At 41.8% G+C, this 257,465-nt stretch overlaps 2 protein-coding genes and 2 long non-coding RNA genes across 11 annotated transcripts; all 4 read right to left on the bottom strand.

Moving 5' to 3' along the window:
* Positions 1-9,301: 9,301 nt before the first annotated feature.
* Positions 9,302-22,672, bottom strand: LOC115511056. Its single transcript, XR_004343483.1, has 3 exons — positions 22,609-22,672; positions 20,182-20,317; positions 9,302-9,433 (listed from the first exon to the last, which is right to left on the bottom strand). It is a non-coding gene; the product is annotated as an uncharacterized LOC115511056 (long non-coding RNA).
* Positions 22,673-31,836: 9,164 nt separating this feature from the next.
* On the bottom strand, positions 31,837-36,196 carry LOC115511052. The gene is made up of 2 exons (XR_003967935.1): positions 33,842-36,196; positions 31,837-33,594 (listed from the first exon to the last, which is right to left on the bottom strand). It is a non-coding gene; the product is annotated as an uncharacterized LOC115511052 (long non-coding RNA).
* A 612-nt stretch (positions 36,197-36,808) lies between these two features.
* ASXL2 (ASXL transcriptional regulator 2) lies at positions 36,809-168,499 on the bottom strand. Of its 5 annotated transcripts, none has more exons than XM_030311497.1 (13): positions 168,181-168,499; positions 118,180-118,262; positions 108,440-108,442; positions 91,103-91,211; positions 87,203-87,353; positions 70,058-70,173; positions 64,724-64,853; positions 63,794-63,937; positions 56,121-56,284; positions 50,992-51,088; positions 48,318-48,423; positions 45,709-46,426; positions 36,809-42,898 (listed from the first exon to the last, which is right to left on the bottom strand). In XM_030311497.1, the coding sequence occupies exons 1-13, from the start codon at positions 168,235-168,237 to the stop codon at positions 40,427-40,429; spliced, it is 4,350 nt and encodes a 1,449-aa protein (XP_030167357.1). In that variant the 5' UTR covers positions 168,238-168,499; the 3' UTR covers positions 36,809-40,426. The 5 variants fall into 5 exon arrangements, with proteins under 5 accessions (XP_030167357.1, XP_032448607.1, XP_030167358.1 ...); XM_032592716.1 differs by lacking the exon at positions 168,181-168,499 and adding an exon at positions 100,244-100,358 and having other exon boundaries at positions 118,180-118,244; XM_030311498.1 differs by lacking the exon at positions 108,440-108,442.
* Positions 168,500-210,188: 41,689 nt separating this feature from the next.
* KIF3C (kinesin family member 3C) lies at positions 210,189-248,205 on the bottom strand. Of its 4 annotated transcripts, none has more exons than XR_003967933.1 (9): positions 245,991-248,200; positions 225,889-225,990; positions 225,122-225,244; positions 223,869-223,987; positions 223,257-223,373; positions 213,277-213,385; positions 212,927-213,099; positions 211,627-212,666; positions 210,189-211,101 (listed from the first exon to the last, which is right to left on the bottom strand). XR_003967933.1 is itself a non-coding variant. In XM_030311494.1 (8 exons), the coding sequence occupies exons 1-8, from the start codon at positions 247,539-247,541 to the stop codon at positions 212,573-212,575; spliced, it is 2,388 nt and encodes a 795-aa protein (XP_030167354.1). In that variant the 5' UTR covers positions 247,542-248,200; the 3' UTR covers positions 210,193-212,572. The 4 variants fall into 4 exon arrangements, 2 of the variants coding, with proteins under 2 accessions (XP_030167354.1, XP_030167355.1); XR_003967934.1 differs by having other exon boundaries at positions 210,193-212,297; positions 212,494-212,666; XM_030311494.1 differs by having other exon boundaries at positions 210,193-212,666.
* Positions 248,206-257,465: the final 9,260 nt, after the last annotated feature.

The following is a 257,465-nucleotide window of genomic DNA, read 5'->3' as shown; positions in this document are numbered from 1 at the left end:
TGTCACTTCTCGGCTGCATTAATGGGAAAGAAACAAACACCCACACTGCACCAGCTGGACGTGGCTCAAAGGCCGGGGGCAGTGTCCGGGGCTCAAAGGCCAGACACTCAAGGCTTACTGTATATGTGCTATTGTTTTCAGACCATGCAATGCTGAACACTGTACATAATTTCTCTGGGTTTCGTGTCTTCATTTGTAAAATGAGCAGGTGTCCGCCAACTCTGAAAGCCTATATAAGGTCCTAGGAAGATATTTTAATGCATAAATAAATATGTAAGTGCCTCCCACATAGTAAGCAGCCAAATATTTGTTGAATCTGAGTAGGCATTAGCAACAAAATGGACTCTGGTAGCACTGAAATACTATTCTCTGTAAGTCAGTACAACACTTTTGGAATGCAAATGGGAATAAGAATCAAGAGTCATAAAAATGTTTGTTCTTTGACTTTGTCATCCCATCCTTGGGAATTTATCCCAAGGAAATAATTAAACATACGATAAAAGCTATATGCATCACCACCAATGTCAAAAAAAAAAATTCAGCACCAATCTGAATACGCAATAAAAAGATAAATTATTGCCTGGGCAATATTATATAGCCATTACAAGAAATATTCTGAAAGGTGTAGAATCACAGGGAAGTGTTCAGGATTCCCTAATTAGGGGAATATGATATATATATAGATAGATTTAGATATATAGATTTAATATATATTATAATATATATTAAATATATCTATATATATATTATATATATATATATATTATTTCCGGAGCTGTATAAAAATGGACCCTGCCAGAAAGAAACATGCAAACATGAAAATCGTTGTATAAAAGAGCTGAGATCATAGTGAAGGTTTTTCTTCTTCCTTATATGCTGCCTTTATAGTAAAGTTTTTTAAAACTTCATTGTCCCTGCTCTTCACCCTGGTGAGTAACCGGGTGTTCCTGTGGGAACAAGAGAAAGCCCACCACGTGTGCTCTGGGAGTGGCCTGGGGCCTTCCATGCCGCAGGAGCCCTGACAGAGGCACAGGCCCCTCCTGATAGCATCCAGGAAACCCACCAGGGACGCAGAGGGGCTGACCAGGAAGAGGGGCAAGCTAGCAAAGGGTAATTTAGACTCTCTGTAACTCCATCAAAGGAAGAAAGTATAACAAGGCCACGGTGAGAGACCCTGAGGTGCCCCACGTTGTGCCAAGATGGTTGTGGCAGGAGACCAGAGAACAAGGAAACGGCACTGCCCGAGAGGTGACCTGACCAAGTGTTTTGTTGGTGGAAACCAGAGAGAGGCACTGACAGAAGTGACATCGCCTCACCCCCCCCCACCCCCATCTGAAGTTAAGATCATCTTCTTCATTCAAACTAACCAGTAGTTTTGAGCATCTACTTTGCATAAGACGCTGAAGAGGACACAAAGATGACTAAGACAGGGTTTCTGCTGCAAGGAGCTGGCATCCCAGCACGGGGTGGGGGAGGGGGAGAAGAGAGAGAGAGAGAGACACAGACACAGACACAGAGAGACAGAGAGGATTATCCCACAAGGCAGAACACTTAAAAATGGGGGAACCAGTGCTACCAAAGTCAGGAGGAGGAAGACACCATGTCCGGCCAGAAGGATCACTTGCCTGGCCCTTAAAGGACGGGTTTTGTCGGAGATGACCCCTGGGGAGGTGTTTCAGGCTGTGGAGCCGGTGGAAGCCAGATGGCAGAGGTGGGGAAGCCCCTGGTGCACGTGGGCAGCGGTGAGCAGTCTGGTGAGGCTGGTCCAGAGCATGCAGAGCGAGGGCAGGGAGAGATTTGGTGGGAAGGGGGAGTGGAGCCAGGAAGGGTTCATAGCTCCAGTGGTCTGCCGGGCTGTGCTTTCAAATAAGGCACCAGGGCGCCTGGGTGGCTCAGTCAGTTAAGCATCAGACTCTTGATTTCGGCTCAGGTCATGATCTCACATTCATGGGATCAAGCCCCACGTCAGGTTCTGTGCTGACAGCGTGGAGGCTGCTCGGGATTCCCTCTCTCTCTCTCTCTCTCTCTCTCTCTCTCACTCAAAATAAATAGTTTTTAAAAAGAGAGAAATACAAACTGAGGGTCGATGGGGGGTGGGAGAGAGGGGAGGGTGGGTGATGGGTATTGAGGAGGGCACCTTTTGGGATGAGCACTGGGTGTTGTATGGAAACCAATTTGACAATAAATTTCATATATTGAAAAAAAAAAGAAGTTAAAAATAAATAAATAATTCTTTGAGGAAAAAAATAAAATAAAATAAAAAGAGAGAAAAAAGAATAAGGCACAGTGACAGGACCTTGGAGACAGAGTGGGGAAGACAGGAAGGAGTGGCCTGGCTAGGGAGGAGCCAAGAGAGCTTGATACAGCGGGGGTGTCTGCAAGTGAGCAGAAAGGAAAAGATGGGAGGAAGGTCACAGGGGCAGAACTGATAGGGTTTGGTGATTGACTGGTGTCGGGTGGGCGGAAGGAGTCGTAGATGATTCCGGGGCTAAAGCCCCCTGAGACAGAGCCCTGGGCATGCTGGCAATGGGGACAGGAAATGGGCTGGATGAGGAGGTGAAAGCGAAGGGTTAGCATGGGAAGCAGTGAGTTCGGTGCAAGTGGCCCAGTCCAGCCAGAGGCTTGAGCGACCAGGCAGGACTTCGCGGGAGAGCCAGCCATTCAAAGGCTGTAGCTACAAAGGCAGAAGTGTCCGACAAGAGGGCTGAAGGCAGAAACTCACTGCACGATCTGTTGACATCAGAGGAGAGGAAGCAAATGACAGGAAAAGTGGCGGAACTGAGGGCGCAGAGGAGAGCACGGTCCCGAGGCTTGGATGGAAAGTGGCAACTGTCCTGTGCAGGGCAAGGCAGGGGCGGTGGTCTCAGAAGAAGAGTTTCGGGCGGGCAGAAGCCAGGCTATGAGAAGCTGAGAGCACGGTCACAAAACGGGGACAGGCTTTCTTAACTTTTTCATTACGTTTGGCAGTAAGGAGAGGAGGGCTGGGTGGCAAGCTGAAGGGGGTTCAGGGTCAAGGGAAAATGGGTTTTAGGGTGTATACCTTTGAACATGTTTGTAGGTAAGAGATGGTGAAAAAGGGCAACGGAGCCTCACTGCCCTGGAGAAGAGGGGACGGGGCAGTGGTGAAGTCAGCTGTAGCAGAAAACAAGTACTTGGTCCTCCAAGTCAGTGCTGTTTAAAGACAGTTGTTTTTTGTTTGTTTTTTTTTAATGACAGAAACTTCCTTCAGGCAAACCTTACTCAGAACCACAATATCCAGGGGCGCCTGGGTGGCTCAGTCAGTTAAGCATCCGACTTCAGCTCAGGTCATGATCTCGTGGTTCGTGAGTTCCAGCCCCGCGTCGGGCTCTGTGCCGACAGCTCGGAGCCTGGAACCTGCTTTGGATTCTGTGTCTCCCTCTCTCTCTGCCCCTTGCCCGCTCATTCTGTTGGTGTGTGTGTGTGTGTCTCTCTCTCTCAAAAATAAACATTAAAAATTAAAAAAAAAAAAACGCAGTATCTAAAATCATTGATGCTGAGTTATAATAGGGAACTAGCAGGCCATGGAAGGCCCTCATCCTCCTGGGGCATCAGCTCCAAGCAAAACAGAAAGGGAGGAGATAAGATGGAGAAGAACATAAAGTCAGTGACAGAGAAAAGTGAGAGATCTTGCTGCAGGCTTTGTGGGGATGTTGAAAAACTTAGAGCTTAATGAAAGAAAGAATTTGGAAGAGTCATGGTGGAGAATGAGCTACTGATAGCACTTGAGCTGGAAAACATGGGATTTCTGAGCAACAGGGAGGTCCCCACTGAGTTAGAGCCTGAATCGCAAGTACAGCTGGCTGGCACATGGCTTTCCTCCAGCAAGGCCACGGCTGCAGCAGAAACAGCCTGGGATGGTCATTATCCAAGTTGGGCGCTGGCACAGTCTGACGGGAGGCTGGGACGTGAGGGCATCTCAAGAGCATTCAAGGGCATGGTACAGGGGGTCAACCTTCTCTGGGGTCCCCTATTTGCCAAACCAGACAACAGGGCCTTCCTTTATGCCCTGGGATGCACACCTTTGGCTGCGATTGGTGGGAAACAAGGCTCCTTTAAGGGACAGGACACCAACAGCTTTTGACTGAGATTTTCAGTGAAATATTCGGCACAATTTTAAAAATTATAGTAAATTGTACATGACATTAAATTTTCCATTTTAGCCATTTTACGAGGTACCGTTCTGTGGTATTAAATAATTTACATCCTTGTGCAATCATCACCACCACCCACTTCCAGAACTTTTCCATCATCCCCAACTGAAACCATCTGTACCCATTAAACACCACTCTTCCATTTTCCCCTCCATCCCAGCTCCTGATAACCACTGCTCTACTTTCTGTCTCTCTGAATTTGATTACTCTATGTGCCTCCTACTGGGGAAACCATACGAGGTTTATCTTTTTTGTGACCGGCTTCTTTCACTTAGCATAATGTCTTCAAGGTTCATCCATGTTATAGCCTATGCTAGGATTTCTGTCCTTTTTACGGCCGAATAATATTCCATTGTATGTGTACACATTTTGTCTACCCATTCATCAGTGAGTGGACACATGGGCTGACTCCACCACTGGGCTCCTGTGAAAAACACCACTGTGAACACTGGGGTACAGATATCTGTAGTCCCTGTTTTCATTTCTTCTGTGCATGTACCCAGGAGTAGAACTGTTCATGGTGTATTCTTCAAAACGATACACATAACTGAACAAAAGTAGATCAATACAACTTTGACCAAAATCGGTGGCACTGGACGTGCGGAAGGTCAGAACAAGGAGGCCCAGGTGCCAGCACCCTTGCCTGGGCAGGACTGATGGCAGCCGCTCACACCCATTTCTAGAGCCCTAGGCTAGGATGTCCGGTCGGTCTTTTAGGATTCAAGGCCTGACCCTAGAAGGATACTTGATTATTTCAGTTTCAGGAAAGAAAGGAGCCATTCCAGGCTTCCAAGGCACCATTTCTGGAGGCAAATGCACACACAGCTGTGTGAAGCAGGAAGTTCACAGACAGCTGTGGTTTGAGCACAGGTGATAAGAATAGGTCAGTCCTAAAAATAAAGCCCAGTTGTGAGGGGGCACCCTAGCCTTCCCTTTCTGGTGTTATTTATGGGTCAAAGCACACAGGCTTTGGAACCAAGACAGGCTTCTGTTTAAATCTGTGCTCCCACTAGAGTTGGCTCTGTTAGCTTGGGCAGGTCATTCTGTCCCCCTGATTCTGTTTCCTCATCTGTAAATTGAGTGGCTGAAAGGACTAAACGATAAACGTATGCATGAATGACCAACGCAGAGTCTAGTGCGCGGTGAACTCTCAGTAAATGTCGATTTCCTCCTTTTCCCACCTCAGTGGCCCCCCTGCCTCCACCCTCTTCTGGACTTCAGGAGCCTAGGAACCCTCGGCCTCTCTGGCACCTTCCCACAGAGCTTTAAGCTACCAGAAAAACAAAGAGGCAGAAACAACTGCACCTTTGCCTTCTAGTGGTGAAAGAAGCCCATTGCAGGCACATGCAACTAAGTACACGTTCATACTTTATTGGTTGATGAATCAGAGGTCCGGTCTAATTTACAAATGCATATCTGAGTCATCAGCAATACAGCACTGTAACTAGAGTTTACTGCTTACTATTATTCATGATTAAATACTATAAAGCAGGATAATTAGGAGGCCCCATTACATATATCACATTTATTTGGTTTGACTGACTGACTCCAACAGTAACTATCCATATTTGGCCTCATGTTCATCCGTTTGTAAATGTGAAAGAGCTGATGGTTGAGAGGACTTCTTGAGCCCAGAGATATCATAACGTCCTAGATCAGAGTACGGACTAGGGCACGGTGGAGGTTGGGAAAGGGTGTTGTTTTGGAGATGATTCATGAAGGACCCAAATGACTGTGAGACACACGTGTTGTTTTTCAGAAAGGCTGAAAACATGGGAGCTGGAAGGAGACTGAGTAGCTGCCAAACAAGGCATCCATAAGAGCTCCTGGGATGTCTGTCTACGTTCTGACTGGAGAGCAATGTTTTCACAGGCGGACGGGCTGGCTGAGGAGAAGTACGACTGGAGATAAGATGTGTTTGGAGGGTGGGGAGGACATGGCTCCTGGGGTGGGCCTGGTAGCAGGTGAGAGAAGGCCCATAGAGTACAGGGTGGGGAGACGTTGACAAGATAGGAGAGCGTGCATGTTGGTGGGTGTCACTCCAAGTAGCCACCTGGTGAGTTCTCCGACAGCCAGGCAGTATAAGGATGCAAAGTGGCCAGGGTCATGGTGGTCCATGAGCCAGTACTTGGGCCCAGCCAGAATCTGGGAGGCATGGGGCAGTCACACAGAAGCCCCGTTCCCCAAGAAGTGGCCAGGGTACACTGGTGGGGACCCAGCGATAGCATCAGGAGCACCTTCCAGCCAGAAAGTAGCCTTGACTACAAGTCCTAAGCTATGTCCGGAGGTTGTGTGTCTCACAGTTGCTCATTGTATCAGGGTAATCAGCATACTTGTCAAAATGCTAACTCCTAGGCCCCGTCCCAGATCTCTGGACCTTCATGGAATGGGGAGCCATGCATGGCATGGGGAGGGGGGGGGGGGCTGTGCTAAGAATCTCTACTTTCAGTACCCCTCCCCCAGGCGATTCCTATGTCTATGCCTAAGGCTAATCAGCTCTCCCTGGACCAGCAGTGGGATGTTCCCAGGCAGTTGGGCAGGGCCCAGGGGCCATAGCTATGGGATAAAGGATGGGAGGAGCAGGAAGTCTGTACACTACCCACTCCACAAAGCCCAGCAGCAGCCATGCTAGTCCTGGAACCTAACAGAAGTTCTACCACGTGCTGACCAGTGGGCTCTGGCTTTTGGACCTTGATGGGATACCATGTGATTCCTGCAATACTAAAAACGACACATGCCTCAACATTTTTTTTCTTACGTAAGATTTTTGGTTTGTGTTTTGCGTTTTGTTTTTTGTTTTTAAGATGAAGTGTGAGTTGATGTACATAGAACCAGGGCTAGTCTCGCGCAAAATATAGGTGAATGGTTTGTTTCTGTCCTGTTACAAGCCCACCCCAAGGTACCCATTGCCTTCATGTGGCAGTGGGTACCAGCACCTTCACCGTGGTCCCCCTTCCCACCCCACTAATGAGTATTGCATTCTCAGGCACCTTCTTCAACTACATGACCTCTGCAAAAACCTATACATGCAACGAGTAAGGAGGTGATATGTCATCTATGATGCAATCAATTCAATGGATTAGGCAGTCTTTGAAACTACTATAAAGATTGTTTAGAAACGTAGGGAAATACTAATTAAATAGTATGTGTTATTAAGAAACCATAGGCACTAATCTCTCGGATATCGACCTTAGCAACATTTTTCTAGCTATGTCTCCTCAGGCAAGGGAGACAAAAGCAAAAACAAACTATTGGGACTACACCAAAATAAAAAGCTTTTGCACAGCAAAGAGAACAATCAACAAAACTAAAAGGCAACCTATGAAATGGGAGAAGATATTTGCAATGATATGTCCAGGAAGGGCTTAATATCCAAAATATATAAAGAATTTACACAACTCAACATCAGAAAAACAAATAATCCAATCTTTAAAAAGAACCTTCATGCACTGTTGGTGGGAATATAAACTGGTGCAGCCACTGTGGAAAACAATATGGAAGTTCCTCAAAAAGTTAAAAATAGAAACACCATATGATCCAATAATGCCACTACTGGACATTTACCCAAAGAAAACAAAAACATTAATTTGAAAAGATGTGCACCCCCATTTGCAGCATTACTTACATCAGCCAAGATATGGAAGCAACCTAAGCGTATCAATAGATGAATGGAAAAAGAAGAGGCAGTGTATATATACAATGGAATATTAGCCATAAAAATGAATGAGAAAAAAAAAAAAGAATGAGATCTTACCAACATAGATGGACCTAATGGGTGTTATGCTAAGTGAAATACATCAGAGAAAGACAAATGCCACACAATTACACTTATAGGTGGAATCTAAGAAACAAAACAACTAGGGGCACCTGGATGGCTCAGTCGGTTAAGCGTCCGACTTCACCTCAGGTCACGATCTCACGGCTCGTGGGTTCGAGGTTAGAGCCTGGAGCCTGCTTCAGACTCTGTGTCTCCCTCTCTCTCTGCTCCTCCCCCATTTGTGCTCTGTCTCTCTCTTTCTCAAAAATAAATAAACATTTAAAAAATGCTTAATGAAACAACTAAACAAACAGATGGGAAGAAAAGCAGGAATAAAAAAAAGAGCAGAAACAGACCCATAAATAGAACAAACTTGTAGTTGCCAGAGGGGCGGCGGGGGGGGGGGGGGCGGTGAGGAGGATGGGCAAAACGGGTGAAGGGGAGTGGGAGATACAAGTTTCCAGTTACGGAGTGAATAAGTCACGTGGGTGAAAGGTACAGCATAGGGAATTTAGTCAATGACGTAGTAATGGTGTTGCATGGTGACAGATGGTAGTTACCCTTGTGATGAGCCTGAATAACGTATAGAGATGTCAAATCACCACGTTGTATACCTGAAACTAACGTAACGTTGCGTGTCAACTATACTTCAACAAAAAATATGTGCTATTAAGTGCAGAAAATATCAGCATAGCTACACAAATATAAAAAACAAAACAATATGCAAAAAATAGAACTTGTGAGAGTTGTAACCATCTTTGTTTCTTTAAAACCTTTTAAACCGTGTCATCGTGTTGCTGTCACTAAAAACCACCTTGCTACTAAGTACTGTCCCTTTTCTTCTCTGAATTGCAAAATAATAGACCGTGCTCAGGATTGAGACATTTAATCACAGAACGGTATGTGACTGCTGAGTCTTCACTAACCTTGAAAGGTCAGAAAGCATCCCGGTGAAATCCATGATCGATGGGCTGGCTGGCAGCTCTGAGCCCAGCCTGTTCTCAGCAACCGGAGCCCCAGCTCCCAGCAGCTTGCTAATGGTCTCCTGCAGGGGTAGGTGAGGGAGACCAGCCCCTTAGCAGCTGTTCAAGCAGCAGTCTGGGAGAAGCTCTGCCCACCGCAGGGGGCAGATGACCCTGGGCAGGGTGGTGGGAAGCGCTGACAGTCTGACTTTTTATTTGGACTAATTCTGGTTGAGCTCTCCCATGAGTACATTCAGGCCCCATCCCAAGGTCTACTCCCAGTGGCAGATTTCCACTCTCTGCTTGTTCATAGATGAAAGGAGAAGGGGCTGAAAATGCGAACCTCCTTTCACAGCCTGTGAGGTGAGGGGAGCTGTGATAACACTCTATAAGTCCTCCTGGTGGAAACGCCAGGGGCTGGTCACTCCCGGGTGAACTCGCATGAAGTGGTGTTGCTATGCCAGGAAACGCAGTCAGAGAAACACTCACCTGAGAGTCAGTTTCCCTGCAGGGAGCTCAGTGAGACAGCAGAGACATCTTTCCTTGGGGAGAGAGGGCAGAGGAGAATGTTGGTTCCTGGGATGTAATTAGAGATTCAGAGGACTTGGCTGGAGGCAGGGAGCCCGCGTGGGGTACACAGGGGAATGCCTGTGACCTGGAAGAGCATTAGCTCCACAGAGATGTTGGGTGCTGTGGAGAAGAAAGCTGGGGGAAGGTGAAGAAAAGCATCTTTTTCCAAGGGAAACGATGGAAGATACGATGCCGTTGTGAAGCTTCCCTTTTCGGCCTTTGGCTCTTCCGATCCCTAGGAAGCTGGAGAATATAAATACTAGGGGTGCCTGGGTGGCTCTGTGGGTTAAGCATCTGACTTTGGCTCAGGTCATGATGCCAGGTCGTGAGTTCAAACCCAGCATCAGGCTCTGCACTGACCGTGTGGAGCCTGCTTGGGATTCTCTGTCTCCTTCTCTCTCTGCCCTTCCCCCAATTGCACTTTCTCTCCCTTTTTCTCTCAAAATAAACAAATAAACTGACAAAAAAAAAAAAAGAATATAAACCCTCTATCATTGAGTTAATTCTACCCATGAGTCTTAAAAATGGTTCTGCAAGATGAAGATGAGTAAGAAGCCAAAAAGTTGCTGACTTGCAGATAAAACTTAAAAGAGTGGTCACTGAAATGAAAAATGCAAATTTCATATATAGTCTTAAGATTACATGGTCTGTTGTGGCTGCTTCCCCCTAAGCTCAGGATCTATAATCTGGGTGCTGACAGGATGCATGCAGTGGGATCAAGCTTTGGCCCTGTTAGCACCAATGGGAAAGACATAATCCAGGCATGAACAACCAAAAGAAAAGAGAGGACGTTAATACACAACGTCTTTATGCTCTCTCTATAAACAATATAACTCTCAGTTCATGGCTACTAGTTTACTAAACTTTTCAGTAAACAACTCTTACTCTTGAAAAGTAAGGAACATTCAATAAATAAATACATACATACAGGGGGCACCTGGGTGGCTCGATAGGTTAAGCAGTAGACTTCGGCTCAGGTCATGATCTCACAGCCCATGAGTTCGAGCCCCACGTCAGGCTCTGTGCTGACAGCTCAGAGCCTGGAGCCTGCTTTGGATTCTGTGTCTCCCTCTCTCTCTGCCCCTTCCCTGCTGGTGGTCTCTCTCTCTCTCTCTCTCTCTCTCTCTCAAATAAATTAATAAATAAACATTAAAAAATTTTTTTAAATACACACATACATAAATGTGAGGAATGTATTTTATACATATTTATCTTTGAAATTTCAGTTACTAATACTGATAAAGCAAATTCAAGTCAAGGCTTAACACACAATAGTTTCTAAAGAAACTTTAGTACAACATACTAAAATTTATGGGCTGCAGCTAGTACAGTACATAGAGGGAAATTTATAAATGCCTGGAGGTTCTAACCAGGCAAGAAAATAAAAGAAAGGGCATTCAGATTAGAAAGGAAGAAGTGAAGAAAAATTAGGTTCTAATTAATACTCTAAATATAAGTTTTATGGGTTCACTCATGTTCCTCAGAAAGATTTGTTGAAGTCTTAACCCCTAGACCTTAAAAGTTGACCTTATTTGGAGGTACCTGGGGCTCGGTCCATTAAGCATCTGACTTCGGCTAAGGTCACGATCTCGCGGGTTCGTGAGTTTGAGCCCTGCATCGGGCTCTGCCCTGACAGTGCCGATTTTTCCCCTAGAGCCTTGGGAGAGCCTGGCCCTGCTAACACCCTGATTTCTGACTCCCAGGCTCTAGAACTGAGCGAGGATAAATTTCTGTTGTTTTAAGCCCCAGTGTGTGGCAATTTGTCACATAGTCCGAGGATACTAACACTATTATATACCTTCTTCCATCGACCTGAATTAAAGGACCCCCCAAGAAAGGTGGGAACCTACTGTTGGCAGAAATACACCCAAGTTCCCTGCCACATCCCTATCCCCTCTTTGGTCAGGAGCAGACCTCTGATGCTCTATATATGGCCAAGGCCTGGGGAACCAGGGCCACCCACACTAAGCAGCTCAGAAAAGTAAGTGGATTCTCTTATCGACTCTCTGACCTCCCACGTTGTGACAGACTCTGTTTGGGTATTTACTCAATATCTGTTCCCCATTTCTTCCTCAACAAACAGAGCCCCACTGCTATTCAGGGATCTACTTGTCATAAAAGATAACCCTGTCCCCAGCACTGCTCAGGGGTGATCCTGATTAGTCCAGGTCAGTGCAGTGATCCTCTTGCTGATGACTGGTTTAGGGATGACCAAGTGAGGGGAAGCCTGCTGGAGAGCTTCTGCAAATGGTTCGTCACTCTAAGCAGTGTCCCCTTCATCCATTGTACATTCACCATGAAGGCAGGACCATAGCGGGAGGAGAGCCAAGGTCAAAGCTGAGATCCTGGGGGTGCATGAGTGTACAAGTAGGAAGACTGATTTTTCCAGGTGAGAGATGGTGGTGTCTTGGCCAGGGTAGCGACAAGTTGCTGGATTCTGGATATATTTTGAAGAGAATGGCCAAAGGATTTGGAGGCCAGGGATGTGGAGAATGAGTGAGAGAAAAAAAAAGAGTCAAGGAAAACTCAAAAGTTTTTAACTCGAGCACACGAATGGTTTGGTTGCCATTCACTGAGATGGAAAAGGGCCATGGGAGGAAGAGCTTTGGTGGGGAGCAGGGGCTCAGCTTTTGGAAGTTACTAAGTGTGAGATGCCACGTCTGAGCAGAGACATTGAGCAGGTGGTTAGATGTGTGTGGAGAACAGGAGAGGGGTCTGGGCTAGAGAGGCAAATGCCCATTGCCAGCATTTGGAGAGTAGTAAGGACATGGGACGGAATGAAATCACTATTGAGTGAGTCGAGAAAAGAGAAGTGGCCTGAGGCCTGAGCCAGGAGGCAGCACACAGACTGAGAAGGTATGCCTGTGTAGATAAGAAGAGAAACAACCCTCAACCCAAATACATAAGAAAAAACACAAATATATAAAGTCAATACTTCGTTTTTGTACTCAATAACTGTGAATAGCAGTATTAATAGCTTCCTACCTGCCAGGCTCTGTGCTAGGGTATCTCTGCATATTACCAAATTTAATCCTCACAGAACCTCAGCAGGAATTTTTAAAATATTAATGAAACAATTCCAAGGTACCATTACACAAACCAAACTCCATAAAAATGAAACTCTGTTTAGATGGGGCTGTGGGAGAACAGACGCCCTGGAACGGGGCTGGTGGCAATCTAGCTGGAGAGGAAACTGGTGGCAGCCTGACAGGAGCTCAAAAGTCCATACACCTGTTGACTTTATGGCAGGAGGAAAAAGTAACTCTTAACATAGGTTCATGGTAGCTCTAGCAATAACATTAAAAAAAAAAACAGGACAGTCAGAGAAAGACAAAAACCATAGGAGTTCACTCATATGAAGACTTTAAGAGACAAAACAGATGAACATAAGGGAAGGAAAGCAAAATAATATAAAAACAGGGAGGGGGACAACACAGAAGAGACTCATAAATATGGAGAACAAACTGAGGGTTCCTGGAGGGGTGGTGGGAGGGGGGATGGGCTAAATGGGTCAGGGGCATCAAGGAACCTACTCCTGAAATCATTGTTGCACTAGATGCTAACTAATTTGGATGTAAATTTAAAAAAAAATAAAAAATTAAAAAATAATACAATAATAAAATACATATGCATGTATAAACTAGAAATGGAGGTGCTTGGGTGGCTCAGTTGGTTAAGCATCCAACTCTTGATTTTAGCTCAGGTCATGATCTCACAGTTTATGAGATCAATCCCTGTATCAGGCTCTGCGCTGGCAGTGCAGAGCCTGCTTGGGAGCCTCTCTCTCCCTCTCTCTCTCTCTGCCCCTCCCCTGCTCGCTTGCTCTCTGTCTCTCTCAAAATAAATAAAAAACAAACATAAAAAAAAAAAACTAGAATTGACTTAAGTCATTGTAAAACAAACTAAGGTAAATTAACAAAAAGGAATGACCATTTAACCTTTAAAAATGACAAGTATGGGGCTGTGTTGACGTAGGTAATGTGATCTGTCTTGGTTAAGGATTGCTTCCTGTTGAGGGTGGGCTCCAGCCAGTTAGCTTAAATAAAGGAAAATGTATTGGGAGACTAGGAAGCTTTATTGAGAGGTTTATCTTTGGGATCCCAAGAATAACAACTAGACCCAAGTGTCTCGAAGACAGGGACAAGCCCTGGAAGGTCATCAGGTACAAGACCAAGCATCTGAGTGGTGACATTCTCTTCTTGACCAAACTCCAGCCAGGCTCCTCTGAGCCTGTTCTCAACCAGGCCTCAACCTTGGCCTAGAAACTCTCAAACAAACACACTAACATAGTCTCGAACAAACACACTAACATCTCGAGGCCACATCCTAGGGATGACCAGAGGCCCCACCTAAGGTGCCTGCCTAAGAACTCTCAAGGCTGCCCAAGGAATATGCTGTTTGTTCCAGCCAACACCTGAAGTCAGAGCTCCTGTCTCTTAGTGTCTGTGGGAAGATAGGGATCTCACTTTGATAAGTGAGCTTTCTAACTTTGTTAGTTTTTAACGCTGGTACGTTTTCTGACAAGAGCCAGAGAAGTTGAAATGCTACATGCAAAATACACTTTTACCAAATTCTGTTCTTTCTGTAAAATTTCTTGTGCTCATAGTTTTTAAAATGCATTTCTGAGCAGTGATTTAGTGGGCTCCACGGAGGTATAAAGGGTGAAATGTTCCACCCCCCGTGGATTGTGTGTGAATAGGGACTAAGACAAGGTGTCGGATTTGGAGGAGCCAAAAGAACCAAGAGGAGGCTGCGTGGCAACTAATGTGAGGCCAGTAATTCTGTGTGGAAGGAAACTGTCCCCACCCCCCACCCCCGCATTGCCAATTTCTGGTCTCTGTGGTCCTTTGTACACGACTCCTACCTACGTTCTTTCTCCATGAAACTGCTATTTTGTTAGCGGAGCCACATGAGGGGCTTGTAACAGTAAAGAAGAGGGAAGGGTGATGCAGGACTGCAGGCTGCTAAATAATGTGTTTTCATGACTTTTCTCCTCTGCCTGGAACACGGATTTCTTCTTCTCTGTGAAATTCCTGTACAGCCTTCAAAGCCCAGATCAGATATTTCCCGAATGGAGTTATCTCTAATCCGCTAATCGGGATTAGTCCCTGTGCCCCGTCTTCCTAGGCAAGTTTGATCCTTCTACTACAGAATTTTATGTATGGTTTTATAATTCATTGTGTACACATCTGCCTTTCCTCAAGGTCAGGGACTATGCTTCATTATCTTTGGCTCCCTGGTATCAGTGCAGTTCTTGGCAAATCCAAAGTGCTCAGTAAGTGCTTGGTGACTAATTGAATTCCTTGTGTATATTCCTTTGCTCATTTATTCCTTATAGATTCCTCAATTGGCTGCGAGGAAATCAATATCAGGACTAGTTTAGATTGGTCTTTCCGGATCAATCTGGTCTTTCCAGATCGATGCAGCACCTCTCAGCTGGAGGCACAGAGGCATGGGGGGGGGGCTCCCTTTCATGTTTCCTGAGGAGAGACTTCAAAGCAAGGCAGGATGCAGAGGATGTGATGTTACTTAGCAGTTAGAGAAAAAGGAGATCAGATGCCTGCTCTTATGTGACCTTCCTTCCCTACACAGCTGCATTGTTCCCTCCTTCTTTCCAAATCGAGTCCTGCTCTACAACCAGATGGAAGAGGTGGAACCAGAAGAAGGATTCATACATTTTCCTGTCGTGGGGTTGAGATGAAAACATTCATGCATCAGTTTCCTATTGCTGCTATAACAAAGTATAAAACTTTGGTGGCTTAAAACAACACAAAATGATTTTATAATCATTATCTAGTTCAAGGGGTTAGATGTCTAAAATGAGTTCTACAGGGCTAAGATCAAGGTCTGCACGGCTGTTTTCTTCTGGAGGCTCTCAAAGAGGATTCATTGCTTTTCCAACTTTTAGAGGCTACCTTCAGTCCTTGGCCCACATCACATTGTCTTTTTCCCTCTGCTTCCATCATCCTATCGTGTTCTACCCATTGGATCCCGTACCTCCCTCTTCCAAGGACTCTTGGGATTGCATCGGGCCCACCCAGATAATCCAGAAGCATTTCCCCAGCTCAAGCTCCTGAACTTAATCACACTTGCAGAGTCCTACTGCCCTTTTGTCTGTCACGTAAAGCAACACCACTTCCATGGATTAGGGTGTGGACATCTCAGGGGCCCATTAGTCAACCTGTTACAACCCGCTGAAGGTGAGACTTCACCATTACAAAATCCTGCCTGTCCGCAAAGCCCTTACCTGACACTTCTCACCTCCTTAACCATTATAGCAAATCAAGGACACAGTGGACTCTCTGATGGCATATGTAATTTAACAGTGCCGGGAAATAATTGTAGGACTCAAACCAGCCCAAGGGAAACATAACAGCTTCAGAGCTAAGTGCCTCTGCTGAAAACAAGCATGCATACATTTAGGGTTCACACTATTTTTTTGAGAGAGACAGAGAGAGAATGAGTAGGAGAGGGGCAGACGGAGAGGGAGAAAGAGAATCCCAAACAGGCTCCCCGCCCAGCATAGAGCCGGACACGGGGCTCAATCCCACAACCCTGGGATCATGACCTGAGCTGAAATCAAGAGTCAGACGTTAAACGACTGAGCCACCCAGGCACCCCTGAATACATTTGAAAATATATGTGTACTGCTAACTTTCCACGCATTAAAGGATACATGAGAATGAAAGACCTAGCATTTGAGTTCCCCTGCATCAACAGAATTGGATTAATGAAATAATAGGAAATAATTTTAACAGTAATACATGACATGAGTTCACACCATGAAGGAATGGGATGTACTACATACAATTGCTCATACATCATATCCCCTGCAGAAGTAAGAGAGCACATTGCGATGTGAAGGTTGTGAGAGCCCAGAGTGATGTCCTGTCAGGCCCATGCAGCTGTCACACAGCAGCCCCACCTTTGGGGGCAGGGGAGAGACAGTGAGCTCCATCCCATGGCATCACCCCATCTGCCACTCTGGCCTCTTCATGCCAAGCAGACCTGCTTTCTTCTCCAGGAAGCACCTACCCTGCTTGGCTCACAGCTGGGACCACCTGCTCATTTGGACAGTGTTTCAGGTCTATTTCCTTGTTTTGTTCCGTCTCCATCTCCCAGAGCAGACCTGGCTTCCCCCCTGCAGTGCGGTTCCCAGTCAAGGAAGATGGAGTCATGTGTCCCATGGCTCCCCCTAAATAAAGCATCGTGGCTTCAGCCATCTGTGCTAGAAACGGTGGTGTGCTTGCTTCTCTAACCAGCCAGGCTCCTGGTCTGTAGTATCTGGCACCACTCAGCGATGCACATCCACGGCCTGACGGATGACCACACAACTGCCTCAAGCATAACAACTTTTAAAGAATCGGAGAGCTCTAGGGGCGCCTGGGTAGCTCCGTCTGCTAAGCAACAGACTCTTGGTTTCGGCTCAGATCATGATCTCTCGTGAGTTCGAGCCCCACGTGAGGCTCTGCACTGACAGTGAGGAATTTGCTTGGGATTCTCTCTCTCCCTCTCTGTCTGCCTTTCCCCTGCTTGTGCTCTCTCTCTCTCTCTCTCTCAAAATAAATAAATAAACTTAAAAAATAAAAAAAAAAAGAATGGAAGAGCCCTAAAAAATAAGAGGATCTGTGTAAAGAACACTAGCTTCCTCCCCGCGAACAACTGTATGTGCGTGTAATTAACAGTCACGCTCCCTAGCAGGGCAGCTGCCAAGACTCCTGGTTTATCTAACAGCAGGCATCCTGCTCCCCCATTTTCGGATGCAGGGGTCCACGTCGCGGTCCGGCCTGCGGCAGAAGTGCCAAGCAAGCTCCTCAGCTGGGCTCTGCCTCACCTTGCTCCTCCCCTCAGTGGCCGCTGCATTTTTGTCTCTGCCTGTTGTTGCCAGGCCAGCCTGGTCCTGCCTGCTGTTCATCCCGGTATGTCTGCCGCACTCCAGCCTGGCATGGCTCAGAGGCTATTGGCTCTCAGCCAGGTCTCGTCCATCTGTCTCTCCTGAGCTCGCACGATAGACAACAGGACCCACCACCCCATACCATGCAGGGAATGGGAACACATGGGACGCAGAAACGGCCATCGCCAGCTCCACTGGGGAAGCGTACGTGCTCACTGCTCCGTCTTGTCTGGCAGCCCAACCTTGCCGGGTCTGAATCTCGGGTCACCACACAGCAGCTTTGTGATTTGAATCTCTCAGGGCCTCAGTTTCCTCACACATACCATAGGGATGATACGGTAAAACCCCACCAGAAGGTGACGAGTAGGTCACAAAGAGGTCAAGCTTGTAAAACGCAAGGGCACAATTCCGAGAAAGTAATGAAATACTTGGATTCCGGGGTCCTGGCGACATGAGCTAAGTCCTTTCCAGTCTCAGCTGTGGTTTGGTGCCATCTGAGTACTGTTTACTCTGGTTTAAATATTGATGGGGACAGAGATGGGTCCTGCGGCTGTCTGGCTAAAGTTCCCAGGACAGGAGCAATAATTCCAGGAATGTCCTCATCAGCTGGCGCCCAGAGTGTCTTTTGGACCCAGGGAAATTTGGCTGGGAGAACACTGAAGACACAGAGACTCACTCTCTGCCTCCCCATTTCCCCGGAGGGAGTTGTGGCCCTTCCCACAGGGGCAGGTCGGAAGAACTGTAGCTCATCCGTTTGAAAGAAGAGCCTGGGGTAAGGTCAGGACCCAGGAGAAAAACAATTATGCGACACCTGAATTTGCTCTATTATAGAGTTTTACTTTAACGCCTATCCCATTAGTGTTGTTGTGAACATGCCAGAGTGCTTGGCATGCGGCATTTGCTCAATAAATCATGCATTCATCCCCCAAATGCTTATTAAACACCTACTATGTCCCGGCACTATACCGGATCCTAGGACTATGGCAATAAATAAGAAAAATGCATATTGTTCTTGCCCTTGAAAGCTTATAATTTAGCAGAAATAACAGCTTGGAGCCATGCCTTGGAAGCTATGAAGGTATTATCATATTTCTTCTAAAATATCCTCTTTTCCTAAACATTTTTTAAAAGTTAATATCTTATATGTATATTTTGGAACAGAATATTCCATCCTCCTCCCTAAAGGAGTGGTTCTCAACAGGGGTCAGTTTTGTGCCCAGGGGACATCTGGCAAAGTCTGAAGCCATTTTTTGATGTTTGTTGTCATAACCTGGGGGTGAGGGGTGTGCTACTGGCACGTAGTGGGTGGAGGTCAGGGTTGCCGAGCTACAATGCACAGGACACCCCCCAGCACAGACTAGCTGACCCGAAACTTCAATATGCCAATGTTGAGAAACCAGGGTCTCGGGGGCCTGCTTAGTCCACGATCAGTTATTTTGGGCCATAAAGGGAGAGAAACACATTTCATCCTTCCAAGTCTTAGAAAAACTAGCCCTTCTGTTCCAGGCTCTATGACACTTGCCCGTGTTAGAGAAGGTTCTTAGGGTTTTTCAATCCAGAAGCATAAGCCTCTCAGGGACAGAAAGAATGGACCCGGGAATCTGTTTACAGGGCACTCAGCACTATAACTATATTCTGTGTGTTATATTTGACTGATTCCCTTACAGAAATGAGTTTTCTGGGGCACCCGGGTGGCTCAGTTGGTTGAGCATCGACTCTTAGTTTCAGCTCAGGTCATGGTCTCAGGATCGTGGGACTGAGGCCCACGTCTGCATGGAGCCAGCTTGGGATTCTCTCTCCCTCTCTCTCTCTCTCTCCCTCTGCCCCTCTCCCCTGATCCTGTGCACACACTCTCTCTAAAATAAAAATAAAATAATTAAGTTTTCAAACAAATATTCCTGGAAAAGGCCTTGTCTTTTCTACCCTTTGAACACCCCACCAAGATATGCAAATTATCCAAATTACCTCAAGGGCACTGAACCCAACTTTTCAGTTCATTTGGCTTTCTTTCTTTTTCAAAGTGTTTTAAAAGCTTGTCTGGGCATACTTAATCCAATTTTGTCTTTAAGGCAGCCCAGACTTCTAGAGTGACTGGTTTTTGATCTGGTAGTTTTCTCATATCTGTGCAGCAAAGCAATACAATTCTGGACAAAGCAGAGGATAAGGAAGAGTGAGGCAAAATAACAGGAAGCCAGAAGGAGAGGGAGAGATGAAGGAAGGAGCGAGAGCAAGAGTGGGTCACACACACACACACACACACACACACACACAGACAGAGAGAGAGAGAGAGAGAGAGAGGAGAAAAACCAAAGAAGTAAGGGGTTAACAAGCCCAGGAAGAATGGAGATGGCCAATCTTAACCTTCTCAGCTTCAAAAAGCCCTAGATCCCATCAACTGATGAATGGATAAAGAAATTGTGGTTTATATACACAATGGAGTACTACGTGGCAATGAGAAAGAATGAAATATGGCCCTTTGTAGCAACGTGGACGGAACTGGAGAGTGTGATGCTAAGTGAAATAAGCCTTACAGAGAAAGACAGATACCATATGTGTTCACTCTTATGTGGATCCTGAGAAACTTAACAGAAACCCATGGGGGAGGGGAAGGAAAAAAAAAGAGGTTAGAGTGGAAGAGAGCCAAAGCATAAGAGACTTAAAAACTGAGAACAAACTGAGGGTTGATGGGGGGTGGGAGGGAGGGGAAGGTGGGTGATGGGTATTGAGGAGGGCACCTTTTGGGATGAGCACTGGGTGTTGTATGGAAACCAATTTGACAATAAACTTCATATATTGAAAAAAAAAAAAAAAGCCCTAGATCCTCACCTCAGCTTGCTCCTTTGCCTTCTGAAGTGCTTTCCGGAAGCACTGTGTTGGGTTCTAGCCTACTTCCCTCTCCTCCGGTTTTCGGGTACAGGTGGGAGCTCCTGACTTGTTCACAGCTGGGCTCTGCAGCAGAATCCTGTGTTGAAACAGCATATGCATCGGGAAGGGAAGAAGGATGCACACATGAAATGCAAGACTGTCTTGCCATTTCCATTCACCTTATCCTAGCGGATTATCAGTACTGTTATTGATGAAGCCTGAATAGCCACGAGTGAGTACCACGCATGCCCCCACTCCTCTGGTTAGATGATGATTCAAACTATGATGTGAACCCTTTGAACTCTGTATTTCATGTCCCATACGCTGAACAAGCTACGTACCTTTTCTAAGAAATGAGATTTGATTTTATAACGTGCAAACATGTGATCTGAAACGTGCCGACCATTTTTTCCAATGCAGTGTTTTACTTGGAACTTGTCACAGATGTGCTGTTACAGATTCTTTGATAAAACAATTTATCTGGGCTTACTTGCAGATGTTATGCCTCTATCACACAGCCATCCATGACAGCCAGTGACAAATTGATAAGAATTATTTGTAATGCTTGTGGCTAACAGAATTGTGTGTTCTATGAAGCATCATTCCTCACTTTAAACATTTGTGTTACTGGCTGGTGCTAGGTGTGCTATGGTACCTCCTTGATGTAAACAAGAATTTAGCAAAAGCTTCCTGAGACTGTATTTCATGGCTTAAACTTGCCCTTGACATATTAGTCTTCAGTAATGACACTGAACCCCAAAGCTTACTGGTACAAGCACATGTCTTGACCAAAGTATCTTTCTCCCCTTGAGTTTTTCTAACTTTGGTTTTGAATTCACCTCTTAGGGACTCAGTGAGGGTTTCTTCGGGTTTCCTTACAGCATGATATTTAACAAACTCCCCACATGCCTCACACATGTGCTCAGTAAACGTTTGCTAGATGGAAGAACAGGAGGACTTTGCAAGGTAGGTTATCAATATATGATGTGACTGCCTGTCAAGTTGCTCTGTCCCGAGGGCCATTCCTTGTCCCACGTCTCCCATCCAGGCATTTCCAGGAGCAAGAGATCTCTCATCAGGCCAGCTTCCTTCCAGTTCTAAATGCCAGCACTATGCTAGAAAGGGAAGCACTTCCTGGGCAGCCCAGCCATTCCTCAATCCACCAGCATGTCTCTTCTGTTCACATTTGTCTCCAGGCCCATCCCATGAAAGCCCAAGCCAGGGAGAGGAATGGAAATGATGAGGCCTGAAAAGTCTTCACTCTTTGTTCTTCTGACGGGTGATGGGATAATTAGTCCCAATGAGATGCGGCCTCTCCCAGACTATATTTAGTCTAATTGTAGAGCTTCTTTCCCCTGGAGGAGCCTGGGATTCCTCCAGGAGATCATAATGCCAGAAAAGGAGCAAAATCAAGCAGGCGGCCACGGTCATGGTGGGGCCTGCCCTCCCTTTCTCAGAAGGGAGGCAGCGGTGGGCTTGGGTCTAGGATTCAGGAAATGGGGTTCCGCTCCAACTCTGCTACCGACTAGCTGTGTGACTGAGGACTTTTATCCCCTCAAAGCCTCAGATTTTCACATGTTACATAAGCGTGATAATCTCTACCTAACAGGAGAGTAGTGAGGATGAAATGTGTTATGTTTTGTAAAGCACTTCATAAACTGTAGGTGTGTGATACAAATGTAGGTGTGTCGCCGTAAGTAGTAGAAGTGCCTGGATTTCCCCCTTCACAAAGGGCCAGTGCCCACTGAACACTGACATGGGAGGCTCTGTCCTACTTATGAAGTAAGCGTGCCATCATCTTCTCACCCTTCTTCCCCTCCAGGACCACAGCATCCCAATCCTCAACTCATGGTTGGTGCTCAGTAAATATTTGATTGCTAATAATACTATTTACAATTAAAATTTTAAACTAGAGGGGCGCCTGGGTGGCGCAGTCGGTTAAGCGTCCGACTTCAGCCAGGTCACGATCTCGCGGTCCGCGAGTTCGAGCCCCGCGTCGGGCTCTGGGCTGATGGCTCGGAGCCTGGAGCCTGTTTCCGATTCTGTGTCTCCCTCTCTCTCTGCCCCTCCCCCGTTCATGCTCTGTCTCTCTCTGTCCCAAAAATAAATAAACGTTGAAAAAAAAATAAATAAAAAAATAAAAAATTTTAAACTAGAGAAGTATTGACTCAACAAACACTAGAGATAACTGTATATTTAGTTGTCTAAATATACATTTTGCAAATAAATTGAGGAGAGGTGAATACTTTTTTCATTCCCAAGTACACTGAAAGCAGTACATAATACTGGTACGCCTTTGTTTATCCCTTCAGCTGTACTGTTTTAAATTTGATAATTTTAATATAACTTGACATCAAATGAAATATAATTTGAAGTCAGACCACTTACTGAACTCTTCCTTCTCTTGATGGCGCTTCAAAAACACTTCCTTCCCCTTGCTTTTCCATCTGTCCTATTTCCTCAGTTCTTGAAAGTAAAAGAAGAGAACTTTAAAATTGCATCTAAAGAATTCTCTATGATTCAACATACATGTACATATGCAGAGCTGAGAAAGACATTTGAAATCTATGGAGCTTTTTCTCTAACTCACCTGGTGGTAAATCTCCTATTCCAACACACACACAGATTTGCTGTACTCGATACCCTGGATCTCAGTGTTTTGAACTTTTTCTTCAACCTAATGAGCACCTGCAATCCATAATTATTGGGTAATAATGTACTTTCCCTTCCAGGTAGCTCATCCTCTCCCCCCAACCCCCCCCACCCCCACCCATCCCGCCAACCTCAGACAATGAGACTGAAGTTTATTGCCCGAGGGAAGAGAAAGATGAACTCTGGCTAAAACAAAGAAATTATGGCTCGGCTTTGCACTTCAAGTTAGACTTTTTAAAAGTTCACAGTGAGACAATAGTCTTGAAAGCCAGAATTTTTTGAAAAATAAAGAGGTATTTCTCAGAAATTCTAAACTAGGTTTTCTACATAAAAAGAAACAATGCCTTTTAGAGAAGTGACCATAGAATAAGCCACAGAGAGCACAGATTCCTGCCACATATGGAGGAGGAAATCCTTCCACCAGAGTGGGAACGAGCTGGGAATGAGAAACAGAAAGGCAGGGTCTCATCTTGCCTCACCTGAGTGTCAAAACTGCACAGTAGCGAAACACTAGGTAGTATGGGAGAGGTTAAGAATATCAAGACTGGAGGGACACTTGAGTGGCTCAGTTGGTTAAGAATATCAAGACTGGTGTCCTGATTCCCCACTGAGTGTGAGGATACTGATTACCTCTCTCAGACAAACTTTGGCTTTGGATTGGTTAGCAATGGTTGAGGGAGGTGCCTAATGTAGGTGGGCCTGGCATCAGCCTCCTAAGATACCAACTATATACAGCTGACCCTTGAAGCAGGAAATGGGGAGTATTAGGGGCACTGACTGCCCTCCCCGTCAAAAATTCACGTTTAACTTTTGATTCCCCAAAACTTAATTGCCTACTGTTGACCGAAAACCTTACCAACATCATAGTCAATTAACATATATTTTGCATACTGTATGTATTAGATACTGTATTCTTATAATAAAGTAAGCTAGAGAAAAAAATGTTAAGAAAATCACAAAGAACAGAAAATTCTGTTACAGTACTGTAAAAAATCAGCATCTAAATGTACTCGTGCAGTTCAAACCCATGTGGTTCATGGGTCCACTATAATGGAGAGTGTTATAGAACAGACTTCTCAAACTCTTTGATCTTTGGAAGGCAGACCAAGTATCTACTGAGCCTGTTTCTCTGGGGTGAGGTTTTCAAATTCTTTGGTTTCAAGATCCCTTGACATTCTTACATATTACTGAGGACCCCAAAGAGCTTTAATATATATTGCTATAAGGATTTACTATATTAGAAAATAAAATTAAGAAATGCTTAACATATTAATGTTTTAGGGGCATCTTGGAGGCTCAGCCAGTTAAGCATCTGACTTCAGCTCAGGTTATGATCTCGCAGTTTGTGGGTTCGAGCCCTGCATTGGGCTCTGTGCTGATAGCTCACAGCCTGGAGCCTGGTTCAGATTCTGTATCTCCCTCTCACTCTGCCCCTCCCCAACTCACACTCTGTATCTCCCTCTCTCTCTCTCTCTCTCTCAAAAATAAACATTACAAAACTAAAAACATAATAACTTTTTAAAAGATAAATTCATTGATGTTAATATACTTTTTGTACAAAATTACTATTTTCCAAAAAATTTTTAAATGTAGTGAGAAGATGAAACAAAAATAATATGAAAACAGCGAGAGGGACAAAACAGAAGAGACTCATAAACATGGAGAACTGAGGGTTACTGGAGGGTTTGTGGGGGGGGGGGGGTGATAGGCTAAATGGGTAAGGGGCACTAAGGAATCTACTCCTGAAATCATTGTTGCACTATATGCTAACTAATTTGGATGTAAATTAAAAAAAAAAATTAAAACAAAAGAAACTTCTGGTTGCCCCTCTAAAAAAAGACAAGAAAAAAAATGTAGTGAGAAGAATGGCATTACTTTATATATATATATTTTTTGCCAATGTCTTTAATGTCAAGGTTAATAGAAAGCTGGATTCTTTTATTTGATCCTGCATTAAATTCATCATGAAAAATTGTTGTGGTTGAAGAACGTGAACAATCCAGCCTCATGAAGGATAAGAGAAGTATCTAAATAAAATTTAGATAACTGTGGATATCCTACTTTGATACTACATCAAAAGTCAACAAGTGGTAGTTTTGTAATGGTTAGTTGCAATGGAGAATCTAAAACCACATTATTGGGGTGCTGGGCTGGTTCAGTCAGTAGAACATGTGACTCTTAATCTTGGGGTTGTGAGTTTGAGCCCCACGTTGAGTATACAGATTGCTTAAAAATAAATAAACAAAACTACATTATCAGTAAACTTTTTATTCTCTATTACACTAAAGTTTATGGATCTATTTTGCACTTTGAATGGATCATTTACCCATTCATAATTTTGTGACATCATTGTCATTTGTGAAGTATTGTTTCACTGGGTTATGTAGATATTATAAATGTTGACACATATCACTATACAGTGTCAAATATATCTATGTCTATTTATATTTAGCTAGCTAGCTTAGTATTTTTGGTTTTTTTAGAAGTCTTTAAGTTTTGGGAAGCTGTCAAGCTCATGGTGGCAGATATACTTTTTCCAAAATTCTTTCACTCAAAAGCTCAAATTTTATCATTGTCAACAAATATCATCAATTATATTTTTAATTTTTTAGATTTTTCTTTTTTTAAGTTTATTTTTTTTATTTTGAAAGAAAGAGAGAAAGCAGGAGAGGGGCAGAGAGCAATACAGAATCCCAAGCAGGCTCCATGCTGTCAGCACAGAGCCTGATGCAGGACTTGAACTCATGAGCTGTGAGATCAAGACCTGAGTCGAATTCAGACACTTAACCAACTGAGCCACCCAGGCACCCCTCAATTATTTTTTTAAGTAAGCTCTATGCCCAATGTGGGGCTTAAACTCAGGACCCCAATCAAGAGTTGCATTCTCCACTGACTGAGCCAGTCAGGCACCCTAATACACTTATTTTTCTTAAGTGACAGGTTCAATTTGTTCATTTTCAAGAAAATTCCCAAATCTGAATAACCATAGTTTTTCTGTCATATTCATAAATGATTTTTCTTCCTTTTTTTCCCTTTGACCACCTTCATTCATTTCTTTTTTTAAATAGTAATTTTTTTAAAACTTTTATTTATTTATGAGAGAGAGAGAAAGAGAGACAGAGAGACAGAGGTGAGTGGGGAAGGGGCAGAGAGAGAGGGAGACACAATCCACAGGCTCCAAGTACTGAGCTATCAGCACAGAGCCAATGTGGGACTCAAACTCAGGAGCTGTGAGATCATGACTCAAGCCAAAGTTGGACACTTAACTGACTGAGCCACCCAGGTGCCCCACCTTCACTCATTTCTTAAACATGAAAAAAGCAGGTAGATCAGCTCATCACTCAAATAACTACACCAATGATTTTTCTCAAAATAACTACTGTTCTTCAGTATGCAGAAGTATTTTATGTGTAAACTCCCCATTTTGTCACACATACTAAAATGACAGGCACTCAGGGATCATGATTTAAAATGAATCATAGGCTTGGGTTGCTGGGTGGCTCAGTCAGTTTAGCATCCATCCGACTATTGGTTTCAGCTGAGATCATGACCTCACCTTTCATGAGTTTGAGCCCTGCATCGGGCTCCGTGCTCACATCACAGAACCTGCGTGGGATTCTTTCTCCCTCTCTCTCTCTCAAAGTAAACAAACTTTAAAAAATAAAAATAGAATGAATCATAGGCTTAAATGTAAAACACAAAACTATAAAACTCCTAGAAAATGAAATAGGATAAAGTCTAGGTGACTTTGTGTATGATGACAACTTTTTTAGATAAAACACCAAAGACACAATTCATGAAAGAAATAATAATTATTATTATCTGGACTTAATTAAAATTAAAAACTTCTGTTCTGTAAAAGACACTGTCAAGAGAATGATGAGACAAGCCACAACTGGGAGAAAATATTTGCAAAAGACATATTTGACAAAGGAATGTTATCCAAAATATATAAAGAACTTTTTTTTTTAAGTTTATTTATTTAGAGAGAGAGGGAGAGAGAGAGAGAGAGCATGAGCAGGGGAGGGGCAGAGAGAGACGCAGGGCTCAAACTCAGGAACTGTGAGGTTAACACCTGAGCTGAAATTCAGAGTCAGATGCTTAACCGACTGAGACACCCAAGCACCCTGAAATATACAAAGAACTCTTAACAATTAGAAAATTAACAATCTGATTAAGAAATGGGCAAAGGGCTTTACAGACACCTCACCAAAGGAGACATACAAATGGCAAATAAGCATATGAAACGATGCTCAATGTCGTATGTCATAAAGGACATGCAAATTAAAACGAGATTGGGATGAGCACTGGGTGTTGGGCGTAAGAGATGAATGAGAATCTACCCCCAAAACCAAGAGCACACTGTATATACTGTATGTTAGCCAAATTGACAATAAATTATATTTTAAAAAGTGAGATACTTTTTTTTTAATGTTTATTTATTTTTGAGAGAGAGAGAGAACACGAGCAGGGGAGGGACAGAGAGAGAGGGAGACACAGAATCCGAAGCAGGATCCAGGCTCTGAGCTGCTGGCACAGAGCCTGACTCAGGGCTCAAACTAATGAACCATGAGGTCATGACCTGAGCCAAAGTCAGACACTCAACCAACTGAGCCACCCAGGCCCCCCACTGCTACACACTTATTAGAATCATTAAAAATCAAAAAACACTAACAACACTGAATGCTGGCAAGGATGAGAGGCAACAGGGACTCTCACTCATTGGTGATGGGAATGCAAAATGGTACAGCCACTTTGGAAGACAGTTTGACAATTTCTACAAAACTAAACATACTGTTACCACACAATCCAATGGTCATGCTTCTTGCTGTTTACCCAAATGAGCTGAAAACTTATATCCACATAAAAACTTGCACAGTGATGTTAATAACAGCTTTATTCATAATTGCCAAAACTTGGAAGCAACCAAAATGCCCTTCAGTAGGGAAATGGACAAAATAAACTGTGGTCTATCCAGACAATAGAATATTATTCAGAGCTATAAGAAATGAGCTATCAAGCCATGCAAAGACATGAGGAAACTTAAATGCGTATTATGGAGGGGTGCCTGGCTAGCTCAGTCAGAAGAGCAAGCAACTCTTGATCTCAGGGTTGTCAGTTTGAGTCCCATATTGGGTGCAGAGATTGCTTAAAAGTAAAATCTTTAAGGGTGTGTGGGTGGTTCAGTAGGTTAAGCATCTGACTCTTGGTTTCAGCGCAGGTCATGATCTCATGGTTCTTGAGTTTGAGCCCCACTTCAAGTCTCACTTCAAACCCTACTTTGAGCTCCATGTTGAGCCCCATGGGCAGCACAGAGCCTGCTTGGGATTCTGTCTCCCTCTCTCTCTGCCCCTCCCTGTCTTGAGCGCTCTCTCTCTCTCGCTCTCTCTTTCAAAATAAATAAACGTTAAAAAAATTGTTTAATAGAAACATTTTCATTTCTTTTGCTTATTTTAGGTTTAATTTGTTATTCTTTGTCTAATGTCTTAACATGGAGGCTGTTGTCAATAATTTGATAACTTTATTCTTTTTTAAAATGTTGAGTACTATGAATTTCCCCCTAAGTACTGCTTTAGTAGCATCCCAACAATTCTGATATGTTGTTTAATTTCTATTCAGTTCAAACTACTTTCTAATTTTGATTGATTTCTTTGACCCATGTGGGATATGCTATCTGGTTTCCAAATATTTGAAGACTTTTCAGATATCTTTCTCCTAATGGATTTCTATTTTAATTCCATTATAGTCAGAGAACATACTTTGTGTGACTTGAATCAGTCTGACTATATACTGAGGCTTGTTTTACAGCCCATAAATATAGCCTATATTCTGCGTACTTTTGAAAAAAAATGTGTATTCTGCTGCTGAGGAAGTGTACCATAAATGTCAATTACATCAAATTGGTTGATAAAGGTGTTTATGTCTTCCATATGTTTACTTATTTTTCTGTATACTTGCTCTATTGAGAGAGAAATATTGAAATCTTTAACTACAATGATAGATTTCTCTCTCCTTTCAGTTCTATTAGTTTTTGACTCATGTATTTTATAATAGACTTTTAAGAGCAGCTTTAGGTTCACAGCAAAACTGAAGGGAAAGGACAGAGAGTTAACATATACCCTCTGCTTCCACACATCCCCAATTATCAGCACCCTATACCAGAGTGGTACATTTTTTTAAAATCAATAAATCTACATTGACACATCATTACCACCCAAAGTCCATAGTTTGCATTAACGTTGTAACTTCTATGGGTTTTAACAAATGTGTAAGGACATGTATCTACCATTATAGTATCCTACAGAATGACTTCACTGCTATAAAAATCCTCTCTGCTCCACCTATTCATCTCTCTCTCCCCTTGACCACTGATCTTTTTATTGTCTCCATTGTTTTGCCTTTTCCAGAATGTCACATAGTTGGAATCACACAGTATGCAAACTTTTCAGGTTGGCTGTTCTCAGTAATATGCATTTTTTAAAGATTTTATTATTTTTTTAATGTTTATTTATTTTGATGGGGGGAGGGGCAGAGAGAGAGAGAGAGAGAGAGAAAGAGAAAGAATCCCAACCAGCTTTATAAATGTTTTTAAGTCAGGTAATATTTGTCTTCCAACTTTGTTTTTCACCTTCAAATTTGGTTAGGCTATTTGTCCTTTGATTTCCATATGAATTATCTGAGATCAGCAAAGATGTCCATTATAAGAATTCTACTCTTCACTAGAATTGCTTAATACCAGGCAGAAGGATGGTTAATGGTTTGCTTATTTTCAAAAGGGACTCACCCTTGTTGCCACCAATTCCTGTAACATTCTGGTAATCTTCAGCTTTGATGCTAGAGTCTTGGTTCTTGGCTGTACTAAAATGTTGAATTTGGTTCCATTCTCAGCTGTCATTTCTTAGGTCAAGGACATTTTTCTGAGTATGCACAGAGTGAACTGCAAGACCTTTGCTTCTCTCAAGGACACATCAATTCTTCTAACATCATTACTAGTTTCTCTAGTGCTACAGGGTTTTTCTTAATTCCACTGGTGGACCATAGATTCTTCATTTCCTTAAACAAAACCACATTTACTTTCTTTTCTTTTCTTTTTTCCTTAAGTAGGCTCCACACCCAACGTAGGGCTCAAACTCACAACCTTGAAATCAAGTTGCAGGCTCCACTGACTGAGCCAGCCAGGCATCCCAACAAAGCTATTTTTAAATTAATCTTCTCAGGTTGCTCAGAAAAGAAAATGTCACACAAGTTTTATTTTCTTTATCCACTGAGTCTCTTTTTTAAGAATTTGTGGTAAAATATACATAACATTCACCAATTTAGCCATTTGTAAGTGTGCAGTGCTGTAGCGTTAAGTTCAGGATGTTGCAACCACACTACCGTCCATCTCCAGAACTTTAAACACAAACTCCCAATCCCTGTTGCTCCAAGTCATTGGCAACCACCATTCTAATTTCTCTATGAATTTGACTACTCTCAACACCTTATATAAGTGGAATCATATAATATTTGTCCTTTTGTGTTTAGCTTATTTCACTCAGCATAATGTCTTCAAGGTTCATCCGTGTTGTAGCAGGTGTCAGAATTTCATTCCTTTTTAAGAGAGAGAGAGCCTTTTTAAGGCTGAATAATATTCCAAGAATATCACATTTTGTTTATCCATTTATTGACGGACATTTGGATTGTTTCACTTTTTAGCTATTATAAATAATGTTGCTATGAACATTGGTGTGCAATTATCTAAGTCTCTGTTTTCATTTTGTTGGGGTATATAGCCAGAAGTGAAATTGCTGGATCATATGGTACTTCCATTTAATTTTTTGAGGAATTGCCATACTGTTTTCCACAGCAGTAGAGCCATTTCACATTTCCACCAGCAACACACAAGGGTTCCAGCTTCTCTACATCCTTGCCAACACTGTTATTTTCTTGCTGGTATACACACACACACACACACACACACACACACACACACTGCTATACAAAGTAAACTCTACTCCCAACGTGGGACTTGAACTTATGACCCTGATATCAAGAGTTGCACACACTACCAACTGAACCAGCCAAGCACTCTCTTTTTGTTTTTTATAATAGTTATCCTAATGGATATGAAATCTTATCATGGTTTGGTTTGCATTTTTCTGGTGATTAGTGATGTTGATCATCTTTCATGTGCTTATTGGCCATCTGTGTATATCTTCTCTATATGTGTCTATTCCAGTCCTTTACTCATTTAATTGGCCAGTTGTAGTTCCTTACATGTTCTGAATATTGGTTTTTTATTAGATATATGATTTACAAATATTCTCTCCCATTCTGTGGATTGCCTTTTCACTGTGAATAATGTCCTTTGATGCACAAGTTTTTCATTTTTAATGAAATCCAATTTATCTTTTGTTGCCTATGCTTTTTCCATATCCCAGAAATCAATGTCAAATCGGATTATAAAGCTTTCTCTTCTTCTGAGGGTTTTATGTTTTTAGCTTTTAGGTCTTATATTGATGTTGAGTAAATTTTTGTATAAGACTTAGGGTAAGGGTCCAATTTTATTCTCTTGCATGTAGGTATCAAGTTTCCCAAAAACATTTATAGAAAAGACTGCCCTTTTTTCATTGACTGGTCTTGTCAAAAATCACTCCATCATATATGTAACGGTTTATTTCTGGGCTCTCTATTCTACTTCATTGGTCTGTATGTCTGTCTTCAAGGTATTTCCACACTATTTGATTACTGTGGCTTTGTAGTACAGGTTTCCTTTTTATTTTTGAAATGCACCACACATTCTCTCTGGCTCATGTTCAGTTCTTTAACACCCTTCAAGTGTTGCCTGGAGACTGGCACTTTCTGTAGTTCCCCAAATTAGCCAGCATCCAGGGAAAATTGCACAATCAGGTGCAGGAAAAGGAGCAACAGGTGAGTCATTCAACATGGTATTGGGGTTTTTTGGAAAAGAAAAGGCACAGTCGCTAAAGTAAAACTGTATGCCTTTATTCAACTTAAATGAGTCGTTAAGATAAAATACAATTTGCCCATGTGCAGAAACATTATACATTCAATTCTGAAGAAGGTAGTTTTATACAACCAATGAAAGGAACAGTCTAAAAGTGAGAGGAATAAAGACGATAGTGAGAGGGAGCTAAAAGGCAGAGTTTTATCTGTCAAAGTGCTAAGGCCTATGTGCACAAAGTTTTAAAGTGAACAAGACCAACAGAAGGTCATTTCTTCCATTCGGATTTCTCTTGGTGCTGGTGAAAGTCTTAAGGTGTGATGCAATCACAGAACTAAGATGGGTTTTTTTAAAAAGTAGGTCATAGCACTTACGGCTAAAAGTTTTTAATTTCTAGAGTTTCATTTGTCATGTACTCATGGATTCTACATATTTTGTGAATTCAGTAAGAACTTGGCCTTCAATCAGTAGTTTATTATCAAAGAGCAAATTGTCAGGTCTTTCCCAGCCCAGTATCTATCTCCTTATGCAACAAAGAGGACACCAAAATATGAGACTCTGGAAGAGTTTCATTAATTTAAAGTTTGCGGTGATTACATACAGGTTCAGCTGAGGTCACCAGTCTTCAAATTGCTATTGCCTGAAATCCTAAAATGAGAATTGCTTACTTGGGGTTCAAAGTCCAACTCCATCATGTCCAAGCTCTAGGTATCTGAAAACATCAGACACTGACTCTTAGAAAGAACTGACCCAAGAAAGTAACATTTTTTTGTACCACACTTTCCATAGAAAGGAAATAGGCTGTGTGCAAAACAGTTCTAAAGTATCTTCAAATATTTTGATATCATTTAATGCATTGCTTTCTTATTGGACTAATCTGAATTTTAACTACTTAAAAAGAGGATCCATGATTAAAGTTAGTAAAATTCAATGTTGACTCCAGTTGGCTTAATAGTGTTTATGAGCAACATCTGTGTCATCTAACAGACAGGTGTATAGACCTAAATCCTGATCAGTAGCAAAAGTTGCCACTAGATGATTCAATAGAAAACCATTACTTAGCCTACAAAATGTCTCGAATCAAATGCCATGTTCCAATCATGGCAATGTAACATTATGTGAAACCAAAACCTTAAAAACAAAAAAAAAAAAAATCATTTTGAAAAAAAGGTTAAGAATAACCCCAAGTTTACTTAAACCTATTTTAAACCCAATCTTGGATTTATCTTTCTTCTCCCCTAGGCATTCTCTGGGTTTTGCGGTCACGATGGAAATCAGTAGGTTTTTTATTTCCCTTTAGCCTCTTTGAGTTTGGAGAACCAGGGACATTGAGTTTGAAGTTATTCTTCAGGGGAGTCCACTGTGTGGTCACAGCCCATCTGCCCAGCTGATCGTCTCTGGCTCTCCATTCAAGGCGCAGTCCCTCCTCCCAGTTTAAGGAAGTCTTTCCAAGGATGCCCTTTATAGGTTAAGACTGAAAGCTCCATGGAGGTATAGAAATTCTTTAGTTTATAAAGTCTCTATAAAAGAAACCAAATCTTTTGTTTAAGGTCACCAAATACTGTGAAAATATAGGATACCCACCCTCCTGCTTCTTGGACAAAGCTGAGACATTTCACAGTGGAATACACCAAATACCTTCTTGACCGAAAGGTGAATCTGGATTATTTTGGCATACAGAATTTGAGTTGCAAATCCAGCAATTCAGGTTAAAGATAAATGGTAAGGAAATTTCAAGAATAAGCACTAACAAAACACAATGATTTATCCTTTAAAAACTTTTTTAATTTTTTTTTTCAACTTTTTTTTTTGTTTTTTTTGTTTTTTTTGTTTTTGGGACAGAGAGAGACAGAGCATGAACGGGCGAGGGGCAGAGAGAGAGGGAGACACAGAATCGGAAACAGGCTCCAGGCTCCGAGCCATCAGCCCAGAGCCCGACGCGGGGCTCGAACTCGCGGACCGCGAGATCGTGACCTGGCTGAAGTCGGACGCTTAACCGACTGCGCCACCCAGGCGCCCCAAAACTTTTTTTTTTTTTAAACACCAGACAGTCTCAAAGTAAGAACTGGGAATTTGGGCCGCTAAAAATTTTAGGTCTAGAATCCTGCTGAAGTTTCTTATAACTCAAGTTCTGTGACTTAGAGATGGGGGTGGGGAGGGGAAAGCCAGTTCTACAATATTATAATAAAAAACTTTAAAACACTAATTTTATCCACTTTGGAGAAAAAGCACGGATACAACATTTTTAACAATATAAAATAAAGGGATACATTTCCTTCTCACCAGACTACAAGACGAAAATCAAGATTTAGTTTTAATTCCCTTTAGCTTCCTTTGTGTTTTAACATCAGTGACAGGAAGGCTGCATTATTTACCTAATTGTTATTAGAAAGGGTTAGCTGAGAATAACAGATAGCATCTTTCCTGATGCACTGACCAGAATTAATTGAAAGGGATTCTCTCTTCAACTAAGATGTTACTAAGAAATTTCTTGACGTTTCTATTAAGAATTCTACATCTTCCAATGATTGTTTTCAGAAAATGTAAATTTTATTAACATGGCTCTTCACTTCCACACTGTTATTTCACCTAGGGGCAATGCCTTTCTTTTCTTTCTTCAGGTCTCGCCACTGTTTCGCTCAGTGCCTCAAATGCTTCACCTCTGTAATTCATTTACACTTAAATTTCCATTATGTCTTGGGAAATACGTAGCACATATTTACTCCTTGAGCCCTTAACTAGACACACGCTGTATGGCTACTACTACTTTAGGAAGACCTTTTGCAATTTACATGGCTGCTTTTGTTTACCCTTGTATAACCTGAACTTCAGTAGTGCTTAGCACATAGTAGGAGCTCCAAGAAATATGTGAATGAGTAACATGATTTGTACACAAAAACAGCTAGAAACAGTATGCAAAATCTTATTTCTAAAGACCACTTTATGGTCAAGTAGTGTCAAAAGCAATGAACACAGGTTTCTAAGGTTGTGATGTAAATAAAGGACAGTTGGGGATTCAAGCTGAAGTTGTGTTCTGGTATATTGCTTTCTCACTCAACTGCAGATCAACTATACATTTAGGCTCCTATGTCATTACCTGAATATGAATTTTACTTTCGGTGAGGTAGGAGGCCCATTTAAGTAATTATATCTACTGGAAATGGGGGGATGGCTTTGTAAAAGGCCATAATGGGCTGGTGTAAACACACTTAATATCTCACCTTCACTCCTATTTATTATATGGGAATTATGAGGATGCAGATATTCCCTGAGACTTCAGAAATTTCCTTTAGAAAAAAGCGCATTTTCAGCAAAGATTTACAGTGCTGTTCTCTTGGATGGGTAAACGATATTCAATGTCTTTGGGCAACGCCAATGTTTGAAATGTCAATTTTTGAAAAATAATAAGGCTGTCTTTTAAAAAGCATTCTACATATCCTTATTAATTTCCAAAATATAAATCTATAAATTATTCATTTTTAAAGAATGGGCTAGATTCCTTTATTTCCAAAGACTATCTAGGTATCATTTTGCTCCTTCAATCGTATCCTAAAACCAAGTATTTGCAACCACAAAATTCTCTTGAACAGGATTGCAGACTATCTGTAGGTATGGGACCATGGGCAGTTAAGCTCTCCTAATATTTGGCTCATTCCGTATTTGCATAATTGCCCTTCCCGACACTGGGCAGTTCAAAACCCAAGTTCTCCTAGCTCTTCTAGCTCTCAATATCAACCAACAAGGACCTAAAACTGGTTAGGAAACTCCCTCTCCAGATAAATCAGGAAGGATACAGAACTGCTTAGGAAATTCACTTCTTAGAGAAGAACTGGGAAACAGAAAAAAAGTTTTCAATTACCTTCACGAGATTATTTCTTCACGTAGTCCTACTGCTTGTAAGGTGATGGCAGCAAATGTTTGCTAATGAATCATTAACCATTGTTGAGAAAGAAAAACCTATTTTCCCCCTGAGATATTTTCTTACCGTTCTTTGTTACAGAAGCAAACAGTGGGCACACCATGTTTTTGTGTTTGTCTGTTTTGAACGTTCCCAGGAACACCAGGTGGTTAAGAGACAGAACAGTTCAAGGGTGAAAACAGAGACAGACAGATAAGGTGAATTTAACATTTTTACTAGAATTCTGAAAGAAATACGCTACCCTGATATGTTTATCACCAAATTCCTCATTTCACTCCTCTATACAATCTGTGGTAATCTTCCAATGATAATATAAGGCAACAGCTGAGGGCCCTTACCCACACCGCTCTCAGATGGATGTCAGACCTCAAGATTCACCAAAAACTCCAAGGTTTTTATTTTCACTTTAATTATCTTTTACTTAATAATAAAATGAAAAATAAGAATATATGAATACATACAATCTATATACATATATTTATTGCAAATACTTAAAATTCTTATGTAAAATGATTTTTCTATATTTGTGAAAAAATATGACTTTTTAAATGGTGTTGACACCAACTTCTCTGTACATACCCTCAATTCCAATGTTAACAATTCCTTTAAAAAGGCAAAAGACACAAAAGTTTAGCATTTACCAAACCAGTCTGTACAAACCTTATAAGCCAGAAGGAAAAAAAATAGCTTGTGGTAAATAAGTTGATTTTCTTTTAAAATAAAAAATAAACTTCAAAACTATTCCCCTTATTGCATTTCTCGGAAATAATCTGAGTGTCTTTAGAGTAACTTCCTTTGTAATAATTTGTGCCTTAACAGTGAGGTCCTACATTAAACATACCATATATGAGAAATTCAAAGTCTTCCACTGTCACTTTTTACATAGATATTAAAATATATATTACTTAAAATATATTACTGGAAAGCTATTTTTAAAATTGATCTTTAATAGTTGTATCAAATGTAAAGCATTAAAAAAAATAAAGTAACCAAGAATCTATGAAGCTCTTACTTCAACTTTAGGAAATGTTTCACCTATTGTTCCCTTTCAATAGGTATGTAGGTACTGAAACATGGCAGGAAAGATCCCTGCCTATCATCATGTTTCTCAGTCTCTTTGGACTATTCTACAAATTGAGCTGAAAGCTACCACTGGCCAAGTTTTTTACTTAGCACGTTGTTGTAATGCAACGGGAACTTTTCCCTCCTTGCTGTGAAAGTGAAACCTCTAGGTCACAGAGAAAACCCTGGCGCTGCTCACGGACAGTGAGTTCTAGAAATAAATAGTGGTGTATTGACCAGAGAAGACCCCCTCGTTATAACAAATCATTTCACCGAACAGTTCTTTAAGGACTCTAAGGTAGAGAAAGGCAATTAATAAGCAATTAGGATGGTCACTGTCAAGTTATTAATACATGTGAATTTACACCTTCACCCAGAAGGCAACGAGGTCTTCCTTTGGCTATTTAAATCTGAGAGAATTCCTAAAACACATACATCTGGGTGCCTTCCCAGCCCATGCTAGTATGCTTCCCCTACCCCAAGAAAAACATCCCATTTGCCAGATCTTATTCTTAGAAATGTTACATGGGACATCACATATAGTTTCAGTATCTTGAGCACAGGGTTTAAGGAATAGTAGGGCAAACACTCCAGGTTATTTGGCTTTATTTTGTTTAACAGGCTGGAGAATTTTCATGGAAATTTTTTTTTAAGATTCAGGGAGCCTTCTCTACTAGACAACTCAGAACATTCATTAAGTAAGACTGAGATGATTATTGTTAATGCTCTCTCCCCAAGGTGACCTACAAAGGAAGGTATCTGAAGGCTGAGAAGCATACCCTGGAGGTATAAGCATCAGGCACAATGCCTGACTAGTCACTGGAAATAGTGCAACTACATACCACAAAAATAAGCTTAGCACTTATCCACAACCTTTCAGATTGAACTGAAAGGTAAAGCAACTCTGAAAACCTAAGATAAACACTGCTTCAAAGGTACTGGAGTCCCATGCTCTTAACAACACAAAGATCTTTCTTGTTCCTACTGCTTCATTTTCAAAAGAGTCAGATTGTAATACGGTTGGATTGTTGCTCTTGCTTTTCTGTTCAGCTCTTAAAATGACTTTCTACCTGAAACCACTGTTTTGAAACGAACTGACAAATGGATTGTATTTAATTTACTACCAACCCAAGAGAATCTATTCTCTCATTTTGTCAAGATTGAGGCAGTGTACCTAGACGACAAATTCTGTTTTAGGGACACTTGTAAATGCAAATATTTCATTAGCTGAGTATTATTTGTTAGGAGAATCTGGGGAATCATAATGCTTAGGGCCTATCTGCAAGAGCCTGGTCAAGATGAAGAGGCACAATACGGTCTGCTCTCCAAGTGGACTTGAAAATCCCTGATACGTTTCCTCCTTTCCTGGTTAGTCTGTCCAACCTCAGATTAGGAGAACCATGGAAGAGAGACTTTCTATGACAGCAAAGGCGCAAAGAAGAAAACTCACGTTGATCAATCCAAACTGGTAATTAACGTTCAGCATGGGGTCCGTTCTGAATCACTCAGGCACTTCCAGCGCACAGACCGCCTTCGGTCCTGGCACGGACACGGGGAGTGAAGAAGCTAAGTATGGGGAGTCTAACCCAGCAATAGGTGCTTTGAACTCCCCCCCTTGGACTGTCCAGGGTACCGACAGTCTGGGGAACAGAAGCATGGTTTCTGTTTCCTACTGGATCTTGGCTGGAGAACTTAATCCTTACCCCTGTATCCTTGCAGCCTTCATATTTTTAAGCCACGAAGAAAACGGGAAGTTAGGAGGGCATCCTATTGTCTCAGCTGAAACTGGAACACAGATATTAATCTTGTATTTGCCTTGGGTCGCAAAAAATTAACAAAAACAAAAACTGAAGAATAGTGTAGCAGTAAGTTTCTTATGGGGTTCAAAAGTATTACAAGCATGTATATTATGGGGCAAGGAGGGGAATGGGTAACAGAATGGGGAAGAGTGTTACTGTCTACTTTCTCCTAATCTGGAATGTGACTTAATAAGTTTACACTGTTCTGCATATGGTAAATATCACATCCTGAATACTAAGTACAACCACAAGTGTACTAGGTTGCAATAACATTTTTACTTTATACACTTGAAATTAGGAAACTTAAAATCAATATGCAAAAGATGCACATTGACAACACCCAATTCTTCGATACCAAATTCTGATAAACTGTAGATTTATTCTAATGTTCTTTAACCACGACCTAAATATATGTACTCAAAAACTCTTCAGTCATTAGAGACAAGATTTAGAAGAATAAAAAAGGAAACAAAAAAAGTCAACAAAAACAACAAAACTGTGAAGCTAATTTCTCCTTTCTAGATGTTCCCTTAGCCATTTACTGAGGCCCCTTTACATTAGAAATCTCTAGTGCATAGATACCAGTAATCCAAAATAGAGGACAGGTTTTCTCAAACAGGAAAAGTGTCTAACTTTTACTGTATGCGTGCACACTGTGTTCAGAGTCATATAGAACAAGGTTCTTCCATACTCCTCAGATGCCTGGGAGGTCCAAACAGGCTTAACAGAACGGGCAAATGTGACAGCCAAGGGCTTTTCTTCCTGCAGCGACAGCAGGACTACAGAACATCAGGGAACGGGTTGGGCAAGAAGAGGAAAAGAAAGACTACCTTGTTTCTAGTGTTAAAACCGTTTTCCAAAGTTCTGTATGTTCAGTTTAACAATTTCTGCACTTTTACTCCTTTGCCCAACAAAACACATAGTTCAAATCACCCCATCATTAATATTATTTGTTACTTTTGTCCTAGTATTTCCTACCTGTTTGTAAGCTCCATGACTGACAAAGTACTTGGATGTTATTGCCGGAACTGCTGCCCTGCACAGGCGACAGTAACAGCAGGGGCCCGGAGAGGCATCCCCTTTATGGGCCACATTCACAGTCTCAGGGCAGGGTAGTGGGACTTGAGGGCAGGGATCCACAAACTGCAAGCAGAGAGCTTGGCAACAGCACGGGTTTGTGGAAGCCAAGAACCAGGTCAAGAGCTTCTGGAGTCTGAAATACTACCTGTGAAATTAACATCTTATCAAAAATTTGAACTTAAGAAGGTTCTTCCTGTCTAAGATAAAGGGACTGAGCAAACCCTAACTCCAGATTCTGCAAAGGCTGAATAATCCATGTAAAGCCTGCAGTCAGACTGTCATGACATAATCAGCTTGAATGGTCATTTCTCCAGACCATCCCTTCAACTCCTTCCTTTTCCTGGCCACTTAGGAAAGGACAGAAAAGAGACAGCTTCCTGTAACCATGCATGGCATTAAAGTTTTCTCAGAGTCACATGAAGCAGAACATAAATCTGAATTTAAAGTAATACATCATTACCTAAACAGCTGGAAAAACGTTAAAACAAAATGTGACATATTTACATGATTTTGTAAGTGCAAACTTGTCACAAATTCACAAAGTCTTGCTTGACCTAGACTTACTATACAAGGTGCTCTTCCTCTAAAATGTAAGATCTGCACTCTGTATTCCTGATTAAGTAACATTTGTCTCTCAAGACAACTGAAACCTCCTTATTTATTTCTGTGATTCCCAAAGGATGCAAAAAACACATCTCGTCAACCCTTCCCTTCCTGCCTCCTTTACAGCATGTTCTCTTTCTAGTCTCGTTACCGAACGACAAGGCAGGAGACACAAAGTTTAGAGGGGCCGATGCAATCATCGTGGCAGAACGCTCCACACCCCTTGCACATGATCATGGCTTTCAATCGGCAGTAACATTTCGAAGGTGTGTCCTCTATGCTGTTCTCTTCAGGAAAGGCCTGAACAGGAATGGTCTGGCCATGGCTGCTGGGATTCATAGCTTGGCTAGCAGGGATAGTAGTGACAGTCACTGAAAAGGACATGACATCACCTACATTGCTAGATACTTGGCTACAGTCAGGCATCCCCGGTACAGCAGAGTTAGGGTCCATGTCAGACGAGGTGGAGACATTGATCATGCCTCTGTAGCTTGGCCCAATCTGTGTGGGGCTTCCATATAGCTTTGGGGTTTGCAGTGGTGGAAGGAGGAGAGGCTGATGGGTGGGACTGTCTGCAGTCAGAGGGAGAGCAGAACTGAAAAGCTCAGGGCTGCTACGCATCGTCTTCCCTCTCACTGCATGAGCTATTTGTTTCTGTGCTGCCTGAATAAAATCTCGGGCTAGGGTTTTTTCATCAAATGTTTGGCCTCTAGGGAACAGGTAATTCTCCTTGCTTAAAGTGGTTTGCTCATGCACTGGTGTCTCCGCCTTCACATTCTTTTTTGCTAAACAATCATTGGTGGATGGGGTCTCTCTACTGTGAGGTCCTGAACTTGCTTCACACTTGCCAGAACCCTGGGAAGCCTGGGGCTCCTCCTTCACCATGATGGGTTCTTGCTCATCACCAGTACTTTCCTCATCAGTATCTTCTTCTTTGCCGCTGCTACTATCTCCTGTTGCATTTTTACAGTCTGTATATCCCACTTTCAAGGCCTCAGTGGGGCTACTTAGACAAAAACGGTCTTCAGGGTTTACAGAATGGGTCCTCCTAAAGCTCTCTGAACCCCGGCCATAGGTGGAAATGTTAAGTAAGTAGTGACCTGCCATTGCAGGCTTTGATGTCCTTCTGCCAGCAAAACCCAACATGAACCTCTGGCTTGTGGAGATATCCTCTAACTGGAAACCTGAGTGAGTGAAGCTGAACTGGGAGGGCTGCACAAACGGGAGAACATTCTGCCTCCGAACCCTCTGGATGAGAGTCTGAAGGATCTGATCTTGAGTGGCTTTACTTAGTCCTTCCTGGTATTGGTGTGTGTCAATGCTAGAGTCCCTAAGATCCTTACCTGTCAAGAGTTGGAGGGATCTTGGAACCTGGGGGAGCTGCTTATTTTGCAAGGTTTTACCCAGCGGCTGTAGAGCTGGGCGAGACTGCCTCTCACTAACTTCCTCTCTGCTGATCTCTGTTGCGTTGGTGCCTGTGAGGGCTCCTACCCCCGGCTCCTCTCTTGTGGTCAGTGGAACAGTTTTCATTTCAACTTTGGTGAGAGGTTTGGGCAGAATTTGCTCCATGGGAACATCTTTGCCCTGAAGCAGCTGAGTGACCAAAGGATTATTCGCAGGGATACTAGAGCTTGGCCTTGAAATGGGTCCATTCATATTTGAAGAAGTTCCTGGATTTTTAAGGCTAGAAGCTACTGGCAAAGTGCTCGAGGACGGAGCTGATCCGGTAGGTGCTACAGTCACACTGACCTGGGGTACAGGAAGCTTTTCTAAAGTGGCTGCTGTTAATAAAGATGTTAAAGGAGAGGGAGTCATATCCACTGACATACTAGCAGTTGTCTCTGCTGAGGCTGAAGGGTCTGGTATATTCTTACTAGAACCTACTCTGGACTCAACTGTGCCGTCAGCTGCAAAACGAACAGGCGAAGCACCAGAGAGGAGAGCAGAATCTGTCGGAGCAGAAGGCGCTTTCTCCTGTCTGCAATCGTTGGGCCCTTGTGGGTGGGTAAGAGAGGCCACTGTGGCTGTTGCCCTGGTGGGATTCAGTTTTTCATTACTCAGTTTCCCTACAGCTGGTGGGGATGCGTGAGTGTGGGCTGGTGATGGGACACTTGTGCGTGATCCACTGATGGCAGGTGTTGGAGGCACTGAGGGGGTTTGCTGTAGTTGTGCTCCAGAGACACTATGAGGCTGAGCCTGGTCTGGGGTCTTGGTCTCAGACTGGGGCTGAGTCTCTGGAACACAGGGTAAAAGCTCTCTCGTACCTCCCCTGCTTCCAGTTCCTGCCAATTCCAGTGCGGGGCCCTTTCCGGGTTCACGGGCTCTGTCTGAGTCTGGACTCCCTCCTCTAGCAGGGTTCCTTTCACCACCCTCTCCTGGACCTTGTCCACCCCCCGGGCCAGGTCCTGGAATGGTCCCTCCAACCGAGGCGGCGGCGGCAGCGGCGGCGGCGGCGGCGGCTGCTGCCCTCTGTGCTTTGACCAGCTGGGCTTTTGCTTTGATGTCTGCAAGAGTTCTGGCTCCTGTTCTGTTAGGACTAGTGATGGAGACTGGAAAACGAGCCCTGGGAGAGACCTGCGATGTAGGAAAAGGCATGGGGGAGATTCTGGAGACAGGTATCTGAAAGAAGGAGGGAGAAAAAGAAAACGCCAGAGCTTAGTTTTCACTTACAAGAGTAACAGAACTTCATCAACACTTGAATTTTCCCAGTAGGGTAAACACTGCACAACACCAGTGGCAATGGTGGCAGGTCCATGGCCAAGAGACCAGACTGCAGAGACAGCAACACGATTTCGTCTCCAGGGTCCTTCCACCTCTTAGAGTGGTGCCAAAGTCTCTCCTCCCCCGACATCCTGTCCACCCCAAATCCCCATACCGCTTTTCCCAACACAACTCCCTCCTAATGGCATTACTACTCACAACTGCTTATTATTTACGATACAGACCTTTCTACGGTATTTGCGCTTTCAAAAGTGTGTGTGTGAGAAGCATACCACTGTCTTTGTCTTCCTAGCTCTCCTTCCAAGGTCCAAGGAAAAATTCTTGCTCTCTTCTGCTCTACACACATACACCCATGCACACTTAAGCATATAGGCTGAATTATCTCAATGACAGAGGCTTCTAGATAGCACTGGAAGACAGAGACAGTGTGTAATCCACAGACGCACCCCACTCTGCCCATCCCATGAGGAAGGATGCACATAATATATATGTTTGCTATAGTCATTCTCCTCCCTGGCTGGCTTAATACTTACTTGGGGAGCTTTTTAAACTTACTTGGGGAGCTTTTTAAAACTATATGCGCTCTGAGTCTTATCCCAAAATTTACAAATTAGAACCCTAGGGAAAAATGCTTTTATCAGGTTTGAAACCACTGATTTTCATATCATGAAATATTGTATCTGAAAGGAATCTGACTCATATTTGAAACTGTACTTCAGAAGCTATCAGAGTTCATTAGAATGCATCAAAGTCTGGCCCCTCCTAGTAGCTGCTAGAGTTTAAAGGAACAAATAACTATTACAGATGTTCTAGGGCATTTAATTAAAAAAAAAAAAAAAAAGAATCAAGCCACGGTACTGTAAGAATAGTAAAAGTGATTTTCATAAAAATCACACTCTCTGGCAAAGCATTCATGGTAGAAAAGTCTCAAAAAAATTTTTTAAAAGGGTGAGATTTGCAAGTGTATAAATCTTAAAATTAAAAAGTCATGAAGAGGGGCGCTTGGGTGGCTCAGTTGGTTAAGCATCCGACTTCAGCTCAGGTCATGATCTCGCAGTTTGTGAGTTCGAGCCCTGCATAGGGCTCTGGGCTGACAGCTCAGAGCCTGGAGCCTGCTTCAGATTCTGTGTCTCCTCCTCTCTCTGCCCCTCCCATGCTCATGCTCTGTCTCTCAAAAATAAATAAATGTTAAAAAATTTTTTTAAGAAGTCATGAAGAATGTCATACAATTAGTAGTAGGCAAAATCAGAGGGAAATCACGTAGTAAATGAAATGGGTCAAGTACTAGCAAATGAAAGTTTCTAAGGGATATTTCCTGAAGGAACAACTTTGGTTCAACTAAGTTAAATTAAAAGGGTGGGGGGGGAGTATTTCTATGTGGATTATTTTTCTCTTTATATCCTAATATGAATGAATAATACCCAGTGCCTGGGTTCATAGTAGACACAATAGTATTAATAAATACCATTAATAAAAATGTAGATACTATTTATCAAATGAATAAATGGATTACAAACTGATATTAAGCACAAGGCCAAGTATTACTAAACCTTTATATCAGAAGGAAAAAATGTGTTTGGGCTTTAAAGGGCTCACTATTGGTTAAAAGCAGTCTTTATATAGTATCTTAGCGATACTGCTTTCCGAATGTGAAAGATTTGATACGCAGCAATATAACACTAACATGGAAGTTAATGACATATCCTAAGCAGCAGAGCTTAGCAAGGCTATTCCACCTTACTAAGAAGAAACCTTCTCTCAAGAAACCAGCAGTGACTCAAGGCAGCCACAAACGTTTCCTTTAAAAAGATGGGGCACCTGGGTGGCTCAGTCTGTTGAGCGTCCAACTTTGGCTGAGGTCACAATCTCAAGGTTCCTTGAGTTCAAGCCCCATGTCGGGCTCTGTGCTGACAGTGTGAAGCCTGCTTGGGATTCTGTCTCCCCCTCTATCTGCCTTTCCCCCACTCACACTATCTCTGTCTTTCTCAAAATAAGTAAATAAACTTAAAAAAAAAAAAAAAAGGTGGAACTAAAGGTAGTTCTAGAGCCACAGAACATCAAATTAGTTATGGCAGTAAGAAAAGGGCCAAGGTACACTTAAATATCATCGCTCTCGCTACAAAGATCTTTTTTTTTTTTTTAAGTGTATTTATTTATTTGGAGAGAGAGAGGGAGAGAGGGAGAGAGGGCAAGGGAGGAGCGGGGGGGGGGGGGGGAGAGAAAGAGAATGTCAAGCAGGCTTCACGCTATCAGTGCAGAGCCAGACACGGGGCTCAAACCCATGAACAATGAGATCATGACCTGAGCCAAAACCAAGAGTCAGATGCTTAGCCAACTGAGCGACCCAGGTGCCCCAAAGACAGATCTTTTAATCACATCGATGACTTCCTTCTCTTATCATATTTCTTATTCTGCCACATGAGACAGAATACTATCGGTAACTATTTTAAGATATAAGAGTAGCCAGCAGGGGTGGGTGGGTGGACGGACGTAGTCTACATTAGATATGCAGGTACCTTACTTACTCAAAAACTAAAAGATCTGTAGGAATGGAGTTCTAAATGCCTGTTTATTAATACTTTTATTTGTGTAAGACCACAGTTACATGCTTATCAAATATATAGAACTGCTTCTGCATTAAGAAATAACACAAATGACTTGAAATTTAATAAGTATGACCAGAAACTCAATTCTTCCCACTCACTTACCTTGAGAGGCGGTACTTTTCGCACCTGGATCCTGTCTGCTCTACTGAGAAAGGGCTGTGGCGAGACGTGAAATGGCTGCTGGTGCTGGCGATTCTCAGTGACACGTGGCCTTTTCTCCCAGCTCACAGGGGCCTCTTCTTGGAGGAGGCAAGATTTCCTCTTAAGGCTCTCTGGGCTGTGATCGGTCAGAGCTGATGGAGGTTCTTTCATACTGGTCTCCTGTGGACCTGTTTCCACTATGGGCTTCATTCCTGGCTTATCCACCCCAGGACTCTTAGGTTTGTTTGGGGACGTAACTAAAGCTCCTTGGCTTTCATCTTTGTTGTAATTAGAAACTGTAGTGAGATGATTCTCTTTCTCAGACTCCTGTTCAACAGAGGCAACTGGCTTCTGCTCCAAGAGCTCATCATCCTTAGGGCACTTGATGGGAACAGTGCCGCCAAGCTCTTGGGTATTGCTTGCTGAGGACAGTAGGGGCTCTGTGGGCTTCGAGTTCGGCGGCACCAGATCTTGGCTTTCATGCTCTTCCTTCCTTACTGGGGATGGTGCTTGTGCCACTTCTTCTTTAGACTCTAACTGGGGAATCACTGGGACTGTACTGGCAGGTGAGGCCTCTGAAGGAAGCATGGATTTTGGTTGCTCTGCTGGGGTTTTCTTTACTTTGAGATCACTGGGCGAGGCTGTTAATTTCTTTGAATCCTCAAGGCTCAGGCCAGAACTAAAAGGTGGAAGAAAAAAATATTCTAGTTGAGAAATGGCTCGTGTTATTGAAAGCATTATGAGATAATAGTATATGGCAATGCCTAGAAGGAACCCTGACACATAGGAGGTATTCCTCACATGTTATCTTCACTATTATCATCATTAGTGAAGCTCTGGAGTTCGAGTGCCTGGATGCAAATCCTGGCTCTGATAAGATCCATGTAACATTGAGTAAGTCACTAGTCTTCTGTACCTCACTTTCTTCAGTTATATACTGAGATTCATCACTTGATACTATTGGTGTTATTAAGTTAATGCATGTAAAGTACTTAGAACAGTACCTAGCACATATTATAGCTCAATAATGTTAATTATTATCATTACTTTTGCATGTAAGAGGGGCTACCTTGTCTAGAAGAAAGCATCACAGACTACTCACAAGGGAAGTGAAAAAAGGCCAAGACCCATGCACCCTGATCAACTCTGCTCTGCAGCACCTGAGAAAGGCTGGCCCAAGAAATCTAAGGGCCTCTGAGGAGACAGGAGTTGGCTGTCAACACTCGCCAAGCATTGAAAATTAGAACTTGGGAGTTTCGGAAAGCCTGTTTAAACTTCATTTAGTATAGTTCTATAATTCCGAGACCAATGCCTCTGAGCTATCCCAGGAGTGAACTGATGGGACTTCCATAGTGTGGCCTAGAGCTAAGCTACTCAGTAGGAGTCACTAGAGACTCCTCCTAATGTTTTAGAATATTGTTTAAACAGGCAAAAGCAAGGCACCCTCTTTGGTGACTTCAATCAGGACTGCACAATGGCTAACAACAAAACTATACAATACCAAAAAACAGTTCTTCTATAAAAGCTGGCAAAAAATAAGAGCTAAAAACAGAAAAACCCAAGAATTGCTACAATGCTCTATCTGCCTAAGGAGGGAGGGCTCAGAGCTCATACCAAGAGTGGAGAAATATCAATACGTGAAACTCTTTTTCTTTTCTTTTTTTTTTTTAAAGATTTTAAGTAATCTCTATACCCAACGTGGGGCTTGAACTCACATCCCCAAGATCACGAGTTGCATGCCCTAATACCTGAACCAGCCAGGCGCCCCAATAAGTGAGACTCTGAATCTCAGGAGGAATTACTTCCTAAGTGACCATAAAGGGGATCAATGAACTACTTGGAGATAAGGAAAAGAGCCATTAGTTCTCAAACTGTGGGTATGAGTGTTCTTAAGGACTGCCATTAGGTATGCAGAAGGAAAGAAGGGAGCCAAAGCAATAGAATCTGGATGTTCAATTCTACTTCGAACAATACAGCTCCCCTGCCATCTATTTAAATGCCCCCTTTAAAATTTTATTTGGACTTTTTGTTAGGAAAAAAAAAAAAAATTTTAGACAACATATCCTTGAGAACAGGGTTTGTATCTTGATTCAGCTATGAATATCTCCCAGAGGGCCTTATACAGAGAAGAAACTGTTTAATGATGCACTGGGCATAATGATCCATATTATGGGATTCCTCAGTGATTCTGGATAAATTATCATCTTGTGGGATGATAATTAACTACTAGAAAAGATGTACAGGATTTCAGTATTCTCTTAACTTATAAAGTCACTGGAAGAACTATTCACCCTATTCAAAGAAAGGGACTCTAATTCAAGATAACACTTTTTTTTTTTTTTTTTAAATAAAACCATCCCACCCACAATAGTAATGTGTTAAGAGTCAAGTAATCCAATTCTGGGCACCCATGACTCATAAAAAGAAAATAATTCTTCCTAAAATAGAATTGGTGAAAAAAATAGAAGGAAATTGAGGACCAGATTTTCTAGAAAGGTAGTAAGATGAAACACTGTGTGACATATATGTAGGAATGAACATTTTGTTTATGGAACCTGTCTTGATATTACCTCTGACCATAGTAGCTTTCAAAGAATTGTTCTTTCCATGGCTCTACTTTTTTCTCCTTCTCAATCTCTTGTCGAATTCTCACCTGCATCTCAGGTGTAAACTCACCTATAATGTACCAAAATAAAATAAGATAAAATTTTTAAAAAGGATACTCAATAGAAATATGGTGTTTCCATTTTTTAACTTTACAGATTACAAAAGACTCGTGCAGGAGTCAAAATACCATCATGTGAAAATAATAGAAATTTCCCAGAATTCTAACAGAAATTTCTCAAAATTCCTCACTGGAAGGGAGCAGCTAAATGCCATCAGGTGAAATAAAAATACTTGTGCACCACTCCATGCAGTTTTCGGTCTCAGCTGGGCCACTTGTGCCTTTTCTCTGGGCTTTCCTTGTAGCACCTCCCTCCAACACCAAACATCATTTCTCTACAGATTTCCTTTATCGCTAACCTTGAATGTTTAATTTCCACTGGAAATTTGATATGACTCTCATCATATGTTTTCAGTAAATAATGCCACTGAGTATTTTATTATTTTAAAGCTCTGTTTCTCTGAGGCGACTTGTATTTTATGCCCTTTATCTCCTACTGCATAATGAACAGCTATGGCCCCGCTCAGAGGCATTTGAGGCTCCAGTAAAAAGAGAGGGAGCTATTTAGGAGTTGCCAGTTTTCTAGCTGTCCCAGAAATTGTGCCACTCTAGCGCCTTGGCAAGGAGGCATTCAACATGTCAAACACCCAGCTGCTCGGAACATGACAGTTACGTGCACATACTACCAGCCGCCTTCAGTCCTCCCACTCCATCAGCAGAGAACCATCCAATGTGCTGGGTAGGCCACCTTCAAGCTGCGGCTTGGAAACATTGCTCTCTGTTATATTCTACCACCCAGGACACCAAGGAGTAAGAGGTAGCAATGGTAGACGTAAAGTTGAAGGTCTCTTGGGGGTAAGAAAACGGAAAGGGAAAGGGTCTGAGGACACAGTCCTGGTCATATAAGTAGGAAAAGAGGAATCTGTCTGCCGGAATCCAATGGAGAACTACTTTTTTGTTGAGTCCACTGTGCATGACAGAATGAGGAACAGAAAGTACTGCATTCTGTTCACACGTGTACAAAGTTTTTGCTGCTCACATGACTCTAGGTATAGCAGTGACTGCTCCTATGCAGTTAACACTGCTAATAATAGTTAACACCAATACTAATCAAGGTATCACTATCGTTAACATCTACTTCAAAAAACTAGCGGTTGGGCAGGGTATAAGCCCTTTACCAAATTCTTTTTTTTTTTTTTTTTTTTTAAGTAGGCTTCATGCCCGGCATGAACTCACAACTGGGGCTTGAACTCACGACCCTGAGATCAAGGCCTGAACTGAGTTCAAGAGTTGGATGCTTAACCCATTGAGCCACCCAGGTACCCCTACCACATTATTCTTAAAGGTAATGATAATATATATGTTTTATAGTGCTTTTATCATTTTAGCTCTTTCAGAAAAAAAGTAATCAGTGAGAGAGCCTTTCTACACAGAATTTGCCCCCTAGGGGCAATGGCGTGGCTCAGTTGGTTGAGCGTCCAACTTTGGCTCAGGTCATAATTTATCTCACGCTTCGGGAGCCCGAGCCCCTCATTGGACTGTCTGCTGTCAGCACAGAACCCACTTCAGTCCCCTGGCCCCCCAACTCCTGCACCTCTCCTGTTTGCACTCTCTCTCTCAGAAATAAATAAACACACACAAAAAATTAACCATTTAAAAAAAAAAAGGACAGAATTTGCCTCCGAAAAGAACAAAAACAAGAGGAGGGAAAATGTCAACAACTGCAGTGAATGTAGATATTAGCTTGTCAGTTAACCCTAAATGCTAGAGATCTGACAAAAAGTCAGATGAATAGCATTCCTAATTGCTCTCCTTACAAATGTATTTACTTTTAATCTTTTTTTTTTTACGTTTATTTTATTTTTGAGAGAGAGAGACAGAGTGAGAGCAGGGGAGGAACAGAGAGAGAGAGAGGGAGACACAGAATCTGAAACAGGCTCCAGGCTCTGAGCCATCAGCACGGAGCCTGACGTGGGGCTCAAACCCATCCATGAACTGTGAGATCGTGACCTGAGCCAAAGTTGGAGGCTTAACTGATTGAGCCACCCAGGTGCCCCATAAATTTATTTATTTTAAAGTTTCTCACACTTGTTTTAAGCTATGCCTTGGCATAAATTCATTATGACTTTTCAAGTGCTGGTTTGTATTCCATGTGTAACTGAAAAACAAACATAATACAGCACTGTAACTCTAATTTTACACTCCACTTATTAAGGAGCTTAGTAAAATCTCATTTTAACCTAGAATCACTAAGTCAGAATCTTTAGGACTAGGGCCTAAAAATCTGTTTTGTTTTTTTTTTTTTGTTTTGTTTTTTTTTTTTGTTTCCCAGGTGACTGTGAACTCTTGAAGAAACATTGCTAGACTCCATCTGGAGCTAAAACCTGGTTACACAGGCTCCAGATAAAGGTCAGTGTAGTGTTTCACACAGGATAGCTACCTCTAGCCCATGGAAACATCCTGTCCTTTGCCTACCAAAATTGCTCAAAAACTCATCGAGGCGGAGAGGTGCCAATATGCCCTCACAGTGGCTCCAAGTGCATATACAACCTAGGAAGCATGCAGGGTAGAACACTTACCTTCTGAGAGTCGTTCCTTCCAGCCTTGGGCTGCTGAAGTGAAGAACTCATTGTTAAGGGCTGAGCCATTTAACTTCATCAGACCGTCTGGACCAACCTGGGTCAAAGAACAAGCCAAGAAAAGCTAACAGTGAAAGCCAAATGTATCTTGTGGAATTTGACTTTATTTTAGAGAAGAATGTATACACATTTATACATATATATTTAATTTTATAGAAACATGACTAGATCATACCATACTGCCTATTACGGATACTCCTGTTTTATCATGTATCACTTTTTTCTAATAAATTTCTTTCCTGATTACCTCTCCTCCCTTCTTCCTCTACTCTCAATTCCATTTCCCATTTATTCTACTCAAAGAATCATCTGCAAACAAATACATATACATCTAAGAAGTTCTTTTCTTGAGAGGTTTATTATTTGTTTTGTAAAACTGTGACCAATCTACACACACTCCTCTGAATCTAATTTTTCTCACGTAATACACTATGGAAGTCTCTCCAAGTCAACAGGCACAATGTTAGCCTTTATAACAGCTGCATATTTTTTCATTGTATGTATGCACCTCATTTCATTTACCCAGTTTCTTGTTTTTAGCTCTGCTTTTAAGAGAGAGACAGAGAGGGGCGCCTGGGTGGCGCAGTCGGTTAAGCGTCCGACTTCAGCCAGGTCACGATCTCGCGGTCCGTGAGTTCGAGCCCCGCGTCGGGCTCTGGGCTGATGGCTCAGAGCTTGGAGCCTGTTTCCGATTCTGTGTCTCCCTCTCTCTCTGCCCCTCCCCCATTCATGCTCTGTCTCTCTCTGTCCCAAAAATAAATAAATGTTGAAAAAAATAAAAAATAAATAAATAAATAAATAAATAAATAAAAGAGAGAGAGACAGAGAGAGAGTGAGCGCCTGGGAGGGGCAGAGAGAGAGGGAGACAGAGAATTCCGAGCAGGTTCTGCACTGTCAGCGCAGAGCCCTATACAAGGCTTGAACTTACGAACTGAGAGATCATGACCTGAGTTGAAATCAAGGAGCTGGATGCTTAACCAACTGAGCCACCCAGGTGCCCCCATTTACCAGTTTCTTAATCATAAACATACACCTTGTTTCCAGTGTTTTCCCATAATGAACCAAGCTGCAATTAGCATTCTGGTAAAGATGAACATACCAGTGCTTCTATTTCTGTGGAGTAAGTTCTAAAAGCAAAGCAATATTGTGTGTGTAAGCAGGTATTGTTAGACTATTTTCCAAAAAGGCTACAATTCATATTTCTATCAGAAATATATGCTTATCCTATGAACAACAGATGTTAACCAGACTATTTTCTTTTTGGCCACTCTAATGGGTTTGAAAGGGTAATTTCCTTTACCTTGACTACTGGAATTTTATTCACCTTTTTGCATGTTTATTAATATTTAGATTTGCGGGGCGCCTGGGTGGCTCAGTCGGTTAAGTATCCAACTTTGGCTCAGGTCATGATCTTGCAGTTCATGATTTCATGCCCCACATCGGTGTCTGCTGACAGCTTGGAGCCTAGAGCCTGCTTTGGATTCTGTATGTCCCTCTCTCCCTGCCCCTTCCCCACTCTCACTCTCTCTCTCTCTCTCTCTCTCTCTCTCTCTCTCTGTCTCCCCTTCAAAAATAAACATTAAAAAAATTTTTTTAAAGAAAATTAAAAAAAAATATTTAGATTTGCCATCTTGTGAAATTCATTTTTCTATGAGGCTGCTTATTTTTATTATTAACTTGTGAGAATCTTTTACATAGTACTCTTAGTAAAACTAGAACATATATTAAAAATATTTCCCTCAATCAATCTACTGGCTTGATTTGTGATGTCTTCCCAAAAGGTTTTAAGGTTCTTTATATTAGAGATTTGGGGTTTCCTATCTTGGTTTAGAACCATAAAATCTTATTTAAGGACATAAAACACAAGATATGAAAAATCTGGACAGAAAAACTTAATAAAATTGCCATTCTCCCCAAAGTTAATATCTATATTTCAATCAGAATTCCTTGCAGATTTTGCATTAACAAAATGATTTTGAAGTACATATGGAAAAAAATAAGAGAAAAATCGCCTTTCCAATTATTAAACATACCACACACAAAGCCACTATAATCAAAACTATTATTACTAGCGGTAAAAGGAATAAAGAAATGAGTGGAAGAGGAAGGTGTGCATGTAAACACATATTGCATACTACTGAATAAAATATATAACAAAGATGGTATCTCAATCCGTGACAAAAAAATCGTTACATTAAATACGTGGTGGAGGAACAAATGGCTATCTGTTATTCAGTGGAAAATAAAGGTGAATCCCAATTTCTGAGCAATACAAAAAAAATTCTAGATAGATTAAAAGTTTAAATGTGGTCAAAAACAATTTTCTGAAGAAAATTTGTAACTATTTGGACACCCTACAGATTGAGAAACTCACTTTCTACACCTACCTGGGCCCATATTATGTTCCCCTAGCTCTAGAGCAGAAATTGGTAAACTTTTTCTGTTAAAGGAGAGACCGCAAATATTTTAGGCTTTGCAACGCCATAGGGCCTCTGTTGCAAGTACGTAACTCTGCCTTGCCGCATGATCGCAGCTACAAACAATACGTAAACTAATGTTAAGTGGCTATGTGCCGATAAAACTTTATTTACAAAAGCAGGTTGTGGGCTGAAATTGGCCAATGGGCTACAGTTTGCTGACTGCTGATCTGTACTCTAGGGAGCTGGCAGGGGGTTAACAGTCTTCCCTATAAGAACTAATAGTCTTCCCTATAAGAACTCTTGTAAGAACTCTAAGAGGTCAGCCAACCTCTGCTTGAATAGCTCAGTGATGAGCAAGTTACTCCATCACAGGTCACTCCATTTTAACAGCTCCAACTGTTAAAAGAAAAATGTTATTTTAACTCCACATTTGCTTTCTGGAAACACAAAAAAGTTTACCTCTTTCATTTGACAGACCTTCAAATATACCTAAAGAGTGCTCCAGTCCCCTCCTATATTCTTTCCTCTGGTTTAAATAATGTTTTTCTACTTTGTGGCTGGGCATTCCATATACAGAAATGTTGTTTTCAATGTTTCATCCTACTAATACCCAGAATTCTATAAACACTCCAAACTGCATCTGACAGTGAAGTTAATTTGAGTTCCATACTTCTATAGATAAGGACATTATTTCTCAAATTACTGTGTGTTCCCACTGTAATCAAATAAGTCCAACTAATGCCCCAATAAGAATTCCCCACAAGGGCACCTGGGTGGCTCAGTTGGTTGAGCATCTAACTTTGGCTGAGGTCATGATCTCACAGTTTGTGAGGTCAAGCCCCACATCGGGCTTGCTATTGTCATCATGGAGCCTGCCTCAGGTCCTCTGTCCCTTCCCTTTTTATGCTGTCTCTCTCTCTCAAAAAAAAAAAAAAAAAAAAAAAAAAAAAAATTAAAAAAAAAAAAGAATTCCCCACAGGATTGCACTCTATAGGAAGATGAATAGATAACGTTCAAGATACCTTTTAATTCTAAAACTGTATGTGGCAGTCCTCCTTCTGAGACAGGATAAGGACCATTAGTCAAAAGACCATTCTAAGGAACCTGCACTAGAGTTCTAGAGATGGGCCCTCAGTTAGGTGCCATCTTATTATTCCCAACCTAATAACTTAAGTCTCTAAAATAAAGATGAGAACAATCCTTATTGAGAAATTCTCTAAAAACTTTGCAGAAATGTCGGCCTCCTAACTTGTTCGAACCAAAAACTAGGCATCCCAAACACTGTACTTTCTCCAAGAAGTGTTAAGGTGGGGAAGGCAGGAGCTGGGGACGATCAGCTTACTTACTTCTTTGTCCCTATTGCTGGTTACTACCAGCACCTGACTTACTTGGTCTCCTTGAAAATAGAATCTGACCTGCTTGCACATGTGCTGACTCATAGCACAAGGTGACTGAAAGTGATATCAATGCAGTTGAATAGAAAGATGATTTTCAGAATTTTCAAAAATAGAAATATTTTGTTTTGACATTATAGTCAATTAGCTAGGATAATGTGTGTAGCTTACTTACTCTCCATTAATCTCTTACTATAAACTAGAGGGATATATTTAGTTTTTTTATTGTGAACTAGGGAAAACCCTTCTTTCTCATCTTGTTTTTATAATGATTAGGAAAAATGGGAGAGGGCCTATCAGATTACTTAGAACACAGTATGTGCTTGGAAATAATGAATTAAAAAAACAAAAACTCAGAATTTAAAAACCCTCAGAATTGAATAAATCTTAGAAAATCAAAACGGTCCTATTATAGAGGAGGAAACATAATTAGACATGGGGGGGGGGGTGACTTGCAAGTAACTCTTTCTCTGATGAAAGCCTAAGTCTCTGATCGTTACCTAATTCCTGACCTAAATCTCCCTGGTCTCTTCCTAGACTCTTCTCAAATTTGATATTTCTTCTAGCTATCTCTTTTAAGACTATAACATAATTACTGGGCTTTTAAAATTCTTCATATATATATAATATTTTAAGTTTACTTATTTTTTCAGAGAGAAACAGTGTGGGAGAGTCAGAGACAGAGAGGGAGAGAGAGAGAATCCAAAGCAGGCTCTGCACTGCCAGCACGGAGCCCAACGAGGGGCTCGAACCCACAAACCGTGAGATCGTGACCTGAGCTGAAACCAAGTCGGACACTTAACTCACGGAGCCATCCAGGTGCCCCTTAAAGTTCTTTATTATGAAAACAATAAATGTTTGTTTCTTAAAAATCTAACAAAATAATGAAAATAATTAACACTCTTACCCCTTTCAAAAAATCCATTCAAGAACCCCTATTTAATGTCCGAAATAAGACAACTCTTCTTCCTGAACTGTGTTCAATGAATGCCTACCGAGTATGATAGCTACACAAATTTTATTCCACAATTTTGACATTCTGATGAGATTTTTTCCTTTGTAAGACTTACAGGGCAAAATTCTTAAGAACACTTCCATAAAAATATTCTTATTTCTTGTTCAGTAGCTTTGACACCACTTCTTTACGAGCATACATAAAAAGCTATTTAAAAAGTCTTAAGGAGTTCTAAAGGGGATGAGTGAAGAAAGCCTCAGAAGGGTTTTTGAAAACTGCTTATGCTTGAAAATAACGCACCTGACGATCCACCTCTGGAAGGAGTAAAAGCAGTCGCTGCTGGCAATCTCCAGGAAGGACTGAAAAGGTGTGTTTGTTGATCAGTGCTCGTAGATTTGTGTTAACCAGAATGGAGTCTGGTGTCTCAACATCAATTTCAGCACATTTAGTCCTTTTCATTTGCCCTATAAAAATAGGGGAAAGAATCATTTAGGCCTCCTTTACGTTCCTGTTTCTATCTAGAGTACAGTTTGCTCTGCAGTGCAAAAAAATGACAGTTGTAACTACTTTAAATATCACGCTGTGAAGAAGGGAACACTTACGGTATTTAGAAATTTTCTTCCAAGACTAACAAAAAGCAAGGTGTGGCACATACGCAAAATGATCAAAAAAAATCCAGAAAAATTCAAATCTATATAATAAATCATATTGGGATCCTTCTTCCCTTTCCATGGGAATTCTTTCATCAATTTTCATTACCTAAAAATGTTATGACTGAATAGCTTAGTGGTTTCAAGAAACTTGGTCACAATCAGAAGGTCATATTCTTTCAAAAGACTGACAGATTTCAGTACAAAAAAAAGTTTCAAATGTAAATGGCAAAAAATACCATAAACAAAAGACTAACTTGACAAAAATATTTGCAAGCCATGACAAAACTTTTGTGATTCTCCATATTAAAAGTGAATTGATATGGGGTACCTGGCTGACTTGGTCTGCACAGCGTGCAACTTTTGATCTGAGGGTCATGAGTTCAAGCCCCACACTGAGCCTAGAACTTACTTTAAATAAATAAATAGGTTGCTAGGTATTAAAAAAAAATTTTAATGCATCTATAAATCAAAATGAAAAAGATAATCACCTTGAGAAAAATGAGCACAGGGGATTACAGGCAATTCACAGGTGACTAACCATAAACAGACGCTACGATATTAATATTTTAAAAATTCCAGTAAAACCAATGAACAGTTTTTGTCTATCAAAATGGCAAATACTGCAATACAGTGATGAGATTACACAAAGAAAAAGCTAAGACCACCTTCAAATACTGCTGATGGGGCCCAAATGAGTACAATTTTATTAGAAGAAAATTTGATAATATATAGCAAAATTTTAATGTGCACAGGAATATAAGACTCAGAAATTCTACATTTAGAAACATATGCACAAAGCTACACAACCCTGAATGTGCATAACGTCTGCTCCTGGATGAAGCAGAAACAAAAGTAATCTATTTTTTTTAATGTTTTTTTAATGTTTTTATTTTTGAGAGAGAGAGAGAGAGCGAGAGAGAGAGAGAGAGAGAGCAGGGGAGGGGCAGAGAGAGAGGGAGACACAGAATCCGAAGCCGGCTCCAGGCTGTGTGCTGCCAGCACAGAGTCCAATGCGGGGCTCGAACACACAAGTCACGAGATCATGACCAGAGTCAAAGTCAGACACTCAATCGACTGAGTGACCCAGGTGCCCCCAGAAGTAATCTCTCTTAAGCGGAGTTAGGCCCATAGGATTCCTACAAATTAAGATCCAGCGTTATCTCACACAGACTACCCTGACAAACCAACAGACACTCCACTATGACAGAGAATCAACAGAAACCAAAAATAAAAGGTTTAGACCTAAAAGTACTGCTATTAATGCAACTGTCACAGATAGAATACAAAATAGCGCTATATAAAAGGATTTAAAAAATAAAGAATGTGATTGTAAAGATGGGGATAAAATCATCAGGAATGAGCACAATCAGGTCTCAGTGAATTTCAAATAATATTAGTAGTAATCATAACTACAATGACCAATAATAGCAGCTGTAAACACTTCTGTAAGGCTTCGTAAGTGCCAGGCACTACTCTAAACATAGACATGTGTTAGCTCATTTATTTTTCATGTAACCCTATGAAGTAGGAAACTATTATTATACATTTCACAGAAGAAGAAAGTGAGGTCCAAAATGGCAAGTAAGTTGCCCAAAATTGTACCACTGATTAGAGTGAAGGAATTTGAACCTAGGCATCATGGCTCCAGAGTCTGTTATTTATCAGTATAGTGTAGAGGCACAGGTACCATACAGTGCATGATCTCTGATTACTAGGTATTTAAGTTAAAAGTTCATAACAGGAACATAAAAATCCCTATATATTTGTATTTTAAAGACTTCATTTTTAAGTAATCTCTATGCCCAGTGTGGGGCTTAAACCCATGACCCTGAGATCAAGATTCACATGCTCTACTTGCTGCGTCAGCCAGGTGCCCGCAAATCCCTATGTATTTTAAGAAAATAAAAAATTTTTAAGTTTGTTTATTTACTTTGAGAGAGAGAGAGAGAGAGAAAGAGTGCGCGCGCCTGAGCAGGGGAGAGGTGCAGAAGGAGAGAGAGGGAGAATCCCAAGCAGATTCCATGCTGTCAGCACAGAGCCTGAAGTGGGGTTTGATCTCACGCACTGTGAGATCATGATCCGAGCTGACACTTAGCCAAGTGAGTCACCCAGGCACCCTTAAGAAAAATTTTAAAACTTCAAGATAATTCCTGGGACAGAGAAGAAATCACAGTAAAAAATTTTAAAACTTCAAGTTGGATGATATTAAAAACAGAATTTGAGAGATAAAGGTAAATATCCCCCAAATTAAAATAGTACCAAAATATATAAATGAAAAGTAAAGGCTTCTACATTCCCAGCTTTCTACCAAAAGGGACATTTTATTTATATTTTTATATTTTTTTAAGTTTATTTATTTTGAGAGCGAGAGAGAGAGCAAGCGAGCGAGTGTGCACACAAGCACACATATAGGGGAGGGGCAGAGAAGGAAGGAGAGAGAGAATCCCAATTAGGCTCTGTGCTGTCAGTGCAGAGGCCAACGAGGGGCTCAATTCCATGAACCGTTAGACTATGACTTGCGCCGAAATCAGGAGTAGGATGCTTAACGGACTGAGCCACCAGGCACCCCAAAAATGACATTTTTAATTTGAAATGAAATCACAATATACATACAAATTATATTTAGTCTTTTCTTTCACAGAATATCTTAAACATCTTTCCAAACTATCACCTACAAAACTCTTTTTAAAAAGCTGCACCATATTCCAACATACATACGATGACTAACTTAATTAGGCACCCACTGAGGATCACAGAGGTGATCATTATTTGGTTTGCGTAAACAATGTTGCAATGGCCCCAGGGACTGAGAGCAACATCCTACTATTGCTTCCCCGTGTGACCGATGAAATGAGAGTGCCAGCATTCCTTGAACAGTTTTCATTATTTTTGCATTCATTTTGTACCTTCACATCTGAGTCAAACTGGAGTTAAAACTTGAATTTTTTTTTTTTAAGTAAGCTCTACGCCGAATATGGGACCTGAACTCATGACCGCAAGATCAAGAGTTGCATGTATTACCGGCAGAGCCAGCCAGGCACCCCACTGATTTTAACCTAACTCCTTAAGACTTAGGAGTTACAAATTAGTCTGTTCTGTTATTGATCAAATAGTGCCCATGGATATTTTTATGTGCCTCAGACAAACTGGCTCATTTTTAGAATTTAAACTTCATGTCCCCTTAAAAGTCAAAAGTTGACCTTGGTTTGTTTGTTTTTTCCTTCAGTTCAGGTTGCCACATTCTATCGTATTATACTTGATATCTCAGCTATCTTTATTTTTCTGATTGAATCTGGGATATAAAAATATATACCATTAATTTTAATGAAGTTACAACAAACTATACCAATATTAACTAAAAAAGTTTTGTGTAAATTATCTAATTTAGTTTTATCATTTATATTTTACACAAAATGTACTTCTTCCATAGATTTAAAAAATACTCATTGTGGCATGTATCGTAAAAATTCCCATATTATTTCCATTAATGCTTATTTGCATGAGAGGAGATGAACCTGCATTTACTCCTTGGCCATGAGGTGAAAGTTAGATACACCATGCTTTCTTTTTTTTATGGTTAATTTTTCCTAGTTTGTTAGTATGCAAGCCAGAAATTTGCAGTCCATAATTTCTCAATTTTTTACATTTACATTTCTACTGCAGTTGAATGAAGATACTAAAATTGTGACTTTGACTGCATTTAAGTAGAATATAGTCTCCATAAGGAAGGAACTTTGTTCATCACCACATCACTAGGAACTTGTGTTTGGCATATTAGTATACCTTCTATAAGTAGTTATTTAATTAATGAATGTTTTGAATCCTTGGCAGTGGAATTGATGATCAAAGGGTATGCTCAGTTCACGGCAGATACTGCTTCTAAAGAAAAATGCACGATTTTACAATCCATCCAGAATCAAACCTGATTTTTACAAAGAAGTTGTCTGGTTGCTGGACGGCAAAGAAGCGGGCACCTCAAGCAACTTACTGACTCGGCTCTTAATTTCATCGCTTATACTGTGCCTGGTAATCTTCAAATTATTTCCCCTGCCTGCCTTACACCTCACTTCTAAGCATCTTCTTGGGGAGCAAAAACAAATTAGATTGGTTCTGCTCTCTGCAGGTGCCTGGACACCTGAGCCACAGCTCCTATGGGACTGGAAATGTCTCTAGGTATCCATATTGTAGCACAATTTTCCAAAAACACCATAATTAAAATTTAAACCAATCCCAGAAAGGCAAGTGTTGGATTTCAAGAATTCTTTCTTCTCCCTTTTCTCTTTTTAAAGATTTTATTATTTTTGGGGCGCCTGGGTGGCGCAGTCGGTTAAGCGTCCGACTTCAGCCAGGTCACGATCTCGCGGTCCGTGAGTTCGAGCCCCGCGTCGGGCTCTGGGCTGATGGCTCAGAGCCTGGAGCCTGTTTCCGATTCTGTGTCTCCCTCTCTCTCTGCCCCTCCCCCGTTCATGCTCTGTCTCTCTCTGTCCCAAAAAAATAAATAAACGTTGAAAAAAAAAAAATTTAAAGATTTTATTATTTTTAAATAATCTTTACACCCAATGTGGGGCTTGAACTCACAAACCCGAGATTAAGAGTCGAGTACTCTACCGACTGAGCCAGCCAGGTACCTCTGGAATTCAGGAATTCTTACTTATTTTGATAAATAATCTGTAAAATCAAACAACAACAAAAACCCAAAGAAGCTGTCTGAAATATTATTAATTCTGTTCTCACACTTAAGGGAAGTGTGTGGGTCTGGAACATAGAAGTAGGTATACAATGACTTCTTCCAATTTTATCACCATTGCCACACTATCTTTTAGCTTCTATTATGCTTCTGAGATGTTCACCATCCCAATTCCTACATCTTTGTACACGAAGTGTTTTCTTTCTCTCTGGAGGCTTTTTTGGAATCTTCTCATTATCCTGGATGCTTTGAAATTTCAAAAGAATGTGCCTTGGAATGGGTTTCTTTTTATTCATGTTTCTTGACACCAATTGTGTACTTTTACTCTGGAATCTCTGACTTTCAATTCTCTGGAATTTTTTCCTTTTTTTTTTGTTTCTGGAATTTTCTTATATTATTTTTCTTTTATCTTACTCCCCATTCAATTTTTGTTCTTTCTGATGGTCCTACTATTTTATTAAATTTTTTTTAATGTTTATTTTTGAAGGAGAGAGAGACAGAGCATGAGCATGCGAGCAGAAGAAAGAGAGAGAGACAAACACACACACAGAATCTGAAGTAGGCTCCAAGCTCTGAACTCACAAACCACGAGATCATGACCCAGCTGAAGACCTAGATGTTTAACTGAATGAGCCATCCAGGCAAACCTAAAAATGTTTTATTTTTTTCTTTTTGAGAGAGAGACAAAGAGGAAGGGAGAGGGGCAGAGGGAAAGAGAGAATCTTAAGCAGGCTCCACACCCAGTGCAGAGCTGATGCAGGATTTGATCTCATGACTGTGAGATCATGACCTAAGACGAAATCAAGAATCCAACGTTTAACAGACTGAACCACCCAAGTGCTCCTCTGATGGTCATACTATTTTAGACATTAGACATTCTAGATTGGTATTCCAATTTTCTTACATTCTCTCTCCTTTTGAATCTCTCTTTTGCCCTATGTTTGAGAAATTTCTTTACCTTTTAGTATTTCCATCATAATTTTTTATTTAAGCTACATTATTACTTAAAACCGAGAACTCTTTATTTTCTGGTTTTTAAAATAGTAGTCTATTCTTTCATGGATGCAATATCATCTTTTATTTCTTTCTGTGGATATTATAGTTTTTAAAGTTGCTTGTTTTAAATTTTCCTGAATTGTCTGTTTCTTCTGTATCTGTATTTCAGATTCTGTGTCTCATGATAGACGTCTTCAAAGGTGATTGTGAACAATCACAATTGGAAAAAAAAAAAAAAAGCCTGACTGGAGGGGCTCCTGGGTGGCTCAATCAGTTAGTTAAATATCTGACTTTGGCTCAAGCCATGATCTCATGGGTTCATGAGTTCGAGCCCCAGGTTGGATTCTGCAATGATAGCTTGGAGCCTATAGCCTGCTTCCATTCTGTCTTTCTCTCTCTTTGTTCCTCCCCAACTTGGGTGCACACATTCTCTCTCTGTCTCTCTCTCACAAGTAAACAAATAAACTTTTTTTTTTTTTTTTTTTTAAAGGCCTGGGGCACGTGGGTGGCTCAACTGGTTGAGGATCTTACTTTGGCTCAGGTCCTGCATCAGGCTCTGTGCTGACAGCTCGGAGCCTGGAGCCTGCTTCAGATTCTGTGTCTCCCTCTCCCTCTGTCCCTCCCCTGCTTGTGCTCTCTCGCTCTCTGTCTCTCTGTCTCTCTCTCTCACACACACACACACAAATAAATAAACATTAAAACATTTTTTTTTTTTTTTAAATTTGAAAAAAGGTCAACCGGAAATTTTGGGTACATAGGTAGGTAGGTCTTATAGACTGATGAGCTCCACAGAACTGTGATCAAGATGGCTTCTTTTTAGACTGCAATCTATAAATTTGGCTGCAGATTTTCTTCTAAGGCTATTCAATTTCTTTAGGTATCAACCCATCCATCTCCTGCTGGAACACAGGTGGGGCTGGAAGGAAGGAAATAGTGGTGGCAGAAATATGCTTTCCTACTAGCATTCTGGGAGCCAAGCAGAAGGATCACTATTGGTATTTGTATTTTTCTTTATTCCCCTGATTTCAGTACACTGCCTCATTATCTGCCCTTAGCCATGAGTGGTATCTTTGAATTTGAAGTCTGTATGGTTTCATTTCACCTCAAAACAAATCTCCTGTCTCCTGCTTGGGTGAAGCATCAATCTGCTTCTTACTAACTTTCACAAAAGGTCTTCTTTTCAACCCTAGGCTTCATTCACCCTTCTCCATTATGACACATGGTTATCTCCTATTCTGGAACCTGTCTGGTGTTCTGCAGACTTAACTGGCTTGCTTATTATTGGCATCTGTTGCTCAGCTCTGTGAAAAACTCCATCCAGTTTTCATCTTTCAAAATTTGTTGACACTGCCTGCCCATCTGTTGTCTCCTTGTTTTCATCACCCTTATGGATTTAATCTTTTGCATTTCCATATTCTCATCTTAGTGGGATTTCAAAGGGAGCAGGAAAAAAGGGTCAGTTTTCTGTGTTTAATTATAAGTCCTTCTATCTTTCTGTACACAGAAGTAAGACACTTAATAATGCTGGACAAAGCAACCTATTGTCAGAAAAAGAACTAAACCACAAAACAGCTGCTGAATTTCAAACACACAGTTGACAAATTAAGATGCAGAACCGTCTTTGTAAATCAACTTACTTGTGTGGAGCCTGTCAGACCTCTGGAATGACTTCTTCCCCAAGCCTAGCAAGGGATTTTCCACTTGAACTGAACAAGAAAAGCTAGAATTTGAGTTCTGAGGGCTGCTTGACTGGCCATCAGATGGCTTTCCTTCCCACATTGCTAAGAGAAAAAAATATATCAAAGACTGGTGACACTGAGGTTACAGACAGAAATCAATCAAACAATTAAATCATTCAACACTAACTAAAACTGCCTCAAACATGAGGCAGTGTGACCTTGCACATGCGTTTTGAGTCTGCAAATTCAGAGTTAAAAAATAAAATAAACTCCCTTCTGGAAGGAAGCACATTATTTGCTTCTGGTGGTAAATTTCCTTTCTAACTAAAATACAAAGCTCTGCAAGACACAGTTTAAATTTGGCAGGCCCATATAATCAGCTAGCATCAAAATGAATTGTGTAATAAAATACAAAGTCTGTATCTAACCCAGTTTAGAGGAAAAACAAAACCAAACAACAACAAAAATCCAAAGGCCTGTTTTTATATCCAATGGAAATTCAAAGGTAGCCTATATTCTTAGGAAGACATTTTATCATTAAAGGAGAAAATGGGTGAAGTTTGGTCTGAGTGTCTTGGCAATATCAGCTTTTTAAGATCACAGATTAGAAGCTTCCAAATATTATTAGGTTAGACATCTTGGAAGTCAGTCACTGATCTCATTCTAACATGCAAATCTCATTGATGTATTTTTTCGTAACTGCACAATGATTTTGTATAAATTTTCCCATTTACCCTGAAAGGATTTATATTGGTGATTTGGCAGTAACAGACTATGTACATAAATACAGCAATTTAAAAATAAATGATATGGTATCCAAACGGGGAAAAACAACACAAAAATACGGGAAAAAGAACTTCCACTGAAAAGATGCCCAAATCTGCCTACCAGGCCTGGCAGATACAGAGTCACTGGTTGCTTTGACAGTCTTCAGGGAGAGAGCCTGGTTGCAGGAGATGGACATGCTTGGCCTGCATTGCTGTTGCTGCTGCTTCTTCTGCTGTTGCTGTTTTAGAGCCTATAAAAAGAAAACTGGCTATGAGCAACAAAAACCAATCAGTTTTTAGTAATAGCAAAAAGTAAACGACTGCTTTTTAAGTGGTGAGGAGCATGCTGATCATTCAATTTCTTTGAAAGCTATCAAAGTAAACAAAACCTAAATTAAACCAGTTAAACACAAGGCCTGAATGATACTTTAAGAGTCTGAGTATTTTTTTGGCAGTATTAACTCCTTTAGATAAATGTGAGAATTAGTCATGAACGTTTTTAGAACCTAAAAATCACCAGTAAGCCATGGACTTTCCATATTTGCAGCAGCAAATTAGAGGTTTTCAATCATTTCTGGAAACAAATTCTAAACCCTCCACCAAAAAGATTCCCACTTGCATTAATTCTACGTACAAACGTAAACATTTAGCTTATGTATATTTCAGAGGTGATACATTTGGACAAAAGGTTGTAAATAACTACTTATTCTGATCGACTGTAAGAGCAGTAAGATTTGGCCCAATGACCAAATCCTCTGCAATTTACAGCAATGCAATATACAGAAGGGAATAAAGGTTAGAAAAGTTTTGTTTTTTTTTTTAATTTTTTTTAATGTTGGTTTATTTTTGAGAGAGAGAAAGACAGAGTGTGAGCAAGGTAGGGACAGAGAAACGGAGACACAGAATCCGAAGCAGGCTCCAGGCTCCGAGCTGTCAGCACAGAGCTGGACACAGGGCTCGAACCCACAAACTGCGAGATCACAACCTGAGGCGAAGTCAGAGGCTTAACCCACTGAGCCACCCAGGCGACCCTAGGAAATACTGGTTCTAAGAACAGTGTGGTTCCTCCTGGCTATTTCAGAATTATTTTTATTTCTATAACGTTTCTAGCTTGTTTCTAGAATACACTACACTCAACTAGTTAAATAATGAATAAAAAGACAGTTAACTTCTCAGATTTTAGTCATGAAAATATATGAAGGCAACTTTTTAACTCAAGGTTAAAAAAAAGAGAAACTAAGAAAGTAAAGATACATTTCAAGAAAAGGCTGGAAATCTATGACCTTACTAAACTGCCAGTTTAAGCTTCAACCTTCAGAGCATCATGCAGAAAAGTGTGGAATAACTGGCCGGTTGGTTCCCATTCCCTCCGCACAATATGGTTTTCTCCTTCCGGTTCCACATTTACACTCATCCCTGCTATACAACAACTGATCTTGACTAAGCTGTCAAGGGAAAACAGTAACTGAGTGAGTCAGGTATCTGGCTTACATTCACCTACATTACAGCAGGCAAGCAGGCGCATAATGTGTAAAAAACATTGGCTCAGGTCATGATCTCATGGTTTTGGGGGTTCAAGCCCCACATGAGCTCCATCCAGGCTGGCAGCCCAGAGCCTGCTTTGGATTCTCTGTGTCCCTCTCTCTCTCTGCCCCTCTCCCCACTCATGCTGTTTCTGTCTCTCTCAAAACAAATAAATAAACTTAAAAAAAAAAGTTGGCATTTTCTGATTAGCTTATCTCTCATTCTCTGCAATCAGAACAGAAAATGTTTATATACTTCCTGGGTGGCAGCCACTAGAGTCTGTTCTGGTCATTCACAATATCTAGATCATTCTAGGCTAGTGCAAAATTTAATACAACCATTTGATCTCATCTATTCCTACTGTCATCATATAAATTCAGACACATGATGGAAACAGAGTAACTTATAGCCTCTCTATTTAGGAAGTGTACTCAGTTCTTTTTCTCCCTCAGTAGTTTACAAACAGTGTTCCTAATTCTATTTTAAAATTAAAAAACGGGGGGTGCCTGAGTGGCTCAGTCGGTTAACTGTCCGACTTTGGCTCAGGTCATGATCTCACGGTTTGAGCCCCGAGTCAGGCTGTGTGCCAACAGCTCACAGCCTGGAGCCTGCTTCAGATTTTATGTCTCCCTCTCTCTCTGCCTTTGTCCCCACTCATGTTCTGTCTGTCTCTCTCTCAAAAATAAATAAACATAAAAAAAATTAAAAACCAAACAGCAAAAACAACCCTTCATTGTCATAAAGGATAACTTATGTTGAACTAATTTTTTCCTCATCTAATACCATACAAAATATACACTGAAGGCAAGGCCTTACTTTACATCCCACCAACCTTATTTACATAATTTCCCATACTGGAATTCTTCCAATACATTTGACCCTTGGGATTATAGGAGTGTAATAATACAGGAGTAGTAAACATGTTGTGGATTATCTAACAAGGTTTAGGAAAATACTTGCCTTTTCCTGTGGAAAAAAGCATCTTATACTTCTTTTTTTTTTTGAAATGTTTATTTATTTTTGAGAGAGAGAGAGAGAGAGAGAGAGAGCGAGCAGGGGAAGAGCAGAGAGAGGGAGACACAGAATCTGAAGCAGGCTCCAGGCTCCGAGCTATCAGCACAGAGCCCAACGTGGGGCTCGAACCCACACACCGCGAGATCATGACCTGAGCCGGAAGTCAGACGCTCAACTGACTGAGCCACCCAGGCGCCCCATCTTATACTTCTTAAAATCCTCCAAAGTATTTATAAAAATACAAGTGCTATTTTGTATTTTTATACAAAATAAAATAGTGTATTTATTATCCAGGCAGACAGCAATTAATGTTATTGAATTTCTGAAACTCTTAATAAAAAAGCACTTTTGCTTTAAATACTTTAAGATCTACATAATTTTTAAAATTTCAATTATATAGATAATACATGATTACGATCTTTACCATTTAATTCACACATAAAGCTAAACTCCCTTGACCATCACTCAGTCTTGTCCCTAATCTTCAGAGATAACTACAAACATCAATTTATTTTTCCATATTGAGCTTTTTTTTTACATTGACATTATGAGTGTATTTCTACTAAAAATATAATATTGTTTTGCAGATATGTATTTTTTTTTATCAATGGCATCATGCTCTACATGTTGTAATATAACTTCAGTGATTCAACATTATAGTGTGGTGATGCTTCCATGTCTATATATATAAAACAACCATATTACCAACATTTAATCTTGCATAATTGTCCAGCATATAGATATGCCATCATTTACATAAGGAATTCCCTAACTGATATATATTAGGCTACTTGCAAGTTTTTGCTATTACAAACTTTAACACAAATATTTGTGTGTGTGTGTAATTGATATGTGTATTTATTTGTATTTTCCTAACCTAAGTTCCAAAATGTTCAAATGCTTAGTCATGGGATATGTGCTCTTAAAATTTTAATAGACAGGGGCGCCTGGATGGCTCAGTCAGTTAAGCATCCAACTCTACTGTGGCTCAGGTCATGACCTCATGGCTGCACTGTCAGTGAGGAGCCTGCTTGGGATTCTCTCTCTCCTTCTCTCTCTGCCACTCCCCTGCTCATGCTCTATGTTTCTCTTTCTCAAAATAAAGAAATAAACTTTAAAAATAAAATAAAATTTTAACAGACATCACAAAATTTCTTTCTACAATAATTTATATTCCACCGTCAAACTGCCATTAGACATTTTTCTACATACCTGCCAATGCCTGATATTACAAATTAAGTTCTTGTGTATACCAATCTGAGGATAAAAGTAGTCTGTTAAGGTTCCATTAATTACTAGTGAGTTTGTATTTATAGATCATTTTGCATTTAAAAAATTGAAAGCTAGGTCTTTGAACAGCCCAACAAAATAGACGGATGGCTAAGGAGCACTGGGAAAAAAGATACATGATTAACGAACAACACTGAGGAACAAAAAGGACACATAAAAGAATGCTACACACAACTTTAAACAATTTTCTTTAAAGATTTTATCTATACCCAACATGGGGCTCAAATTTACAATCCCAAGTTCAAGAGTCGCATGCTCTACTGACTGAGCCAGCCAACTGCCCCACAGATAAATACGTATTTTTAAAAATCAAGTGAGGGGACCCTGGCTAGCTCAGTGGACTGCTTGAGCCTCTGACTTTCGATTTTGGCTCAGGTCATGATCTCACAGGGATTCTCCCTCTCCGCCCCTTCCCCTGCTCAAGCGCAGGCACCCACATGCTCTTTCTTGCTCTCAAATTAAGCAAACTTAAAAAATAATGAAAAATAAAAATAATATCAAGTAAAATGGACCATTTTTTAAGAGAAATTTCCAAAAAAACCCTTTTTCTAAAATTAGTTCAAAAAGCAGGAATCAAATGAGACCACTAAAAATAGATGAAACTGAAATGCTAGAACAATTTTAAAAGGTGAGATTTAAAAAATTTCCAAGAAAAAGATAATTTCTACAATTGTTTTCCAAAAATCTAGAAAAATATAGAGAGCTACCCAACTTACTTTATTATATTAGAACCATCCTGAGTCCAAAACTGTACAAGAAAACAACAAAAATCTTAAAAAAGAAAATTCTATAACGTATTCAAAAACAGGTAACAACATGTAGAGTTTACTCCAGAAAGCTAAGTATATGTTAACATTAGAAAATCTAGCCATGGAATTCTGTGTTTCAATAGATTTAAAGAGAAAAGCTACCTGATCATCTCAATAAATGATGAAGAAAACAAACCTAAAAAATTCAACACCTATTCATAATTTAAAACAAACAGGGGCTCCTGGGTGACTCAGTCAGTTGAGTGTCTCAGGTCATGATCTCACCTTCGTTGGGCTCTGTGCTGACAGCTCAGAGCCTAGAGCCTGCTCAGATTCTGTGTCTCCTTCTCTCTCTGCCTCTTCCCCACTCACACTGTCTCTCTCAAAAATTAACATTAAAACAAACAAACATGCACACAAACAAAAGCTTCTCAGGAAGTTAGGAACATATGAAGAGCTTTTTTTTTTTTATTTAAATGTTTATTTATTTGAGAGAGATCCAGGGAGGGGCAGGAAGAGAGAAGGAGAGGGAGAGAATCCCAAGTAGGCTCTGCACCGTCAGCACAGAGCCCAATGAGGGACTCAATCTCACAAACTGTGAGATCATGACCTGAGCCAAAATCAAGAGTCAGACACTCAACCACTGAGCCTGCCAGTGCCCCACAAATGAAGAGCTTTTTAAACGTGATAAAAAGACTATCTACCACAAACCTACAACACAGAGGTACATATATTACTAAATCCAGATTGGGAAACTACATGGAATTTTTCCTTAAAAGGACCTAATGTCCTTTCAAGAAATTGTCAATGACTTCCAGAATCATGCATTTTTAATCAAGAACATAATACTTCTGTTAAACACAGACTAGCATGATTACCTGTTTTAGTGCCTTCTTGCTGTGCTTCTGTGATGGAGAAATGACTTTACCTGCTGGAATGGTAGGTGATGGGCAGCCTGACTGGGGAGAGGATGGTTGTGACAGTCTAGACGATACTAGTTGGGGGGAAATGACAATAAAAAAGGTGGTTATCAGAGTTGCTATCAAGCACCATTCCTTCCCCAATCATATGCTGCTACCTGTATTAAGAACTGTGACCAAACACTTTTGGGAAGGATCTTCTTTTTGGAGTTCTACTGCAACAGCCTCCCTTTTCAGTTTATTTCCTCAGAAAGCTCTAGTGAAGGATGATAGGACGGGGAAGGGATGGGTGTTAGTATTCACTACTTTTCATTTTTTTATTTTTCAATAGATTGATTGAAGCAGGAAGAATATAAACCATGAGTCATCAAATTAGATAAAACTGAGAAAAGATTCTAGAGCCTGTTGTACAGTATGTGTGTCTTAAGGTAAATCTGATGACAACATGATACAGTGGAAGGGCCCTGGGCTGACAGAAAGGGTCCAGTTTTCCCTATTTTAAAATGAAGGCAATAAGGCCATTCCACCTCAAAAACTCTAGAACAGCTTTAATTCTTATATTCCTTCATCTCTTAAATCAATAGTTTCAGGCCCACCAGTCAGTGTGAGAGGGTTGTAGGATACCTCTAATGGTAGCAATGGACGTTTGCACAGGGTATAACCCCTCTCTACTCATCACTACTTGTTTTATACCCCATCAGAGCTGAGCCAAACATCAGTCTTATGTGAATGAGGGTTTCCCCTTCAAGAGCCTGTCCTCTTCTAATAAATAGCAATTACAGTTTTAGGTTCCGTAAAGTTCAGCAGTGCATGCAGCTCACGGCGAGAGATAACGAAATTGCTGATTCAGACCCTTTAATAATAAAATAATAGTTGCTGCTGCTGGTAATGACTCTGGAATAGTGTTGACAGAGTGCGTGCTTACTGACACCTTCTCCTTTCCATGGCAGCTGGACTATAAAGGCCTGGATAGCAAAATGGCATCTCATTTAGCTATGGCTAAAGAGCTTTAAGATACCATATAAAGTATGTTGGTAGGTAGCTACCTGATATAAAAGTGCAGAAGCATGACTCATTGGAATACACAAGGTTTGGAAAATAGCATTTCCATGGATTCTTAGATGTCCTAACAAAGGAATACACAATAGGTAACACTTCAAGAGGACAAGAGCAGATAATACTAAGAAGGTTGACTTGTCAGACTTGGTATTGGCTTTGCATTCCACCCTTATGACAGGGTTTATATATGGGAAAGAACTGACATACAGTAAGTGTGATGCTTAAAAAAGCTCACTGTAATCTATCATACAAGAATAAAATTGGGTAGTTCTTGAGATAACTGAGCAGCAAAAAGAAACCACATCCTCAGTCTACTTATGTGGACCAATTTTAAAAAATAACAGCTTTACTGAGATAAAGCCCCATACTGGTTAGCTGTCACCCCTGTTTCCCCTAACTATGCCTCTAATCCCAGGAGGTCAGTAATCTACTTTCTGTCCCTATGCACTTGCCTATTCTAGACATTCCATATAAATGGAATCAAACAATATGTGCTCTTTCATGACTGTTTTTTTCACTTAGCATGTTTTGAAGTTTCATCCATGTCAGAGCATGGATCAATACTTCCCTTTTATCACCAAATAATATGCCATTGTACGCACACACTGCATTTTGTTTATTCATTAGCTGATGATCACTTGGGTCATTTACGTCTTTGGCCATTCTGAACGATGATGTGAAGAACACTCATCAGCACAATTTCATGTTGGACAGATGTTTTCAATTCTCCTGGGTTCATATCTTAAAGTGGCGTTGCTGGGTCTTACAGCAAGTCTATGGTTAACTTTTGAGGAACTGTCAAAATGTTTTCCAAAACGGCTATACCATTTTTATAATTCCACAGGAATGTATGAGGGTTCTAATGCTTGTCAACACTTGTTATTGCCTATCTTTTTCATTTGAACTGATGTTTTTAAAGGGACATAATGAAAATAAAGTTAAACACTATTAATATTTGACTATGCTCACTTTCTCATCAATGGTTTGCAGAAATCTGAAAATACGCATTTCCTTACCTACCTCAAATACTGCCTAAAAATAAACAGAAAACAAAATAATTCCCTTAGAGAACATAAGAATTCCACTTTGCAGCCTGAAAAAGGAACAATAAAAGCTATCCGTATTACCACGGCAAACTGTTTGGACTGTTCCCCCTTAAGGCAAAAGCCCTTTCTAACAAATGAAACCATAAACACGTCTCAAAGCCAGCCAAAATAAATCACGAAAACTTCAGGACCCACCAAGTAAGGAGTATCTCCCAGATTCGACTTATGCCAAGTACTGGTCTCATAACGTCTATGAAACTGTCCTTTCATATATTTAAGGCTCAGAACTACAAACAACAAACAAGATTTAAACACATGCTGAGAAACTTCCCTCTCAGATTGCATTTTAGTGGCTACACTGTTTTCACACACAAGTTTATTAATAAGAACCAAAAGTAAGTATCTTGTGTGTATCTAATAGTGTGCTGGGTTCATGTGAACAGGATTTCACTGAACTACCCTTTAAGGTGGGTCCAAGTCCACTTTCTATTCCCACCCAAACTCCTCCAATTCTCCCCTCAGAGATAACTAAGTAGTGTATTTGGGTTGGCATCCTTGCTGACCTTTTTCTACACAAAGAAAAAATATGAAAAGATTTTTAAGGACATATATTTATGCAAAAATTTAAATATACACATTCTTCTGTATATTGTGAGATTAGCTAAATTTTACATATCAGGAAATGTAATTAGTTTGCCAAAGGACTCAGACAGTAAGGGGCATAGCTAAGATCCAAACTGAGCATAGTTTCATTTTTTTATTTTTATTTTTATTTTGAGAGAGACAAGAAAGTGTGTGTGTGCACAAGCCGGGGAGGGGCAGAGAGAGAGAATCCCAGTGTGTCAGCACAGAGTCCAGTGTGGGGCTCGAACCCACAAACTGTGAGACCATGACATGAGCTGAAACCAAGGGACGCTTCACAGACTGAGCCACCTAGGCGCCCTGCAAACTAGTATTGTTTTCAGAATGAGTGGGTATTTGTTGTGAGCTGAATGGTGGCCACCAAAAAAGCTATGTCCTAATCCCCAGAATCTGTGAATGTCACATTATTTGGAAAAAGAGTCTTGGCAGATGGAATTAAGTTAAGGATCTTGAGATGAGATCATCCTGGATTATCTCAGTGTCCTAAATCCAATGACACAGAGGACAGACAGAAAAGAAGGCGATGTGAAGACAGGCAGAGATTGGAGTGATGTGGCCACAAGGCAAGTAAGTCAGCAACCAGTAGAAGCTAAAAAAATACAAAAAACAGAGTTCTCCCCTAGAGCCTCTGTGGGGAATGTGGCCCTGCTGATACCTGATTTCAGACTTCCATTCTCCAGAACTGTGAGAAAATAAATGTTTCAAGGCACCTAGTTTGTGCTAATTTGTTATAGCAATCTCAGAAAAGTAACAGTATGTAAAATGATTTTAAAGTGTCATTGTCAATCCATAGATGTTTATATATTTGAGATGTTTAAATCAAAAACAATCATTGCAAATTTGGCACTCAGATTGTCCCCTTTTGAGTTAGTGTGAGAGCCTGTAAGTTGTAAACCATCTTTAGGACATGGCCTCAGCAGTAACCAACTGCTTCTCCTTGCTATCTAACAAGAAAGAGTCCGAGGCAACCTTGCATTTTTTTTTCCCCCAACTTGGATCAGCCACTTCTCCAAGGACCACTGATATCTTTCAAATAGGAAATAGTATAAAAAGACCATGTGCTGCACCGAAGGGGGTAATCACTTGCTACAGGGTTACCACTGGTTCTAGGACTTTAATGGTGAGAACAAGAAAGGTCTTTTTTTTTTTTAATTTTTTTAATGTTTGTTTATTTTTGATAGAGAGAGACAGAGTACAAGTGGAGGAGGGGCAGAGAGAGAGGGAGACAGAGAATCTGAAGCAGGCTCCAGGCTCTGAGCTGGCAGCACAAAGCCCACAGGGCTTAAACTCAGGAGCCATGAGATCATGACCTGAGCCGAAGTTGGGCACTTAACCAATCGAGCCACCCAAGCGCCCTGAAAGTCTTTTTTTTTTAGAAGGAGAAAAATTCATGCACAGATAACAAATTTTAATTTTATATTACAGGACTGTCACTTAACTTTTCTGATTTTATACTTCTATCACTTCCCTTCTTCCCTGATAACCCTGGTTCCTAATAACAGTACTGTAATTATTAATGTTTTTCTAATATACATCTAGTTGCAAAGAAACTGTACCAATATAATTACTGAAAACAAGACTACTCAAATATGGTTTAAGATGTCTTTGTGTCTGGACTCCTACACCTAAGATAGATCCCAAACAACTTACGTATGTCATTATGCCAGAAATTTGACATATACTTCAGTTTGCTTTGTTTCATATTTCTAGAAAGTACACTTTAAAAACTTGTTTTAATTATGTAAAGCAATAAAACAAGTTACTTCCATATAAGCCTAGCTCCCTCCCCTATCTACACTACTTTATTACTTCTCTTCCCTTTTAGGAAATGGTTTGTATTAACTATCCTTCCATTTTTGTTTGCTTGTATTTTTGTTTTGGCAAAAACATAGTGTATATATTTTAATACTTTTACTCTTTTTTTTAAGCAAAAAAAAAATCTGCACTGTAAGCTGTTCAAAATCTTGATTTTTTTTAACTTAACTAATATCCTGCGGAACATTCTAGAAGAGAATACAGAGATCTTCCACATTCCTTTTTTAATAGCTACACCGAATTCCACTGTACAGATGTACCATAATTCCTTCAACCAGACTTTGGTGAGTATGTCCATTCTTTCTTGTCTTTTGCTCTTATTACTACAATGTCTTAATCAGTGGTTCTTTAAGGTATTGTACTAAGAAAAACACCATCAGTAGCAAAAAATCTGTTGGAAATGCAAATTACTAGATCCCAGTCTAGATCTACTGAATCAGAAACTTGGAAGGTGGGGCCCAGGAATCTGTGTCATAATAAAATCTATGTGATTGAGAAGCATTAGTCTTAAGCTATGCTATTTTGTATTGTCGACAGTGTCTGAGGATTGATTCTTAGAGGTGAGTTTGCTAAGTCAACGGATAAAAATATATGCTTCCAGAAACACTTTAAAAAGTTTTATTATTCTCAGGTTTTAAAAGGAGCTCACCCATGTTTTCTCCTTTTAGTACTTGGTTTCATGTTTTACATTGTATCTCTCGTTTGTTTGAAACTTCTCATGGAGTATGGTGTGAAAAATGAATCCATTTTCGTCGTTTTGGAAAATACAGCTCTAAATTCCCTTCTCTATCAGACTTTATCTCCACGGATTCTTTTGTCAGATTCATAATTGTATGTGTCATCTACACACAGAAGCAGCTTTCCCCTTTTTTTGTTGCTCACTGTTCCAACGGCTTTCTCTTGCTTACTTGTGTTGGAATATAAGAACTGAGATACTGGGCACCTTGTTCTTGACTTGTTCTAACCTAAGGGCAAGCCACTGGTGTTTCCCCATTAAGATGCTGTTTTTTTTGACTAAGTTATTATGTTAAAATAGTATCCACCAATTCTCAATTTTATTGAGTACTGAATTTACACAAAGGCCTTTTCAGCAAGTACAGAGATAAGATTTTCCATATTAGCTGTATTAATATGATAAAGTATAATGGATTTCCCAGTAATGAATCATACTTACAACCTAAAACCCCATTTTTTAAGGATATATAATTTTTTTAAGTTTATTTATTTACTTTGAGAGAGAGAGCATGCACACACAGCCAGCGTGTGTGTGCAGGATTTGAACCCACAGATCATGAGACCACAACCCGAGCCAAAACCAAGAGTCAACGCTTAACTGACTGAGCCACGCTGGCGCCCCAGGATATATAATTTTTTTTAACATATGGCTGGATTCTGTATGTTAACCTTTAAGATCTTCCCTCAACGTTCACAAGACAGCTTTGTACTTTGTGGAAAGTTTTAAAATTTTACTTCGAAAAAGAATCTGGACGACCTTTTTTCCTGTACTGGAATAGTTTTAAAAACATTGGGATTGTTTGATCTTTAAACATAGTCTGTGAACAATGAATTTCTGTTCAAGTATGTGTTCTTTTGAAGGGGAGCTCTTCTATATCCCTTTTTGCATGAAACTTTATTGTTTAGATTTTCTATCTCTACTGGGTTCAATTTTTATGCATCCTGTTTTCCTACAAAATCATCTCACTTCATCTGAGTTCTTAAAGCTTGTGAAAAAGTCTTGTGGTTTAAAACTTTCGTTTTGGTATTTACTTCAGTCTGAATTTGTCTATGTATATCTTTTCTCTTTTTAAAGGTCAGTGAAGCTGGTCTCTTTTATTCATTTATTTTGAAACTGTTTCTATCATTGTCCCCCCTCTCAAATTCAGTAAATTCCATTTTAATTTTGTTCAGCTTTTTATTGCTTTACTTTGTTCTTCTTTTTTCTAGCTTTCTTGGTTGTATGTATATTATTTTTATTTATTGATAAGAGGTATTCAATGCCCTGATTTGTTTCCTGGTAACTACTTTGGCTGTAACTCACCCAGATGGCCCTACATTAACTGATTTCTGAATGTTAAACCAGCCTTATACACTTAGGATAAATTCTATCTGGTAGTGATGTATAATTCCTTTTATAAATCATTGGATTCAATTTGCTAAATATTCTGTTGACGATTTTTGCATCCATGTTCATTAGAGACATTGGTCTGTAGTTTTCTTCTCATGTCTAGTTTTGGTATTAGTGTAATGCTGGACTCACAGAATGAGTTAGGAAGTATTCCCCCTGCCTCTATCCTCTGCAAGAGATCATACAGAATTGGTATAATTTCTTCCTTAAATGTTTGGTAGAATTCATTAGGGAATCAAAGTGAGCCTGGTCTTTTTTGTTCTGGAAGGTAAGTAATTACTGACTCAATTTCTTCAACAGGCACAGGCCTGTTCAGACAGTCTATTTCTTTTTGTGGGAGTTTTGACAGATTGTGTCTTTCAAGGAACTGATCGATTTCATCTAGGTTATCAAATCTGTGGGCACAAAACTGTTCAGAGTAAAAATAAGAAAAACTGTTCATAGTATTCCTTTATTATCCTTTTAAGTCCATGGGATCTTTAATGATGGCCTCTCATGTCTGATATTCATAATTAGCTTTCTTAGCTTTATTGATCTTTTCAAAGAATCAGCTCTTGGTTTCATTGATTCTTTTCTACTAATATTCTGCTTTCAATTTCATTGATTTCTGCTCTAATTCTTAGTATTTCTTTTCTTCTGCTTAGATTTAATTTAGATTTTATTTGCTCTTCTTTTTCTGCACTCTTAAAGTAGAGGCACAGATTACTAATTTGAGATCTTTCTTCTTTTCTAAACTAAATTTCCCTCTAACCCCCGCTTTCTTCACTGCATACCATGACTTTTGATACATTGTGTTTTCATTCTCATTCAGTTCAAAACATTAAAAAATTTCTCTTTTCTTCTTTGACCCATGTGTTATTCAAAAATGTGTTGTTTCTGTTTCTTTTCTTTTTTCTTAAAAGTTTTTGTATTTATTTAAGTAATCTCTATATCCCACTGGGGTTCAAACTCACAACCCTGAGGATCAAGAGTTGCATGCTCCTCCAACTGGGCCAGCCAGGTGTCCCTCTATTACTGACTCTTAGTTTAATTTCACTGCGGTCCGAGAGCAGACATTATATCATTCCCATTCCTTTACATCTGTTAAGACGTGTTTTATGGACCAGAAGAAACTATCTTCGTGTCAGTGGGAGAGTCAATCTTCTTAGGGATGTACTGGATGATATTAAAATTAAGAAACTGTATTCATCAAAATAAAGTTTTCAGAAAATAAAAAAGGCCACAAAGGAGAAGTTACTTATAAGATATACATTCAATTAGGTAATATATGAAGAACTAAGGAAAAGATGACCCATGAAAAATTGAAAACACTGGAAAAGGCATTGCACAAAGGAGGCCATCCAAATGATTACTAATGAAAAGGTGTCCAATTCTGTTGGCCATGATGAAAATAAAATTTAAAACCATAAGGGACACTATTACACAGTAACCAAAGTCTAAAATGTAAAAGACTGACGGTTGGTGAGCATGTGAAATATTAGTTGAATTCTCATACATTACTGGTATGGCTATAAATTGGTACAAGCACTTTGGAAAACTGTCTGGTAATACACGCTACACTTAACTCTGCTCCCAAGTATATACCAAAAGAAATGGGGGTGGGGGGGGTGGGGAGACATACACAAAAGCATTCACAATAAAGTTAATAAAATAAGCAAAAACTAGAAATAACCTGATGTTCATCAATGGTAGAATCGATAAATAAATTGAGGTACTGGGAAATATTTATAAAATAGAATACTCTTCAGTTTTAAGAATCTGATGAATAGGGGCACCTGGGTGGCTAAGTCGGTTAAGCGTCTGACTCGATATCAGCTCAGATCATCTCACAGTTCATGAGATCGAGCTCCATGTTGGGCTCTGTGCTGATAGCAAGGAGCCTGCTTGGGATTCTCTCTCTCCCCCCCCCTCTCTCTCTCTCTGTCCCTACTCCCCCTGCAAAATAAGTAAACATGAAAGAGAAAAAAATTTTAATGAAAATATTTAAAAATAAAAAAAAATTTTTTAAGGAGTATAAATAAGATACACAAGAATTTGGATGAAATCTTACAAGAGCACAGAGAGGGCCACTGGGGTGCTGATGCTATTTTGTTCTTTGATCTGAATACTGGTTCATGGTGCTGTCCCATTTGTGAAAATTCAACAAGCTGTATACTTACAATATCTGCACTTTTTTGGATATATATATAATCAAAAATTTTAAAACAGGTAAAACTAATCTATACTGACACAAGGGGCAGAAGCTTGTGCGCAGTGGCTAGAGATGGCATAATGCCTCTGCAGTGCTAGTGAAGGATCATTATAGTTAATTATTTACTTATGGAGGTGCAGTTATTTTCCACTCTCATTTCAAAACAAGGGCTTGTTAAAGAAATACAGCATCTCCAACAGTTTCTAAGGTTGACAAATCATTTAAAAAAATTTTTTTTTCAACGTTTATTTATTTTTGGGACAGAGAGAGACAGAGCATGAACGGGGGAGGGGCAGAGAGAGAGGGAGACACAGAATCCGAAACAGGCTCCAGGCTCTGAGCTGTCAGCCCAGAGCCTGACGCGGGGCTCGAACACACGGACCGCGAGATCGTGACCTGGCTGAAGTCGGACGCTTAACCGACTGCGCCACCCAGGCGCCCCAGTTGACAAATCATTTAAACCACTGCTGTTTAAATGTGGTCCAGCTAAACCATTGCCGTTCAAATACAGGTCTGCTACAAGAGAAATAACAACAGTGAGAATACGCATTTAGACACTTTCATAGAAATCTGACACTGCTGGGCCATTTTTTATGTATTTTACGTAGGTATCAGTGCACAAAGGACAGAGGAGGGGGGAGAGAATGGTCCTTTGTGATGAAAAGTTTGAGAATAAACCAGCTAGCTGAGGAGGGGAGGATGCAGGGTAGGGGGTGTACAGGAAGGGCTTGGGAATAGTGCCCACAGTCACAAAATAAGGAACCAAGATTTCCTAGGGCTATATCCTACAAGATGAACATATTAAGAATAAGACACTGTTTGAAAAATAAACATTAAGGCTGCATTTTAACTTCATCAAGCCCCTGCTTATAATCTTTTTAAAAAAACGAATTACATTTATTTCTTGGTAGATAGTATGTGTGCTTGCGCATACGATTTTTCAGTTCACAAACCAAGCAGTGGGAAAGCAAACCTCTGTTATGTTTTTTCCAACGTTTTCCGGGTTTCATAGATCCCTACTGATTCAGTGCTGGGACACCAGTGTGTTGGCCCAAAGGTCCCACAAGGCCTGAGACATGTTTATAATCCTAATCTTACAAAGTGGCACTTAGAGAAAAATAATCCCTCACACTTCTGTACTACCAGTTATACTTTTAACTTCAAATAAAACCAACTAATGTCACCAATTAATCTCATCCTGAATTAAGGAAATCTACTCAAAACAAATGATTTTCAACAGTAAAATGGAAATAAATTCTTTTAACCTATATACCAGTGAACAGAAATGAATTGAACTAATGTAAATGTAAAGGTCGCTTTTAGGAAACAGACTTGAGCAATGAATGCAGAGCAAGGCAACCCCTTGGCTGAATACAGACATCAGGCAACCCATCTCCAAACATCCACAGGCAGTAACTGACCAAGGGGTACTTACAACCAGGCAGTTACCAAAAAAGGGAAAATTCCATACATCCCCATACCTCCTCACCTTCCCCCCTTTAAAAACAGCCCCCAACCACTGCCTCAAGTCAGACAGCCTCTCCTCTAGGGTCCTGTCTGCTGCTCCCTTGCAGTGTGTTCAATGAACTCCTATCGCCTAGGTTCTGCCTCAGGTGAATTCTTTCAATGCCTATTGCCCCACATTTGGAGGACCCCATCCAATAGGAAGAGACATCACAATAAACACTAGTAAGTAGAAAAAACAAATCAAAGCTAGTATATTTAACTAACTGCGATTTAAATAAAAACTTGAAAGAAAAAAATAATAAAACAGAAAAACTAAGTGGCACCTGGGTGGCTCAGTTGGTTAAGTGTCCAACTCTTTCTTGTCTTCAGATCAAGTCTCACGGTTCTTGGGATTGACCCGCAACTGGCCTCTGGCACTGTCAGCAAGGAGCTTGGGATTCTCTCTCCCCTCTCGCTCTCTGCCCCTCTCTCTCACTCACATGCATGTTCACGCATGTGCACACACTCTCTTTCTCTCGTTCAAAAACAAACTTTATTAAAAACAGAAATAAAAAAATTTTTTAAAAAGCTAGTGTATTAACTCAGATCTTAAATGGACAAAAGGATGAGACCAACAGCAAATGGACTATAAACAAAAATTTCGTTCCTCTTGGTATGTGGCTACAAACATTTGAAAGAGTCAGCAGGGTTGTTATTCTCTGATCCAGAATACCACATTTCTTAATCCTCCTAGTAAATTACTTTATGGGGCTCGCTGGTTGCTCAATCAGTTAAGCGTCGGGCTACAGCTCAGGTCATGATCTTGTTTCGCAGGTTGGAACACTGCATCAGGCTCTCTGTTGTCAGCACAGAACCCTCTTCTGATCCTCTGTCCCCCTCTCTCTGCCCCTCCCTGCTTGTACTCTCTCTCAAAAGTAACACTAAAAAACATTACTTTAGGGGCACCTGGGTGGCTCAGTCGGTTAGGCGGCCGACTTCAGCTCAGGTCATGATCTCGCGGTCCGGGAGTTCGAGCCCCGCATCGAGCTCTGTGCTGACAGCTCAGAGCCTGGAGCCTGTTTCAGATTCTGTGTCTCCCTCTCTCTGACCCTCCCTGTTCACGCTCTGTCTCTGCCTGTCTCAAAAATAAATAAAAACGTTAAAAAAAATTAAAAAAAACATTACTTTATGCACACCAATACCCTATAAATAATGGAGACTAGCACTAAATATTAAGTCTGATCCCTACTTCTTTCCCGTACTTTCTTTCCACAAATCCCCTTTTCCACCCAAACTTTACTTCATCATATGGCTTCCTGAAAACACTGTACACATGCTGCTACTTTCTTGCCTTTATATATGTTTCTTTTTTCATAATATATCCTGTATTCGTCAGAGGTTATACCCCCAATGGAAGGAAGTATATTATTCTCGGGGTGCCTGGGTGGCTCAGCAGGTTAAGCATCCGACTCTTGGTTTCAGCTTAAGTCATGATCTCATGGTTTGTGACTCTGAGCCCCTGGTTGGGCTCTGCACTTACAGCTGCAGAGCCTGCTTGGGATTCTCTCTCTTCCTCTCTCTCTCTCTGACCCTCTCCTCATGCTCTCTCTCTCTGTCTCAAAATAGACATTAAAAAAATTATCCTATAGCTTACACAAGCCGTAGTAACCCAGGTAAAGTTAACTATTCCCTTCTCTAATGCTGCCATAACATGACACATATAAACACTTGTTACTTATTAAACTAATTTGCTAATTGCTTCTTTTTCTATCCTTCTAGCTATGGATAGGGCCCACACCTTATTCAAATTGGTTTCCCAAATACCTGGCAAATAATACATATGTACTGGAGAATGAATGAGTGTGGCAAGCATTTTAAATAGAGATAATTCTTTCGTTTTATAAATCAACTAATGGCCTAAAGAATACTTCCCAAGTATATCCTGACCTATTGGTACTCCAATGTGGACTGCTGAACAGCTTAAAAGCACTCGTATTTGGAGAACATATTCAGTATCTGATTAGAAACAAAAATGTTTGCTTTCATATAAACACATAGATACAATATTAACAAATTCTGATAAAAAGATCAGCAGTTACTTACTATTTGATTTTTAAAACCCAGCAAACTAGTAGAGAAATGAGTTTTTTTTTTTTAATATTTTTAACGTTTATTTATTTTTGAGACAGAGAGAGACACAGCATGAACGGGGGAGGGGCAGAGAGAGAGAGGGAGACACAGAACCGGAAGCGGGCTCCAGGCTCCGAGCCGTCAGCCCAGAGCCCGACGCGGGGCTCGAACTCGCGGACCGCGAGATCGTGACCTGAGCTGAAGTTGGACGCTGAACCGACTGAGCCACCCAGGTGCCCCAGAAATGAGTTTTTAAGCTTAAGATTGTTTTCAGAAAACTATTTAAAATAAATTTCAGAACTTGAGGCTCATTAAAGCCAGTTTTACATAGTTTACTCAAGTAGTTTCAGATTGTTGGATAACTGGTACTACCCACTGAGTACGTGTTCACAAAGTACTACTTTTCAGATATATTACACCATTGAGAATTTTCCATTTCAATGGATGATTACACTGAACAAGATCAAAAGGATACAGACTATCCATGCTAGATGCCTCTGAATGAGAGGCCTTAGCAAATAGACCCTATTTTCTTTTTTCCTGAAGATATTTGATGGGTCCCTCTGAAGTTATCAGAAATACTATCAGAGAGGTGCCTGGGTGGCTCAGTCATTAATCATCCGACTTCAGTTCAGGTCATGATCTCATGGTTCGTGGGTTCGAACCCCGTGTCAGGCTCCGTGCTGACAGCTCAGAGCCTGGAGCCTGCTTCGGATTCTGTGTTTCCTTCTCTCTCTGCCCCTCCCCCACTTATGCTCTGTCTCTGTCTGTCAAAAATAAATACATGACAAAAAAAAATTTTTTTTATAAGAAATACTATCAGAAATAATGAAGCAGTAACATTACAAGTGAAGCTTAGCTTCCTACAATTGAAGGATTAACAGCTGAAAGACTGATAACAACTGAAGTATCCAAACTGTTTTAATTTTCATCAACAGTAATCCTTCTCTTAAGTGAGAGTTCTTTTTTCACAATAGTTTTCTTTTGAGTAGTTTCATTTCTAGAAGTTAACAGACTTTTAGTTTTTTACGTACCCTCTTCCTACTCCAAGTGCAGTCTCCTTCAAACTTGGCAGGGTGTGGCTACAATTAATATTCGAACAATCCCCTAATCAAAGATGGAGAGGATACCTGGGTACCCTACCTACCAAGTCCTAACAGTGGAGCCATCCTTAATATATGACAGAGCTAAAACCTCTGACTCAGCCACCAACCACACCAGAGAAGAAAGAGAACATCTCTCTCAAAGCTCTCTCTCTCCACATAAGTTAACTTTGCCCAAAGGAGTTTTTCTCCACAGTGTACTAATTTTTAAAGGAGACATTTCTATAAATAATCATCCTCATTTAGTAAACTTACATGTATAAATGATGTTATAGGGCAGGCAGGTCTTTGGTATTTTAAATAACTCCAAACATAGTATTTGTCAAATTTCTGATTTAAAATACCTCTGCATAAGCGATAAAATTAACATCAGATCATGCCCCTGGAAAGAATTTGTAATTCCTTGTAAGTCAAAAGGTATATCTTACATAATTAATTTTTCTTTTAAGACATTTTAAAAGCAGGCCAAAATTTAACAAAACTTTTTTCTATCAGAAGATAAAAATAATACTTCTATATTTGCTTCATGCTGCAATATTTGTATTTTATTTGGGGGAAAAGACAGAGACTTCACTTAGCTATGATCCTATAAAAAAAAAAAAAGCAACAAAAAAAGTTGACTCTAATCATTTTTTTCTAGATTTACTCCGCCTTACCTTGGCATGGAATCCCATAAAGCTCTTCTCTGAACATGGTTTCCTGTCTGACAATTAGGAACCAAAGCTATGAACTTCTAAGTTCTTCCACTTTACATGGAAATCAATAAACTAGTTTTAATATTGGACTGAATTTCAAAGTTCTGTTCTCTGTGCCTATTTGGCTGAAAGGTATACCTATTATCAAGAAAGGTTCTATCGATTTTCAACTAGAAGTACCAGTTCTGCTGTCAGAGCTCTTTATTTTTGTACATAAAAGGAAGTGGGTTTTGATACTATCTCAATGTTCTTCCTGTCTTACAATGCATTTGAAATAAAATGATGTCAGATTGAGAGTAACAGCCCTAAATAAGAAAACGGAATAGGCACAATTACTTTGCTTTCCCTTTATTAATAACTGTAACTGATTTAAAACTGCTCTGCTGCATGTTGCTACCAGCACTGCTAACTACAAGTTTTCCACTTTCATTTGCACTGGACCATAAAAACATTCCCGGATTATATAATATACACCTAAAAATTTACCTATCTAAGCCATATGCCATATGTACAACCCATGAATGAGAGAAGCACTTTCTATGAGAAACGAAATCATTCTTCGTTACTGGTAGCTCAGCAAAGAGTAAACATGAATTCCACATGACATCATGCGCCCCTCTTATCTTTATCTTCCAAACACCATTTAGTCCATTCTACTCTTAGTTTACTGAACTTCCTATAATGAGAAAAGAGCTTTACAGAACATCTCATCTTAACGTAAACTGAGGATAAATACTCAATAATGTGATAATTTCTAGAAAAGCAATGAATACAAAGGCAGTTCAATAACAATTTATTTAGATCACAATTCTGAATTTGCTACTACTTCCCTGTTAAATATCTTCTATTACTATGCCAAGTATAGCACAAGGTTATGCTATTTTAGATCTATTAACCTATTAACAACGGGATTCTATTGCTATTTCTTTAACGTTTATTTATTTTTGTGACAGAGAGAGACAGAGCATGAACGGGGGAGGGTCAGAGAGAGGGAGACACAGAATCTGAAACAGGCTCCAGGCTCTTAGCTGTCAGCACAGAGCCCGACGCGGGGCTCGAACTCAGACCGCGAAATTGTGACCTGAGCCGAAGTCATTCGCTCAACCGACTGAGCCACCCAGGCACCCCTCCTCTTAATTTCTTAGAGATAGGCTTTACCAAACATGTAACAGCCCCTACTCACAACAGCTACTGCTGCATATGTGGCTATTGAAAAGGAGAGACCTCCAAGACCATGATTTTGTTCCCAAATTCACTAGTCTGACCAATGTTGTTATTGATTTCTGTTTCCAGCCATATCTAGAAATTATGAATCTTGCTAACTGTTTCTCTTGCTTAATGACTTGGCTTGGTTCCTAATCTTAGAACAACAATTTCCAAACTTAAAAGTTTAAACCGGGGACAAGCAGTAGATATAGACCCCTTACCACTTTTGGCTACACCCTCCCAAAAAAAGATCCTTAGTGGAATCTAAGGAATGTAAAGCCATGGACCACACCTCCTTTCACTACTGACAGGGTGTGTATACACACACACACACACACACACACACACACACACACACACACACAAGAATAATTACCACAGGTACTAGCTTTATTTGACTTTATACCATTTGTTCCTAGTATCTGAGGTCTAGGTTGCTCTCTTAAGTGGTTATGATCTTAAAGCTAAAATCCTGATTACAAAATGTGCCCAAATTGCATGTGTGGTAGCTTTACCAGAGGACACAAATGATGCCACCAATCATCTCAGTTCTCTCCAGGAGTAGCACATGCATGAATGCAGTGATGGTAATGAATCAGACTGCTTTTCTCATACAGTTCCACATCAATAGTTCCAAAGGCACCTAAAATTAATGAATCCAGGATTCCTACATATATAACTCTCGTTTCTAGATCCAAAGAGAGCTGACCTATAACACAAACCTAAGAGGATATCCAAGCTAGGGACACTCTCGGATGTCTATTTTGTTCTGGAATATCCCTATATCAGTCCTTGTAAAGAAACCACCATGATTTGGCTTAAAATCTGCCCTGCATGTACAGCTGAATTTATGTATACTGAGGTGAAAACAATTTGCCCTCTTTAAGAAGACTCTGACAAGAAGCTACAGATAATCGGCAAGAATAGATAATAAAATGCATCCTTAAGTGGAAAATCCATCTCAGGTAAGTTGTAGCAACAAAGACACGATTCCCTAAAAAAAGCTTTTTGGATAAGCTATGAAGCAGACACCAAGCAGGAAAGAGCAAAGACCATCAGACTAAATTTAGGCTTTGCTAGCAGAAATGAAAAGCATTCTTTTCCTAGTAAGCATATAGCTGTTAGAGCAAAAAATGCTCAAATTTTAGAAGAGAAGATTAAAAAGACAAGAAAAAAAATTAGAACAGTCTTTTAAAAAAAAAAAAAAAAAGGCTATGGCTGACCAAGAACTGAAAATAAATCCAGATAAAACCTAGAGCTATATATGGAAACCAATTTGACAATAAATTTCATATATTGAAAACAATAAAAATAAAAAATAAATAAATAAATAAACCTAGAGCTATGTTGTCCAACCGACAGCCACTAGCCACATGTGGCTATTTAAGTTAAAAAAGAATAAAAATTCAGTTCCCAAACTGCCATATTTGAAGGGCTCAATAGACACGTGTAGCTACTGGCTATGTTGGGTTGGACCTCCATAGACACAGGGCATTTCCATCACTTCAAGAAATTCAACTGGACGGTACCGATCTAAAGGGAAAGGGAAAGAGACGGACTGTCCTAGGGTCTGAAAAAAGAGGAGCTAACAAGGGCATTTGTCCTATAGCATTCAGTACTTTATTGAGAGATCAGGTGGATTTACCTTTCCTTTTCCACCTGCTCTTTTTTCCCTCCTTGTTGCTGCCACCATCACTGCTGCTGCTGCTGTTCTCAGAACTCTGGGAATCTGACTGACCATCACTGCTTTCTTCTGAACCTTCTGATAGCTCTTTCACCCCATCCGGCACATCTTTCTGAAAATGTAGGCATCCAGTTAGGATTAATCATTACCATTTCAGCAAATAGGAATTAAATTTCTGATATGCATTGTTTGCAACTTAACTGTGCTGATTAATTTTTAGTATTATAGGATTCAGTAGCAGAACCAGCAATATTTTCTGAATTCCTGTCATCTCTCTTCTTTGGGTCAATTTAGCTAATGTTTCCATCTACATCCAAAGATAAAAATTATACATGACAATCATATGTAAGCACAATACAGAGGCTCAAATTAGACAAAAACTGGAAATATATTAAGTCCAAGTAAATGAGGAAATGTTCAGAATAAAACAAGTATATAATAAAAATTTTGTAAAAGGTAGATATATTCATCATCCATATATATATATATACACATATATATATATATACATATATATATATATATACACACACACATTATTTGCATGTATGTACCATTATGTATTATGAATTCAGTTGAGTCTGGTTAGGAACAGATACTGTATTATTTGAATCTGATTCCTACATATTGGTTAATAAGTAGCAAGAGTCAAATATAAAAGAAATTAAAATTTTTTTTTGTATTTTTAAGTAATCTTAAAACATGGGGCTTGAACTTACAACCCCAAGATCAAGAATCACGTGCTCTACCAAAATGCCCTACCAACTGAGCCAGCCAGGCACCGCAAAAGGAATAATTTTTTTTAAACACTTGGGCGCCTGGGTGGCTCAGTCGGTTGAGCGTCTGACTTCGGCTCAGGTCATGATCTCACAGCTCGTGAGTTCAAGCCCCATGTCGGGTTCTGTGCTGACAGCTCAGAGCCTGGAGCCTGCTTCTGCTTCTGTGTCTCCCTCTCTCTCTGCCCCTAACCCACTCATATTCTGTCTCTGTCTCTGTCAAAAATAAATAAACATTAAAAAAAAAACCTCATAAGAATCTTTGGTTTCTACGTTGGATAGTGAGATTGCTAATCAGAAAGGATAACCTGTGTCAGCACAGTATATGAGAAATATAACAGTATATGCTGCAAGATCAAGAACTTGGAAATAAAAACTTTCTGGGTTTGAATTCTGGCTTTATCTTCTAATTATGCAGCTTTGGCCAAAGTCTTAACCTCATATGCTTCAGTTTACCTGTCTATACCATGGGGATAATAGTACCTACCTTAAAAGATTATTCAGAAATTAAATGAGTTAAATGTAAAATGCTTAGAATAGTGCCTGGCATATAATAAGAGCTTAATAAATATTAACTACTATATATGTATATAGTATATAAAAATATACACACATAAACATACATATTAATGTTATTTCTAAGGTATGAAACTATGGATGGTTCTTTTTTCCTCTCAATGTATTTTTTTTATTTTCCCACATAATTAATTTTTATAATCAGATAAAAAATAATTCTGACATGTAACCCTCCTACCTACAACTGGCACTCAGAACATTACAGCCAAGATAATAACCTCTGATCTAGTAAGGAACTGATACTTCCCACTTATGTTTATATCCTAGTGCCATTTCTAAGTCATTTCTTATGTTATATACTTTCTTAAAATACACACCCTATATTTTTGTATTCTTTCCTTCAGAATGCAGGACTTTTACAGTTAGTTGCCAGCCAGACCTCCTGACCCGTAGGTTCAACAAGTATTTTAAGTACAAACATAATGCTTCTTAAACTTAAACTTGTGACCCGTTCAGGATCAGCTGGTCAACTGTGCACGCCCCAAATCTCAGAATCATTTCACCTCATCATTACCAACTCCATATAGTATACATTTTATTTCTGTAATGTCCCTTGCCTCTATCTCTTTTACCACTCTCATGGTTCAGGCCAATTATCTCTTGCAAACAATCCCTGCTTTACCCTTAAATCTATCCTACTTGAATTATCTTCCTAACAGATTTGATCATGCTATTTTCCTGAAAAACCTCTGCCATCTCCTCAGCTATCTCTCTTTTTTTCCTCTCTCAAACTGCTAAGTCAGGTCTTCAAAAGCCTCCAACGTTGGATCTTTACCTCATGTTAACCCCACCCCCAACCCGTTACCACACTAGCCCACACACAGATTATGGTAACCAGTCTAATTTACTCTATTTTCAAATCCATTCTGAATCTTTTTATCTGTGCCTTTACTTAAGCTATTTCCTTATCCTTGGAAGGCCCCCCTCCCATTACTTATTTGTAAAAGTTTACCTCAAATCTTACAAGTTAAAAAAAAAAAAGCTTTCTAGATCCTTTTATTCAAAATTAATCTTTATTTCTCTACATGATCATGAGGCCTTATAGTATAGTACTTTATATCACAGTACATTTTGTCAGTATGCAATTGCTTTAATAACTATGTGAGAGTCGAGAGATCAGCGTCCAGTTTCTTCTTTCTGACCTCCACAGTGTTCAGCATAGAGTAGGCATTTAATTAATGTTATTAACAATATGGAAGGTCTAGAACAACTAACACTTAAAAGAAACACAAAAAGCTCCCTGTGGGAGTAGAGTCCCTAATCACAGAAGTTTAACAAAGTGTATAAAAAAGAGGTTTTGTAGGTAAATTAGAACTTTCTAATGTTAGTGGGCTACACAAAACCACTGAACATAGTGATGACGACAGCTCAAAGCTAAAAAGAGGGGACAGAGTCCTACGTACACATGGATAACAGTCAGTGCATGCCAAGCATTAATTCTCCTCCTGCTGATAATTTCCTCTGTCATACAACCCCTTTCCTGAATTCGTCTGGCAGAGGGCTTACCCTCAACCTCACATCAAAAGTGGTCTGGGCCATCAGCCCGGAGTCTACTTCAAATCCTCTGTCCCCCTCTCTCTCTGCTCCTCCTTTGCTCATACTTTCTCAAAAATAAGTAAACATTAAAAAAAAAAGAGAGAGAGAGTGATCATGAACTTGTGTACAGCCAATCAGAAGCCTCAGTGCATTCATTATTCAAGTATAGACACATGGGCCAAACCAAACCAATTAAACCAAATCAAAACTAACTGGAGGGCTCCCACTTCAGACTCAAGGCTCTTTTCTCTCCAGACTTACAGCCTGCAGATTTGGGGTGGACAGTGAAGTCGTGTACAATAGGAGAGAGCATGCCTGAGAATGAAGCCAAAAGGAGGACAGAGACCAATCCCCGATGACATCATTTGAGCTCCTGGATCCAGGCTGAGTTTCCTCAGAATTTATAGTTCTATAGTAAACTCTCTGTTTTAATCAAACTCCTTTAAATTGGTTTTCCTGTTTGTCACTGAAGGGACCTCAGTGCCAGAATCAGAAATCAGCAAGACTATTAGGATAAAAAAGAACAAAGACTCAGTCAGGAATCCAGTCAGATCTGGGTCCATATTCCGGTTCTTATCCTACCTGGCCAACACTAAGCAAGAACTTTGGCTTTTTCTCCATTACAAAAGGAGAACTGCAGCTCTGAATTTAATGGAGAGTAAAGTCACAAAGTAATATAAAGCATCCAGGCTACAAGAATAAAATCACAAAGTAATATAAAGCATCAAGGCGGTAGCTCCAAGATAACACTCATTATTCAAATGTTGTGAGGTCCCTTAAAAAGTCACTGGAAGTCATTTTCAGTTCATCCTTTCAAGATAGCATTATAATAAAGAATAAAAAATAAAATCACTTTTCTGCTCTACCTACAGATGGTTACAGATTAGTAAAAAAACTGTGCAGGATACAGAGTTGAACATATTACCTCGTCCCGATTTTAGTTTTTAAGTGACGTCCTAACAAAAATATTTACCTTCAAAGTATATACGCCCATTCTACCTGGAACCTTATAGAAGATGCCCTCTTCACCTCGGGAGTTTGTGTGCAACATTGCATTCAGGCATGCAAGAGGGGAAGTCCCACTGCAAAGGAAAAATAAAAAAAAGAACAAGAGGAACACAATGATTAGTTTCTGTCTCTGAGTATACTACATGACACTGACTTAAGATAAAACTAACTGATCAACATCATTTCACATAAACACATTTTATAAACTATAATATCAACCTACAGAAAGGATGCCACGGAGAAATGGATGTAAAATTTATCCCCATGTATCTAAAGAAAAATTAATTCTTTAATTTTCTTCATCCTGATGCAGTAGCTAACATGCAAGAGAACATGTACCTCACAGGAGTTATTACAAATATATTTTACAAATATTGTAATTCACTTACAATTTTGTCAATTTATACCTCCATAAAGTTAAAATTAAAAAGAAAGAAAGAAAGAAAGAAAGAAAGAAAGAAAGAAAGAAAGAAAGAAAGAAAGAAAGAAAAAAGGGAGCACCTGGGTGGCTCAGTTAAGGTCCAACTTTGGCTCAGATCATGATCTCACGGTTCGTGAGTTCGAGCCCTGCGTCAGGCTCTGTGCTGACAATTCGGTGCCTGGAGCCTGCTTCGGATTCTGTGTCTCCTTCTCTCTCTGCCCCCTCCCTGCTCACACTCTGTCTGTCTGTCTGTCTGTCTCTCTCTCTCTCAAGAATAAATAAAACATTAAAAAAATAAATAAAAATTAAAAAAGGAAAAAAAAAAGATTCTCCTTCATTTAGCAGAAGTTTTCACAAGCTTTACATGTCCAGAAGTAAAACGGGGGGGGGGGGGGGGGACACACAAATAGATTCAAACAAACAATATTAATAAAAAACATATATATCTATCTCCATGCACACTGATGCAACAGACTGAATCTGAGGTGTGAAAGAACACATTTATATGGTCTCATATTTATTTTTTACATTTTTATTGATATAATTGACATATATTACTCATATTAGTTTCAAGTGTATGACACAGTGATGCCATATATATCTATATATATGTATATATATAAAATACAATAGTCTCTTGTACTTAGATCTATTACAAGATCACTTAAAGAGGTAAAGTAGGCTTTAGAACATTTATCTTCTTTGTAGCACCTTGGTTAAATGTTTACTAATTTCAATATACATTCACCAAACCTCTAGAGCTTTAGGTATATAATAGATTATCTGTAAAAAATATATAAATATAATACTTTCCTTTCTGTTACCACATTTCATTTTCCTATCTTTTTGTACTTATCTAACAAATAGCAATATAATAGATGTGTGACATCCTTAATTTAAAAAGGTTTTTTTCCTCCTAATACCTGAGCTTATTTGTACATTTCCAGCTGTTCTCTCTCTTAATTCTCTGTTGGTACCACTCAAAAACCCAAATAAGCCTAATAGAAGAGGCTGCTAGGTATCTTGGATATACCTAAAGAGTTGTCTATGGGGGAGAGCAGGACCATGGGCCCACTGTCTTCTGGTAGTTATGAAAGTGTTGAGGGTCAAAAACTGTTAAGAAGATGGAGGGCAACCAAGAAAATTTAAAAAAAAATTTTTTTTTTTTCCTGAAGAAAGTGTTGAGACTCTCCAGGTTGATTTTCATAGTTATATTTACATAATTTGGAACTTCCATCTTAAAAACACACATACTGCAGGGCAACTGGGTGACTCAGTTGGTTAAATAACAACTCTTATCTCAGAGTCGTGAGTACAAAGTTCCACGTTGGAGCCTACTTAAAACACACACACACACACACACACACACACACACACACACATACACACACACACAATTCAATTCTAGTCAGAATTCCAAAGTTTATATCACATAAATATATAAGAAATTTCTGGGGGGGGGCACCTGGGCGGGTGGCTCAGTCAGTTAAGCGACCATGATTTTGGCTCAGGTCGTGATATCATGATTTAGGCCCCAAGTCGAGCTCTGTATTGACAGCCTAGAATCTGCTTGGAATTCTCTCTCTCCCTCTCTTTCTAACCCTCCCCTACTTGTGCTCGTGCTCTCTCTCACTCTCTCTCTCAAAAAAATAAATAAACTTAAAAAAAAATCTCTGGGCAAAAAATGATGGGAGACTTAAAAAGATATTAAAATGTACTGTATGCTATTATTATTGAAGTAATATGTTTCTAAGACAAAATAAATAGGCAAATGAACACTCTAGACTGTTGTTAAAACAAAACAAAATACAGAAACAGCTAATAAATGTAAAAAGTGAGATTTTTGTTAACTGTACAATTCTGTACCTATCTTTATGATCTGTGTAGTAGGAAGGAGACAGGCTCATGACATGGTCACCTGTGGTTTGACTACCTAGCATCTATCTATTCCCTCTTCTGAAGACAATACCTAAAATTTCCCATGAAACATTATTCCTCTCCCACTCTCACACATGTGGTTGAGACAGATTCAACCCCCTGCGCATCACAGGTGTAAATTCAAACTGTTAAACCATGATTCCTGGTTGAAAAAGCCAATCAGTTGAAAAAGCACCCCCATTCCCCACCCCCATAGTAACAGATTCAGGAACAGACACATGACTTAATCAGGGACAACAATCCTACGAGCTATTTACTTGGGCATTTAAGAAAAGAAACTCCTTCTCTTCCCCTTAGCAGTAAGATGAAGTAATGCCTAAACCTTTCAATCATGTGACCATGAGGAAAGTATCTGGATTTGGGGTAAACAACACATAGGACAGACAAAGGAAGGGTTGGATAAGGATTATAGGGAAAAATACAACACCCAAAAAGGCACTGAATTGACGAAAGAAAAAGAAGGAAAACAGCAATAATTTTAGCAATGTTACTTTTGCAGTTCTATCAAGCCTTGCCTTAAGCCGATCCTACCTTTGGAACTGCTGAGATTTTAAGTCAAAAGCAACCAAAAGAATTGTAAATAAAATAGTTTATGTTAAGTAGTGCTGGCATAGCATGTTATTCATCTGGGGAAAATAATCTTCACAGTATATGCACAACATTCCAAATGGATTAAAGGCCAAACTGTAAAAAAATAGGAGATTATTAAAAGGAAAATAGTGTATCACTGCAAGATAGATAAACCTTTCTAAATAAGAGAGAAAAACCTAAAAACCACAAAAGAGAAACAATGATTAAATAAAAATAAACATCTCTATGAAGGAAAAAAATAAGATCAACCAAACTGTAGACAGTATATGAAGCTGAAAGGAGTAACTGTGAAACAAATGGCAGACAAAATAATGAACAGTCCTACAAGAGCTGCTTTTAGGAAAACACAAACAACCAATTTAAAAAAGTGGATAAAGAGGGAGCCTGAGTGGTGCCATCGGTTAAGCATCCAACTCTTGATCTCGGCTCAGGTACAGTTTGTAGGTTCGAGCCCCACATTGGGCTCTGCGCTGATGGTGCGGAGCCTGCTTGGGATTCTCTCTTCTTCTCTGCCCCTCCCCAGCTTGTGCTCTCTCTTTCTCTCTCAAAATAAATAAATAAATAAATAATTTTAAGTGGATAAAGGATATGAATAAGTGATCATAAAACATGTATGTAAGTGGCCTATAGAACACTTAAAAGAAAGCCCAAACTTCCTTAGTGATCAAAGGGGAAAAAATTAAATCAAGATACCGCTGATTAGACTGGAAATCAAATGAATCCACATCTTAGTTAACAGTACTGTGCTAACATCAATTTCCTGGTTTTGATGTTGCACTATGTTACCACTGGAGGAAGCTGGGTGAGGTATACATGGGATTACTTTCCCAGTTTCCTGGGAGTCTATAATTACTTTAAAATAAAAAACAAAAAATCAAATGAACTGATAAAATCCATTGCTGATTAGGTTATGGGCAAATGAGTACTCTTACAAGATTGTTGGCAGAGCTAAAAATTACCACCTTTCCCATCCCTTCTCAGTTCTATCTTAGGGAAGTAACATGGAAATTTCCATTGAAATGGAAAAAAAATTAGGGCCCACTGATCCAATAATCCCACTTGTATCCATCCTATGAAAATAAGGCCACAAGGACTTACGGCCATATATAGGAGGATTATATCCAGCATTGTTAAAAGTGTCAAAGCACTGAAAATAGCTTAAAGTTCATTAATAAGCAAATGGTTGGCCATGTATTAGTACAGTAACCAACAAGACATCAATCAGTAACAACTACATTAATAGGGCATCTGGTTGGCTCAGTCAGTAGAACTTGCATTCTTGACCTCTGGACTGTGAGTTTGAGTCCCATGTTGGGTGTAGAGATCACTTTAAAAAAATAAAATCTTAAAAAAAAAAATAAAGTACTTTAAGTCAGAGAAAGAAACAAATAATGTGACCTAGGATCTAGTACCTAGAATCCAAAACACAAAAACAGAAACAAAACAACCCAAACCAAAAAAACTCCTTAAAGGAAAACCCAAGAAATGAAAGTAAATGATACACATCTGGTGAAAAGATGTGGTAAAAGTCTTAAAAACACCATCATAATATTTTCCTTGCAAATCTGGATATAATTTTCCTTTAAAGGAAATAGGGAAGTTCTGAATAACCCACAAGATATACAGAATACTATACTAATTAAAACAAAAACTTAGATTTGGTTTCAGGAAAATACAAAAAGTCAGAAAATCCTGGCAGAGTTTATTTTTATGGATAATGAAGCAATGGCAGAGAAGTATAAAAGGCTACACTTCCCATGATGGTAGTAATAGATCTTCAAGGAAAATAACTCCAGAATTATATAATTAAATAAAAGAACTGAATAACTCAAAGAAATAGGTTCCATGTGAATGGCGATAAAACCCTGGTACTCAGAAGATCAATACCAACGTAAAGTCAAGTTTAAGTACAGTATGAGGTAAGTCCTGACACCTGAAGCAAGAACGCCTCAAGAGATTACATAATTCATGAGACAATGCAGCTTCTAATTTTTCTTACCCATGCTCAAGAAAGTAGAGTTGGGGAGGAGGGAAAGGAACACGTGCTATAATTTTGTGCTGAATCTACCTCATGTAAAGGAATACAGTAAGATGTTTCATACACAAGTCCCCAAAATAGAAGTAACTTCAGTTATACTGCCAATGGCCTTATTTAGTTCTCTTTGCAGGAAGAGTTGTAACTCAGCAGTATTGAGTAGGGCTGAAAGACCTGAGGTTTGTAATTACACTGCTCAGGTGAAACATTACATATAGAAACTAATGAAAGGAGGCATCACCATGTGGCAAAAAAGAGCCAGACATATATTCACACTCATCTGAATACAGATCTGAGAATGACCACAGGCAAGTCACTTTAAATGCCCTTAATCTTCATTGTCTCCTCTGTAAAATGGGGGTAATACCACCTACTTTGTAATCTGACTGCACAGATTATAGGTAATATATATAAAGTGTATGTCAGAGAAGAGATTCACTAACTGTGGTAATGACCCTAACGGCTTGCTCCTGCACTCCAGTCTCATAGTATTCCAGTGTTCCCTATCTCAAGAGACAGTAAATTTATCTTCACCCCCATCAATTCTCCACTCTGAAGCCAGGGTAAAAGTTTTAAAAACAAATATGATCATGCCACCTCGCCTAGCTTTAAAATTCATCCACGATATCACAATGTCCTAGAGTCAAGTCCAGAATTATTTTTGTTAATATATCTTTTTTGAAAGAATGCAAGTGGGAGAGGGGCAGAAAGAGGGGGACAGAGGATCCCAAACAGGCACTGCACTGACAGGCTGACCGCAGCAGGCCCAATGTGGGACCTGAACTCACAAACTGCGAGATCATGACCTGAGCCAAAGTCAGATGCGCAACAGACTGAGCCACCCAGGTGTCTCCCAAGTCCAGAATTATTAATACAATCTGACCATGATCATTTTCCCACACCCTCTGCTCCAGCCTACTCAAGCACAACACAAATCTAATTGTGAGAAAACATTAGACATAACCAAATTGAGGGACAGACTACAAAACAGCTGGCCTGAGATCTTTAAAAATGCCAACATCGTGAAAGACAAAAATTAAAGAACAGCTCCACAGTTAAAGGAGACTATAAAGATACATGAAAAAGATGCAAATGTGTGATATCCTGAATTAGGGTATCAGTGGAAGAATTACCAAATCTGAATACATTGCGTTTGTTAGCTTGTAATATTACATCAAAGTTAGTGTCCTGATTTTGAGAGTTACATTGTGGTTATGTAAAGGAATGTACTTTCCTTTAGAAAACACACCCTGAAGTGTTTAATTGTGAATAGAGCATTAAGTCTACAATTTAATCTGACATTTCAGAAATACAAATTAGATAGATAGAATGATAAAGTATAAAATGCTAGCATTTGGGAAATTTTGGTAAAAGTTAAAATTCTTCCTACCACTTTTGCAAATTTTCTTAAAGTCTGAAATTAATGTGTCAAATAAAATAAAAAGCTAAAAACATGCACTGTGTATGAGAAAAGCTATGAAAACAATACGGACCAATACAAAAGTATCAAGTACTTATAAAAGCTACAATATGATTAATCTCAAAAACCACATACGATTCCATTTATATGAAATATCTAGACATGATCTACAGACAAAAAGTAGATTAATGCCTGGCAAGGAGAACTTCTATTAACTGTATACGTGTATGAGGGATCTTGCCGGTGAGATGGAAACGTTCTAAAACTGCATTATGCTGATGGTTGCCGAACCCAGTAAATTTACTAAAAATCATTGAGCTGTACACTTAAAATGGATGAAGTTTAGGTTACATACACCATACCTCAATAAAGTTGTTTTGTTTTTGCTTTTAAGTAGGCTTCCCACCCAGCACGTGCCCAGTGCAGGGCTTGAACTCATGACAAGAGTCGGATGCTTAACCAACTGAGCCACCTAGGTGCCTTCAGTAAAGTTGTTTTAATCTGGTTTCTCATTCATTCAACATTTACAAAGCAGCTATTCTGTAACCACAAGGTAGTAAGTGCTGGTGACATAAAAAAGGAAGCAGAAGTTTCCATAAGTACACATTCTTACATTTTAATGAAATAAGTAAGTAAATAAATAAATAACAGAACTGGCACTGAGCAGAGCCAGATAATATGAGGTCTTCATTTCCTAGTGCGTGCACACACACTATAGGATCATTTAATTTATGATTAACTGATATTTCCCTCCCACCAGAGAGACGAGGCAAGCTGGCAAATTTTAAATGTTTAGTAATGTAAAATAATGTACCATATTTGCAATTTTGCTATCAGCACAAGAACTGAACACAATCAGGGGCACCTGGGTGACTCAGTCAGGTAAGCGTCTGACTCCTAATTTTGGCCCAGGTCATGGTCTCACGGAGATGGAGCCCTGTGTCAGGCTCTGTGCTGACAGGCTTTGTGCCTGCTTGGGATTCTCTCTGCACCTCCCCCGCTGGCATGCATGCATACTCTCTCCCAAAATAAGTAAATTTACATTAAAAAAAAAAAGAACTGAACACAATCAGAAACAGCTATATATAAAATTTACCAACTCAACCATTTCTGTGTGTGTGCACTTCACTTACACTTAAATAAATTCATACCACTTACACAACCAACTTCTAGAACTCTTATCTTGCAAAACTCAAACCCTATGCCCATTAAACACCTCTCCATTTCTCCCCTATATCCAACCCCTGGCAACCACCCTTCTATCTTTTGCCTCTATAAACAGTAAGTGGAATCACACAGAATTTCTCCTCCTATGTCTAGTTTATTTCACTTCGTACAGTGTCTTCAAATTTCATCCATATTGTAGCATATGTCAGAATGTCCTTTTTTTTATTTTAATGTTTATTTATTTATTTACTTGTTTATTTTGAGAGAGAGCAAGAGAGCATGCGCAGCAGAGTGGAAGAGGGGCAGAGAGAGAGATAGTGAGAGAATCCCAAGCAGGCTCCATGCTGTCAGCACAGAGCCTGACTCAGGCTTGATCCCACGAACTATTAGATCATAACCAGAGCCGAAATCAAGAGTGGGATGCTTACCTGAGTCACCCAGGTGCTCCAGAATTTCCTTCTAAGGCTGAATACCAGTCCACTGAATGTATATGCCACATTTTGTTCATCCATTCATTCATTAATGGACATCTGGGCTGTTTCTATCTTTTGCCTATTGTGACTATTGCTATTATGAGTATTGCTACAAAAATATGTATTCAAGTCTCTGCCTCAATTCTTTTATGTGTATACCCAGAAGTGGACTTGCTAGGTCAAATAAAATCCTCAACTCTTACTCATTCTTTACCTTATTTTCAGTTTATGTAACACCCACAGATAAAAATCAGGTAAATCCAGGGGCACCTGTGTGGCTCAGTCAGTTAAGCATGCGACTTTGGCTCAGGTCATGGTCTCGTGGTTCGTGAGTTTGAGACCTGCATCAGGCTCTGTGCTGATAGCTTAGAGCCTGGAGCCTGCTTTGGATTCTGTGTCTTCCTCTCTCTATGCCCCTCCACCACTCACATTCTGTCTCTCTCCCTTAAAAATAAATGAATATTTTTTTAAAAATGGGGGGCCTGAGTGGCTCATTCAGTAAAGTGTCCGACTTCAGCTCAGGTCATGATTTCACAGCTTGTGAGTTTAAGTCCCATGTCAGGCTCTGTGCTGACAGCTCAGAGCCTAAAGCCTGCTTTGGATTTTGTGTCCCTCTCTCACTCTGCCCCTCCCCCGCTCATGCTCTGTCTCTCTCTCTCTCAAGTATAAATAAAACATTAAAAAAAAAAAAAAAAGAATCAGGTAAATCCACAGATTGACAAGGAGCTTCACAGGTCATCTAGCCCATTTACTACAGATGCTTAGAGCTCCTCTGAAAACATCAATAGGTAATTGTCCAATCTTTTGCACAAGCATTTGAGGTGGTGGAGGCTAACTATGTCCTCAAGCATTTCCAATCATTTATATTCTTCCTCAAGCTTAGCCAAGTGTGTCTTCCCATAACTTCATTTTTAGTCTTGATTTTATGCTGGAAATCAGTGGCTATCACAGTGGAAAAATCTGGGACAATCTTTTCTTTCCTCTTTGTGATTTTCTGTACTGGGAATTTTCCAAAATGACCTTGAAATAATTTATCTTTGTAGTGGGGGGAAGAAGTTTACCATTATTTCTTCATTATTCCATAGGACAGTCCTTCCAGTACTTTAAGACTCTTCATAAAATCCTAAAGTCTATACCTTCCCATATTTGTGGTTCTCTCCTCACTGGCATCCCCTCCTGCAACCAATTTAAAGAAATTGAATAAACTTTTACTATTCATCCTCAAAATTCTCCAATATCCTCCAGTATTTATTATGCTCATTTCAAGCCTTTGATAAAGAGCTTTAAGAGACTTCACCAGTGTAGGGGCGCCTAGGTGGCTCAGTCGGTTAAGCATCGACTCTGGATTTTCGCTCAGGTCATGATCTGGCAGTTCCTGAGTTGGAGCCTTGCATCAGGCTCTCTGCTGTCAACAAGGGCCAGCTTTGGATCCTCTGTCCCTCTCTCTCTCTGCCCTTCCCCTACTTGCGCTTGCTCACTCGCTGGCTCTCTCTCAAAAATATATAAACATTTAAAAAAAAAAAAAGAAAAAACAGACTTCAACAGTCTAATTTATTTATTCCTACTGATATTTGCCCTTGTAATAATTTACCCAGCCTAATTTCTAATCTCAATCTTTTGTTCATTTTTCTGTACTCCCTCCTACAGAATAGGCTTGTCAAAACTAGGCCTCAATTAATCAGCTTCCTTATCTCTGACGGAACTATTACACACTCTATATTTATCCTTCAAAGCTCAATCCCTTGAATTTCAATAGGATTAAATAACAGACTCAGACTTTCAAGGTTAAAAGATATGTAGAGTCATCTAGTTCCCCAGATACTTGAATGCCCTATTTCAGCTTAATTTTAAATATAAAAAGAAAATAAACATAAGAATCTTTCACTCAACTGATACACTTATGCACATATCTATACAGACACAGATGCACATGCACAGTAATCACTATCCACATACGAACTGAAAATTTAGCCTAAGTAACTTGAAAACTAAGGATGAACTGATTTTTATGGCATGCTTACCTGACAGAGCACATAGAACAAAACGGAACTCAGCAGAACCCTTATGTTGAAAAACAGGGAGTTTAGAAATCACTAAATTAATAAATTACCTTGGGAGGTTTTTAAGTCACTGGAAATTTTTGTATTCTTAGAAACCCTTCATTAAAGTCTTTTGTTTGCTCTCCCTTGGTCATGTTACCAGCAATTCTTCCAACGAGAAATTCATTTGGGTAACAACGAATCTAACTTTTAAAAAGGAAATAATATTGGGGCGCCCGGGTGGCTCAGTCAGTTGAGCTTCCAACTTCACCTCAGGTCATGATCTCACAGTCTGTGAGTTCGAGCCCCGCATCGGGCTCTGTGCTGAAAGCTCAGAGCCTGGAGCCTGCTTCGGATTCTGTGTCTCCCTCTCTCTCTGTCCCTCCCCCGTTCATGCTATGTCTCAAAAATAAATAAACATTAAAAAATATTTTTAATAAAATAAAATATAAATAAAAAGGAAATAACATAAATGTAAAGTTTTTTAAAGTAGCATGTGACTCATCCATACTTTAATGAATTAGTTTCTTCAAACTATTTTCCTCCCCAAACACACCATGAAACAAATGGGAAAGGATCACTGGAGAGCTGAAAGGGTATAGAGGGAAATTTTTAAACAGGCATTTTTGGAGAAGCCCTTTTGGGATCCCAAAATGAAAGGTCTGGATTAGCAGAGTAGCCAAAGGGCATAAAACAAGTAAGAGGGTAATCTAGGACTAGCATGGAGGTGGAGGTCACAGAAATAAACACAGACTCTGAAAAATGTGTTTTGTATACTGTTTACACTCTCATCTTTATCTTTCCATTTTTGACTTTTTCCCCTACTACTGTTTTCTCAAAAGCATGGTTTGTCCAGTACCAGTAAGATATAAGCAAAACCATTTCACCAGAGGAAAAAACAAACAAACAAAAAAAAGAGCCAATGATTCTGTTTTATTTTAAAGTAAATAAAGGGGCATGTGGGTGGCTCAGTCAGTTAAGCTTCAGCTCAGGTCATGATCTCGCAGCCCGTGAGTTTGAGCCCCGTGTCGGGCTCTGTGGTGACAGCTCAGAGCCTGGAGTCTGCTTCGGATTCTGTGTCTCCCTCGCTCTATGCCCCTCCCGTGCTCACACTCTGTCTCTCAAAAAATGAATAAATGTTAAAGCAAAATTTAAAGTAGGGGCTCCTGTGTGGCTCAGCTGGTTGAGCTCAGTTGGTTGAGCGTCCGACTTTGGCTTAGGTCATGAACTCACCGTATGTGAGTTTGAGCCCCACATCTGGCTCTGTGCTGACAGTGAGAAGCCTGTGTGGGATTCGCTCTCTCTGCCTCACCCCCTCTCATACTCGCTCTCTCTCAAAATAAATAAACATTAAAAAAAAAAAAAAAGACTCCTTTAAGAGCCTTACTCCATCTCCTGATCCTACTCAAAAGAAAAAATGAGGCAGCAGAAGCAGCACTTACATTTTGGAGTCAGACACATGTGGATTCAAGTTTTATCACTAACTAGCTATGTAATTTCTTACTGCTTCAATGTCTTTATCTATGAAATAAAGACTTCAGAGGGTTTAAAATTAAATAGATCAGGGGCACCTGGATGGCTCAGTCAATTAAGCGTCCAACTCTTGATTTTTGGCTCAGGTCATGATCTCACAGTTCGTGAGCCCGCATCGGGCTCCGCACTGATGGTGTAGAGCCTACTTGGGAGTCTCTCTTTCTCTCTGCCCCTCCCCCGGCTCACCATCGCTCATTCGTTCTCTCTCTCTGAAAATAAATAAACTTAAAAAAAAAAAAAGATTTAAAATATCATATGCATAAAGTACCTGACTCCTATCTTAGCCGGTGGCCATTTCCACTACTGATTAACTAAAGCATCTTGCTTTTCAATCTTACGAGAAACAACATAATAAAAAGAAAACATAGACCTTAAGAGAAACACCATCTTCCTAAGAAAGGTCACTCTGTAACTATTGCATATAAAAAAATACCAAATGCTTTTATTTCAGCTGATCAGGATGCTGACATGTCTTAACTGGCCAGGCCAAGTTCCTAAAGAGCATGTCTCTGAACTAAAGAGGTGTGAAGGGCTGCATATAAGGACATACTATTTGGAGTAAAACAAGTATTAGCGAAGAAAACAGAAACTAAGAATAGAATACTTGTCATTATAAGCTATGGACATAGTTCTGAAAGAAATAAGCTGGAGAGAGATTAAAATTCAACAGATTTAAGTATCAAAAAACAATCTGTTGTGATTTTGCATCTTTGCAATATTTGGTATTTTTTGTTCATTTAGCAATATAGTTTATATATCTAAACAGCCAAAGCTATTTATTACAATTATTTTCTGCTTTTGAACAGGAACTCTCAGTCTTGGCAATGCCACTTACGTCAAGATTCAGAATTCTTTTTTTTTTTTTTTTTAAGTAGCCTCAACATGGGGCTTGAACTCATGACCCCAAGACCCAGAGTCACATGATCTATTGACTAAACCAGGCAGGCACCCCAAGATTCAGAATTTTGAAGTAGTCATTTGATTCATTAATCTTACTAGTTTCTAGCATTTTCCAACTCACAGAAGTAACTTAAGAGTTATGGTAAACCTTATACAATTAAATGGTTTTGACTGCAAATGAGCTTCCCTCAAACTTCAAAAATAAAGACTAAAAAAGGCAAGGCAAGGCAAGGCAAGGCAAGGCAAGGCAAGGCAAGGCAAGGCGGCATCTGCAAATGTGATCAGACCAGAAGCAGCAGCCCAGTTCAGGAAGCCTCTTTGTCCTGGTCAGCCAAAGGCTACTAGCTCTCTCCCCTGATAGGCTCAGCAGACCAGTGGCACAAGCAAGAGAAAGAACCATCATAAGCACATGGCCTGGAAAGCCTCTCTGCCTCCACAGGCTGGAGACTTCCTTTATCCCACATTTAGAGGCATCAGGCAGCCTGGCCTATGGAAACTCCTTCTACCCCCTCAGAAGAAAACAGCAGAGATCACTGGGAGCCTCTGTCATCAAATAAAACAACAAGACCCAAACAGCAAAGCAAAGGCTGTGAAAATTAAATTGTTATTGAATCACAGTCCACCAAGGGAGTCTAGAACTCCCATGGTAAACCCAAGCAGTGTGAATCCCCGCTTAAATAAAAGATTTGAATTTAATAGGACCCAACATCTCCTAACGTAAAAACTAAAACATCCAGGATCCGAAAAATAAAAATAAAAATAAAAATAAAAATAAAAATAAAAAAATATCCAGGATCGAAATACATACAATAATCACTTATCATACCAAAAACCAAGAAAATCACAACCTAAATGAGAAAAGACAATCAACTGACACCAACACTAAGACAGATGTTGAAATTATAAGACAAGGATGCTTCTATATGCACTTAAAATTTTTCTTGAAACAGGGGTAGCTGGGTGGCTCAGTCAGTTGAGCATTGACTCTGGCTCGGGTCATGATCTCACAGTCTGTGAGTTTGAGCCCCACATCGGGCTCTGTGCTGACAAGTCAGAGGCTGGAGCCTGCTTCGGATTCTGCATCTCCCTCTCTCTGTGCCCCTGCCCTCCCCCCCAACCCCCCACTCTGTCTGTCTGTCTCTCTCTCTGTCTCAAAAGTAGATAAACTTTAAAAAAAATTATAAAAGAAACTTTACTGAAACAAATGAAAATATAACAAATAGCAAAGAAACTAAAGTTATAAAAAAGTTCATACCATGAGCCCAGAAAGAAAAGAAAGACAAAGAGTATTCAAAGGACTACTGGCTAAAAACTTCTCTTATTTGGTGAAAAATAAACATAAATACTCAAGAAACTCAATGAATCTAAATAAAATAAACTTGAAGAAGTCTGCACATGAAGATACATAATTAAATTTCTGAATACTAAATCCAAAAAAGAAGTCCTGAAAGCTGTCGGAGAGGAACAACACATTACCCGTAGGGAAATACTAATTCAATCAACAGTAGAGTTCTCATCTGACACCATAGAGACCAGAAAGACGTAGTGCCACATCTTACAAATGCTGAACAAAATGAACTGTTGATTTTATAAAAATTCCTTAAGAATTCTAGATCTAAAGAAGTGTCCTTCATAAACAAAGGAGAAATAAAGACAGTCCTAGAAACAATAAAACTAAAGAAATGTATTGCTAGCAGACCCACTCTCCAAGAATGGCTAAAGGAAGTTCTTTAAACAGAAAGATAAAAGAAAGGATACTAGAGCACCAGGAAAGAAGGAAGAATAGAAGCAAGCATACATACAATAGACTAACCTTCTCATGAGGTTTTAGCTAATATTTGATGATTGAAACAAAAATTAAAACATCATGTGATAAGAACCTAAATGGAATAGCTTCCACACTTCAAAGTGGTAAAATGTTCATACCATCAGAATGATAAATCACATATTGTACACTCTAATACCCAGAGCAAACACTAAGAAAATTAGGCAGATATACAAAGAAATGCACTATAAATAAGCCAATATGGAACCCTAAAATAATCCATGGGAAGGTAAGAAAAGAAAAATAGAAGAACAAGAAACAGAAGAAACAAACAAAACAAATAATAAAATGGCAGGCATAAACTCTATTAATAATTAACCTAAACATAAATAACGTATATATACAAATTAAAAGGCAAAGATTAGCAGAGAAGGCTTAAAAACCCCACAATCCAACTATATGCTATTTATAAGAAATTCATTTCAAATTCAAAGACACTGGATCTCTCAAATGTTGCTGGTGGGAATGTAAAATGGTACAATCACTGTGGGAAACAATGTGAAAGTGTCTTTAAACTAAACGTGCATGGGACACCTGGGTGACTCAGTCAGTTAAGTGTCTTGACTTCAGCTCAGGTCACGATCTCACGGTTTGTGAGTTTGAGCCTCACATCGTACTGTCTGCTGTCAGCACAGAGCCTGCTTCAGATCCTCTGTCTTCCTCTCTCTCTGCCCCCCCTCCCCCGCTAGCACACTCTCGCGCTCGCTCTCTCTCAAAAATAAACATTAAAAAAAACAAAAACAAAAACAAAACTAGGGGCACCTGGGTGGCTCCGTTGGTTAAGTGTCAACTTCAGCTCAGGTCATGATCTTGCAGCCTGTGAGTTGGAACATCAGGCTCTGTGCTGACAGCTCAGAGCCTGGAGCCTGCTTCAGATTCTGTGTCTCCCTCTCTCTCTGCCCCTCCCCCACTCACTCTGTCTCTCAAAAATGAATTAAAAAATTTTTTTTAAACAGCAACAACAAAAAACTAAATATGCACTTACCATACAACATCAGCAACTGCACTTGTGGGCATTTACACCAGAGAAAGGAAAATTTATGTTCACACAAAAACTTGTATACTTTTCATAGAAGCTTTATTTGTAACGGTGAAAAACTGGAGACAATTTAGATGTCCTTCAATGAGTGACTAGTTAAATAAACTGTACAGCCATGTCACTGAATACTACTCAGCAATAAAAAAAGAAACGAAATACTGACACAGACAACAACCTGGATGAATCTACACGGCATTACACTGAGAAAGTCAATCCCAAATATTATATATTTCATACAATTCCATTAATACAAATTATTGAAATGACAAAATTACAGAAATGGAGAACACATTAGTAGTGGCTGGCCTGAGGGGCGTGGATGGAGGTGGTACTAGGGAGGTAGGTGTGGCTATGAAGGGATCCTCTTTGTATTTTGACTGTGGTGGTAGATACATGTATCTATACATGTGGTAAGACCGCACAGGGTCAAATACACATCCACATGTGCACACACACACACACACACACACAAGAGTACAAGTAAATCAAGTAGACTGTATCAAAAGCAATATTCTGGTTGCTGATACTGTACTACGGTGCTGCACACTGTTACCATTGGGAGAATCTGTATAAATGATGATTTCTTACAACTGCTTGTACCTTATATTTTCCTGTTGTTACTCTAATTTTCTACAGTGAGCAATGTGTAGACATCTGTTGGTTCTGCCTGGCTAAATACATTCTCTCTTCTTCTGGAAAGAATGTACACTTTGCTTTGGGGAACTATGACCTACCCTACTGGAAACACTCTTGTAGGACTGGCCATCAAGATCTCACCATGCCTGGACACTGAACCAGCCAGGTTCACTCTTCCTTGTATGTTAACCCTGAACAGAAGAGACACAGACTAATTCATCCCAGCTACAGAGTCCTAATGAGCCCATCCATTAGTTCTAGCTACCTGATCTCTGAAGTTAACTTAGTTCTCTTAATTTCAGGGTTTGTTTCTTTCCTTTGAGGTTATGAGCTACCCCACATTCTTCAAATATATCCCATTTTGCTTCAGTTCTTCACATTTGGTTCCTGTTATTTGCACCTAAAGAACCTAATCAATATAAGGCCCCCTCAAAACACACACACACACACACACACACACACACACACACACACACACACCACAAAAAACAAAAACACCTTACCTAGTTTTAAATTTTTTAAATAATTTTAACTGTTCGCACGAACCGAATTAAGGTTTTCTCCATAAACTGGTACTAAAAAAATGAAGATTCTTATAAACGAACTTAATAGAATGCAAATTTGGCTGCAGTTAAAAAGATCTGGCTGTAACTAAAAGCCATACGAAGTCCAAGTAACATGAAAATACAATGATGTGGTTCCTATTCTAAAGTCTCATAGCTAAGACAGATAATTATAAGTAATTATAACATAAAAACTGTTTTAGAAGAGGTGTGTTTAATGCTATGTCAACACAGAAAAAAAGCCAATTCAATAAAGGATCCAAACTATGAATTTTAACCTGTTCTAGCCTGGTTTTAAATAAGTATCATTCTCTTAGAAGACTTACCAATATTCCCTCTATATCAGTCAGAGCATAAACATGTATTTTCAATATTATGGTCATAAAGCAAATGTTAGCTCACACAATTCCAATCTGAAATATTTTTATTATTAGTCAGAACACTAGGTATTCCAATGCTAATATGTCAAATGATAATTTTAATAAAGCCAAATGTAGACTGGTTTCTAAAATTATGACCAAATAATGATTACAGACTAAAAGGACAAAAAAAAGTCACATATAATAAATATTTACATAGTACTTCTACTCTTATTTAGTTTCTGGACTAATTGTTTAGTTTTATAAGTAAAAATCACACATCCAAAGATGAGTTCAATTAAACTTGTAAAAGTGTACTTTATCATTATATATACTTCCTTAGAATAAAGTAATACTTCTTACCTTCTGGTGTTGGAATGCACCCCAAGAAAATGAAAGAAAGAAAAAAAAAGCTTTTAATTTTAACAATAAAACCAAAAAGTAAACTCTCCCTTCCCCTCCCAGCAATATCCACAATTCTTCAAATTAGCACCCTCCCCCCACTTTGCTATATAGAACATTCATTTCTTCTTTAGAATTTACAAGTTAGCCCAAAATATCACGTTGTCTAGACATGCACAGTTAAACTCAGATAAATAGTCTAAACCATTTCAGATAACAACTGCATACCTTAATTATGTGACAAACTAAAACTATTAAAGCAGTTTTGAGTCAAATGTGGATACAATGAGTATTCTTTAATATTCTTCCCATGCATTTCAATTTCAAGGAGCCATCATAAAGCCATCAGCTATGGACCCTAAGGTTTATTAGTTTCCATAATGAATCCACTACTGTGAAGCTGAGTAACAATGGGTAAGAATACTCTTTTCTGTTAATATGCAAGCATTTGGGGATTTTTGTTTCTTCATTATTAAGCCTTTCTGACATCCCTACAAGGTTTGTGTGCTTGAAAGCAGACTGCAACAGGCAGATAAAGAAAACACAGGCTGAATTCAAAGGTATCAGCTAACTTCAGATAAATATGGTATCAATTGAATCAATAATATTCTTCATTCTTAAACTGAGTTCTTTCCAGTATATCACCTTAAGGCAATTCAGCTTGGCAAACAGTCCAATGATCTATTCTGCAGAGATAATGATTTCTGCTGAAAACTAGTAGAGAATGTTGCCTTTATTACCCTTGCTACATATTTTACAAAAGAAGAGATGGGGAAAAAATTAGGTGCTCAGATTAGTTTTTGGTATGAGGTAAGCTAAAACATTATTTTAATACCATGTGAAAGAGATTATCTTGTTCATAAGTAAATGTATTAAAACTAATTAGATGCAATTGGGACTCCTCCAAAGAGGTAAAATTTCAATCTAGCAATTGTTTATTGAGCATGATCTTTGTTAGATGGTTCCCAGGTTCTTTACAATTCCAACTCTAAAGGAGCTTGCTTGGGATACAAGACTGAGACATTAAAAAAACAAAAAATCAACTCCTTGTTAGGGAACAAATGGGAGTTCTACAAAACAACAATATAAAGATTTAAATGTTCCATTACTGTAAAATCTTTAAAAATGTAGTGGCCCTTTCAGAAGTCAAGTTATTATAATGGCTGAGGTTTTTGTTCCAAATTCTTCCAGAAAGAAATTTACAGTTAGATAGCAACTATCCTAATGTTATTATGTACCAGCACATAATACAAGACTGATTTGAAAAATCGAGCAAATATAGTAATCAAAAGAGTAGGAAGAACTAGGGATATACAGACAGTATGATATATTAATAAGAACAAAACCAGAAACAGTAAGCCTGGGTTTCTAGCTTCACAGAACCAGTTGTCTGACCCTGAACAATCTCCATGGGCCTAAATTCTTCAATAATAAATTGACATGTAACGGTAATATCCCAATTAACTATTCCAGCTATAACATTCTGTGACTGAAATAATGTGACTGATTTGGAAAGGGGGTTGGGAAAGGGAGGCAAGGGTAAGGAATACAACAGGGATTACCTTTCTGGGGGTACTGTTAATCAGGGCCATCATGCTGTAAACAGCTAGAGAAACTTCATTTGCAAAAAAATCCAATTTTTTAAATTATAATTTAAAAGCTAGGTAGTTGGCTACACTCTTTTACTAGCTACATAACTTATTCTCCCACATCAATTTTATGGTGTACAAGATTCAAATTCATGACTCACCAAAATTATGAATTATTGTATATCATGAACCCTTGGGACCACTCATAAATGGTCTAATTCAGAAAATAATCTGTGGATGATAAATTCATAATACCAAGAATCTTCCTAATTTCTCTTTCCTCTTCTACTTATGAATGGAAAGAAATAGTAGTAAGAGAAAAGGGTTTCAGAAAATAGTTATTTTTCTCTTCTTTGCTAAAAGCTCTCTTTCTCTAATAGCAGATATAAGAAGAGTCAAGGTTATACAGCTAAAGGATGAACAAAGCAGGTTAAGAAAACCTGGGGGGGGGGGGGCGCAGGCACTAAAAGCAATGGCTAATTTAGAAGGAAGGCTTGAAGTCCTATACTTAAACATTAATGGCTGCCACAACTGATGAAGGGGAGAAACCTGTTGTACAAGACTAAGGAAAGAAGTAGTGAAGAGTGATTAACAGTAAAGGATTCATGGGAATTGTATAAAACACACACAAACATTTGACTTATGGAGTATTCTGTGTATGTTTCACCAACAGTATTGCATACTTAATGTCTATGTTTAGTTGTGTGCTTTTCTGATAAGCCAAAATATTCAATTTGCACAGTCTCTTGAGTTCGTCTCTGTTGGATATATACTGCATTGCTGAAGTAATAAAATGTCTAAGATTGAGTTCAAAACAGTCCAGGGTGAGAGGACAATTTATAATTTAGCTGGAGAATGTAGGCTTTTCTTTCCATTTGCAATTTTCTAAAAGTAAAAATTTATATTTAGGTAACTGTCTTCAGTATCTTATTAACCGAGACTTGTAACATAAGTGAAAGTACATTATCATGAAAGGAAAGGATGCATTTTTGGATTCTATAACACACCAGAACTCTTTACTCAATGAGGTGCCAAACAGGTATTAGGTATTAATCTCTGAAAATAGACACCTACTCTATAGCTCCAGATCACTGTTACCTTTTAGCTGCGACCTTGAAATTTATACTATAACCACGCCCTGCACCTGAATACATCCTCACCCCTTGTAAGGTTCACAACTTTTTTTTGAATCCACAAATACATGCGCAGTGAATCCTTTAACAACAACTCACTTGTCCAGTTCATTCTTCAGTTCTTTTCTATAGTAAATAGCAGCTATATAATCAGGAAGCCTAGAAATCATTTTTTATTTCCTCTTTCCTTTTACCTTCCACATCCAATCCGTCAGCAAGTCCTGAAATATGTATCTTAAATCCATCTATTCTCCCCAGCACTACTTACCAAATCCAAACAAAACACCACCATAGTTTGCCTGCTCTACTTAAGCAGCCCCTTTATTAGTCTCCTTAACCCTTTCAACTCCTACTGCTGCAGGCCATTCTTCATAAATTACATTCATCTAAATATATATATTTATCTAAATCATAATTCAGACTACATATCATCTTGTAATTATCAGATGCAAATGTCTGAGGCAGGTGTATTATTTCCTTTTGAGAACTGACTACACGTTTGGACAGAGTGATGCTTAAACATTTAACCACTGGTTAAATTCATACTGGTTTACTGTGTTCTATTCACATCCACTTACTCATTTGGTACAAAAAACTGGCTCCCATTACAGAACTACTCAACATGGAGGTTTCAAACACTAGTCATAAAATATTTGTGTTAAGTAGCCTATACTAGACTATCTGTGATAAACCCCCTTCCTATAGTTTTAAAATGACTGAAAAACAAAGGCTACACCAAAATCTGGAATTCTATTCTAAGCCAAAGAAAAACACAATGATTTTGAACTGAAATTTGTGGATTAATTCATGTTTCCATGAACTCCACAAATTTAAAGCTCAATCCAATTTCATGATTTAAAATTGAGTGAGACACGGGGCGCCTGGGTGGCGCAGTCGGTTAAGCGTCCGACTTCAGCCAGGTCACGATCTCACGGTCCGTGAGTTCGAGCCCCGCGTCAGGCTCTGGGCTGATGGCTTGGAGCCTGGAGCCTGTTTCCGATTCTGTGTCTTCCTCTCTCTCTGCCCCTCCCCTGTTCATGCTCTGTCTCTCTCTGTCCCAAAAACAAATAAACGTTGAAAAAAAAAAAAATTTAAAATTGAGTGAGACTTGGTGAGAGCAGACCCACAATAGCCCCTCTCTCTTTCTGGCTGGTTGCAACTAAAACTTGTAAAAATACAGAAAGCAACTTCCCACACAAAAATTTGTACATGGATGTTCACAGTAGTATTATTCATAATAGCCAAAAAGTGAAAATAACCCCAATGCCCATCAACTGATGAATGGGTAAATAAAATGTGGCATATGCATGCAATGGAATATTATTCAGCAATAAAGGAATAAAGTACTGATAAATAATACAATATGAATGAACCTTCAAATCTTTATACTATATGAAAGGAGCCAGTCAAAAAAGACCACATATTGTGTGATTCCATTTTATGAAATATCCAAAATTGGCAAATCCATGGTCAGAGAAAGCATATTAGAGGTTGCCTAAGGCTGGGGCACTGAGGGTGGGGCAAGGAAAAGGAATGACAACTAATACTGAAGGGTTTCTTTTGGGGATAATGGAAATGTTCTGTACAAATACACTAAATAATAAACCACTGAACCATATGCTTTAAAATGCTTCTATGGTATGTTCATTATATGTCAGTTTTTAAAAAGCAACTACCTTAAACATTAAAAATTAAGAAAGCTGGCACATTTGGGAAGTCTAATTTGATTTGTATGGGAGTAGGTAGTAAAGAATTTACCTTTACCCAAAGAGAGGTCTGGTCTGGCCCTGGATTAAGAAATATTCACTAGGCCTTTTGAGAGACTTGAGCCAGCCAGATAACACTGGCAAAAGAAGGCAGCAGAGAGGGGACAGTAAAATAAAATATAAGGAAAAACAGAAAATAGTGAAATGGTAGAGTAAATCTAATCATGTCAATGATTATCAGATAGAATATTTCTTTAAAAAATACTATGTGCTGTCTATACAGTTTAGCTGAAGTGAAGATGGAAACAAATCAAGTAAAACAAAATGGTATATGGGGCCAGACAATGATTTCAGTTATTCTACTGAAAAACTACTGAAGGCTGTTGTGCTAGTTATCAATTTATTGACTTTTAGCTCCAAATCCAGCTTCCTTTGTCCTCTCTGTAGTAGTGGAGCTGGACCCTACGAACACTTCTCCTCTGCCAGTTGGCTCAACGTTAAGTTTGTCAATAGTGCACTGGAGGAACACTACAGCATGAAAGGGCGCTTTTCTTTCTGGTTTTACTGTACTGTTGCCTGCCTGCTCTTACGACACGCAGCACCCAGCAACATGAAGGACACTTGACGGCCCTCTACCTTCAGCAAGGTTCAGCAGAATGCCTGTGGGTGGCTTCCCAGAAAATTCTGCTGGAGCCTCAGCTGGCTCCCAGTGAATGTGGGACAGGTGCCCAGCAGGAGGTTTTCCAACAAGTTCTTCTAATACTCAGTAGGGAGTTTCCTAAGTGCTAGCCCAGGCTACAGCACTAGTGAACTTTGTCATCCACGGGACCAGAGCCCTACCTTGTCCATTAAGATCTGAATAACAGCCTAGGGACATGGAGGGGTCTCCTTAGGTCACACTGCCTCAGCCCTGCAGGTACTGGCTGCTCCCTTTTAATAGTTAATTTCTGGTTAACAAATTAATAACTAGTTAACTTAGTAATTTCCCTGTTCAAATTACCATGTAGCTTCTGTCTGTTGACCAGACCCTGAGACTTATAAAACTGTACAGCTCAAAGACTGCAGAAAACCTCTTAAAAACTCATAAGCTCTTAAAGGAACCAGTACCTCTGTCCTTCTCAGCCAGGAGCCAATCACTTACCTTTTAATACTATTTTTGTGACAAAATATATGTAACATACAAGTTACCATTTGAGCCTTTTTTTATTTTTTATTTTTTTTTAAATTTTTTTTTCAATGTTTATTTATTTTTGGGACAGAGAGAGACAGAGCATGAACGGGGGAGGGGCAGAGTGAGAGGGAGACACAGAATCGGAAACAGGCTCCAGGCTCCGAGCCATCAGCCCGGAGCCTGACGCGGGGCTCGAACTCACGGACCGCGAGATCGTGACCTGGCTGAAGTCGGACGCCTAACCGACTGCGCCACCCAGGCGCCCCTGAGCCTTTTTTTAAAGTTTATTTATTTATTTTGGGGGGGAGGGGGGCAGAGAAAGAGGGAGAGAGAGAATCCTAAGCAGGCTCCACACTGCCAGAGTGGAGCCCGACGCGGGGTTCAATCTCACAAACCGTGAGATCACAACTGAGCCAAAATCAAAAGTCGGACACTATACCAACTGAACCACCCAGGTGCCCCCATCTGAACGATTTTTAAGTGTAGATTCCAGTGGCATGGAGTACATTCACAATGCTGGGCAACCATTACCACTGTCCATTTCCATAACTTTTTCATCATCCCAGAAAGAAATTTTATACTAATTAAACAATAACTCTTTATTCTTCCCTACTCTCAGTCCCCGGTAACCTCTATTCTACTTTCTGTCTCTGTATCAGTCTGCCTGTTCTAAGTATCTCATACAAATGGAACTGTACAATATCTGTCCTTTTTTTTCCTGTCGTCACATCACTATTTGTCCTTCTGTGTCTTATTTCACTTAGCATGTTTTTAAGGTTTATCCATGTAGTATGTATCCGAATTCCATTCTTTCTTAAGGCTGATAATGTTCCACTGAAATTATATACTACGTTTTATTTATCCACTCATCTTTTAATGGACATTTAGGCTGTGTCCACTTTAATGTATTTTAAAATAAAACAATAGAATGTGGAATAATCAAACTTAAGTGAGCTTCTTCAAAATGGGGAAGATGGGGAAAACTACAAAGGGAAAAAAGAACTGAAAGCCATGTACTATGGATTGAGGAATGAAAATTAAACTGTAAAAAGCAGCACATCTTTAATAAAGATATTATCTATTTCATTCAGTAATCTAAAAACTTTAATGATTATAAGACTATCATTTAACACATCACTGCAGCAAGAGAATCAGCTATAACTGCATCTGAATGTGATCTCCCAACTACTAATACTTCACATATATAACAAGTAGGTTTTCAATGTCTGACATATGCCAAACACAAAAGAGAAGGGGGACAAAGAGCAAATTTCACTCCTCATGGAGCTACCTTAATGTAAGCAATAGAGAAGCTTGATGACTTTTTTAAGATCACAAAAATATGTGCCTTCAAACTTTAGGTGGTATGAAGAAATAAACAGAACACTATAATACACTAAAAAAGGAAATATGCTCTAACTCGTAAAGTCAGCCAAAGTGCTCTGAAAAAGACATATTCAAACTGGCACGTAAAAAATAAGAGGTAACTGAGGTAAAAGCACATTCCTTGTTAAAAAGTCAGCATATGGGGCGCCTGGGTGGCTCAGTCGGTTAAGCGTCCGACTTCAGCTCAGGTCACTATCTCGTGGCCCGTGAGTTCGAGCCCCGCGTCGGGCTCTGGGCTGATGGCTCAGAGCCTGGAGCCTGCTTCCCATTCTGTGTCTCCCTCTCTCTCTGCCCCTCCCCCGTTCATGCTCTGTCTCTTTCTGTCCCAAAAATAAATAAACGTTAAAAAAAAAATTTAAAAAAAAGTCAGCATATACAAAGGCTGAAGTAAGAAAGAGCTTCCCTACATATTTGAGAATTGATAACATATAATATTTAAAGCTATGGGATTGGACAAAATTGCACTTAAGTTAGAAGGTAATGAGCAAAGAAAAAAAAACTGAGAAGGAAGGAGGAGGAGAGGAGAAATGTTTGTAATCGCTTCAGGTAACAGAGTTTCAAAAAGGAAGGCGTAGTCAACTGTGTTAAATAATGCTAAGTAGTAAGAGTAACTAGAAGTCCCATGGCGTTAACAAAATGGAACAAAATGGTGACTTAGAAAGAACTGCTTTGTCGTTACACAATTGCATCACAACAATGTAGTTTAACCAAGAGCAGCTACTTATAAATTGTTATCACGAAGTGAAGCCAGAAGCTATTTTTGCTGACTCTACCATTTTGCTATTTTTTTCTAAATCTCTTTTTTTCCCCTTCTTTTATTTATTTACTATTCTTCACATATTTACTATTCTTGCCTGCTTCCTAAAAATGATAACAGTAAGTGTAAAGTCACAGAGCTTTAGTATATTGGAGCCAGATGACCCTACACCTGTCACTGAGACCTAAGGGACTGAGGGTAGTTTACTCTCTACACACCAGCTATCCTGGTCTATGTCCCCGGTGTGCATCAAAAGTCTAATTTTAAGGGGGAAAAAAATGAAATCTCTTGCCCATTCATATTCTATAAAAACCCCATAGTGTTATAAAAAAATATTAGAACACCTTAGCAGAATTTGTTCCGCAGAACCACAAAAATCACTACCTTTTGCTCCTGTAGCTTTGTACAAATTGATCTGTTATTATATGGACATTATGCTTTAATCTAATAAATCTTATCTAATTCAAATAAAAATTTAGAATTATATCACTGATAAATTAAGTGACTAATTTTTTAATTTACAAAAATGTTTAAATGTTCACACAATTTCTGAGGGACTTATGTTACATAAAGTGAAATACACTAATTTTACTTCATTCCTTCAAAGTCATAACACAAACCTATTTTAATCCCAGCCTGTTGACGTTTGGCCACAAATCAAACAAAATTTTTTGAGCTCTGTTAGCAAACAAGGGCAAAAAACTGAATTTTATATTCAAGAAGATGAGAATTACAATCTAGAACACACAACAGCTATTTATCAAAAAATGTATTACTGTCCGTTTACAAATATTTTACCATAGCTCATTATTACTCTGGCATCTGAGCTGAACAATTCTCCAGTGTGAAGGACCATCCAGCACAATGTGAGACATTTAGCATCTTGTTACCTGTTAAATGCCACCGTGCTCCTGTACTTTCTAGTCACTTTGACAATCAAACACAGCTCCATAAATTCTGAACACTTTGCCTAAGGGTGTTTACACAATACCACCCCCACTTGAGAAAACTAGTAGCAGTTTTAAAGCACTCCAACCTTTCCCATCTTAATGAAAATATCTCTCATGTAGACTCCCAGATTTCAACGTTAACAATACAAAGTATGTTGAACAAAACTTTAACATTTATTTTTTATTTTTTTAATGTTTTAACTTATTTTTGAGAGAGAGAGACAGAGAGAGACAGAGAGAGAGAGAGAGAGAGAGGGGACAAGTGGGGGAGGGGCAGAGAAGGGGAGACACAGAATCAGAAGCAGGCTCCAGGCTCTGAGCTGTCAGCACAGAGCCCTACGTGGGGCTCAAGCTTGTGAACAGCAAGATCATGACTTGAGCCGACGTCGGACACTTAACTGACTGAGCCACCCAGTTGCCCCAATTTTAACATTTCTTGATGACAGAAGGTCTTGTTGATGAAGTGACTATTACGTGCTATTGTAATAGAAGGCTCTTAGAAATTAAAGTGTGTTTTATCTTTGGTCCTGTATTAATTGACCCCAAGCTGTTTTATTTGTACATATAACTATTACTTGAAATACATACTGCTCTATATGTACCTTTTCCATTTTATTCTTTTTGGCTAAGGTTATTTCTTCCTAGATTGTCTATTTCTAGCACTCTCCCTGTACTAGAGAATACTTGTTACATGCTACTGACCAAGCTTATTAAATTAAAAGCCTGAACTCATAGATGAAGGTTTGAAGATGGCTCCAGGCCTTCCTAAGAATTAAAGTGCATGGGATGGAAACAGATACATTCTAAGAATTTTTTTTTAAACATACGTGTGGTTTTATAACTGTGCTATGACTGAAAACTCCAGAGATCTGACAACTGAATAAATCAGAAATTAGCAAAGCAGTTATTACTAAATCATCAATCTTCAGGGCTAAAGTACACTGCTATATACTACAAAATACTCTAATCAAGTATTATAATTATTACTAATAATATTTAAGTAACTCACCTGATTTCTTTTAGTCCTTCTCTCTGGATAACTTGAAGAATTTCTTTATGACTCATGGGTGTATTGGGGTATTTTTCTAAGACCTGAGAAACAAGTATATAATAATAAATTATTTATTTTAAGTTCTTATTATAATTATGTGTATAATTATAGTTCTTATTCTTATAACTATGTATTAATTTCATCCAGCACATACATATCCAGGGACTTTTCATCCCTTTAATTTTGGGACAATAAGAAAAATGGAAAATTAATGGAATATAAACAGGTTCTTCTCTCTTAGTCACAAACAATATGTCAAGTCCTGAAACAGAAATGGATCAAAAAACATTCAGATTAATAACTAAATTATTTATTAGTAGTGTTTAGTATAAAATTATGTACTTTCTGCCTCCACCCCCATGTTACATGCCTAACTGTGGATCTACTATAGGTAGTTTGAGATTATCATCTTTACATTCCCAGCAAAGCTGAGTATGGCATGAATGCTCAATAAATTCTTAACCAAAACAAATGAACAACACAGTTGTAACAAAATTTCCTGGTTCTGGTAAAAAAGGAGTAAGCATAGTTTATCTCCTGCTGAATATGACTAAAAACCTGGACGGAATGCATGAAGCAGCTATCTGAGGTAGCAATCGGGTTGGAGTACAAAACCACAACTAGAAGTTTTACTAACCCCTAAGTGAGTTTCCTGATTTTATTTGCTCTGGGACCACTCAGTCTAAACTCAAAGGCAGTACAAATTCAGAACTGTCCACTAACAGCAGGCAGAAATGGCTCTCAAGAGAATTCTTCTCTTTTTTGATCTGAGGACCAGTAAAGGGGTCCCCTAGGGAGAGGCGGTTTTCTGAGGTTTCCCCCCTTTCTCTTGACCTATGCCCCCAGACAAGCCAAGACAGCATCCTTGGCAGTGGTGATATCAGCAATGGTTGAACAGGGACTGAAAACTCCAACAAAACAGAACCCTTCTAATCCCCTAGGTGTGAAGGGAATCCACATGGTTTATATTCTTTCTCTGTCATCCTATTGTTCGCCATCAAAGGCAGATGCAGTTGTGGAATATACAGCAAAACAGAGAAATGAAAGCCTCAGCTGTCCAGCCATAGGACAAGGAAGAAGGGTCTGTAGGAGCCAGAAAGTTATCAGGGAGAAAGTTATTGCAAAGACAAAGGAGCCAAGAAAATGATACCACAAAGTTCCATAAACACTCCTGGGGTCACTCCAGAGCTATGCATGTGTGTGTCTGACCCTAATCATACTATCAGGTTCCCAAATTAGCCAGTAAGTGGTACACATGCAGAACAGATCAGAACAACTCTGCAAAGGCTTTGAAAACTAAATACTGGAATTTTAGTGCACAAAAGGTGGGTGGAAACTTGTAATCTGAACCTAACAAAGTCAAATAAATACCTGCTTTAAAACAAAGTCAAATAAATACCTGCTTTAAATACCTGCAAAATTACTCTCCATTGGATTTACATAAGACATACAATATGATAACATAACATTAAAATGTCTATATACAATCCAACATCACTTGACAACTGAACAACTAGGAAACTCTCAAGAACTCACAAGGGAAAAGACAACCTACACACAATAAATCCAAGATGACAAAGACATTGGAATTATCAAAGACTTTAAAGCAATTATTATAACCATGCTTCAAGTCAGGAAGAGGGGGGTGTCTGGGTGGCTCAGTTGGTTAAGCATCCAACTTTGGCTCAGGTCATGATCTTGCAGTTCTTGGGTTCGAGCCCCACATCAGCCCTGTGCTGACAGTTCGGAGCCTGGAGTCTGGAGCCTGCTTTGGATTCTGTGTCTCCCTCTCTCTCTGCCCCTACCCTGCTCACACACTTTCTTTCTCAAAAACAAATAAACATTAAAAAAAAAAAAAAAAAGTCAGGAAGCGCGCCACCTAGCTGGCTTAGTCGGTGGAGCATGCAACTCTTGATCTCAGGGTTGTGAGCTGGAGCTCCATCCACAGCGTGTAGAGACTACTCAAAAATAAAATCTTAAAAAAAAAAAAAAGTCAACAAGAATATTCTTGAAAGAAACAGAGTGTCAGCAGAGAAATAAGATATATGTGTGTGTGTGTGTGTATGACTGTGTGAAACAAAATAAAATTTTAGGACTAAAAAATACAATAACCAAAATAAAACCCAAAATTCCCTGGAGGCACTCAACTGCAGAATGGAGATAATGAAGAAAAGAGTCAGTGAACTTGCAGCTAAAGCAACAGAAATTATCCAATCTGATGAATAGACAGAAAAATGGTAGAAAAAAATAAATGAACAGGGCTAATGGGAAAGAATCACAAAATGTAACATTCATGTTATCAGAATCCCAAAACGAGATGAGAAACAGTGCAAAAACCGTATCTGAAGAAACAGTAGCAGAAAACTCCCCAAATTTGGTTAAAGATATACACTTACAATTTCAGCAAGGTCAATGAATCTCAAACAACATAAATTCAAAGAAACCCATACTGAACGCTAAAACAACAAAATAAATTTGAAAGCAACCCAGGTAAAACAACCATTTATTTAGGAAAACAATTCCAGTGACTGTACATTTCTCATCAGAAACCATGGAAAGTAGAAATAGTGAAAAAAACATTGTAAAGTACTGTAAGAAAACGGCTCTCAATTCAAAATTCCTATCTAGCAAAAATGCCCCTTAAGAATAAAAGGGAAAGGGGGCACCTGGTTGGCTCAGTCAGTAGAGCATCTGACTTTTGATCTCGGGGTCATGAGTTCAAGCCCCATATTAGTATAGACATGACTTTTTTAAAAAATGGGAACAAGGGGGGTACCTGGGTGGCTCAGTCAGTTAAGCATCTGACTTCACCTCAGGTCATGATCTCATAGTCTGTGAGTTCAAGTCCCATATTGCTAACAGCTCAGAGCCTGGAGCTGACTTTGGATTCCATGCCTCTCTCTCTCTCTCTCTCTCTCTCTGACCCTTCCCCACTCACACTCGGTCTCTCAAAAATGCATATAAATGCTGAAAATGGAAAAAAAAAAGAATGAAGGGGAAATCTAAACATTCCCAGATGAAGGAAAACTAAGTGTCTGCCACTAGCTCACTAGGTTTAAAATGATTTATTTTAAAAAATAAATTAGGGGCGCCTGGGTGGCTCAGTGGGTTAAGCAGCCGACTTTGGCTCAGGTCATGATCTCATGGTCCGTGAGTTCGAGCCCCGCATCGGGCTCTGTGCTGACAGCTCAGAGCCTGGAGCCTGTTTCAGATTCTGTGTCTCCTTCTCTCTGACCCTCCCCCGTTCATGCTCTGTCTCTGTCTCAAAAATAAATAAAAAAATAAATAAATTAAACATAAATTATAAATTTTTAAATAAATAAATAAAATGACTCCCTTTAAGTCAATTCTGGTTTCCTCTTTTTTTAGATCCAAAGTTTAAGCAGAACTCTTATACCTAAATCATTTTCCATTCTCACTATTAAAGAAATAAAGAACTAGGGGCACGTGGGTGGCTCAGTAGGTTAAGTATCTGACTTCAACTCAGGTCATGATCTCACAGTTCGTGGGTTTGAGCCCTGCATCAGGTTCTGTGCTGACAGCTCAGAGCCTGGAGCCTACTTCAGATTCTATGTCTCCCTCTCTCTCCACCCCTCCCCTGCTGACACTCTGTCTCTCAAAAATGAATAAATGTTTAAAAATTTTTTTAATAAAATTTAAAAAAAATAAAGAACTCTTGGCAATTAAAAGATGCCAATGAAAGCTAAAATTGAACCAGTTCTCTATACTATACTACCAAAAGAATATTATTTAGTACAGCAAGTCAATAATAACAGATACAGGACTTGTATAATAGAAATCATTAAAGTCAGATACCCGAGATCAGCCATTAAGGTATCACAATGTGGTATCACCTACTACCACCTATGAAGAAAATACAAATAAGTGCTATACATTCTCTCAGTTATATTTCACAGCAACTTTAAAAGGAAAACATTAATATCCCCATTCAAAAAGTGGGATAACTAAGGTTCAATAAGTAGATTTCCAAACACAAGACAGCAAGGGTAAGTGGTAGCCAGAATTCAAACTCAGGTCTATCTTGCATCACTACAGCACACTGTGTCCTGTGTCTACATCCATTTTCTCATTTGCTTAAGCATAAAATCCAACAGACACACCTCCATTTATCATCTTCCTTGATCTCTCTGCTACATCTGACAGTGTTAATAACCGTTCTTTTCTTAGACATTGCTCTCTCTAGACTTTTTTTCTAAAACCCTTCTTCTTAGTCTTCTTCACAGATGTCTTTTTCTATGCCCACCCTTAAATAATTTAGAAGCATCAATCTGCAGCTTTTGCTGCTCATTCCACCAACTCTCCCTGAGTAACATCATCCATCCCCAAGTCTTCACCAAGCACATGTATTTTGATAAAAGAAAAAGCAGCACAGTCTGTACATAACTACCTTTTATTTTTTTAATCTTTTTTTTAATGTTTATTTATTTCTGAGACAGAGAAAGACAGAGCATGAGTGGGGGAGGGGCAGAGAGAGAGGGAGACACAGAATCAGAAGCAGGCTCCAGGCTCTGGGCTGTCAGCACAGAGCCCGATGGGGGGCTCGAACTCACAAACCCTGAGATCATGACCTGAGCCGAAGTTGGTCACTCAACTGACTGAGCCACCCAGGCGCCCCCATAACTACCTTTTAAACATCAACCTTAGATGCTTCAGAAACATCTCAAACTTAGCATGTCCAAAATTTCACTTATTATCCTTGTCCAAATTAAGGCCCATATAGAAAACTGAGCCTTTATTTATTGTCTATATATTAAAATACATACAATTACTGAAAATGAAAAAAGAAATACACCATGTACATGGACAAATAATTCATAAAAGAGCTAATACAATAGGATAACAATCATATGAAAAAGCATTTACATATTGAAATATTTACAGATGAAATTATATGATGTCTGGAATTTGATTCAAAATTATACAGGAGGAAATTAGGACAGAGGCTTAAATATAGCAAGATTGGCTATAAGTTGGTAATTATAAGAGCTACACAATGGGTACAAAGATATTCATTATATTATTGTCAACTTTTGTGTACACATTCAATATCCCATAATAAAATTTATGAAAAATAAAAGAACCAGAACGTTTGACTTTACTAACAATCAAATATAAAACTCATATTCTCTAATGTTTTTCCCTTGCTAATTTAGACAGCAAAAACATGGCAATAAGTAAACACCATGAAACGAATATGTACACATAATCCAGTACTACTGAGATAGAAGAAAATATTCATTATGTTACTCACTAAAAAATTTAAAGGCTACTAATCCAATAACAGGACACCAAGGAAACTGGCATATCTATACCACTGAATATTATACAGCCATAAATGAAAAGGGAACATGACTTGGGTATGGAGGCCTCCTCTCTAAGCCTCCCTCAAAACTAGATATGGAACTCAAGTTCTAGACACCAGAACGTGATAACAGCAACAACCAGATTTTCAAAAAGCCAGGGCACGTCCCACTTTGGCCCTTTCTCTACCCGAAGCTTTGACAATGGAGGTGACAAGGCATCCTGACCCATACAGGTAAGGCCATTCCCTAAGAATGGCAGACTACTGACTACGCCTCCAGACCACTGCATGAAAGAGAAATACACATCCAATCCATTTAAGGAAGTGTTACACACAGCCAAGTCTGTGCCTAACTAATATGACTGACCAATCTATCCACGGGACACGGGACAGCAAGTGACCTTAAAACTTAAATTACAGGGGCGCCTGGGTGGCGCAGTCGGTTAAGCGTCCGACTTCAGCCAGGTCACGATCTCGCGGTCCGTGAGTTCGAGCCCCGCGTCGGGCTCTGGGCTGATGGCTCGGAGCCTGGAGCCTGTTTCCGATTCTGTGTCTCCCTCTCTCTCTGCCCCTCCCCCGTTCATGCTCTGTCTCTCTCTGTCCCAAAAATAAATAAACGTTGAAAAAAAAAAAAAAAACTTAAATTACATTATTCCTCTGATTTTAACACTTCTTTTAATTAGCTAAAATTGAAATCTGAATTCCTTGATAGAGCTCAAAAAATCTTACATGAAATCCTGTATCTTACTCTTCTTACATTACCTTCTTGCCCTTCTTCAAATATAACAAATTCATTCCTAACTCAGGGCCATTTGCATCTGTCCCACCTCCTGCAATGCTTTCCCCTTTAACTCTCTCCCTTCACTTCTTCAAAGAGATCCTGACCACTCTAAAACACACTCAGACACTCACAAGCAACGCCACCACCTACACACACACACACACACACACACACACATACACACACACACACACACGCACATGCAGACACACTTTATTCCCTTAGTCTGATCTTCCCCCAGCTTTAGTGAGACATAATTGACAAATAACCTTGTATACGTTTAAAGTATACAATATGGTCATGTGATATTCTTATATATAGTTAAATGATTACATTAAGCTTTGTTAACTATCACATAGTTATTTGTGCACATGGTAACAATTAAAAGATCTACTTGTAGCAAATTTCAGTTTTTCTTTTTCTTTTGTTTTTTTTTTTTTTTTTTTAAAGAGAAAATGCGTGCATGGACAAGCACCAGGGATGGGCAGAGGATAAAAGAGAGACAGAATCTTAAGGAAGCTCCATACCCAGTGCCGGGCCCATGGCAGGGTTCAATCTCACAATCATGAGATCATGACCTGAGCCAAAATCAAGAGTTGGATGTCCAACCAACTAAGCCACGCAGGAGTCCCATATCCTTGGCAAAAAAATACACAATATTGTTTACTACAATCACCATGCTGTACATTAATTAGATCACCAGAATTTATTCTTCTAATTGCTAGTTTGTATCCTTTGACCAACATCTCTCCATTTCCCCTACCCACCCCCAAAGCCTAGAAACCAACAACTTACTCTGTTTCTGAGATCAATTTTTTTAATCTATCTATCCATCTATCCATCCATTTTTGAGAGACAGACAGAAAGAGAGAACAAGCAGGGTTGGGACAGAGAGAGGGAGGCAGAGAATCCCAAGCAGCCTCCAAACGGTCAGCATAGAGACTGACACAGGGCTCAAACTCATGATCTGAGCCAAAACCAAGAGTCAGATTCTTAACTGACTGAGCCACCCAGGTGCTCTGATATCAACTTTTTTTAGATTCCACATATGGGACCATGCAGTATTTGTCTTTCTCTATCTGACTGCTTCACTTAGCATAAAGCTCACAAGGTTCATCCTTGTCATATACGGCAGACTTCCTTCTTTTTATGGCTGGATAGTATTCCATTGCACACAGTAATTTTTTTTTTTTTCAGATCATCTGTATGACACCTAAGTTGTTGCCATGTCTCAGCTACTGTGAATAATGCTGCAATGAACACAGGGGTGCAAATACCTCTCTAAGACAGTATTTCATTTCCTTTGGATATATATCCAGAAGTGGGATTGCTGGTAGTTCTATTTTTTTTTTAATGCTTATTTATTTTTGACAGAGAGAGACAGAGCATGAGCAGGGGAGGGGCAGAGAGAGATGGGGACACAGAATCTGAAACAGATTCCAGGCTCTGAGCTATCAGCACAGAACCCGACGCGGGGCTCGAACTCACAAACTGCGAGATCATGACCTGAGCTGAAGTCGGACGCTCAACCGACTGAGCCATCCAGGCGCCCCTGGTAGTTCTATTTTTTAAGGAACATCCATACTGTTTACCATAGTGTCTGTACCAACTGACGTGGCACAAAAAGAGTTTTTATATAGAGATATACACATAAAATATGGTCAAATAAAAACACAAAAGACTGATATACCTATTAAAACAATAAAACCTGAATTCACACACAAAAAAACTTCCTATGAAGATTATCTTCAGATGGTGCTGCCAAGATAATACATAAAATTTTTTTACATTTCTCCCTTAATTCACACATATTTATAACTGCCTTATGGTTTATAAACATCACATAGCCATTCTATTTCATTTGATCCTCACAATAATCCAAGAAGGAAAACAGGTTTAGTTATGTCTATTTTACCAGGAAGTTAAGACTCAGAGAAGTTACAAAGCACAGCCTGAACTTAGATGGCAAAACTCTTAATTCCCCAAACTAGAGGATAATATTAACACTTTATACAAAGTGAAGAGTTCAGAGGTGCCTAGGTGGCTCAGTCGGTTGAGCGTCTGGCTCTTGATTTCAGCTCAGATCACAATCCCAAGGTCGTGGGATTGAGACCCACACAGGGTTCCAAGCTGGGCATAGAGCCTGCGTAAGATTCTCTCTCCCTCTGCCCTTCTACGGCTCGTGCACATTCTCTCTCTCGCTCTCTCAAAAACAAAACAAAACAAAACAAAACAAAGAGTTCAATGATAAAAGAAATACTTATTTTGTTAACTAAAATATGCTTTGGAATGATACAAACTGCCTCTGCTGAATAGTGGGTAGGTTCTTACCTCTTGAGGCAAAAACAAAAAAACTAACAGGATTACAGAAATGTCACTTACTCTTTTGATTAACACAGGAATAGGATGTTCAACTGTAAAGATCCAATAGAGACCTTTTTCTCACACGTGTGTTTTGAAACATGACAAAATTAGCTTAATGAAAATGTCAGCCTCTACATATGTCTATAAGTAAGTTGATATCTTAAGAAGTGGGTCCCTGGCTTTGTTTTTAGCAATGAGCAAGTACATAAAACTGAAAAACAAGATCCTGGTGGGGCCTGGGGAGATCCTAATATTTTAAAAACTGTGTTTCCCAAATTCTAGTATTAATCAGGCTAAATAAGAGTGTTTTACCAACTTCCAGTGAAATTCATGGTACTCCACAAAGAAATTAATTCCAGGTGCTGAGTTAAATCTATACACAGTCAGATATACCCTATGTAAAGTAACAGGGTTTCCCCAATGATAATGCATATTCATTCTAGAATACTTATTCATTTATTTATTTTAGTAATCTCTACACCCAATGTGGGGCTCAAAATTACAACCCCAAGATCAAGAGTCACATGCTCTTCTGACTGAGCCAGCCAGGTATCTCCATTCTAGAAAATCCAGAATAACAACAACAACAAAAAAACACAGGTTTTATTTCACTGTATGTACAGAGGGCTTTCTGCCATGACAGAACAGGACTTAACATGTTGGCATATCCCCTTCCAGGAGTTTTTCAGTAACATTTTACATAGTTGAGATCTCCTCTGCACATATCAGTTTGTACTATTTTAATATTATTAGAAGCCCTTTTTTGTAAATCTTGAGACATTTATTGATATATTTCATAGCAGCGGGGCGCCTGGGTGGCGCAGTCGGTTAAGCGTCCGACTTCAGCCAGGTCACGATCTCGTGGTCTGTGAGTTCGAGCCCCGCGTCGGGCTCTGGGCTGATGGCTCAGAGCCTGGAGCCTGTTTCCGATTCTGTGTCTCCCTCTCTCTCTGCCCCTCGCCCGTTCATGCTCTGTCTCTCTCTGTCCCAAAAATAAATAAACGTTGATATATTTCATAGCAGCATAATACTCCAGTGAATATTATACACACATAAACACTAAATCACTTAATCCATTTCCTATTGTTGCATATTAGAATCACTTAAAGGGGTGCCCAGATGGTTCAGAGCATCTAACTCTTGGTTTCAACTCAGGTCATGATCTCACAGGTTGTGGGATGGAGCCCCACAATGGGCTCTGCAAAGTCAACTTTGAACTCTCTCTCCCTGTCTCTGCCCCTTCCCCTGCCAGTACACACACGGTCTCTCTCAAAATAAACAAATTAAAAAATTTTTTAAATCACTTAAAGAAGCACTATTATTATTATCCTTACACACTGGACCAACAAATGCCAAGAATGAGACAGACCCTAATTTTATCTCTGATTCTATCATTTAGAGCTCTGTGACTTTGGAAAGTCAATCTCTGAGCCTCAAATTCATCAGTAAAATGAAAATAAGAACAATATCTATAACTTATGAAAGACCATGTGCGTCAAAGAGAATATTTTATTTTGAGCAGTTTCGTTTAGAACTTGGGGATAGTGGGGTGACTCAGTCGGTTAAGCATTTGACTTTGCCTCAGGTCATGATCTCACATTTCATGAGTTTGAGCTGTGCAACAGGCTCTGTACTTACAGTGTGGGGCCTGCTTCAGATCCTGTCTCCCTCTCTCTATCTCAAAAATAAACAAACATGAAAAAAAAAATAGAACTTGGGGATATAGCAATTCTCAATAATGTGTTATTGTGTTTATTTTTTACTATAACAAATGCCAAGTGTTTCTGATTATTTTTAAAATCTAACAAGTGGAATTGCTGAATAAAATTATTTTAATATAGTCAAATTGCTATCCGCCAGATGTACGGGAGTTTCACTACACCATTAACTGGCATTTATATCATTTTAAAACTCTTTGGTAACTATTTTAAATATACATATGCTACAATTTTAAAATTTTAGTTACTAATGAGGTTGGATTTTTCACGTCATTAAACATTTATATTTCCTTTGTTGGGTGACCCTGACATAAGGCAACAAGTTACTTGATTTAAATAATAAAAATCAAATTAAAAACTAAAATTATAGGGGTGCCTGGGTGGTTCAATCAGTTAAGCATCCAACTCGACTTTGGCTCAGGTTGTGATCTCATGTGGGATCAAGCCCCATGTCAGGCTTTGCACTGACAGCACAGAATTTGCTTGGGATTCTCTTTCTCCCTTTCTGCCCCTTTCCCCAGCTCATGCTCTCTCTCAAATATAAATAAACTTAAAAATATAAAAATAAAAAATAAATTATAAAATTTAACAACTACAGAGGCACTCAGCTGGCCCAGTCTTGGGTCTCAGAGTTGTGAGTTCGAGTCCCACGTTAAGCATAGAGCCTACTTACACACACACACACACACACACACACACACACAACTTAACAACTACATCACAAAAAGAGACCTGGTTGAACGCTACAAATACACTGCTTTTATTCCATAAAAGAAAGGAGAACATTAAATGATTTTGCCAAGTCTACCTAAACAAAATGTATTTCCATCAACAAGTTAAAAGAGTAAAAATACACAACTGATTAACCCAAAGCAGAAAACTACATTAAAAGCATTGTTAAGGGTATAAATGATATTCCATATTTAGTTGTTATTCCAGGCAGATTCAGTTCCAACACAGAACTTCCCCTCAAACAATCCATTTGGTTGCCAGAAGAAAACATACTGCCACTGAAATCTCTGAGGAACTCTGTTGCTACAAGTTCTGCTTGGGAAAAGTGGGAAAATGTAGAGGTTTCTGTAAACCATTCTGAAAAGCACTGGAGTTGATAAAAGAAAAACAGTCTGTACAATTGCTTGCTCTTGTCAAAAACTAGAAGGAATTTCGGGGCGCCTGAGTGGCTTGGTCGGTTAAGCGTCCGACTTCGGCTCAGGTCATGATCTCACGGTCCGTGAGTTCGAGCCCCGCGTCGGGCTCTGTGCTGACCGCTCAGAGCCTGGAGCCTGTTTCAGATTCTGTGTCTCCCTCTCTCTCTGCCCCATCCCCACTCATGCTCTGTCTCTCTCTGTCTCAAAAATAAATAAACGTTAAAAAAAAAATTAAAAAAAAAAAAAAAAACTAGAAGGAATTTCTAAGGAAACTGATACAATCATCCCCCTGGCAATTAAATTTCATTCTGTTGGGGTGCCTGGGTGGTTCGTCCATTAAGCGTCCAACCCTTGGTTTCGGCTCAGGTCATGATTTCCCCAGTTTGTGGGTTCGGGCCCCACATCTAGCTCTGCACTGAGAGCATGGAGCCTGCTTGGGATTCTCTCTCTGTCCCTCCCCCTCTGCCCCTCCCCAACTCACTCTCTTTCTCTCAAAATTAATTAATTAATTTTTTTTTTTTTTTTTTTTTTTTTTTTTAAATCAAAGACCTGGAGCGCTGTACTGACAGCTTAGAGCCTGGAGCCTTCTTCAGATTCTGTGCCTCCTTCTCTCTCTGTCCCTCCCCTGTCTGTGCTCTGTCTCTCTTTCGCTCTCTCTAAAATAAATTTTTTAGGGGCGCCTGGGTGGCGCAGTCGGTTAAGCGTCCGACTTCAGCCAGGTCACGATCTCGCGGTCCGTGAGTTCGAGCCCCGCGTCGGGCTCTGGGCTGATGGCTCGGAGCCTGGAGCCTGTTTCCGATTCTGTGTCTCCCTCTCTCTCTGCCCCTCCCCCGTTCATGCTCTGTCTCTCTCTGTCCCAAAAATAAATAAAAACGTTGAAAAAAAAATTTAAAATTTTTTAAAATTATTAAAAAAAAAAAGACCTAAAAATTTTTATACGCCTTTCTAGTGAGGACTTCCCAGATTTTCTAGATATACTAGTCTTTAATGAAATAAAATAGAAGAAACCAGTTAGTTACAACTGCATAAGGGATATTTACTTTCCTTTAAAAAAAAAGTTTATCACTAGTTCCTTTAAATATTAGGAACTCAAAATTAATTTTAAATTTAGAAAATTATTTGTGCTAGATTTCTCAATACTTAGAGCCATAAATCACTTAGTTTGGAGGAGAAACAAATGTTTTTCTTGAGGTGCGTGGGTGGCTCAGTTGGTAGAGCGTCTGTCTCTTCAGCTTAGGTCCTGCTCCCAGGGTCTCAGGACCAAGCCCAGCATAGAGCTTTGCACTGAGCATAGAACCTGTGAAAGATTCTCTGACCCTAGGGGTGCCTGGGAGGCTCAGTCATTAATCATCCAACTTCGGCTCAGGTCATGACCTCACGGTTCATGGGTTCAAGCCCCACGTTGGACTCTGTGCTGACAAGCTCAGAGCCTGGAGCCTGCTTCAGATTCTGTGTCTTTCTTTCTTTCTGCCCCTCCCCCACTTGCACTCCTGTCTCTCTCTCTCAAAAATAAACATTAAAAACAAATTTTAAGCCTCAAAAAATAACTACAATTCTGTAATACCAAATTATTTAGACATCCCCATTTTTCATGAAAAAAACAAACTTTTTTAAACAGATTGCTCAAATCAGTATTCAAAGACCCAAACATATCACATTTGGTTAACACATGTCTTAAACTCTCTTCTAATCTATAGATTTCTTCCATTTTTCTTCCAATTTATTTACTGAAGACACCGGGTAGATTGTGCTATAGTTTCCCACATTTCTGTATTTTGTTAATTGTACTCTGTCCCTCGTATTTCCTGAATATTAGAATTAACACCTAGAGACTGGCTCAGATTTGTATTTTATTTTAGCAAAAACACTTCATAGGCAGTGTTGGAGACTTCCTATCACACCACGTCAGAACACAAAATACCTGTGGTCTCTTTTTTTGAAATGACTTCTATAGAGTTTCATATTTTAAACTACAAGCTATTTTATACTATAAAGTATTAAAAAGTTTCCCATAAGCATTCCTACCTAATTGTTTTAGTACCCATAATGATCACTACCTAGACTCGTTATTTTATTTAGGTGTCCAAAAATGGTGATAAGTCTATCATTCCTTCTTCATTCATTAGCTAAAATCCTTCCAAAAAGAAATGTTTTCCTCCATCTACTTTTTGGTTACCTGAAAGACAGAGAATTCATACAGACAAGGGTAAGTGTTTGATTGTGTCCTATTTAATAATTTTCAGAGTGGGGCGCCTGGGTGGCTCAGTCGGTTAAGCGTCCGACTTCAGCCAGGTCACGATCTCGTGGTCCGTGAGTTCGAGCCCCGCGTCGGGCTCTGGGCTGATGGCTCGGAGCCTGGAGCCTGTTTCCGATTCTGTGTCTCCCTCTCTCTCTGCCCCTCCCCTGTTCATGCTCTGTCTCTCTCTGTCTCAAAAATAAATAAAAAACGTTAAAAAAAAAATATTTAAAAAAAAAATAATTTTCAGAGTAATTACCCAACTTTCCTAGTATGCTCCAAAGGGAACCAGTGAAGTTGTTTGTTTGAAGCATCATTAGGAATATTATGAATATCATTTTATGAAATATCATTACAAATTAATATATTTCTGTGATTTAATAACTGTTTCCTCACTTGTAAACTGGTTATTCATGACCACTGTCTACTTAGTATACATACCATTTGTATGAGTTCTATTTTCACATTCAATATATTAAAACTTTAAAATGAATACTAAAACTTTTGCTGTCACATTTATTGCAAATATTTTTTCCAGTTTATCCTTTTCATTACTGCTATTTTTACATGGAGGTTTTTATTAACTTCATGTACTATAACTGGTCTTCTCTTTTTATTTCTTTTTTTTTTTTTCCTGGTAGCTTTTTGTTTTCAATGTTTATTCATTTGTTTAGAGAGACAGAGACCACATGCATCAGGAGGGGCACGGGGGGGGGGGGGGGGGGGGGGGACAATCCCAAGCATGCTGTGCACTATCAGCATGGAGCCTGATGCAGGGCTCAAACACACGAACTGTGAGATCATGACCTGAGTCGAAATCAAGAGTTGGACACTCAACCAACTGAACCACCTAAGCACCCCTCTTTTGATTTTCTTTAGCACTTCTACATTTTATATCTTCCCTCCCTTAGATAGCTTAATATTTTTCCAAGTTTTCATTTACATTTAACTTTTAATTCACTTAATTTTTAATAAGAAAATATGCATTATGCATAGAGTGAGAAAAATGTGCAGATACACTAGATACATTACTATTACAATACTATTACTACATTGTATTACTATTACGTTATTTTACCAGAAAGACCATAGTAGTTTTACAAAACATTTAGCTTACTTTAACCACAGGAGGGCAGTGTTTATCAAACAAAATAGCATTCCTTTGGCATTGTTCATGGAACTACAAACACAATTTGTAGAAACTACTTTATGACAATCAGAATAGCTTCTCAGAAGAATTTTTTATTTTACTGTAAGCTCTACACCTAATGTGGGGCTTGAACTCATGACACCAAGATCAAGAGTTGCATGCTCTACAACTGAGTCAGCCAGGCACCTCTGCTCAGAAGAATTAAAATTAACATCACACTGAATTAAAGCATGATAAAATAAAAATTTTAAAGTGTGCCTGAAACATCTATTTCTTGGGTGCCTGGGTGGCTCAGTCGGTTAAGTGCCCAACTCTTAAGTCTCAGATCATGTTTAACCTCAGGGTCGTGAGTTCAAACCCCATGTTGGGCTCCATGCTGGGCATGGAGCCTACTTTAAAAAATTAAAACATCTATTTTATAAAAAAGCATCTATTTCTTTATTTGCAGATTCTCACATCCAGCTAATAAGATATTAAAATTATACTTTCTAAGTACCAAGAAAAATCTAGACAGCCCCTAAGATTCAAGTTTAACTCTAGCATAAACAACAGCATTTCAATTATTGACGCACTCATGAGTTCCTTCCAGATATGCATATATGCAGAGCCTGAATTTTGTATAATCTAGGTGATTTTATCTTGCATTTAAAATGTGCAGATAAGGGGCGCCTGGGTGGCGCAGTCGGTTAAGCGTCCGACTTCAGCCAGGTCACGATCTCACGGTCCGGGAGTTCGAGCCCCGCGTCGGGCTCTGGGCTGATGGCTCAGAGCCTGGAGCCTGTTTCCGATTCTGTGTCTCCCTCTCTCTCTGCCCCTCCCCCGTTCATGCTCTGTCTCTCTCTGTCCCAAAAATAAATAAACGTTGAAAAAAAAAAAAATTTAAAATGTGCAGATAAAAATATGATAATCTTTATAGATTTAAATCAGTGTTATATGGCTTACTTACTAAGCTTCAATTAGTGTTAACTAATTAGTTTCAATTAGTGTAACTAAAGTCATAGTAATGAATAAGGTCACCCAGAAAATATGCAGAATGATGTAAGCCTATACTACAAAACCAATATACCAATGTGTAAGAGTCAGAGAAGAAAAACCAGCCACTAAGTAAGGAGTGGCTAGAGGACTAAGAAGAAAATCAGAAGAATATGGTGCCTCAGAAAAGACAAAACATTCTAAGAACGATGAAGTGGTCAATCATGTCAAAAACTGCCTACAAACTGAGACAACTTCAAAATCCCCTGTATTTAGCACAAGGAACCCTTTTTTTAATGTTTATTTTTGAGAGAGACAAAAAGAGAGAGAGAGAGAGCACGTGCGTGCACAAGCAGGGGAGGGGCGGAGAAAGAGGGAGACACAGAATCCAGAGCAGTCTCCAGGCTCCGAGCTATCAGCACAAACCCCAACACAGGCCTCGAACTCATGAAACATGAGGTCATGACCTGAGCCGAAGTCAGACAGTTAACTGACTGAGCCACACAGGTGCCCCAACAAAGAGCTCTTTAATTAGTTTTACAAGTTCAGATTCCACTTAACCAAGAGAGAAGAAATCAAACTTGACAGGGCCTAGCACTGAATGGGAGGTCCAGAAGTGGTGACAGGGAATTGAAACAACTCTTCCTAAAACAGTGAAGGAAATGTGGAGTCAAGGAAAAATTGTGTAGTCAAATGGACTTGAACAAGTTTCACGGAACCAGGATAAAAGGAAAGAGAAGCATCCCTAGCTATCCAATTCTCCCCACCTCAAATAGATTATTCAGATCAAGTTTGACAAATCCTTCATTACCCAAACTTGTGCTACTTATAATTTGACACTTGAAACAAGATGAATCAAGAGGATGCAGTATCCCCACCTAACTAACCCTGCAAACACTACGTGAGTTTAGAAGCTAAACAGAAAGTAACAATACATGCAATTTAGAAGGAATAACTAATAGAGCCAAATATCTGAAAAGGAAAGACAGAAAAGGACCTTACCTGGCTGCTTAGCAGTATCTGTTGATCACTAACTCTGTCCTAAGATGCACTCAGCTCAGCTCTGTTACACCAGACTCTCCTGGTTTCCCTTCTACCCTCTCCACCAGTGACTTTTTATTCTCCACAGTATTTTAATAATGATCTCTTTCAGAATTCTCTTAATTTCTAACCTCTTTGCACATTTCCATCCTCTCACGGTTTCAAAAATCAATATGCTCCTACAGCAGCATTCTATATACACCCCCCATAGTTCTTATCATACTGTATTTATTATAACTGCATTTTAAATCATCTGTCTTAACCAGTGGTACATAAGCTCCATAAGGGCTGAGACCTTCTGTTTTGTTCATATAGTATCCTTAGTGCCTATCATATACTAAGTGTAAAACGTGAGGGCTGACTGGCGGATTCAGGAACACAGACGGTAAGACTGGCTCCATAAAAATTAATTTTTTTTTTAAACAAGAAAGGATGAAAGGTGAATGCAAATGCAAATAAGTTTGTAGATTCAGGGACAGAAACTTAAATGTAAGAAGCAGCTGAGAATATTTAAATACAAAGAGGCAGGGGTGCCTGGGTGGCTCAGTCTGTTGGGCATCTGACTTCGCCTCAGGTCATGATCTCACAGTTTGTGGGTCTGAGCCCCACGTCAGGCTCTGTGCTGACAGCTCGGAGCCTGGAGCCTGCTTTGGATTCTCTGTCTCCCTTCCCTCTCTGTCTTCCCCTCTCCTGCTTGTGCTCTCTCTCTCTCTCTCTCTCTCTCTCTCTCTCTCTCTCTCTCTCTCAAAAATAAATAAACATTAATAAAAAAGAATTTTTTAATACAAAGAGGCAGCTACAGATAGCCAGATAGCTATATGGGCTACATATAGCTACATATATGGGCCCAGATAGCTACAGATAGGGGCCCAGATAGCTACAGATAGCTATATGGGCTGGCTTCTCAAGCTCACAAGCACAGTTTTACCTAAAAGTCCCTCAGTTCTGAACAGCTCTATCAAGTTATTCTGCTCTACATTAGGTTATTTTTATCTGATTATCCAAGAAGTCTGTATGTTATGTACACTCCCTAGTTCAGCAAAAAAAAAAAAAGAAAAAAGAAAAAGAAAAAATAAAGTTCCCAAAAGCTCATTCTCTCAAAATTCTGAAGATTTAATACTTATCTAGAATTTAAGTGCCAGGTACCGTTTTAAGTGCTTTACATACATTAGCTCATTTAATCTTTACAATAAACCTACGAGGTAGATGCTAATATGGCATTTTTTTCAGATGTGAAAACTTTGGCACAGGAAAAATAAGTAATTTGCCCAAGGCCACATCAGCCAGCAAGTGATGGAGGACAAGACTCTTTGCTCCTAAGCATTATGCTATACTGCCTCCCTCAATCAGTTACACATCCATACCACTTCTAAATTTAATTCTCACTGTAAACACACAATCACTAACTATCTAAGTGCCAAAACCTGGGACTGCAAAGATGAATAAGAAACAAGCCCTGGGACCCCTGAATGGCTCAGTGGGTTGAGCGTCTGACTCTTGATTGCAGCTCAGGTCATGATCCCAGGGCTGTGGGACTGAGCCCAGAGTCCAGCTCTGTAATGAGCATGGAGCCTGCTTAAAATTCTTTCTCTCTCCCTCTGCCCCTCTCCCCAGATCACACTCGCTCTCTTGCTCTCTCTCTCTCTCAAAAAAAAAAAAAAAAAAAAAAAGCAAGCCCAGTTCACAACTAGAGTAGAGAAAGAATGGCAGAAAGGAGAGACAGACAACTATGAGAGAAGAAACACTAAAAGGATGTAAAGGACTACAGAGGGGCGCCTGGGTGGCTCAGTTGATTATAAGTTTCCAACTTTGGCTCAGGTCATGATCTCACAGTCTGTGAGTTCAAGGCCAGTGTCAGGCTCTGTGCTGACAGCTCAGAGCCTGGAGCCTGCTCCAGATTCTGTGTCTCCCTCTCTCTCTGTTCCTACCCCACTTGCACTCCCTCTCTCTCTCTCTTTCTCGCTCTCAAAAATAAATAAACATCATAAAAAAATATATATGGAAGCAAAAGTAAAGAACATTTCATTCTTCCTATAAAAATTATGCAGTATTTCAAATACAGAGGAAACTACAAAATAAAAGAACACTTATGCACTGACTAGGAAACTTTGTCAAATCTGCAAAGGAAAATGAAGGAACTTTTTCTTTTTTTAAAGCAAGAGCCATGTATGTGCACAAGAGTGGGGGAGGAGCAGAGAGAGACTCTCAAGCAGGCTCCAGGCTCAGCGAGGAGCCCAACACGGGGCTCAATCCCACGACCCTAGGTTCATGACTTGAGCCAAAATCAAGAGTCAGACACTCCACTGATTGAGCCACCCAGGCACCCCGAAGGAGCTTTTTGAAAAGATAGATATGTTCTATACTTTGACTAGGGTGGTGGTCACATGGATGCATACATTTGTCAAAATGAATTCAGCTATACTTTCAAGATGTATGCATTGTTATAAATATTACACCTCAAAAAAGCTGGCATATACCTCAATAAATTGATTTTTAAAGGAATTAAACCAAAATGAAGGAATACTGGAAAAATACGCCACACTCCCTGAAATTCAAGAGTAAGCACAAATTAAGGAAAAAAACAAATTTGAAAATGGGTTAGGGTGGAAATTACGGTTTGTATAAAACTCCACTTATTCACATCTGAGATACTGTCTTAATACCTGAAATGACCAAAATAACAGAAGCAGTGAAAGGATATCCAACAGAAAAAGTTAGGAAAAGAGGGGTGAGAAACAGAAAGGATCAAGTTCTCTGTTTAGCTGGGGGGGGGGGGGGGGGGTTAAATCCTTAGGAGGAAAAAAGATACTGCATCAATTGTAGCCATCAAACAAAAATAAAAAAAGAATGCCAAGAGATGATAGGCAATACACAATAGGCCCCGGCTGTTAGGCAAGTTAGCATTCTAATGGTAGAAACAGACAACAAATGTGTAAGAAAAAAATTTTTTCTTCACATAGTGGTAAGTGCAATACACAAAATAAAACAGGATAATAACGTTGACAGTGAATGGGAAAAGAGATAAATCCACTGAGTAATCAGGCCTCAGTGACTACCCAACAGTTAAGCTGAGAACTGAGTGACAAGTTGCCAGGCATGGGGATATTTGAGGGCAAAACAAGAGCCATGAAGAGCCATGATAAGTTTTAGTTTATTTAGCCACATGGAAAATAAAATTCAGGAGTGCATGGGTGGCTCAGTCGGTTAATCGTCTGACTCTTGATTTCAGCTCAGGTCATGATCTCGAGTTTCATGGGTTTGAGCCCCATGTTAGGCTCTGTACTGATGGTGCGGAGCCTGCTTGGGATGCTCTCTCTCTCTCCGCCCCTCCCATGCGTGATCTCTCTGTCTCTCAAAATAAAAACATAAACTTAAAAAAAAAAAAAAAAAGAATATTCAAACTCACTATTTCATCAGGGTGGTTTTACTTAAAAAAGAAAAAAAAAGAACAGATACCACATTTAAAGAAAACAAAAAATATACAGCGAAAAGTTTCATTCCTTTCCCCGCCTCACCTTCAACCCCTTCATGTACCCCCCCATCTCTTACTCAGACACTCAGTTTCTTATGTAGCCTCCTAACATTAAAGCAATCATGAACAAACACAAATATATTTATCTTCTTTCACTTTTACACACAAAAGGCAGTAAGTCACACACAATACTCAATACATGACCTTTTTTAGTTAGTGTATCTTGAAGGACCCTATGTGTATATAGAAAGCAAATATTCCTTTTTATAGTTGCATAATATTCCATTGTATAATTATACTACTATTTACTTAACCATCTCCTAATGATAGAGTTGGGAACTGTTTCCCATCTTTTGCATAGTATACAGCAGAAACAGGTGGTGCCCTGTATCACATCCCCTCAGCCCAAGGGGAATTCAGCCACATATGCTGTGGACAGTTCCCACTTACAATGACAGTGTCCCACCTCATGCTGAGAGTAGCCTATCCCAAGGGTCCATGAGTCTCTCCACTTTTCTGCCTCAGGGCTTTCTCCAAAGCCACGAAAGCCCAAATAGCAGCAAGGCAGCTCACGAGTCCAGGGAAGTTAGCAACCTTACCAGAAATCCTAAACCAACTAACTGCCAGGGTGAACAAATGCTCCAGACTGTCTTAAACTACTCTGTACATATGCAACAGACCCACAAATGAGGAAGTCATAGAGGCAGGGATGAAGGTTATTTATAAGCCCAACAGCATAGAGGCTTCCTCTCATGAAAACTGATAAGCCTTAACTACTGTTCCTGCTAAGTGTCCAAAACTTGTCATCAACAAAGGCCTACTCTGAGTCCCTCAAAGAGATGAGCCAGCTAACAAAGGAAAAGGAACAGAATAGGAAACCAATGCTGGTAGTACCACTGTACAAATGTGTTACTATCAAAAAAGAATTTATGTAAAAGGATTCTATGTCTAAGATAAAAAGTAGGTTCTAAATTCTATCAGGGTTGTCACCATCCCTGATAAAAATTTCCAACAAAATGAAGTAAGCTAGGTGTTCCTGGGTGGCTCAGTCAGTTGAATGTCCAACTCTTGATTTCAGCTCTGACTGTGATCCCAGGGTTATGGGATCGAGCCCCACATCAGGCTCCGCACTGAGGGTGGAGCCTGCTTAGGACTTTCTCTCTCTCTCCCTCTGCTCCTCTCCCCCGATTGTTCGTTCTCTCTCTCTCTCTCTCTCTCTCAAATAAAAAAGGGAGAAAAAATAAGTTAAAAAAAATGAAGTGAGCTAAGCCATACACTAAAAAAAAAATGAAGCTAGTATAGCAACCACTATCCTAATTAGAGTTAAGGTGCCCCTCTCTCTCAATCTTTCCTCTACAATTCTCATGTATGACTGCAAGACAGAGATAAGAGTATATGAATAATAAAATGAGTAAGGTTGATTTCAAAGATATACCAAATTTCAAACTCCAAAAACTTCTACTTTATCTCCCAATCACTAGTAAAATGGTTAGAAAAATTGCCTATTAGGAAGCTTCAATAATTACAAAAACCATAAAATGTTCTTTTTGTTGTGATTATAATGCAATAAAATCATAAATTATGAAAAATAAAATAAGTCCTTAAAACTGTTTTTTATCTCAACCCCAAAAAAAGTCTTGGACCAACAGGGAAATCACAACTATAATATCCAGAGAAAAGAAGTAGGTGAAAGGTATAATTATGGAAAAGAAGGAAGCAATTTATTATTTTTAAAAGTACTTCTCTGGGGCGCCTGGGTGGCTCAGTCGGTTAAGCGGCCAACTTCGGCTCAGGTCATGATCTCGCAGTCCATGAGTTCGAGCCCCATGTCGGGCTCTGTGCTGACAGCTCAGAGCCTGAAGCCTGTTTCGGATTCTGTGTCTCACTCTCTCTCTGACCCTCCCCCATTCATGCTCTGTCTCTCTCTGTCTCAAAAATAAATAAATGTTAAAAAAAAAAAAAATTTTTTTTTAAATAAAAAATAAAAAATAAAAAGTACTTCTCTTATTCTCTTAAACTACTTGAATTTTTTTTTTTTTTTACCATATTGATTTCAACAATATCTAAGCACCTTCTATACAGCAGACGCTTGAACAACATGGGTTCGAACTACACAACTCCACTTACATGCAGACTTTTTTTGGATACATACAGCAGAGTACTGTAGATGTATTTTCTCTCATGATCTTCCTAACGTTTTCTTTTCTCTGGCTTACATTATTATAAGAACACAGTATGTAATACATGTAACATACAAAATATGTGTTAATCAACTGTTGGTTTATTGGTAAGGCTTCCATCAGTAGTAGGCTATACGTAGTTAAGTTTTGGGGGAGTCCAAAGTAATACTCAGATTTTCTTTTTTTTTTAAAATTTTTTTTTTTTTTTCAACGTTTATTTATTTTTTTGGGGACAGAGAGAGACAGAGCATGAACGGGGGAGGGGCAGAGAGAGAGGGAGACACAGAATCGGAAACAGGCTCCAGGCTCCGAGCCATCAGCCCAGAGCCCGACGCGGGGCTCGAACTCACGGACCGCGAGATCGTGACCTGGCTGAAGTCGGACGCTTAACCGACTGCGCCACCCAGGCGCCCCTTTTTTTTTTTTTAAAATTTTTTTTTTTTCAACGTTTATTTATTTTTTTGGGGACAGAGAGAGACAGAGCATGAACGGGGGAGGGGCAGAGAGAGAGGGTATACTCAGATTTTCAACTGCACGGGGAATCAGCACCCCTAACCCATGTTATTCAAGGGTCAACTATAGTTCGATCACATAACAAGGCATCTAAAATATCCAAATTTATACTCTACCATCCTCAATATATTATCTTCACTGGATTAAGTTAATCCAATTCCACTGTCTCAAAAATCATTCTCACGTACACCTTTGGTAATGAATCTTTCCTCATTTAAAATGCCCTTTTCTTCCCAGACCCATATGAAAATTTAACCTTTTTTAGGGGTTCATATCCCTTTGAAAGTCTGATGATAGCTATGAAAACTCTTCTAAGGAGGAAAAAAAAAAGTTTATGGTTAGTTTCTGTGGGTCACTAGATCCCATGAAGTTTAAGGTACATTTGTGATTTTAACCATTTATGTACCATTCAACATTTCTCTGGTTAAAAGGCCCTGATTCACCTTTGGAGACCCACCTCCTTCCTCCATTCTCAATCCATATGGTGGGAACCAACACTAGCAATAAAGCAAGAAAAAAAGCACTTTCCAACCTCTTGGCCATAGTAATTCACTTAGAAATGGACAGAAGACTCAAACTAAGGCTGCAGGAGCAGAATCACAGGAACTACTGACTTAAACTTGAATGATAGGACACTGAAGCTAACAGCTTTCAAACATCCAAAAGACCAACAAAAGAGATAGGGAGGTAGTGAGGAAGGGAGGGAGGAAGGAAGGGAGGGAAAGAGAGAGAGAGAGAAAGAATATCTTCACAATGCCCCCCCTTTTTTTTAAATATAATTTATTGTCAAATTGGCTAACATATAGTGTGTAAAGTGTGCTCTTGGTTTTGGGGGTAGATTCCTGTGGTTCATTGCTCACATACAACACCCAGTGCTCATCCCAACAAGTGTCTTCCTTAATGCCCTCTACCATTTTCAAAAACAATCCTGACATAGAGCCCATCCCTAGATCAAGATTAAGAACTCCTAAAATAGGTAAATCTATTCTGAATCCATACACATGGGTTCATAACAGTAAAGCTAATTATGGCAAATACACTGGCAATAATTAGAGCCTACTAGTCACAAAAAGCTTTTAACCTAGTAGAGGAGGAAAAAAAATTATATATTTTTTAAGCTTTGTAAATTACTGAACTATATGATGAAATATTCCCAAAGTCAGTGAAAGCAAATGCCTTAAGACAAGGCAATTGTCTTAAGACTGAAGAATTTTATAGATGTCAAACACAACCTAGACTTCCATATCCTTGTTCAAAAGAACCAAGTTAAAGTCTCACCTCACTCATGAAGTCACTCACATCCTCAATGACACCCTTCCTTCTCAACTTTAGGTACTCAAAATGGGCAATTTTGGCATTTAATTGTATACATATTTTTATCATTCCTGCTTATTTTAGTCTCTAACTCTTGTCTCCACATAGTGAAATGCACTTATTCACTGAGACAAAATAGTCAAGGTTTTAATCAAAAGAGAACTAGAAAAAAATCTGAAGAGGACAGATGAGCAAGAAATTCCAATTTAGATTTACTGATTTCACCTTTCTTTCAGAAGAAAACTCAAGAGTTTTCCTCTGTGATTAATATCACCACCACAACAGCCCCACAGAAGTACAATTTCCTTTTTTTTTTTTTTAGTTTTATTTTATTATTTATTTTGAGAGATGTACAAGCATGGGGGAGGGGCAGAGAGGGAGAGAGAGAATTCAAAGTGGGTGGGCTCTGTGCTGTCAGCACACGGAGCTCGTGGAGCTCATTCCCATGAACCGTGAAATCATGACCTAAGCATAAATCAAGAGCTCGAAGCCTAACAATTAAGCCACCCCAGGCACCCCCAGAGGTACAATTTCTATTTAAAGCTCCATGAAAAAAGTGAGTCAAAATACCTTTTTTTCTGCCTTTGCAAAGTTTCAAAAAGAAAAAAAAAAAGCAACTGGAGGCACTGTAAAAAGAGAGCTTTATTAAATATTAAGGGGAAAGTTGCACAACATAAGGAAGGAAAAGACAACACAATTTGCAGTCACTTTCATATGAGCAGATTTCTGAATCTCACCATGATGACCTTCTAATACCAATACTCCCTGCTCTTGCTTCCACCCTTCTAACCCCTTAGGAGCTGACAGGAGGTCTAGTGAACCACTAGAGTTCATGAAAGAAATAAGAGTCATCATTCCTCCACAGTAAGTCCAGTGTTACCTCAAGGTCAGTGACCATGTTACATACCAATGATTCTCCACAAATCAAAAGAAGACTAAGTCAGGAGGGGGGGAAAAGTGCAAATCAATTAGACTGAAATACTAATGGTGGTTGCCACTGGGTAGTGAGGACAGTGGGTGATTTTTTTCCTTTTAACCCTCCCCACATTTTCTATCATGTGCAAGTATTATTTTTACCCACAAAAGGGTTTGGGTTTTTTTTCATTATTATGCAGTCAAATCTTTGCCTTTATGGATTCTGCTTTTGTTAAGTATGCTTTCCATAGAATGACACAAAACCAGAGAAACAGGAGGAGAAATATTACCAAATGTGACTACATAAAAATGAAAAACTTGGTACCGTATGTATGCACATGTACACACACAAACGCATAAACAAAGTCTAAATAAAAACCAGGAAAATATATCACACACAGAAAAAGTTGTTATAAATAAATGAGAAAGGGGTGCCTTGGTGGTGCAGTAGGTTAAGCCTCCAGCTCAGGTCACGGTCTAATGGTTCGTGAGTTCAAGCCCCATATTGGGCTCTGCGCTGATGGTGCGGAGCCTGCTTGGGATTCTGTCTCTCCTTCTCTCTGCCCCTACCCAGCTTGTGCACACTCTCTCTCTCTCTCTCAAAATAAACTTAAATTTTTTTAAATAAATGAGAAAAAAAACCATCAATCGAAAGAAAGAAAGAAAGAAAGAAAGAAAGAAAGAAAGAAAGAAAGAAAGAAAAAGAAAACTGGCAAAGGATATAAAAAGGTAGTTTAGAGAAACAAATACAAGTGGTCAGTAAACATCAGAAGATGTTCAACCACAGTCATGCAACCGTAAATACAGAAATTGAAATCAAACCAGATTTTTTTCATCTACTGAGTTTGCAAAAATGAAAAGGTATGAAAAGCCCATTATTTGTCAGCATATGAGAAACAGGTATTGTCATCCATTACTGTAAAATGGCACAACCCTTTTGAAGCACAATTTGGTACTCTCCAGCCCTGATTGGGTACATCTCTGACCCACCAATTATAATTTAAAAATTAATTATATGGCTATATTCTTACAAGAACACAAATAATACATACAACATTTACTTAAACTATGTTTATAACATGGTAAAACTGGAATGGCCTAAATTCCAGTAAGTTATTAGGAAAATAGATTTCTAATTAACCAAATAATACAAGAATATGCCATCAAAGAGAGCAATGTGGACACTAAAATAATAGACAACAAAAGTAAAAAGAGACAAAATGAACTACATTAAAATTTAAAATCTATGCATCAAGGGACACAGTCACAACAGTGCAAAGCTGACCTACAGAACTGGAGAAAATATTTACAAATCATATATGTTAAAGAGTTAATATTCAGAATAGTGTTTGCTTCAGCAGCACCTGTACTAAAATTGGAATGATACAAGCAAGGGGCATCTGGGTGGCTCAGTCAGTTAAGCATCTTGAGTTCGGCTCAGATCACGATCTCATGGTTCAGGAGTTCTACCTCCACATCGGGCTCTGCACTGATGACACAGAGCCTGCTTGGGATTCTCCTTCTCCCTTTTTCTCTCTCCTTCCCCCACTCATGCTCTCTCTCTCTCAAAAAAAAAAAAAAAAAATGAACATTTTTTAATGTAAAAAAAAAATAAAGTAAAATTAAAAAAATAAAATTGGAATACAGTGAAAATTAGCATGTCCCCTATGACATACATATTTGTGAAGCATTTTTTTTTTAATCAAAGACATCCAGATGGCTGACACATGAAAATATATTCAACATCACTCATCATCAGGTAAATACAAATCAAAATCACAATGAGATACCACCTCACATCTGTCAGAATGGCTAAAATTAACAACACAAGAAACAATAGATGTTGGCAAGGATGGAGAAAGGGGAACCCTCTTACACTGTTGATGGGAATGTAAACTGGTACACCCACTCTGGAAAACAGTATGGAGGTTCCTCAAAAAGCTAAATATAGAACTACTCTAGGATCCAGCAACTGCACTATTTAGGTATTTATATAAAGGATACGAAAATACTAATTTGAAGGGATACATGTTTATAGCAGCATTATCAACAATTATCAACAATAGACAAATTATGGAAATAGCCTTAAGTGTCCATCGACTGATGAATGCATAAAGAAGCTTTGGTATATACATACAATGGAATATTACTCAGCCATAAAAAAGAATGAAATCTTGCCATTTGCAACAAGATGGATGGAGCTACAGTGTATCATGCTAAGCCATGCTAAGGGAAATAAGTCAGTCAGAGAAAGACAAGCACTGTATGATTTCACTCAGGTGGAATTTAAGAAAAACAGATGAACATATGGGAAAGGCACTAATCATTAGGAAAATGCAAACCAAAACTACAATGCAATATCAATCATATCCACTAGGATGGCTGCTTTCAAAACAAAACAAACAAGACAAACAGAAAATGACAAGTGTTGATAAGGACGTAGAAAAAATGGAACCTGTACATTGTTGACAAAAAATAGTATAGCGGTTCCTCAAAAAATTACAAATAGAGGGGCGCCTGGGTGGCGCAGTTGGTTAAGCGTCCGACTTCAGCCAGGTCACGATCTCGCGGTCCGTGAGTTCGAGCCCCACGTCAGGCTCTGGGCTGATGGCTCGGAGCCTGGAGCCTGTTTCCGATTCTGTGTCTCCCTCTCTCTCTGCCCCTCCCCCGTTCATGCTCTCTCTCTGTCCCAAAAATAAATTAAAAAAAAAAAAAAAAAAACGTTAAAAAAAAATTACAAATAGAATCATAATACGAATGCAGCAGTATCACTCCTGGTTACATATCCAAAAGAATCAAAACCAAGGTCTCTCAAAGAGATACGTGTACACCATGTTCATAGCAGTATTATCAAATAGCCAAAAGGCAGAAGTGCCCACTGACAGATGAGTAAACAAAATATGATGTACACATACAATGGAATACCATTTGGCCTTAAAAAGGAAACTCTGGCACATGCTACAAGATGATGGAAGCTTGAGTACAATATACCAAGTTAAAAAAAGCAAATCATGAAATGACAAACATTGTATGATTTCACTTATACAAGGTATCTAGAATAGTCAAACTCATAGAAATGTAAAACAGAATGGTAGCTGCCAGGTACTGTGTGGGGAGGAAAAATGGGGAATTGTTTACTGAGTACAGAATATCAGTTTTCTAAGATGAGAAAGTTTTAGAAATACGTCACATAACAATGTGCATATATTTAACACTACTGAACTGCATATTCTAAGTAAACCTTATGTTATACATTATTTTACCACCACTTTTTAAAAAGAGCAATGTGGATAGATGGAAAGATAGGAAATGTTAATGACAGATTCTAGGTGGTAGATATGTGGTTATTTTCTGTAAAACTTTCAACTTTGCTGTATTTATAATTATTCATAATAAAATATTATGGGGGGAAAAGAACAATGTAGCACTCTATGAGCAGATGTACAGACACTTGCAGAACTGTATATAGTATAGTTTAACTTCTTACCCTTTAAAGGGGTGGGAATGGGCAGGATTACATATATGGAAAGAAATTTTCTGGCCTTACATCTTAGAAGCCATTATCACTGTTTACCTCTGGAAAAAGAGTTGGAGATGTAAAAGTCTATTATAACCTTAAAGATTTGGGATTTTTGTCATGAACATCTATTATTTGTATTGTAAACATATACATTTATCCAGGCCTATACCCATCATCCTCCCCATTATAAAGCAAATATTAATTCTCTAACATCTAGTTTCATGGCTTCGCTTTTTACATTAAAAATGTCAACCCTTCTATAATTTGTTTCCGTATGTGATATGAAGCAGAGATACATATATTTTTTTCCCAGGATTATTAGGTTTCTCAACACTACCTGTATACGGAATTCTTAAATATATGTCACTGTCTCTGGATTTTCACATCTGTACTATTTACCAATCTTGTCTAGTCCCAAATCAGTGCCATGTTGCATTAATCACTGTATCTTTGCAATACATTTTAACATCTAGAAATATGCTATGCCTATGGGCACCTGGATGGCTCAGAGGGTTAAGCATCTGATTTTGTCTCAGGTCATGATCTCACAGTTCAGGAGTTCGAGCCCTGTGTGAGGCTCTATGATGACAGCTCAGAGCCTGGAGCCTGCTTTGGATTCTGTGTCTCCCTCTCTCTCTGCCCTTTCCCTGATGGCACTCTGTCTCTCTGTCTCTGTCTCTCTCTCTCAAAACTAAATCAAAAAAAAAATTTTTTTTAAACAACAAATAAATTTTTAAAAATTAAAAAAAAGTTGTTATGCCTCTTTTTTAAGGTTACACTTCTCTTTTTAAAAATATTCTTAGGGATGCCTGGGTGGCTCAGTTGGTTAAGTGTCCAACTCCTGATTTAGCTCAGGTCATGATCTCATGCTTCATGAGATCAAGCCTTCCATCTGGCTCTGAACTAACAGCATGGAGCCTGCTTGGGATTCTCTCTCTCTGTCTCTCTCTCAAAATAAATAAAACATTTTTTAAAATATTGTTAGTCTAGGGGCGCCTGGGTGGCGCAGTCGGTTAAGCGTCCGACTTCAGCCAGGTCACGATCTCGCGGTCCGTGAGTTCGAGCCCCGCGTCGGGCTCTGGGCTGATGGCTCAGAGCCTGGAGCCTGTTTCCAATTCTGTGTCTCCCTCTCTCTCTGCCCCTCCCCCGTTCATGCTCTGTCTCTCTCTGTCCCAAAAATAAATAAACGTTGAAAAAAAAAATTAAAAAAAAAAATAATAAAATATTGTTAGTCTAACCCAGTTGAACTTTTGATTTGTTTCCCAAAGTAGAACTGTACTTGACAAGAACTGAAATTTTATCATATTGATTCTTCCCATACACATAAAACTGGCTCTCTTCCATTTTTCAAGTGTTTCTCTCATCCTTTTCAGGGATTTTATAGTTTTCTTCACCTAGATCCTGCACATTTCTTATCCAACTTATTTCTAAATACTTCATAATTTTCATTGTATTTTGTTTACTATGGAAAGAAAGAAAAAGAAAGAAAGAAAGAAAGAAAGAAAGAAAGAAAGAAAGAGAAAGAAAGACAGACAAACGGCTAGAAAGTCTCAAAATACATGGACATTAAACAACACACTTTTAAATAATACACAGACTATGGGGCACCCGGGTGGTTCAGTCAGTTAAGCATCCAGCTATTGACCTCAGTTCATGATCTCATGGTTCATGAGTTCCAGCCCAACATCAGGCTCTGTGCTGACAGCACAGAGCCTGTTCGGTATTCTCCCACTCTCCTTGCCCTTCACCCCTACCAAATAAATAAACATTTTAAAATGAAATAACTAATACATTGGCTAAAGAAAAAAAAAATCTCAAAAGAAATTTTAATATATTATGAACTAAATGAAAATGAAAATGAAAATACAAGTTAACAAAATTTCAAGATGTAGGAAAAGCAGTGCTTAGAAATTCATAGCACTGAACACATACATGCATACATTAGGAAAAAAATATAAAATTAATAATCCAAGATTCTATCTTAGGAAACTAGAAAAAGAGCAAACTAAATTCAAACTAAACAGAAGAGATAATAAAAATGAGAGCAGTAATCTGTGAAACTGAAAACTGGAAATCAGAGAAAAATCAATACAACTAAAAGGTGGTTCTCTGAAAAATCAACAAATGAATAAACCTAAGACTAAGAAAAAAGACACAAATTACTAGTATCATAAGTGAAAGAGAGAGCATCACTACATATCCCATGGACAATAAAAGAATAAAAGAGTATTATGGGGGCACCTGGCTGGCTCTGTTGGTAAGGGCCTGCAACTCTTGCTCTTGAGGTTGTTCGAGCTCCATGATGGGTGGAGATTACTTAAAAATAAAATCTTGGGAGGGGCGCCTGGGTGGCTCAGTCAGTTGAGCATCTGACTTCAGCTCAGGCCACGATCTCGTGGTTCGTGGGTTCAAGCCCTGCATCAGGCTCTGTACTGGCAGCTCAGAGCCTGGGGCCTGCTTCAGATTCTGTTGTCTCCCTCTCTCTGTGCCCCTCCCCCATTGTACTCTCTCTTTCTCTCTCTCTCTCTCTCTCTCTCTCTCTCTCTCTCTCTCAAAAATAAACAAACATTAAAAAATTAAAAATAAAATAAAATAAACCCTTGGGGTACCTGGGTGGCTCAGATGGTTAAGAGTCTGACTCTTGTTCTCTGCTCAGGTCATGATCTCAGTTTGTGAGTTAGAGTCCCACATCCGGCTCTGTGCTGAAGGCACAGAGCCTGCTTGGGATTCTGTCTCTGTCTCTGCCCCTCCCCCACTCACTCTCTGTGTCTCTCAAAATAAACTTAAAAAAAAAACCCTCAAATTTAAAAAATAAATAAAATAAAATCTTAAAAATAAACAAACATTATGAATAACTCTATGTCCATAAATTTGATAACCTAGATGAAACGTATCAATTCCTTGAAAGATACAATCTGTCAAAACTCAACAAGAAGAAACAGACAATCTGAATAGGACTGTATATTTTTTTTTAATGTTTACTTATTTATTTTTGAGAGAGTGAGCACACAAGCAGGAGGCAGGCAGAGAGAGAGAGAGAGAGAGAGAGAGAGAGAGAGAGAAATTCCAAGCAGGCTCCATGCTGTCAGCACAGAGCCCGATGCTGTGCTCAATTCCATGAATAGTGAGATTATGACCTGAGCCCACACCAAGAGTCTGACGCTCAACTGACTGAGCCACCAGGTGCCCCTAGGCCTATATCTCTTAAAGAAATAGAATAAATAACTAATAACCTTCCAAAGCAGGAAGCACCAGACCAAAGTAGGTTCACTGGCAAATTCTACTAAACACTAAATGCAGAAACTATACCAATTCTGTACAATCTTTTCCAGAAGATAGGAGCAGAAGAAATACTTCCTCATTCTGAGGCTTGCAATACCCTAATATCAAAACCAGACAAAGACACCAGAAGAAAAAAAAAAAACAAAAACAGAAAACAAAACAGTACAGAGCAATATCTTTCATTAACATAAGTGCAAAAATCCTCAACGAAACATTAGCAAATCAAATCCAACAAAGTGAATGGTAGCACACAGATTGGGGAAGACCAGAATTCAAAATACCACCAAATGGCAGAGTTTAGCAAATTTCCCCCTCCAGTACCTCTCAATCTGAATTCAACAGAGCCCAAAACCTGGATATGGGCATTAGTGTACATAGAGTTCCATTAGAGTAGGAGTCTCCTAATACTCAGCAACAAAGAAGGAATTTCTCCATTTTATTTCTTAAAACTTTGAAAGGACGAAAACCTTCCCCTCCATATCATTCTATCCCAAAAGAATGAAGCAAAACCCCATTGCTCTTTCCCCTCTCGTCTCCGGCTGCTCAGCCCAAGGGAGATACAGTCGTAGGAAATGCAGAGTAAAATAAAGACATTTCTGGCCAAAGATGAAAAATGGGAATCCCCCCAAATCAGAAAGTACTGGGAAGACTGCCAACAAAAGAACTCAGGGAAGCGACCCTTAAAATTGTGTATGAACTCCTCAGCTAACACCTGAGCTATGCATACATGGACTGGACACTAAAACAGTATAGACAGACTTTGAGAATTGAACTGTGGGATAAATCAGGGTCAGCCAAACTTATCTATAAAGAACCAAACAGTAAATATTTTACGTTTTGTGGGCCAGTCTCTGTTGCAACTGCTCAACTGTGACCACCAAAGTATGAAAGCAGCCACAAAAAATATACACAAATGGGCATGGCTGTGTTCCAATAAAATCTTACTTATAAAAATAGGCAGTGAACTAGATCTGGCCCACAGGCCAGAGTTTCATAACCCAAAGGGAAGACCACCACCCAAATCCCACATAGTATGATGGTTCACACAAAGGAAAAGTCCAAATAGCACTAAAAAGGCTTTGAAGTCCTAACTGACATTGAAACAACAACCCACAGAAGGCTGGTCAAAACCTGAAGCCTAAACACAATTCAGCTAACTATTTGCTAAAATAAAACTATTAACATTCTCCATGTAATTTAAACAAGACACAGAGTGTCAATTACAATTTAAATTTACATGGTATACCAAAACCCAGGAAAACCTCAGTTTGCTTGGAAAAGAAAATCAAAACACAGAAACAACAAGATAACACTGGTATGGGAAATATTTCGTAAAGACTTAAAAACAACTATTATAAAAATGCTCCAAGTAAAGGTAAACACCTTTTTTTTTTTAACATTTATTCATTTTTGAGAGAGAGAGAGACAGAGCGCCAGTGGGGGAGGGGCAGAGAGAGAGGGAGACACAGAATCTGAAGCAGGCTCCGGGCTCCAGGCTCTGAGCTGGCAGCACAGGGCCCAATGAGGGGCTCAAACTCATGGACTGCAAGATCATGACCTGAGCTGAAGTCAGACACCCAGGCGCCCGTAAAGGTAAACAGTCTTGAAGGAAGAGAAAGATATAAAGTAGAATATAAAGAACCAAATGGAAGGGCGCCTGGGTGGCTCAGTTGGTTAAGCGTCCAACATCCCAGCATCTGCTCAGATTTCGGCTCAGGTCACGATCTCGTAGTCTGTGAGTTAGAGCCCCGCGTTGGGCTCTGTGCTGACTCAGAGCCTGGAGCCTGCTTTGGATTCTGTGTCTCCCTCTCTCGCTCTCTCTCTGCCCCTCTCCCAATCGCACTCTGTCTCTGTCTCTGTCTCTCTCAAAACTAAACATTAAAAAAAAATTTAATACAAAAAGAACTAAATGGAAATTTTAGAACTGAAAAATAAACCAAACAAAAAAAAAATCCCACCTTATCCACCTCATCAAATAAATCAATAAGAGGAAGTAAACATGAAAACAGAAAAACAAATAATCTAGTGATCGAATAAAAACCCTTTACTCTAAATTTTTGTATGCCAAAGGACAAATCAAGAAAATGAAAGAACAGGGAGGGGCATCTGGCTGGCTCAGTTGGTGGACCATGCAACTCTTGAACTCCCGGTTGTGAGTTTGAGCCCCACATTTGGTGTAGAGATCACTTAAAAATAAAATCTTGGGGCGCCTGGGTGGCGCAGTCGGTTAAGCGTCCGACTTCAGCCAGGTCACGATCTCGCGGTCCGTGAGTTCGAGCCCCGCGTCAGGCTCTGGGCTGATGGCTTGGAGCCTGGAGCCTGTTTCCGATTCTGTGTCTCTCTCTCTCTCTGCCCCTCACCCATTCATGCTCTGTCTCTCTCTGTCCCAAAAATAAATAAAAAACGTTGAAAAAAAAATTTAAAAAAATAAAATAAAATCTTTAGGGGCACCTGAGGGGGCTCAGTTAAGCACTGGACTCTTGTTCAGCTCAGGTCATGATAACAGTTTTGCTTGTGGGACTGAGCACAGAGCATGCTCAGGATTCTCTCTCTCCCTCTCTCTCTCCCTCTCTCTCTCTCTCTCTCTCTCTCTCTGCCCCTCCCCAGCTTGCACATACACGCATTCTCTCTCAAAATAATAAATAAATTTTTTTTTTAAACTTTAAGAAACAGAATGGGGCGGGGGGGATGTGCCTGGGTGGCTGAGTCAATTAAGCATCCAAATCTTGATTTCAGCTCAGGCTGTGATCTCATGGTTCAAGAGATCAAGCCCCACGTCAGACTCTGTGCTGACAGTGCTGAGCCTGCTAGGGATTCTCTCTCTCTCCCTCTCTCTCTCTCTCTCTCTCTCTCTCAAATACACAAGGAAGAAGAAGGAGGAGGAAGAGGGAGGGAGGAAGAGGAGGAAGGAGAAGAAGAAGAACCACAACAACAACAGAACCTATAAGGAAGACTTTCCAACTGATTTTTATAAGGCCAGCATTATCCTGATACCAAAACCCAGAGACAGATGATACAAGACAACTAAAAACTAAAGATTAATGTCTCTCATGAACATAACTGTAAATGTCCTCAACAAAATAATAGCAAATCCAGCTATATATAAAAAGCATAGGGTGCCTGGGTGGCTCAGTTGGTTAAGCAAGCAACTCTTGATTTCAGGTCAGATCATGATCTCAGTTTGTGAGATTGAGCCCCACATTGGACTCCACACTTCAGCAATTGAGCCTGCTTGGGATTTTCTCTCTCTCTCTCTGCCCCTCCTCCACATGCACGTGTGCATGCTCACCCTCTCTCTCAAAATAAATTAATAAACTTTAAAATATTTTTAATGTTTATTTATTTATTTTGAGAGAGAGCAAGCTGGGAAGGGAAAAAGAGAGAGAAAGAGAATCCTAAGCAGGCTCCATGCCATCAGCACAGAGCCCCACAGTGGGGCAGGATCTCACAAACCATGAGATCATGACCTAAGCTTAAATCAAGAGTCGGATGCTTAAATGACTGAGCCACCCAGGCGCCTCGGTAAATAAACTTAAAAAAAAAAAAAAATACACACACACACACACAACCCACAGGGGCACCTGGGTGGCTCAGTAAGTGGGACATCTGATTCTTGATTTCAAGGTCATGAGCTCAAGCCTCACATTGAGGGTGGAGCCTGCTTAAAAAGTTTTTTTTATTTTTTTTAACGTTTTATTTATTTTTGAGAGAGACAGAGCACAAGCAGGGAGGGGCACAGAGGAAGAGGACGGAGGATCCAAAGCGGGCTCCGTGCCACCTGCAGCAAGCCTGATGTGGGGCTCAAACCCACAAACCGTGACCACGACCCAAGCCCAAGTCGGATGCTCAACCAACAGAGCCACCCCCAGGCGGCTCCCCCTAAAAAAGTTTAAAAAGCATAATACACCACAACCAAGTGAGATTTTTTTCCCCATAGGAATGCAAAGTCAATTCAATATTTGAAAATCAATGTCATCCACCATATTAACAGTCTAAAACTTAAAAGCAAATGACCCTAGGAATTCACTCAGAAAAAGCATCGAACTAAATTCAACATACATTCGTGACAAAAACTCTCAGTAAACTATAAATAAAAGGGAGCTTGGTCAACCTGACAAGTACTTATAAAAAACCTACAGCTAACACACTTAACGATGAAAGACTAAATACTTTCTCCTGTAATCAGAAAAAAAGTATCTGCAAATCACATATCCAGCAAAGGGCTTACACCCAGGATGGATAGAGAATTCTCAACTCTCAACAGCAGAACAACAAACAACCCAGTTACACAGTGGGCAAAAGACCTGAACAGACACTTCACCAAAGAGGATATACGCTTGGAAAGGAAGCACGTAAAAAGATGCTCAACACGGTGACATGGCACAGAACAGGCGGTGAGGACACCCATGACCTTACTCCTTCCTCTTTTTTGACTCCATCATCTCAGTAGCAGCTGCAGTGGCCACAGTTCAGTCACTGACATGCAGCTCTGTCGGTGCCCAGGAGCTACACACCCTCCAGGTGACCAGTCAGGAGACAGCAGACGCGGATCAAGACTCATGTAGCCTCGCTGGAGGGCATCGCTCCCGAAGATCAAGTAGTGCTCCTGGCAGGCACACCCTTAGAGAATGAAGCTACCCTAGGTCAGTGCAGTAAAGGCTCTGACCACCCTGGAAGTAGCCCGCCCCATGCTTAAAGGTAAAGTCCACGGTTCCCCGGCCTGTGCTGGAAAAATAAGACAGCAGACTCCCAAGGTGGCCAAACAGGAGAAAAAGAAGACCACGACAGGCCAAGCCAAGCAGCAGATGCAATATAACCAGTGCTTTGTCAATGTTGTGCCCACCTTTGGCAAGAAAAAGGCTCCAGTGCCAACTCTGAAGTCCATTGTAATACTGGCTTTCCCCAATAAAGACACAATTCAGGGGCACTTGAGTGGCTCAGTTGTTTACACGACTGGTGAGTTCGAGCCCCACATCCAGCTCTCTGCTGTCAGCGCAAAGTCCCCTTCAGATCCTCTGTCCCCCCTCTCTGCCCCTCCCCTGCTTGTGCACGAACATACTCTCTTGCTCTCAAAAATGAATGAGCATTTAAAAAAAAAAAAAAAAAAGATGCTCAACAACATAAGCCATTAGGAAAATCAAAATCACAATGATCTACCACTGCACACATATTAGAATGGCTAAAATAAAAAGTGCTGACAGTACTAAAAGCAAGCAAGGATGAAGAGCAACTCTATTTCAAATACATTGCTGGTGGGAATACAAAAGGATAAAGCCACTCTGAAAAAGTTTCCCAGTTTCTTGTAAAGGTAAACACACACTTATTCATTACACAGCAATCCCACTTCTGGGTATTTGCCCTGGGGAAATGAAAACTTAACATTCTGCCCACAAATTTTTACTGCAGCTCCATTCTTATTTGCCAAAAAAATAAAAACAACCTACACATCCCTCAACAGTGAATGGATAAACCATTATACATTAGTACAATGAAATACCACTCAGCAATAAAAAGGAATTAACTATATATACACAAAACAACACAGATGAATCTCAAAGGCATTAAAGTGAATTTAAGAAACCAGTCTCAAAAGGTTATACACCATATGACACCATTTATATGACATTCTCAGAAAGACAAAACTAGTGATGAAGAACATGTCAGTGGTTGCCAAGGGTCAGGGACAAGTAGAGGGTCACTATATAAGATATTCAGGCTTGTACCTGACTACAGTGGTGGTAGTTATATGTGTTAAATTCACACAATTGTGTAACAAAAAGGTCAATTTTTACTGCATGGTAATTTTTTAAATAATAACTTCTAAATCAAAATACTGAGATGAGCTAACAAGTGTATGTGTAAGTAGAAAATAAAAAGACAGTCACTACAGCATTAAAGTGGTCATTTTAGGTTTCTAATTTTCGTGATACTATTGAGCATTTAAGACATAACCACTTCATGAAATACCCTTCAGCCATAAAAAAAAAAAAGGGTTATTATTAGCAAACCCAGAAAATGACAAATGAAAGTATTTTTGAACATGAAAAAGCAGATTAGAGGGGTGCCTGGCTGGCTCAGTCAGTTAAGCATCCGACTTCAGCTCAGGTCCATGAGTTCGAGCCCCGTGACAGGCTCTGTGCTGAGAACTCAGAACCTGGAGCCTGCTTCGGATTCTCTGTCCCCCCCAACCTCTCGCTGCACCCCCCCCCCCACTCCGTTCATGCTCTCTCAAAATAAATAAATGTGAAGAAAAAAGAAAAAGCAGGGGCGCCTGGGTGGCTCAGTCGGTTGAGCGTCCGACTTCGGCTCAGGTCACGATCTCACGTTTCGTGAGTTCAAGCCCCGCGTCAGGCTCTGGGCTGATGGCTCAGAGCCCGGAGCCTGCTTCCGATTCTGTGTCTCCCTCTCTCTCTGCCCCTCCCCCATTCATGCTCTGTCTCTCTCTGTCTCAAAAATAAATAAACATTAAAAAAAATTTGTTAAAAAAAAAGAAAAAGCAGATTAGAAACTGAGAGACTAATTACAACCAAAAAGAAAAAAATGTATCAAAGACTAGAAGGAAACATCCCAAAATGTTTATATTGTGTCAGACAGAATAAGTGATCTTTCTTTTTTTCTAATAATTCATGAAACTTTTGCAAAATGAAAGAAACCTGTTACATATTACTATAACTAAAATATATCTATTTTAAATTTCAACATGGATGGACCTAGACAATATTATGCTAAGTGAGATAAGTCAGATAGACAAAGACAATTACCACATGATTTCCCTGATATGTAGAACCTAAAAAACAAAACAAATGAACCAACAAAACAGAAACAAACCCATAGATACAGACAACAAACTGATGGTTGCCAGAGGAGAGGGAACTGGGTGATGGACCAAATAGGTGAAGGGGATTAAGAGGTACAACCTTCCAGTGGTAAAGAAGACACAGGTACATAATGTACATTATAGGGGATATAGTCAATGATATTATAGAAACTTTGTATGGTGACAAATTATATATATTTCATAATGTATGTAAACACTGAATCACTGTGTTGTATAACTGAAAGTAATACAATATTATATGTCAATTACTCTTCAATAATAAATTAAGCCCAATAAAGTGAAAAGTAAGACAGTAATCCTAACTCAGAACCAAGATTCACAAACAATAAATCGAAGTAAATTTATAAAATGTCAACCCTCATCTAGACCATTAATGAGAAAAAAGACAAAAATGTTGACCAAATACAGATTGAGAAAATATCTAAAAATGATACAAAGTAGACTAAAGCCATTTAAAAATTATAGCGTTTTAAGGCACAATTTAAATCACAAACATGCTCACACAACTTTTAAGATTAAAAGCATAAAACATAAATATCTTCACAGACAACTTTTATAACCCCTTGAATTAATATACAAATTCCTGGTGGGAGGTCTACAGAAAGTTAGTTTAACAATCATTTCCATTAAATCTCTACCATTTGCTACCTCTTGTCAGCTAGAAAACAAACTTGGGAAATAAATATGAAGCAAATCCAGGACTAAATGAAAAAAAATAGGCAAGTTGTCCTTCTATCCCCTCCAACATCTGCCCTCAAAGTGTGACTTTTGTATCACAAACTTGTAATAGGTTTTCCCCTGGCAAAAATGTCTCTAATTTTTTTTTTACTTTTTTAACATTTATTTGAGAGTCAGAGGAAGACAGAGCATGAGTGGCAGAGGAACAGAGAGAGAGGGAGACACAGAATCCAAAGCAGGCTCCAGGCTCTAAGCTGACAGCACAGAACCTGACGGGGGACTCAAAGCAATGAACCGTGAGATCATGATCTGAGCTGAAGTCGGACGCCTAACTGACTGAGCCACCCTGATGTCCAAAAATGTGTCTAATTTTTAATGAGAAATAACATTAAATGTGTTTTCACAAGAAGCAACATGCAACCCAGAGCTACTGTGATGTTCAACTCCCAGGAGCAGTAGTCACATTTAATACAGTATGACTGGCTCCTTCTGGAGTTGTGCAACACATGGCCCTGATTGATTCTACCACTGGCACAAACCTGAAGACCAGTGGTGCAGAGGACAATGGTATGGAAAGAACAGTCATACAGGAACTCAGAGAGAGAAGAAAAATCAACATGAGCTAGTATAACTGGGGAGTTTTGCTTTCTTTTTCCATTTCAAGACTGGTAAGGTTTTGTTGTGTTAAACAGCATTCAATAACCTCCTGTATGTGTGAAAACTTCAGAAGACCAGCAGGTCTAAAGGCTTCTGCTGGAGAGCTGTAAGTGGGATCGGTGTAGGTAGAATAGATATAAAATGAGAAAAATTTGAATGATATGGAAAAAAATTTATACCCCCTCCCACCCTTTTAATGCAAGACAGCCGTACTGTAACCCTCATAACCTCTTTACAATAAATCCCTCAAATGAGCAAAACTGCTCAAACACAGGTGTGATGCTATCTCCTGCATAAAAACTCCATACCGTTCCTAAAATCAAAATAGTTGTCAGCCCAACTTCTAAACTATCCACATTTTGGCCCCAACCTACCTCTTCTGGCCTGATCTTTCACCATTCAGTACTCAAAGGTGAATTAGCCATGCATCAAACATCCCCTGCATTTTTCAGTGTTCCATCTTTTCAGCTCTTCCGTCTGCTTAAAATGCCCTTACCCATATTCACCTATGTGAATTCACCTAACGTTTTATCAATCATCCCTCAATACCCAGGCCAAATATTCTGAGACCAACCCTGCCATGTTCCCTCTCCACCAAATTTTAGTATTAGTCTTGTTTGCTATTAAACAGCCTCTACAATACAAATTTATTTTGTGATTATGTTTAATAATTATGAAACAGGTTAAAACAACATAATTTTATCTCAGCTTCTACGTTGTCAGGAATCTGAGCATGGATTAACGGAGCCTTCTGCTCAGGGTCTCATTAGGCTGAAATCAAAGTGTCAGCTGGGACTGACACTGAACTCATTTGAGGCTTGGGATTCTTTTCCAAGCCTACTACCAAGCTTATTTGTTGGCAGGTTTCAAGTCCCTTTCAGTTCCCTTGCTGACTTTTGGCCAGGAGTCACTCAGCTCCTAGAGGCTCTCTCTCTGCCACTCTTTGCCTCATGGCCCTCTCTATAGGCAGTTCCTAATGTCTAAGTCAAGAGTGGAATTTTGTGCAGAATCTCCTGGAGCAGGAAAAGGATTTTCAGTGAGTTCTTAAAGTTGTTCACAGCTAGTTGAAGTCTCTGTGTGATTCCACATTCACCTTGGGAAACAACTGGCAAATGGGGTCCCTGAGGTTAAAGGGCTTTTCATTAGAATAGTCTCAAATCTCTGTGCTTATTTGCTAAGAAAGAACATGTTCACAATAGTTTTCTCATTCAAAAACATAAAGCAAAATGGGGTGGCTCGGTCGGTTAAACGTCAGTCTTGATCTCTGCTCAGATCATGATCTCAGAGCTTGTGAGTTCAAGCCTCGTATTGGGATCCAAGCTGAGTTCACAGAGCCTGCTTGGGATTCTCTCTCTTCCTCTCTCTCTCTCTCTCTGCCCTTCCCCTGCTCTCTCTCTCTCTCAAAATAAACATTAATAAAAAATTAAAAAAATAAATTGCACTCACTCAAGAGAACAGTGTCTTCATTTTTATCTCCAATTTAAAAAAAGGTAAAGAAAAAAAAGATTCAGCACTCATGTGCAAAAAAGTGAGTTAAGCTCTGCAGACAGAAACATTTAAAAGTCTCTGCCCTTCAAGGCACCTGGGTGGCTCAGTAATGGCTTACTCTTGATTTCGACTCAGGTCATGATCTCATGGTTTGTGGATTCAAGCCCCACATCAAGCTCTGTACTGACAGCGCAGAGCCTGCTTGGGATTCTCTCCCTCCCTCTGCCTCTCTTTCTCTCTCTCTCAAAATAAAAAAACTTAAAAAAGAAAAACTTTAAAAACAAAAGTTTCTGCCTTCAAGGGACACAATCTTACTGATATATAAAACTGAATTTCCCCTTATTTGTCCACAATGAAACATATATTTAGGAAAAATATGTCTTTGAAGCTGAACATTTTTTTTTTAAGTTTTTATATCCTTTTGAAGGAGATAGAGACAGAGTGTGAGCAGGGAAGGGGCAGAGACAGAGAGGGAGACACAGAATCCGAAGCAGGCTCCAGACTGAACAGTCAGCACAGAGCCCGATGCAGGGGTCAATCTCATGAGTCATGAGATCATGACCTGAGCCGACATTAGGCGCTTAATCAACTGAGCCACCCAGGTGCCCCAAAGCTGAACATTTTTTAAAATTTATACTCTATTTACAATCTTTAATAATCTTCTTTAACAGGACTCAAAACCTAGAAAGGCATAAAAGGTAGAGATTGATAAAACTGTTTACATTAAAATAAAAAATGTCCAGGCAGCAAAAAAAAAAAAAAAAAAAAAGGATAAATCAGTCAAATCAAAAGACAAAAATGAGAAAGAGATCTGCAACATGAATGACAAAAAACTATTTCCTTAATCTACAAAACAACCTTAGAAATTAGTACAGGGGCACCTGGCTGGCTCTTCCTCTCGAGGTCATGAGGTCGAGCCCCATGTTGGGTGTACAGATTACTTAAATAAATAAAACTTAAAAAAAAAAAATAGTATAAAAGGGACCAGGAAAAAAAAAAGGCTAAAGATCTAAAGAGCCAAGTTTACTGAAAAACATACAGATAGTCAATAAGTATAGAAAGTTACTTTATACCTGCACTGTCCAATAACGGTAGCCATTAAACAAATGAGACTATTTGCTGAGGTTTGTTTTGTTTTGTTTTCTACATAGGCCCCACACCTAACATGAGACTCCAACTCAGGACCCTGAGATCAAGAGTCACAGGCTCTACTGACTGGGCCAACCAGACACCCCCACAAATAAGGCTATTTAAACTTAAAATTAAATAAAATTCAAAATTCAGTTCCTTAGTCACACTAGCCACATTTCAGGTGCTAAATGGCCACATATGACAAGTGGCTACTGTGTTGGACAGTACAGATATAGAACATTTCCATCAAGTTCCACTGAACAAAAGAAATGCTTTTTTAATATATCAAAGTGGCAAAGAATAAAGATTGATATATTCCTTGGATTAGAGAAAAGTAGGAAAAAGGCAGTAACCTTCAACATTTTCGAGAGGAATATAAATTGGCACAAACTCAAGTTTACAAACTCTTAACCATTCTATTCACACAAGTGCACATGCATCCACAGACACACAAACAATGTACGTGCATATGCCCACATGTACATATTGAACTAGTTGTTACAGCAAAAAAAAAACCAAAAACAAAAAAACCCTATAAATGGCCTATACATCGGGGCACCTGGCTGGCTCAGTTGGTGGGGCATGTGACCCTTGATCTCAGGATCATGAATTTAAGTCCTACATTGGGTATGGAACCTACTTAAAAAACAAAATAAAATAAATAAATGGCCTATAAGTCAAAAAATAAATAACTGATTTTTTTTTTTTTTTTTTTTTTAGTGATGGTACATTTAAAAACAATGGAATATCGAGGTGCCTGGGTGGCTCAGTTAAGGGGCTGACTTCAGCTCAGGTCATGATCTCACAGTTCATAATTCGAGCCTCACATCAGGCTCTGTGCTGTCAGTATGGAGCCCACTTCAGATACTCCGTCCCCCCTCTCTGCCCTCCCCTGCTCTCTCTCTCTCAAAAATAAATAAATACTAAAAAATAAAAATTAAAAAATGTTTAATAAATAAATAAAAACAGTGGAATATTAAAACATTTAAGGGAATGAGGCAGATACATAAGACATTAAAAGGTATCCATAATATTCACAAGTTGCAAAACTGTATATAAAATATAAATAGGTATACATATTTATGTATTATCTCTACATACAGAGTTAGAAGTCCAGAAAGCTATATTTGAACTATCAACTGTAGTTAATTTCAGTATGGTAACTAAATATTGTCAATATTTCAGGATGCAGACTTTCATTTAATCTTGTTTTTATTAGAATGACTCATCCAAGATTAACTCTTTACACTTTTCTGTTCCTCTTTTTTTTTTTTTTTTTTTTTTTAAAGAATGAGCCTAGGGGCACCTAGGCAGTAGCTCAGTCAGTAAACATCAGACTTCGGCTTAGGTCACGATCTCATGGTTCATGAGCCCCGAGCCCCACATCAGGCTGTCTGCTGTCAGCAGAGCCTGCTTCAAATCCTCCGTCCCCCTCTCTCTCTGCTCCTCCCCCCCTCTCTCTCAAAAATAAACATTTTAAAAAAATAAATGAGCCTATATAACTTTAATAGAAACTCAAAGTAACCAAACCAGTGTTTTTAAGTCATATATAAATTCTAAAATTTAGTGTATTCGATAACCTTTTAAAACAACATTAAAAACATGAGAAATCAAACTGTACTAAAAATACTAAAGGGGTGCCTGGGTGGCTCAGTCATCAGTCAGTTAAGCGTCTGACTCTTGATCTCAGCTCAGGCTCAGGTCACGATCTCATTGTTCATGAGTTCCAGTCCCACATCGAGCTCTCAACTGATGGCTTGGAGCCTGCTTGGGATTCTGTCTCTCCCTCTCTCTGCCCCTCCCCAACTCATGTTTTTTCTCTCTCAAAATAAATAACCTTTAAAAAAAATTTTTTTAAATAAAAATAATAAAATTTAGTATATTCAATAACCTTTTAAAACAACATTAAAAACATGATGGATAAATCAAACTGTATTAAAAATACTAAAGGGGTGCCTGGCTGGCTCAGTGGATGGAACATGGAATTCTTGATGTCAGGGTCGTGAGTTCAAGCCCCACGGTGGTGTAAAAGTTACTGAAAAACAAAATCTTTAAAAAGAAAAATAAATAAATAAAATAAATGAAAATAAAATTACTAACTTGCACACTACTATAAACTATGAGGCTGGTCTCTATGCAATATAGAAAGAAAGACTACAGTACTAGAGAGGCATTCAGAGGTCTTTGGTAAAAAGGACAAAGATAGCAGGTATTGAACCCTACTGATGAGTTCCCTGCAGTTGTATCTTCCACACACTGGCCTCCTTCCAAACAGCTTTTATAGTAAAAACATAAATGCCCTTTCACCGACAGAGAAACTGCACAGCCTTTTAAGAAAAAAAGAGTCTGCAGATGAGGAAATAGCAAGGAATTCTACAAATGTGATGCTATTTTCTCAGCTCCTGTCAGAATTCTAGGAGATGCAGTAGCAGCAGCACCTTTCATAGAAATGTTTAATTTATGTGCTCAAAAGAGGTCTGTTTTTTTTTTTTTTTTTTTCAGTTGTTAGGAGGTTTGTGGGCTTTTAAGACAGGCACATAAAAACAAGACAGAAGGAAAGACAAACTGAAAATAACACAGAATTCAAGAAGCAAAACACAGGGCAACTTTAATATTATGGCAAGAAGGAACATCAGTCAAGAGTGTTACATCAAATCACCCAGCACAAACAGACTTGCAGATAGCAATTTCATACATGTATCAAATATCTTACAATTTTATGTCAACTGTACCTCAATAAAGCTGAAATAATAAATATAAATGTGCACTTGGTATTTTGAAAATTATGGATCACAGCAGTTTGTCAATTTTTAATCCATGCCCCTTACAACGCTTTCTCATTCTATTTTCTATGTATTCCAAGATTTTGCCCAGTTTTACCTCCAACAGTCTATAAACAATACATGTAATATCTTTTTCCAAGATGCACACTCTTTCCTGGAGATTTTAATACTACTACAATACAATACAAATACAGACTAAAAAGGACTCTGGCCTGGTCAATATACATCCAAAAGGATATAACCAGGCTTGGCTTTTAAGTCTGTACTTGTATTCATAATTTAAAAAAAAAAAAACTACTCATGGTAAAGATTAAGGGTACAGAAAATTTCTAAGACTTCTATTTTTACTAAAGTACATTTTGTTAAGAAGTTTTCCTAAACAGCTTTCTAGAAAACATCTTTCTATTCATTATATACTTTTATCATATTTTAAATTATTTTCCATTTTCTATACTTCCTCCACAAAAGTTTTTAGCCTCTGAGTATTATTACTTCTTTTTTACAAATGTCCTAGGGACGCCTGGGTGGCTCAGTCAGTTAAGTGTCCAACTCTAGGTTTCTGCTCAGGTCATGATCTCGTGATTCATGAATTCGAGCCCCAAATCAGGCTCCACACTGATAGTACAGAGCCTGCCTGGGATTCTCACTCTCTCCCTCTCTCTCAAAAAAATAAATAAATTAACTTAAGAAAAGATTTTTTTTTCTACCTTCCATCTTATTCCCTAAAGTTAAATGACTTCAAGCAAATGTCAAAAATAAAAACCTATGTACATTCAAAATAACATTAATCACTAAGGGAAATCTTCTGCCCACAAATCACATGCTAAAGACCTATACAAGACAGTCTGTGCTCACCTCTAACACCCATACTTCACTTCACGTACCCTGACTACTTTGCTCCCAAGATATCCAAAGGTACCTCTAGTATAGAATCTCTTAAGGTTGCCTCCCTGTCCTTCCCACCTACAATCACAACTAACTTGTCCTTTTAGGACATTTTTCCCTTTTAACGCTTCCCTGGTTGTGGTGAGTAACAAGGGAAAAGTCAAAAGAGAAAACAGGATCAACAAGATTGTAGTATTTCCAAAGCTCTGCTGTTGCAAAAACAGCTAAATTCTTCAGGGATGTCATTAAATATTTAGATGATACAATGTTCATTTTGGTGTGTGTGTGTGTGTGTGTGTGTGTGTGTGTTTTAAAGCATGAGCTTAACTTTGAGCACAGTTCTAAAGTCAGTGCAATGGTTCTCAAGATCTCTGCTTACTACAAATCTTTGTATTCAAGTCGAACCAAACACTACAGATCTAATTCCCAATCATTTCATCACCATCACTGCTACCCTTAAAATTAAAAACATCCAAGACTGTTAACAAAATACTTGAGTAACAATGGGGGGGCCTAAGTGGCTCAGTGGGTTAAATGTCCAAGTCTTGATTTTGGTTCAGGTCATGATCTCATGGATTCATGGGTTCGAGCCCCACATCCAGCTCCTTTCACTGACAGTACAGAGCCTGCTTGGAGTTCTTTCTCTCTCTCTCTCCCCTTCTGCACATGCACTCTCTCTCTCTCAAAATAAATAAACTTAAAAAAAAATTTTTTAAATACTCAAGTAAAGCTTTTTAATAACTAGTGTATTTATATAGGGCAAATAGAAAATCAGTAGGGAGACAGTCCAGTACAGTGAATGAGCATTCAAGTTCTACAGAATCTCAACTCCATCATCCCTCTCTCCGCTATCCCTAGTTATTGGAACTAGTCTGTATGTTCTACATTTAATCAGCCTTTTGATACAATTTTACTATTATACAGTAATTATGAATATTATCTTGCTTTTTCAGGCTGTTTGTAACAACCTTACATCAATCCATGTAGCTCTCACCTCCATGCATACCCTCACATCAAACATGTACATATACATATAATTAATTTTATTTATTTGTTGCTATACTATTGGTCAGAAATACAACCTCATTTCAATAGTGCTCCCTAAAACAGGACAGCCCTACAATGGGGGTACCAAGAACACAATGAAAAAAGAAGCAGATAGTGCTCGTTTTCGTAAGTAATTTTATTCTTTCCTTGCTGAAACTGTTCCTAGAACATTTGACCCTAATGCCTATGAAATGTTTCTTTTTTTTGAAATAAGTTTCTTAAGACTTACTTCTCCTAGTCGTTTTGATCTTACAAATATATGCAACATTTCTTAATTTAGGTCAAAGTTACTTCCGTTTGTCAAAACACTAATTTTCTGATCTCATTATTCTGAAATATTAAAGACTGACTTTTGTCTATTCCCCCTACATTTACTTCTACCTAGTCCTTCTTACAAAGGGAAATCTTCTGAATGTAGAGGTTTAGTTTAATTCCTCACTTTACAGATGATAAAATGAACCAAAGAGCAGGGTGCTTTTTAGATTTTGCCTGCTAGTAAAAAAAAAGTTTTAGTGTCACCACTCTCATTCTAATTTTAACTTAGATTGAGGCTTTGCATTTGTCAGAATCAAATAAAAATACCAAACCACTAATATTCTGATCCCTTCAAGAACTCACTCAGTACTCTACTTATAAACTAGCTTTCCATCTTTTAAACATAGCTAACTACGGCATGAAATGCTTATTATAAATGAGCAAATATAACTAGAATTTAAATTAAAAATTGAAAAAATAAAAATAAATAAAAATAAATGAGCAAATATATTAACCTATTATAGGAAAATCTAAACAGCAGATGCAAACTTTTCCTACTTGTCACAATCTCCCAACGATTAGACTATTTTATCCAAAGAGATCATAATGCAAAAAATACTCTTAAGATTCTAGCGACTTGAAATAAATTAATATATTAGGGTTGTGGTCTGCTTACCTATAATTACAATTTGCCATCCTTCTTTTAATAAAACGAAAAAGTCTTGAGGTATTCATCAAGTAGAAGAAAGTCTAACAGTCTTCTGTGAAGAACCAATTTCCCCACCACCAAAAAAATTATTTCTAGAGTTTTATCTCTTTTAAAGGAAACTATCAGCACAGTCACAATTATGAAGATAGACTGTTAAGTGAAAACACTCAATAAATAAAATGTGCCTTTATTTATTCACTAACTTTTTCACATTTCCAACTAAAACAGAAATACAAGCTTAAGACTCATCAATCCCCTATCACATAAAATTTACAAAACAAATACACACGGTTTACAACAATGCACAAGATTGAATAAACAACAGAATCCAAATTTGGGGAAATAAAAAAGAATGGGTGGTAATGTAACAAAACATTAACATATAACTGAGGGGTGAGATATGTGATTTATTTTCTTCTTTATACGTTTCTATAATTTTCCAAATTTTCCCACAGTGAACATTTATTACTTTCGTAATCAGAAAAAAAAAATCATTTAAAAAATAAACCATACATCACATAAAGGTTCATTTAGAAGGGGTCTTCATATTATACAAGTATTATTGACATGATTCACCATTAAAGATAATGCCTCCACTTTCTCACTTTCCAACACTAAAATGCTGCTTTACGTCTCTAACTTTTCTGCTCCATCTCCCAACGTTTTATTTCTACATACATGCACGCTTTTCGTTTTTTTCATACAACGTAATAAAAGTCTCACCATTCCTAAACTGCCCATTTTTTAAAACCTACCTCTAAATTTCGTTATAACAAAATGGGGGGGGGGGGGGGGAGGTGGGGGGAAATGACAATTTTACCCACTAATCACAACTTCGTGAGGCCACCATCACTTTAGCTACGGAAAAGTCAAGGCCGGGTAAACTACACGTCCCACCATGCATTGCTGCCTTGTTCAGAGTAGGTCTCTACGGAAACAGAAAAAAAAAAAAAAATTCTACAAGTCCCACCTGTTACTTCGTTTCTAAACACCTCCTGCACTTTCAGCTTCAACAGCAAACAAAAACAAGAGCCTCGTGACCTCACGTTGGACCCGGGAGCCCAGACGAGCAGGGGACCCGGGGTCAGGCGGCATGTCTGCTATAGCGGGTAAATTCTACCAAGATCCAGCGCTCCTCTCTTCTTTCCGGGGCTGGGTGCACGCACAAGCCTTCTCCTATCTGCATCCAATGGGGGCTCTTCAGCCGCACAAGGGAGAAGAACCGGTTACTGTGCAAGCACAACAGACTTCCCCATGCCGGGGCGGGGGCTACCTCAGTGTGGAGGTGAGAGCGACGTGACCCCGAGAGGCAGCTTCAAAACACCAAGGGGACTCGTCGCAGACGCAGGGAGAAGCCACAGCCCCGCGGCGACCCTCTTCCGCTGGGCGCCTCCATTCCCACAGGGATCACAACCCCGACACTAACCGCCGCCCTCTCCGCGCGGTTTTGTGCCCCCTTCAGCCGGGTCGCTGGGCCAATGACCTCCCTTCCCCTGCGACCGGCAGGCGGCGAGGGAACAAAATTCTCCCGGGCTTCCCCTTCACTCCCTCCCCCTTACCGTCTTGGCGGCCTCCGCCCAGGTCCTGCCCTTCTTCCTACGGCCCTTTTCCCTCATGTCGGGTCTTGAACTGACTGGGAGGCTCCCGTGTCCGGGCTCCGGCCGCCCTCCCTGCCTGCTCTGCCCTGCGATGCTTTTCCCGCGGTGCCGGGAAAAGTGGGAGAAAGGGGAAGTCAGGTCCGAGGAGCACCCAAGCAGAGGAAGCGGCGGGGGTGGTGCGCGGAGGGGGGGGCGGGGGTCTATGGGGCGGCCGGTCCTCCTGCTGCCGTTGCCACTGCTACCGCCGCTGCCATATTGGGTCCTTACTGTACAGCCAGCCGCTGCGGTCACGTGACCGCTCCCGCGCGGCCGTCACTACTGTACGCAGCCGGACGCGCGAACGTGCGCGCGCGCCCCCGCCTCCCGCGCGGGGCTGCAGGACGAACGAGCCGACGGTCCGCTGCGTCTCGTCACTCCCCCGCCCTTCCGCTCTCTGCCTATCCTTTGGAGCATGCGCGGGAGGGAGGTCCGACGCTAAAGTGCGTCGAGCTTCCAGTGCTCACGCCTACAGCGAAAATCTGCCTGCGGAAGCGGAACTTGATCCGTCCCGGAAGGCTTATTGAACGGATTCTGACCGCGTGCCGGGCGCCTAGGTGGCTGTAGAGGCTTGGGAGAGCTGTGCTTTTCCCCCAAGCGGCGACTTTCCTAGCTATTGCTTTCAATAAGCCTCGTGCTTGTGTTTTTTCATTAGTGCATGTACAGGTTTACAAAGGTTATCTTTGTGACGATTTGCAACAGTTTTTGCTCATTTAACCCGTTTGGATAGATGAGGCAAGTTGAGTTCTAGGCTGTGGGGAAACCAAGAATCAAGGCGCCAGCTCAAGAGCCGGTTTTCCATCTCCAGGAATTCCTTTAAAACTTAAGATGATCCCCTCAGCCCTTTCTTAAAGGCCACCAGTAACTGCGTTCACACTTTTTCAAGTGAATAGTCTCATCAAAGACCCAAATGGTGTCTTTTCTTTCATGTGGACCTTAGTCACTTGCACAGTGCCTATAAATATCAGGCACCCAGTAAATATTTGCTGAATGAGTCAGCTGTCTGTAGTCAAAAATTATTATCTGTAGGGTCCAAACAGCCTCCTGGAAAATCCAGAATGTGGCATCTTCCATCGCATGTTTTTATACTTTGCAAGGTAAAAAGAAAATGCAGTAACGCCTACTGTTCTCCCAAATCCATCTGCTTTCAGAAGTTGTATCTAGTTTAGTAAACTTAGCCCTATACTATATTCTAAAATAGGACTGAGAGTTGGGCTGCCTCTTGGGAGGAAAGACAGGTGAGAGCAATACTTTACTTGGAGTCCATGGTTAGGTTTCAAAACCCCACGGACCCCCTAAAATTGTGAACAGCATTTTAATGTAATTGTGCATGTTTGAGAAAAGAACTCATGACTTTCTCAATTTTTCAAAAGGGGCTGTTATACCCAAAAAAAAAAAAAAAAAAAAAAAAAAGGTTTGGGTTTTTTTTTCAGTGTTTATTTTATTTTTGAAAGACAGTGTGAGTGGGGAGGGGGCAGAGAGAGAGAGGAAGACACAGAATCTGAAAAAGGGTCCAGGCTCTGAGCTGTCAGCACAGAGCCTGATGCAGGGCCCAAACCAACGAACCGGTAAGATCATGACCTGAACCAAAGTCAAACGCTTAACCGACTGAGAAACCCAAATGCCACCCCAAAAAAAGTCTTAATAGGGAGTTTGAGAGGCCATCTAGATACTTCCTTATATTTCAACTTCAGACATTGATCAAACAGCTCCATAATAGCATAATTGATTTGGGCATATTTTCACAAATCCGTTTAGTAACTCAGCACTCTCCATAGCACTCAAGGTATGTACCATCTTCCTCTAAAGTCTAGGTCTAGGGGCACCTGGCTGGCTCAGTCAATAGAGTGTGTGACTCTTGATCTCCGGGTTGTGTGTTCCAGCCCCATGTTGAATGTAGAGATTACTTAGTCTTAAAAAAAAAAAAAAAAGGCCTAGGTTTGTAGTCCATTCAAGAAGTCTCCATCCCTAGATGTTAAGCAATGCAACGGCTCTTGAAGGAACACTGAAACACCAGCTCTGAAACAATATCTTGTGAGGATTAGGCACCATCCTGAAGACCACATTCATATACTCTAAATCAGTTAGCAATATATGGTGCTTTGTCCCCAGTAGGTAGAATATATGGGTCTGGAAATGAAGGGGTGAAGGTAGGAATGACCCTGCTTGGTGCATCCTATCAACTCAATCAGAAATCATGGTTTCCAAAGGGGACTGCTTCCACCAATAGATACAGCAGGAGTCCCATTGAACTTCAAGCTATAATTGCTGCCTGAGCATTTCAGATGCCTTGTAACAAGGGACCAGCAGACATGACAAGAAGGCACCATCTTTTTTTTTAATTTAATTTTATTTTTTTCAACGTTTTTTTTTTTTTTTTTAATTTATTTTTTGGGACAGAGCGAGACAGAGCATGAACGGGGGAGGGGCAGAGAGAGAGGGAGACACAGAATCGGAAACAGGCTCCAGGCTCTGGGCCATCAGCCCAGAGCCCGATGCGGGGCTCGAACCCACGGACCGTGAGATCATGACCTGGCTGAAGTCGGACGCTTAACCGACTGTGCCACCCAGGCGCCCCTAATTTTATTTTATTTTTAAGTAATCTCTGCACCCAACGTGCTGCTAGAACATATAACGCCAAGATCAAGAGACCCGTGCTCCACCAACTGAGCCAGCCAGGCACTCCAGACAAGTCACCATGTTGGCAGGGGTGATTGATCCCAATCATCGAGAGGAAGTTGGAATTCTGTTACACAACGGAAGATGGAAGGACGATGTTCGGCACCCAGGTAATTCACTTGAGTATCCCTTGGTGCTTTCTTACCCAATTTTGTAAATGGAAAAGTACATCAGCCATGGCCTATAAAGGGCATTGGTATCGGGGGCTAATGACCCTTCGGGCATAAGGCTCTGGGTCATATCACCAGGTAAACCACCTGGACCAGCAGAGGCACCAACTGAGGATGAGAAGAATCTGTGTTCAGATAGAAGCAGGAGACAAGTACAGTTAAGCAGATACATATAAGCAGACAATTCACAAAAGAGGAAATTCAGTTAAGCAATATATGTATAAAAACAATATGCAGGGGCACCTGGGTGGCTCAGTCCGTTGAGTGTCTGACTTCGGCTCAGGTCATGATCACTCAGTTCGTGAGTTCAGGCCCCACATCTGGCTCTGTGCTGACAGTTCAGAGCCTGGAGCCTACTTCAGATTCTGTGTCTCCCTCTCTCTGCCCCTACTCCACTCATGCTGTGTCTCTCTCTGTCTCTCAAAAATGAATTTTAAAAAAAGTTAAAAATTAAAAAAAAAAAACCAATATGTACTTCATGAGTATCAGTGAAATCCAAATTATGATTACAATAAAAAAGTTCATTTAAGAATCCTGATTTTTTGGGGCGCCTGGGTGGCTCAGTCAGTTGAGCGTCCGGCTTTGGCTCAGGTCATGATCTCGCGGTCCGTGGGTTCGAGCCCCGCGTCGGGCTCTGTGCTGACAGCTCAGAGCCTGGAGCCTGTTTCGGATTCTGTGTCTCCCTCTCTCTGATCCTCCCCCGTTCATGCTCTGTCTCTCTCTGTCTCAAAAATAAATAAATGTTAAAAAAAAAAAAAAAAAAAAAACTTTAAAAGAATCCTGATTTTTTAAATGTTTATTTATTCTTGAGAGAGAGAGAGAGAATGGGGGTGGGGGGCAGACACAAAATCTGAAGCAGGCTGCAGGCTCTGAGCTGTCAGCACAGAGTCTCCTGATGTGGGGCTCAAACTCACAAGCTGTGAGATCATGACCTGAGCTGAAGTCAGACACCAAACCGACTGAACCACCCAGGCGCCCCAGGAATCCTGATTAAACATACTTCTATAAAAATTAACAGGCTTAATGGGTTACAGAGTTTCAGTTTGGGATAATGAATAAATTCTGGAGATGGTTGGTGGTGATGGTTGTATAACAATATTAATGTACTTAATGTCACTGAATTGTACTCTTAAAATGGTTAAAATGAAAAAAAAAAACGATTAAAATGATAAATTTCAGGGACTCCTGGGTGGCTCAGTCAGTTAAGTGTCCGACTTTGGCTCAGGTCATGATATCGCAGTTCATGGGTTTGAGCCCTGCATCGGGCTCTATGCTGACAGCTTGGAGCTTGGAGCCTGCTTCGGATTCTGTGTCTCCCTCTCTCTCTGCCCCTCCCCCACTCATGTTCTATGTGTGTGTGTCTCTCTCTCTGTCAAAAATAAATAAACTTAAAAAAATGTTTAATGATAAATTTCATGTATATTTTACCACAATTAAACAATTATTTTAAAAAATTAACCAGTGTTGGGGCACCTAGCTGGCTCAGTTAGTAGAGAATTCAACTCTTAATTTTAGGATTGTAAATTCAAGCCCTACATTGGATATGGAGATTACTTAAAAATAAAATCCTTTAAAAAAATTAACCAGTGTTTTATATACCAGTAAAAAACTGATAAGAAAGTTTTAAAAGTTCTATTCTCATTAGCTACACAAAAGTGTATACATATATGTGTGTGTACATAGACACATATATTGATACGCTCAAGCCTAAATTAGAACTAAAGTCCAGGGGAAATGTCTGCACTGTTCATAATCTATATAATGTAAACAGCTAATTTCTGAGAAAACTAAGACTCTAAACAAATAAATATGCAAACCACGTTCTTAAAAAGTCTTACTATTCTAAGTGTTTTTATTTTTTATTTTTTTATTTTTTCAATATATGAAATTTATTGTCAAATTGGTTTCTAAGTGCTTTTAATCCCAGGTCTCCCTCTCTCTCTCTGGCCCTTCCTCATTCACGTGCACACTCTCTCTCTCTCTCTCTCAAAAATAAACATTAAAAAAATAAATTGGATATCTTCTTTATAAAAAAAACAAACAAACAGGGTTTTTTTGGTGGGGGGAAAAGGGGGAAGAGCAGAAGGAGAGAGAGAGAGAAGCCGGCTCCACATTGAGCATGGAGTTGGACATGGGGCTCGACTCCATGACTCTGGGATCATGACCTAAGAGGAAATCAAGAGTCCACGCTCAACTGACTGAGCCACCCAGATGCCCCAATACAGTTTGTTTTTTTTTTTTTTTTAAGAATAATATGAGGGAGATTTACCCCACCAGGTATTAAAACTTTTAGAATGAATAAAAAGAATAACCAAAACTTTGGAAACTGATTCCAAAACTGACATATTAGTTAATTTAGAAACAGCCCTTAGAATAAACAGAACTTAGTATATGATAAAAGTGACATCATCAGTGAGGAAGTGACTGGGATCGAGCCCCACATCAGGCTCTGTGCTGAGCATGGGACCTGCTTAAGATTCTCTATCTCTAAGGGCACCTGGGTGGCTCAGTTGGCTGAGTGTCTGGCTCTTGATTTCACTTCAGGTCATGATCTCATGGTTTGTGGGCTCAAGCCCCACTGATGGCAGAGTCTGCTTGGGATTCTCTCTCTCTCTCTCTCTCTGCCCATCCCCTAATTGCGCTCACTCTCTCAAAAAAAATATTCTCTCTCTCTCCTTCTACCTCTCTCCCTTGCTCATGCTCTTTCTCTCTCTCTAAAAAAAGAAAGAAAAAAGAAATAGTAGATATAGATAATAGACACATAGATAAAATAGGTAGGTACATTTCCTTGTTGATCATGCTAGAGTCTAAATGTGCAGTATCTGCCAAGACACCCATGTTGGAACACAGCTTCTATCATGATGGCCATGAGCCACATGCCAGGCTTTTCGGGTAGCGATGATATCTTCAACATCTTTTATGAGGCAGGCATTGGCAAAAATATCACTAAAGCAGTTTTGTAAAGAATTATTTTTCATGAAGTTGTTATTGGAAATCTTTTTTTCTAAGTTTATTTATTTATTTTGAGAGAGAGAGAGGATGCATATGAGCAAGGCAGAGAGAGAGGGCTGACAGCATGGAGTCTGACTTGAGGCTTGAACTAATGAACCCATGATCATGACCTGAGGCGAAACCAAGAGTCAGACGCTTAACCAAGTGAGCCACCCAGGTGCCCTGGACATCTTATTATTAAGAAAGATGGCACTAGTTGTTTGTTGTTGTTGTTGTTTTTAATATTTTTAATGTTTATTTATTTTTGAGAGAGACAGAGTGTGAGCGGGGGAGGGGCAGAGAGAGAGAGGGAGACAGAATCCAGAGCAGGCTCCAGGCTCTGAGCTGTCAGCACAGAGCCCAACACAGGACTCATACCTATGAGCCACAAGATCATGACCTGAGCCAAAGTCAGAATCTTAACCAACTGAGCCACCCAGGCATCCTGATGCCACTAGTTTCTGTACATCTGTAGGAAATCATTATTGGCCAAGAAATTAGAGTTTTTGGCATTCAGCAGGATGGGATGAGGGAGGGGAGTCTTTCTGTTTTCACCTCCTTGCTCACAGGATTGTCCATTAAAGCAAAAAGTCAAGGGGCACCTGGGTGGCTCAGTCGGTTAAGAGGCCGACTTCGGCTCAGGTCATGATCTCGCGGTCCGTGAGTTCAAGCCCCGCGTCGGGCTCTGTGCTGACAGCTCAGAGCCTGGAGCCTGTTTCAGATTCTGTGTCTCCCTCTCTCTGACCCTCCCCTGTTCATGCTCTATCTCTCCCTGTCTCAAAAATAAATAAAACGTTTAAATAAATAAATAAATAAATAAATAAAGCAAAAAGTCCAGACTGGCAATTCCCATGACCAGTTGCTCAGATTTTCACAATTGTACCTATGGATCCTACTATCCCAACCTCTTTACTCACAGGACTTGGATATCTGATTGTCACTTCAAGGTAGACAATGATGCTATTATATATTGGGCAGAATCCTAGACACTGAACGCAGTATAGTTTACATAATCTTTAACTTCCTCATCAGGTAGCAGGTTCATTGTAGAGCTAAGTCTGTCTGATGCCAGGATCACTTTCTATCCAGTTATTCCAGCACCATTTATTGAAGAAATAATCCTTTCCCCAGCATATATTCTGAGCTCCTTTGTCATAAATTAGTTGACCATATACATGTGGGTATTTTTCTGGGCTCTCTATGAGGTTCCATTGATCTATGTTTCTCATGCCAATGCCATACTGTTTTGATTACTATGGCTTTGTAATATAGATTGAAATCAGGAAGTGTGATGCCTCCAGTTTTATTCTTCTTTGTCAAGATTGCTTTGGCCATTTAGGGCCTTTTGTGGTTTCATACAAATTTTAGAATTGTTTTTCATATTTCTGTGAAAAATGCCATTGGAATTTTTATAGAGATTGTATTCAGTCTGTAGATAGCTTTGGGTAGTCTGGAGGTTTTAACAATATTAATCTTTCCAATCCATGCGCACAGAATATCTTCATTTATTTGTGTCTTCTTCAATTTCATTCATCAATGTCTTGTAATTTTCAGTGTTCAGATCTTTCACCTCCTTGGTTAGATTTATTCCTAAGTATTTGATTCTTTTTGATGCTATTATAAATCGTATTGTTTTCTTAATTTCTCTTTCTGATAGATCATTATTAGTGTATAGAAATACAACTGATTTTTGCATATTGATTTTCTATCGTATCCTACAACTTTACTGACTTGTTTATTCTAACAGTTTTGGGGTGGGATCTTTAGGGTTTTCCACATATAATATCATACCATCTGCAAATAGAGACAATTTTACCTCTTCCTTTCCAGTTTGGTTACCTGTTATTTCTTTTTCTTCCTAATTGCTCTGACTAGAGCTTCCAGTACTATGTTGAATAAAAGCAGGAAGCATGGGCATCCTTGGGGTACCTGGCTGGCTCAGATGGTAGAGCATGTAATTCTTAACCTCAGGGTCTTGAGTTTGAGCCCCATGTTGGGTGTAAAGATTACTTTTAAAAAGTAAATTAAATTGGGGTACCTGGGTGGCTCAGTTGTTAAGCATCTGACTTCGGTTTGGGTGATGACCTCACAGTTGGTGAGCACAAGCCCCACTTTGGGTAAGCTCCAGCCCTGCTTCAGGTAAAAACACCAGCCCCAGATGAGTGCCGATTCTCTCTCTTTCTCTCTCTCTATCCCTCCCTCTCTTGCCCTCTCTGCCCCTTCTGGGTTTCTTTCTCTCTCTCCCTCTCTTTCTCTGCCCCTCACTTGAGCCCTTCCTCTCTCTAAAAAAAAAAATTAATTAATTAATTAAATTAAATTAAAATTGTTATAATGTTACTCATTTTTAAGGAAGAGAGAGACAGAGCACAAGGTGGGAAGCGGCAGAGAGAGAGGGAGACAGAGAATCTGAGGCAGGCTCCAGGCTCTGAGCTGTCAGGACATGGGGCTCGAATGGTTCATCCACAAGATCATGACCTGAGCTGAAGTTGGATGCTTAACCAATTGAGAGACCCAGGCACCCTAAGTTTTGGGTTTTTTTTTTAAAATACTGGGCAGCCTTGACTTGTTCCTGATCTTAGAGGAAAATATTTCGGCTTGTCACCATTGACTATGATGTTAGCTGTGGGCTTGTCAAATACAGTCTTTATTATGTTGAGGTATGTTCTCTGTACACAGTTTGTTGACAATTTTTATCATGAAAAAATGTTGAATTTTGTCAATGCTTTTTCTGCATCTATTGAGATGATCTTATGATTTTTATTTTTCATTTTAATATGGCATATCACATTAATTTGCAGATATTGAACACCCCTGGAATAAATCTCAATTAACCATGGTGTATGACCCTTTTAATGTACTGTGGAATTTAGTTTGTTAATTTTTAGAAAAAAAAATTTAATGTTTAGGAACCATGAGATCATGACCTGAGCTGAAGTCAGACACTCAACCAACTGAGCCACATAGGCACCCCTGTTTGATCATTTTTTGAGTCCTCTCTCTCTCTCCCTCTGTTTTTCTCTCTCTCTATCTCTCTCTGTCCCTGTCTCTCTGCCTCTCTCTCTCTTAATCAGTCTGGCTAGAGGGTTATCAATTTTGTTGATCTTTTCAAAGAAGCAGTTCCTGGTTTCATTGATCTGTTCTATGGTTAGCTCATTTTTTGTTGAGGATTTTTGCATCCAGGGACATTGGCTATAATTTTCTTTTCTTGTAGTGTCTTTGTCTGCTTTAGTAGCAGGGTCATATTGGCCTCATAAAATAAGTTTGGAAGTGTTTCCTCCCTTTCCATTTGAAAGCTTGAGAAGATTAATAATAATTCTTTCTTAAATGTTTGGTAGACTTCACCAGTGAAACCACCTAGTCCTGGACTTTTCTTTGTTGGGTGTTTTTTTTAATGGTTCAATCTCCTTGATAGTAATCAGTCTGTTCAGATTTTTATTTCCTCATGATTCAATCTTGGAAGTTTGTATGTTTTTATAAATTTATCCATTTCTTCTAGTTTTTCCAACTTGTTGGCATACACTTGTCCATAATAATCTCCTGTGAACCTTTGAATTTCTCTGGTATTGAATTTCTTTGGTAATGCCTCCTCTTTCATTTGTAATTTAATTTATTTGAGTCCTGTCTCTTTTTCTTGGTTAGTCTACTAAAGGTTTGTCTAATTTGTTTATCCTTTTTTTTTCTGTCCCACCCACTATTTTATCTTAAAAACCATCTCTTGGTTTCATTAATCTTTTCTATTGTCTTTTTGGTCTTTGTTTCATTTATTCCTTCTCTGATCTTTGTTATTTCCTTCTTTCTACTAGCTTTGGGCTTCATTTGTTCTTTTTTTCCTAGTTAATTAGGGTATAAAGTTAGGTTCTCTGTTTGAGAGCTTTCCTTTGTTCTTAATACAGGAGTTTATTGCTATAAACTTCCCTCTTGGGGTGCCCGGGTGGCTCAGTTGGTTAATCCTGACCGTTGGCTCAAGTCATGATCTCACAGTTCCTGAGTTTGAGCTCCCCATCGGGGTCTCCGCGGTCAGTGCAGAGCCTGCTTATATCTTCTGTCCCCCTCTCTCTGTACCTCCCCCCCAAAAAATAAACATTAAAATTTTTTAATAAAAAAAATAAACTTCCCTCCTAGAACTGTTCTTGCTGCATTCTATAAATCTTGATATATTTTATTTCCATTTTCATTTGTTTCACAGATTTTTTTGTTTGTTTCTCTTTTAATTTCTTTAACCCATTGATTGTTCAGGAGCATGCTGTTTAATTTCTGCATACTTGTGAAGTTTATAATTTTCTTCTTGTAATTGATGTCTAGTTTCATACCATTGTGGTCAGAAAAGATGATAAGATTTCAAGCTTCTTAAATTTATTAAGAAGCTCATTTTGTGACCTAACATATGATCTATCCTGGAGAATGCTCCATGTGCTCTTGAGAAGAATGTGTGTGTTCTGCTGCTGTTGGATGAAATGTTCTGTAAATGTCTGTTAAGTCCATCTGGTCTACCAGGTCATTTAAGTCCAATGTTTCTTAATTGATTTTCTGCCTGGATGATCTATCCATTGTTGAAAGTGGGATATTGAAATTCCTACTATTGTATTGCTGTCTATTTCTCCATTCAGATCTGTTAATATTTGCTTTATATATTTAGGTCCTTCTATGTTGAGTATGCAAATATTTACAAACGTTACAGCCTCTTGATGAATTGATCACTTTACCATTATATAATGACCCTCTTTGTCTCTTGTTACCGACTTTGGTTTAAAGTCTATTTTGGATAATATAAGTATAGCTTACCTCTGCTTTCTTTTGGTTTCCATTTGCACACAATGTCTCTTTCCATCCCTTCACTTTCCATCTGTTTGTGCCCTAAAGCCAAAATGAGTCTTTCCTAGGCAGCATATAATGGGTTTTGCTTTTTTATCCATTTCGCCACTCTGCTATCTTTTGACTGGAGAAGGAAAAAATCTTTTTAAAGTTACTTCTATCCATATGTTAAAAAGATACTCAGGTACTCATTGTATTTCTGCTTTGTGTTTCAGTTTGGTAAATTAGGTAAATAATGCACATACATTATTTATATCATTATATCACAATGCATTACAATTAACTTAAGTACCCCAGTTTGGTAGAATTTAACCAATTCTGTCTAATGGCAGTCCAAAGAGGATTTCCTTTTTAAGAGACTTCTTCCTGTAACTTCGCAGATAGTAGAACCAACATTAGTTTCAGGGGGGAAAAGATTGAGCAATTGTAATAAAAATGCAGTATTAAATAAACAGCATAGTAAGAATGTGCCAAAGAATGCACGTGCTGTTAGCTGGGCTCTCGTTAGCTCTGCCTTTGCTTCAGACTTCAGCCTTAACCAGTTTGCCATCTCAAGCATGCTTGCCTTAAGTTAGGTCATGAGCAGCAGGGAGGCTGTAGGTGGAGCCCATTGGAAGTCCTCACGTCTGACCCTACATCGGTCAGTGGCTGCACAGGGGAAGAGGTGCTGGGCTCACACTCCCTGGTCTGGAATTCCCCACGTGAGGACATTCTACCTATCAGGAGCTGGGCAAGCCTCTTGAACTCTTTAAGTCTCAGTTCCCTCTACAGGGATTATTGTGAGGTTTGAATGAGGAGATACTGTGTAAAGAACCTAGAATAGTACCTGGTACATTAGACGCTATCCATAAATGCTAACTATTGTATCTTCTATATTATACCACAAGTATATATACATATATATACGTGTATATATATATAGTATAGTATATGTATAGTATAGATATATATACTTCTGTGTATATATACTCTGTATATATACTTTACATACTTCTGTGTGTATACTATATGTATATAGTATATGTATAGAGTAGTATATAGTATATACATATACATATATAGTAGCATATGGTATATATACTATATTATATGGACAGAAAAGAGGGCTGTGAGAAGTAAGGGAGATGATTAATTCTCAAAACTACCAAATAAAGTATGTGTTGTCTAGTTAACAGCAGGTTTACAACTTATTGGAAATATATATGAACGACCTCCACCCCCCCCCGCCCCCCCATCCCCGCCCCACAAAATGGAGTCCCAAACCTTTAGACACTTCACTTCCTGGTTCTTCTTCCCCTGTCCGATTCAAGGACTTATTTTCATGGGCTTATTTTCAAGGGCTTTGCAATGAGCATGCACCAAAGAACAAAGGGAGGAGGGACTGAAAAATCTCTGCCATACCTCAGGGAATTTGCATTTGTTCCAATCAGACTATTTTTGCCTTACAAGGGCATAGGTAGTGTCTGGGTAAGGCTGTAACCTCTGTAGCACTCAGCCAATGAGGAACCAGGGGAGGGACTTGCATGCTAGAAGATAAATTGTCTGCTGTTAACTGCCCCGAGTGTGCCTGTCCATCACCCACTCTTGCAAGAACGTTGATTAAAGCCTCTCTTCCCTGTGCTCCGAGTCTCTGCATCCCTCCTTTGATTGGGTCAGTGAGCCTACTTCTCACAAGGGCAAAAGTGACCTTCTCAACTCTTCTTCCCCCCTGCAAAACTTAAAAAATAACTAGCTGTTCCTATTTCTCTATTATGCAGCAAGATTTAGCTTACTTGGTGACAGGGCCAGCAAGAGCCTAGATGAAAGGAATCTACTGAATGTCTGCTAAATGCCTGGCAATATATATGAGGATACAAATGTTTCTTGTCAAGAAACATTTTTTTAGGGACAATTTCTTTTTCTTTTCTTTCTTTCTTCTTCTTCTTCTTCTTCTTCTTCTTCTTCTTCTTCTTCTTCTTCTTCTAAGTTTATTTATTTTGAGAGAAAGAGAAAGAGAGACCAGGGGAGGGGGAAAAGAGACAGAAGGAGGGAGAGAGAATCCCAAGCAGGCTCCACACTGTCAGCATGGAGCCTGATGCAGGGCTCAAACTCACTAACCATGAGATCATTACCTTAGCTGAAATCAAGAGCCAGAAGCTTAACCAACTGAGCCCAGGCACCCCTTCCTTTTTTCTTTCAGGGACAATTTCTGCCAATTAGTAATATGATCTTCAAATACTCAATCCAGTTCCATTAAACAGGTCAATTTAGTGTATTTCAGCCATGAGCCAAATACTGAGGGCCAGAAACGAGTGTAAGACTGCAAAACAGTGAGAACAGGAACTGAGCCTGTCATGTTTATTATATTTGCAGTGCCCAGAATAGCACCTTGTGATAGGAAGTTCTCCATACATTTTTGTTGAATCAATAAGTAGATGAATGGGGGCGCCTGGGTGGCTCAGTCAGTTAGGCGTCAGACTTCGGCTCAGGTCATGATCTCACAGTTTGTGAGTTCGAGCTCCGCGTTGGGCTCCGTGCTGACAGCTCGGAGCCTGGAGCCTGCTTCAGATTCTATGTTTTGCTCTCTCTCTGCCCCTCCCCTGCTCATGCTCTGTCTCTCTCAGTCTCAAAAATAAACAAAACACTAAAAAAAAAATTTTTTTTTTAAATAAGTAGATGAATGAATAAATAAAGAAGACATAATCCTTACTCCAAAATAGCTCATCTGAAAATAAGAAAGACCTATGAACAAATACCATACATTGTTATACATGCAATCATAAACATATATACAAGATCCTAAAATGGCATAGAGGAATAGGAACCCTATGGATATTAGCACAAGGGAGGGTATCCAGCAAGGCTCCAAGAAGGAATGGCAACCAGTGAAGAGTGGACAGGGCAGAGTAAATGAGATGAGAAGCAAGGAGACCAGTTGGGAGGGTTTTGCAGCACTTCCAGGACATTATTTCCTAACCTGCAGTCCAGGGGAGGAGTCCATTAGCTTAGACAAAATTATGTTTATTTTCATTAACCTTAAAGTTATGACTTTGGTCGCCAACGGAAATCACAGATATTTTCAGGTTACATTACACTTAAGACATCTAGAAATATTTTTACATTTATCACAATTTCACAACTTCAATATTATTAGACCTGGCACTGGATCTTGTTATTTGGTGCATTAATAATGAAGCACATGTATCGCTATAACACAAGTTTGTTTTTCTAATAAGCTAATCACTATATTTCAATAGAAATGTTTTTCTCTGTGATCCCATGGATTTTGTTCACACATTCAAAGAGATTCTGAGGGGTGCCTGGGTGGTTCAGTGGGTTAAGCGTCTGACTTTGGCTCGGGTCATGATCTGACTGTCCATGAGTTTGAGTCCCATGGCCGGCTCTGTGCTGACAGCTCGGTGCCTGCAGCCTGCTTCAGATTCTGTGTCTCCCTCTCTCTCTGCCCTTCCCCTACTCGTGCTTTGTGCGTGTCTCTGTGTCTCAAAAATGAATAAAGAAGCATGGGAAAAAATTTAATATAAATAAAGAGATTCTGAGAAGGGGTCTATAGGCTTCCACAAACTGCCAAAGAAATCCATAGTAAAAACAAATGAACACAAAAATAGGAATTGGGATTCTGTCACACAATACTGTGTGACTTTATTTTTTAGTTTTAGTTTTTTACATTTTTTTTAAAGTTTATTTATTTTGAGAGAGAGAGAGAGCGCACAAGCAGGGAAGGGACAGAGAAAGAGAGAATCCCAAGCAGTCTCTGCACTGTCAGGGCAGAGCCTGATGCAGGGCTCAAACTCACAAACCATGAGATCATAACCTGAACCAAAAAGCAAGAGTCGGAGGCTTAACAGACTGAGCCATGCAGGCGCTCCATAACAGTGTGTGACTTTGGGCAAATTTTCAAAATCTTTTTGGGCCTCAGTTTCCTCATGTGAAAAATGTGCATAATACTGATAGTTTTCTATTTTATAAAGTGGGGGGTATCTAGGTGGCTCGGTCGGCTAAGCATCTGACTTCCACTCAGGTCATGATCTCACAGCTCGTGAGTTCGAGGCCCACACTTGGCTCTGTGCTGATACCTCAGAGCCAGACTCAGAGCCTGGAGCCTGCTTCGGATTCTGTGTCTCCCTCCCTCTGCCCCTCCCCTGCTTGCGCTCTCTCTCTCTCTCTCTCTCTCTCTCTCAAAAATAAATAAACATTAAAAACAATTTTTTAAAAATATAAGGTGTTGTAGAAATAAAAGAAGTACACATAGAAAATTTAAAATAATGCCAGGTGTATGATAAATATTCAATAAATATCATAATATCAAATCATCTTGATTTCTGAAGAAAATCCAATGAATGATCCCTTAAATCCAGTATTCCTTGAGACTGTAAACTGCTTATGAAGATTTCCCTGAACGCTAGTTAAAATAACAACCAAGAGAGTCCTCATTTTCTCTCCTTCACTTTTTATTAGTCATTTTGAGGATCAATGCAGTGTCAACACAAGGTTCCTGTTTTCTGCAAAGAACTAAAAAGGCAACTTCCTAAGAATTAAGGCTGATATACAAACATAGATTTAGAGTTGACAGGTCCCCGAGGAAGATATCTTATTCCAGGTTCTCTAAAGCACCGATCTCAATGCTATTGACAGGCATGAACTAGCTCACTTCAAGCATTTGAAGGGAAAACCAGAGCCTGACTTAAACTGTGCTGTACTGCAGGTGGTCAAAGGCAAAGAGACGCAGGAAGCAGGAAGGAAGGCAGAGGAACTGGAGGCCAGCCAGGAACAAGCTGGGAATAGCCAGACTGCACTGCTCCTTAGTTACCATGGGCTTTGTCCAGCCAGATGTCCTAGCATCTCCTTGGTTTTCTGCCTGAGGAATCTGACTATTCATTCTGAAGTTATCTTAAATGCTGTCCACATTCACAAATACTCCTCAGAGGCCAAATTCATTTTTAAATGTTCATCCTAGCAAGAGATTTTTTTTTTACATAGATGGGGATACAGCCTGGACCTAAATAGATTTAGGTTCAAGTCTCATCATTGTAATTTACTACCTAAGTGAACTTAAGCAATTGACTAGGATTCTCTAATCTTCAGCTTCCTCATCTGCCCCAAAATCGAGATAATTTACCCAATAAATATTCACGTTTGAGTCCCTATTACGTGACACGCTCAGATTTGGATGTTGAGAATACAGAAGAAAACCACACAGGGTAGCTTCATTCAAGTGAAGACGGAAGAGAAATAAATAGACAAGACAGTATTGGATGTTGATAAATGCTCGAAGACAATCCACCAAGTTGATGTGCAAGAAGTGATGGAGTTGCAGCATCTTTGGAGGAGGAAGAATTTGACATTGGAGCCGAGACTGAGGACAAAAAGACAAGAAGAAACTCGCCCCGTGAAGATTCGGGTGTGGAGCATTCCAATGAGAGGGAAAGAGAATTTCAAAGGCCCTGAGGCGGAAGAAAGCTTGGTGTGTCCTTGGAATATAAAGAAGATATACAATGGAGTGAGGTGGAGAGGGGCTGGGGAGAGGTGGGAGAGGTAGGCAGGACTGAGGAAGTGGAGGAGGATGTAAGAGCTTTGAGAAGAGCCGGGGAATGTGTGAATACTTGTTTGGGAGAATGGGGGAGAGAACATACTGGAGAAGTGTAGTAGGGTTGCTTGGCAGCATTGAGACTCCTTTTGAGATGCGTGGTCATGAATTTCAACTAGAACTAGTTGGCATAGTGGATGTTGCACCGAGAATTAGATGAAGTGAATGGAAGTTTTTGACACATGGTAGATGCTCAGAAATGTTCACTAGCTATTATAAGGGAGAAAAATCTTAAGATGAAGAAAACTAAACCAACTCATCTATTTTTGCCACCATCTGTAATTTATCAGAGAGGTAAAAGATACGCTATGTATTCTGGGCTTTGGTTTAAGACTGTTTTCCACCAAAAGGGAGTTTTTTAGCATCTGGATGTTTTAAACCTGAACGTTTTTGCACACCCAGTGCAAAATGCCGCGATTTTTTGCTCTTGTGGTCTTAATAAACTGGAAGTAAATTTCTCCTGTCAGTCTCTTGTGGGATCACTTCCTCATATTCCAAATACAGGAACACAGTATATGCACAAAATTTTAGTATATACACAAAATTTGCTTCTCTTTCTCTTTCTGCATGTTCAGACAAAAGAAAGATTTCTTCTGGTGACTTTCCAAGATGTTTTGAAATATTAATTCACAACATTTGATGCCTGGGAATAACTCTGTAGTGTAGCATGCCATATCTATTGCAACTTTAAATATAATCTCTTCTGCAATGGCAGAAATGGAGAACATCACACCTGAGATTTTCTATAATTTCATCTCACCAATGAGATCTTTTCTGACAAATCCCTTTTAAAAAAACGGAGGCTCCATGCCCAACGTGGGGCTTGAACTCATATCCCCAAGACAGAGAGTCGTATGCTCTACCAATGGAGTCAGCCAGGCACCCCTGAATGAACTTGATTTGAACAGGACAGGACATGGAATTGGTGGGGACTTCAAGGACAGAGGCTGGGAGACTGGGGGGTGGCTGAGAGGTGAGAATGACCACAGGTTGGTAGGAGGCTAGTGATGAGTCCAGCCAGGGATAGAAAGTGGGCTTCCCAATAGGAGGAAAAGTGCGATGGAGAGGAATCTGAGAGCTAGCAAAATCTGAGATTCTAGGCATTCAGTCTGTGAGAACTCTGGCTCATAGTCAGAGAAGTTGAAAAGAACAAGTCAGGTCCTCGATCTTAGTTTTTCACAGCCCCTACCTCTATGTTCTGGAAACTTTTCCCCTAGGGGGCATCATCCACTCCAATGTCCAAGGTTCCTTGAAGAAACCTCCTCCCCTCCACCTCCCACCCCTACTCCACATAATATTTACAAGTTGGAGCCAAAATGTTCTGATGTCATAGCAAATGCACTGGTCTCTGTCATAACCGCCCAACAGTCAGTTCCTGTGTATGCTGACAGATCCTTCCGGCAAACATCTAGGACTTCCTGCCTGAGAGTTTTCCCTAATCACTGGAGCATGCTTGACCAGAAAAGCCAGGGTTTTAATGTCCCCAGAGCAACCATCAAACAATGATTGATGGAGCTGATATAGAAATACATATTTCAGGGGCACCTGGGTGGCTCAGTCAGCTAAGTGTCCGACTCCGGCTCAGGTCATGATCTCACAGTTCGTGGGTTCCAGCCCCACGTTGTGCTCTGTGCTGACAGCTCGGAGCCTGGAGGCTGCTTTGGATTCTGTGTCTCCCTCTCTCTCTGCCCCTCCCCTGCTCACGCTCTGTCTCTGTCTCAAAAATAAATGAACATTAAAAAAAATTTTTTTTAAAGAAATACATATTTCACTTACCTATTGCTGTTTAACAAAGCACTCCAAAACCAGTGGCTTAACACAACAATTTGTTATTTCTCATGATTCTATGGGTGGGCCAAGCGATTCCTCTTCTGCTTCTGCCTGGGCTCACTCACATAGCTGTGTTCAACTGTAATTGAAAGATCCAAGCTGGCATCAGGTACATGTCTCACAATTGGCATTGGCCGTTTGCTTGGAACACTTTGGTATTCCTCCACATGGCCCTTCTTCTTTACTGGCCCAGCTTCCTTACATGGAGGTCTCAGCATTCAAGAGGGCAGAGGCAAAAGCTGCCAGGCACCTCAAGGTCTAGGCTCTGTCACGGGTACTCTATCACTTTTGCCATTTTTATTGGTCAAAGCAAGTCACAAATCATCCTGGATTTAAGGGACAATGGCTAATAGACTATGGTGCACCTAGAAATAAGAAAGATGGGCAGACAATAAGGGTATTGCTTAACTTGTATAACAGAAAAAAGATCATGCACGAATGTGAAAGAGACACATTTTGCCTAGGGTGAGTCCCTTATCCCCCTTAGTCACATTCTCATATAACTCCTTCTTCTCAAGAACCTATACCTCACTTCTAGCCAAGAGAGTATGGTAAAGGTGATTGGGACAGTCACTTCCTTAATTAGGTTATGTTATGAAAGGCACCATCTTGGCCAACTGCACTAAGAAATCTTCCTGCTGGCCTTGAAGAAGGAAGTTGTAAAAGGTGAACTTGCCTGGAAGAGAGAGGGCCATGTATTAAGAGTACCCCCTTTATGTTACAATTGCAAAAACCTGAATTCCAACAACGATTTCATCTTGGAAGAATGCTAGAAACTCCAGAAGGGAGCTCTGTCCAGAAAGGAACGTAGTCCATCTGACATTTTGATTACAGCCTTGTGAGACCTCAGGTGGTGGACCTAGCTAAACCACGCCTAGATTGCTGACCCATGGAAACTGCGAATAAAATAGAGTGTGGTCTAAGCTTCTAAGTTTGTGGTAATTTGTTATGCAGCAATATAAAATTAATACAAGTGGGTAGAAAGTTGAGGTCAGCCACTATGGTGGAAAAGCATAATCCCTCACCCAGTTTCTCGATCTAGAGCCCATGAACTGAAGGGAATGCCAAGTCCCCTTGAAGAAGGACCCTACAATGCTGCAACAACAAGTATAGATGGTAGTGATGCCATTAATCCTTCCACAAGGGGATTTATGGCCACTTACTAGAATAACTGAACAATGGAGAAAGAGAATATCCAGACGATTCAAGAGCTCTGAGTTGACACTGACACCAGGTAACTCAAAACATCAGTGTGGTTCCCAATTGGGGAAAGTACTGGATTAGAGCACTTGGTTCTCAAGCAAGAGCTCCATAACCAAAGATTCAGATTCCTCAAGAATGGAGACCAAGGATGATTGGTAGGGGAGGGAGATAATAAATATCAGGACAGCTGAAGGATCAGTGCAATAACATGGACTGAGGTTATTCTATTAACTCATCTCAATTAATTTTTATTTTATATATTGTTGGCTGCCACCTTGAAGAGTCAGTGACAGAATGAACTTAATGTGGGATATGAGCAGATCAGAGTAGAAGAAGGTGTCTTGGCGCCCTACATATATTCCCTTGGCATACACCTCTCCTCACTCTGATGGCTTTTTCCTGCCAGTATTTGCAACCCTCTGCTTGGCAGTTTTCTCTGGCTATAGGTGCATATTTGGCCCAGACTTGGAACAGACTGTAGTGGCCAGAGTGTTAATGTACTGAGAGGCAGCTCTCAACCGATAACTGAAAGGTGCTGGTGTATAAATACCCCAGCTTCTTTGCTTTTCTGGGGGACAGCTCTGAGACACATTTTGCACAGTCGCCTGGATCTCCCCCAAGACTGAGCTCTGATTTCTCATTAACTCCTCTGCCTGGCTTCCTCTCTTCTGTTTCCTTCCTCACTCCCTTACCGGTGCTTCCTGAGATCAACTCCCAGTAGACGACTTGCACTATGTTCTTGTCTCAGAGTCTGTTTTTGAGGACCCCAACCTAAGATGGCAGGAAATCAAATAAATTTGAGAAACATGGCACATTTCAGAACCTTGGGGTGAGGAAGCCAAGGTGGGCAATTTACATAGCGAGAATGCATCATCTACAACAAAGCATAACACAAACATAACATTTAGTGAAAGAAGCCAGACACAGAAGAGTACATGCTGTATTATTCCATTTATATAAAGTGCGACAACAGGCAGTATGAACATATGCTATTGGAAGTCAAGATAGCAGTTACTTTTGGAGGGTAATACTAGAAGGCTGGATGAGGGGGTTTGGGGGCAGCTAGAATCATTTGTTTCTTTATTTAGATGCTGATTACATGGGTGTCTCTGAAAATTCATTAAGCAGTAGGCTTAAGGTTGTACAATTTTGTTTATATATTAAATATATGTATATATATATTTTTAATTTTTAATGTTTACTTTTTGAGAGAGTGTAAGTGGGGAGGGCCGGCGGGGTTGGACGGAGGATCCAAGGCAGGCTCTGGGCTAACAGCAGCAAGCCCAATGTGGGGCTCGAACTCATAAACCATGAAATCATGACCTGAGCCGAAGTTGGATGCTCAACTGACTGAGCCACCCCAGGTGCCCCTTAAATATATACTTAAAAATTTTTTTTTCTAACGTTTATTTAGTTTTGAGAGAGACAGAGAGACCGAGCACCAGCAGGGGAGGGGGCGGAGAGAGAGGGAGACACAGAATCCGAAGCAGACTCCAGGCTCCGATCTGTCAGCACAGAGTCCAATACAGGGCTCGGACTCACAGACCATGAGATCATGACCTGAGTCAAAGTTGGTCGCTTAACCTACGGAGCCACCCAGGTGCCCCAAATATATATTTTTTTAAGTTTAAAACAATCCTGCAACCCTCTGCTTGGCAGCTTCAGTGTAATGACAGATGATTAAAAATGCCTTCCCATAATTTGAGCAATAAATAACCCAAAGTACAAAATAAATTTCATGAGTCCAAAGTGATATAAATAAATGGTTGAAAAATAAACAAATAGGGGAGGAGACAAATTTCCTATGCAGAATTCCAGGTGCATCTGGCTGGCTCAGTTGGTAGAGAATATGACTCTTGACCTTGGGGTTGTTTTAAATTCCAGCCCCATGTTGGAGGTAGAGATTACTTAATAAATAAAAGGTTTTTTTTTTTTAATTTAAAAAATAGAAAAATTGGGGGGCACCTGGGTGGCTCAGTCAGTTGAGCATCCGACTTCAACTCAGGTCATGATCTCATGGCTCATAAATTTGAGCCCCACGTTGAGCTCTGAGCTGACAACTCAGAGCCTGGAGCCTGCCTCGGATTCTGTGTCTCCCTCTCTCTCTTCCCCTCCCCCACTCACACTCTGTCTTTCTTTCTCTCTCTCTCAAAAGTAAATAAACATTAAAAATGTAGGGGTGCCTGGGTGGCTCAGTCGGTTAAGCGGCCGACTTCGGCTCAGGTCACGATCTCGCGGTCTGTGAGTTCGAGCCCCGCGTCAGGCTCTGTGCTGACAGCTCAGAGCCTGGAGCCTGTTTCAGATTCTGTGTCTCCCTCTCTCTGACCCTCCCCTGTTCATGCTCTGTCTCTCCCTGTCTCAAAAATAAATAAAAACGTTAAAAAAAACTTTTTTAAACATTAAAAATGTAAAAAAAATAAAAGAAAAATTAAAAAAAGAATTCCAAATAATTTCCAAAGATGATACTCCATCCTCAGGGAAGGGATAGCATAACCCTCAACCAAGTAAGTATGGGATGCTCATAGTGACCTCCCTCCAAGGAGCACAGTATGGAAAGAGGGTAAAAAAGAATGATTTTACGTGGAGAGACCTGACAAACACTACATCAGCCAAGTAATCAAGGTCAGGTCAACAGTGGTAAGTCATGTTAATGGAATGTACCCTTGATAATGACGTAATGATAAGGATACCTTACCTCTGTGGTTTTCTTCCCCAAAACCTGTCACCCCAGCCTCCCAAACCCATAATCTAATCATAAGGGAAACATCAGAAAAGCCCAGCAGAAGAACCATTCTAAGAAATACCTGTCCAGTACTCCTCACAACTGTCAAGTTCATCAAAAACAAAGAAAGTTGGGGTGTCTGGCTGGCGCAGTTGGTGGAGTGTGCAACTCTTGATCTCAGAGCCGTGAGTTCAAGCCCCACGGTGGAGGCAGAGATTACTTAAATAAATAGATAAATCTAAAAAAAAAGTCTATAAGGTATCTGTTTGGCTCAGTTGGTAGAGCATATGACTCTTGATCTTGTGGTCATGAGTTCAAGCTCCTTGATACACATAGAACTTACTTAAAAACAAAAACAAAAAAAACAAAACAAAAAAGCATAAGGAAAGTCAGAGAAACTGTCACAACCTAAAGGAGCCTAGGAAGATATGCCAACTAAATGTGATGTGGTATTCTGGATGGGATCCTGAAAGAGAAGGACATTAGGTAAACTCTAAGGAAATTTGAATAAAATATGGACTTTAGCCAATAATAATGTAACAATATTCATTCATTAATTACAACAAATGTGTCATACTAATATAAGGTGCCAACAGTAAGGTAACTGAGTATAGACTATATGGGAACTCTGAGCTGTCGTCACAATTGTTTTACAAATCTAAAACTGTTCTAAAACTAAAGGTTATTCTAAACAAGAAAGAAAAATGCTTCCTAAGGAACCATGCCTCCCCCGTCAATACCCCTCTATAATATGCCTTCCTCTCCTCCCATCAAAAGAGAGTTTATTTTTTTGGAACAACGTGGATGGATCTAAATAAGTCAGTCAGAGAAAGACAAATTCATATGCCTTCACTCATATGAGGAATGTAAGATACAAAACAGATGAGCATAAGGGAAAGGAAGCAAAAAGAATATAAAAACAGGGAGGGGGACAAAACATAAGAGACTCTTAAACACAGAGAAAAAACTGGGGGTTGCTGGAGGGGCTGTGGGGGGGGGTGGACTAAATGGGTAAGGAGCATTAAGGAAGACACTTGTTGGGATGAGCACTGGGTGTTATACATAGGGGATGAGTCCCTGGAATCTACTCCTGAAAACATTATTGCACTGTATGCTAACTTGGGTATAAATTAAAAATAAATTAAATAAATAAATAAATAAATAAATAAATAATTTTTTTAAAGAGGGTTTATCTTAGGGGCGCCTGGGTGGCGCAGTCGGTTAAGCGTCCGACTTCAGCCAGGTCACGATCTCGCGGTCCGTGAGTTCGAGCCCCGCGTCGGGCTCTGGGCTGATGGCTCGGAGCCTGGAGCCTGTTTCTGATTCTGTGTCTCCCTCTCTCTCTGCCCCTCCCCCGTTCATGCTCTGTCTCTCTCTGTCCCAAAAATAAATAAACGTTGAAAAAAAAAAAAAAAAAAAAAGAGGGTTTATTTTATTATGTGTCCACTGTACTTCAATAAAATAAATAAATAAACATGAATAAAATTAAATGTAAAGAAAGATTCTTTAAATCTGGTCTTCGAATCTGGTCTTAAGAGACCTTATTGCTTCTGCTTTCATTGTTGGCATCTTGCTGCTATGTAAGAAGTCCAGCTAACCCTAAAGCAACTGTGAGGAAGTCTGCACTGGCCACAGGGAGAGGCCAGGGGGAAGCAAGGTACCCCAGCAGGCAACCCCAGCCTAGCCACTGGCTGGGTGCTGTCGTGAGTGACTCCACGCAAGACTAGATGTCCTCCGGCAACCCACAGAAGTATGAGAATTGATCAAGTGTTGGGGCAGTTTGTTACGCAGGGAGAGTTAACTGAAACATGTAGGGAGGAGCTTTATTCTGGGAGTTAAAAAGTTTGAATTCAAGCCCCAGTAGTTACGAGATCTGGAGGAAAGTGAAAAGAATACTAACTGTTAATGTAGAGGCCCCTCGTGAAGACTGGATGAGATAAAGTAAATCAAAATATCTTGTGGTACTTGGCTGGATCGGTTGGAAGACCATTTGACTCTTGATACTGGGGTTATAAATTCTAGCCCCATGTTGGGTATAGCGATTACTTAAAAAAAAAAAAAACTATAAAAATGTCTTGTGAACTTCACAATACTACGTGAATTTAAGACACTTCTAGCATAAAATAAATGTTTATTATTATTTATTTAAGTAATCTCTGCAGCCAGTGTGGGGCTCGAACTCATGATCCCAAGATCAAGAGTTGCACGCTCTACTGACTGAGGCTGCCAAGTGTCCCTACAATAAAATTATTAATAATAATATTCTGAGGGGTGTCTGGGTGGCTCAGTCGGTTAAGCGTCTGATTTCAGCTCAAGTCATGATCTCGTGGTTCATGAGTTTGAGCCCCGCATCTGGGCTCTCTGATGTCAGCACACAGCCTGCTTCAGATCCTCTGTCCCCTTCTCTCTCTGCCCCTTCCCCCTCTCGAAAATAAATAAACAAACACAAAAAAATAAGAGTCTGAGAAGTGCACCGTGTATGTCCTCTCCTGTGAATTTTAGTATCAAAGAAATACTTTCCAATGGTGATATTTCTCATCTCTGTGGTGTTTTAAGGAAGTTGTTTTTGGACAACTGGCTGATTGGAGAGACAGAGCACATGAGCAGGGGAGAGGTGGAGAGAGGGAGAGAGAGAGAACCCAAGCAAGCTCTGCCACTACCAGCACAGAGCCTGAGAAGGGGCCCAGACCCATGAACAGTGAGGCCATGACCTGAGCTGAAATCAAGAGCTGGATGCCTAACCAACTGAGCCACCCAGTCGTCCCTATTTTATTATTATTTTGTAAAGTAAGCTCTGTGCCCAACGTGAGGCTTGAACTCTTGGGCTTGACCCTGAGATTCAAGAGCAACCGTATTTCATCTTTATTCCTACCTTCTCCCACCCTTTCCAATATTATTTTGAAGCAAATTCCAGATATCACATTTCAGCCAGAGATAAGGTTTTGATACAGCATTTACATGCCCTAAAAATTAACGATAATGCCATAATCTCATTAACTGACCAATCACTATTCAAATGTCCGCAAACGTGTGGATATATATTTTAACCAAGTCAGTCATTTCTGGTAACCGTGTTTGGACCCTGCCTGCTCCTTCTCATCTCTGCTTTTACATTTGTTGTCTCCTCTGCTTAGACTGCACTTCTTTCGCACCTCCAGAGTGAGACCCAGCCTTCCAAATCTGTTCAAATATCATCTCCTCTAGCAATCTTTCCCTGGCCAAACTAAGCAGTTGGTCACTCCTACAGCAATGACGCTCTGCTCCGTCTGGTTACATGCCTGTCTCTCTTCCAGACTATGAGCTCCTTGAAGGCATGAACTTTATTCTCTGGGTCTTTGTAACCCCGGTATCTAGCATGGTGCCTGGCCCAAAGTATTTGCTTCAAGCCAGTGTATTATTTCTAAGGAGAGGCTCCCAAGGCCTTTCCATTGTTCTTGGTGTTGATCTAACCTTTTCTAAAGTTCAATGTCTTTTGCAAAGATAGCGTTTTTCCTCCATGATCTGGGCTGGAGGATTGACCTGGTGTTTTCAGTCTGAAAGCTTTTAGAAAGCACTGGAGACAGGATTAATTGGTTTAGAGCTCCCCTCTCCCTCTCCCTCTTTTTTTTTTTTTTTTTTTTTAAGATTTCAAGATTGATATAAAGCAGAAAGACCGAGCGAAGAGAAAGCCACTTTGTCAATCAGCAGCCTGCTCTGGGAATAATGCACTAAGAGCTCTATGGAATTGAAAAGAAAAAAGATATTATCCTTGCCCTCTAATTGAATACCATCTACAAATCTACAGACCTTCTGATTCTCTGAGAGGGACCTTGGCACACACTTGGAGTTTCCAAACTGTAATTCATAACATTTTGAATCATAGTTTTCAAGTGTTTCTTTAATTTCAGAACTGCTTCTTCAGGTTTTTCTAGCCTGTGAGATCAATATGCCATTCAGTTAAAACCTCTCGTGGAAAGGTGGCCAGCAGATCCCCGAGGCTCGGTTCTATTGGACTTTCTGCTAAGCCTCTCCCACAGGGCCCCTGAGACAGAACTCGAGGCACCAGATCAATCATTCATCCAGTCTCTCACCATTCAACAATTTATTTTATTGAGTGCCTGCTACATGTTTGGTGCTGGACACCCCTTTTCTCGGAGTCTACATTCTGTGGGGGGACGAGGGAGAGCAACAATAATCACTGTAAGCTAGTGGTTCTCAAACTTTGTTTTTCATCAGAGTCCCCTGGAGGGTTTTTTTTTTTTTTTTTTTTTTGAGGGTTTGTTAAAATACAGATCTCTGGGCCCGACCCCCAGGAGGTCTGATGCCATAGGTCCGGAGTAGGGCCTAAGAATATGCAGTTCTGACAAGTTTACAGCTGATGCTAAAACTGCTGGTTGGGGGCGGGGCACACTTTGAGAACCGATGTCAATAATCAAATGCTAAAATATCTTCAGCTTTTAGAAAATAACAAAGGATGGGGCGCCTGGGTGGCTCAGTCCGTTAAGCGTCTGACTTCAGCTCAGGTCACGATCTCGCAGTCGGTGAGTTCGAACCCCCCTCGGGCTCTGGGCTGATGGCTCGGAGCCTGGAAGCTGCTTCCGATTCTGTGTCTCCCTCTCTCTCTGCCCCTCCCCCATTCATGCTTTGTCTCTCTGTCTCAAAAATAAATAAACGTTTAAAAAAAATAAAAAATAAAAAAAAAGAAGAAAGAAAATAACAAAGGAGAGGGGACCCTGGGCGGCTTAGTCGGTTAAGCATCCGACCTCAGCTCAGGTCATGATCTCATCACAGTCTGTGGGTTTGAGCCCCGCGACGGGGTCTGTGCTGACAGCTCGGATTTATTTAATCCTCAAAAATAAAACATAACCAAAAGAAAGAAAGAAAAAAAAAGAAAGTAGCAAAGGAGAGTGGAGTAGAACATGATCTGGATGGGTGGTCACTTTAGATGGGGTGGCCGGGGAACGCCTCTCTGAGGGGATACTTGATTGAGACCTGGATGATGAAAAGGAGCTAGCCACCTAAAAATCTGGAGGGACGGCAATTCTAAGAAAAAGACAAAGCAAGCGCAAAGGCCCTGAGCCGGGAACAAACATAGCATATTTAAAGTACAAAATAGGACCTTGAAAATGCCAATGTAGCTGCAGAGTACTTTCAAGGAGGTAGAGGGATACAAGATTGTCATAAAAGCAGACAGGAATTCGATCAGGTAGGACTTTGTAGGCCATTGAAAATAGTCCAGTTTTTGAAGTGCGACATAAAGCCATTGGAGACTTTTAAGCAGAGGACTAGTATGACCTCATTTTGCATTTCAATTTTTTTTTTAATGTTTACCCATTTTTGAGAGCGAGAGGACAGAGCATGAGCAGGGGAGGGGCAGAGAGAGAGAGGGAGACACAGAATCTGAAGCAGGCTCCGGGCTCTGAGCGGTCAGCACAGAACCCGACGCGGGGCTCGAACCTACGAACCGTGCGACCATCACTCGAGCACAAGTCAGACCCTTAACCCACCGAGCCACCCAGGCGCCCCCTCACTTTGCATTTTATTTTTTTTTTTAATTTTTTTTTCAACGTTTTTATTTATTTTTGGGACAGAGAGAGACAGAGCATGAACAGGGGAGGGGCAGAGAGAGAGGGAGACACAGAATCGGAAACAGGCTCCAGGCTCCGAGCCATCAGCCCAGAGCCTGATGCGGGGCTCGAACTCACGGACCGCGAGATCGTGACCTGGCTGAAGTCGGACGCTTAACCGACTGCGCCACCCAGGCGCCCCTCACTTTGCATTTTAAATAGAACTCGTTTGCTATGAAATGCCTCTTTAGCTTTCGTGTGAAGAAGGCACCGTGGGGGAGGGGCGGGAGGGAAGGTCAAAGCAATGGTAGAGCGGACGGACCGCGGAGGAGGCTCTTGGTGGTTGGGGGTGGGGGTAGCAGGGGAAATGGTGAGCTACAGAGAGGTGAGGAGGAACACCTCATAGTGCTCTGTTCCTGGTAGGCATCGGCCGGTAGTCGTTGAAGGAATGGGTGAAGGAAGGAATCTCCCTTCCCTTCTGAAATGACACGGCTATAATCCTTCACTGATGAAAGGAAGACTTCTGTAATCATCAGTCCCCAAACCAGATTCCATTTCCTAGTTGGTAACAGGGGTTTTGTAGAGGTGCATGCGGGTGTGGGTGTGAGTGCTAGTTGAATCTTTTTGGTTATCATATGCCCCTTCGCTCTCTAGCTCTCTTTTCAAATATGTCACTGTTACCCTCCCCCCACCCCCCTTCTTCCCGGTAGGAGGCAATCCAACAGCTCGCTAGGAATCATTTTCCTTTTGTAAAGCAAATTGAGTGGGGGCGGCCTGGGAGCTCTGCAATTCCCCTGGGAGGTGTGAGGCATTGCTCGGTCTCCAGGGACTCCCGTTGCTGGGAGAGGCTGGGAGTGACGAACGACTCTTCCCTGCTGCACCCAGGGCAAAATCAATTTACTCCTCTAAGTCACTTTCACTCGGCTGTTTTTATTACCGTTTCCACGGCATCTCATCCTGCTAGAACAAAATGCAATCAAAATATGGATTTAATTTGACAAGGGGAAAGGGCCACGAACAACTGTAAATTGTCAGTACTGTGGCATACGACAGCCCTGATCTCTGCAAGAACAAAGATGAGTCAAGCGGCTTTTGCAGATTGAAGCGAGCTGTCATAGGGCTCCAAAGAGGAAGCTTAGGTATGGGGGGGGGGGGAAGTATCTGAAACACAAGTCACTCCTCCAAATGCTGGCCCAACTTTTAGAATTCCCTGCTTAAACGATTCCATTGTTTTAGCATCAAGCTATTGTTTTAGCGATACATTTCAAAAGTTAAATAATAACAGCAGAAAGCCTATTTTTCTTTGCAGAGGCGACATTGAAACTGTTGCACCAGTCAAAAGGATTCAAAGGTCAGCTCTAAGCTGGCAGGACGCTGGAGGGCCAGTGTGGAGCCGAGCAGAGTGCTTCCCGGTGAGCGCGCTCTCGTCTCCCAGGGTGGCCTTGCTGACTGGCACGGTCCTTCCGGGATACTGGGCTTTCTAGATGGCTCTCTCACACCTTTCTTTTTCCCTTTCCTGCAAACCCATTTCTGTCTGGCTAATAATGTCTCTTAACCAGCCACATACAAAAGCAGCCAAATTGCAGAACTTTGGCTTTTTAAAAACATATTTAACTATTCGTTCTGTGTTCTTTGTTGCTCATGAAAAATGTAGATAAGTAAAATATATTAGCAGTCTTTCTCAAAGATAATAAAAAAATCTGTTTTATTTTTATTTTTAAACGTGTTTTGTTTTGGTTTTAGTTTTTTAAATTTTTTAAAAATTTTATTTGAGAGCGAGAGAGAATGAGCACAAATGGGGGAGAGGGGCAGAGGGAGAGACAGAGAATCCTTAAGCAGGCTCCACACTCAGTGCTCAGCACAGAGCCCGACAACGGCTTGATCCCATGACTGGGATCTTGACCTGAGCTGAAACCAAGAGCTGGAAGCTCAACTGACTGAGCCACCCAGGTGCCCCACCCTGTTTTGTTTTTAAATCACGATTTTATCCCTTGGGGACCCCTGGCTCCCAAGAGAGAGAGAAGGAGAGAGACAGATAGGTGGGGAAGGAGGGAGGAAGGAGGGACGGAAGGAAGGGCAGGAGGCCGGAAGGAAAGGAGGGAGGGAGGAAGCTCTATACATTTAGATTCCTTCTGTGGGAGCCGTTTAATTGTGTCATCAGACTTTATGCCTATTTTTAAACAAAGATGTTCTTTAATCAGCTACATTCCAGGGTTGGCGCTAGTTGAGGAAAGGGAGGTCACCCAGACTGGGCATCAAAGGTGAACGTGTGTGTGAATATGTGGCTCTAGAAATTGTTCCTCCTCTCCTTTGGAGAGAGAGACCAAACACACGGCTGTGTGCCTGTACCTGTGTGTGCACACGAGTGTGTGTGCACATGAGTGCAGGTGCACGCTCACCCTCGCACCCCGGCCACATGCTCAGGAGCAACGCTCTGGAGCTTAGCCTTCGGTGAAAACTGGGCACAGTCCCAAAGTGGGAGAGGAAGCTCTTAGCACCCATCCTCAACAGTCCTTCCAATACAGGAGCGACTGGGTGGTTCAGTCAGTTTAGCTTCGGGGTCTTGATTTCAGCTCAGGTCATGATCTCACAGTTTGTGAGTTCCTGTCTCACATAGGGCTCTGTACTGACAGCGCAGAGACTGCTTGGGATTCTCCCTCCCTCTCTCTCTGTCCCTCCTCTTCTCTGTCTCTCTCAATAAATAAAACTTAAAAAAAGTCCCCCAAATACATAGATTAAAATGTTAAAATCATTTATCTAGGTATTGTTTAATTTCCTGTGTGCATGTGTATGTTTATTTATTTCACATTTTCTGACTTGGCGTGTATTGATCTTATAATTTAAAAAAAAATAGTTTCTGGGGCACTTGGTTGGCTCAATTGGAAGTTCACATGACTCTTGTCCTTGGGTTGGTGAGTTCGAGCCCCACAATGCATAGAGCTCAAAAAAAACTTAAAAAAAATAGTTCACATTAAGAAAAAATTCCATGGTGATACTTACTTGCCTATTTACATTTTCTTTATCAGGAAGAGAACAGTCTTTGGGATGGAGGTTGGGGAGTGAAGTGCTATGGAGGCAGAAACACCAGGGCTAAGGTACCAAAGGGGAATGCAAGGTTGCTTCCTAACGTGAATCACTTTGCCATTAAAGCTCTGTGCTATGGCTGCAGGGACTGATGTAAATTTATTCTGGGGCTACTGAAGCTTAAACCCTAGGACCCTCCTGCTTGCACAGCCCAGTGAGGAGCCCTAACAATGTAAATTCTAAAAGATATTTTAACTGCAGTCACTTAAGACCACTGTCTCTTCTCTCTCTCTCTTTTTTTTTAAGTCTATTTATTTTTGAGAGAGAGCGATGGGGGAGCAGAGAGCGAGGGAAAGAGAGAGAGAATCCAAAGCAGGCTCTGAGCTGTCAGCGTGGAGCCCCATCTCAAGAATCATGAGATCATGACCTGAGCCCAAATCAAGAGTCAGACGCTTAACTTACGGAGCCACCTCCAAGGCACCCTGTCTCTTTTAAAGATAGAGAACAAACTAAGGACTGATGGGGGGGGGCGGGGCTAGATGTGTGATGGGCATTAAGGAGGGCACTTGATGATGAGCCCTGGGTGTTATATGTTAAGGGATGAATCACTGAATTCTACTCCTGAAACCAATATTGCACTCTACGTTCACTAACCGCAATGTAAATACAAATTTGAAAAGGAAAAAGAAAATGAAGAAAATTTTGACACGTTTAAAAAAAATCAAACACAACATGGTGTCTCATGGCATGGCTACAGGCATTGAGATCCAACTAAGGAGACACTGAGTTGGAGACCTTGAGTTTGCTTTAGTAGGATATAGTTACGTGGTTCACAGTCACTTGCGTGCATGGATAAATCGTTGCTAGCTCACCGAGTGCAAGAATGGCTGCCAGGAACATGCCTATCATCCACTCTCCCAATACGCCTGGTAGCAAAATTTGAGGGTGCCAGGCCAGACATTACAAGTTGGTAATGAAGAGTTCTGCAGTGCCTGGCACCAGATGTGGGTGGAAATGAAGGAGAGACAAGGTCTGAAATTTACAGAACCCAAAGCTAGTCGGCCGAAACTTCTATCAGATGTGTAAAACAGTGTAGGTGGACTATTGGGTTCTCATCAGTGCCTGGTCAAATTGGAATTTCCCCCCTGTCAGGAATGTACATGATACAGCCTATATAATCAGGCGCATAAAATTCATTAATTCTCCCATGTTTGTTTAGAGAGAGAGAGACAGTACGCGAACAGGTTGGGGCTGCAGGGGCAGAGAATGAGAGAGCGGGAGAGACAGAGAGAATCTTAAGGAGGCTCCATGCTCAGCACGGAACCCAGCAGGGGGCTGGATCCCAAGACCTGAGCCAAATTCAAGAGAGTCAGCCGTTTAAGGAACCAAGCCACCCAGGCACTCCTCTTATCTTTCCCTTTTTTGATGGAAATTGCACACAAGAGAATTATCAGGATTCTTGTGTTTACAATCTTGTAGCCACAAGAAAAGAGCTAGTACATCTGTGTATACTTTGCATGTGTTCTACATCTCTACAGATACTGACATATAAAGGTATACAAAAAATTTATACTCAGCCATCACAATTAGAACACTGTCAACAAACTGGTTAATAAGCATTATTATTTCAAACCGTATTTGAGGTTAGTTACTGTGCACACACATACAACTTGGAATGCCCTGAAATCTTATAGCTCTTGTATGAAAAAACTTGATAGAGGTTTTCCCAAATTTAACCATAATTCTAAGAATTCAGATGACATTACCGATAATGAGGTCAAGCAGAAAGAAACTGTTCTAAACTCTCAGTAAGAGAAAGGCAGAATTATTTTTGTGTTTTTTGGCTAGAAAACAATTACAAAATTGCTGTCAAAGGCAGAGGCATTCAAAAAATGCACAGCAGAAAAAAAAATACAGGGTAAAAAGTTTTAGAGAGGTCTGTTAGGTGTTTAAATAATAAAAATATTGTATAATTTTTCTGAATTTTACAATATGGTATTTGTCAGCTTTTAAATTGTGTCCTATGTTGTGATTTATTTTCTCATTCCAAACAAATATTAACTTTTTTTTTTTTTTTTTTTTTTTTTTTTTTTTTTTTTTTTTTAGGAGAGACAGAGCACAAGCCAGGGGAGAGCATCCCTTCTCTTCTCGTCTCCTACTTTTCTAAATTTGCTGCAGCACATGGAAAGCGATGTAAGATAGAGGATTCCTGCTTCAAATACAATGTGTCTCTGCCCTCTTCAACCTTTTCCCCCTCCTTTCCTTTAAAAATTCAGTCAAAAAGCTGGGGCACCTGGGGGGCTCACTCAGTTAAGAGTCTGACTGCAGCTCAAGTCATGATCTTTCAGTTTGTGAGTTTGAGCCCCACGTAGGGCTCTGTGCTGACAACTCAGAGGCTGGAGTCGGCCTCAGTCTCCCTCTCTCTCTGTCCCTCCCCTGCCTGTGCTCTCTCTCTTTCAAAAAATAAGATAAACATTAAAGAAAGTTTTTAAAAAGAAATTCAGTCAAAAAGCCTTCAGGCATGGCTGTGCAGAGCAGGGACTGGCAAAGGCTGGCACCCACATGAGGAGGGGAACTGACAACTAACAAATGGTGGCAGTCCTGGGGGGGGTCAAGAAATTGGCCACATACAAGGAAATGGGGCAACAAATAAATACATTGAGTTTAATGGGAGCCAGGGGTCTCAACTGTCAGGGAAAGGAGTTATAAATATGAAAAATGGGAACCCCAAAACAAACCCTGAGATGTTGGGTCAAAATTGGAAGAATCAGTAGAGCACTCGTGGTTAGAAGGGTAGATGTAAATACAGTTGTAAAACGTATGTGAATGAACAAATGTGTGAATACAACAGGTATATTTCCAAGCTCTGTCCACTGAGAGAGCCTGGGAGTATAGACTACCATTAGCAATGAGGGCACTATTTGTCACTAAAATGAATTGGGCCTTCTTGGACGAGTCTGGAACATTTTTTTGTGCCGTAAAGTAAGGAAGTGCTTATAGAAGAAAGGAAAGATTTCAAAAGAACACAGAAGCCAGCTTGAAGACACTACCACTGACCAAATCTGGGATAATTTGAGCATCAAAACAAATAATGACAGGGGCACCCGACTGGCTCAGTTGGTAGAGCATGCAACTCTTGATCCTGGGGGTGTGAGTTCGAGTCCCATGGGGGGCATAGAGCTTGCTATAAAACAACAACAACAACAACAAAGGAAACCATCAAAATCCTAGAGAACACAGGCAGCAAGTCTTTGACTTGACTGCAGACTGCAGCAACTTCCTTTTCTTTTTTTAAGTTTATTTCTTTTTGAGGAAGAGAGAAAGTGCAAGTGAGGGAGGGGCATAGATAGGGAAAGAGAGAGAATCCTAAGCAGACTCCACACTGTCAGTGTGGAGCCTGATACAGGCCTTGAACCCATGAACCTGTGAGATTCAGAGGATCTGAAGGGGGTTCTGCAACGAGAGCCCCAAGCCCAAAGTGTGGCCTCAACCATGAACCACCAATGCCCAAAGTCGGGCATTTAACCAACTGAACCACCCAGGTGCCCCTGCCTGCAGCAACTTCTTACTAGACATGTCTCCAGAGGCAAGGGAAACAAAAGCAAAAATGAACTATTGGGACCTCATCAAGATAAAAACTTCTACATCAGTGAGGGAAACAATCAGCAAAACTAAAAGGCAACCGATGGAATGGGAGAAGATATTTGCAAATGACGTATCCAAAGGGTTAGTATCCAAAATCTATAAAGAATTTATCAAACTCAACACCCAAAAGCCAAATAATGCAGCGAAGAAATGGGCAGAAGACATGAATAGACACTTCTCCAAAGAAGACATCCACATGGCCAACCGACACATGAAAAGATGTTCAACATCAGTCATCATCGGGGAAATACAAATCAGAACCACAATGAGATACCACCTCACACCTGTCAGAATGGCTAACACTAACAACTCTGGAAACAACAGATGTTGGCAAGAATTCGAAAAAGGGGAATATTTGAACTATGGTGACAACGCAAACTGGTGCAGCCACTCTGGAAAACAGTATTCAGTTCCTCAAAAAATTAAAAGTAGAACTACACTAAGACCCAGCAACTGCACCACTGGGTATTTATCAGAAGGATACAAAAATGCTGATCCGAAAGGGCGCATGCACCCCAATGTTGATAGCAGCGCTATCGACAAGAGGCAAATTATGGAAAGAGCCCAAGTGTCCATTGACTAATGAATGTATAAAGAAGATGCAGAGGGCGCCTGCGTGGCTCAGTCGGTTGAGCGACCAACTTTGGCTCAGGTCATGATCTCGTGGTTCATGAGTTCGGGGCCCCATGTCGGGCTTGCTGCTCTCATCGCAGAGCCCCGCTTTGGATCCTCTGTCTCTCTCTCTCTCTCCATGCCGCCCCTGCTTGCGCACTCTCTCTCTCAAAACTAAATAAACATTAAAAAAAAAGATGTAATATAAATATACAGTGGAATGTTACCCTGTGATCAAAAAGACCGATATCTTGCCATTTGCAACAACATGGATGGAACTAGAACTTATGCTAAGCCAAATAAGTCAGAGAAAGACAAATATCACGATTTCACTCATGTGGAATTTAAGAAACAAAATGGATGAACATAGGGGAAGGGAAGGAAAAATAAAATAAGATAAAAACAGAGGGAGGCAAATCATAAGAGACTCTTTTTTTTTTTTTTAATTTTTTTTTTCAACGTTTATTTATTTTTGGGACAGAGAGAGACAGAGCATGAACGGGGGAGGGGCAGAGAGAGAGGGAGACACAGAATCGGAAGCAGGCTCCAGGCTCTGAGCCACCAGCCCAGAGCCTGACACGGGGCTCGAACTCACGGACCGCGAGATCGTGACCTGAGCCAAAGTCGGACGCTTAACCGACTGCGCCACCCAGGCGCCCCCATAAGAGACTCTTAAATACAGAGAGCAAACTGAGGGTTGCAGGAGGGGAGGTGGGTGGGGGGGTGGGCTAAATGGGTGAAGGACCCTTGTTGGGATGAGCACTGGGTGTTACATGTAAGGGATGAGTCACTGAATTCTCCTGAAACCTATACTACACTATATGTTAACTAACTTGAATTTAAATTAAAAAAAAAAATGACAATAATGGATTATATAACCCATTAAAAAAAACAGGAATCCAAGAGTCCACATTGATATAAACAAGCAAACAAATAAGAAGAGAAAATGGTTTCTCACGTTAATGTCGACTAACAACTGCAGAACAAATAATGCCACCATTTGGCAACCAGATAGCAGTAATTAATTCAAGCAGGAAACATCAACGGACATTAAAACTAGCGGGGAAACGTAGAAAAGTGGGATATTTACATAGTTCACAGTATCTCCTCCCCAAATGCTTATTAATTACAAAGGGATAAGGAGAAGCTACAAGCCTGACAGACACTGCCTTAATGAATGATCAAAGTTAATGTCACCAGTAATCGAACCAAACACTGTCATCAAGTGCCACCTGATGGGATACGGTAAGAAGGTCACCGCCTCACTTCTGTGCATCACCTGAATCTAATCATGACGAAACTAAACCTTAATAGAGGGACAGTTCACAAATTAACGGGCCTGTAACACCGAAGAATGTGAAAGGTGCAAAGGTCAAGAATAGGCTAAGGGTGGCACCGAGCTGGTTCATTCAGTGGGGCATGCACCCCTTGATCTCAGGGTCGTGAGTTCAAGCCCCATGTTAGGTGTAGAGTTATTAAAAAAAAAAAAAAAAAAAAAGAAAAAAAGAAAAAAAAAGCTTAATTAAAAAACTGGACTAAGAAATTCTTCTAGATAGTAGACCAAAGAGACATGATAACTAAGTGAAACACGTGGTCCTGGGTTAGAATCCTGTTGCTATAAAAGTAATTCTTGGGACAGTTGGCAAAACTTGAACACAGTGTCTAGGTGAGGAGTATATGGGTGTTCTTGGGGCATCCGGCTGGCTCAGTCAGTGAGACTCATGATCTCAGGGTTGTGAGTTCAAGTCCCACATTGGGTACAGAGATTACTTAAAAATAAAATCTTAAAAAGGAAAAAAAAAAGAGTATATGGGTTTCTTGGTACAATTCTTACAACGGTTCCGTGAGTATAAAATAATTTAAAAAATAAAAATAAAATCGTGCCTGGGTGTCTGGATGGCTCAGTCAGTTAAGTGCCTGGGTCATGTTCTCGAGGTCTGTGAGTTCGAGCCCCATGACGGGCCCCGTGCTGACAACTTGGAGCCTGGAGCCTGCTTCGGATCCTGTGTTTCCCTCTCTCTCTGCCCCTGTCCTGCTTGCACTCTGTCTCTGTCTCTCTCTCAAAAATAAATAAATATTTAAAAATAAATAAACATAAAAAAAGTAAAATCAACACACAACAGAAACAGAAACAGTGTGTCAGACTACGAAATCCTTATGCCTTTTAGGCCCATGTCACCTGCTAACCATTTGTGTGACTTTGGGAAATCACTCTCCTTTCCTGGGTCTACTTTTCCTTATTGTCAAGTGGGAGCTTTGAATGTGAACAAATAATCGCTTTGGTTTTCTAGTCCAAATAATGTAGCACTTGTGACTGAGTACAGGGTCTCCAGGGGCTCCAAGGGGCCCTGGAGTGGCTTAGTGGCTTTGTGCCCTCCCTCTGCCTCTATCATCCTTGAGGGTGGTCCTGGCGTCTACACAGGCGATGGCCCCAGTGCTGGTACATGTTGAAGGGCAGGCCCCATGGTGACCAGAACTTGGAATTGCAAATAGCTGAAATGGAGATTTTCACACTTTAGTAAGTGTTCCCTGTAACCACCTGGAGGTGCTCATTTCAAATGGAGATTTCTGGCAAATCCCCCTAATACTCGTTTAAACCTGTAGGGATTTGTCTGCCACCATTATTATTCTTTTTTTTTTTTTAAGATTTTATTTTTAGGGGTGCCTAGGTGGCTCAGTCAGGCCTTGGACTTCAGCTTAGGTCAGGATCTCACAGTTTGTGAGTTCAAACTCCATGTCAGGCTCTGTGCTGACAGCTCGGGAGCCTGGAGCCTGCTTCAGATTCTGTGTCTCCCTCTCTCTCTGTCCCTCCCCCGCTCGTGCTCTGTCTCTTTCTCTTTCTCAAAAATAAATAAACAATAAAAAAATTATAAAGATTTTATTTTTGAGTAATCTCTACATTCAACATGGGGCTCAAACTTACAACCCCAGGATCAAGAATCACATGTTCCACCGACTAAGCCAGCCAGACACCCCTGTCTCCTACCATTATAAGTCCAGAAGTGGACAGATCCAGGCTGGTGCAGCAGTCCAAACTCCATCAGGACCTTGGTTCTCCACGTCTCCCCACTCCATTGGCCTTTACACGCTGTGCCTGTTGCCTCAGGGTTACAATATGGCCCCTGCTCCTTGAACAAGCCTGACACATTCTCACCTAGGAAGTCTGCATTTGCTTTTCCTTTCCTGGAGTCCACTTCCTTACCACCAGGAATTTGCTCAGAATTAGTAAAGGCTTTACAACTGCAACTCCTCCTACCCCACCCCAACCAGTACCTGGAACGCCCCATCTCCCTTCTCTGCTTTATTTTTCTCAACCCCACTTATTACTACATGACATGCAACGTGTTTTTCTTTTTTTATATAATTAAAAAAATGTTTATTTATTTTTGAGAGAGAGAGAGAGAGAGCACGAGCAGGGGAGGGCAGAGAGAGAGAGAGAGAGGGAAATGCAGAATCCAAAGCAGGCTCCAGGCTCTGAGCGGTCGGCACAGAGCCCAACACCGGGCTTGAATCCATAAACCATGCGATCATGACCTGAGCTGAAGTCAGAGGCTTAACCGAACGTAAGCACCACTTCTGTTTATTCTATTCACTGTTGTATTCCCAACACTTAGAACCATGCCTGGAATGAATATATGGGCAACAGGTGCTCAATAAAGAGTTGTTCGATGAAGGAATGCACTTCCAGGAGGTACACCTGAATTCTAGGAAGGAAGAAGAAAGGGGAAGAGGTAAAACAGGTGATTTCTATAACCGGAAAGCAAAAAACATTTCCAGAAATTCCTAAGCCACTTCAGTTTACATCTCCTTAGCCAAAACCATGGCCACCTGTTGCTGCAAGAGAGTCTGGGAATATGAGTATTTTTAGTTGGGCACACTGCCCTCCTTGAACAAATTTATTTTGTAAGTAAAATAGAAGGGAAGAGGGGCACCTGGGTGGCTCAGTCTGTTGAGCGTCTCACTTAGGCTCCGGTCATGATCTCATGGACTGTGAGTTCGAGCCCAGCATTGGGCTCTGTGCTGACAGCTAGGAGCCTAGAGCCTGCTTCAGATTCTGTGGCTTCCTCTCTCTCTCTCTCTGTCTCTCTGCCCCTTTCCCACTCGCATTCTCTCTCTATCAAAAATAAATAAACATTAAATTTCTTTTTTTAAATTAGAAGAGTGGATATTGGAAAGGCAACCTATAGTGTCTACCACATTGATGTGTCCTTGACCTAACAGAATCTCTGAGGGTGTTGATTTCGATGCAGGTGAGCCTTGGACCATGTTGTAAGAAAAATAAAGAGAATAATAGGATGAACCCAAAACAATTTTTTTTTTTTTTTTTTTTTTGAGACCGAGGAAGCATGAATTGCGGAGAAGGGCAGAAGGAGAAAGAGAATCCCAAGCAGGCTCCACACTCAGCGTGAAGCCTGACTTGGGGCTTGATCCTACAATCCTGGGATCATGACCTGAGCCGAAATTAAGAGTTGGGATACCAGAGCAAAGTTGTTTTTTTTCTTAATGTTTATTTATTTATTTTTGAGAGAGAGAGCACGAGCTCTAGCGGGTGCAGAGAGAGGGGGACAGAAGAAATGGAGCAGGCTCTGTGCTGACAGCAGAGTCTGGTGTGGGGCTCGAACTCACCAACCGAGACCTCAACCAACTGAGCCACCCAGGCACCCTCAGAGCAAAGTTTAAAAAAATTTTTTTTAATGTTTATTCATTTTTGAGAGACAGCGCAAGCAGGGGAGGGGCAGAGAGGGGGAGGTGGGGGACACAGAATCCGAAGCGGGCTCCAGGCTCCGAGCTGTCAGCCCAGAGCCCAACGTGGGGCTCGAACCCAGGAACTGTGAGATGTGACCTGAGCTGAAGTCGGACGCTTAACTGACTGAGCCACCCAGGTGCCCCCAAAGCAAACTTTCTTAAGGCCTCATGGGTGATGAATGCACTGGTCATGGACCTCTGTTATGTTGGCTGTACAGAGCGCACTCCACCCCCCCACTCTTTCTCGAGAAAATCTTTACTTCCACCCTCCCCCATACACATGGTTACAGTAGCAGAAATTGTGGAGGCCTTGTCCATCTACCACATTTCCACCCACGTGACCCAAACCACTGAGTTGGCATCACATTCCCACAAATTTGGCACCAGGACTGAGATTCTGAGTCTCTCCGGATGACTGGATTGTGTAACTAGAGAGCGGCTGGCAGACGTATTTTCTACATCACAAACTGGACCAGCTGAGGAAAGAGCATGAACCCCACACAGAAAGAAGTTTGGTGAAATGGAGAGGGTCTTTGTGGTGTTTTGAGCCTCCAGTCCTAAGCTGTACCTGAGGACTCGTTCTGTCCTTGCCCTTGGGGTCTTTATTTCCATGTCTGTGGAAATCAGCACGCTTCTCTGTGTCCTTATTTCACTCAGACCAGCTTAAATGAATCTTTAGTAGCAGCCAAGAGTTCTAACACACACCCCACCCTCTGGAGATCAGGTGCCCAGCTTTGGAGGAGGAAGTGAAACACAGCAGCCTCTTTATCAACAAACGGTTGACAGAAGACCCGGGTCAGGGTCAAGGGAGAATTCCTACCCTCGGCTGTTTTGTAAAGCTCTAGAAAACCACTTACATCAACCACACAAGTGACCCCACTACTAACAGGAGAAATGAGTGATTTAAAAATTTTTGTTTAATCTTTATTTATTTTTGAGAGAGAGACAGCGTGCGAGCAGGGAAGGAGCAGAGAGAGAGGGAGACAGAATCGGAAGCAGGCTCCAGGCTCCGAGCTGTCAGCACAGAGCCCGACATAGGGCTTGAACTCACCAACTGTGAGATCATGACCTGAGCCGAAGTCGGACGCTCAACCAACTGAGCCACCCAGGCACCCCAGAAACGAGTGATTTTAAAATAGGACCTCTAAGTTCAGGGTCTGAAGGGTCTGCCCTTCTGTCCCTGGCTTGCACTACTTGTAAAACATACAGGGTGCCTATCAGTTTTCCTGAAGTGTGGATGGGCTAGAGAGGAGGCAGAGAAAGGAAAAAAAAACAGGGGCTTTAGAGTCTGGAAATCCAGCTTCATCACTGACCACATGTCTTTGGCTAAGTCAATTTTTTCTTTTTCTTTTTTAATATTTATTTATTTTGGGGAGGGGCAGAGAGAGGGGGACAGAGGATTTGAAGCGAAGCGGACTCTGTGCTGACAGGCTGACAGCAGGGAGCCCGATGCGGGGCTCAAACTCACGAACCCCCAAGATCATGACCCGAGCCCAAGCCAGACATTCAACCAACTGAGCCACCCAGGTGCCCCAAGTCAGTTAATTTTCTTCAATCTCGTCTGTAACCCAGTGACAATAACTCCCATGTGGGAGGACTAAATGAGTGTGCACGTGTAAAGTACCCAGCCCAACACCCGGCAAGTCCCAAAGAGCAGAGCCACTCCAGCCCCGGCGCTCAGGGCTGGAGCACGGTGCACAGGCAGGGAGCCCCTCTGGGAGAAGCACCTGTGCCAAACCAGCTGGCTCACTGCTGCGTTTCATGCACCAGGCCAACCACGGCGCTCCCCTGGGAGTCAGGGGCCTTGTGTTTGCTAGAGATAACTATTTTTCCTTTCCCGCAAGACCCCCATGCTACGGGGAACCAATAGTCCAATCTCAGAGGGAGGGAAAGAAGCCCTGAGAAGAGAGCCCAACGGGATGTTCGTCTTTGAAACTCTTTTAATTCAGCGCCCGCCGCCGGCCAGGCATCTCTGTGCGCTTTACACACGTTACTGCCCGCTTTCATTTCTCCTGGCTGATCAATGGAGGAGCAGAGCTGTCAAATGATATTGACAGCTAATCTGGAATCTAGGCCGCGCTGACATCTGCTAATAGCTCAGAATTAACTGGGTGGGGACCGTTCGCCTAGGACACAAACAGTTGCTGCCATGGTTCTGGCACGGACTTCAGACTAGAGCCTGGGACCTGCCCCTCAGCCCCACTGGGCAGACGAGTCCCTTCTAAGCAGCTGGTTCTTCCCCAAGGTGCTGGGAACTGTAGCTGGGCTCCAAATACCCTTGAACCGCTCTTGGAAAAACAAGGAAGAGAGAGAAGGCAGAAAACGAGAGTAAAAGTAGGAACAAAGAAAAGAGAAGGCAGGCAACCAGCTCGGTGACGATACTCATTCCTTTATTATCGACTGTGTTAATTTGAACAGGGCTGGGCTGCAGGTGCATTTCAGCTCAACAGAGAGGCCTCATCTGAAGCCAAGGAGACAGACGGTAATGTTTTTTATATATATTTATATATTACATATGTCCTGTATAGCCATATGTATAGTGACAAGAATGAGCCACTGCGTTAACTGTTGTCCTAAATAAAGACCATAGCAACAGACATGGAAATTTGGTCCCAGTCAAGGCCCTTACTTTGTCAATCAAATGTCTGATACATCAAAAGGGAAGGAGAGAGACAGAGAGACTGAGATCCAACCACCCCGGTGGCCCTGTTCCCAGCATGTCTTACACTGAGTGTTGAGTGTCCCCTGTGGAGGTAAACACACACACACACACACAAACACACACACGTACACAAAACTGCGGGCAGGAGCTCCTCGTCCGACACACCTAGGGCCCAGCCCTCAGACTGGGGTTGGTGAGACTGGGTATTTTGTGCTATAAGACTGTGAGGGTCAAGTGACCAGACAATGCGAAGTCGATGTGTCCAAGTGATGAATGGGGTGACACGTGCTGTTTCATCTACAAACAAGAAAGAGGTCAGTGGGAGAGGCTACTCAATGTAGGCATGGAGGTCCCCCTGTGCCCAGGCCACCTGGGGCATTTCTACACACAATTCCCATCCCAGACACAGCCAAACCTCTGATCTGAATCCTGAGTCTCAAATAATCTCTTGGGCTCTGATGAAAAATGGCATTTCCTTGAAGGACAGGAGCAAATGGCAATTGAGTTGCCAAACCAGCTAGTCCGGTAATTACAGCAGAAATGACAGCATCATTGGATTAAACCAAACCATAGCTTGGTCCTTACAGCAGAACTTGAACTGTATAAGAAGGGTTCACTTCCTGATGGAAAGAGAAGAACCAGGTAATCAGCCCCCACCCCCCACCACCTTCCCCTCACCCAATTTCAAGCAGCTCGGTCGGTTTCGTGCTGTTCTCCCGATGACTAAAATCCTCAAATTCTGGGAACTAGAGACTCCCCCTATCAGGGCATTTTGAAATCTTAAACCACTTGTTTCTTTCATGATTGCCTCTTCACTCCTCCACCAAAATACACACTTAAAAAGTAAATCAATGAAAATTAATCTCTCTCTCTCTCTCTCTCTTGTTTTTTTTTTTTTTTTTTTTTGTAGAAATTTACTTATTATTTGAGATAACCTGGAGACATCTTGGTATGTCACAAAGGGAGGCGAGGAGTACTTCCCCAGGGACCAATTTATACAACGCCAAAGAAAAAGGATCAGTTTTCAACAAAATAGTGCTCAACAAATGTGATGCAGAAACAGGAGTAATAGGCAAGGTTGATAAATTGTGCCTGGGTCCCTGTCTCCTGTGATAAATGAAGGGGGAAGCAACAGATTCCAATACCTTTGTTTAGCCAGGGGGAGAATGACATTGATCGCTCCCACTACGAACTGGGATCCAGGCAGCTGCGGAGGAAAGTGACCAAAGCAGGAAGGAGCAGCGTCTCAAAAACGGGGTGTTGGCTTGATCACTCGTTGACCCCAGTTACTTCTCAGAGGGAACAGAAACAAAGGGACTCAGAGAAGGGACTTCCTTTGATGACTGTCCATGTTGTCCCATTACTGTTTCATTTCCTGCAGGTCCTGAGCAGGCAGCAACTGGTTGGTTCACAATTCCCATCCAAGGGTTGGGAAGGTGGCCAGGAAGCAGAGTTTGGTAAGCCATGAGTTCTTGCCAAAGCCAGAGAGCATGGCTGTGTCGGTGAGGTCACATAAGTCCTTGAAAAGGAGCCCAAGAGGCCAACAGAGGTTGTCTGAGGTCCAGACACTTGAGTGCAGGGCTCTTTTCCCTGGGAGCATCGGCCTGACACTGTCAGGACATGTCTTGTCCTTTGTGGACATCTAGCATTTTTCTAGTCCCAGAAAGTGCTTAAGAACTGCTCACCGTCGGCATAGGAGGAGATGGAGATTACGGAGAGAGACAGGTAGAAAAAGTACTCTCTTCTCAGGCACTGGCTACCTTCCCTTCTGGGAGCAGCTGACAGGGAGGAGCTTGAGGTCTGACATGGCGGGGGTCTAAAGTCAGAAGGAAAGGAGGCTATGCAGTGGCCACGGCAGGCTCAGGTGAAGGCATCTCCCCCCACAGCTGAGCTCCACAAATAAATAACATTAATTAAATAAAGGAGGCTAAGATGAGCAGGCAGAGACGCGGTCTGCCAGATGCTCACCCCCTCACACACACGCACACGCACATGCACACACACGCACGCACACTGAGCGTCAGGTGAGATGATCCAGGCTTGGCTCCCCAGCCCAGGAGGCTCTTGGATGGGCAGCCTGACTGAAGGTTGTCACTCATGGTCTAGCACTGTTGTGGGGTGCAGAGCAGCGGAGGCCAGTGAGGCGTGTGTGGTAGAGGGTGGAGGCCGCTGAGGACTCTGGCACCTGCAGAAGGTAGGGGTGAGGTAGGTGAATGGGGAGGTTGGGGAAGGGCAGGAAACAGAAAAGTGAGGACTTGCCTTTTCCTCATCCTGTTGCTGTAGGAACTCCCCCCCCCACCTCCCCCCCACCCCCCCAACGGCTCCAGTTATCACCCTCCCTTAATGCCCTTCAGGTACAACCCAAACCCTCTTCAGCCTCAACCAGCCCACGTGGTTTCCATGCCTCCTAAGTCCACTGCCCACTCTGACCATAGCGGTACTGACCAGGACCTGGACTTCCGAACTTTAGATGTGGAAGGTCTTTCCAGAAAGCTGTCCAACCGCATAAGCCGCTCCATGTGTAGTGCACGGGGGTCTTGTTCTTGGTCATGAGAGAAGTCCATCTCAAAGACAGCTGGAGGGGACACATCCAGCTCCAGAAACATTATGTTTTCAGCCTGTGGTGGGAACATCAGACCAGACGTGAGCAGCGGCCCTGATGATCAGATCCCTCAGGCACTCAGTAAATACTGGGTGTAGCGAAGGTGATGAGGTAGGTAGAGCACGCCAAGGTTATGAGCATCCCTCCCTTGGACCCTCTCTCCTCCCGCCCCTTCTATTTCCCAGCTTCTTACCCTGTACCTGGGGTGGGACCCCATTGCCATAGCAACCCGAGCATACTGGCTGATAGGCCTCTTGTAGCCCACGGCTGACGTTGGCCGTTTCTTCATTTGGCTGTTATTGCTGTGGGGAAGAGGCTATATTAGAATGGATTTCTTTTGAACATGGGGAAAATGACATCATGAAGAATTAAGTATCATTCAAGTAGGCAGGAAACTCCGCAGACCGTGGTTCACAGGAATTTTCTTCTCATTGTTCTAATACAGCTGGACAACTAAACACTATCAAAACACAGGAAAGCATAGATTTCTTTACTCTTGTGTTTTTCAGTTCTTTTTTCCCCCCACAGTAAAGAAGGTTTGATTAAGGGCTAGAATGAAGAAAGGAAATCCAGTCTTCTTTCAGCTCTCAGCTTCATATGCTGATTTCACACATTATGCAAAACCGTTGATGATTAGTTGTTCTGGTTTTCATTTTTCTTCTTAGGAGTTTGTACAAAAAAATGATTAAAAAAAATCAGGCTTGAAATGCAAGGGTCCCAAAATAGCCTAAACAATCCTGGAAAAGAACAAAGTTGGAAGACTTACACGTCCCAGTTTTAGAACTTATTACAGGGTGCCTATTACAGGATGGCTCTGTTAAGCATCTGACTTCGGCTCAGGGCATGATCTCCCAGTTCATGAGTTCAAGTCCCACTTTGGATGAGTTTGAGCCCTGCTTCGGGTAAAACATGAACCCCGCTTTGGGTGAGTCTCACTTCACTCTCTCTCCCTCCTTCCCTCTGCCCCTCCTGGAATTCTCTTTCTCTGTCCCTTGCTCATTTGCACCTTCTCTCTCTCTCTCTTTCTCTGTCAAAAAAAAAAAGAACTGGGGCGCCTGGGTGGCGCAGTCGGTTAAGCGTCCGACTTCAGCCAGGTCACGATCTCGCAGTCCGTGAGTTTGAGCTCCGCGTCGGGCTCTGGGCTGATGGCTCAGAGCCTGGAGCCTGTTTCCAATTCTGTGTCTCCCTCTCTCTCTGCCCCTCGCCCGTTCATGCTCTGTCTCTCTCTGTCCCAAAAATAAATAAATGTTGAAAAAAAAAATTTAAAAAAAAAAAAAAAAGAACTCATTACAAAGCTACAGTAATCAAGGCTGTGTGGTACTAGCATAAGGACAGACATATAGACCAATGGAAAAGAATTGAGAATCTAGAGACAAATCCTTATATTTGCAATCAATTGATTTTCTATAAGGGTACCAACTGAACCACCCACGCACCCCCAAGTTTTTGTTTTTTAATGTTTACTTATCTTTGAGAGAGTGAGAGGGAAAGAGCTAGAGCTCAAGGAGGGGGTGGGGCAGAGAGAGAGGGAGACACAAAATCCGAAGCAGGTTCCAGGCTCTGAGCTGTCAGCACTGAGCCGCAAGATCATGACCTGAGCTGAAGTCTGATGCTTAACCGACTGATGCTTAACCACCCAGGCGCCCCTGTTTTGTTTTTAAAGAAACGTGTTTGCTTGCTTAGAAAAAAGTCTGGGTATTCAACAAAATGCTACTAGTTACTATCTTGGGATGGTGTCATCATAGATGACTTTTATTATCTTTATGCCTTTCTGAAAAATCTGAACTTTACAATGAAAATGTATAACTTTATATCTAAATATCTCAGACATTCAGAAAAGTGTAGAAAATAATATATATGTATGCTTACCATCCAGCTTTGTCAAATCATTTAACATTTTGTTATATTTAAACTAAATCTTTTTTTAAAGAAATAAAATGTAGGGGCACCCGGGTGGTTCAGTCAGTTAAGCATCCAACTCTTGATTTCAGCTTAGGTCATGATCTCCAGATTTGTGAGATCAAGCCCCATGTCAGTGCAGAGTCTGCTTGGGATTCTCTCTCTCTCAAAATAAATAAATAAGCTTTAAAAAGGCAAGAAAATGTAGACAGTTTTTAAGACTCTTATTTCTCTCTCCCTTGAGTTACTCTCTTGAATTTGGCGCTCACCAATGCCATTCCTGTTTTTATTGTTATATGTGGCTATTCATAAACAATTAAATGAGTATTTGTATGCCTATTTCTAAAATTTGAACTGTGTGGTGAACATACCACATTTTTGTGTGCTCAACTTTTTAAGATTTATCCATGCACCTCTAGATTAGATTATTAAAGTTTACTTATTCGACTATTTTAAGGTTGCAATATGTCATGTATGTGTGTGTGTGTGTGTGTGTGTGTGTGCATAAAATATATATTCTTTTGATGGACATCTAGGTTGATTTTTTTTTTTTATCTACTATACACAGTGCCGTTGTGAACATTTCTGTACAGGTATCTTCGAGTACATATTCAGAAACTTCCCTGGGGTATACCAAGGAATGGAAAGGTTCCGTTGTAGGGTATGTGCATTTTCAACTTTACTAGATATTGCCATATTGCTTTCCAAAGTGGTTATACGTGAAAGCTTCCATTGCTCTATATCCTAGCCAAATCACAGCATGTCAGGCTTCTTACTTTCAGCAGTTTGATGAGTGTGGTGTATTACTTTTATTATTCAAAACAAAGAAACGAAGATAGGGGCAGAGAGAGAGGGAGACACAGAGTCTGAAGCAGGCTCCAGGCTCTGAGCTGGTAGCACAGAGCCCGATGTGGGGCTCAAACTCGCGAACTGTGATATCAGACCTGAGCCAAAGTCAGACGCTTAACCGACTGAGCCACCAGGCGCCCCGGCTCAGCTAGCTCTTGCCTGTCCCCCAGAACTGCTGAGATTAAGTGCGATAAGGATTTAGCATAGCTCACAGCCAGGGCTCAACTCATGGCAGCTGTGATGATGATTTATTCTCAATTCTACTTGCTAATTTCAAGCAGGGATACAAACGAGCCATGAAAAAAAAGCCAAAAGGCAGACAGAAGACAGAGGAGGAGAAGAAACAGGCCAAGTAATTCACAGATAGGACATCCTGTCCTTGGAGCTGACAGCACCAGGCCCGCCCTTCTGCGGCAGAGGGTGAGGGGATATGGCATTCCTGTGGTTCATTTTAGCAAGCCTATAAGGGAGTGCGGGACCCCACTTTAAGGAGGAAAACAGGGAAGGATGAAACCACGGAAGCCCCAGCTCGCTCAGCTGCTGCATAACCCCCGGGAGCAGGGAGGCTGTGCCCGTGCGCGTGGGCAGCCGCACCCACAACTCAAGGGGAGGGGGGAAATTAGTAACATAACCACTTAGCATTTATAAGGTGCATCTGCACATCCCATTTGAACTCTGCAGTCATCTCCTGCGGTGTAGACAGGGCAGACAAGGAGCCTGAGGCTCAGACAAGCAAAATGCCTTTTGTGCCTAAGGTCAAACAATTAGGAAGAGACTCCGAACTGGACCTTGCCAAATTCTCTTTTTAGGATGCTGTACTGTTTCTAGGAGAACACCCGGAGCAGGCTGGGGCGGAGTGTGCCCTGAAGGCTGCAGGCTCTGGGAATGGGACAGGGGGACAGGGCTGGGTGAGCGGAGCAGTGCATCGTGTGAGCTGGCAGCCTGACCCAATAAAGATGCCAGCGCTATTCTGGGTGACATGCGGGAAGAGGGGGCTGGGGGAGGGGAGTCTGTAATTGGGACACCAAACTTCCCATCTACGCCCTCTTCTGCCCCAGGCCTACTTTCCATGATTGATCCCTCTCTAGTAAGCCGGTTGTGGCTGACAGCCCAGAGCGGGAGGCCTGGCTCTGTATGTATCCGCTCCTCCTGACAGAGACCCACAATCACTCTATGCCGGACAGATCCTAAGAGTTCTCATATGACCCTCCCTCTCAATGGCTGCCATCACAGTATTTTCCCCTTAATATTAAAATCTCATCGCTCAGCTCTGTCTTAGGGACTGACCCCAATCTCCTTATCAGCTGTCTCAGCATACACACACACACACACACACATACACACACACACCTTTTCCTGTTCTGTTCTGAAAACTGGCATCCAACATCATAGGGTGAGTTTTCCTTCTGGGTCTTTCCCAATCACCTGCCACAGCAAACCCGACTTGTCTCCGCAATCTGGTCCCTCTGTCCCCACAGGCCAGCTCTCCACTCTGCCTAGCCTGCCTGGGGAGGCCGGAACTTCTCTCCCTGTTTCAGATTCAACTCCGATGTCACAGACCTGTGAATAAATCTAGGGACTCAACCCAGAGCCGAGAATGTTCTTACTGAGGTAAACTTTGCCTCTGTAATGAAACCTGTTTAACTATCCGGATTCTATTTAGAGCAAGGAATGCTCTCTCTCTAAACTTGGAGAGCGCCCGAATATAAAATCAAATTCTAAAACAAAAACAGCAAGGGGCACGTGGGTAGCTCAGTCAGTTGAGCGTCTGACTTTGGCTCAGGTCATGATCTCGCTGTCCGTGAGTTCAAGCCCTGAGTCCGGCTCTGTGCTGACAGCTCAGAGCCTGGAGCCTGCTTCAGATTCTGTATCTCCCTTGCTCTCTGCCCCTCCCCCACTCACGCTCTGTCTCTCAAAAATGAATAAATGTTAAAAAAAAAAATTTTAAACAAAAACAGCAAACCAAACTGCCCTCCTGCGGCCCTTCTAAGGGATGAAGGCAAACTGGCTTTTCTGGAGTCCCTGTAATTATAATATTGGCTTATTGATATATGATTATTGATTACATATTTATTGATCATCTCCTCTGGGGCTTGGAGCCCCTCCCCCCATATTACCTCATTTCAACCTCAATAATCCTGCAGGGCGATTTACTATCTTGACTTTACAGGTGAAGAAATTTGAGTTCAGAGAGGTTAAAAAAACCTTTTCCAGGCCACAAGTGGCAGAGCAGGGACTAGAATTCAATATGTTCTAAACCCCAAATCTAGTCTCTTTCTGCTGCACCATGGCGCCTTTGAAAAGACTCTCTGGTGGGGCACCTGGGTGGCTCAGTCGGTTGACCGTCCGACTTCGGCTCAGGTCATGATCTCACAGTTTGTGGGTTCGAGCCCCGCATCAGGCTCTGTGCTGACCACTTGCTCAGAGCCTAGAGCCTGCTTCAGATTCTGTGTCTCCTTCTCTCCCTGCCCCTCCCCGGCTCACACTTTGTCTCACTCTGTTTCTCAAAAATGAATAAATGCTAAAAAAAAGAAATGAAAAGACTCTCTGGTGGCTGGGGTCACAAAGGCCCAAGAACTAAAGTTACAAATAGAATTGTGTGACTATAAACCAATGGTTCTAGACATTGTCACATACAGACCCTTAGAGGACAATTTTGTATCCATACAATTAAAAATAAAGTCCATTATGAGAAACTAAAAATAAAAGGTCACACATGTAGAACAGTTCCTGCTGGAGCTGGTTGCAAAAATGGGTTTTCAAAGTAACTTTCATAAACATTGTGATAGTGGAAGGCACCTCACCTGTGTAGCAACTAGTGGTGGCACAGAGATCGTGAAGAAAAAAGAAAAAGGGGGAGTTTTCCCAAAAGAACTTGATATGGGCGCGTTTCAAGAGTTGCCTGGAGTAACACCTTTTAAAGGCACTGGGAAGGGCATGTAGGGGCAAATGCGTGTAGCTGGAGGAGGAGGAGGAAAACCATTTTTCCAACCAAAGCCTTCTTTTCTCTTAAAAAAAAAAAATTTTTTTTTAAATGTTTATTTATTTTTGAGAGAGAGAGAGAGAGAGACAGAGCACGAGCAGGGGAGGAGCAGAGAGACAGGGAGACCCAGAATCCGAAACAGGCTCCAGGCTCTGAGCTGTCAGCACAGAGCCTGACGCGGGGTTCAAACTCACAAACCGTGAGATCATGACCTGAGCTGAAGCCGGACGCTCGACGCTCAACCGACTGAGCCACCCAGGCACCCCTTTTTTTTTCTTTTTTTTTTTTTAAAGTTTTATTTAAGTAATCTCTATACTCAACGTGGGGCTAGAACTCAAGAGTCGCATGCTCTTCTGACTGAGCCAACCAGGCACCCCTCCCCAACGAAAGTTTTCTAAAGGGACAACATGACTTCAGGTAATTTCTTTCCAACAACGCTTTTTTTTTTTTTTTTTTTTGCTCTTCCTGTGAGTGGCCTTCAGTGTTTTTCATTCCTAGAGTACCAAAATAAAGCAAAATATTCCACATGTGAATTGAGCAAAAGGAACAACGCCCTGATTAAATAGGCTTTGGGAAAAGAGTTTTTCAGCCCCGCTGAAATGAGGCTGCAAATAGTGAGACCCGGTGCCCCCCTTCCTCCAGGGAGGCAGCTTCTTCCGCCCCCCACCCTCAGTTTTGCACTGCGAAATGAGGGGTTTGGGGCAGACAGTGTGAGGTCCCGATGAGCAACGCTTGCACCATGATGCTACCCTGTGGCTCTCTGTGCTGAGTCAGAATCGCAACTAGGATTCCAGTTATGAGGGAATTGTTTTTGCTTTATTTTAAAGCACCAACTGCTGCTAAAAAAAAAAAAAAAAAGTAACTAAAAAAATTGTTTCATATAAACACATCCTTGATCTATTTTTTACTTTTGTAACTTCTGTGATTTTTAAAAAAGTTTTGAGGTAAACGCACAGCAAAATGGTTAGCAAATAACATTTTAAAAAGGAAAAAATTTTTTAGTAATTCAGAATTGCATATAGTTGATCACTTGGCATTTACTTATTTACTTTTAATTTTTATTAATTTTGAGAGAGAGAGAGAGAGAGAGAGAGAGAGAGAGCGAGCTGTCAGCACAGAGCCTGATACAGGGTTCTAACTCATGAAACACGAACTCATGAAATGCAAGATCACGACCTGAGCCCAAGTCAGACACTTAACCGACTGAGCCACCCAGGCTCCCCCTGGTATTTATTAACAATTTTTTTTTTTTTTTTATTTGAAGTAGGCTCAATGCCCAGCGTGGAACTCAATGCAGGGCTTGAACTCAGGACCCTAAGATCAGGAGCCAATGCTTAACTGACTGAACCACCCCAGTTCCCCTAATAAATTTTTTTGAAGTAATTTATTTATTGGAGTTTTTTCTTAGAGAAATCTATAATTGTTTATTTATTTTTTAAAGTTTATTTATTTTGCAAGAGAGAGAGAACAAGCAGGGGGAGGAGCAGAGAGAGCGGGAGAGAGAGAGAGAGACAGAATCCTAAGCAGACTGCACTGACAGTATGGAGCCTGATGCCGGGCTTGAATTCACGAACCATGAGATCATGACCTGAACCAAAATCAAGAGTCAGATGCTTAACCAACTGAGCCACCCAGGTGCCAAATCTATAATTGTTTATATCCTTTGTATTTTAAGTACAGTAGAGATTATTAAGATGTCATTATTGCCTTAATACCTTTTATCCTTACCCAGATATGTTTTAGTATTTTTATATAACATACATACTTTGTATGTATTCTGAGCAGGTTATACACATTCTGTATAAAATAACATGGTTAAGTTGTGAACATACTTAACCATTATTTTGAAAAAGCTTGTGAATGTATTTCTTTTTTTTTAATGTTTATTTATTTTTGAGACAGAGAGAGACAGAGCACAAGTGGGGGAGGGGCAGAAAGAGAGGGAGACACAGAATCCGAAGCAGGTTCCAGGCTATGAGCTGTCAGCACAAAACCCGACACGGGGCTCGAACCCACAAACTATGAGATCATGACCTGAGTTGAAGTCAGACGCTTACCGACCGAGCCACCTTTCTTTTCAATAGTTATTACTAGCATCTATTTTTAAAAAGTATTTAAAGAAAAAAAAAAAGTATTTAAAGCACTTAAAAAAATTTTTTTTTTAATTTATTTTGAGAGAGAGAGAGTGCAAGTGGCGAGGAGCAGAGAGAGAGAGGGAGAGAGAGAATCCCAAGCAGGCTCTATGCTCTCAGTGCAGAACCCAATGTGGGGCTTGAACTCGTGAACTGTGAGATCATGACCTGAGCTGAAGTCAAGAGCTGAAGGCTTAACTAACTAAGCCACCCAGGTGCCCCTTAAGATAGCTTTTTTAATTAAAAAAAAATCTATGAATGATTTTTCAGTGTATACAAACTATTCTGAGAAATGAATAAACTCCTCTGAAGCATGAAATTACAAAAGTCCAATCAAGATCCTTTCTCAGGTCGAGATTAAAGGAGACCAACGAGGCACTGCCTTTAAATGCCATGTCCCAGCTCAGGTAGGGAGGCAGAAAATTGCCCTCAAGGACACTATTGGGATAAGTGGCTAAGACTGAATATTGCCTACATAATAGTATTGTGCCAGTATAAGATTTCCTGGATTTGATCACTGTATTGTGGTTATGTAAGAATGTGCTCATTCTTAGAGAATACAGCTAAGGGGTCAAGATGTCTGCAACTTAATCTCAAATGGTTAGGGGATGGGGAATAAAGCAAGAGGTGGCAAAATATTAACATTTGGTAATTTTGATGAAAGATATTAAGGGAATTCTTTGCACCGTTCTTGCAATGCTTATTTTTCAAAATAAAAAGGTAATAAACACATGACTTCTCAGAGCCTCTCATCCCATCTCTATTTAATGTAAAGAAATTCCCCCACCTGCAAACTTTCAATTCAGGAACCTGTCCAAGCACAAAATCAGTCACCCTACAGACCAGAAGCCTCACCAGCATCTGCCTCCAGCAGAGGGCACTGGAGTCATGGCTTTCAAGTGGGGCTTCCTTGCAGAATCACCTGGAAGCTTCAAAAAAAATTTTACGTCCTTGGGATCCACCCAAGACAGACTATTTATCTATCTATCACCCAAGACCTTTTAAATCAGACTCTCTGGAACCCAAATCACAGGTGAGAACCTCTGTGCTAGATGATGTACTACTATGGGTCCCTACCTAGAGTGGAAAGGTGCATTTTGAGTCCAAAGTGACACCACTGAAAAGTCCTCTACCCATAAGGGGCACCTGGGTGGCTCAGTCAGTTAAGCAACAGCTTCGGCTTAAGGTCACGATCTCATGGTTCAAGAGTTCAGGCTCCGTGTCAGGCTCTAAGCTGACAGTGTGGGGCCTGCTGGGGATTCTCTCTCTCCCTCTCTCTCTGCTCCTCCTCCTTCTCTCTCTCTCTCTCTCAAAATAAGTAAATAAACCTTAAAAAAAAAAGTAGTAAAAAAAAAAAAAAAGACCTCTACTCATGAACTTGCCTCTTACAAAGTTGCACAGTGTCAGCCTGGGTAGGATCGGCCTTTTAGAAAGTAGACAGATTAAGTGGGCATCAGATGCCCCAGTGAGAAGCCACAGACCTCTATGGCTAGCTTCCCACTGAGCTTTGGGGAGAATGCTGCCCTATCTTGGCATTAATATTCCTAAGATAAAGAGAGCAAAGAACCTCCAGGGAAGTGCTTTGGTATCCAGCCTCCTAAACACCACTGTCTACAGATTTTCAATCAAGGGACAGTGGTCCAGGTGAGTGAGGCAGTCCCTCTGCCGGGTTTGAAGATCATCTTCAGGGCCACCAGCAGAGGGAGCCACACACACACACACACACACACACACACACACACACACACACACACACAGCCAGGGGACGCAAACTGTACCTAAGAGCTGGGCTACAAGGAAACAGGTGGAAATGCTGAATCACCACGCTGAGCTGAGTGAAACTATAAAGATTGGATCACGCCTCTATCATTTCCTGATCTGATTACTTCTCTGTATTCAGAAAATACAGACTGGACTGTGAGCTCTGTGTTGGATTTACCTTCTGTCTGGAGAGTCTAAAATACAGTAAGGCAAATATTAACTATCGTCGCTGTTTTTGGCACCCGAAAAACGAATATTCACCAAACTGACAGAATGTTATCATTCACTGGGAGTGCCAAAAGGCTGAGACGCTCTTCCTCTCCGTAGGTCCCTCATGGGGCACCCGAGGAAAACACTTTGTTTTTGGCAAAACACCCTTCCTTCGTGAAGACCTCTGTGTTAGGTCTCGAGAAATCCATACTCCAACGGAACTTTCCCCACCCTTCTCCAAAGGCACAGAAGCCTCTGTCTCCCGCAGGCTCCTGGCCACCCCCAACCTGGGGTGGGCCGGCAAGTGCCTAGGCCCAGACCAGGGGGAGAGAGACTCACACTCCAGCTGGCACGAGCGGCTGGAACTTCCACTGCTCCTCCTCGCAGTCCAGGAAAAGCCGATTCATGATCTTGTTCTTCTCCTCAGGGGGGATGAAGTTCTCGATGATTAGGTACCTGGGAGCAGGAATGAGGTAGAGATGGGGAACTGGGGGGGGGGTGGTAAGAGACCACACAGCGCATGTGAAGGTTGAAGGATTAGAAGCAAGAAGCAAAGAGGCAGAGGGAACAGAGGAGAAAGCAGAGAATTGGAGGAAGAGGGTCCCTACAGAAGTCACAGAGCTTGAAATCACTGCTTCCAATGCAAGGACTGTAAGCTCAGGGCCTGAGGGATGACCCGTGGCCAGCACCCAGCATGCACTTTGGGGGACTGATCGTATACAGGCAGAGCAGAGGAAAGAGAAGGAAACAAGGAGAGGAGGTTGATAAGCAACTCTAGAACTTAGACCTCGTCCCCATCCCTCGACACATTCTCTTCCTAAGGGACGTGGACTCCTGGGTGAGCAGACGGCTGGAATGAGGCCTTCAGGAAGGAATTAAGCCCATCAGGGAGAGGCCAGGGAGTGAGGCACGGCCGTGAGGACCAGGACCGGGAAGGGGAGGGGGCCCTACTTGAGCTTGAGCTCCCGGGTCTGCTCATTCTGCGCCTCCTCCAGGTCCTGCCGCACGCGGATGTATTCATCATGCTGGTCCTGGATCTCTGCCTTCACCGCCTGCAGCTTGGCGTAGAGCTGCGTGGAGACAGGCGCAGCTCAGAGGCTGTGCAGTGTGGCAGCGAGGTCACTGTGACCCAGCCTGGGCCCCACCGACGCAGGCTCAGGGTCTACCAGCTGAGTTCGGGGTGAGGTCCAAGTCTGAATCTCCCTCTTGCCCCGTCACAAATCAGGGCAAGTCATTCAAAGGGCTGTCCTGTCCCTCCCAACACTAGGGCCCGTTACCTGCTCCCTCTCAGCTGCTGGCAGCATTGTGGAATGTTCAAACTGAAAGGGACCCGCGAGACCTTTTAATCCAACACCCTCTTTTTTATAGAAGAGGTAACTCAGGCACAGAGACGCTCAAGGAGACACAACTAGTTAACAGAAGAGTCAGAATCGGGACCCAGGTACACAACAGCTGGTGCAGGGTCCAGGGAGGGGAAGGGGGCCTAAGCCAGTTTGCAAGGTGACCCATCCCACTCCTGCCTCTCCAGGGGCTCTCACGAATGGGGGTGTGGAGGGCAGCACAGAGCCTGCTGTCCCACTCCTAACCCACCAAGAGGCAGGTATGTCCCTGGAAACTGCCACTGTGGCTGGGCAGCCTGGCCAGCACTGGGGCAGCCATGTCGACAACCCTCAGGGTTCTCCAGGCTCTTCCCAGAATCCGGGCCGGAGTTTGCTGTCCCTATACGTGCCCTTCCCTGGCCAAGGACTTGGCAGAGTCCCGGAGAGCAGTCTCAGCCCTTCCCATGTCCACAGGCGCCTCTGGCTCCCTTCCTGAGCTCCCCAGGCTGTGTCTTCTCAGGTCTCCTCGACACTCCGGGCCCTGTCCCAGGCCTGGCTACCCAAATTGTGACTCACTGATGACACTGTACAGGGGAAAGTTACCCACCGCCGTGAGGATGGCAACTGGAGACTGGAAGTGAAGGCCTTCCGAGCCTCTCAGGCCCCGCCTGGCCCAGGAGCAAAGGCTCTGTTCCACTCCAGCCCCAGACCCCTGCCTTCCCCACCCCTCACCCCGGCAGCCCCGGCAAAGTAACTCGGGGCTTCAGCAGTTCAAGCCAAGTGGGGAAGGGGCCCTACGACACATACCCCTCGGGAGGGTGACCGTCTTGGGGAGAGGCTGCCGGGCCCTCACACACTTTGACCCCTTCGCCTGTGGCATCTCACCTTCTTGAGTTTCTTGGTTTTGACCTCCACCTCCTGCTGCAGGGACGTGTAGGTGCCTCGGAGCTCCATGGTCTCTTCATCTCGGAGCATCATCTCCTGCTGCATTTCCCGTTCACGGCGTTTCTAGGCCAAGGCAGGGAACAGGGGCTCAGTGGGGCAGCGTGTACCGGGGAGGGCCAAGGGAGTTCAGGGGACAGGTGCATCCTGCCTCGCATGGGGTCTGGCTGCATGGTGACCACAGAAGCCAGGGGGGAGAAGACAGTGTCCCATGGCCCGTGGCCCCTGCTTCGACCCCAACCTCAGTGGAGCCTCTTTGAACCTTCTTCTTGGCTCATATAGCTGGCACATTCTAGGGGTGTCCAGCAGCTATAGATTCCCATCATACTGGCTTCCCAGCTTCCTCACCCTCTCCCCTTGCGGTGTCACCGATGACCGGAAGGACCAACAAATTGTGGTTCTTGAAGACTTCAGATGTGGTCAAACAGATGGAAAAGAACATTCGCCCTTGTGGCAGGAATTAACACCAGATGCCCCGTAGAGGCTGATGTCATGGAGAACTGCCACTTCCTCTCAGCCGTCGGCGGGCAGTGCCCCGGACACAGGCAGGCTCCTGGGCTGGTGGACCCATGGGATCCAGGGCATCGGGTCTTAGGTTCTTAGCACTGTATTCCAGGGATCTTGAGTCCATGATGGCTCACTGCCCCATGCCCTCCAGACAAGACCTCAAGGCCATGCACCCCGACGAGACCCGAAGCCCCCAGCCCTACCTGCTCCGCAATCTCCTGCCTCTTCAGCTCCAACATCTTCTGCTGCTCATTGGTGTGATCCATGATGTTCCTGCCCCCGATGAGCAGCTTGCTCTCCATGGCCTGGGGACACAGAGGGATTAGGTGAGGGGCTTTTCAAATGGCCACGGCATCACCAGCTTGAGAGGTTTGGTTTCCCTGCTCCGTGGTCCTTCCGGGCGTGGACAAAAGATGTACCCCAGACAGGGCCTGTGGTCCTCACTGAGAACAAAGTTTCCCCTCCAGCCTCCTGGGCTCCAGCCCAAGGCTCCCATTGTCAAGAAGACTGTCAGGTGAGGCAAAGAGAGGGCATCCCTCGGGGAATATAGATACCTGATCTGTTTGCTTTGGATAGAGATGGAAGGTTGGTTCACCATGCCTAGGAGGGGCGTGCAGAAGGCATCCTAATCCTGGCTTTCGGCTGGAGCCGGTGTTCAAGAGTGGGGAGCAGAGGCTCCAGTCAACAGGCAGCCCAGCTCTTTAGCTAACTGGCTCCTGACTCAGGAAGAGGGCTCTCAACACAGGTGTAATCTTCAGCTGACACAGAAAGCAAAAGCAAAGGAAGACCTTGCGGCACTAAGGGGCAATATGAGGTTCCAGAAGCGGCATGAGCCCTGGAGAGCTCCAGAAAGACTCGGGTTCTGCCCACTAAATGCAAGGCCCTGGCCGAGTTACCCCCTTCGGCTCTCACATCCGTAACACGGGAACTGCTCTGTTCCAGGGAGGCCGACAAATATTTGCTGGGTACTATGTGCGAGGGGCTGAACTAAGCCCCTAACAAACACCATCTCTGATCTCCATCCTCACCCTAAGAGAAAGGTGCTATTGCTTTCCCCACTGAACAAATGAAGAAACGGAGAGTAACCAGCCTGAGGTCATGCAGCTAGTTAACAAAGAGGGAAGATTTGAACCCGCCACCCTCAGTCCGTGAGCCCCTGTGCTGGGTGAAAGCCCCAGCCCGGTGCTAGGCACACGCCTGCCAGGGGTGCTGGTTGACCCTGAAGCTTAACTGGTCATGCATTTGTATCAACTGGGTAACCTGTGACTACATAAAATGCACTTTCATTCTTGCTAATCAGAGGGTGCTGCCCCAGGGCACTCCAGCTGTCCTCTGATTTCATCCCAGGCTTCCCGGAAGGTTGAAATCACCTTGAGCCACCAGAAGATATTGGCTGCCTCCCCACTGGAAAATTTCCCAGTGGAACCGGCTGACCTGCTTGAGGGCTCTCAAAGCAGACGGTGCTGTCACAATGTGGGAGAAAGGAAGACCCTTTGCCACCTGTGAGAGCCCCATCACCGTGGACAAAGCGGGACAGGGGTTAAGGGTTGCTTTTGGGGGTCAGAGGTTGAGCTGTGTGAGGATGCCATTGGGCGCTGAGCAAAACCGGGCCAGTCAGAGCGGCCCCACACAGCCTCCGAAGCCAAGGGCAGGGCTGCCGCAGAGCAAGGGGCCCCGGATAGCTGCCTGTCCTCACGGCCACACCACCGCCACCTGCTGGGCTACTGCCCCTCCCCTCCAGGCCTTGCTGTGAGTTACTATCTCACCACCCAGCCCCCCCCCGCCCCCCACCCCCCACCACAGGCACAAACTCAGCCTAGATTCTTCCTTCTCACCCAAGGCGGCTATCCTTTCAGTGAGTGACTCCTTAAATCTTGTGCCCCAGGCACCTTAGCTTCCTCACCCCAAGTCCTGCCCTGCGCGCAACCCCCACCTCCCCCACACCAAGCCAGTCATCAGACCCCTTCAAGTCTGCCTTGTTAGGGCTCGCGCCATTCCCACCTTTTCATCCTCACGACCGACACCTGCTGACTTCACTGCGGTCTCCATGACTCACCTGGGTTTTTGCCATGGACTCCCTGCTGCCTCAGTTTCCCCTTCCATCCACCCCCCGCATGACACCCAGGGGCAGTCACCAAAAACACAAGTCTGAGCCTGCCCCTCCTCTGCTGCGAAGTATTTAACAGGCTTCCATTCCTCGCAGGATAAAACCCAAGGTCGGCAGCAGCTCCCTGCCCCGCGGGCTGGCCCAGCCCCCCAGCCTCCCTGGCTGCCTACTCCCCAGGTGTGCCCTGTGCTCCAGTTCCACCCAAAGAATCCCAGCTCCTGCAGGGAACTAAGTCAAAGAAAGACAAATATCACATGATTTCACTCAGATGTGGCATTTGAGATACAAAACCGATGACCATAAGGGAAGGGAAGCAAAAATAATATAAAAACAGAGAGGGAGACAAACCACAAGAGGCTCTTAAATACAGAGAACAAACTGAGGGCTGCCGGCGGCGTGTTGGGTGGGGGGAAGGGCCGAAGGGGTGAGGGGCATCGAGGAGGACACCGGTTAGGATGAGCACTGGGTGTTATATGTAAGCGATGAATCACTAAATTTGTTCCTGAAAAACAAAGAATAAATTTATTTTTGATTAAAAAAAAAAAAAAGGAAGAATTCCAGCTCCTGGAATGTGCTGTGCCTTTCCACAACACCGGGGTCCTCTTCCCACTCCACGTCCACCTGGAAAATCACTCCTTATCCTGCAAGACCCACCTTGAGCACCTTGGGATGTTTTCTCTGATTCCCTCAAATCTGCACATTTCTTCCTTTGGGCCTAACTAGGACACGTCCCTACCATTTTCCCAGAATGGACCATTACTACTGATATCCTGTCTCCCCTGTGAGCTCCTTCAGGGTAGGAATCGTGTCTTGGTGCTCGGCACATAGTAAGTGCTCAATAAATGTGTGCTGAACTGAAAGGAATCCCTGAGGTGGTCCCAGAGGGGGGTTCTAGGTCCTTTTCCTGGGCCCGCTCATCCAGAATAGAACCGGCCCTTTCTGGCAACTTCTCCTACTTCAACTGACTGGCCCACACTCACTGGTGCAGGGTGAAAGGGCAGAGCAGTGGGGTCTGAGAATCTGGGAAGCCTGGCAGGAGGGATGGGACGCGTGTGAAGAGGCAGGAGGGAGACAAGGCAGCAGTTCTGTCATATGCGGAGGAAACCCCCTCCTGCTGGGGCCATGGATAACTGATCCCTCCAAATACTGGGTAATGAGATGTTGGGGGACTTGGTGTCTGGCCTGGCTTCCCGTTCTGGAACACTCCAGCCCTGAGTCCTCGCACTTCCCGTGGTACTCTACGTGACTCTAGTGTTCTTCACTCTTTGCCACCTCATAAAGACACGACTTCTCAAACTTGGTTGCTATATTAGAGTCACTGGGGAGCCTTTCAAATTCCCACTGCGGGGCCACATCGCATTATAATCTTGGGCCCTTTGGCTCATGACCGGCCGTGAGAACTCCCAAGCCAGGTGCTCCATGGAAGAGTCTGGTAAGGAAGGCGCGGGGCAACTGCTGATGCCCCGGTTTTCCTGATGGAGTTAAGGACGGGGACCTGGGTTGAGAGAGAACAGGACGGGGAACCAGGAGGAAGAAAACCATTATTTTCTTTGCTGGTCAGCTGTTCCATATTTACTTCTCCTACTAAACCTTTAAGAATTGGGTCTTAAACTTTGATGTCTATTAGAGTCACCTGGGGAGGTTTTATTAGGCCCAGGCTACACCCCACTGTCAATCAAATTGGAAAGGGGCAGGAGAGCCAGTGATGAGGTCTGGGCATTGGTGTTTTTTCAAGGTTCATATTTAAGAATCACTGCTTTTTTTTTTTAATTAATTAATTTTTATTTTTTTTAATGTTTATTTATCTTTGAGAGAAAGAGACAGAGCACAAGTGGGGGAGGGGCAGAGAGAGAGAGGGAGACACAGAATCCAAAGCAGGCTCCAGGCTCTGAGCTGTCAGCACAGAGCCCGATGCGGGACTAGAACCCATGAAATGCGAGATCATTACCTGAGCCGAAGTTGGATGCTTAACCGACTGAGCCACCCAGGGGCCCCTAAATTTATTCTGAGAGAGAGAGAGAGAGCACAAGCAGGGGAGGGACGGAGAGAGATGGAGAGAGAGAGAATCCCAAGTGGGCTCCACACTGTCAGTGCAGAGCCAGATGTAGGGCTTGAACTCAGGAACCGTGAAATCATGACCCGAGCCAGAATCAAGAGTCAGACACTTAGCTGACTGAGTCACCCAGGTGCCCCAGAATCACTGCTTTTTGAGGTTCCCCCCAGAATCAATATTACCAGGGGACTTGTTACAAATGCAGGATCTCAGGCCCTACACAGACCTAGTGAATCAGAATCTGCTTTGTAAGGAGATCCCCAGGTGGCCCGTGTGACATGCTTTAAGGGGCATGCTGTTAGCACCATCGTTTTCCTTACGAAAGCTCCGACAGGTTAAGTTATCCATCCACCGTCAGTCACATCACGGCCATTAAATTTAAATGGAAAATCCAGGCCCAGGTCGGCCTGGCTCCAAAGCCCATGCTCTTTCTACTCCAGACATTCTGTTCACTGTTTTAGGAAGCAGAACCTGCTAAGAGAAGAGCAACACGTTTCTATCAGGAGAAAATCGTGTCTGACTCATCCGCATGGTTATTCCGGTACATGGGGAAGCCAGTGGCCAGAACGTTAGAGGTTAAAATACCCCTGCCTTGGTTAAGTTAGATGGGGGGGGGGGGGGGGGGGGGCTGGGGTCGGTGGGGGGGGGGTGGGTAAGGAGACAGAGAAGTATATTCTCGTAATAGGGGGGTGGATTAGGAAAAGGAAACAGAAACAGGAATCTCTCTGGATGGAAAACTGTTCAGATGTTAAAAGACAGGACTGATCTCCACTAGAAATCACACAAGAAAGAGAGCACTGGCCAGATACCCAGCTCCACAGATGCCCCCAGAGCTTCGTAAGTGGTAACGTCCAAGAGAATTTCTAGGCCGTGTGAGCTGACAAAAAAAATGTCAGATGAGCTTCAATTACAGTTTTACATTCTGGGAAAAAGTAATCCTAGCTCTACTCATTAAATGATAGCTGTGAGCAATCAGTTATGAGTTAAAAAAAAAAAAAAAAGTGGGGGAGGGGGGAGTAATTCTCTATTGTTCCCAGAAGACATTGGCTTAATATGCTTCCACAGCTAAAAAAGCCACTAGCATCTGGCCAGGCACCATCATGAAGGCTTTTTTGGAAACAAAACAAAAATCATTCTACCCTAATATAAAATGGTGACGCAGCTCAATCTGGAGCACTGTGTGTAGTTCCCTCACTGCGTCTCTGGGGACACGGAGGAGAGTGATCTAGAGAAGGGCGGCTAAAACCATCCAAGGGCTATTAAAAATTAGGACTCTTTATCCTGCAAAGACAAAGAAAGGTTACGAGGATAGACCTGGAAACTATACGATCAAAATAGGTGTGGGGGTGCCTGGCTGGCTCACTCGGTAGAGCATGCGACTCCTGATCTCAGGGTCGTGAGTTCGAGCCCCAGGCTGGGGCATAGAGCTTGCTTAATTAAAAAAAATAAAATATGGGGCACCTTAGTGGCTCAGTCGGTTAAGTGTCTGACTCATGATTTTGGCTCAGGTTATGATCTCTTGGTCGTGAGATCGAGCCCTGCATCAGGCTCTGTGCTACGTGCACAGCCTGCTTGGGATTCTCTATCTTTCTTTCTGCCCCTCTCCTGCTCAGGCACACGTTCTCTTAAAATGATAAACATTAAAAAAGAATAATAAAATAGGGGCACCTGGGTGGCTCAGTCAGTTAAGCATCTGACCTTGGCTCAGGTCGTGATCTCGTGGTTCATCAGGTGGAGGGAGCCCTGTGCTGACAGTGTGACAGAGACCGCTTTGGATTCTGTCTCCCTCTCTCTCTGCCCCTCCCCTGCTCATACTCTCTCTCTCTCTCAAATGAATAAACATTAAAAAAAAAGTTCCCTTTAAAAGATAAAATTAAATTAAAATAGGTGTGAAAAGGAAAGATCCAGGCTTTTCCAATCAGTCCTGGTACATAGAGGAAGAGCTTATACTTTGGGTTTTTTTGACAAAGAAAGGGAAGTTCTGCTGTTCATAAAAGGTGATAAATTTATGGAATTGGTTATCTCAGGAGGACTGTTTTAAATATCTAACAGTTTATTAAGGGATTCTAAAGACACATTTTTAAAAAATTTTTTTTTTCAACGTTTATTTATTTTTGGGACAGAGAGAGACAGAGCATGAACGGGGGAGGGGCAGAGAGAGAGGGAGACACAGAATCCGAAACAGGCTCCAGGCTCTGAGCCATCAGCCCAGAGCCCGACGCGGGGCTCGAACTCACGGACCGCGAGATCGTGACCTGGCTGAAGTCGGACGCTTAACCGACTGCGCCACCCAGGCGCCCCAGGACACATTTTTTTTAAAGTAAGCTCTATGCCCAGTGTGGGGCTTGAACGCAGGACCCCGAGATCAAGAGTTGCTCTACTCCCCCAGGTGCCCTCCTGAGCACACATATTTAACCTTTTATTGTCTTTCTCTCCCTTCAGGAAAAAAAAAGCACTAATATCAGAATAACCACAGAAATAAAAGAAAATTAGGAAAAGACATATTCCTCACATACTCAGCTTCTTTTATTTTCCCTGTTTTTCCAGATTTTTCCATATGCACACATCATTTTTTCACATCAACAGGCAAGGTATAAATATACACTCATGTCCTGCTATTTCCATTTAATCAAATCTCTCCAGAATTTCCTGTTACTTCACTAAGGTTTATGACTATAAATTTGATGATTGCATAATACAGCAGCTAATTTAAATATATTTCATTAACCTGCATTAGAAGATATTTTGGTTGTGTTGGGGCACCTGGGTGGCTCAGTCGGTTAAGCGTCCGATTTCCGCATGGGTCATGATCTCACGGTCCGTGAGTTCGAGCCCTGCATCGGGCTCCGTGCTGACAGCTCAGAGCCTGGAGCCTGTTTCAGATTCTGTGTCTCCCTCTCTCTGACCCTCCCCCGTTCATGCTCTGTCTCTCTCTGTCTCAAAAATAAAAATAAACATTTAAAAAAATTAAAAAAAAAAAAGATATTTTGGTTGTGTACAATGTTTATGACAAACATCCTTGTACATATCATTTTTTGTTTTTTTTAGATGACTTTCTTAGAAGGAAATTTCAGGAGTGGACAAAGGATTATAAACATTTTGTCTATCTTAGAACATACTGCCAAATTCTAACAAGTTTATACCACTTAAACTACTGCCAGCAATAAATAACGGAGCTGCTTTTATTACAATGTCATAGGCACGAAGTATTATCATTAAAAATTGCTCTAGGGGCGCCTGGGTGGCTCAGTCGGTTAAGCGTCCGACTTCAGCTCAGGTCACGGTCTCACGGTCCGTGAGTTCGAGCCCCGCGTCGGGCTCTGGGCTGATGGCTCAGAGCCTGGAGCCTGCTTCCGATTCTGTGTCTCCCTCTCTCTCTGCCCCTTCCCCGTTCATGCTCTGTCTCTCTCTGTCTCAAAAATAAATAAACGTTAAAAAAAAAAAATTTAAAAATTGCTCTAATAGTAGATATAAAATTGAGCCTTCCCATTTATTTTATATTCTCTATACCTTTCAGGTGGACTTGTGGAGGTCTGAGCTCTCCTTTCACAACATATCCTTTTACGCTTTTTTCAAGTTTTTTTTTTTTTCTTGGTGATCTTTAAGTAAGGAGACAGACCTCTGATTCAAAACAATTCTTTGTTCAGCCTCCACTTTCTCCAGCTACCCACACCTAGTCCTTTGCTCTCTTCATTCAAAATTCGGCCTGACAGGGGTGCCTGGGTGGCTCGGCTGGTTAAGTGTCCGACTTTGGCTCAGGTCATGATCTCGCAGTTTGTGACTTCAAGCCCCACATAGGACTCTCTGTCAGAGCAAAGCCCGCTTCAGATCCTCTGTCCCCCTCTCTCTCTGCACCTCCCTCTCTCTCCCTCTCTCTCTCAAAAATGAATACACATTAAAAAAAAAATTCTGGGGCGCCTGGGTGGCGCAGTCGGTTGAGCGTCCGACTTCAGCCAGGTCACGATCTCGCGGTCCGGGAGTTCGAGCCCCGCGTCGGGCTCTGGGCTGATGGCTCAGAGCCTGGAGCCTGTTTCCGATTCTGTGTCTCCCTCTCTCTCTGCCCCTCCCCCGTTCATGCTCTGTCTCTCTCTGTCCCCAAAAAAATAAATAAACGTTGAAAAAAAAAATTAAAAAAAAAAAATTCTGCCTGACAATGTCCAAATGGATTCAAGATACCCATTTAGACAGTCAGGCAGACTTTGAGCTGCCAATCAGGCCTGGAATCTGCTGTTCCAGCCAAGACCACCAGGGCCCCCAGGTTCTGAGCCTCCCCTACCCGTACAATAGGACTCTCAGGACTGATTTCTGTCAGTTCTTGCCAATTGGCCTTCATGTTAGATCTCCTCCTTGGATCTAGAACTCTGCTTCAGGATCTCTCCTTCTGGCTGGGCCCTGGGCTCCATGAAGAGAATTCTGGATGATGTCTGACTGTCTGTTATCACCCCACTCCCATTTGTCCACAGCCCCTGTGCTTCTCCGCCAGCCCCGCCGAAACCCAGCACAGACGTGGTCTGAATGACAACTGAATTTGCCTTTCTGGTGACTCACCAAGTCTTGCCCACTTGTCCAGCCCACGCTGTCAGCCAAGCCTGGCTGACAGAGCCTGTCTTATGCTAGAAGGGGGGGGGCTGGTCCTGGCACAACATCTGTGGGCAGGTGCAAGGTCTCAGCCCCCACCTTCTCCCCATTCTCAACCCATGCTGTCTGCTTCGCCCCCACGCTCTGAAATATGTCATGCGTGACTTCAATTCTTTGCTTGGAAACATGGGTGGGATTTTTTTGTTGCTTTTACTTTTATGTCCCCCCCCCCCCATTTTTCTGAGGATACCAGTTGCCATCTCCTTTTCTTCAGATCTCTGTCCTTACTATCACCTATGGAGGACAGGGAGGGACAGGGATGCCTCAAATCCGTAGGCCCACTTCAGGCTGGGATTTACTAAACAGAGGGGCTGGGAATACAGGGTTCCTAGTCCCCAGGAACAGTTCCCTGGAGCTCTTAGCTGCCCTAGTTAATGCTGCCTTTGTGATCTCTCAAGGCAAAAGACAGGTGGGTGGGGCCTGTGGACAGGACTGGGTTTGGTCCTACTGGTTCTAAATAAGTCCAGTGTAACTAAAAGGCCAGCAGAGGCTGTGGGGGTGGAAGAGGCAGGGCTGGGCACTCCAGGGCCATGGTCTGACTCTTGAGAGACTGATACAAATCACAGCAGAAGTAAGGCAGCCTCAGCAAATCATGGACCCCACCCCCTTTGCTTTACAGATGGGACACTAAGATGTGTCAACAGAGACGGAGTAGTCTAAGCCTGGAGTCTCATAATCCAGGAAATTTTAAGTGTAATCTGGGGGTGCCTGGGTGGCTCAGTTGGTTGAGCGACCGACTTCGGCTCAGGTCATGATCTCACGGTTTGTGAGTTTAAGCCCCGTTGTCGGGCTCTGTGCTGACAGCTCAGAGCCTGGAGCCTGCTTCGGATTCAGTGTCTCCCTCTCTCTCTGCCCCTCCCCCACTCATGCTCTGTCTCTCTCTGTCTCAGAAATGAACATTAAAAAATAAACAAAATAAAGAAGAGTAATCTGCTCCTACATTGACTATGTTCTTTCCAGATAATTTCCCAATTTGACCAGGGTCTTGATTCCAGGCATTACAGGCGGCTGCTGTGACAACTGATAGCCCATTTCATCACAGGGACCATGTCAGCCTTCAGGCCCAGCTTGGGATATTCAGAGGTTCACCCCTTCCTGTGCAGGGTCCAGAGCAAGACCAGAAGGAAGAGGAAAGAGGCCTCAGTACTCATTAAGCGCCGATCTGGAAAGACAGGAGACAGCCAGGCCCAGAGAGCCACTCTTCTGAGAAGATACGATCAGGTATGATTTCACAGAAGCTAGACAGGCTCTGCCCTGCCAGCGCCAGCTAATCTATGACATTCTTAGGGCGACAGGAATCACAGATGCAACTTGCCATGTGCCTGTGGCCAGGCTAGGTCCTTTTAAGATTAATCATCCCATTTGAGATAACAAGAATGACTGCCATTTGACATAAAAGGAAACTGAGATTCAGACTGGTAAACAGACTCGCTCAAGGTCATGGAGCCAGTAAATGGCAGAGGTGATATTTGAACAGCAGCTTCCTAACTCTACTGGCGTCCTTTTCCCCGTTCCACAGCTTTCTCCTGGGTTCAGGAAGGAAGGAGCCTGGGAGAGAAGCAGCATTTGGTATTTGCACCTTTGCCAATTCGGGAACCATCAGGAAAGCTCAGGGCGCCATTTCTTTCTCTCTGAGCCGAAACAGGCAGATCTCTGCTGAAGATGCTTTTGCCTGAGGCATCTTCTGGGGGCCTCTGAGATGAGTGGGTTAGAGTCTTAACCACATGCCTGGGGGGAGGCTGTCAGTATCACTAGCATCCCGGAGAGAGGCTAACCCCTGGAATGTTCATGGGAAAGGCCACCTCCCAAGTTCCACAGAGGAATGATATAAACAGCACTGGGTATGTCAGGGAGCCTGAATGCTGGTACATTTGCTATGTAATCTATTACAATCTATTTGCTATGAAATCTAGGGCATCAGACCCTGGACTTCAGTTTCCTAATCTGTAAAACAGAAGAGAATACCACCAACCTTGCAGGCTTTGGGTAAGAACGGTGAGTTGGATAACAGATGTGAAAGTACTTGGTAAGTGATAAAGTACAATCAAATGTCAGCAGTTACTTGTCAATCAGTGTCTACTCATCACAAAGAGCAACACAAAACAATCAGTGGAACAGTCCTTGCTCAAATCTCTTGTTACCACCACTCCTACTGTCACAGGCCTATTTCTCCTTCTGTGGCTCCCTCGTTACAGATCTTGAGAAGATAGCAGTAAGAGAAAAAAAAAAAAAAGAAAGAAAGAAAAAAGAAAAAGAAACCAAAGAGACAACAGTAAAGGGAAGAACCGTGCTATTTGCAGTGATTTTCTGCCCCGGGGGACAGAAATCAGGAGACTCAGGCTGTTTCCTACCAACAGAAAGGATTGGTCTCTCAAATGCTAGGAATTCTCCCATCAAGAAGAAAAAAATTAGCGATCGGGAAGCATATTGGCTGGGGAGTGAACTGAGCTGGACTCCGCTCCCAGCTTTGTATTGGACAGGGGATGGATGCCCCTCGGAGAAAAGCGGGAAGGAAAAAAACAGCCCGTTCACTTCGGTCAGAAAACCACAAACACCTCACATCTGATCCCTACCTTCCTCCTTCTCCCCTACTTCCCTTGTTTAGATGTAGTGTTCTAGAGGGTGTCTCTCCAGCACCAGGGATGCAAGTGAACGACAGAACGCTATAATGTCAGAACTGGATGAGACCTAAGGAGGCATAAAGGGCAGACTCAGCATTTGACAGCCTGGGCACAGGGCCAAGGGCTTAGGTGGGTCACTGGGGTCATACAGCCTCCAGCCCCCAGGCAATGCTTGGTCATTCCTCTCCAGTCCCCACTGCCCATCATTCAGGCTGACCTCTAACCCTGGGCTCCTGACTTGCTGCTTCTGAGGTGAATCAGCAAATAGTATAGAAAGCAAGGAATCATCTACTGATCATGTCTTACAGTCCCTGGGAGGGGAAGTGACTTGTCCATGGTCACAGGATTACCAATAACTGAATATCGCTGAGAATGATTATCAACCCTGGATCTCCCTCAATTATTCTTTTTTTTTTTTAATAATTTTTTTTAACGCTTATTTATTTTTGAGACAGAGAGAGACAGAGCATGAACGGGGGAGGGCCAGAGAGAGAGAGGGAGACACAGAATCTGAAACAGGCTCCAGGCTCCGAGCTGTCAGCACAGAGCCCGACGCGGGGCTTGAACTCACAAACAGTGAGCTCATGACCTGAGCCGAAGTCGGACACTTAACCGACTGAGCCACCCAGGCGCCCCAATTATTCATTGTTTTTAAGCCAATCTTCCAACCAGGTGTTAACACGTTTCTTTTATATATTTTTCCTCCCTTAAAATTTTTAGATTAGTTTTTATTTAACAAAGTACTATATGCTTGCAGTAAAAATAAAAAGATAAAGGTAAAAAAAGTACAAATTGAAAAATGAAAGCCTCCCTCCCCATTAAAATTCTTAGAAATAACCACTATTAGTGAAGTCTCATCATTCCTTCCAGAAATTTAAATAATTTAAAGACTTACTCAACTATACCTACTGATACATGCTCCTGGTCATGGGTACTCAAAAAGATTTGTTGATGATATGAATGAATGGAGCCAGGTGAGTTAGGGGCTGAGGGTTTGCATCATACGGAAGGCCAGAGATGGGTTGAGTTAAGCATCTCGCCAGATAAGAGCTCCCACTGGGGCCTATTAGCCCGGGATCTGGCATGAATCTTTCGTATCTGAGTTGGTGTTACAGTGTGGAGGTAAAGATCGTGGGCTCTGGAGACAGGCAGACAGAGGCTCCTGTTCTGGCCCTAACGCTTCCTAGGCACGTGACCCTGGGTTGTTCCTTCCTTAAGGAGTCTCGGTAGCCTCACTGGTCATGTGGAGATTAAAATAGTACTACTTCATGGGGCTGATGTGTGGATTAAAGAAAAACAATGCACATAAAGAACACAGGCAGCGCGTCTGGCTGTACGAAACCTGCACTAAAGAAATGGTAGCTATCATCATCATTACTATTGTTGTCATTATTATCCTGCTGGCTCACCTCAAGAAAGGAGAAAGCCTGCAGGTCCATCACCTAGTGCTATAGAAACAGATCAGCCCAGGACCTGGTACTCCTCTGTTAAGTACATCTGGCAGGAAAGGGAGACGACTGAGAAATAACTCTAATATGACCAGGAGTTAATGCCCAGGAATTTCTCAGCATATTACAAACTCTAGATATACCAAACCACAAGAACAGGTGCCCTCTGAACTCTGGGAACAGGGATCTGCCTCGCACAGCTGCATGGCAGAATGGCTAGCTTTGTGGGAAGAGGGACCATTTTCTTATCTCCTCAGGCTACCCGGTTCAACAGCTCTCAGGCCAAGAAGGCTCCAGAAGCGCCCTAGACTGGCCAGGTGCAACAGGCTGGCAGGGCATGGCAGGAGAAGGGTGCCCTTCTCTAGCTGCATTCCAGGCCTTGCCTCTAGTCCTCAGAGCACAATGAGAACATTATCATAGCCACTTGATCCAATCTTGTGCTATCTGGGGGCTGGAAATGACTAAGGGCAATAATACAGTCCTCCAGTCAACACACATAGGGAGAAACCCAACACTGGACCAAAAGGACTGCTGAGTCTCGACATAACTCGAAACCCTAAACACCTGATGGAAATGTATGAGTCTTAAATGCTTCTTGCCAGGCAAATCTTTATATTATAAAACGCCCCAGCTCATGGTAGTTCTGTTAAAAATGATCACACTGCTGCCAGGGATGGGAAGGAAGAGAAGACACGGATCCCATCAATGCCAAGAGGCCATGGACTCTGACCTAGACGTCAGACGCAGCTCGGGGCACCCATCACTTTTTATCAGGAGGCTTCTCTCAAGGATGGTGGAGGACTTAGCTGAGATGGGGGTGTGTTGTGTAGTCCCTGATGACCCAGCCCCGTAAATCCAAGTGTCTGGCATGGGACTGGTGTCCTGGGGGACGTGGAAGGCACCAGACCAGCTTTGGGGAAGTAGACACTTCCTAGATTACTGGGGAGTCTCTCCAGAGACTGGTAACAGCCCTATTCAGAGACCAACGTGAAGACCAGACAGCGGAACGATACTGGGTATTTAACTCCCCCCTCCACAGCACTTTTTCTCCTCCTGGGGCTCCTTCTCCCCAGAAGTCCTGCTGTTCGCCCCTTTACCCACTTTCTCCTTCTTTCTCCCTGCCTTTATGACCCCACTTCTCTTTCCCCTCTTCACCGTCCCCTTCTATTTCTTTCCTGTCTTTCTCCCCGTTCTCTTCTCTCTTTTCTTCATTTCATCGTCTTTTTCTAACTGGCCACGATAGAGAACTGAAAATTATTTTTTATTATTGATTGAATGCATACATTAAAACTTAAACCCTCTGGTCTTAATTTTTTCTTTTTTCTTTTTTAGGTTTTATTTATTGGGGCACCTGGATGGCTCAGTCAGTTAAGCATCTGACTCTTGATCTCAGGTCAGGTCTTGATCTCAGGGTTGTGAGTTCAAGCTCCACGTTGGGCTCCATATTGGACTCCACGCTGGGCATGGAGCCTACTTAGAAAAAATAGTAATAATAATATAAAGTTTTATTTATTTAAGTCACCTCTACCCCCAACATGGGGTTCAAACTCGTGGTCAAGAATTGTATGCTCTTCTGACTGAGCCAGCCAGACACCCCTAATCTGAATTTTCAAAAAGATGAACTATTTTATATTTTGCTCTAAAAAATAGTATTTCCAACAATTAAGGACTTTTAGGAGGAGGAGGGGACTTTAAAGACCATCGAGTTCAATGGCTTTGCTGATACATAAATCCCTTTTGAGCGCCTCTGACATTCAGTTTCTCCTTGAGCCCTCCCAGGGATTGAAGCCCACTACGTCTAGAAGCAGCCCATTTCTAAGTGTTAGGAAGTTTTTTATATTGACTTTAATCTGCTCCTGTAATTCCCATCCTCTGGCTACCAGGTCAATCTAGGATATAAAAACAGGACAATCAAGGTGCCTGGTGGCTCAGTCAGTTAAGCATCCGACTTCGGCTCAGGTCACCATCACACGGTTTGTGAGTTTGAGCCCCACATCGGGCTCTGTGCTGACAGCTCAGAGCCTGGAGCCTGCTGTGGATTCTGGGTCTCCTCTCTCTCTGCCCCTCCCCTGTGCATACTGGCTCTCTCTGACTTAAAAATAAATAAACATTAAAAAAAAAACCCAAAAAACGGTGCAATCATCAGAAAGTGAGGTGCCTATTAGGTTCAAAAGATGGGGGTAGGCCAGCTGGCTGTGAGGTTCTCCCACTGGAGTAGCTGGCTTGGGTGGGCAAGATTGAGGAGATATATGGCAGCCAGCCACTGGCAGGCCCTGAATGCCAGACTAAAACGTGGTGTGTCTGACTTATCAGGAAGGTGAAGCCAGGAGACACTGTCCATGAGGCAGTAATAAACAGTTGTTATTTACCGAACACTTCCATGCCAGGAACTGTGCAAAGTGCTTTAACACTGATTATCTCATTTAATCCTCCCAATAGCACTGACGTAGTGGTACTGTTATTGTTTCACTTTATAGATGAGGTAACTGAGGTCTCAGAGCTAGTAAGTCACTAAACTCAGGTCTGTGTCTGATGCACCTGTTCTGAATACAGCACGCTACAGAACAAGGTCAGCAGAGAGACCAGGACGGGAGACCCCAGTCTGGGAGTCATTTACACAGAGGGAGAGAGTGTCAAGAACAGAGGGTGAGGGTCCCATTTAAGATCTCTTCTAAAGACGGGCCCCCAATCTCCATCTCTGGTCTTGTGCCTCCTCTTAAACTCCATCGATCCATCTCTAGCTGCCCATTGGATTTTGTCACCTCAAGTTCAATGCAGCCACACAACGTCCTGCCATTTTCCACCACCTTCCTAGCAACCAGGTTGCTGATCTTCCTAACTCTTTAAGCATAAAAGAGGATCAAATTTTGTGTTAAACCAACCCGGGCTCGACTGGATTTGCCACATGCAAAATATGAGGAGGCCTTGGGCAAGTTACTTAACCTCCATGGGCCTCGGTTTAACAGCTATAAAATGGGAAGAGTGACACCACCTTTCTTGGAAGGTGCTTGTGTGGATTAAGTTGCATAATTTATAATACAATATGTAGTATAGTGCTTGGCACATAGCAAGTGTTAAGTAAACGGCATTATTACTGTGATCACTGCTATTTCTGGAGCTTGAAACTCCCTTTTTGCATAGCTTCTCGTGGTTAATCCCAGTGCTTCTGGGGGGGGGGGGGAAGAAGAGGGACCTACAAAGTGGACAATAAAAATTCAATGCAGTTTGTATTCTCTGCAATGACCTCATCCCTTTGGCTTTGGGAGCCGCTGCTGCAGGGTCTCTTTTCTACACCCACCACAGACAGAGCTGGGCTCCGGCCAAGACCTGCCTGCTCTTCTCCCTCCAGACCTAGTTACGTGGGGACCAACAGGCATGCCTCTTCCCCTCCTCTCTTTAACTGGAACCCTCATTTTGTGTCATCTGCAGCCCTGACCTCCCTGAGACACACTTCTGTTTTCTCTCTTAAGTATCCAGGATCAAAGTTTTAGAGATTACCTGGTCCAATCCCTCAAACAACTCAGTGCGAAATTAAAGTAGTCATTTAAAAAACGTCTTGCGGGGCGCGCCTGGGTGGCTCAGTTGGTTGAGTGACCAACTTTGGCGCAGGTCATGATCTCACGGTTTGTGAGTTCGAGCCCCGCGCCGGGCTCTGTGCTGACAGCTCAGATCCTGGAGCCTGCTTCTGACCCTGTGTCTCCCTCTCTCTCTCTCCCCTCCCCCACTCATGCTCTGTCTCTCTCTGTCTCAGAAATAAACATTAAAAAAAAAAAAAAAAAAAAAAAAAACGCCTTGCACAATTAAACGTGAATAAAGTGGGCCTTCTCCCAACCAATCCATATGCTTTCACCAGTGCTCACCGCAGTCCGTGCACTGTGCCCAGACACATGTCGGCAGCGCCACAGCCTCAGTTGTGGGTCTGTGACTTGCCCTGCGCCCCCTTCCCCATAGGCCCTGGAAGCCATCAAGCCCCCTGGAGTTACTACATAAAGGTTGCTAACGAGAAAGCTAATGAGAAAGCAGGCGCTGGTCACAATCGCAATCACAAGCAAGCACACATTTGCACACCTAACACCCCCTGAGGCCCACGGTGAACACAGAAGGAGAGATGAAAGGAGACTCCAAGGAGACAGGCACTGTGTTTGTACACAGTGAGGACAGAACAAAGGAAGCAGGGAGCCTGGAGGTGGAAGAGAAAGCGGGCGAGACAGACTGTAAGATGAGTCAGAGAGTGAACGAGGGCACTAGGTCGCATCAGCTACCGCTTAGTTGCCCCCAGAGGGTGGTGTGAGCGGGAAGAAGGGAATGGGGGGAGACGAGAAGGGGAGTTGATGCCATAACTCAGAAGTGGGAACCAGAGGAGAGTGTGGCTGATGGGGAGCAGAAGCTCAGTTAATTTCCAGGAGGGACCCGAGCTCCCAGCCTTCTGAGTTCTCCCACGTCTTTCTTGCCCGGCTCTGCTTCCGGAGCTGCAGGGTTATGGCAAGGCCGCGGGGGACGGCCCCGGCAAGGAAAGAGTCAAGCTAACAACAAAGATGTCAATCCCGGAGATCACTGGACCCCTGCTTGGTAGACAGAAGCCACCCTGTGGCTGCTAATGCCCCTCTATTTATTTGGCTCTTTCAACGTATTTCAAATGCCCACCCACTAATGATCTCATTTAATCTTTGGCACAAGCCTGTGGAATAGGCAGGCCCGGGATTATCTCTACCTTGCTCCTCCCCTCTTTGCCCTGGTGATCCCTCAAGAGTCCTCAAATTGTTTCCTCCATCCCAGAAACATCCAACATTGAACCAGCCAGCGCCTTAGAGGTACGAGGAGCTTGGGGTCCTCTGTCCAGGCTCCACTTTGAGTTGCTTGTTGCTGTTTGTCCCGGGCTGGGTGTGATAAGAAGTCACAGGACATGGACTCATTCCCCTCCTGGAATTTCCCAGCCACCCCTCCCCCTCCACTAATGTCTGAAAGCCTGGCACATAATGACCGTTTCTCCCAGTCCCCAGGGAGATGTGTCAGATATGCGGGACTTCTCATTAGGCGAACGGAAACCTAAGGCCTAGAGAGGCGAAGGCCTTTGCCCTGAATCACACAGTGAGCAAACATGGAGGGACCGTGATGACTTGAGAAGAGCACAGGTCTGGGGGCATTAGGAGACCTGGGTCCCAGTCCTGGCTCCACTGCTTATCAGCTGAGGGCACAGACAGAGTCACTCAACTTCCCCAGCCTTGGTTTTCCTAACTGTCAAATGGGAACAAGTAGTTCCCATCTCTTGGGGTTGCCTGAGGTGAAGATGTCAAAGAGTTACAGAAAAATGAATTTTTCTGATTATCAAGTAGCACAGGTAACATCAGGATGCTGCTGTCACGGAGAGGCCAGATCAAGCATAAAGAGTCTCTAGGATTTCCTTAACTTACCTGTGTGGCCCTGGGCAAGTCCAGGCCTCAGTTTCCCAAAGGCCCTGCCAGCATTAAGAAGGAGGGTTCTGTGGACCATGCCTTTAGAGCAAGAATTCTGGCGCTGGCTGCCCTGATCTCCTGACCATCCTATTATCTGTGCCCACACTGCCTGAGATCCAAGAATCTTACTGAGGGAGCCAGTCAGTTGCCAACAATGGGAGATCCCATTGTTCCCAGTGGGAAGAATCCACTGGATCCTTCACTCCAACCCCTCTACCCATTTCGTCAGGGCTGAAGTGTGCTTCTGCACCGTCTCAGCCTCCGCGGCCTCCCAGCCTTAAGGGACATGAGGACGGGGAAGGGAAAGTAAGGGGTAAGGGGGCACTCTTGGTAATGAAACCAATGACAGACTCCTGCCCATGTAAGCTTTCCCAGTGGAAAGCACCAGACTGCCTGGATTCCCTTCCTCCTAGGGAGAGCTGAGTGTAACTATTCTGCCGTTAACATCTTGCTTCTCCCAGGATGGCCCCAAAGGTGCCGGGCCCCTGATCCGTTCTTTGAGGAAGCACCTCAGCAGAACCCTTGCTGAGCTCACGGAGGTGAATTAAATATTAAATATGCAAGGCCAGAGCCGCGGGTGCAGCAACACATTCCCATAAACACAGACAATGGCATACAGCTCATCTGCCCGTCTTGCAGCAGCTGCCGCTCTCCTTCCGCGGGCTGGGTTCCCTGATCCCCAGCCCACACTCTTGAGAGGGCATAAAAAATAGCAATGTTTTTTTCTCTCCAGCAAGTGAACCAGCAAGCGCATGGTTCCCTGTGTCCTTCCTCCAACCCCTAGTGCTGAGGAATCCAGACACCCAGAAATACCTGGAACATTGAGTTGTGGCATCAGCAGCAGGGAAATTTAACAGGTCTGTGGCTGGCCTGGGAGGGACCTCTGTAGCTTAGCCCCACCTAGGGCCTGGAAGCCCCCATCGGGAAGGGAACGGCTCAGGAGGGCCCAGATAGCTCTCAGGGCAATGGGGAACTAGCTCTTACTGGGACCAGGACGAGGCCTGGGTGCGGGGGCCAGTTTGCTTCTCAGGTTGGAAGAGGTTCAGAGATCGCCGAGACCACCTCCGTTTTACAAAAAGGGAAACTGAGGTTTGAGAAAAGGAGGAAGCAACTTATACAAGGTCACTTAATGAGCTATAGAATAGCTAGGCCTAGACTCCAGGGCTCCAGGGTAGAGCCCAGTGCTCTCCCGTCCCCTCTCTGTGATCCCTGAATCTCCCTCCTGATGCTACCAAGGACCAGGCTCTGCACTGCATGGCTGCCGTGGACTGCTTTCATGGGAAACTGGATCCATCCCTAGTCCTCCCTTGCCATCCAAGTACCGAAAGAGCCCGAGGTCCAGGCATTCCAGCTCAGCTCTGCCATTTTGTAGGATGGAACCTTGGTCATGTCACCTCTCTGAGACTTACTTAGTTCCTTGCCTGTACGGTGGGGATTTAAGAACCAGGACCCTGGATGGCTCCTGTAGGGCTCAAAGGAGATCGCGTTTGTGGGGCATTTGGTCAACCGGGAAGTGCTGTCCGAATGTCAGATATGGTTAAAATGGTGTGAGGTGTGAAGGTGCTGCAGAGGGAGGAGGTCCCAGGGGAGGAGGCTGTGCAAGACAATCCACACCCAAACGAGGCTGACCTGGTCGTCCCGTGGCCCCGACTGACACAGACGGCACCAGCAGAGATGGACAGGCAGTAGGTGAGACCAGCTCAGGTTCACTGGCTTGAAAGATCACCTGCCTGCTTTGCTTCGTGTGTGTATGCGTGTGAGTTTGTCTGTCCTCCTAGATGCTCCTGGAAGGTTCTGCCTGGCAGCCGGGAATCACAGGAATTTGCCTGGCTGCTCCAGGGGAGCATCTGGCAAGAGGGCAGTGTGTGGCGCCGAGGGAGGACACCTTGCTTCACTCAGGTCAGGGCACAGACCCTCAAAGAAAAGCCTGTCACCCAGATCCCTCTGGGGACCTCTGGAGTACCCCTGCTCTCTGGGGCCCTTACCTTGTACTTGGCTGCGAGCAGCTCTGTGGCCTGCTGCTCCCGCCTTAGGTCTTCCAGCATCTTCTCCTTCTCCTCCAGCAGCTTCTGCTTCTCCTCGCTCACGAGGCTGCGGTCATCCTGGATGGCCGCCTTCTCTTCCTCCAGACGCTCCTTCTGTTCCTGCAGGTAATTCTCCATGTTCTTATCCAAGGCTGACTCCAGGGTAGGCTGGGGCGGGCGGTGGTTGTTGTTGTTGCCATCCTCCTCTTCAGCCACCCAGGCCTCTATCACTGGCCCCTCAGGGTACCCGGCTGGGGCTGACACAGCCTTCTTCCTGCGGCTGCTCTTCCTCCGGAGCCGCTTTCCCAGCATCCCCTTCTTCTCCAGCTGGGCCTTCAGGCGGGCGATCTCCTCCTGAAATTCCCGCAGCAGAGTGTCCTTGGGGTCCTCGTTCACCCGGGGCTTGTTCTTGATGTTCTTGGCCCTGTTGGCAAAGCGCAGGGTGGAGAGGCTCTCGTCGTAGCTGTGAGAAGCTGGCCCCAGGGTGGCCACCATGATGGTCTTGGCGTTCCCCCCCAGAGAGTCCTGGAGCAGCCGGGTCAGCTTGGAGTCCCGGTAAGGGATGTGAGTGCTCCTGTTCCCCGCCAGAGCAGCGATCACGTTGCCCAGGGCAGACAGCGAGAGGTTGATTTTGGAGGCTTCCTTAGGCCTCTCTCCACCACCACCACCACCACCACCACCACCACCACCGCCGCCGCCACTCCCCGTGGACTGCGTGACCGTCCCTCCGGCTGTGCTGGGGCCTGCCTTGTTCTGCCTCTCACTGCCAGCCAGGTCCACCAGGTTGAGCTTGCCCACACGGATGTGGTCCTGACCATCTGAGCCGCGCTCACTGCACTCCACCGTGATGACAAAGATGGCATGGGAGCGGGAGCTGACCTCATTCATGTGAGTGCTGCCCACTGCCCGGGTCTGGTTCCCCAGGTTCATCACGTGCTCAATCTCCTTGACATTCTTGGTGACGAAGGAGGAGAGGTCCTTGATGTAGACGCCGGTCTCCGGGTTCTCCTTCAGTTCTAGCCTCTTGCCAGGCTCCTTGGAGAGCAGGTCTCGAATCTCCTCCTGGTAGATCTCCAGGTAGGAGGCCCGGACCAGGTACTGCTGGTTCTGGGAGCGAGAGATGTGGGTGAAGATATGCTCAAAGGCATTGGGGATGACCCCGCGCAGCTCGGGCTCCACCCAGGTCCCCTGCATGGTGTAGGTCTTGCCAGTGCCCGTCTGGCCGTAGGCAAACACCGTGCCATTGAAACCCTGAAGCACCGAGTCTACCAGGGGCCTCACGGTTTCATCATACAAGTCCGCCTGCTTGGAGCTGGCATCGTACACGGCATCAAAGGTGAAGGACTTGGGCAGCTCCCCTGGGGCAGCGCGGGGGTTCCGCAGGGTCACCTGGCCCAGTTTCACGTCCATGGTCAGGATCTGCTCGTGACCAGCAGCCTCCTCCTTCCGGCTGAGGGGGCGGCACCGGGCCACCACCTTTAGGGCCTCGCTGGCCTTGGTTTTACTGGCCATCTTGCTGCTCTGTCCTTCCTGCCCCCAGGGCCCCTCCGCAGCCTGGGCGGTCCTGCTGTCCTCTCTAGGTCCGGATCAGCCGGGCCGGCCCAGCCCCCAGGCGCCGGTCTTCAATCCGCATGCAGCCTCCTAGGGTGGGGATGCTGGGAGGTGGCCCCGCCGCTGCTGCAGTCCGGGCCTCCACCGCCCTCCGGTCCTCGCTGCACCGGCCGGGCAGGGAGAATTAGGCAGAATCCCCGGGCAGCCGCGGGAGCCGCACCGGCCGAATGGCAGTGCCCGGAACCCGCCCCATGCTGGGGCAGAGGGAGCGCTGCCGTAAACAGCTACGGCAACAATGAGATAAAGGAAGAGGAAAATGGGATGGGGGTGGGCGGCGAAGCTGTCTTCTCCTTCTCCTCCTCTTCTAGGGATCCATGGCGGGGGCTGCTGGTCCTGGGCGGCCGGGGGTCCCGGCCCTCCCGAGGGCAGAGGCTCACCTGGGGTCCTCCCCCCGCGCTGGGGGATCATTCATTGCAGCCAGCGCGGCTGCCGCTGCCCCTGCCTCCACCTTCCCCGCCGCTGCCACCGGAGAATGAGAGAGAAAAACAGAAGGGGATGGGGCGGAGCAGCCGCGGCGAGAGTGATGTTGCCGCCGCGCTGCGGCCCCAGCTAAGCCGCCCGGCTGGGGTGGGGCAAGGGGCGGGGCCGCGGGGCGGGAGGCGCGAGCCCGGCGCGGCCGGAGCGCGGGGGACAGGGGTGCATCGCCCGCCCGCACCCCCGCGGACCCCTCCGGAATGACAGGCTCGGGTGCCGACCCAGGTCCCGCGCCCACCAGGCGGGTGCGGCGCAGGCACCGCCCGCCGTCACCCCACTGGGCCCGAGCATGCTGGGAATTGTAGTCCTGCCTTTGTTAACGGGGTTCTGGCAGGTTGCTGATGCCTTCTCGCGTCCGGGAGGCCCCTCCCTCTCTGGCTTGCAACCTACGGAGTGACTGCTGAGGTTGCAGCCTACCTGGCGGGGACGAGGCGGGGGGGTATCCACCACCCACACTTGTTCCCTCCACAGGTACCATCCTCCATCATTCCACTGCTCCTGCCTTTCTGCCTGCAGACGCGTATAGATCACCCCTCCCCTTCAGAGTGGTGCCAGGCACCTTGACTCCTAAACGTTTCCTGACTCTGTCGTTCCTTTACCCTAGCCTGATTTACTTCTGGCCTTCCTCTTGTCTCCTGGAACCACCTTGCGGCCGATTCTCTCCTCACGTGTTCTCTGCACATGCGCCCAGGTCCCCTTCTCGCCTCTTCCACTAGCCTTCCATATTGTCTACAAGCCCCACCATCTTCTGATACAGGTCTACCTTCCGAGCCTCACCTCCAGGTACACTGTGTTCCAGACATTCATTCCTTCAAAGTGTGCCTGCGGAGCGCCAGGCCCCATTCTAGGAGCTGCACCTTCTTGTCCTCAAGGAGCTCACATTCTAAGAACCATGTTTTGTGTTCTTAACTGGATGTGCTGTGTTGCATCTTTGTGCCTTTGCCCAGAGGGTGCTGTCACCCTTTCACATTTGGGACTGCCATTTGGGCAGTTCAGGCACCTCCTCCTCTGGGAAGCCTTCCTTGATCAGTTTCTTTTCCGGAGCAGAAAGAGACAGATTTTGCATAAAACAAAGCTTGAACTCAAATTGCACCTTTTTTTTAAAAATTTTTTTTTCAACGTTTATTTATTTTTTGGGGGACAGAGAGAGACAGAGCATGAACGGGGGAGGGGCAGAGAGAGAGGGAGACACAGAATCGGAAACAGGCTCCAGGCTCTGAGCCATCAGCCCAGAGCCCGACGCGGGGCTCGAACTCACGGACCGCGAGATCGTGACCTGGCTGAAGTCGGACGCTCAACCGACTGCGCCACCCAGGCGCCCCTACACCTTTTTTTTTTAAGTTTATTTCTTTGCTTTGAAAGAGAGAGAGAGCAAGCAGGGGAGGGGCAGAGAGAGAGGCAGAGAGAGAATCCCAAGCAGGCTCCATGCTGTCAGCACAGAGCCTGATGCAGGGCTCAGTCCCACAAACCAGGAGATCATGACCTGAGCCGAAATCAAGAACTGGACCTCAACTGACTGAGCCCCCCAGGAACCCCTCAACTTGCACTTCTGGTCTCCATCCAACTGTGTGACTTTGGGCAGTCACTTACCTTGCTCTAGCTTCAGCTTCCTCATCTGTTTAAACAATTGGAGTGGCGAGCCAGGGGCAGGGGTGAATAATACTCTATGGAGTAGTTGCAAGGCTCAAATGAAACAGTGAAAAACTATTGTGCCAGTGAGAAGACTTTTTTTTTTTTTTTTTAAGAGTTTATTTTTAAGTAATCCCTACACCCAGCATGGGGCTTGAACTCACAATCCTGAGATCAAGAGTCATGCTCCGCCCACTGAGCCAGCCACATGTCCCTGAGAAGACTTATTTTTAGGCAAGCCCTTAATAGATGCTTGTGGCCTAGCTTGGTTGCCCTACAGCTCTTGCTGTCTTGAGTACCCTGGATAGACTAGGTCTGTGTTTAGTGTTCCTCTTTAGGGGTCTTCGTATTTTTCCTCTAGGATACAAATCAGTATAATTTCTCAAGTCCAAGGACCAAGCTAGTGTCCTACCCATGTTCCACTCTGCAGAGAGTAGTTGAATCTGTGGACTGAGCCCAATTGTCCTTTCCCTCTGAGATCCAGATTGAGGAGGTAGTGTTATCTGGACCTTCATGGCCCTTCTTCACAGAGGCACCAGCAGAATCTTTGCACAAAACATTTCCAATGATGCTATTCTCGGGAGGACCTAATTGTTTAGTTCTTCACCTCCTCCCCATCTTCAAATCCCTGGGACCTTGATGTCAGCTCGGCGGGAAGCTTGAGGCTTAGCTGTTGGCTCACCTACTTGTGAAGTCTCCTGGCTTTCCTCGGCCCTCTCTTTGATCAAGCTCTACTGCTTATGATTAACTTGGCTTTTGGACCAATTACTGGGTGGGGTTTTGGCTTTGTAGACTAACCTCTCTTGGCTCTGGCAACCTGACTTCTGGATGGAGCAACAATTTGGCTCTTGAACTATTTTCTTGTTGCGCTTGGCTTTGGTTTTTGGACTACTCTTTCTCTGCTTTGGCTAACTCACCTGACACTACATCTCTGCTGGATAAGAGGGATTCTGGCCCTGTTCTTCCCACGTGACACTGCCACCTGGCCAGGCACTTGCTCAGATCCTCGGCTATGGGAGGGGGCCTGGAATCCCAACGCCTACAAGATGTGTGATCCTGAGTAAATCATTCAGCTTCTCCGAACAGCTATTTTCCCAGCGGGAAAAGTGAAGATAAGAATGTTTCCATTACTCACAGGGTTTACATGAGTTTTGAGAGAGACGATGTGAAAACTCCCTGGATGTAGAAGACATTAAAAAAAAATAGTAGTTTTCCTTCCTTTTGTCCTTTGTAGTCAACGGTGTTCACATCCTGTGTTTCCCTTTTCATCATCTTCTCCAGCCGTTCTTCCTTCCCTCTCCCTGTTCCACACTCAAGTCTCTAGTCATTTGGGTTTTCTTGAAGTTTTCCAAACACACCGTAAATTTTCAGGCCTCCATGCCTTTGCTCACGCTGCATCTCTGCCTGAAATGTTCTCCTAACTGTCCCTGTCTACACCACCTCACTTTCTATTCGTTCCACAACTCAATATGGCTTCTACTACCACTGTTCCATAGAGATTTCTCTTACCAAGGATATCAGGAGCCCCGAGGTGCCAATTCTAGTGGACCCCTTTCAATAGGAGCATTTGGCATAACCCACCTCATCCTTCTTTGGCAAACTCTCACTCACTTCCTGTGGTTTTCATGACCCTACACTTTTCTGGTTTTCCTCCTACAGCTCTCATGAGTTTTTGGTGGCTCAGTTCAGTCTCCCTGACCGGTTGACCTCATTCAACTCCAACATTAAATGGTGTTCACTAAGGTTTGATCCTAAGCCCCCTTTTACTTTCAATGTCACCGTATAATGATCACCGTAGTTCCTTGCTTCAGTTCATGTCTAAGTGATTCTTAAATTAGTATTCCAGTTCTGCCTTCTCTGAGCTCCAAATCCATGTATCCAATTCTTTAATGGGCATAGCCACTTGGATGGCTCCCATGTGCCTGAAATTCTACTTGTTCACACTGAACTCATCATTCTCCCTTCCAAACTTTGTCCTCCAAGAATGGTCTCTAGCTCTGTAAATGGCTCTTCCCCCACCCACAATGTATCCTTCCAAACACTAAATCCTGTCAACTCAACTTCCTTAACATTTGTCAGATCTACGGACTTCTTCTCCCCTTCCACAGTCAATCTCATGACCCAAGCCACCATCTTCTCTGGCCTGGTGCCCCACAGTAGCCTCCAGTCTGGTCTCCTTAGGTCTTTTCTTGCCTCTACCCATCCATTCTGTACAAGTAATCCTACAAGTAATTAAAAAGACATGTCCGATCATGTCTCCCCATGCTTAAAATGTTTCGATGTTCTTCATTGCTCTTGAATTGAAGTCCAAATCATGAATGTAGCCTCCAAAGACCTATGCAGTCTGCTACCTGCCATATCTCCTGTCACATCTCATTCATGCCACTCTTCATCTTGCTTCCTGTAAAGACCACAGGGCCTTTGCATAAGGCCTGTTTCTGCAACCTAAAACATTTATCCTAATCATCTTTACCTAGATACCTGCTCTTCATTCTTCAGCTCTCAGCTTGAATGTCGATTCCAATGGGTGTATTTCTTGACTTTCGCACCTAGTTTATACCCCTTTGTAATATGTTCTCACTGTTCCTGTATTTTTTTTCATAAAACTTAGCATAATTGTAATTAAATAAATATTTGCCCTCCTTTGTTGTTCTGTGAAGATATAACATCTCTGTTTGGCTCATTTTTTAAAAAGTAAACTCTACACCCAATGTGGGGTTTGAACTCACGCCCCCAAGATTGAGAGTTGCTTGTTCTACTGACTGAGTCAGCCAGGTGCCTGTTTTGTCACTCTTGTATCCACAATGACTAGTCCAATTCCTGGCACATAGCATGTGCTCAATAAATATTTAAAAAAATTTTTTTAAGGTTAATTTATTAATTTTGAGATAGACAGAGAGAGAACAAGTGGGGAGGAGCGGAGAGGGAGAGAGAGAATCCCAAGCAGGCTCTGCACTGTCAGCACAGAGCCCCGTGTGCAGCTGGAACCCACGAACCATGAGATCATGACCTGAGCTGAAATCAAGAGTCGGATGCTTAACTGCCTGAGCCACCCAGGTGCTTCAATAAATATTTTTATAAATAAACAGAAAAAGTGAAAGTCCTGTATGAACATCACCTTTTCTGGGAAGACTTCTTTGACTCTCCTAATTCTATCTATTCTAATTAATCGCTCCTTTCCTCATAATTCCATAGCTCATTGTTTAATTAGCCTTAGAGAACTCATCACTGGTTCCCTTGTATGGGTTATGGTTAACTGAGTCTGTCTCTCTCCCCATAATGTGTGCCCCCTGAGGACAGGAACTATGCTCTTTGCTTCTGTGTCTCCTTTCCCCATACCTAGCATGATACTGTATACACGTTAGGTAATCAAAATCGGTTGTTAAGCAAATGAATGAATGAATGTTCCGAGACCTTCAGGGCAAGGAAATGGGGAGGCGAGACCAAGAAGCGGTGGTAAAAAAAAAATTTTATATTTGTAGAATGATTTACGGTTAATAAGGCATTATCACATGTATTTCTCGCTTAATCGTCACATCAACCCCAGAAAAGGGGCAGATATTAATATCCCCATAAAAAGGAGGACTCCAGGGCGCCTGGTGGTTTAGTCTGCTCGGTGTCCAACTCTTGATTTCGGCTCAGGTCATGATCTCACAGTTTGTGAGATTAAGCCCTGCATCAGGCTCTGCACTGTCTCTTCCTCTCTCTCTCTGCCTCTCTCTCTCTCTGTGTCTCTCAAAATAAATAAATAGACTCAAAAAAAAAAGAAAAAAAAAAAAGGACTCCAAGTTTCAGGCTAATTGACCAGGGAAGGACATCCTACCATCAAGTGGCACAGTCAGTTTTCAGACTCCAAACCTTCAACTCTGGTGGTCTTTCTCCTATGCCACAAGACGAGCTTGTTGTGGATACGGCAGAATGGTTGTTTCTCAGTCCGGGTTTGAATGACAGTTCCATAGACGTCCAGATTCATCGTTGGCTTGGCGGGAGGAAGAAATTCCCCTCACTGCATTTCCTGTGACAATGACAGTTCTTCTTTCCCAGGGGATGCCCATACAGGCATCTTCTTCTAATGTGGTCCCAGTAAGGGTCAGGGTGAGGTTATATCAAGAAGATAGAGTTAGGTCTTTAGCAATCCTGAGGCCTTCAAATTTTCCCTTGTTCTTCAAGACTTGGGATTACCCTGCAAAACCAAATTCGGCCAGCAGAGGGAGACATGACCATGTGACAGAATCACTGGCTGGGCTCCAAATCTCTGGGCTCTCCATCACTGTGAGATTATCTAACTCAAGAGTCCCACCCCCCCCAACCCCCTCCCTCCCTCCGCCGATGCTGTGTCCACGTCCAGCTTACTCGCAGCTCTTCTTTTCCCAATAGTTTATTTTCTCCTTTCTCTGCTGTATTTTCTGGTAGATGGGAGTTGAGTCCACTCTCCACCCCTTCCCCCCAAAATACAGAAAAATCTGAAATATTAAAAATCCGAACATCGAGGGGCGCCTGGGTGGCTTAGTCGGTTAAGCATCGGACTTTGGCTCAGGTCATGATCTCGTGGTTCCCGAGCTGCAGCCCCGCATGGGGCTCCGTGCTGACAGCTCAGAGCCTGGATCCTGTGTCAGATTCTGTGTCTCCCTCTCTCTCTGCCCCTCTCCCACTCAAACTCTGTCTCTCAAAAATAAACGAACATTAAAAAAAAATCTGAATATTGAAAAAGCACTGTCCTTAGTAGCTACTGTTTATTGAGCACCTGATAGGCGGATTACAGACGTTTTATCTAACTTTCACATTAATCCAGGTGGTACCTGGCAGTCCTGGGACTTATGTCAAATGTCCCCAACTCTATCAACCCGTCCTGGGCCCGGCCCGGAGTCTCAGCTCTTTTTTTTTTTTTTTTTTTTTTTAACCTTTATTTATTTTTGAGACAGAGAGAGATAGAGCATGAACGGGGGAGGGTCAGAGAGAGGGAGAGACAGAATCTGAAACAGGCTCCAGGCTCTGAGCTGTCAGCACAGAGCCCGACGCGGGGCTTGAACTCACTGACAGTGAGATCATGACCTGAGACGAAGTCGGCCGCTTAACCGACTGAGCCACCCAGGCGCCCCTGGAGTCTCAGCTCTTAACATGCCCCCTCTTTCAACTCCCATGTCAACTCCTGCCTCCCCAGGAAACACTTTCCTGCCTTCTCCAGGCCTCGGTGTCTCTTTCTTTTCTTATCTCCTGTGGTCATTTGCACTATGTGCAATTAGCATCAACTTTTTAAATGGTGTCCCCCATCCATCAACGGAAATATTCTGTCTCCCCAACTGGATTTCTTCTACTTCCCCATACTTGAATTTCTCATTACAGAAATACTTTTAAGAACACGTATTTTTTTTTTTTAAGATCTTATTTTATTTTAATTTTTTTAATGTTTATTTATTTTGAGAATGAGAGTGCGCATGAGCAGGGGAGAGGCAGAGATGGAGGGACAGAATTCCAAGCACGCTCCGTGCCATCAGCCCGAGGCAGGGCTCAAACCCACAAACCGTGAGATCATCACCTGAGCTAAAACCTAGAGTCGAACACTTGGCCGGCTGAACCACTCAGGCGCCCCTAAAGATTTTATTTTTAAGTACTCTCTACACCCAACATGGGGCCAGAATTCACAACCCAGAGATCAAGTGTCACATGCCCCACCAACGGAGCCAGCCAGGTGCCCCAAGAACACATTTTGAAGAGTTTTGACCATACTGTCTATAGAATTGTGTATCCTAATTAAAAAAATATATATCATACACATTATTGACCTTTTCTGCTTACTCTCCATGCAGTCCATCCACAAATCCATCCACAAATCCGGTCTGGGTTCTCCCTATAAAATTTACCAGTTCTGACTCCGACACCCTGCATGCCCCCATCACCCCCGCCCTGGTCCATGCCACCTTTATCTCGTGCCCAGACATCACAGCAACAGGAATCCCTGCTTCGGCTTCCCTACTTCCCTTCTCCATAGAACAGTCGGTCTCTTCCTTCCAAACTATAAAAATTTTTTTTTTCTTTTTTTTCAACGTTTTTTTTTTTTTTTTTTTTTTTTTTTTGGGACAGAGAGAGACAGAGCATGAACGGGGGAGGGGCAGAGAGAGAGGGAGACACAGAATCAGAAACAGGCTCCAGGCTCCGAGCCATCAGCCCAGAGCCTGACGCGGGGCTCAAACTCACGGACCGCGAGATCGTGACCTGGCTGAAGTCGGACGCTTAACCGACTGCGCCACCCAGGCGCCCCACTTCCTTCCAAACTATAAATCGAATCATAGCACTTCCTGCTCTCAGGCTTCCAGCGGCCTCTTGTCACTCTCGGAATAAAACCCAAAGTCCCTCGCCCTGGCGTGTGGGACTTCCGTGGTCGGTCCTTGGTTACCTCTCGTCTCGTGTGCTCGTCCTCTCCCCTTGTTGCACTCTGACTGGATAACGCTGGCCTCCTTGTTCTGCAGTCCCGCCAACCACATTCCAGACTTAGGGCCTGTGCACTTGTTCTTTTCACGGCCTGCGGACTGGTGCTCCCATGGCTGCGCACAGCCTCTCTCCTCCACTTCATGGGAATGTGAGCACCGTGACAGAATTTGTCTGTTTGTTTAAACTTTTTTTTAATGTTTATTTAGTTGAGAGAGAGACGGAGAGGCAGAGACAGAGTATGAGCAGGGGAGGGGCAGAGAGAGGGAGACACAGAATCCGAAGCAGGCTCCAGGCTCTGAGCCATCAGCACAGAGCCCAACGCAAGGCTTGAACTCAGGAGCCATGAGCTCATGACCTGAGCTGAAGTTGGAAGCTCGACCAACTGAGCCACCCAAGCACCCCCCCCAACCCCGACAGATTTTGATTCCCCATCCCCGTGCCTACAAGTATGCCTGGTTCATCAAAGCCCCTGGGAAACATTTGCTTAATAAATAAATGAGTGAACGCAGTTATTAATAGCCTTAAAATCATCATTTTGAACGGCTGCTTAGCTTAATGTAAACTGGTCTTTACTGTGAAATATTAGGTTGACCCCTATGAAACTGCCATTTTGTAGATTAAAAATGGTTGATATTGGCAATTTCACATAGTTTAGTAGAATAAAACACACTCAGAAAGTTGCATTACATGAATACACCACTTGAAGAATTATTATAAACCAACATCCCTGTACCAAACACCCAGGCTAAACCCAGGACATTGCCGGCATCCCAGAAGTCCCCTGCGGGACCATTTGCAACCACATTTCTCTCCCTCCTCTCTAAGGTAACCACTCCTGATTTTTATGATAGTCACTTACTTGCTTCTCTTTGTCCTTTTACCATCCAAAGAGTATGGTTTTGGGGCGCCTGGGTGGCTTGGTTGGTTGGGCGTCCAACTCTCGATTTCGGCTCAGGTCATGATCTCACAGTTCCTGAGTTTGAGCCGCAAGTCGGACTCTGTACTGACAGAGCCGCATGAACCTTCTCTCTCTCTCTCTCTGCTCCTCCCCATCATGCATGTTCTCTCTGTCAAAATAAATAAGTGAATTAAAAAACAAACAAACAAACAAAGAGAACAGGTTTGTTTTGCCCATTTTTTAAAGTAAACTCTATGCCCAATGTGGGGCTTGGACACATGACCCCAAGACCAAGAGTCATGTCCTCTACTGACTGAGCCAGCCAGGCGCCCCAGTTTTGCCCATTTTGGGGTTTTATGGAACTCGTGCAGTGTGTATTCTTTTGTATCTGGCTT

Source organism: Lynx canadensis, chromosome A3 (assembly GCF_007474595.2).
Source record: "Lynx canadensis isolate LIC74 chromosome A3, mLynCan4.pri.v2, whole genome shotgun sequence".
Classification (NCBI taxonomy): domain Eukaryota; kingdom Metazoa; phylum Chordata; class Mammalia; order Carnivora; family Felidae; genus Lynx; species Lynx canadensis.
Note: the sequence above shows the minus strand (reverse complement) of the source record. Positions and strands in the feature narration are given on the sequence as shown.

Excerpts from the sequence above, each read along its gene's own strand:
- ASXL2 (XM_030311497.1), bottom strand. The coding sequence starts at position 168,237 with ATGAGGGAAAAGGGCCGTAGGAAGAAGGGCAGGACCTGGGCGGAGGCC. Across the intron at positions 56,285-63,793 it reads GTCTGACAGGCTCCACACAA|GGCAAATGAAAAGGACTAAA; the intron begins GTAAGTTGATTT and ends CTATTTTTATAG. Across the intron at positions 48,424-50,991 it reads GAAGGAACGACTCTCAGAAG|GTGAGTTTACACCTGAGATG; the intron begins GTAAGTGTTCTA and ends GGTACATTATAG.
- KIF3C (XM_030311494.1), bottom strand. The coding sequence starts at position 247,541 with ATGGCCAGTAAAACCAAGGCCAGCGAGGCCCTAAAGGTGGTGGCCCGG. Across the intron at positions 225,245-225,888 it reads GGCAGGAGATTGCGGAGCAG|AAACGCCGTGAACGGGAAAT; the intron begins GTAGGGCTGGGG and ends GCCTTGGCCTAG. Across the intron at positions 223,374-223,868 it reads ACCCGGGAGCTCAAGCTCAA|GTACCTAATCATCGAGAACT; the intron begins GTAGGGCCCCCT and ends TCCTGCTCCCAG.